At 36.7% G+C, this 288358-nt stretch overlaps 2 protein-coding genes across 3 annotated transcripts; both read right to left on the bottom strand.

Moving 5' to 3' along the window:
* Positions 1-51099: 51099 nt before the first annotated feature.
* On the bottom strand, positions 51100-68416 carry LOC129248979 (polypeptide N-acetylgalactosaminyltransferase 2-like). The gene is made up of 7 exons (XM_054888582.1): positions 68390-68416; positions 67707-68281; positions 56969-57067; positions 56799-56866; positions 56003-56690; positions 55589-55761; positions 51100-52765 (listed from the first exon to the last, which is right to left on the bottom strand). Exons 1-7 carry the CDS (start codon positions 68414-68416, stop codon positions 52455-52457), a joined length of 1941 nt encoding a protein of 646 aa, XP_054744557.1. The 3' UTR covers positions 51100-52454.
* Positions 68417-127433: 59017 nt separating this feature from the next.
* Positions 127434-277948, bottom strand: LOC129247078 (GATA zinc finger domain-containing protein 4-like). 2 transcript variants are annotated; one of them, XM_054885981.1, is made up of 3 exons: positions 277814-277948; positions 201190-201755; positions 127434-127561 (listed from the first exon to the last, which is right to left on the bottom strand). In XM_054885981.1, exons 1-3 carry the CDS (start codon positions 277827-277829, stop codon positions 127556-127558), a joined length of 588 nt encoding a protein of 195 aa, XP_054741956.1. In that variant the 5' UTR covers positions 277830-277948; the 3' UTR covers positions 127434-127555. The 2 variants fall into 2 exon arrangements, with proteins under 2 accessions (XP_054741956.1, XP_054741955.1); XM_054885980.1 differs by lacking the exon at positions 127434-127561 and adding an exon at positions 198479-199749.
* Between the last annotated feature and the right edge of the window lie 10410 nt (positions 277949-288358).

Below are 288358 nucleotides of genomic sequence, written 5' to 3'. Positions count from 1 at the left end.
TTTGCTCTTATTTATTTTTGGCAAAGAGTATCTGGCGCAAAATGTAAAATTGAAAAATAGCAGCAGCAGCGGCGCGCAATGTGTCCTGTGCCAAAAAGGGTAAACGGAAACCACTACAGGATGTGTCAGAAAATGTGTTGGCATATATGCAGTTCCTAACAAACAACAACAAATAGCAACTAACTCAATAATTCGACTTTAACCAGCGAAAGTATACAGGGCGCAATTTAAAGTGAAAGGGAATTTCAACGAAATGTACCGTTATGTTGTGTACAGTTATTGTGCTTGTTGGTAGAAAGTGTCTGCTATTATTTGCGACACGCCACGCGGAACTGTCAAGGCGGCTCGCTACGATGGGAGGCACAGATAGATGGGTTCGCATGGGAGCGTATACTTAAGCGTGTGTGTGTGTATGTGTACGTATATGTAGGAATGCAGAATTTCGTAGGGTATGCTTAGGTAAATATTTAGTGTTATTCATGTCGCACACAAGCTGGCGCTTTTCTGTCAGCGATTGTTGATGTCGACTTTATTCAGTCATAGATAAGCTCCGCTGGCTTGACTGCTTGGCGGGCGCAGTTCCTCGGGGGAATCAAACAATACCCACACACATACGCACATTGTGAGACCGAACCTTTATAGAACACAAACAAAAATGAACAAATTCAGATAAAGTACAATGGCGCGTTGTTGTTACTTCGAATTTCGTCAGTAATTGAATGCGGAAGTATTTGCGGAGCGTAAGAGGATTAGCTGGTTTATCATTGTGCGCAAGTAATTAAATTTTCGGTGCGATAAGTTTACTTTTTTGATAAGTATGTTTAGATATTTATTATTTAATTTAAAGTCAGCTCTCAAAATATTTTTTTAATTTAAATACACATAAATAAATTTATTTTATTTATAAATGTGGAAATTTGCGTGCTTGTATACTCTGAAATCGGCTTTTTTAATTACGATGAAAATTTGTTGATTTATGGCGAGTAATTCTGGGAAAACTTTCAAATTCATGTGGGTCCGCTAGGTTGCGCTGGGATCGAGATATTTGTAGAAGTTCAATTTACGGTCCAACTTTGTGTACACTCGGAATAGTTTAACTGTTTAAAAAGAGAAATATGAAGATCCCGATACCCCAATCGTTGATGGCGGAACTGTCGTTAAGCTAGCCGATCATGCCTAGTTTACCTGCTGAGCTTTTCACACATGGCGGCGAGGAGCTTGTAAGATGCATTGCATTAGCTTCTATGCAAAATATGGTCGGATGAACGCTTGCCAATTGGAATTTAAGTGTGCTCCGCCCAATCCATAAGAAGAGAGATCCTGCAATCTGTGCCAATTACCGCGAGATTAGTCTTCGAAATATCGCCTACAAGGTTTTAGCGAGTGTAAAAGGCCAAAACCCTCCGTCAACCATCTTATTGGACCTTATCAATGTAGCTTTAGACCTGGAAAATCTACAATCGATCAGATATTCACAATATGCCAAGTCGACACACACAGAGTGCGCAGAAGCTAGGACGATGAAGCGTCTGTTGGGGTGTTTGAGAAAAAATTCTGTGGAAGTTTTTTGGGTCTATGCACGTTGGCTACGGTGAGTATCACAAGAGATGAAACAGCCTTACGACGACACTGACATAGCGCAGCGAATAAAGATCCAGCGGCTTCGTAGGCTGGGGCATGCCGTCCGAATGGACACAAACACTCTGGCTCTGAAAGTATTTGATGCGACACCCGTTGGTGGTAGCAGAGAAAGAAGAAGGCCTCCTCTACGTTGGAAAGATCAGGTGGAGAAGGACTTGACTTCACTCGTCCAACTGGCCCCTGTTAGCAGTTATCGCGTCAATCAAGAAGAAGACGAACTGTCTAAATAGAAGTCGGCTGAAGTGATGGTCGGTTGAAGTTGTGATTCTCTAAGAGTCCAATTAGCGCTTCCGCACCATTTTGTTGCCACATCCTCGCCAGCAACAAGTTATACGGGTTATTCCTTCACGACTATATCCAGTCTGTGCAATTGGGAATCCTTATAAGTTTGTTCACGTCTATACTGGCTAGCTCTTCAAGATTTTCAAAAGCCGGTTTGCCAAGGGTTACCATCCTCGCCCTCCATAGAGCAGGACATTCACAGAGGTAGTGGAATATAGTTTTCTTTTTCTTCCGTTAATAGTATTGTAAGAGATACGCATTTTGGCTGCTTGCTCTCTTATGGTCAGTTCTCACTGCCATGAGTCTTCAGGCATACCCCAATGGGTTGGTGTCTGACTATCAGTCGGTAGTGGACGGGTTTGAAACCTCGGGCATGAAGCACCAAATGATAGAAAAAGTTGTATTTAATAGCGGCCGCCAATCGGGCAACCCTCCGAGTGTACTTCTGTCATGAGAAAGCTCCGCATAAAAAACCATTTGCCGTTTGGAGGTGGCATGAATTGTAGGTCCCTCCATTGCTCGCTGTCCAATTCTTACATTTACATATGTCATTGCAAAGCAAATATGGAATAATGGGCGATTCTTGGAAAAGAAAAAGTAAAAGAAGAGAAAATCAAAAGTGAAAGCAAAGTTTGCCGTTGAAGTGCGCATAGGCGCTCGGCCATCCTCTATAAATAAATGACAACTAACCAAAGCAGAAAAGATGTGCTATTAAAAATAAAACCAAAAGTAAATAAAAGAGGCGAGGAAAAACGAGAGCGAGGGTTTTAAGAATTGCTGAATTACTTATCGTATCCTTTGTTGTGCTCATATTGCGCATGTGCACGTATAGACATATATACAATAATAAATGACACTATGCCTGTTTGTACACTAAGCAAAATACTATAACCTTTCTTCTAAAATAGCTGCATAATATTTTCTTTAGTTGCCTTATAACACATTTAAATGTATGCACGAACCGGCGGTGGTTCTAAATTACTTTTTCTTGTGCTTCAAGTCCCTTTCTTTATGTTCGAACGTTGCTTGAAATTTGAGGAGGAACTAGATATAAGGGACAAGTGCTTTCGTTCAGATTTTATTTCTGGTTGTGGCGTGATATTTTCATACTTATTTCACAATTTAAAAGATTCCTGAATGTAAGTTGAGTAGTTCCCCATACTAGGCCAAGAGGAACGCAGCTATATACCGAGAAGCCTGCTACTATTCTAGTTTATAGTGAATCGGGAGTCTTAGCTCTTAAACTAATTTTTAACAAATCCTTGGCCGAAGGAATATTTATCGATGATTGGAAGCTGACTTCAGTCACTCCTATCTTCAAAAGCGGTAATAAAAGTGATATTGTAAATTACAGACCAATTTCCAAATTATCTGCTGTATCTAAACTCTTTGAATGCGTTGTTAAAGACAAGTTATATTTTAGTGTTAAACGTCTAATTAGTCCACGTCAGCATGGTTTTGTAGCTGCAAGATCTACCTTAACTAACTTATCCGTTTTTTCTGATGATTGCCACGCCGGCTTCCAGAATGGTTTCCAAACTGACGCGATATACACGGATTTTTCTAAAGCCTTTGATAAAATCTCCCATACGATTTTAGTAACTGAATTGGCTTGTCTCGGTTTTCATTCTACTTTCCTTGATTGGATTCGGTCCTATTTAATAAAGAGATGCTGCACTGTAGTTATCGATGGTGTTTCTTCGAAACACTACACTGCCACCTCTGGTGTACCTCAGGGTAGTATTTTAGGACCTTTGTTATTTGTTTTGTTTATTAATGATATTTATTCGTGTTTTTCCTTTGCTAATTTTCTTCTCTATGCTGATGATCTTAAAATGTACGCTGAAATAAGAAATTCTAGTGATTCAGCTGCCCTACAGTCCGAGTTGAATAATTTATTTTCCTGGTGCCTTATAAATCGTCTATTTCTTAATATTGAAAAATGTCATAAAATCACATTTTCTAAGCTTCATAACCCCCTCAACACCTCTTATCATATCAATTATACATATCTTGCCTCGTCTGATGTGATAAAAGATTTAGGGGTTTTCTTTGATTCAAAGCTTAATTTTATCACGCACCTAAATTATGCCGTTTCCAATTCTCTTGCTATGCTCGCTTTTGTTAAACGTCACTCATCGCACTTCACTGATCCATATACTCTTAAGATTTTATATTCTGCGTTTGTGCGGTCCAAATTAGATTATGCCTTATCATGCAGTTCATATAGATCGAGTGGAGAGGGTTCAAAAAATTTTTGTGCGTTTCGCGCTACTTTCACTCAATTTCTCAGATCCCAAACCATCATGCGTCTCACGCTGTCGTTTGATTAGTCTCTGTCCATTAAGTGACAGAGGTACGTTTCAGGCAGTTTCTTTTATTTTCGATCTTGTTAATGGACTAATTGACTGCCCGTTTCCTCTTGAAAGAATACATTTTAATGTTCCTTGCAGGAACTTTCGCCGTGTCAAAATTTTTCATGTTGACGTTAGGAGGACATTATATAGTGCCAAAGCGCCTCTTGTTAGAACGCTGTCTGACATTAACTATCTCGCCTTCCTTTTGGATCTAGACTTTTCCAGAGCGAAACATGTATTTAATACCCAATTAAAAAATTTCTTCCTTTGTAAGAATTCTAAATAATTACCTAATATATTTTGTTAATTTAGTTTAATAATTTTGTCAACTACTTCTATATAAATACTCTTAGTTCTATGTAGTCAGTAAGAAACTTTGTATTTCTTGACTTACTAAAATGAATTATTCCCCTCTGTAAGTTATAAGAAATTTTATCTTTTTCTTTTACTCATTACAATTGAAGCTAGTTAATTATAAGTTTAACTTTACTTTGACTAATTAATTTAGCATTAATCTGTTTTCATAGTCTGTAAGAAACACTGTATTTTTAGACTATTAATTGAATTAAATAAATAAATAAATAAAATTGCGCTAAAAGTAAATAGAAATAAAAATAGCATCCACACTTTTCATTCATCCCAATCTTACGAAGAGAAGAATACAGCAAATTTTGAGTGAAGAATAGAATTTAAAATATCAAAAAAGACTGACCAAACCGAAGCTTACACCACGCCACAAAGCGGCTACACTCGAATTCGCCATCAGTTCTGGGCGTTAAACAAATTTAATCTCGATGGTTGTCAGTAGTGTTTTTTTTCCTTGTTCACTCCTCTCGGGAGCATAGGGCCTCGACAAGACTTAGTCTTACGTTGGTTTCGTAAGTAGTGGGAATGCCCACCTGTCGTTGCTTAGGAACAACGCCTTCTTACTGCTAGGAGCGCCGTCTGTGTTTCACATTTTTCTGGCAGAAGGATCGCACAGATGGTTGATCGCCCTCTTCCTCTTGCTGGTGCTACAGATGTAATGCCACTGATTTTGCTTGTTTTAGCAGTCGCAATGCTAATAATGCGCTGACTATTGTGCGGGAATAAGGATGGAAAGGATAAGTTGTTGGGGTTAAGGAATGATTTATTTTTAATATATTTTTTTTGTTTTTTTGAGAAAATTTATTTTTTTTTTGAGGAAAACGCATGACAAACGCGTGATTTCCGAAATTTCCACTACGGCTCTCTCAGGAACTGGGCTGCTTTTAGCTACCGTGGCAAGACCCCAGTTGATTTTATTTCGCACGAGACGAACTCAGAAATTTACGTAGTGGTCTTGAATAGTGTTTTATTGAATTTTGCTGAAGCATTTCACGGTGAGTCTTGGACGTATCAACAGGACAATGTTCTAATTCACAGCTTTAAGCGTACAAAGGAGATTTTCGCGCCGAAAAATATTCCTGTGCTGAAGTGGCCCACAGTTAGTCCTGACCTAAATCCAATGGAAAGCTTCTAGAGCATTCTGAGCAAGCAAGTTTAAAAAGGCCGATGCCAGTTTAGTAGCCTCTTGCGCCTTAAAAAATTTATTCAAGGGGAATGGGGAAAAAATCGGCCTGTAAATTCGATGCCACAACGTCTAGTGTCAGTTACAATAAATAACGGAGAACATACAAGCTATTAAAATATTATTTTATATTGCTTTCTTATGATTTATTATTTTCTAAGGTTTCATATTAGTTTAGTCTTATATGGTAGATCCATTTCTTCCCTTATGCCGAAGGGGAAAAAGACTTAACCTCTGATAGTTTTATTACAAAACAATTTTTTTTGTTCAGTGCCCCACATAGCTATTTCGCTTAGTTTATATGCTTGCGTGTGAAAGTCCGCATATTTGCCTTTAGGCAAATTAAAGTGTATGCATCTGCCACATACACACATACATACACGCACACTGGCCTACCAATACTATCTGTATTTCATAGTGAGTGCGGAATGGTAATCCTTTAATGCGTTGATATCTTGACTTTTAGCGGTCGACAGCCGTAAACATGCAGCAGCTGGTGTGTATTGCTGACAAAGCAAGTGAATGATGCTTGAATATCATTGCTTTATTTTCTTTTGTTTATTGGTTTTCGCCACACATTGGTGCATATCAATGGGCGCATGGTTGCCAAATGTTGGTAAGTATTTGCGCCATTATAAACGTAAAATTTTAATTATATATAATATATATAATATAATATATAATTGGCACGTACACCCTTTTTGGGTGTTTGGCCGAGCTCCTCCTCGTATTTGTGGTGTGCGCCTTGATGTTGTTCCACAAATGGAGGGACCTACAGTTTCAAGCCGACTCCGAACGGCAGATATTTTTGTGAGGAGCTTTTTCATGGCAGAAATACACTCGGAGGTTTGCCATTGGCTGCCGAGGGGCGACCGCTATTAGAAAAATGTTTTTCTTAATTTTGGTGTTTTCATCGAGATTCGAACCGACGTTCTCTCTCTGAATTCCGAATAGTAGTCGCGTACCAACCCATTCGGCTACGGCGGTTAAAAAATATTAGGAAGAAAGAACTACAACTCCGGGAATAGAGAACAAAAAAAAATGAAATCAAGTTACTCTTGTTATTCTGACCACCAATGTAACTAGTGAGACGTCACGAAAATCAGTTGACACAGTCAAATTCACTGAGAGCAAAGTGACGGTACTACGATAGGCGATGGGATATCATTTTGGCGAGGCACATCGAAAATGGCTTAAAGCAAAAAGTATGAATGCTGAAATGGTTCTGAATATGACTTTGAAATAATTTTTTTGCCATATATTTTTCTAAATCAAATTATCTGAAACGTTTACTCTTTCTAATTAATATAACACAATTTGCTATCCCTGCTGCTTAGGAAATGCCCTGCTCCTTAAAAGCTTCTGCATAGCCCACTACGTTTCAATAGTCGCAGAAATAAATGAAAAGCCTTAAAGTTCGTACACTGTTCGGGAAGGTCCAAATGATATCTCAATAAGCGAATATCTTTGCCATTCAATACATACTAAAATATGCAAATGAGTGTGTATGTGTGTGACTTGAATGCGGATACTCAAACACACTTACGCTTCTGTGCGGCTGAAGGAGAAATGTCCTCATTTGCATAAATTTGTGTGCAGCTGATGTTATCATTAAAGGCAAATATCGCAAAGCTTTTAATACAGAAAAACTTACACACATATGCACATAGGTTTTCGATATTATGGGAAATGTGTTGTGCATGTGTATGAAAATCTTGTTTCTAGTTTTTAAATTTTATGTCTTAATCGAAGCAGCTAAACATTCACGCATAACCGGTTAATACGAAAAGCCTTCGTTATTTAATGAGGAAATAATAAACTATTTATTTATTTTTCTTTTATATTTTATGCTGCTTTAAGGCGCACTGCAAATAGTAACTAATTAATACGTATTTATATCTTCTTTGCTTTTATTCTGGATAAAACTTTAGCAGCCCTTAAGCCAAGTCGTCTGCCATTGTAACGAAGATGAAATTGAAAAACTTAAGAAAATAAAATAAAAATAAACGGTCCATCGTACTTCATTCCCTTAATATGGTTCAATTTCATATTGACTCACTCGATATGAGATTTGCCAAAAAGTTTTTATATTTTCCATTCCTTTCTTGAGTCCGCAGCGAAAAATCTGAAAAATCACTTTGAGTTGCTCTGTGTCTGCCGCCTGGAATAACACGTCTTCTGTCAATTGTAACAAATTGAATATTTAAAGACGCTGACAGCTCTAAGCGCCCTTCAATTCCCCCCTTACTCGCATTACTAGTGCAATGGCCGCGCATGCAAGCAAGCATCGACACTAAGAGGTATTTCCCGAGTGCCGCTGTCAATTTTGTCCTCGTCGCCATATGGAGTTTGGCAGATGCTGATAGTGGCTGTGAAGGGACGTGACTAAACGAAAGCTGTTCGATATATTGGTGCATTGATCCTCTTGCAGTCGGTGCGCACACATGCGTACACACATATGCACATGTAGAACTCGCATAAGTATTTGTTTTAGTTGTGCTTACTGCTAATGTGGTCGAAATTGGTTGCCATTATTTTGTAATATAGTAAAACTAGTGAACCTAAATAGTCGGAATACGAAATACAAGCATCGTTTTCAATAGCTTGGAGTGCTCAGTGGTGTCTAGAGTGAATGCTACATACTTTTTTAAAGGGCTATAATATGATTTTGAATATTTATAAAAAAGCACTTAAAGCAAGGTAAGTTTCAGTTGCAAAGAACAAACAAAAAAAAAAACAATTGAAATTTTTTTTAATATAATATAAATCAACTTAAAAGTAAAAAATAGTTTTTACCACACTCCTAGGCAAATAATCATAGTCGAAAATAAACCGGTTCCACATTTGTTAAGGGGACAGATACCTGTAAACGGCATATCGTCCCTGATTTTTATTCAAATTATTTAAAATGAAAAAGTCAATATATTTTTTTCAAAATTGGCATACAGTTTATTTATACATTAAAATAATATACATATTGTTTTTTTTTATTTTAATCATTTAAACTGTCGGATGTACACTCAATTCTTCCAGGAAGTTCGCAGCGGGGCTTCTCAATCGGCGGGCAGTGACCTGAATCGCAATCGGTAGCATCGGCGTCAGTGACCTGAATAAATGAAACCAAACATTTTTTTGTTAATTAATGTCATAACTTCTATATGAATTAAACAAAAATGGGAAAAAATTCGCAAAAAAAAGTTTAAAAAATCAATTTTTGGGCGAATTTTCCTACTATTTTTACGTCGAAAATAATATTTTTTCGTAAAATTTTCGAAATTGTAAATTCTCATAGAATATCATAAAAAAGATGCGTGCAAAACTTCATAGAGATCGGTCAATAACTTTTCGAGTTATCGTATACGCCAATTCGAAAAATATAGTTTTGAGAAAAAAGCGTCTAAAGTTTGAATAAAACGTAACTATACCTCTCCCAGCGCTCGAACGCAAAGAATAGATTCGTCACGGTTGACGATCTATAATATAAGAAATACTTAAATTTACGTTCTAAAATTTTTTTTGACAAATTCCTAAAGGATTATATTAACATTTTATGAAACAAAATTTTTTTTTTCGAAATTTTGCAGGTTTCTGTCCCCTTAAGCAGAGGTTTAAAAAAAATTACAGCGGAATTAGTACCTCGTTTCTAGATTAGAAATGAGTTTAAATTTAAACCCACCTCAAGCTGGTACCAAATTTGGTTTTAAACAAATTAAAATCAAATCAAATACGCGTTTTGGTTTAAGTCGTCTTTAATCCAGTTGATCTTTAATCTTTAGTCCAGTTGAACGAAGTTGCTGATGCAGAAACGTTGTCATAGCCTTAAAATCTTGTCATTGTCTTGTCTGTCATTCGTATGGATCGGGTATCTCAGCATGGTGTTGTCAAGCTTCCATTGAATGTCATTTCGATTTGCAACAGGAAAAGTAGATGTAATGATATCTTCGATAACCAGAAGAAAAAGATTTGGGATGGGATACACCCTGCTGGGTAAAAGTGAGTTAGTGTAGTACTTACCCATAAACTAGTGAGCAGCAGCTACACAAATACTCCGAAGAAAAAGGCGTAGTGCTTGGTGGATAAGTACAGATGCTCTGCTCCTTTATTGAAAATTCGTCGAAAGCTGTTCATCTGAAAAAAATACAAATATCGAACTTCCAATGTTTACAAAAGAGAGCACACAAGCATTCACTTTTTCTCTTCAGGCTTTGGAAAACATTATTTTACTTGTTGCCCGTTAAAGAACTAACAATAACTGCGCAAAGCGTAATCCTCCAGTGCCGCTCACTCGAAAAGTGCCCAGCAGCAGAAATTCTACACGCCATTGAAAAGTTCGCCGAATTAACTTACACAAATCCAAAAAATTGCTGCAAAAGATTACATTTGTTTCGGCCAATTTTGCTACTGTGAGCAGAGCAAAGGATAGACGAATAGTTCATTAGAGGAAATTGCTTTAAATGCTTCACAATCCTTGCCCTGCTAAACTGCTTTGCAAAATTTAAGTAGTGTGTATGTGTGCGTGTGCATGTGCTTTCCACAAAGCACAAAGCAGCTGCGATTTTTTGGTGTCTCACTTTTTTTTTAATTGTAAATTTTTCGCAAGTGTTTGGGCTTCTTTTGACACCCCAGAGAAGATAAACAAATTAAGCTAATCCTCTGGAAACCTTGCGCCATTGTCTGTTGCGCCACTGGCATTGGAGTGTGTGCCCACTAATAGGCGTAAGCTTAATTAATTTGTTTGAGCAAGAAGCGAGCAGTGGAGGGGGGGAAATTAAATAATGAAAAAAGGAAAAGAAGTAAAAACAAAGGAAGAATAAAGAAATAAGTAAGAAAATGCCTAAGTATGGCTGAGAATGAGGAATACCCGGCGCAAGTTTTTCGTGAAATGACTGTAAAAAAAGTCTGGTTATGAGTTATTTCGGTATAATAGCCTATGCGCGTCATACAAGGCAAACATTTCTAAAAAGCTTCTTTAAGATTTCTCATATACTGTTACTGTTCTTGTGAGTCAGGAGAATGGATGAATGGAATCCAAAATTTAACCTTCTTGAAGTTTTCAATTCATATTAATGAAATGCAATGATTGTATGAAGGCTCTTATGAGAAAAGAGCGGGAAAATCATGATGCTAATTATAATCCAAGAATCTCGAGATGGATGTACTTCATGATAATAAGGTCAATGGTAACATAGGAAGCGATTATTTGGGTATCGAGAGCCGTTCTCTCGACAGCTCGGGCAGTACTAACTAAGCTTCAGCGCTTAGCATGCGTGTGCTTCACGGTGCGATGCGGGCCTGCTACGATGGAGATGATGCTCGAGCTAACACCGCTTCACATATTTATTCAGCACTCAGCCAAGCGTACTCTGTTGATTATTAGTAGGAAAGGCTCTGGTCAAGGAAAAGTGATATCATCTAAGAACGTGGAATTGCCGAGCCATTAAAGTCTTCAAATTTGAAAATAAATTCAGTATTGAACTTGACGACAAGGTAAACTGGAGTACACCTGCATTTTAAAGGAAACTTCAGAAGTGTACCCTGCATATATACATAGATGGCTTGAAGACATCAGAAGGCATAGGCGCTGGAATAGATGGCCCCAGAACCAAGCGTTCTGTGTGTAGATAAGTGCAGAGATAAATTTAGACCAGAATTTCAGAATTTCCGGAAATTGCGAATTGCCATTCTGAGCGACAGTCAGGCGGTGCTCAAAGCACTGTCATCCTGTCCGGTTAAGTTCTCACTGGTCCTTGAGTGTATCGAGGAACTGCACCTGTTAGGAATGCATAATCGCATTTGGCTAATTTGGGCCCCAGGACACAGTGGTACAACTAGGAACAAAGTAGTGGACGCATTGACAAGGGAGGCTGTGGCCTCGTTACTAATAGTAGAACCCGAGCCCTTCCTTTCTATGAGATAACACTCCATCAAGGAGAAGCTTAGGAGTGAAGAGCTAAGGCTATTGGAGGTTAGCTGGTACTGAATTTCACAACCTTTCCTAAGAGTAAACTAATAGGGCTCGCAGGCCTTTACAAATTGGCCAGTCACCTGCAATATGGTCCTGGTATATGGTCCACTGACCTTTGTCGTTTCTCTGACCCATACACCTTCTCCTTGATTGCAGCGATATAGCGCGGAGAAGCTTGCGATATATCGGCTAATGGCAGGCAGCTCTATCTTAAGTTTAATAAAGGAAATGGGGTTGGATGAGGTACTGTGATGAGTAGAGGGCACAAAAGGCCATGAGGTCGAAGTGCAAACCTCAAATCAAATCTAATCCGTGAAGTTTGAGCTAATGGAATCTAAATGACTTTTATGAAATTGAAGGCAGGCAGTGCCACGCCCATTAAATAAATATTTTATATTAAAGTATCATAATTTTCATTTCACAATTTCTCAAATTCTTAATTTCTCTTCCCTATAAACTGAATTTGAAGTTTGGGAAATGACCTAAGGCTTAACGTGGGCGTGACTGTTAACGGACTTCACGCCCCTTATTATTATAAATAATATTTGTATTTGAACCAGTTTTTGATGGGCGAACGGAAGGCCCTACATACCATATATGACTTAATTAATTCTTCTTGTTCTTCTGAATATTTTACTACACATACAGGGTAGTTTGAAAAGTTAGTGCAACTCAGCAATTGTGGTGGTAAAATTAATCTCCCCTATTCTCCAGACTTGGCACCCTTGGATCCGTTGGACTACTATTTGTTCCCCAATTTGAAGAAATGGGTGGCGGGAAAAAGATTTTACTCAAAGAAGGAGTTGATTACAGAAATGAATGACTATTTTTCAGACTTGGACAAATCCTATTATTCGGAAGGGATCAACAAACTATAGAGGCGTTGGAGAAAGGTTTACGCCAAAAAATAGACTATGGCGAAAAATAAAAAGGTTTGCCCCAAACAATTAGGTAATTTTTATTTCGGCATGGGCTTTTCAAACTGTATTTATATTTCTGGATTCCAGTATGTTGTTAGACAAACCCGTTACTTTAACAAAGTTATAACAGCCTAGCGCAGTAGTCCGCATGAGTATAAAAACAAAAGGACGAATAACAAGGCAGTGAGTAATACAGTTGAGGAAAATAGTGACAGTAGCGGCAGCAAGGCGATAAAAACCATTTATGCACACAGTGCTGAGCTTCAGATAGACTGAGAAGGTCATAGCGCCTAAAAGTGGCTAAATATTTGAATAATTCTTAACGCCAACGACCAGCTGAGCCCGTTGTGCAACCGTTCAGATGGTTGTTTTTTGCTAAGACTCGTTTCAAGGTATTTGTAGAGCTTATTATTTACATTTACTTTACTTACCATTTCCCCATTGCAGAGATAAATTTCCAGTAATTGCCGAAAAAGGTCCTAATTTAGCTCGCATGCCTCACACTTAGAAAATGTTTGTAAAATATTTAAGAGAATTAGCTCAACAAAAGGAAATAGACGTACTTGGTGTTGAATGAAAAGGCTCAGCTTAGTGAACCAGTGAGGCATTGCACGGGCAGGGCTGCATGTGCGTGGCAAGAGAACGTGGCAATAAAATTATGTTAATATGAAGTAATATGAACTATGAATAAGTTCGTGCGGGTTTTTTTCGAAATTTGAAACTTTATTGACGTAAAATGGTTACAAATTTAATATTCAAAGTATTGTCCATCGCTTACTACTACTTTTTCCCATCTTTCTGGCAATTCACGGATTCCCTTTGTGAAAAATTCGGTCGGTTTTGCCGCAATCCACGAATCGATCCATTTTTTGACTTCATCGTAATTACGGAAGTGCTGGTCAGCCAGGCCATGTTGCATCGATCGGAAGAGATAGTAATCGGATGGCGCAAGGTCTGGACTATACGGCGGGTGGGGTAGGACATCCCATTTGAGCGTTTCTAAGTATGTTTTGACCACTTGTGCAACATGTGGCCGAGCATTGTCATGTTGCAAAATAACTTTGTCGTGTCTATCGGCGTATTGCGGCCGTTTTTCTCGCAGTGCTCGGCTCAAACGCATCAATTGTCGTCGGTAGACATCCCCCGTAATCGTTTCATTCGGTTTCAGTAGCTCATAATACACAACACCCAGCTGGTCCCACCAGATACACAGCATAACCTTCAGGCCATGAATATTCTGCGCCGACGTCGATGTTGAAGCATGGCCAGGGTATCCATACGTTGCCCGACGTTTTGGATTGTCGTAATGGACCCACTTTTCATTGCCAGTCACAATTCGATGCAAAAAACCCTTTCTTTTGTGCCGTTGAAGCAGTTGTTCGCATGCCATAAAACGGCGTTCAACGTCTCTTGGCTTCAATTCTTACGGCACCCAATGGCCTACCTTTCGGATCATTCCCATGGCTTTTAAACGTTTGGAAATGGTTGATTGATCAACTCCCAAAGTTTTTGCAACCTCTTCTTGCGTTTGAGCCGGATCTTGATCGAGCAATTCCTCCAATTCGGTATCCATGAACTTTGGCGGCGCACCCTCGCGTTCTTCGTCTTCCAAGCCAAAATCACCACTTTTAAAGCGTGCAAACCACTTCTGGCACGTTCGCTCAGCTAGAGCATGCTCACCATAAACTTCCACCAAGATACGATGACTTTCGGCTGCTTTTTTCTTCATATTAAAATAATGAAGAAGAATTCCCCGCAAAAACACATTATTTGGCACGAAATTCGACATTTTCAAGTGTGGTAAAAATATTGTTGTTTACGCTTCAAATAAAAAACTTATACTGACGTTTGTGCCTTACGACAGTAGCTCTCCAATGAATGTTTGGAAATGTGGATCGATGGAATAATAATCAAGTTACGCCATCTGTTGTAAAATCGCACGAACTTATTCATAGTCCTATTAATAAAAGCAAAATTAGAGTTTTTATAATTTGGCGTACTAGATCAAGCAATCTGAGCGTTTACGAGGGTGAGCTGCATATACTTATATGTATGTATGCATGCTTAAAATTTGTTTGAAGAACAAGAAGCACCGAGAGAATGGTAACTCCTAAGCCACTGAGACTAAAAAACCAATTGTACCTGAATTCAAAGCTCTGGAAAGTAAAAGGGTAGATAGTCAACGAGAAAAGAAGAGAAGTGGCAGAGAGAAAGAGATAGAATATAAAAGAGCCACAGATAGCTAATCCTTTGAGGATTTTCTAGATTCTTTGGCAAATCTCAAAATATCCTTAAGTTTGAGAGAACGAATTTTATTTATTCCCATGACATCGGAAAGCAAATTCGTAGCCTTGCTCTAGCAAAGCCAGGACACTCATAGAGAGTGCTGCCAGCCTCCTCTAAGCAAGGCAGGCAGAAAGAAAAAAGTTCGACAATTTTCTGTCCGGGCTTGTCACAAAACACTTTGCAGTTCTGCAGCGTTCTAGACTGGGCCACTGATAAATTATGTAAATTGTATTACACTTCATGATTCCTGTAGAACTGATTCTGTTTATTGGCTCTGTGTCCCTGTGGGGTAATCGCTGATCTGCAGTTGGCCAATTCATTGGAAATTTCATCTTCTTGAACACACCGGGATCCTGGAACATACATATGTACAAGCTTATTCCCTCTTACAACAGAATTCGGTTTCTTCTTACCTTCTTGAACAGTCTTTGAGGTTTACTTTGCGTTTTCCAGAGCCTTCAGTGCAGCCTGACAGTCACTACAGACTCCAATCTGTTTCCCGCTCCCTTCTTTCTTATATATCCGTCCAATTTCTTTGAATGCACTCTGGATCACTCCATTGCCTACGCATTGATTTCGAATTTCCTTCCAAATGACTATCAACTATGGCATACATGTCTACAATAATTATTAAAAAGAATATTTAGAAGTGCTAATTTTATTTTTGTTTCATTATTTCCTCTAAATATTGACCGTTACGTCGGATACAAACTTGAAATCTGGCCTCTGTACTTCGTGCCACTCCCTGAAAAAGTGTTGTTGTTTAATGCTGTTATAGTCACTGGGACTTTTCTTTTGAGTTACGCCTACCTCATCAAGTTGGTCTCCTTGCCGCGGGGATGAGGCTTAAGTGCTGGTTTAGCCCCATATCATGAGGGTTAACCCACCACGAACTAAGAGGGAAGCTCCACACGGGTATTGGCTGGCCAACCATCCGGAGAACGGCGGAGGCCAGTCAATCGGAGAGTACCGTACCGACGACCTCCCCACTGTTATCCCTAACCTGGTATCCTATCATCTCCTCTCCTGTACTCCCCTAATCCAGGGTATTACGCGTCACCGTGCCCAATAGATGGTTTGCAGCCAGGGGTATCCGGTTGTATTTTAACGGCGCCCTTCTGAAACTGGGTCACCTCAGGAGGTAGAATGACCTTGCCATGGTAGAGGGGACTGCCATGGTCGACACCTCCCCTTCCCCCCAAAAAAATCCTAGTCCGCCACGCTCGCCACGTCGAGCAGTGCGGACGATTATGAAATGAAAATAAACAACAAAAAAAACCTAGCCTCGGACAACCAAGGCACCCACAAATCAAGACCAAACCCCTCAGGAAGGTCAGGTCTTTCAATAAGGAATACCATTAATGTAAGCCTGTGGCCAAGCCAGGACCTAACTCCCGCCTCAGGGACTGCCTCTACGGCAGCGAGACCTCTCACTGGCAACAATCCCAACCCTGTCTTAAGACAAGTTGAGGATGACACACCATCTACGTCTGGTGCCAGCAATAGACCCCCCTCGCAACAAAATCCTTGGGAAGCAAGAGCTGCCCTGTCAAAAGACAAGCAGACCTTGCTGTCCATGTCACTCCAGGTGGCACGGGAACTCCGAAAGGAGAAACACCCCCATCAACGTCGGCAGCATCGGACCATATGGCTAAGCCAATGGCTTCTGATGTCTGCCCTTCTGGCACTATCAATGCTCCGGGTAGTACCCACCCCCGGAAGCATATAAGTGCGTCAAAAAGGTACTATCGTACCAGGCGATCGGCCTTCAGAACCCTGGAGAGACTGAAGGACACAAGAGAAGAGGATCTGACGGAGGAACAGTCAGACTCCAAGGCGTGGGCTGAAGCCTTCATTACCGAACACCGGGAGAAGGCCAAAATAGACTCCGCACAAAGCAAGCGGAAGCGATCGAGTGAAGGGACATCGGCTGAAGCCAAACGAACTAAGGTGTCCGCCACTCAAATGACTAAAGTCACGCCGAAGAGGTCTTTCGCGGAAGTAGCGAAAAGAAGCTATGTACGGGCGGTGATTGATCGCAGTTCCCATGATGGTGCGATCTCTCAAGCAAACTGGGACTTAATCAATAGGAGCCTCTGGAAGGTGTATAGGGACATCCTGAAAGAAAATCCAGGACCTCCACCCAGTTGCTCGGATGCGGGATGGTTTCGATCCCGCGTAAAATTAATAAGGTGCACTGAACAACGTTCCGTGGACCTATACGCCCTAGCGATTAATCGCATAGGGGAACCTTGGCCGGGGGCCCGCCTTGATATGGTCCGCCGAGAAGACATTCCCAACCGGCCAAGATCTAGAGCCTGGATACAGACTTCCATTCTGATCCAGAGGAAGTCCTGGACCTGATAAAGCTAGGCAACCTCGAACTACCTACCAGCGACTGGAAGGTAGCAAAGATTGGAGAAGTGGACGGCAAGAGGAGACTGGCCGTGATAATCCTCAATGAGGAATCTTTGAACCCACTTGACAACAGGAAATGGAAGATCAACTACGGCTTCCAAACGCTGACTCTTCATGTCTACAGACAGGATGTAGCTAGCAAGAGCACCTCCGCAGAAAATATAACTTCATCTGCGGAAGCGAACGAGGTTGTCACAGACAACGATGAGGTGGTTTCCAACTCCGGCATGGTAGGCGAACTCTTCGAAAGGGTTACCTTAGAGGACATGGAGGGGGAATACTCCGATCTCTCTGCTATGGAGGATGAGGAGTCTCCCCCCCTTACATCCGATGATGAGAACGCAGACCAAACCGTGGTTGGCTGCCCTTCAATAACCTACAAAAGCGATGGTGAGGATTGTACAAATCAATCTTCACCACAGTAAGGCGGCCTCAGCCGCACTCATCCTCCGTCTCGCAGAAAGAGAAGAGGATATCTCATCTCAGCTCATCCAAGAACCATGGGTCGTAAAAGATCGGGTTTGAGGTTTAAGCAGCAGAGAGTACAAATTGGTTTATGTCACTGACAAAGGTAAACCCAGGTCGTACATACTAGCAAAGAAATGTATTAATGTATATTTACTAACACAATTTAGCGATGCGGATAACGTAGTCACGGCAGTGGCTTGCCTCATCTTATATGGCACACGACGCGGAGCAACCACCTCCATCACAACTCATAAGAGACGCAGTTCATGAAGCATCGAGATGTGGCACCCCATTCATATTGGGAGCAGATGCTAATGCACATCATCATGTCTGGGGCAGCTCAGACACAAACGCACGTGGTGAGTTCATCTTTCAATTCATTATGTGTCACAATCTTTATATTAGTAACATAGGTGATACCCCTACTTTTGTAACAACTACGAGAAGTGAAGTTCTAGACATCACGTGTGTCAATGAACGAGGGTCCCAAATTTCAAAGGACTGGAAAGTGTCTACAGACAACTTCTTCTCAGATCATAGGTACTTAATGTACACCATTTCATTACCAACTAAACAGTTCAAGCCGGTTATAAACCGCAGACGCACAAACTGGGGGATGTTTGAAACCACGTTATCCAGCAATCTCCCGGCAGTGACATACACAATTAACTCTGAGCCACAGCTCGACTCAGTGGTTGATGAGCTGACTTCAGCATTTCAACAAGCTGCGAAAGAAGCATGTCCTCAGAGAACAAGAAGAGGAAAACCGAAACCTCCATGGTGGTCCACTGATATAGCAAACCTCACAAGGGAATGCAGAACTATGTATAGCGAAGCGAGGAGAACCAACTCGTGGGACAGATACAAAGAATGCTACCGTAGATTTAAGTATGCCATAAGGGCAGCAAAAACGGGGTCTTGGAGAGACTTCTGTCAAAAGATAGAAAGTGTTTCGGAGACCAGTAGACTCCGGAAAGTAGTATCAACACGTCCCAGTAACCCTAGCTACCTCATAAAAGAGAATGGCAATTGGACAACCAAAAGTGAAGAAACACTAGAAGTACTAATGCAGACGCACTTTCCAGGTTGTCTCTGCAACGAAGACAGTAGAACCCACTCTATAGTTCACTACGAGAATCCCCCAATAGATTTCATAACGGAGGAAAACATAAAATTTGCCATTGGTAACTTCAAACCTTACAAATCACCGGGACCTGATGGAATCATTCCCACTGATTTGCAACACACAAAAGATATGATTGCACCTACACTCGCCTTAATTTTTGAGGCAGCGATACGTCTTAACTATATCCCCAAGAAATGGGCAGAAGTAAAAGTGGTATTCATTCCCAAAGGAGGGAAAACCACACATACGAAACCGAAGGACTTCAGGCCAATTAGCCTATCATCCTTTTTGTTAAAATCTTTAGAGCGGTTGCTAGATGTGCATATCAAAGGAAGGATTAGCGACAAACTATCACCTTCCCAACATGCATATAGCAAAGGCAAATCAGTGGAAACAGCGCTCCATGAGCTAGTTCACACAGTCGAGAAATTACTTCACTACAAAGAATTTACCCTCGCTGCCTTTCTAGACATCGAGGGTGCTTTCAATAACATATATCCGGAAGCAATTACCACTTCGCTAACGGAAATGGGAGTAAGCAATGCAATAGTCTCGTTTACAGAACGAATGCTAACCGGGCGAACGATAAGCGCAAATTTGGGTGACACATTTGTTAAAAAATTTCCGATCAGGGGTACACCCCAAGGTGGGGTAATTTCTCCACTTCTGTGGAACCTAACTGTCAATAATCTTCTACAAGAACTTGAAAAAATTGGAGGTAAAATAATATCATATGCCGATGATATTGTAATAGCAATCTCGGGGAAACACCTTCCAACATGATGTGACCTCCAGCAAAGATCTCTCAACAGACTATCACTTTGGTGTAAAAGTCGAGGACTAGAGGTAAATCCGGAAAAAACGGATCTGATACTTTTTAGTAGGAAACACAAAACACCTACTCTTCAACAAATATTCCTAGGAGGGAAACCACTTAGAGTAATAGAAAGGGCAAAGGGGCTCACAGTCGCAGACAGAGCACGTAAAGCTATGACCGCAATGTACTCCTGCGGAAGGCTTATTAGGAAGAAATGGGGATTGGAACCCAGAATGATACATTGGCTCTACACAGCAGTGGTTAGGCCAATTCTCTACTACGGTATTGTAATATGGTGGGATGCCCTTCAGAAGGGTGTGAACATCAAGAAACTTGACAACGTGCAAAGACTAGCATCTGTTCTGATAACCGGCGCCATGTCAACCACACCATCGAAAGCATTATATGCGACATTAAACCTCCTTTCGGTAAATCTGCAGGCAATATAAAGGGTGTTTTTTTTAGAAGTTAGGTTTTCAAGTTGGCACTACTTTTTTCGTAGATGGTCTTTTTGACAGCTGTCACTTGATTTATGCTCAGTTTGGTTTGCCATTTCGTAATGAATAGACTTACACCTGAACAACGTTTGCAAATCGTGAAAATTTATTCGAAAATAATGGTTCGGTTGGCGCGACGCATCGAAGAAAATTTTGTTCAGCGATGAAGCTCACTTTTGGTTGAATGGGTATGTCAATAAGTACGATTGTCGCATTTGGAGTGAACATAATCCACAAGCCATTGCTGAGACGCCGTTATATCCTCAAAAAGTCACTGTTTGCTGTGCTCTATGGGCAGAGGGAATCATTGGTCCATATTTCTTTAAAAATGAAGCCGGCCATAATGTTACAGTCAATGGAGAGCATGATTAATGACTTTTTCGTGCCTGAATTGGACGATGTTGATGTGGACGACCTTTAGTTCCAACAAGACGGCGCTACATGCCATACAGCCAACGCAACAATCGATTTATTGAAGGAAACTTTTGGTGAGCGCATTATCTCGCGCCGTGGACCTGTGGCGTGGCCTCCAAGATCGTGCGATATAACACCGCTGGACTATTTCTTGTGGGGCTATATGGAGTCGCTTATCTACGCAGATAAGCCCGAGACGATTGACGTCTTGGAAGAGAATATTCGGCGCGTTATTGCTGGCATACGGCCCCAATTGCTGCAAAAAGTGGTCGAAAATTGGGCCTCTCGGTTGGAATTTATTCGAGCCAGCCGCGGGGGCCACTTGCCCGAAATCATTTTTAAAACATAATGGCAAACCCTTATCTTTATAATAATGCTAAATTCTTGGCCATAACATTAAATTATATACGTTTTATTTTATCTTGAAAACCTAACCTCTAAAAAAAACACCCTTTATAACGCACGCAGTGCGGCAATAAAGCTGAACACTCTAAACAAGTGGTCAAACACGGATTATGGCCACGGTAAAATCCTGGCTGGCACTTTGGGGCTTCCCGGGCTGGTGGACTATGCACTCCCGCCTATACTTGCCATTACATCGTTTACGACCCTCCTACCCTCAAGAGAAGAGTGGGAACGGGACGACGTGAGACAGGGCGAGTCCATCCATGTATACACAGATGGTTCAAAGCTCGAGGGCAGGGTGGGCGGAGGTGTATATTCTGAATATGTGGGGATCTCCTTCAGTTTTCGGCTCCCCGACTACTGTAGTGTCTTTCAGGCTGAACTGATGGCAATAATAAAAGCCGCGACACTGATACAGTGTGATGCGATATCCGGAAATGATATCTACATTTTCACTGATAGCCAAGCGGCGATAAAATCCCTTACAAAACAGTCGACAACCTCCAAGATAGCCATGAAATGCCGCACATCTCTTAACGACATGGCTGAGTCATTTCACCTAAAGGTAACATGGGTTTCTGGCCATCGCGACATTGAGGGTAGAGCCGATGAACTAGCAAGACTCGGTACTAAATTGTCTGACGAGCACATAGATAATGACATAGGGATACCCTTACACACATGTAAGCTATACATCCTTGAAGAAATTGTAAAGAAAGCAAACGAAAGATGGCGAAATGAAGCAACCTGCAAAATCGCCCGTCAACTATGGCCGACTCTAAATGCTAAACGCACAGAATCTCTGCTAAGCTAAAATAAACACAGTCTTAGCACATTGACCTCAGTCATACGGGGCAGTGCCTAATAAGTAGACACGCCCAAAGGATGGGTGTGCAAACACTGTAGAAGTTGTAGAAGTTGTCTAGATGAGGACGAGGAAGAGACAATCTCGCACCTACTGTGCCACTGACCTGCTCTATCCAGACGCAGGTTTACTATTCTGGGTAGACAATTCTTTAATGAGTTAGAAGACCTCAGTTCTATAGAAATCAGAGATATTTTAAAATTTTTGAAAAACACACACTGGTTTTAGGAGAGATAGGGACAAGCTCCCCTCGCGGCATCACAATGGGCTATGAGCTTGAGTGTGTCCCACAGGACAACCGCTTCAACCTAACCTAACCTACGCCTACGGAAAAGAGTCCACAGGAGAAAGATCGGGCGACCTGTGTGGCTTAGATATGTCACCGAAATGTCTGAAAATATGTCACCTCGAATTGGTAGGGAAGAAATCGCGCAGTATGGCTATTGCCTTTGTGTTGTGGCGTGACGCCGTTTGCTGCAATAGTTTCAGCACAATGGCGCCGAAACACTAATAAGTCTGTCTCTATGGGTCCGTTCCGTCCGTTGCGGCAACGCATTTGACTGACGGGACCCTTAAAACATACCGTAGTGCCACAATGAAAGTATCGCCACATATAGTATAAACAAAAAAACACAAATTTAGATGTTCTTGTCGTGAAATCAAATATTATATTTCGTTGTGTATGAACAGGTTTTTGGTGGTTGTGGAACATAATATAAAAAATATGTTTTTTGAAGCTAACGAGGGTTTTAATAGATTTTATGGTAGTCGTAGACGGTGGTGCGACCATAATTTCGAGATCGGGACGCTCGTTCATGTTTCAGGACAATTTGGTTAAATCTAGCCCTTCCTCTACCCTTTGAAGGGTGCATTTAATTGACTTAATCAATTTAGATTCCATTTATTTTCTGCATTTAATTTCGTATATTAAAAAATACCATCGATATAAATTTGCGCAATACAAAATTGTTCTTCTTTAAACAGTTGTCACTTTCGCCGTACGGCAAGGCAAAAGTAAAAATTTTCAAATTTTTGTACGTTCTGGCATGGCGTTCCTTTGACTCAAATTCGCTGTCGCAACGAACGAAACGGACCCATTGTGACAGGCCTATAACGACCATACGCCTTTTTCACATTTAAAAAAGTGCGGACACATAACTGCGTATTGTATTTCAAGTGTTATTGTTCCATTTCCATGGTTTTCAATTTGTTTGCACATTGAATATAAACGAAGTTGAAAGGGTTTTTGCCAATTTGCAACATTGCCCAAATTGTGTCCTATTTGGATCTAGATTCAGTTTTTTTCTAGCCTTCAATGTAGATGAACATAAGTGTGTAATTGAACCATTGGGAACCATATATGTAAAGTATCATACATGGACAAGCTATGGCTAGCGTTTGGAATATTTCCAATTCCAGTACATCCACAGCTCATTAGCAACCAACGTCGCTACTTCCCTGCTTGCACACGAGTACATACATAGATATTTAGGTGTATAAGTGCATTCACACATACGCAAACACCCTTCAGGGAAATCCTCGTACACCGAAATGGTGCATTTCTTGGGTCTTATTTATATTAAAAATATGTGTGTGTATGTATGCATACATGCATCGGTGTGCGACCACATCAGAGGGAGCGAATTTTGTAGAAGACAAAAAATGCATTGACTGCAAAAAGCGCAATCCTTAGAGTCACCGCAGGACTTATGCAGTTCAGTGGCACTTTGAGTAGCATACCCATGCACATACACTTGCACATACGTTAGAAAATGCGCCAAGTGCAAGTGAGTCTACTTGGCAGAGTTTTTGGCGTCTGCTTTTTTTGTTTCTTTGAAACATTTTAAGTTGTAGATCTTCCTCTGCTTTGGTTTTTGATTCAAAAGCCATTTGGTTTGTTGCTTTGAACGATTTGTAGCACTGCAAGTGACTGCAGGCATTTTGAATTTTTTTCACCGACCCAAGTTTTTTTCCCTAAACAAGTATTTTTCCGCAGTTCCAAATTGTGGTTTTGCATGACATCTGAGAAGCTTTTGGTGCTGCATTGGCTGCTGTTGGCAAATGTTAAAACAAAGAGTGAAGAGTGCCCAACATAGTCTTATATATTCACATAACATTTGAACTTCAAGAACTAATTATATTTTTTAACATAATACACATATGAACAACAAATACATAGTTCTTATTTTTTATGTTCTTAGATTCATACTTGTTCTAATGTTAAATTTTACTACGCAAGTACACTTAACCGTACTGCTTCTGTTACTTTAACATAATGTATTTGGCTAACATAATGCAACTATGAGAATTGCAGAGACTCTAACTACATACATCACCATATTCATATTAGGTAGCTCCTATAATCTGATTGAGAAACAAAGGCTTCTCGCTCGCGTTCGCTTGAACAGTCGCGCGAATTAAGCTGGCAGCTCCCTCCTTCGTATGTCTGATACCTAGAAGACTCCACTTATTGACCAGTCTGTCATTAAAGTTATGGTGCTGGTGTAGAGTGTACCTTTGATAGTTGCTTTCACTAAGCGGAATTGCTCTCATCTCTCATAACAACAATTGATAGGAATAAAGCGACGGGAAAAAAAATTAAGTAAAGAAGATTTATTTATTTAGATGATTATTATTTGCTTCTAAAGCTTATTTTTTTAAATTCTTAATTATACTTCTTATACATTTTTTAGAAGCGTTGTGCAACTCCAACTAGTATAAATAAAAGGATACTAGTAAGCACTTTTCATTTGGCAATTTAATTTGTTTAAAGAAAAATCGCTGCTCACTCTTTATAAAGTGTGAGCTTCGAAAGCATAATGCATTCGAAAAACTGTTCCAAAATTTCAAAGAACAAAAAAACCAAGGAAAAATGCGGTGATATTTGAGTTTAATCAGAAAAGTCTAGTCAAAACTTTAAGCAAAGCGCACTTTAAACGAGGTTTGTGGATTTATTTTTAAAATATCGAATTTCGGTTTTCACTTGCTTCTAAAGCAAAATAGTTCCTAAAAACTGTACCATTTCCAATTTAAATTAAATTTTAAACTAAGGAGAGCTGGAGGAAATATGAATGACTGATTTTTTTTGTTTCGGTTTTCTGTTTTTTACATTTTTCTTGCATCCAAGTCGAAAAAGGCAAAAAATAAAAAGTCTCACCTTATTTGGTAACCTCGAAATAGACTCAGTTTGGGTATAGACGATTACTTGCAACTTTTTCCGGTAAGTAGAAGTGGCTTTGAAATGAGTGTATCAGCAAACTCCAAGTAATGGTTTTGAAATCATAGCAACTTTTTTAAACAAAAATATTAATCAAAATATCCGAGAAATAGTGATTTAATAGTCTGAGTAAAATATTTAGAAAAGTTTCAATGTAGTTATATTGTTAATGCAATGAATTAAAATGTAAAAGAGTTCAGGTGTTCAGAGTTTTGGGGAAAAGTAAAGAAAAAAGTGGATTTTCCTTATTCTTTGGGCCACAGAAATGACAAGAGTCAGTTAACCTTATCCCAATCCTGTGCGGATGCCCATGAGCATTCTCAGTTTATTCTTAGAAAAGGCTATGAGTTTCTTAAACCCCTTTTGGCTTAACGCCCCCTCCCCCCTATGAGGATTTCACCTGATCCAAAGTTTGGTGGCAGCTAAACTCCTTTAGTCTTGGTTTTTTGCTCCTAAGCTTTTCTTTGATGGTGTCCTGTCGCATAGTAAGGAAGGGCTGGGGACCTATTAATAAAGAAGCAGCAGCTTCTCCTGCCAATGTATCTGCTACTTCGATCCCAGTTATACTCCTGAGCCCTAAGACCTTAATTAATCGGAAGCGATTGTGCGTTCCTAACAAATTCAGCTTCTTGATACACTTAAGGACCAGTGCGGACTAAATCTCAGAGGATGGCAGTGCCTTGAGTGCTGCCTGACCGTCGCTCAGAATAAAAATTTTAGTGAGAGATTCCTGACTAATATTGATCTCTGCATATAAACAGAGGTTACACTCTGCGTGGAAGATGCTTGGAAGAATAAACAAAAACTGACAAAATTTGTAATAGAAGTAATATTTTGATTTGATAACGGTATTCTATGCCCTTAGCATTTTTAAACTTTTAATAATATAGTTTCCGTGCAAAAACTATAAAAAAGAGGAAAACATAAGGATTTTACCTACAACTTTCCTCCACTCTTAAATATTTCTGCCATGCAAATGCAATATTTCTTACTTTTGAATGCTCGTAACTGAAGTTATTGTTGACAAAAAGCCACAATTTGACTACATACATACAAAAGTACCTCTGTAGATGTGTGGCGAATAGCAAAATAGGAGCGACGTATCGCATTTAATGTCCATTCGGTCAATAATTAGGTACATAAGAACATTAATTTTAAACACACACCAGTAAATGTTATGCTCAATATCCTCATATGTACGCACACATACGCACGCACGCCCGCAGAGTAAACAAATGCGATGTAATCAAGCCAGCCGGGAATTTTATGAACGTGCAAATTGGCTGTTGAGGGAAAAGTGTGAACTCATATGGAGCAAATGCAGGCACGCACCCCCCATGCACGCAAATAAATAATTGATTTTTATTTGATATGGATTAACGGAACATACGAGTTATATTTTAAATTTATAGCCTTTGAATTCCGTACAGCGAATAACGCAAAACTACAAAGCGCGTAATGCATAAGCTGCATCGTCAACTCCCAAAGCACACAAGCAGGTACTCCACTTTATCGCCCCTTTAAATCCATATTAGCCCATTGACACCGCTTTGGCAACACCCTAAGCGCCTAAGGTGTGCACATTGCATCAGGCGACATGCACAGCACCAACGCTTCCGCTTCAGTTGCTGAGCATACTTGTGTTTGCCGCATGACGCACTTGAGCTGGCGATTGCCATTTTTTCTCGTCAACATCCATCACTCATACGCTGAATTGATGCATATATGTAATTTTTTTTTATCGTTTTTCTTATGCCTTAGCTGATATGCACGAGGATCGGTGTATCATTTTACAACTTTCGCCTTGAATGTTGATGGAACAAACACTTTGCCTTGCTTAGTCAAACAGTCGTTTTATTTCTACAGTTGTTTTTGTTGTACCTAGAAGCACATTCCACAGCATGACGAATGAAACGGCGGCTGTTATAATTCTATTTTTTCGTTACTTTTAGTGAAGGGAGACGCGTGTGCAAGTGGTCAACCACGCCGGTTGCTGGTTTTGTGGCCATAAACGAAGCGAGTTGTGGCCGTGGCTGTGGTCGTTGTGGCACTCTGGTTGGTTTGTGCGTTTATTTGACGGTTCACACGACTAGTTGCCACATTTAACATGTGCTGCCATGATAGAAAAAGGCAGAAATTGAAGAAATAGTCGAAAGGGCTTGCATTTACTGGCGCCTTCGAAGTATGTGGCGGAGATAGTAGCGATTCGAATGACAACACAGCTTCAAATGGATGTTGGGGACTCCTAATTGGTTTGCTTGTGCTTAATTGAGCTCTAAAGCTTTGAGGAGGCCTCCGTAGCCAAATGGCTTGGTGCGTGACTCCCATCGGAAGTGCCCAGGCTCGAATCTTCGTGTATGAAATATCAAAAGATAGACAAATTTGTTCTAATAGCGGTCGCCCCTCGATAGGACATAACAAACTTCCCAGTGTATTTCTGCAATGAAAAAGCTCCTCATAAAAAACATCTGTCGTTCGAAGGCGACGTGAATGTGTGGATATCTCCATTTTGGGAAAACATTAAGACCCATGCCACAAATAGGAGGAGGAGCTCAGATGTCTACAGCTAGCCAGAACTGTTGATGTAATGGAGAAAGTTGTGAAATTTATAGCATTTTAGTCGTGTCCGAAGAGCTTCCCAACAAACCAGACACCCGTATGTTGAAATTGCCAGAATCACTACGTTGTACATTTAAACAGCGACCTATGGCTGGAATCTCCTTTTTTTTTGCCGAACATAGATTGGCAGGGCTAGAAAGATATGCCGCCTTTCTTTACCCGACTTTCAAGAGATTATTTTCCTATCAACCTTGCTCTACTTCTAGCTAAGCCTGGACAATTACAGAGAAAGTGTTGTATGGTTTCTTCTTATTCTCTGTACAACTTCTGCAGTATTCATGCGAAAATATTCTTAGCCTAGAAAAGTGCCTACTTAAAAGCCAATAACCGGTGACTCAAGCCACGACCTTCGAGATGTTCTTTCTTGAGACGTTGATCAATTCTCTCGATGTTTTCTTATCTATTTGCGGCTAAATTAGCCTGGTTGTAGTACAAGTATTTCCTTCTCTCCATGACCCATTGGCTTCTTGGAGAAAATTATTTTTTATCTTTAATTTGCAAGTTGCCATAGAAATTCCAACATTGCCTCTGTTTTCAAGCAGTGGAAGATTAGTACCCTATCTCGCTTCTCATCGGCCTTGCGATTTCCTTCAATATCTCTATGTCACGGAACCCATATAAGACTGACCTTGAAGGCGGTGCTTATATCATTTAGAGATGCCTCCATTGATTTGGTGGCCCTTGCCTGTCTGAGGAAGATATTTACAAATGGTTCATCGGTACTTGCTTGTGAATTTGAGTAGTCTGAGAGGGAGTCGTCATTCGTATAATATTGTAAAAAGAAAAAAATTTACTGAAATTAAATGTTTTAATGCAGTGGAAAAGATTGAAGGAAAACTATCTACCCGCATTTTATATGTATTTTAAATGATTCTTTCTGCGGACCAGAATTTTAGCTGATGCTCATGCGTTTTCATACACCCAATAAAAATGTGCATGTGGATTTGCAAATGTATGTACAAAAGCAAGTAAGTACTCATGCATTTATATATGTACGTGAATACTAAAATTTTAAGGGCAAAGATCCTCTCTATTTATTTACATGTCGCATACATTTTATGGAATTGCCATGGCAATTTATGAATTTAGGCCAATTGGCCACAAAGTTTCAAAGGCATCAGAATTGCGGCTAACACCAACCTCCATATCCATACATGGAAATTGCTGGTTGTCTTGTTAACCAAGCTGAGTTTTGCACTCAGGTGAAATCGATATGTACGAGTTCAAGTGGCAAGTTGTACTCAATTAATTTCTACATTTTACTGCAGACTTGAAACCTCAAGAGTTATGCTCGGTCACACAAACAAATGCACAAATGCCAACTAGTGTTCAACACATATTTACAGGTACAGAGCACATATAATATATAACATTATTAGTATACCTTCTATTCCAAAAAAAAACAAAAAACTTTATAATCAAAAAAATATATAAAATTTATTCTTTGGGAAATTTTAGAGTTCGGGGTACAGCAGTGCAATACTGTGAAAGAAGTAAGACATTTCGTTGTGAAGAAATTCAGTTATTGCTCCCCTTTGCTGGCACGTTTTGCACTGCGTTGGGGAAATGAGTTGCAAACAAAGAGCATTGATTGATTCTGTTAAATTCGGTAAATCTGCTATCGAAACTCAACATAGGCAGCATACACAGACTTGCGAGAGCCACAAGCGAACGCAATCGGGTAATGAAATGCTTAGAGCCGATCAGATATTAGTTCGGCCACTGAGTGGCTTATTGATTTATATATTTCTTTATTAAATAATCTAAAAATGCAATGCAATCAAAAAAGAAAAGAATTTAAAATCAATCAAACTTATTTCAATTTAATTTCAGACGTGCTGTTAACGCGCCTTGGCCAGTTGATGCGGTAAACCAAAAATATGCCATATCGCTCATGAAGCGGGTCTCTCACCATGCTAATGGGGAACCTTCAGCTCTTACCGATCGGAATGAGTAGAAAGAAGTCGCGAACCCCTCAACAAATTCTCGATAGTTATTTATATTAACTAGTTAAAATGAAAAAAAAAATATATCTTTAAAGAAGAGAATGTAACATTGCTTATACTTACTTTACAGAGAAAAAATTTCAAGTAGTACTTTGTGGAAGAAATGTAGTGGAACCAGAAAATATCGTGATTTCGTAAGCTTCGTTGAGGAGTATAGAAATTAATTTTCTCAATTGCCCCTATTATCAAATCGAAAACGAAATTGTGGGGGAGAATAGGCCTTATAATATCTAGTATTTTTAGATTAATGAGCAACCAGCGACTTTCATAGGATGGAATGGGATCAGTGAGATGCAAGAAACGCAAAGCATAACGCACAAGGTTTTATATGGGTTCCGGGACATATGTAGAGATATTGAAGAAAATTGCAAGTTCGATGAGTTAGTCAGAAAGCTTGAAAACAGAGGAAATAATGGAGTTCCCATGGCCACTTGCAAATTAAGGATACAAAATAATATTATCCAATAGGCCGATAAGTCATGAAGAGAAGGAAATTCTTGTATTACAACCAGGCTGATTTCGGTCGCAAATATGTAAGGAGAATTGCTCAAAATCTCAAGAGAGAACATCTCGGAGGTCGTGCTTGTATCACCGGCCATTGGCTATTAGGTTGGCACTCTTCAAGGCCAGGAGTATTTTCTCGTTAATACTGCAGAAGTCGTAGAGACGAGGAAGAGTAAGAAACTGTAGAACATCTCCTCTGTAATTGTCCAAGCATGGCCTTAGCTAGGACTAGAGCAACGTTGTTAGGAAAATACCATTTTGACTCTCTTATGGAACCATCCGGTATTGGGATAAAACTTACGCTTCATAAGTACTGAGGTTCCCGTATTACGTGGTACCCCAACGGACCTACATGGTCTGAGTGAGATGGCTATTATAAGGCGACTGCCACAGAAACCTAACTTAACCTCTTGGTGCAATTTAAATGTATTTAGAAATAGAATCTAAAGTCAAATACCACTTCGTGATCAATAATTTCACTTGGCTTGGATAATCGAGAACCGCAAATATGGTAGAATTATCCCCAAAACACACCTAACTTATTGAAATGGAATTTACATATTGAATTCAGGCCCAGTTTTTAGATTTTCGTAAGTTTAGTTCAAGATTTGTGCCACAAATGCTGAGAGGCGACAAAAAAAAACAAAAAAAATCGATCTCATTGGTCGAGAGTTGTGTGTGAGTTTCTGATAAAAATAAAAAAATATTATGTAGTACTTTTAGCTTTTTCCCCATTGCACCTTTGAGAGAAGGAGACTGGCAGGTCAGTGCGCTATCCTAAATCGCATCAATCTTCCCCATTACATGAACAGCTCTGGCTGGAGGTCTCAAAATGGTATCACAACGGCACTTTAGGGCTAGTTCGGGAGTGCGAGTCTTGTACTTCAACCATTTTATCTACCTAACTACCTACTATTACTTGTACTCACCCTGAATGATTTGGCATCCTTTGACACTATCTATAGTACAAAAAGACACCGGGATATGACCAAATGAATGGAAAAATACTAAAGGAGCTACCCGATACTATAATAAAATACATACGAGACCTCTTCAACGGAATAATGAGGTTACAATACTTCCCAAAAGCATGGAAAGTTGCACAAGTTATAGCGATCCCCAAGCCAAACAAGAACGCCACTGTTGCTAGCTCGTACAGACCAATTAGCTTGCTGCCCATCCTCTCTAAATTGTTTGAGAAAATACTGCTTGCCAGAATTGACCCGATTCTAAAACAAAAAGACGCTATCCCCTCACACCAGTTCGGTTTCCGAAAATAACATTCAACTGTGCAACAGATTCACAGAGTAGTAAACAAAATTACAGACGACTTCGATGAGAAGAAATATTGCATTGCCGTGTATTTGGACATCGCGAAAGCTTTTGACAGAGTATGGCACAAAGGACTTCTATATAAGCTAAACAACATTTTTACACTTAACATATTTAGTATCCTTAAAAGCTAAATGACTGATAGACACTTCTTCATAAAATACGACGAGGAGTGCTCTGTTATCTTGACGGCGTCTGCTCTAGTACCTCAAGGAAGCGTACTGGGCCCCATACTATACTTAGTATACACAGCAGATATACCAACGCCAACTACTCGAGGATCAATGATAGCTACATTTGCAGACGACACAGTTTTAATGTCAGCTAACCACAATGAAGAAGCAGCAACAAAAACACTACAAGATACGCTATCAGCTACAACACAATGATTTGAAAAATTGGGCATTGAGGTCAATAAAGACAAAATACACTCAAGTGCAAAATACTTAGGCATAACAATTGACTCAAAACTCACATGGAAAAAACACAAAAATACCGACAACTCTACGGGCTACTAGGAAAACAATCAACCCTAAGCTTACTTAATAAACAAATGATATACAAATCAATAATCAGACCGACATGGACCTACGGACTAGAAATTTGGGGGACTGCCAGTAAATCAGACCTACAAATCATTCAGAGAAGTCAATCTAAGATGCTAAGGACAATCACAAACGCAAATTGGTACATAAAAAATGACGACATTCACCGCGACCTCGGCATGGACACTGTCACTGAAGCAGTAAAAAGAAGCAGCAGTAAGAACATCTTGCGACTATTAGAGCACAAAAACCATGAGATGAGACTGATACCGGAAATGGAACTTAAACCAAGAAGACTAAAGCGCAAAACACCCCCAGATCTTGCTCGTACTGTAATATAAAATAAAATATAATAATATAAAATTATAGAAAACTAAGTATTAGTAAAATTGTAACTAAATACCACCAAAGACAATTATGTTCTCTTTCAAAGTGAAGGGACATTTTAATTCCAAACCCTAACACCAATTACTTATTGGTAATATTAACATATCGTAATTTATAATGGAAAAAAAATCTATAGTACTATTGTAACTGCTTTTGGCGAGGTAAGGAAATCATCATCAAGCCGTTCTGACTGCCCTTATAGACAATAATCCTGAAAGGGACGTACGCACATAAACAGTTTTATTACTAGGAAAATCTTTCAAAATTGGGTATTGAAGCAGGATGCAAATGCACTCCGTTTGTTTCTGTTGACAAAATGATCGGCCTTTTGAAATAAAGCGTGTACCTAGTAACATACTCTGATTGAGTTCAACGGCGAGCAACGAAAATTAAATCGGTAAAATTAAAGCAATTTTTTTGTATTAATACACACCTACAACTACACTCATAGACATACAAGTGTATATATTTACATAAATTCGCATATTTGTTGTCGTGCGGTGACTGCCTTATTTTTATTATCAGCCACATGCCAACAATTCCCACATTCTTATTTAATAAAAGCGAACAACCTTTTCTTTTTTTTGCCTCACACATGCGGCCTTTGAGTTTTGTGTGGTCACATGCGGCTTTGTTGATGTTTGCTGGCTGTGTGGCGGCATAACAGCCTTTTGGGCGTTCGAGCATCATAAATGGGATTGGGTGTTTTTTCCTGTAACTCAGTGGTCGTCCAAGGGTTTATTTGTCTTTTGATACTCTGGTCTGAGCTAATCAATGTTTATTTTCGACACTTTCAATACAAATTAAATTTCAACGTCCAGCCTTGACTGCGGACGCTGTCGTAAATTGTTGGGCGACATATTTACAAATTCCATAAAATGTACTGAATGCGGTTTTGTGTGTAAGCGAGTTTGTTTGTGTGTGTGTGAAAGATGCTTTTCTGTGATTACTTGGATTGAGTGAAGTGCAAAAAGGATACTTTATGTGGGAAAATTTGGCGTAAGTGGGGGAATGGCAAAATGGAAAATGTGGGAAATATGTTAGGCAAAAAAAGAAACGCGAGTAATAGAGAACGTTTTCATCCAAAATTACCCCGTTTGTGTTAGATAAAAAACGCAAAAGTAAGTATTTGATTGCTATGCCATGCTGTTGGAGTGCTGAATCTATTTAAAGTTATTTGTTTAGGGTAAGGCGAACTATGTTCGGCATCTTTAAGACTGTCCATAATCAGGTTGACAGTTTAATGAAACTAAAGTAGAAATTTCGTATTTTCGTGCAAAGTACAAAAAAATGCCAAGAAAACAAGAAAAGTGGTTACAGGCGTATTATTTGGTGGCAGTTCGGAGAAGAAAAAAATAACATTTGTTTTCCGTCATATTTTGTTTGCTTTTCAGTACTTTTATACTACACTAATTATTTTATTTGACCACTTACGTCATTAAAGGTCTAAGAAATTATTTTTTTATGAGGAACTTATTTCCGGTATATTTTTGTGCGCTAAATACGATCCTGGGGTCCAATGGCATGAAGTTTTCTGTTTGATATTCATTCTTAAATATTATTACCCATCTTTCGCGGCAAATGGTTGTCTTTCGAGGCGATAAATAGAGCAGCATTACATTAGAAGAACATTAGCTTTGCTTTTACTGCAAAATTAAATTAATAAACCAGTATCATGAAAAGTTTACATGTTTCTTAATGAGGCTAAAGAAAAGTAGGTTAATAGCAGGTTATTTTGAAATAAAATAAAGATTAAACAACCTTCATATCACTCAAATTACCGTTGCAGGGTAACTTTGCCCGGCTGTGCTATATTCTAATGCATTTCCATTGAATACATTTTCACTGTTCATTTAACTATATATAGTACAACTGTTTTCTTACTCCCATTTGCTCTGCTTTTTCCCGTTGGCCTATGCGTATGAGTAACCTCCGCCGTGTGCGCCACTTTGTTTAGCTTTTATCTTATTTGTAATTACTCTAAAAGCAATAAGACATTCATTTATACAGGTTTAATACATTTGAGAGCCCTGCTACCAGTTACCTGCAAATACTAATGCCCAACATGCAATGTAAACACAGTCGACTACCATTTACTCATACACATTTAAGTGGGTCTCACATGGCACATAAATGTATGTATGTGTGGCCTCACTGATAAAATCCTGAGAAGAAAATCTGAGCTAGTGACGCTACTTTGACAAATTTAGTAGTTCTCCGAAATGTGGCACCACACAAATATTCTGTGCCTATGACTTTTTTTCAATTTTAATTATATAGAAGCTGCAAATCACCTGTAAAATGTAGCAATTGCTTGTATGTTGAAGAGAAGCCTTTCAAATGTTATATAATTTCAAATTCACAAGTAATGCAACCGGTGAATTCCCTGCATGGTGATATGCATGCACCCTCATGTGTGTGCGTGTGTGTGTGCTAGCGTGCACTGCTTATTTGTTTGTGTATAAATAGAATTGCTACACATGAGCTCGTTAGCATTTGTAATCAACTGCCGTTCTGCCAGTTTAAACATACAGTGCACTCGCGATAACTCGAACTAATTAAAACAGGCGCTGTTCGATTTATCGAATTTGTTCGACTTATCAATTGAGTGTGCTATGTTAAAAAACAGTCATCGATATCGATTTTTTTCAATTAAATTTATTTATTTATTTACATATGGATATGAACATGAATATGTTTAAAATAATTAATTCGTTTCAATATTTTTCATCAAATATTTGGCAGTCTTTGTGTCAGTTACACAAAAAAAGTCAGCTTTAACAGAAAAGTTAGGCCGAAAAGAAAGTTGTAATGTGTGTTTGTCTTTTCTTGCCTGCAGCAATGTTGAAGAGTGTTAACCTTTGCGGGGCTTACTTGTTCAGTTGTGGCCCACTGAATTACCTTATTGATAGAGCTAACTGCCCCCTCAGATGATATCCGCTCACATGTCTCAGTTGTGTTGTTAAACTCAGACTCAGAATCACTAGTTTCAATTATTACTTCTGTGTCGGTAAATTCGGCACCATCATTCCATTTGTTAACATCATAAAGCGTAAATTCGACCTGTAAATTATGTTTTTCATGTTACGTTCTTTCAAGATGAGTCCACTTATTGGGTAATTCTTTTTTCTTTGGGACAGAAACCATTTGTATAAAGCGGCTTTCATTTTAGGAAACTCAGAAGCTTTTAAAGTTCTCCTCTTCCCAGGACCCAAAAACGTGTTGTTTACTGCTTTTAAAATTGCCTTGTCTTTCTTTTTTATAAGACTTATGGTGGACTTGGCTACCCCATATTCCTTCGCTGGAGAAGTAACACTACATCCACGTTTAATTTTGTTAAGGACTTCAGCCCTCTCTTTTAATGTTAAACACTTCAACCTTTTACGATCCATTACTCACATGCACTGATACACTACAAATGACAAATTTAAAGCAATTTGGTCAATGCAAGATGTTGTTCCCAGAAAACTAACGGGATATTAACGTCGAAATATTCATATGGACAATACACTAGTATACATATAATTTATATACATATACTATTACATATGTATGTATGTACAAAATGTACATGTTTGAAAAGAATGTGTGTACAAATAAATTTGTTTTTTTGTTCGAGTTATAGCGCTTTAATATTGTTCGAGTTACAAACTAGTCAATAGGGAAAAAAATGTGTTCGAGTTAGCACGTCGTTCGACTTAGCGGCTATTCGAGTTACCGCGAGTGCACTGTACCTACAAAATGTGACTATGTGCCTTGATATGTGTGTGTGTGCATCTATCACTTTGCGGGCAGGTAACTACTAGAGATGGAAAAATATCAACGATGCTATCGATGGTTTGCTTTTCCAACAATAAATAAATAATTGGCGCGTTCAGTTCTGCTGAGTGTTTGGGAGAGCTTTTCCTCTTATTTGTGGCGTGCGTTCCGATGTTGTTCCGCAATTGGAGAGAGTTACCAAATTTTTGTAATATATGGCAATTTTGACTAATATATGGAAGCAGAAGCGGCAAAACAGCTTTTAGAAAAAAACGATCTACCAAGCTTTGATAAGTTTTCTCTTTACTTTTAAGAAGGTCAATGGATTTAATTTTTTGCTAATTTTGCTTGCTGCCGATTGCCCTTGAAGAACCTTAGTCAATCGTCGACGTTACTTAGCCCAACCTTAGCCCAACGTGTTTACTTTGCGCGTTTAATTCACTGGTAGAAGACCAAAAACGCTCATTATGTCAGTTATGCAGTGCTCAACCAACAAATTGCAGTTGAAATCACCGGCAAAAATAATGTCTTCATAATTTTCACTGTCAACATTTTTGTTTGGCCGGTACGCAGCAGTAACAAGAGCACAAAAACCTGGGCTAGTCCAAATCTAGACATTTCATAATTCTGATCTATTAATGTTTTGGAAGGTAGACAAATGTAAAATATCTTCTCTCTTTAAGGTTAATAATGATTTGTTGCTTGAACCATCACCAAATGGTGGCAAGACATGCCTTTGCATTCCAGTTTCATCTGTCGAGGCAGAGTGGACATTTAGCAAGACCTGGTAAATTAACAATGATAGACGCACCAAACTTAAGGCAACAACGGGTGGCAAGCAGGTTTTTTTTTACAAAAAAAAGTGCGTGTAGCGTAGTACACATAACAGAAGTGAAACTTTCAAGGCAGACAAAGAAAGAGGGAGGGACCCGAGAGGGAATGAGAGAGAGAGAGGGAGAGACTATATATCTAAATAAATTCACAACATTTGCAGAGAATACAAATAGACAAAATTTACAAAAAAAGGAGAAGGGTCAACCGGTGTAGGTAAACGCCGGACACAAACCGTGGCAACAACGGGCACTACTCCGAGCGTTTTCACCCGCACAAACGCACTGATTCCAGGACCGCAGCAACGGCACAAATTACCGCAACGCAATACCAATAAATCCGACGCCGGAATGGATAGCACTTTACCAGGAAACGGAAATAAGCGCCAAACAATAGGCACCAAGGAAATATAACGCCAAAAAGTAGGCACGAAAAATATATTTCCTACAAGTTTGTATTAACAAACAAGCGCCAAAAAGTAGGCAGTCTTATTTCTCACTAGAAATTAGCAATCAAAAGGAAAACTCAGGAAAAATAGCCTAAAGTGTACCTAAAATATATATAAGGTATACCTCTCTCTCTCCTTTTCCTCTACGTTATATCTTTTTCTTCTCTCGCGGAACGAAAATGGCCAAAACGTTGCATGGCCTTGAAATTTTACTCTCCATTCTCCCTCGTCTATCGACACCTAAGAAGTTTCACTTCAAAAATACTGCTTTTTAAAGTATGCAAAAAATTAGTATAACGAAAAAGCCTTAAATGTTGATTTAAGTTGGCGGAGTATCGAAATATCGCTGGAGGGGACGAATACTATCGGCAAATATCGATAGTCAATACTATTGCTAGTTTTCCACCTCTAGTAACTACTTGTGTAAGTGTGTGATATGTGTGTGTGTGTGTGTGAGTTGCACTTATTACAGTTACAAGGCATCTTCTACTCAGGTCATTTATGCGTTTGCTTGTATTTGCATTGTCGATGGAAATAATAGCCTTTTACCTGCCTTGCTAAGTGCGACCTATTTTAAATTGTGCAATTCATAATGATCATTTTACCCTAATTAAATTTCAGGTGTCGCAGTGATTGGATGATTAGACCTGTTGACATTATAATTGCCCATTTGATGGAACTGAGCTAATTTAGCAGTGTAGGATTTTTTTAAATTCTTAACAAGTGGCCGACAAGTAATGTTGATTAGTTAAATTTAATTGAAGTTGCAATGGCACATCAGTGAGCCACAATGGCACATACGAGGGTCGTTTGAAAAGTGCGTGCAAAAATATATAAAAATAACTTAATTGTTTGGGGTGCACCTTTTTATTTTTCGTCATAGTCTCCTTCATGCTTAAACATTTCATCCAACGCTGCTATAGTTTGTTGATCTTTTTCCGAATAATAAAAGAAATAGTTAGTCGTTTCTGCAATAAACTCCTCGTTTAAGCCAGCCATTTCTTCAAATTAGGGAACAAAGGGTAGTTCGAGGGCACCAAGTCTGGGGAATAGAGAGGTGTGAAACGAGTCGGAACAATATTTTCATTAATTTTGCGACCATAACTGCTGAAGCGTGAGTAGATGCGTTGTTGTGTTGGAGAAAGAGAATCACTTGACTTGCGCGATTCATACGGATGCAAAAGGCAAAGAAATAGACCGATCTGGCTGCAACTTGGCGTACGCTATTACAAGAGATGCTACTAATTAAACATAACCACGATATACACCTTGCGGACGATGTAGTCATCCTGACGACAGGGACGTTTTTCTCGACTATCAACGGGCTCATGCAATCAGGGTTAAGGGAACTCTCTAAGTGCGCAACCTCAAACGGTCTAATGGTTAATCCAGTCAAGACCGAACTAGTCCTGTTAACTACAAGAAGCCAAGTATCTGGGCATAATTGTGGACTCAAAACTCTTTTCGAAGAAAGCTTGTAATGCCCTCTTTGCCTGTAAGAGACGATTTTGCAAAAATAGTGACTAAACCGTATATAAACCAGTGGGCGTGCAAGGCGATCATCAGACCCATTTTGACTTATAGACCTTTCGTAAGATGGGAGGCGGTGCAGACACAATCTCACTTAAAGAATCTCATAAAAGTCCAACGATTAGCTGGTGTAGGAATAACAGGTGCGCTGCGATCGACGCTGGAAGTGATCCTACATATTCAACTCATTGATATAGATGTCAAAGGGCTAGCGGCCAAATGTGCAGGATTAAAGCAGCAGGCATGCTAAAAAAAAAAACACTCACGGCCATGCAACAGTTCTACTATGTGTGGAACACTTGCAAGACGCCTCGAAAACAGGCTATCTGGTTCCCAAGGTAGATCTGAAAAGAGAGTATAAAATACGAATACCGGACAGAAAGGATTGGCAGACACGAGTCATATGAGATGATAGTGGGCACCATATTTATATTGACGTCTCAAGGATGGATAATGGCTCTGGATCGGGAGTGTACTGGAAACAGTTATCCTTAAATTGCTCGTTTAGGCTCCCAGATCGGTTTAGCGTCTTCCAAGCTGAGATCTACGCTATAGACAAAGCAGAAAAAACGGTAAGACCAATGAGCTTACCTCCAGTGAACCCCACCCTTTGTGTTGATAATCAAGCAGCGAATGCGATTCAATTTAAGATATGTTAAAGAATGCAGAAGGTCACTCTCACTCATCCAACAACATAACACCACTTTGTTGGATTCCCGGCCACTGGAGGAGTGGAGGGAAGTGAAAGAGCGGAGGAGTGTACAATGAAGGCTCTCAGCGGGACCTTCAGCTAGTCTGCTTGGATTCAACAGATCAACTGCCAGCGTCCTCACTGGTATTATACCGGGTCATTGCGCTATTGGCACCTTAGCCGGTGGAATGGGTGTACCTCACAATGAGTTCTGAAGAGTTGTGGAGATGAAAAAGAAATTGAGTCGGTACAACTCCTCCTCTGTGAATGTCCTGCACTTCAAAGAAGACGTGCCAAATATCTTGGCGATTATTTCTTTGAGCACCTGGAAAATTTGCAAAATGTCTCACAGGAAGGACTAGTTCCCTTCTTAAAAAGATCTAAGTGGTATAGGCAACTTAGTTTGGGGAAGAAAAACAACTGCAAGGGTCACAATGGGCCTTAGGGCCACCGAGTGTCTGTGGCCTGGCTAAATTCTTTCTGTAAAAGTGCTATAACTCCCTCAAATTTGCTTTGAAATTTCAGCACACGATTCTACATTTCGCAATTTTCTCTCTCACTCTCACTCTTTCAATTCATTTTGCCCTGGCTGAATCCTTTCAGTAAAACTGCTTTTACTCCCTGCGATTTCTGTTTCAATTTGAAGCGGCGCGAATTCCTAAACGTATAGCATAAATTTAACGTTTGCAAAGCTTCAAGCCGTACAATACAATTTGAGATTTATTTACGTTACCCTGGGCTATTATCTAAGGCTGGTATGCTTATCTATTTAAGTTACGATTTCCTCATACCAAGTCACGAATGGTTATAAATAAATTTGTAGAAAATTGCAATAGGAGTACCTCCAAGTGCGCGTTCAGGCCTCTCAGCACAGTTCAATTAAGAGTTTTCAAGAAATTGAAGATCTTTTTTAGAACCTAATTTCGCACCACCTACACACACGCACAAGCGCCACATATGATTTTATAGAAAGCCGCCTAGAGCGGATGTTGTGTGCAATGCCAGCGAAAACAAAATCACTTAGACGGAAGAAAATAGAGAAAATCAATAAATTTAGCGCAAGAACGCAAGGAGCCAGCCACTGCTTATCATTTCGAATGCCGGTGGAAAGCGTAGCAAGATTTATGTCGAGCATATTTCAGGAGAAAAAAGCATTTAGCTAATATCATTCAAGCGAGGGAAGGCACAGCACTGGAGATGTGTTTGCCGCAGCTGCAAATTCAGCAGTTTGATTGACGGCGAGAAGGTGGCCGTAACTCACCTTCGAGGTGGCTGGAAATCACATTTCGTCCTACAAAGGCAGTTAGACGTGCGTTTAGTGTGCAAGTGGTAGCTACAAGCAATCGCAATTGTCTACAAGTATGTGGAAGTGGATTTGTGTAGGTATGCACGAGTGTGCATAAAAATATTTATACGAGTTTTTGTGTAAACACAACTATATTTTCTCATATTTGGAGGCCTTGGAAATTCGGGCATACTTTTATTTAACACACACCTTCACACACGTACATATGTGGGTACACAAATACTACTCATATGCGGTTATTTTGATGAAGCGCCAGCTATGATAAAACTGCGGAAGCAAACATTATTTCTACCAAACCCGGCCCTAGGTCACAGCTTCGTTTGGGTGCCATACAGCTTACCATTTCTTTATTTCTCCTTCTGTACTTATTCGTGTCTTGTACTTGGATAGGACAGCATTTAGGTTAGTTATGTCTTATTGCTTTTATGCAGATCTTCTTGCTTGCCTCAGCACCTGTCGGTTGAAAGTTGCCTTTAATCGAAAAAGTTCTTCGAGCTGTTGTATGGCATGAGGCTTACCGGTAAGGCGAGCAGGGAGCCATAGTACCGTCGCTCTTGATAGCTAGAGAGCACTTACTTCTTTTTTTTTTTCTTTTATCTTCTTTTTATGCTGAAGTACCTACACGTGGGCGCTTGCGGAGCGCTGCTGTTCACGGACAACTTCAGTTGAGCGTACACGCACTTTATCGCCTCGCCGCTCAGACATTTAATGCTTGTCGCTCTTGGGGACGAATAACAGTGGCTTTGAGAACTAAAATACCAGTGCAGAATTTTGAAGGAGTATACTTTTCTATGGATTTGTTCAATTAGATTACTTCGATGCGAAAACTAGGCATTATTAATTTCAATGCCATTTTTGCACTTTTAACGAAAAATTCTTTGACTTTTTGTGATGGTTGGCGTTGGCGTCATGAAAATGAGCCATCCATCTGATCCAATTTATAATAATATTTGGCGAAAAAATGGTCCGGCTATTTAATGTAGTAATCTGGTCAAATACTCATTTTTTATAGATAATTTGTAGGAATTTTTTAAAGAAAATAAATGCGATGAAAAAACAAGTGTGTCAAAAGTCCGCCATTTTGTTATTTTTCAACAAAAACTTCCCATTGTCATACCTGCCAGAATGACAAGCCTACAAAATAATAATCAGTTTAACTTTTTCGTATCAGATGTCCTGAAGAGCCAAAATCCTGTTGACAAGCCACCTATATTTTTTTAATACGCTTACTTTGGTGCTACTACAAAAAAATATGTAAAAAAAATGTTTTTGTATACTATAAGATGTCAATAATAACATTCTATAAAACAAAAACGATCGGATTTTATTTTCTTAAAAAAAAAATCCTAAAAATTGACTATTTCACCAGACTACTTCCTTAAATAAAGAAGAGATACCTTTAAAGGTGACCACAGCCCAGTCGTCCAATATGGCAGTGAAAATGCCCAAAAAATCCCAAAAATTAGAGCAGACTCATCGAAGAATTAAATTGAAGCAGGTAGCAGAAGAACAACAGATTAGTGCAGAATGAACTGGAGAGGTTTTACATGAACAATTGTACAGAAACTGACTCCAGTGACCCGGTCAATACATACCTAGACAGGCCTTATACAACCCATTTTTCATCCAGAGAGGGCTGTTGTAATAAATAATGAAAACGGGGTCAGCACAGCCGATATGAAGTGTTACCTATTCAAAACCCCATACATTTTTTGTGTGAGATTAGTTTTTATTGATTTCAAAGACAAAATTGTTCAAAAATGATTACAATTTTAACATATATTCACTTTAGCTCGATATGACCACCTTGACTATAGCCTTCAAACGGTCAAAGAATGAGTTGCATGCTGCACGAATGTGATCTTGAGGTATTTTGGCCCATTCTCGTATAATCGCTTTTTTCAGCGCATCCATACTGGCATATTTTTGCTGTCTTGCGATATTTTCAGTTCTTTGGCCATTTTTCTTCCACTTCGACGTGGATTTCGTTCAAGTCGAGCCTTCACTTTCCGAACCATTTCTGGCGTTGTTGCGGTTTTTTTTGGTCCACCTCCATAGCGTTTTGTAATGCTACCAGTATCAACGTATGTAACGTTTTATAGAGCGATACACAAACATTTTAGTCACTTTGAGGTGAGTAAGCTCACGTGATTTTCCAGCTAAATATTATTATATAACGTAATCACACTATTACGTTTGAATTCCATCACAGAAAAAAAAAATTCAACAAAACTGAGATGCAAATGCTTTTGATGGCTTATAAACAATATATTGAACTGTCATTAGAACAATTTTGACGTTGATGTCATGAGCTGTTTTACAGATACAAGCAGTGTAAAGTTGGTAACACTTCATATCGTTCACCCTGTATATACTTTAATACTTATGGCTCAAAACTCATTAAACACTCGCCTAAGCCTGTAAAAGAGTGTTACAAATTATGAAAAATACATGCACAGTATTTTTCTTTTCATCTACTCTGGGTAGAGAGGTAACTGTAAGGCAGATGAGTTAGCTAGAGTGGGCTTTTGTCCAAATTAGTCAGGACAAGGTCTATATAGCCATACCATGGCAACATGTAAACTTTTAATAGACAGACACACCATTACTGTTGCAAATTCCAACTAGAAACAGTTAAACACCTGCGCAAGCAATAAACAAACGTGACTTGAATGGAATGGAATTGAATGAGTCTCACTAAGAGTCTACTTAAATTAAGTAGGAAAGGCGTAGTAGATGTCCTATCTGGGACCTGTCTAATAGGAAGACATACCAGTAGAGTAGGGGCACCTTCCAATTGCAGAAGCTGTCAGGATTTAGTAGAGGAAGAGGCACTCGAACAGCTTCTATGCGGATGCATGGCTCTGTGTAGAAGACGGTTCAGATTGCTCGGATTCGCTTTTCTACTCATAGTATAGCCAGTTTTTTAAAGACTACACAATAGTTTAGAGGGGATAGGATAGTTCCGGTAGTATCAATAGAGGCCTCTACGTGCGTCGAAGGACAGCCACTTCACCTAACCTAACCTATAAAGAAAAAATATTTTATATGAACATTTATTGACAAGAGGCGATATTTGGCATTCCCATGACAGCCGGTTCTACATACTGGAAGAACTCGGGATGTTCCCGACCAAAGATTGCCTCCCCAGTAAATTAGCCCTGTCTAGCGCGCTGAACCTCAGGAGATATTTGGAGCGTTGTAAATATTTTTTGATTTTGTTTTGGAGTAATTTCAACAGAATTTGTGACCGCATTGTGAACGTTACTAATAACTGGCGCTTACACCATTTTTGGTGTCCTTCACAAATGGGCCCTCATCTACAGTTTTGGGCCGACTCCTAACGGTAGAGCTTTTTTTTGTGGTAGAAACACACTCGGAGGTTTGCCATAACCTGCCCAGGGGCCACCGCTGTTGGAAAAAACTTTTTCTATCATTTTGCTGTTTCATGCGCGAAGATTCGTATGATTCAGTTTCGAATAGCGGTTCATACAGAGTTCATACAGTGCATAAAAATGGGCGAAGCACCAACAAAGGCATTCAGCCCATGCGGCAGTCCTACGGCAAGCTGGCGCGTGGGCTGATGTTTTTGTACAAGATAATGCTGCCAGTGCTAAGGATGTCTTAAAAGCTACGGAGTACATAAAAACTGACGACCCAGCCAACAGCCTCTTTGAGTTTTGAAAAGAAATCTAAAGAATACAATTTCAGTGGCATAACGCATTATACGCATGAGGCATTATAACCTCTCAGAGTAGCTTCTTCGTCAGAGTAGTTTCTTCATACAGAACAGTACCAGAGGCAGCGGTGTTGATTGTTAGCTGATCCATCCCTATACAGGTAGATCTTCTAGCACAAGAGCGCAAACGGAAATGTGAGGAAAAAATCTCAGAAATTCCAGGACAATGCTTCAACGATATTAGAATTCACACGGTAAAAAAACAATAGTATACATGATGTGGGAAGTGCATTGCAATTTAGGAAGATTACATTGAAAAATAAAAAATATAAAACCATATATTTCGTTCATTAAGTGCCTTAGCACGCGAACTTATAAGCCAGCCCTCGTAAGTGCATATGTGTGCTTTTGAGCTGCATCAGCTTCCCAAAATATTAAAAGTCATAATTTTTAAGTGACTATTTGTTTCAAAATGTAAAAAATAACTGAATGACTGCTTTGTAAACAAATATAGACAATTTCACGCATTTCATGCCTTAACAAATGGAGAGTTTCCAATTCTGAAGTCTTCGCCCGTGCCTCAAATTACTTAGTTTTAATCGTACCAAATATATACCAATTTACATACTTGTCTTGACCGCAAGACCGAGCGGGTGTCGGCAGTGCAGTCTCAGCCATGGCTCCTGCTTTAAGTCGACTCCTCATCGCTTTTGCATTTGCGTTTCCTACTACACGCGCGCCGAACAAAGGGTAGGCTGTACTTACGTACAAGTGAATTAGCTGGCCTCTTGGTAGGCCGAGCCCAGAAGGCGTTGAAAAGGTGTTAATCGCAGTTGTATGTATGTATATGCCATTAACCCACTTTACACAACGCAATACTCACCCGAAGCATACACGCGCACTTATGAAGGCCTATGGAAAACGCATTAACATGAACTTCCACTTAGCAGGCGTTTAGAAGATTGTTTAGCGCGACGCAAACAAATATGGCGGATGGCGAGCAGCTTGCTGATGCCGCGTCAGGTAGTAAAATTAACCTACTTTGATGGCGTGTGAAATGCTTTCATTGCTTTCATTCTTAGATACATTTACGAGCTGACGGCTAGCGGTGCATTCGATTTCATGTGTAACCATTAGGCTCACTCTTTCACATTATCGCAAATAAATTTGTTACGATGGCAGTAAAGAATATTTTTTATAACATATGTATGTAAGTGTGTCAGGCAAAAATACGTGTTTGTATTTTTTTAATAATGCCCATTTAGCACCTAAGTGTAGGCAATGTCTGATGATCGAGTGTAGTTGTGTTGTCTATGCGGAAGTGAGCAGCGAATGTAAACGAAAATGTTGCTATCAACATGTTGCGCACTTGGTGCTGTGCTAATGGGCTATCGGTAAACCCTACCAAGATTGGTATTGCCCTTTTCACCAGAAGCAGGAATCTTGATGGACTCGTTCTGCCTAAGCTAAAAGGTGTCACAATCCAGCTAACCAAAGAAATCATCGATAGTAAACTCCTTTGGAAGTCACACGCAAAAGTGTCTTTGGGAAATCGTGGGGTCTTTCTCCTAGCAAGATCCAGCTATGATAAGCCCTTTTACAACCTACGCATCAGTGGTCAGGATGAGTAGACTCTTTCTCGTGGGAATCAGGAGGACCTTATTGAGATTGCAACACACTGTGATCATCCGTTGCATTGGGGCTTTACGGACTACTTCAGGCCCGCCATTAGATGCTCTGGTTAGTCCACCCCCACTTGAAGTTTTCGTCGAAGAAGAGGCGTTGAAGGCCTGAAACACAATGGGAATTGGTACGGCTCCTGTCTGTCACTGGACAACAGAGAAGGCATAGATTTCGATCCAAAGTATTATACAAATTTTAAATTTGTGCGTAAAATATTATTATTTATTGAACTAAGTGTAAAACATGTTTGCACAGCTGTATTGTTGCGAAATACTAGTGCTTCCACTGCATTGGATCTGAGGATTTGGCCATCATAAGTAGCTTATGTTGTTTATTAGTGACTTTCAAATTCGCTAATTTTTTTATTAGTACCTTCGTCATTGCCATATGGACAGTCGTAAACAATTGAACACCCGTTTTTTCATTAGACAATCGAAGGATTCTTTTGGAATTGAATAAATGCACGCAGTTTGTTTTGCCTCTACGCCATGACAGATCAAACCGTTCACTATGGGCTACTAAATCGAAATATATGTAAAAGCACATATGCATGCAAGCCACCATGTTTGCGAATATTAGATTCCATAGCCAATTGACCATTGAATTGATCCCATGAATGATGTTTTGACTACGCATCGACATACAGGCCCACACAGTTCATTTTCATTTTTCGCTACGTTAAAAGTCTCAACAATGGATACCTTGATTACGCTTTAATGGAATATTCGACACCTATGGCTGCACATACATACAAACGCTTGTGTACTGAGCTTACTTGTCTGCAAAATATGCTCGAATTGTAGCTCTTTGTTGGCCATGCATGTATGTTTCGCACGTGTAATTTTTAATTCGCCTGCTCATTTTGCGTCTGCGGTGTGAAGGTGCGTGCAGTGAGTGGAAGAAGAGCGAGCGGCGATTGCTCCAAATTGATATGTGCCAATAAATGTTTGCACATTTTTGGGATTCCATTCACTTTGGACGCAATCGCCTTTCTGATCATCCATAATAACTTCAATACTGTTGCTCAATCATTTGCAAATAACTGCAAAGCATCCAGACAGCATATTTTAGAAATTCAAGTGCTTTTGAACTTTGCGTGTTTGAAAAAAAAATCTCTTTGGGCGCATTATAAAATCAGCTGCAGAAGTTATGGTACAATTTCGCTGCTATATTTATCACAATACACATACATACATACATAAAAGTATATTAAATTCTTTAGCTAAAGAGGTGCGAAAGGGGCTTTCGCAATTATTTTTCTCTGTATAATATTAAATGTGAAGAAAACTAAAACATTCTGAGCGTTTTTCCCGATTTTTTATCTGATTGAGATAAACTTTTTCCCTGGATTAGGGACAGTTCCTTGAGAATTGAATAAGTGCTGACGACGGATGAAAGTATTGAATTTTCTCTTTTCTTAACTCCATTTTTTTTAATGCTATAACCGTCGTAGCGAATGGTTTGGTGCATGGCTACCAATCGAAAGTGCCAAAGTTCGAGTCCCCGTGAATGTAACACCAGTTGAAACACCACGGCAGGCAATGGCAAACCTCCGAGTATATTTTTGCCATGAAAAACCTCCTCATACAAACCATTCGTCGTTCGGAAGCATTAAGGTAATTCAGAGGGATAAGGCAGATAGATACCTGTAAAATTTCGAAAAAAATTTTTTTTTTCATAAAACGTTCATATAATCCTTTGGGAATATGTCATAAAATTTTTAGAATGTAAATTTAAGTATTTCTTATATTATAGATCGTCAACCGCGACGACTCTATTCTTTGCGTTCGAGCGCTGGGAGAGGTATAGTTATGCTGCCAACTTTAGACGCGTTTATCCCAAAACTATATTTTTCGAATTGGCGTACACGATAACTCGAAAACTTATGGACCGATCTCCCTTAAATTTTGCACACATCTTTTTTATGATATTACTTTCTATGTGAATTACATGTTTTCGAAAAATTTTCGAAAACATAATTTTTTTGAAGGAAAAATAGTTGGAAAATGAGTCCCAAAATTCATTTTTAAGAGCTATATAGAGTTTTTCAGAAAAACACACGTAAAATTCAGAAAAATGCATGCAATTTTTATTTAAATCGATAGTACACCCGGCCGGTATCTCACATATAAATGCTTTAATGTTGTCTTCCAATGCGTTAATTAAAGCAGGTTTGTCTGAATAGACATCAGCTTTAACATAGCCTCACAAAAAATAATCTAAACGCGTTATATCGCACGATCTTCGTGGCCAATTGACAGGTCCCGAACGTGAAATAAAATGTTCACCGAACTCGCCTCTCAACAAGTCAATTGTTACGCGTGTTGTGTGGCATGTGGCACCGTCTTGCTGAAACCACATGTCATGCAAGTCAAGCTGCATTTTGGGCAAAAAAAGGTTGGATATCATTTCACGGAAGCGCTTACCATTCACAGTTACGTTACGATTCGCAGCATCTTTGAAGAAGTACGGTCCAATGATACCTCCAACCCATAAACCGTACCAAACTGTTACCTTTTCTGGATACATTGGTAGCTCTTGCAATTCTTCTGGCTGATCTTTACTCCAAAATCGACAATTCTGCTTATTTACGTACCCATTGATCTAAAAATGAGATTAGTCGCTGTACACAATTTTTCGATAAAAAAGAGGATCATCGGCCAACTTTCCAAGAGCCCATTCACCAAAAATTCTGCGTTGCGGTAGGTCGTTCGGCTTTAATTCTTGCACCAGCTGTATTTTGAAAGGCTTCACACCTAAATCACACCTAAATTTCGCAAAATGTTCCACGTTGTTGAGTAACAGAGGCTATGAACGGCGACGAATCGATAATTGATGGTCATCATTAACATTGGCCGATACAGCTGCAATATTTTCTTCAGTTCGCACTCTACGTAAGCGTGTTGGTGGTTTGGTGTCCAATAATGTAAATTTGGTTCTAAATTTAGTCATAATAGCTCGAATACCCGCTTTAGTGGGTCGATTAAACTGACCATAAAATGGAAGAAGCGCGCGATAAACTTTCTTAACAGAACACACATTTTTATAACAAAATTCAATGATTTGCAAGCGTTGTTCGCTTGCAAGACGATTTATGATTAAATTATAGACCAAACTGAAGATGTTTGACGGTGAAACAAAACACGAAACGTGCGTCAGCTGTTTAAACCAGCTGTTTAAAAAGATAATAGCTAAAAAATCACCCGTTAGAAATTATGGCATTATGACAAAAAAGTTTTTGTTTTTTGTATCCAGGTCACTGACGCCGATGCTGCAATGCCCGCCGAGTGAGAAGCCCCGTTGCGACCTTCCTGGAAGAATTGAGTGTACTTGAAATTTAATTAAAATTTGTTCGAAATAAAAGCTGTTTAGTTTTCCTAACAAGTTGTCCCACCCTCTATAAAACATACTTACATACACACCAAGAAGGTCCAATAAAATGATGCACGAAATGCCTTCGAATCGCACATTTCCAACACTTTAATAATAAAACGATTTGATTTGTGAATTTTCTATTTATTTATTTTTTTTTTTAATTTCTTTGAGCAAAAAATGCATTTTATATTAACTTTCCACTTCTCTCCTGAAATTTTTGGTTTACGCTTTAATGTGCTGAGCTGTATAAACAGCTTACAGTGTTCACATGTTGTATGCGCACACATACATACATGCGCCAGAGTACTTACAAACATACAAACATTGACAGTTGCCATTTAAATGTTTAGCTCTGCCTCAATTCGGGCTACGATTTTCATTACTCTGCCATTTGCGGTTTTGAAAATCTTACAATTTTTCGTTTTTGCTTTTTTTCTTTGTCAATAAACATCTATTTTCTTTTTCATTTGGCTCTTTTAACGTTTCTTTAAGCGCAAACACTTACATGCAGATTCAGTTTTTTTATTATTTTAATTTATTTTTGATTTTTTATAATTATTTCGTATTAACTAAGAATTTTGCTTTAAAAATCGTATTTCATAACTAAACAGCGCGCATTTTAGAAGTTCCTTTCAATAGTTTTTCCTTAAATTTTTTAATTTTCAATATAAATAACATTTATTTAAAATAATTATTACTTTTTATTTACAATACATTTTCAAATATAATTTGCAATTAGTTAATGCTTATCTAATGATAAATCTTTGTTTTTTCTTCCATCTACACTTTTAGTTTTCTCTTTCGGTAATTTTTTGTGTATACACAGAAGACCGAATTTTGTTATTAAATATGAACGACTTAAAAAAGTGTATAACAAATGAAAAAAAAACTTAAACAACAACTTTTTGTAAAAATAAAATTAAGCAAATTATGTAGTATTTGGATAATTGACGCTGTGAAATTCTTGGATGGCACCACCAATGGAGAAAAGCAACAAATGGGCAAAAGAAAAAGTATAAAAAAAAAAAATCAAAAACCAAAAAATGGCTGAAAGATTTTTAGGCTTATAATATAAAATAAAAACAGCTAGAAATATATAATTACTGAAAACTGAGAAAAATGTGATACAATATTTGATGAATTTCCATAGAGGTGTAAATAAGCGCTGCTTAAGTAATTTTTTTTGTTTGCGAAAGGTGCCTTTTATTTTATATTTCTATGAAGTGGCTACTAGAAAATATTTCCTTTCGCTTAGAAAATGCGATGCTATTACAAAAACCAAAATCCTCACTTTTTAATTGCCCAAAAAGTCCCATTAAGCGATTGAACTCCCCTCCCCATCCATTGGTGCTGTCGTTTTCATGTACACGTGTGTGACATCTGTCAATCTGCGTGTGTGTGTGCGGGGAAGTAAATAGTTAATGCGATCTAGAATCATCCGGAGAGTTGTAATGCGTTTGAAAATGAATTAATTGCTTGCCGCTTGGAATGCAAAAAGTGCGCAGTGCAAATTAATTAAGGTTGCTTCTCTTCAGTTTGATAAAAAATAAATCAGTCTAAATATTTAATACCCCCATCAACGACCCCAAAATACCCCAATAATTTAAGATTATTCCTCTTCTTCTTCTTCTTCTTTCTCTTCTCTTTTATTTAGCACTGTTTATTATCGTCGGCGTTGCATGCAGCGTCAGCGTCCCCGCCTTGTAAATTCAAACGCTATTAAGTAAGTCAGTTGCCAGCTGTCAGCTACGTTGCGCAGTCAAGTTGCCACCGGACCGGCGTCCACGTCGTCTTCACACCGTCGTCGTATAATATTTCACGTAAAATTACACTTCTATTCATGTAAATTTAACTAGAACATGCATGTTTGTGTGTATGTGTATCAATACGCTGTTGTTGCAATTGCCCTTTCGCTGCTGCCACGCTCAGTTTCTTCGCTTTCATGCTCTTGGCGCCAACAATTCATTAATTTTTTAATATCACTAGTGTCCTTGTTTACTCGATTATCCTTAATTATACCCTTTTGTATTACCCTCCATTGGCCACTTTGCTGCTAACTGACCATCAGAAGTCATTCCTTCGCTTACCACTTTCCCTGCTCGCCTGCATTCGAGTGGTGCGTGATTTTTAGTTACTTGCCAATTGTCCTTTATGTCTTTTTACCAGTCCTTGCTCTTATTTTTCTTACGTGTGTGTTTGTGTGTGTGCGTGTTGCACGATTACGCTCAATCACTTTGCGCCAATGTCCTATCTGTATTTGCAATTGGTGGCAGCGTTTAATGTTGGGTCTCTACGAGTACAATAGTTCTTCCGCAGTAGTGGTAGTTGTAGTTGTAGTTGCAGTTGTAGTTGTAGTAGTGTACGTAGTCATGTTAAGAGTGAGATCCTCGTTTAGTGCTTTGTCGCCGCATTCGCATTCGCATGCGTATTTCCATCCACATCCACATCCGTTTCCATTTCCGATGTTGCTGTTGCCGTCTCCGTCACCGTCATTCTCGTAATCGTCCCCCATGCCGCCGTCGGCGCCTCATCTCACGCAAACTTCCCGTTCGCCACAAATTTCCAACGTTGTGTCTCTAGCGCAGAATTACAGCGCTGAGCGGTGACGCCATGCTCATGCTGATCACGTGAGTCCAGACATACGTTGAGCTTATTGTGCCGCAGGAAGCCACCTTCACGCAATGTCCAGCGCTGATTCTCGGAGCTGTCGCACTCCTTCATCACCACTTCGGAGCCGCGTGCGAACTGCACCAGCGTCAGACAGAGGTCATCGTGTTTGATTTGGCCTTGTTTGGTGTAGGCCCACTCCTGATTACCGCCAGTATTGTGGCACTGGAAAAGTCCTATTCAGGGGGAGAGTTGCGCAATCCAATGAAAAATAAAATGTGGGGAAAAAATAAATTTTAATGAAAGTTTTAATCTTATTTGCTTGTAATTTCATTTTCTTTTTTTCTGGAAGCAATGAAGCAGCTGAAATATGGAGGAGAGTGTAAAGATAAAATGAGATTGCGTGAGTGCAATGCTTCGAGCAACAGTTCAATGAAGCGGAATGAATTAAAGCGGCGCGGCAGATAGTAAATGCGATAATAGGATTGCCAGGTGTGCGCGAGTCCGTAAAGGAATAGCGCGAAATCGAGGTTTGGTTGTTGACAGATTTTAGTGTAATTTGCATGTGAATAGAGACAAAGGCGGAGTTGTGGTAGATATTTTGGAAAGAAAAATGCTTAAATTTCAAAGTTGTAAAGATATTTACACAAACTTCTCATAGTTACTGACTGACTAGTGGAAAAAATGATACACAGCTCTGGCTGCCTCAAACGTGAATTTGATTGCGCTTGACTTTTGTGGGAGCCTACGCAGCATGGGGTTTCGATGTCAACCAGTCGCATAATAAACTTTTGCGTGAATTTCTGCTACTAATAATCGTCTCACAAAACCATCATCCATGCGAAAGTGAATAGAACTTTAATGATTTGGTGTATCAGAATGGTAGCAAAAAATTAAGGCTGAAACTTAAAGTGGAAAATCAAAAGGAGATCCTCAGATGTTCGGAATACACATCACCGCCCCCCCTGCTCTCGAGCTTTGAGCCATCTGTATATGCATAAATAGATGGATTCGCTCTGTCTTACATCGTCCTGTTTCCACTCTTCCATTGAGGGTAGAAGGGAGTGCATAGTCAACTAGTCTGGGATGCTCCGAAATGTCAGTTAGGACTTTTCTATGGCCGTAGCCAATGTTTGACCACTTACAGGGTTTGATTGAAAAGAAATGAGCCTTATTTTTTTTAAGCAGTTTTATTAAACCATTTGGCTTATACAACTAATACTCTTCAAAATAGGACCCTTGAGCGTCAATACACCGCTGGTAGCGGCCCTTCTATTGCAGGAAACATTTTTTAAACTCATCCGCCGGAATCGCGTTCAATTCGGCTGTCTCAGTTTTTTGGATCGCCTCGATGGAGTCGAAACGCCTCCCCTTCAGCTTTTTTTTCAGGCGCGGGAACAAGAAGAAGTCCGGAGGGGACAGGTCTGGGCTGTAGGGAGGGTGGGGAAGCACCGGAACCCCCATCTTGGCCAATGCAGGGGTGCAGAGGAAGGCGGTATGAGCCGGCACATTGTCGTGATGAAGGGTCCAATTGTTGACGAGGTCGGGTCGAACCCGGGCGACGCGGTATTTCAGCGCAAGGAGCACTTTTTTGTAAAATGCCGCGTTTACAGTGCTTCCTGGAGGTACAAACTCCTTGTGGACGATGCCTCGAGAGTCGCTGCATTTTCACCACTGCAAAATCCTAAAACATATTTAAAACAGCTTTCACGCGCGGAGCGATGTTGACTGCACCGCTGTTGCCAACGAACTGGGACTGGTTTTTAGTTGAAGGCGAAGGTCCAACGATCATTTTCCCCCACCAGCCGATTCGGTTGATCGCTTGACAGACGCTTCGCGCGGGAAGGCTCATTACTTTTCAATCAAACCCTGTATTTATAGTGTTTAACCTTATTGACGCACTGCGCGCGGTATATCTTGCCTGTGAATCTACCGGAAGGAGGTTTATTGTAGCATAAAATGCTTTCAATGGTGTGGTTGACATTGCACCAGTTATGAGCTTTGTCAACTCTTTTAATGTTCCCAGCCTTCTCAGAGAATTTGCAAAACTGCGTCTGTATGTATTACTCCTGCTAATGTATAATGCTGGGCTCCAACCCCAATTGTTTTTCACAGAGCGTTTATATGTAAGTATGTAAAAACATTTTTTGAAAATTTAGTGCTTAAAAACTTTAAAGTCCCTCAGAAATTAAATTGATGAGAAAATGAAAAACTGCGTATTCTGCTTTACTATCCAAAATCTGTAGTTTCACGTGCATATCAAACTTTTTCTGGATAACTTTTATTGACGCACGGTGTTATGGGCATTGGGTTGACTAAATGGCAAAAATTTGCTTAGATGTGGGAATCTCATTGGAAAAAAAGGAGGCAACGACTGCTCAAACTGGATTCAATTTGGTGCTTTAGGCAGAAAATCATTTATATTTATCATGCCTGGGAATGATTGCCCGCTGAGGGATTTTTCGTTTATTCGATGTAAAGAATTCGAGCTGTGAATCTATACTTTTATAGAGAAAATTAAAGCTGGCACTAAAATTATTTTTATATCTTATTTGGTTATTTTTGGCAACTCTGACATAATTATTTTCGTATGAACGTAAACTGTTTGAAAGATAACTTCACCTTTAAATATTCGCATCTGTTTTTACATGCACGCATATTAATTTCGTACGTAAACTACAGCAGCAGTGAAATATACGAATGTACTGCTTGGTGGTCATATTCCGTGTTTAATAATTCAGTAGCCAATGGGAAGTCAAGTATACCAAATGTGGTTTGTAGGGAAGAAGGCGGAATTGCGGGAAGCACATATTTATTTAAAGAAGCTCAAGGAAATGCGGAAATGCTGTATTCTTTATCATGCAAACCAAACATTTCCATATGCAAATTAATTATTTCTGCGAACTCAAGGAAAGTAAGCATTAAATATCACTAACGCAAATCGAATGACGTTGATATACCAGTCCGCCTTGGGATAAGCTTTAATCAACTCTCCTCTTTCAATGCTTCTTGTAACTATTCATAGGTTTTTATTTCGTTGAGTTTCCATGCCTACTTACCCACTGTGCCGTCGACCAGGTTGCCCATAGTGTCCAAGCAATCGTTTGGTCCTTGCTGGAATTGGCCAAATTCGAATGATTCCGGCACTTGTAAATCGGGATAGACATTCTCCAGATACCATTTGAAAGGTTTACAGTGCAACTTCTCTTTCAGCGCCAGCCGGTCGTCGATGCTGTACACACAGAGGAGGACACACAACGACGTAAGCGCAATGGAACAGCAGCAGATGTCAGAACAGCAGCAGCAGCAGCAGCAAAAGATAAAAAGAAAACGTAACTAATGTAAATGGGAATGTAAATAAATGCGCACAGCTGTTTACCCACAATAGCACATCGCATACTGCAGTGAATTCATTATTTCCTAACAAAATCGATACTACCCCTTGTCCCCATTCGCCCGCCTTTTACACTTACTTGCCAAATGCGATATTCTTTGCCAACGGCACTGCAGCATAGTAGTACTGCTTGTAATCGTCCATCCAGACTTCAGCCGCTCGTCTTGTATTTCGTGCAAACACATTGCCACTGCCGCCGGGGAATGTATACGGATGTCGCTTACGGAACACGTGGCCCACACGACTGCATGGTATTATCTCAAGGCTGCCGCCACACTGCCACACACGGAACGAGATCTCTAAATTCTCACCGCCCCACACATCCATTTTCATGTCGTACTTGCCAAGCTTATTGAAGTACGCCTTGTCGATGACGAAGAGCCCACCCGCAATCATGGGCGTACGAATGGCAGTGGTGGGGTCATTTTGTCGTGTCGCACGGTCGGCCGAGCTCAAGTATTCCCACTTGAATATTAAATTCCAATCGAAGCCGCCACGCAAGTCGGCCGATGCGCCAATATACTGGAAGTTGTCCATGCTAATGACATCGATGACCGGACAAACAACACGTGTCGGATCCTCACGTACGCGCTCCAACAGCGGTTCCAGCCACTTTTCGTTGCACTCCACATGACTGTCGAGGAAGGTGAGCACACCGGCGACCGCCGCATCGGCGCCACGTACTCGCGAACGCACGAGACCCTCACGCTTTTTGTTGCGCAATACGCGCACCTTGTCGATTTTGGCCAGCTCCAGACCATCCTCGGCTGTGCAAATGAATAATTACAAAGATTAAATGGAGTAATGAGTGGTTTGCATGGGCTTGCAAATTCTTGTGGGAATCTGTGTGATTGTGAGTGGTGGTTGCTACTTACGGTGGTCGCTAAAGTCGTCGACTAGAATAATCTCGCGTATTAAATGCTCGGGACTGCGATTCAGCACACTGCAAAAGTCATATTAAAATAATTGAGTGGCGGCAGGAATGCTCAAGATTGCCTGTATGTGTATATGGAGCATTTGTTTGCAAGTGTGTTTGTCTGCTTACCTGACTATTGTGCGGAGCAGCGTTGAGCGCGCTTCATTGTGGAATGTTATGATGACACTTGTCTCGGGCAAATCCTCACGATACTTTTTGGTGCGACACCTGTGGGAAATTAATAAAATCTATAATCCTTCAAGTGCTCGAAATTTGCTGCAAGTAATGAAGGTGAATAAACTAAAAATATTCACAGTATGAAGATCCGAGGGAAGTTTGCAGACGGGGAATGTTTGTAAGTACATTTTAGCAAAAAAATTACAAAAATCAATGTAATTTTTGTAATTTTTGGTCAAAATTCAATGGGCTATAATTCGGCGTACTTGGAATTCTTTTTGAAGATTTGTATTAAAATGTTTGAAATTTTTATGAACAGTTTTTGAATTTTTGTTAAATTTGCAAAGTGAATTTATATGGTTTTGTAGTGGAATGAACTATAATATATTTTCATAAAAAAATATTAAAATTAAATAAGAACAAAAAAAATGTGAAAATTTGTCAATAAGTTCCGAAACGCGTTTTATATATAATACAAGAAGAATACGATATTTGAGGATATGCGTATATATGGCTATAATTTCCTGAAACCATTATTTTTCTTTCTGCTCATTTTCAGATTCGACATGGAGGACTACAAATTAACTCAAGAAATGAAGAGACATACAGTTGCCATCGCTATGTGTGCACTGACACTGTCTGATCTGCAGAGTTTGTTCAACAAGTGCAAGCGATAATGGATGAGGACCTTTCGAAATCAATGCGGGCCCTTGAGAGTGAGCTTAATGTTTCTGAGGGTCTTATCCGTCAAGTTAGCCATGAAGATCTCCGGTATAAATCCGACATTACGCGCAGAAGACAGTTTATGTCGAAGCAAATACGAGAGCAGCGAGTTATCCGATCAAAATGCATTCTAAACAAAATTAAACACCCTGAAGCACTTGTGATGTTGTGACTTTTCCTAACGAAAAAAAAATTGTATGACCAAAAGGCCAACCGCAGAAATAACAGATGACCGTCTTCCAATCCCACAGAGGCACCTGTTGCCTTCCACATGAAGTTTCCAACCACTGTTAGGACATGTCATCTTAACTCAAAAATTTCGAGTGAATTCTGCTGCATATATCGAGGTTCTAGAGACAGTAGTGAGACCCTGGATTGATCGTGGATGCGTTGTCAGGGCATACATCTTTCAGCAAGATTCTGCTCCTTCACACAAAGCGATGACGGCAAGATTGGATGGATGAAAATTTGCATGGTCACATAACACCGGACTTATGGGCGCGTAACTTACTACGTATGCGGCGTAGTTGAGCGTGAAACCAGTAAGCATCCTCATAGCACTATTTTTTCTCTGAAGGCTGCAATTAATACCGTTATGGTCAATGTGAATAAGGAGCATTTGATTCGGACATGCAGTCGTGCAAACCGGACCCGGACCGAAGAGGTTATTACAGCTAATGGAAATCTTATTGAATGATTTCATAGATATGTAATAGGTTAATTTTAGTTTAAAGTTTTATTAAATTTTGTTTTAAATAAAAGCTAATTAGTTTCACTCTCAAGTTGATCCCATGTATAAAATTAGCGCGCACATCTTTGTTAGATGCTTGAACGAGTTGCTCCTCCAATCATTGGCGCATGCTTTGATTTTCTGCCACAATTCGAGGCACCTACAGTTTTATGCTGCCTCTGAATGGCTGATGGGTTTGTTATGAGTTTCTTTTGCATGGCAGAAATACATGCGAAGGTATACCATTGCCTGCCAAGGGGCGCCCGCTATTAGAAAAAATGTTCTGGTAATTTGATCTTTCCTGCCCACAGTGGGATTTGCATCCGCCCCTACCGAATGCTGGCCACGCACAAACCCATATGGCTACGCAAGTGGGAATAAAAACTACAAAAATCTATTTCTCATATTCATCACCGTTATTTAGGCTTTTACTTCGGATGGCCACAAAACTACTTTGCCCTGAAAAGCTCTCATTCGTGCACACAAATTGCAAATGCTTATGTGGAATTAGCCACTTTAGGCTCCTTTTCATAAAAGTTTTAGGAGTTTAGGCTTTATGGATCATAAAAATAAGCCTTTCCATTTACCATTTGTTTTCCTGTTTTCCCTACGCTTACGAGCAACATCCTAATCCGCAATTTACGTGCAGGTATGGGCTCTTATGCCGACGTCATAACTGCTGGGAAATAAGATTTGATGGAGTTCGGCAGCACAGAGAAACTCATTTATGTGCGGATGTACGGATTGCAATAGAAATTCTTTGTGAAAGTGAAATCGAAAAGGCCTAAAGCAAAATCAATATCGAAGGAGTGTTGGTGACAAATGGAACAGGAATTAACTGGATGATATCGGAAAAGCTCAGCGTAGTTTCGGCTGAATAGCATAGTTGCAAGTATGTGTGTGTGTGTGCCCTGGCGTGCAAGCATGTGTTGCGAAGAAGCCAAGTAATAGGCAGCAAATTGTGGCATTATTGAAGGATTTGTTTGCTTGTGCCTGCGCTGATACATGAATATGCTGTTTTTAGTGTGAGTGTGTGTGTGAGCTCGTGTTTTCACTTGGCGGCAAAGCTTGGATTGCGGTTGGTATTTGGGACAGCTGTTATCAATTACTCCAACACTAAGGCAATAATCCCCACTAATATGCTTTTAATGGACTTCCCATGCATACATACATACACACCACTCATAATCGCATACCTCGTCGTGTGCACATGCATATGCTCCTTGGTTAATAATCGATGGTATTTCGTGCCTGCGTCAACTTGATTTGTGAGCGGTCTGGGAGCTGTTTTCTCGATCTTGCATATATCACGGTTGTATGTGATCGGTATGAGTATCTGTTGTTGTAAAATTAATGACATTTCGACGCAAACAATAGTGATTAAATTACTGGTATTGTCCGAGGCACAAACACTTATGAGGAAATGCTTGTTAGCACACACACATAAGCAGGTGAATGTGGCTAATAATTTTGAGTTTCTAAATAATAAGAATCTCTATGGCATGCACTACTTAAGTGTGCAACGGGTATAACAAAGCACAGCTAGAACCACATCTACTTAAATTATCGTGAGCTTCAAGACTTGTGTCGGCCCAAATGAGATTTCATTGCAATTTCCGCTTTCCAGCGGAAGCATTTAACGAGGAAAGGGGGAAAGTTCCTTAGCTCAAATTAGAGATCTTATCTGACGGCGATACATTCAATTTTCTCTCGTGGGTCCATGCAATGAGTGCTCACTTTAATAAATGCCCCGAATAAACGAATGAATGGCGCAGAAGTTATATTGATTTTTCTGTGTAGGAAATTTATGTGCGCGTATTTTTGTTCAGCTAGCCGTTGACAAAATATATACAAAAAAAGAGTAGCGAAAAAATAATTCTCAGCTCTTTGGTTTAGTAGAGCAGAAAAAGTTCTGGCTACGACGCCAGTGAGTGTCTCTGTGTAGCCACTAGATTATAGAACTAAACTGACATAAACAGACTATAAAATGGGGATGCATCCACAAGAAAGCTCGCGTGAGCAAAAATTTCATATATGTATGTATATTAATATACATTAGGGTGGCCCGAAAATATTTATTTTTTAATCTACCCGCTTTTTTGTTTTATGACCAAAAACAAATGTCACCGATTTTTTTATTTATTTCTTCTTTAATATTTACTCGCCAACGCTTTGAAAATTACCATTGAGTTTGCGTAGAAAAAATGTAAACCTTATTTAAAAATAAAATTTTAACTATGTTTTATAGTGCCCCGGAAAACGGCCCAAAAACTAAAAAAAAAATTTAGAAATTGAAAATTCAAATTAAAAAAGATTGAAAATGTAAACAAAAAGTTTATTAACAAAAAGATTGTAAATTAAAAAAGAAAACTAAACTAAAAACGATAAAAACTTAAAAAAAAAAATTTTTAACCGTTTGAGTGCGATTCGTCGATATAGCGACGATAACTAATTACTCCAAATTTGCGGCGCGTCGCTATAGCGACGATTGCATCACTGTGCATTTGGCGTTCGGCTAGTAACGTTGTTACAACGCGGTGTAATTGCGTTGTAATTAATAATTACCTTTGTTTGGTGCTTAAAAATGCATACTTGCGCTGCACTTCACGAGCTCGGTTCAAAGTAAAGCGAACGAAGAAAGCTCGTTCTTTTACTTTGGAGCCATCGCCGCGTGCAGACAAGTGCACTGAAGCTAATATGCAACATTTGCAAAAAAGGTGTGCATGGTACATGTGTGGGGAACCACAAATGTGCCAAAATTTGAATAATAATGCCGGAACTTGTTGTAAAAAAAAATAAAAGATGATATTAAAAAAATGTAAATAAGTTTTTCTTATAATCATAACTAATAGTTTAGTCTACAAAATAAAAATAAAATTATTGAAATATGTAATTTTTTGTGTTCTCTATGCTTATATTTGTAAAGCCATCATATTTCAGTTTTCTTAGACCAAATTTTGCTTCGCAATTTTCGGATGTATTACAGAAAATCGCTTAGCACTCGAACGGTTAATTAAGAAAAAGTTGAAAATTGAAAAAAATTATTAAAAAAAACTGTCAATTAAAAAAAAAGATTGAACGTTAAAAAATTTAAATCTGACAGGAAAATTATTAAAATTAAAAAAAGAGTTAAATTAAAAAAATATTGAAAAAAATTTAAATTAGACAAAATTGAAAATTAAAAAAGTTTAAAATAAAAAAAAAATTTTAGTTAAAAACAAAAGTATATTTATAATATCAATCTCGTTTTTAAAATTAAAAAGAAAATTTAAAATAAAAAAATGTAAGTTAAGAAAAAGATTGAAAAAAAACAAAAATGTTCATTAAAAAAAAATTGAAAAAACAATTTTAAATTAAAAATATTTTTTATTTTTTTTTTATTTTATTTTTTTTTTTTTTTTTGTCCCCTTTATTTTATACATCTGTCCATTGACATTAAGTACGTTGTTTAACAATTTGGCCAGGATTAAAAAATTGAAAATTAAAAAAATGTTTAAAATAAAAAAAACTTTAGGTAAAACAAAAGTATATTGTAACGTTGTATTTCTTTTATTATTTAAAACTTATAACGTTATGTTTCTTTTTCGTAAAATATATCTCTCGTATTTTTAATTGTAATAAAAACGCCGGAAAACTAAAACAAATGCGTTTAGTAAGCTGTTCGAACAAGAGCAACACCTGTTTTGCAGCCAACGCTGTCCACACTACAAAGGTAGTTATTGGCAAGCACCTAAGCTCTGCTCACCGCCGATTACCAAACGGAATGTGTTCTTTCCAAAAGCGCGCAGGCTTTTTATAGGCAAAATCAATCCTATTAGAAAATTCAAATTTAGAGTTTGAAAAAAGACTTCCAGTAGTCATTACAATTTTAGGGCATTGGAAAATTCAAATTTACAGTTTGAAAAAGACATTTTGTGGTCATTACAATTTTAGGGCGTTGCCATATAAGAAAACTTTAAATTAAATCTTAACAATTTGAAGGTATTGCCATATAGAAATAAATACATTAATGAATTATAAAATATAAGTATGCTACAATATTTATAATATTAATCTCGTTTTTAACTTTTCAAAAAACAAAATTAAATTAAAAAAAAGATTGAAGAAAAACTGTAAATTAAAACAAAAATAAAAATTAAATAAAAACGTTTAATTAAAAACATTAATCCCGTTATTTATCTTTGATAGATATGTTTTCTTGGACACATATGAAGATTTATGAAGATAAATTAAAGGAGGAGATGCTAAACATTTTATGCCAAATGTGCGGAAAATGCATTTTTACCTAGGCAAAATCAATGATAATTTTTAAGGCGTTGGCAATATTAACTAAAAAATAAATAAAAATATCGGTGATCAACAAAAAAATGTGTTTAGGGCTATCCTAATATATGCATGTATGTACATTAGGGCGGATACATTTTACTCCACAATGTTCCTAGCAGATTCGGATTCTACATGAAATTCTAAGAAAAAAGTACACTGAAGTTAGTTTCGAGCCCTCAAATTTTAAATGAAGCTATGTATCTTTGACTAGTAGGAAGTTAATTTGAAGTTCAATATTGGTGGAACAATATCAAGACACACTCCACAATATCAGCCGCACACCTAACAGAAGTATACGCGCCAATTATTTATTTATTTATTCCCTAATATTGACCAAAGAATTTTGAAGAATTTATTTTTGATGTCTCTTTGCTTTTTAAAGAACCTAAGGATGGCGCTACAAAGCAAATTATATGTAGTTTTTTAATATTTTAATAAAACTTGCAGAAGATCAAAAACAATTAAATTCAAAAAAAAAAATTTTTTATTGCTAATATTTTTCTCAATCATTAATTCTTTTTTTGCTTACAATTAAAAACTTATTTAGAATTATTTTGGGCGTAGATACTTTTTTTATTTCAACAGCAGGAATATTTGTTTGCTCTCGAATTCATCTCCATGACTTCCTCTCGAATTTCGCACTAATTAAAGACAGCTTCTTTTGAAATTTTGGGGGTTTGAAATTGACTTTAGGGCTGCGTTCTAGTTGCCTTTTTCTTAGAAGTTTATGCAAAATCCTAATTGGCTAGAAACAATGTCGAGAAAAATCATTCGTACAAATTAACCCACCATAATGTATGTACACCCACATGTAATATTTACTCGTATGCACATATTTCTAGATCAACACAATTTGTATGAGTTATGCTGCAAAGTACTTGCAAACATTTTATGTATGCAGTTATATGCGCATATCCAGAAAGCACAGCTTTGAGGTTGTAGGTACAGAAAATATTTTAACTGGCCCCATTGCAATGAAGGTTAACTGGTCTTCTGGTGGTTATAGTTTAACTGGTTGAAAAAGTACCGTAGAGGAATGGTAGGTAGGTAGAAGTGGCAGTCGGTCTCTCAACCAACTCACTTAGACCGCGGCCGATTTATTGTGATACCACATAGCAGATTATCTGCTATTCTTCATCAAACCCATTGATCTGGCTGACACTTATATCTCTAAGGTCATCAGTAGTATTTAGAAACGATGACCCAAAGTACCTAAACCTAGTGGCATGCCACGCGGGACAGTAACAGAGAAGGTGTCTAACGAACTCTTCCTCCTCCTCATTCTTGCAGCTTCTGCATTAGTTGAAATAAGGTACTTTCCTTCTGTGAGCATGTCGACCTCGGAGGCAGTGGCTTGTGATCAAAGCAACTAACATAGAGACGATTTTTCTTGAGCGATTAAGTAACGCTTTTGAGGGGCTAGTGTTCTATTTTGGCCAAATTAGTTTTATAGCATTATATATCGGACTATCAACTAAGGTGACAATGCTACTTTCACGACGCAGTTTGCAGGTTGAGAAAGGTATACCTACAATCTCCATGCCACGAGGGAAGCGAGTGCTGGTGCCCATATCAAATAGATGCGTAAATATTCCGCCATCCCGTTAAGAGACGCCCGGCATTTGCGAGCAATGATGGAATTAGTGACAACCCCACTAAGAGTTTTGATCGCCGCGTGGCTATCAGAATAAATATAGATTACTCTGAAGGGAGTCACATTTTTGCATAACCAGACATCTACCTCATTAATGGCTTGAATTTCAGTCTGAAATACAGATTTGCTTTAGTGAGCATTTTTGGAAAGAAACGTAATTAAAAGAACAGTAAAAACTAATTAAATTTCTTTCGAAATATGTAATTTATAATGATTAGAGAAAATCAAGAGGGCGTATAATTTTGAAGCAAGAAAAAATGTTGAGCAATTCTGAGCTAAAAATTTTAAAAAATATTTAAACTCTTCGGAAATGGAATGCGGAAGCAGCAATCTTTTACATTATCGCCTACACGACACACACGCACACGTGCACACTTTCCGGGCCAATCTCTCGTGCTCGCTTCATTGGCTTTGTTAGTATTTTCTGCATTGCATTTAGACGCTTGAAGCGAGGCAACCTCGTTTTGACCTGCTTAGACCTGACGAGCAGTTCATAGTTTACCCAAAACTAAGCCCGCATAGAATGGGTGTGTGAGAATGGAAGTACACACACATATCTACATACGTACTACATACACATACATGTGCACTTGTGTTTGCCAGCTTATCGTCCCGCCCTTATAATTGTGTGTTAGCTTATGTTGGCTGCAAGAGCCTGAGCGTGTTGCATGTTGACTACAACCGTTTTTATTTCCACAATAAAACATTGAAGCGTTTGTTGTTGCATTCCATTTTTGTAATTTCCCGTTTTTCCTGTCAACATGCCAACAAACCCAAATGTTTTTTTTCAATCGAGCACAGGCTGCTTGTTAGTGTGTTAACCAGAACTACTTCCAATACCAAGTTGTGCCGTTATCTCGTTTTGACTAGGTGGCGGTTAAGAGCGGCGGGAATGCTTGTATTGAATTTTGAGGAAGGCATGGGCATGCCTTTTCGTTGGTGTAGGGTGTGGAAGGAGTGGCTTAGCTGTGCTCACTGGATTGTGTTTGATGCAATCAAGTTGCTCAATACATTCTTTGTTTGGCCAACATGCCACACCCTCTTAGCCACGGCTTGCTAGTTCCTCACTTCATTACTCACTTGTCCTATTTTTGCTTTGCTGACAATTTATTGACATCGATGCATGCAACCACATCCACACATAAGCACATATGAGTATGTAAGCGCATCTATGGTTCTGCATTGAGGGGGCATTTGCAAATTTGATTGCGTACTTCTGGTGAAAAAATTGAAACTATAGCAAAATGTGGGCAAACCCCTGGGGGAGGCGCTTTGCAAATGCGTAAAAATAGATTTGAGCTAAGTAAAGATTTTTGAAAAGAAATTTCTAAGGGCGACTAAAGGGCAAAAGCAACTTAAATCCGAGGACGATGTTGTAAATTTAAATAAAAAAGTTGCTGGGACAGATGCGCGTGGCTTTCTGGAAAGAGTTTAACTGTTTCTGGCTTATTTTTTCGCACTTTGGTAGAATTTTGGAAACTTTTTTTTTGAAAGGGCATTTTTTTCGAGAGGGAAAATATGTGTAATCCTAAAAAGGGATATGCTGAAAGAAGTTTTTAGAGGAAGAATAAGCCGATTGAAAGCTGCTTTAAAGTCTTATATTGTACACTGATTTACACTGATTTCCCAAAGGCTTTTGATACGTTTTCAAACAAAATCTTAGTAAAGTTTCATTTTTCTGCTATCTTTTTGGAATGGTTTAAATCTTAAACCAGCAGTTCTGGTGTTATTATTGGTAGTATTTCATTGAAACTATTTAGTGAATCGTCTGGCGTTCCGCAGGGTAACATCTTACCCTTAATGATTAGCATCTAACCGTTATTTTTTATTCGACATTTATTCGGCATAAGCGACATTTCCGCGTGCTTCGCTTCCACGAGATTTCTTTTTTATGCCGATTACTTGAAAATTTAGTCTGCGGTTAGTTGTCTTAGTGACTCAGATGTTTTGCAGTCAGAACTCAATAATCTTTATATTGGTGTGTAGGGAATAGCCTTTTCCTTGACATAAAAAAAGTGGAAGAAAATGCCTCACTTGTGTACGGAAGACCGTTAACTTATACGTGAGACTCTCAAGGATCGTAAAAAATCCTCTTCTACCCTTTCAGCTCTTCTGTCGGAAGAATTGGAAAATACTGTGGTGCTTGAACAGCTAGAAGAAAGCTTCTGGAAGCAGATATAAAAGGATACAAAGTCCGAAAGAGGCCGTGACACTCAGAAAAAAATCAGAAAAAGCGTTTAGAATGTGCTCTCCGATGCCAACATTTTACGGAGAAAAATTGGTCGATTGTTCTATGGCCTGATGAATCGAAGTTCAAGGGAGGCTTAGTTTATATCATATTAAAACATCAACAACCATAGCTTCTTTCCCGGGTGAAATAACACAAATCTTATGATTCTTTTCCTCTCCTACAGGTATTTGGAACACCTGCTGTGACGTTTTAGGGGCAACGGGTTGCGAAGAATATCATCCAGATTTCGCAATACGACGACACTAAATTAAATAGAGTTCAAATCCACCAAGTTAATATTCCTTGTAACAAACCAGCGGCTACGAGGCCTTGGTATAGTCTCCAGATCGAAACCCCATTGAGAATATCTGGGCTATGTTAAAACGTAAGATGAAGAAACACAGCTTAATATCGCAAACAGCCCAGGCAAATTCTTTCATTCAGCAGTGGAAGGCCATAAGTACAGTCGAATGTGCAAAGCTTGTACGCAGTCTGACCCAGAGGATTGCTGCTGCTATCAAAGCAAAGGGTGGATCTACCAAATATTTAAGTTCTTATAACTAATACCCTCTATTTGTATTGATTTATTAATAAAAAAGCATTACTTTACTTTTTAAAACGAAACTTTTGGCCAATGCTGTAATTGTTAAGTGCCGTATTTGGAATAAAAATAGTGTAATTTGAAAGAATCTAAATTTTTACGTGATTTATTTTCAAACAACCACTAGGAATGTCTTTTATTAATGGCCATTGCAGAGGAATCAAATTTTTGTTAATAAACTTTTAAATATTTCACGGTCCTTATTTCAAAACCAATTTTAAAAGGAAGTGAGTTAATCTACATCATTTCATCACCTGGCTAGTGTAAGCATATAAACCACTTATTTCTTCAAGACTTCGCATACCCTGTTGAATGCTTTTAAATGCACAGTATGATCTCAACCCTTTCATCAAATTCAAATCTGCATCAAACTAAACCGCTCATATCGATCAATTAACCGTTATCAATAGCCGGAATTTTACTCACATTGGATTGCGCGTATCTGGAATATCCCGATTGCTAGGCAACGCATCGCTGGCTTCCTGATTGAAGCGATTTCGTATGTAGGGATCCTCGCCATTGCGTAAAGCGCCACCACGTATGTACCCCGCCTCATCGAAGTACTCCCAATCACCGGTACTGCGGCCATTATGTACTGTTAATGAGCCATGCACGCCGGTGGCACTGGCCACTGCGGCAACACCGCCTGCACCACTGCTGCTACTAAAGACGCTATTGCCGTTGAGGCGTAATGAGTCCTCGTCCACACCGGCTGCCGCACCCGCGCCATACGCGTTCAAGCCAAGCCCGCCGATGCGCGGATGAAAAGCGGGTCCAGTTCCAATAATTATAATATTACCACCGCCGCCACCGCCGCCGCCTGGCTCCTCGTAGCCGGCTTCATTGGCTAACGGGTGCAGCCGATTGATGTCATGTGCTGCGCCACCATAGCTTTGACTGCCACCGCCATTGTGTGCGGATGCGGCCGAAGGCAGAGGCTCGTCCTGGTATTGCTGCATGGCGGTGGCCACTTCGCGTAGGCGTAACGCGCGGTTTTCCACCTGCAAAATGAAAAAATGGAGAAATGAAAAAGAAGGAAATATATAAAATGAGGCAATGAAAAATGAGTTTGCTGTCAGTTTTACTAGTGTAGAGGGTGAAGGGAGTACCTGGTGTGAATGGGCAAAGCTATGCATATTTCAGTGAAAGCATCAGAGGAAAATAGCAGCGTACTGGGATAAAGTGTGGCAAAGAGGAGGTGGTGTTGAGACAGCTACTCAATGTCTGCGGCTGGTCGTTAGAGTTGTTTAGGCAAAAAAAGAAAAAAAAAAAATATATTTATGCAGGGGCTTATACCGCTGACTACCCTATGGAGATATGGGAAGGAGTACTTTCGCATTTTTTACGCAAAAAGTGGCACATGAAACATATTTTGCAAACTTTGCGTTTATATATGTGTGTGTGTGTAGTGCTTCGAGTGCAATAATGACGGTGTGTATTTGAGCTGGTGTAACTTTTGTTCTTATTAGTGTTGTTCCAGATGTTCGCTGTCATTGAATGACTTTAAGTTGGACGGTAAATTAGCCACTTTCAATCCACAGAGGGAGAGAGAGAGAGAGAGAAGTAGAGAGAGAGGCCGGCATTGTGCAACTATAAATCGATGCCTTGCCGTGTAGTTGTGGCTGTTGTCGTACTATTGTGGTTTCTGCCATTGGCCGTGCCACAAATTCGTGTAGTTACGCTATTTTGTTACCAACGTTCTTTGTTTGATTTGATTTTCTTCATAGCTTATTTTTCCTACCTTGCCTTCCAAGTCACTTGCAATGCGAAAATCAGTGTGTTAACACAATTTCAGAGGAGGATGCCGCAGCAACAGCTACAGCAAAAGCAATAAAATCTGCAATATTTGCTACTCCAACTTTGTTCATGCACACACACACACATACAAAAGCAACAGGCAAGAATGGAAACTGTTATTGCTGTTCTCGCATTACTTGAAACTTTTCGAATTTTCGCAATTCATACATTCCTTCTCCGCTTGCGTTACAATCCCTCTCAATACGCATCCTGCTTGTGGGCGTCGACGCCTTGCTTGACATAATTTGCCATTTCACAATTTCGCCACTTTACGAGTTAGCGAGTTTGTCATTTCGTTTCAGCTTATTTGTTGTTATTCTTATTGCAGTAGTTATTTCTACTGCTGTTGTTGTTGTTGTTGGTCGTGTGCTGCATATATTTACATCCATAAAATGCAAAACTCATATTTTGTAATTTCATTTTTGGGACATAATTGGTCTGAATGTGCACTTATAAGCATCTGCAACGGCAATGCGTCGCAGGTGTGCGCCCGTAAAATTGGCAAGAGCTTTTAGCGCTGGTGTTTTAAATAGTTTTTTGTTTTGCTTTTGTTTGGGGAAAATATTTAACGCTAGTTTTTCCACTCTTTTATTTGAGTTGCAAAACTGAAACTTTACCAATTTGAGTAAAATGTTGCGTGATAGTCGAATCGTTGGGGATGACACACGTGCATACGAGGTGTGTTCAAAAAGTATCGCGAATTTTGAATGTTCGCAGGTAACGTATATTCGAATTTTAATTTTTTTGTGGCGATATGTTGGTTCTCATGTCTCTCACTCATGCCGACGAGTTCGGCCATTTTGAATGTTCATTAATTGTTGACAGCTGCTTTGCTTGCACGTGTTTCGGCTCGTCTTCGATTTTTACCTATTCAAAAAGATGGATCAAAGAACCTGTATCAAATTTTGTGTGAAAAACGAAATTAAGTGCGCGGATGCATTCCGAATGTTGCCTGTGTCATACGGAGAAGCTACTTTGGACCAAAACAACGTTTATCGGTGGTACAAAAGGTTGAGAAGATGTGAACGACGAAAAGCGTGCCGGACGCCCGAGCACTTCAACAACAGACGAAAAAATTGATGAAGTGAAGAAAATGGTATTGGCCAATCGTCGAATCACCTATAGAGAAGTTGGTGTGGACCTAGACATATCGATTGACTCACGCCATTCGATTTTTTCCAATGATTTGGGCATGAGACGGGTAGCCGCAAAATTCGTACCAAAATTGCTCAATTTCGACCAAAAGCACATTGCTAATGAGATGTTGGACTCTGTCCGCGACGACCCAAATTTGCTCCAGAGGGTCACAACTGGTGACGAATCGTGGGTTTATGGTTATGACGTGGGAACTAAAGCTCAATCATCTCAATGGAAGCTGCCCCATGAACCAGTACCGAAAAAAGGGCGCCAAGTTCGGTCGAATATAAAAGTTTTGCTTACTGTTTTCTTCGATTGCAGGAGCGTTGTGCATCATGAGTTCTTGCCACAGGGTGAAACGGTCAATTAGGAATATTACCTGGAAGTTATGCGCAATTTGCGCTAAGCAATCCGCCAGAGTCGGCTGCCGTAGCCGAACGGGTTGGTGCGTGACTACCATTCGGAATGCACAGAGAGAACGTAGGTTCGAATCTCGGTGAAGCACCAAAATTAAGAAAAAAAATTTTCTAATAGCGGTCGCCCCTCGGCAGGCAATGGCAAACCTCCGAGTGTATTTCTGCCATGAAAAAGGTCCTCACAAAAAAAGCTGCCGTTCGGAATCGGCTTAAAACTGTAATAACAACATTTGCTTAACGACATCAAGACGCACACCACAAATAGGAGGAGGAGCTCGGCCGTATACCCAAAAAGGGTGTACGCGCCAATTATATATGTATATATAGTCCGCCAGAAACGCCCGGATTTGTGGAAGAACAAAAATTGGCTCTTGCGTCACGATAACGCCCCTGCTCACACATCGTTGCCTGTGTGCGACTTTTTGGCCAAAAATAACACACTAATGATGCCACAGCCACCGTATTACCCAGATCTGGTCCCCGGTGACTTTTTCTTTTCACAAAATTCGCGATACTTTTTGAACACACCTCGTATGCACATACTTACACATGCATATATACATACGCAGCTATATACGCACATGACAGGTAAGCCAACATTAGCGAAAAAATTTTATCCCGGGATATTTTTGAAGTAGTCGGCATTCGTCTCAGGATCCACTTTGGGACATAACTTTTTATGGTAGTATGCGAAAAATTCAATAGCAGAAAGCATCAAAATATGCCTTGAAATAAAACCATATAAATTTAGTATAAACTGATTCTAAAAATCCCTTGTTTATTAATACAGACCAATCACTAAATATAGTAGAAACTCGATTCTTATACACCTCGCGACTTGCAGCAAAATCTTTTTTTCATTGCGTGCTCATTTTTTGCGACATTAGAAAATTTTTGGCCCGACAGTTGCACATTTTTAGTTTTTCTCTTTCTCTTTTGGTCTTTTTACGTTGTATTTTTGAGAATAAAGCTCGGGAAAGTACACGGTGTGGTTTCCTAATGACAAAAAGAAAGTTGCTGCTCACAATAAATGAAAAAGCTGTTATTCTCAACAAAGTAAATGCGAGAAAATCAGCAATCAAAATATGCTTGAATTGAGCAGGGCAAAATTCTTGCTTAAGCGATGTTATGACGCTGCAGAGGGTCAGAAGCGAGTGTGGCTGAAGAAGCGAAATCGAAAATTTATTTAATTTGAAACTTATCACTACATAATGCAATAAAAACAAATAAACTAGAATTCTATCAGTAAAAACACTTTTTTAATTTGTATGGAAAGAAACCTCAGTACTTACGACGCCCTCTAAACTTGCACCGAGTCGGTGTAAGTAAAGTAAAAGAAGTTTCTTGGAAGAAAGGCTTTTATTGTAAACAAATTTTGTAAAACATAAATCGGTTCTTACTTCTTTCAAAACGGTGTTTAAATTTTTTGGAATCCTGTAATCAATATGAGCAAATCCCGAAATTTGCGGTATCCTGAATTTGGCATCTCTGATGATTCTGTTTTGTGTGAAAAATGAGGAAACTCAATTTTCGATGTTATGCAAAATATTTTTAAAATTTTGTATTTTCATATCTGATTGATTTCTTATATTTATTTTTCATAAACTTTGTTTAAAATTCTGTTTGAAATTCAAATTAAAATTAGTTTTTCGTTTTAATTTGCTATTATGTCATCGTGTTGTGGAAAAGTCACTAATAAGTCACTACAAACGGTGAACAAGTAAAAAATACTGAAAATAGTTTCATGATTAAAGGAAGATAAAATTTTTGAATTGACAAAAAAAAAAAAAAATAACACACAACAAAGTGTATCACAGCTGAGAGGTTCCGAGTAGGATCTGAGGTCTACGCATTCATATACCTCCCAGGGAACAGTAGCGATCAGTTCTGAGTCTCTAAAAGGCCATTGTTGTTGAGCCGAGTTGGCCGAATCTTTATCTGTTTTTCTTTGCGATTTAATTTTGAAGAGTTTAATTAATTTAATTCAATTAATACTTAAACAAAGCGAACAATTCAAACAATTGAAAATTTACTACAAAGGTGAGTAAAAAGGTCCCTATAATTTAGAACAGACACTATGGCTATCTAAAATCTAACATTTTTGTGTTTGTCAGACTTTTATGAGCAGTTTCATAAAAATTGGAAACAGTAAAATTTATGTGCCTTTCAGATACTATTTCTTGAAGTGAAAACCCATTACGCAACCCTAAGAAACCCAAGTATCTTATTATCGCGACTTTTCTCCAGGGATTGATTCACTCAAATTTGATGTGCTCATATAGTCGCCGAACCGATACCGAACATTCTGGCCACTTGACAGAGGTCAGCAATCAAAAAATGGTACATAATATGATAATATTATATAGAACGATAGACAAGTGAAGTTTTCATGAAAACTTGAAGGGGCTACAGGCCATTGATATGAATCACTTATTGCAGTTTTGCATAAATATTTGGATATGAAAAATTAATTCGCCACGTTGGCTCACAATTGACAACAAACGAGATTCCTTGATAGCTTGAAGGGAGGATTTGGCGAGATAAACCGTGGGTGAAATATGAATTCCCCACAACACACCAGAAGATGATGGGTACTTCGTGATAAATTGGAGCCAAACAAGAACAAAGTTCATCTGTTGATCGAAAAGGCTTTGACGACAATTCTTTGGGATCTCATAAATTAGCTTGAAATGATTAAAATGATCAGCAATGACCGAGTCGACGACAATTTGAAGAAAAAATAAGTACGTTTTTATATAAAATAATTTAGATGGAAAGGAGGGATGAGTAGAACCTCATTCTAGTCTGCAATAAATATTATTGTTTGAACTGTTAGAAGCGATAACCAGCTAATTAAAGATAAAGATTCTACAGGTCTCTGGCAGTGCGCCTAAAGCTTGTAGCAAAGAAGTTATTTATGGCTTCAGGTTGCAAGCGCAGCCCAAGTAACACAGAATATTATCGCCAGCGCTTGTAAGCGATTCCAAACATAAGCAGTCCAAAATCGTGGGAATCGCTGATTCAGCTAAGTAGAGTCACACGGCAATCCACGTCAGATGTTGGCAGTTAGGGAGTCTGATATTCAGGTGCAGACACCGATTCAATCAGCTGTGCTCAGCATTAACTGCTGCCCTTGTATGGCAAAGGAAATAAAGTTTATAAAGAAAACTGTGTTTGATTTATTTAGAGCTACAAAAACTGCAAAAAGAAAGTTTGTGCTCTTATTTTTGAGTGGCTATTTAGCCATATCAACAAACGGAAGACATTGAATAATGCAGTGAATCTGGTCCAAAGCGTTTCTTAGGATATCATTTAACTGTTTTACCAAAGCCTATCAAGCCTGGTTTTGTGATAAATAATGATTCATCAAAAAATTTCCAGTAAACCTCTTACTTAAAATTTTATTTTCGGATTTCTTTCCGAAAGTTTTAATTCGGTCTTTGGTCGGACCAGAATACCAATTAAGGTAAATTTCTATTCAACTTCAAAATACCACAGCAAATGAATACTCTTAAATAGATTTCTAGAAAGTAAACAAAGTGTCATAAATCACTCATTGGAAGAGAAATCTGTCATTTTCATGGCGAAAAAAAGTACGCAAAGTGCAATAAACGGTAATAAGTAGGACTAGCAGTTCGCAGAATAATCATTAAATAGACGTCAACACATTAAGCATGGCGAGAATAACAAACCGCAGAAGCAATAAAATTTGCATTTAATCAGCGACAATCCGAGCAAGCAAAAAATAAGAAATAAAAGAAACACCGCAAAAAAGTAGGTGTAAGCAGAACGGCACTGCACAATTCATCAGTTGCCATTGAAGCACTCGCCATTTGAATGGAAATCACGTATACGCCCCGACGCTAACACCGCAGACAACAACCTTTTCTGCTCTCTTCTCTTTCTTGCCACTGAATAAATACATTCGAGGAAGAGAGGAAATTAAAGTGAAATGAGTGGGGCGAATGAATGAAATGCAAAAGCGGAAAATGTCAGCTCACGCAAAGCTGTGTAACTGTAGCTGGCCAAGCAGGCAATAATAACAGCAACAATAAGTAGAGCAATTAATAAACGCCCACGTGACTGAGCAGGGCAATGAGCGCCAATATAATATACTAATTAATCTTTCGCCGGCGTAGCGCTGCAATTTCCAAAATTTTAAATGAGGAATAAAAAAGAAATAAGAATCGGCGTGCATGTTTTGCTTTTGTATTTGCATTGTGGCTGTTTATGTTGCACTCTTTGCTCTGAACTGTTTAGTAATGAATATTTTTCACTGCCATTTATAAGTGGCATTCAGATCTGCGGGTAGAACTTAAGTGTGAAATGAAAAAAGAAATAAAAACGCAAAGAACAAAAACAAAAAAAAATCATATGGTTAAACGAAAAGTAAGTTTGTAGTGGAGGTTTGATTGTAGTGAATTGAAACGCCATAGAAAACGCTTGCCTAAGAGTGCGGCATCGAAATGTTCCTCATATTTACATTTGTACACAGATATGAATTTGATATTTTTCTTATTATTTTACCAATAATTATTGGCATGCCCTCTTTGAAAGGTCAGCGCTTCATAAGCCCACTCGAATGGAGACATTGACATTGCTCGAATATTGGAAGAAATAAACTGATTGCGATTTTGAATGCAATGCCTTGAATTTGTTCAGAAGAATCGCGTCGCTCAAAGAGAATTGCAACAAGTCAAGAAGTAAAATTGAGCTGTTCGCAGAACCAATTAAGTCAACTTGATTGCTTTCCAGCTACTAATAACCCTTGTCTGCCTGGTAGGTAATTGTTACGTTTTGACATTCAAAATATTTAACGAATTTGCTTACTCTCCCAAGTGCCTTTAATGCGCTTTCCGAAAAGCGTACAAAAGAAGCTTTCAAAGAGCAAGTAAAGTAGCAGTAAATTGAAAATGCTTGGACTTTATTGTATTTGTTGTTACACGCCTTTAGCATTCAAACCCTTTTCTATTAGACCGCGTTTTGTTTGTTTTCGGTAGAATTACTCAAATTTAATTAACGATACAATCAGTACAAGTGACTGTCTGCCTGTTAAAGTTAGTTTGGTGAGCTTTTTACTACTCACGGGTTGGCAATTAAATGGAAAATTAAGTTCGTTTTAAGGCTTAAAATTTGTAAAAGTGATCAAATCTTATTTGTAAATAGCGTTTGGCAAAGAGTTGACGACTTCTTCTTTGTCGAAAGAGTTGGTTGCAAATATACGAAGAGACTTTATGTGGTGGCTATATGAGGCATAATGAACAATAATAAGTTAAGTCGACCTATGAAAGGATTTAGTATTCCACTAAAAAAACCTGTGTCGCAAAATTAATCCCCTATCGGAAAATTTATAATTTTTACAAATGGCATCGTACGCTCATCCAAATATGATTCGTTAACAAGATAGCTGCGGTATATAAACAGTCAAGCAATGGAGCGCGCAAATTTTAAAATACAAATTTTCATCACTTAAAATAATTATTTGGTAAAACCCTTAATGAAAAACCAATTTAGATGATTCATTTTGCGCAACTTATAGTTACGTCGCTTTACGTCACAATTTTTTGTAAGGCGTATTGAAGTCTTCTAATTTGGCCTGAAGTTGACCTAAATTAATTTTTTATAGGGGTCTATAAAATAAATTTATGGGCGCATATATTTGTAGAATATTTAAACCCAACTTTTTTTTATTCGTGTGAGTAATTTTGATCCTTATTTTTAATAGTCTAAAAAATACATATTATGTTGGCACATTCAATGGAGGGCTGAAATGCTCTGTAAAATTATTCCCGGAAAATTTAAATAATGGTCCAATAAAAAATAGTCAGAGATTTTTCCTTTTTACATTTAACCTAATTTTGTTAACCTCAGAAGATCCCTAAAGCGCTTCGAACAACAATGAAAGATTTCGCGACCTTACGAGTGTATGTACTTGCACAGCTCCTGCGGGGTTGACGCGAACCCCACCCTTGCAGGAACAGAACGCAGGTGAAACTGCTTTTCAGGTCCCCTGTCTAGCATGTCGTAACCGTTTATCCAGATAATCCTTATGCCAAAGAATTCGGATACCATCGAAAGTGAAAGTGAAGCCAGGTATTTCCCCAGATTCGTGGGCACCATCATCGAGCCCAAGACCCTGATTACCGCATCGCTGTTGGAGTAGACGTTTAATTTTTTTTATATTTATTGTTATTACACAAGTGAAGAAAAATCTTCATATGTTGTATTAGATTTATAGAAGGCCTTCGATAGGCTACCTAAGCAATTAGTATGACTGTCCTTCTTGTATTCCGAACAATACATCAACCTCATTCAAGACATGTACCACGAAACCACCACGCAAGTACTTATATGCACACCTGGCGTACTAAGGCAAAAGCTTCGAGTGATGGTTGGAGTGCCACAAGGTTCAGCACTCAGCCCGTTGATTTTCAAAATTATTATGGATTATCTGACAGCTAAAGTTGAAGACAAACCGCAATGGAATACCCTTTACGGGGACGATATAGTCTTAATTAATGAGGACCTCGCTTCCCTGGAGAGAAACCCGAACACTTGGAATGAAGTATTGGCAAACAACGGCATAAGCATAAATGTGAAGAAAACCGAATACCTGCACCTACCGTTGGTGAAGACGAAGTAGAAGGACGAGAGGCTCCTTGTATTAATGGGCAGCCAATAACAGTAACAACTAGTTTCAAGTACCTAGGATCGATCCTGAGTGAAAATGGAAACATAGACGAAGATGTGATATACAGAGTTAATGCACCGTGGTTAAAGTGGTCAAGCTGCGCCATTGCGCTGCGGGCGTCTTATGTGACAGGAAAATGACATTAAAGAATAAGGGAGAGGTGTGTAAAACCTGTATGAGGCCTTTAGTGCTGTAGGGTCGGAATATTGGGCAACATGAGCTAAGCACAACCAGAATATGCACGGGGCAGAAATGAAAATGATTCGCTGGGCAACAGGAATAACGCGCGTGAGCAAAGTGAAAAACATCAAAGTATGGCAAGATATGATTTTGGGCACGTAATGCGTGAAGATGAAGACCTCGTTGTCCAACTCGCCATGAACATAACTGAGCCAACTAGAGGAACACCACAATCTAAATATGATTTAAAGGGACATAAGAGAGCAGCACCTTGATGATGCAGGACAAAGGAACCTGGCGTACGAGGACAAGGAGATTAAATTGATACGTTCTAATAAAGACCTGCATTATGAAGAGCTACCAACAGCATTAAACATAAAGAATAGCAAGAGTGCAGTTCTCCTAGCTTCTAAGGCCTTGAGACTTAGCTGAAGTAAGCGAGAATTAAAGAAGGCGAATCATTTATGAAATTTTCATTTGAGTTGAACAAAAGCACTCGTTGGTGCATAAGTGCCACGTAAGTATAGAAAGTGTTAAGTGAGTAATTTCTAAGATTATCTGTGAAGCAAAAAAAAGGTTTCTTGAAATGTTTAGCCCTTTACTTTGATTACCCTTTAGAAAAAATGAATTGGCTTGAAATAGAAGAGCGCACAGAAAAACAAGCTTGGACTCATTTAAGGAGACAGATACCCTGATTTTCATTAAAATCATTTAAAATAAAGAAGTGAATATATTTTTTTCAAAATTTGCATACAGTTTATTTATACATAAAAATAATATAAATTTTTTCTTTTAGTTTAATCATTTAAAATGGCGGATGTACCCTCAATTCTTCCATGAAGTTCGCAGCGGGACTTGTCAATCGGCAGGCATTGCGGCATCGGTGTCAGTCACCTGAATACAAAACTCCACACACTTTTTTTGTTTATTAATGTCATAATTTTTATATGAATTAAAAAAATAAAAAAAAGTTCCCGGAATAAAATGCTTCAAAAAAAAAAAAAAAAAATGAATTTTGGGGCGAATTTTTCTACTATTTTTGCTTCGGAAAAATTATTTTTTCGAAAAGTTTTGGAAAACTTGTAAATTCACATAGAATATCATAAAAAAGATGTGTGCAAAATTTCAGGGAGATCGGTCAATAACTTTTCTAGTTATCGTGTACGCCAATTCGAAAAATATTATTTTGATAAAAACGCGTCTAAAGTCGGCAACGTAACTATGCCTCTCCCAGCGCTCGAACGCAAAGAATAGAGTCGTCACCGTTGACGATCTATAATATAAGAAATACTTCAATTTACGTTCTAAAATTGTTTTGACATATTCTTAAAGGATTATATTAACATTTTATGAAAAAAATTTTTGAAGTGAAAACTTCTTTAGAATCGTTGGGAGTGATTTGAGAAAAAGTGAAACGAAAAAAGCGACCTTCTTGGCTACGAAGCGTTATATTATATGTTGATATAAACGTAGCGACGAACTATATAAATAACTTTTATTTTTTCTTGTGATTCGAACCAAGGATTTTGGATCGGAAGCTCACATTGCTAGTCGCTCGGCTACCGCGCCACGCCGTCGGCTATGGCCTAAAAGTTATTTAGTTACGAAGCGTTATATTATATGTTGATATAAACGTAGCGACGAACTAAATAACTTTTAAGCCAGCGCCGACACCATGGCGCGATAGCCGAGCGGCTAGCAATGTGAGCTTCCGATCCAAAATCCTTGGTTCGAATCACAAGAAAAAATTTTTTTTTATACAGTTATTTTATTTTATTTTATGATATGTTTATGAGGAGCTTTTTTTCATGGCAGAAATACACTCGGTGTTTTGCCATTGCCTGCTGAGGGGTGAGCGCTATTAGAAAAATAGTTTTCCTTAATTTTGGTGTTTTCACCGAGATTCGAACTGACGTTCTCTCTGTGAATTCTGAATAGTAGTCACGCACCAACCCATTCGGCTACGGCGTTTGTTTAATTTTACTGATGCAAAAATGAGGGAAAATATTTGAATAAAGTTTGCTTACTGTTTACACATTTTCCAAAGGTGACGGAGAACCAAAAAAAAAAGTCGATTTTCAAACAAATACGAGTGCATATGTGTAATTGTGTTAGAGTTTCGGTCACGCCCCAGCAAAACCTGCGTGCATATGTGTTTGTAACATTCAAAAAAAATGTAATTGTGTTAGAGTTTCGGTCAGGCAGGTTTTGCTGGGGACGCTCATAATAGCAACCGCGTGTGTATTTTTATATTCGTAAATATTTTCATTTTTAAATATTTACCGCAATTATGCCGAAAAATAATGCAGAAAAGTGTCGTGAATATCGACAGAAAAAAAAATCAATAAATAGCATCACGGAATTCATTCACGAAAATTTAATAAAGTATACACCAGAAGTATCGCGGACACTTAGAAAAGATTACGATAAAGTTCCAATGATTTTAAGTGGCGATTTTAACGTAAATTTTGCATTGGACACAGCGGTTCCTTCAATTGACTTTCTCAACACAACATTCAATTTAAAAATGTGTAACAATCGCACTGAATCGACAACACGATCAAAAACAACAATTGACGCGGTATTTCAAAGATATGTTGACAACATCGAAACCAAAGCATTTGTATCATATTTTAGCTATCATAAGCCACTCGTATCATTTGTTGAAATTGAAAACATTGAGGATGAATAATAATAAAATGAAGAAAATAAAATATGAAATTTATAGCAATATTATAATGAACCTATAATTATCCCGCTCCTAATGCTGCTTTCGTCTTATTCTCTCTCAGTTTGTTTTACGGAAGGTTTCACTTCTATCGCGTCTAACCGTTAGACTGGTATTTTTTTTTTCGAGATTTTACAGGTATCTTCCCCTTAAATTGGTCGTTCAGTTTTCTTTCCCTTCTGCCTGGTTCATAAATAAGATGTTAAATTTTGTCTCTATAACTTTGGCTGCATGTTCTCCCATATCTAAAGTGAAGATTTAAGCCAAAAAAGCCTTTATTTTTGGCCTCCTAATCCAAGTTCCTCCTTAATCAATTTGTAAACTTCACTGATTGCTCGAACTATTTGCACAAACTGAAAACTCTTAAGACTAATTTATGCCCAACTTGCATATATTTGCTTGAATTTTTCGATCAATTACTTTTCATTGTTCGCAGCCAAAGTTATGAGCGCACAATGCAGAGGGGGGCAAGACAAAACTTCGTCACTAGTTTTTGTGCAAATTTACAAATCTCTTTGGGCAACCAACCATCAGATAATGTCAACAAAGATTTGAAATGCAAAATTCATTATTTGCATTGTCTGCAACGAGTGCAGATTCTGTTTATCATTCTGTTGATTTGCAGTGACTGCAAAAACTTTTCGCTATTAAGTACCACCCCGAAGGAAATTTATCAAGTTTTATGTCTGCTTGCGGCCGGCGACAAAGGCTATCGCTTAAGTATTGAATGCTCGCAAGGAAATATTTGAGTTTGCATAATTTGACTTTGTCGCTCATTTTCCATTTTTAAGGTGAAATGTCTAAAAAAGGAACAATTTCCGTGCCAAAGTCAGCGCATGAAGAATTGCATATTTGCATTTTTCAAAACAAAAGTGGCGTTTATGGATAAAAACTACATAGGTTTATCAGCAACAACAATTGAATTTAAGGCAATGCAATAACAACATTTAGGTAAATTTTAATTTGCAAATCATTCCAATTAAGCCACAAATTCAAGTTGCTCATGGTTTATTTATCTTAAATAATTTATTTGCTTAAGCTTAAGTTGCTTGTAATTAAAGGCTTCAGACATCCACCGGCCAGTGGATTGCCGTTTGTGATTCGTCGCTGCCAACTGGCCTTGAACTAAATGAAATTTTGACATTCAAATTTTTAAACTGCAAAAAGTGATGTCACTTCTCCAAACAATGAGTGAGTGTGTGTATGTGCGCGTCTGTTGGCGCCGACGGTGTCTTCTGCTTCAACTTATTACTTTGCCATTTATTGGCAGCATTCGAAGAGTTTTATAGTTTTTTTACACACCAATTCACTCGAGCGTCAGTTTTTTACGACTTACATCGTTTGCTTCTACACCACGTAATGAATGCACATACACATGTATGGACGTGTGTGTATGCAGGTATGTATGAATGTATGCCACCAGCCATGCTTATAAGCCGTCGCAGTGATCATTGACTAAGGCACTCAGCCAGTCGGTCAATAAGCGAATTTGCCTTTTCGCCTCTACTTCGTCTTCTTAGTCGTTTTCTTTCAGTTTTCATTGTCGCTCAAGCGAATCCACCAACGACCCTCAAGCGCCGCTCTACCGTTGCTGACTTCTGTCCGTGGCCATAGGTTGTTGTTGAGGCAGTGCTCCAGCGCCTCGTTATTAAGTCACCAATGCAGTTGTTATTTCATTGGCAGTGACAGTTTATGCGGTTGTTATTTATGCGTATTTACATACACATTTAGATAAGCGTGGAATTAACGATTTAAGGTAGCTAAAGCGTTTCTGCAACGATTTGCAATCGTCAATGAGCGACCATTAGCAGTCGTCTGAGTGAGATCCCCGCCTACGTTTCCAATTGTCGGAGTCACCCAGTAGGTGTAGAAACGTGCGGCGCGCTTTTTGTTTTGTGGTATTGTTTGTACTTTCATGATTACATATTCGAACATACCTACAAATACTTTTACCTGTAAATAAATTTACTTCTTTGCGTTTTTTTATTTGCCCATTCAACACTTCGAATAAGTTGAGTATAAAATATGAATTTGTATAGATTGAGCGCTCGCCAAGCATTCGAGTAATCGTGATTTTATCGGGTATTACAATGTAATCAAAAAGTAATTACTCCTTGCCGAAGTTATGTAATTTTCTTTGTTCGCTGTTTGTTGTTTAAATGAATATTTGATTGGTGTGAACGGAGTTGTCTTGTGGAATTTTTTAATATCTAATATTTTTCTATGGCATTGCGTAATGGCTGCATGTAAGGGGTAGTTTGAATGTGAGATTCTTTTTAAAAAGAAGTAAAATAAAAAAAAAATGTTAATTGAGAGCTTTGTTAAAAATAGTAAATAATTTCATAATATATTAATATAAGGAATGTCATTTGGTTTATATGTCTTTTATCTGCCATTCTGAATCACCTGACCCCTTTTGGGGACATCTGAGTCTATTTCACGAATGGCCAACCTAAAGCAGCCTCAAAACTTTGCAGGCGCGCTCCATCTGTACATGAGCTTTTTAATTCGAAATTTTTAGGATTTTTCGTAATTTTGTTGTACTTGTAGCTTATTTGAAAGGTCCCAAACAGTTTTGCAAAACCTAAAGTTTTTTAATGCAATTTTTTTGAGTAAATTTTTTCATGAATTTTTATCTCCGAACTTACTGGTCCTAGAAACAAATTTTGTTAATAGAAATTGAACTGAAGTTTGATAAGAAAATTTTGAAAAATAATTTTTTAAAACAAAATTAATTCATACATTTTTTTTAAACATAAGAATTTTGAAATAAGATTTTCTTGCGTTTGTTTTTTTTATGCAAATTTGATAAAATTATGTTTTAGACAAAACATAAATTTTTTTAAGCAACATATTTTTTGCTTTTGTTGGTTTTACTCAAATTTGATAAACATCTCTTTAAACATAATTTTTTAAAAACAAATTTATTTTTAAACTTAATTTTCTTGCTTATGATTTTTTTACTCAAATTTGATACACATATCTTTAATCATAATTTTTTCAAATAATATTTTCTTGCTTTTGTGTTTTTTACTCAAATTTAATAAAAAAAAATTTCAAACACAATTTTTAAAACATATATTTTTTAAAGATAAATTTTTCGAATAATATTTTCTTTTCTTTTATAGTTACTTGTATATATATAATTGGCGCGTACACCCTTTCTGGGTGTTTGGCCGCGCTTCTCCTCCTATTTGTGGTGTGCGTCTTGATGTTGTTCCACAAATGGAGGGACCTACAGTTTCAAGCCGACTCCGAACGGCAGATATTTTTATGAGGAGCTTTTTCATGGCAGAAATACAATCGGAGGTTTGCCATTGCCTGCTGAGGGGCGACCGCTATTAGAAAAATGTTTTTCTTAATTTTGGTGCTTCACCGAGATTCGAACCTACGTTCTCTCTGTGAATTCCGAATGGTAGTCATGCACCAACCCATTCGGCTATGGCAGCTGCCGTTTCTTTTAAGCATAAAAAATATGCCTATTGAATTTTTTGATAAAAAAAATTTTTGAATTTCTGGCTATATGTCTTGGATAACAATGCCACCGTGGTTCGGTCAAGCTTAACAAAATCTTAATATTTTTTCCGAAATATTTAGTTTAGTTTATTTATTTGTTTATGTAAATAGTACATAGTAAGACTAAGGTCTTTTAATAGTACTTCAACAATATTATATACAACTGGAATATTTTTAACATACAAGTTTCTTAATCTAAATTTTACACCAGTTCATATACGAATCAATCCAATATATTTAACTTAACTATAATAATAAGAAGAAAAGAAGCAATAGGAAAAGAAAAGAATGATTTAGAAAAGAAAGAACAAAAGTAGTAACCTTGATCGGTATCACTAATGAAGTAGTCATTAAGTTCATCAAGGTCAATCTCACATTCGAGACTTTTCTTGCCATGAATTTTAAATTTTGTTAGGTTGTGCCACAGTTCTCTTGTTGGAAGTCACGGATCAAGTTTTGAGTAACTGTACCAACGTTTCGCTTGTCGTATTATTGCAGTGGTTTCATTTCGGATTTCCTTGTACCGGCGCCAAGAAGTATCCGTCAAGTTTTTTCTCCACTTAGCATAATACTTGTTGCGCTTTCTAATGGCTGCTCGAACTTTCGAGTTGTACCAAGGACATGAACTATTTAAAACATTTACAGAATGAAGCGGAACATGCATGTTAAATAACGAGGATAGGTTACGGTTGAGGAAGTCAAGTTTATTATCAACAGAACTAAGAAACCAACATTCATTCCAATTTATAGAACCCATGTCTGAATACAAAGAATTAACATTCAACGATTTAAAATCACGATACTCTAAATCACGATACTTATGGCACCTAAATTTGGACGATACATCACAACATCTAGGGTACAAAATATTAAGTCGTGGTCAGATATAAAGTCAGCTTGGTCGAAGTCACATGTTATAAAATAATCAAGAAGACTAGGTTGGGAGATATTTGAATATCTCGTTGCTGTAATTCCGTTAGCAACACAAAGTCCTGCTGTTGCCAACTGGCCGAATAGTTTATTACTACTAGGCTCATTTTTTAAAATGTTAAAATTAAAATCACCACACAACAGGATACGTTCGTAATTTAAGACAAATTCAGACAGGTCAACAAATAGTGTATCAAGAGCAATACTTTTGTTAGGATTGTAAACACATGCAATTAAAATTTTATTCATGCCATCAGATACTTCAGCAAATAAGTATTCATTTTCACAGTTATTTGACTTTGCTATTAGTTTAAATTTTAAACTTTTTGCAGTACACTACTTAAAAAAATTTCCATCTAAGTTTTATACTTTTTAATTTGCACCTTTAGAAATATTTTGAGTATGCATCCTTATAAGCCATTGAATTTTGGTAAGTTTCAAGCACCTAGGGAATTCCGTTAATTAAAAAACAAATTTGACAAGGGCTTTTTCTCATCATATATGAAGTGCACTTTATAAAAACTGGTGCTGATTATTTAAAAAAATTGTTTACGAATGATCTTGCACGTTTTCTTCCGCATGAATTTCAGTTGTAAATGGAAAAATACTAAAACAAGGTCTTAATTCATGTAAAAATTATGACATTAATATTATAAACAAAAAAATGTTTGGTTTTTTGTATTCAGGTCACTGACGCCGATTGAGAAGCCCCGCTGCGATCTTCTTGGAAGAATTGAGTGTACATCAGCCATTTTAAATGATTAAAAAAAATATAATATATATATTTTTTAATATATAAATAAACTGTATTCCAATTTTGAAAAAAATATATTGACTTTTTCATCTATACTAATATTATAAAGAGGAAAACTTTGTTTGTTTGGTTGTAATGAATAGGCTCAAAAACTACTGGACCGATTTTAAAAATTCTTTGACTATTCGAAAGCTACATCATCCACGAGTAACATGGATTATATTTTATTTTGGAAATAGGGCTCGAGATATAGGTCAAAACGTGGACCCGGGTAACCTTCGGATGTGTATGTACAATATGGGTATCAAATGAAAGCTGTTGGTGAATGCTTTAGTCCTTTTTCATGCCGCTCCGTGACTAGGGTCTCGAGATTGAGACCAAAACGTGGACCCTAGAATGTGTTTGTACAATATGGATATCAAATTGAAGCTGTTGGTGAATGCTTTAGTACAGAGTATTTTTCATGCCGCTCCGTGACTGGGGTCTCGAGATATAGGTCAAAACGTGGACCCGGGTAACCTTTGGTTGTGTATGTACAATATGGGTATCAAATGAAAGCTGTTGATAAGTGCTTTAATACGGGGTAATTTTCATACCTATTGATGACTAGGGTCTCGAAATATATGCCAAAACGTGGACCCGCCGTGTCTTTGCACCGAATTAAACCAAACTTACGCACATTGTTAAGTAAGTATTGAAAATGGGTTTCGTAAAGTTTGGTTGTAATTCGGAGCACTGGCAACGGGTACAGCGTTCTTTTGAACCAGCCATAATGTCGCTTACTTTTTTAACGCTTGGGGCGGAACTGAACTGTCAAATTGACAGTGTGAGTTACAATGTGTCAATATTTCTTTCTGATTTGGATGCCATAAGGAAAAAACGTAAGTGCAACATGTAAAAATTGTTTGTGAATTTTTTTGGAGTGGATTTTGGAACAGTGAATAATTTCTTACGAAATTTCAGAATTTAATGTGAAATCCGAATGAAATTATGTGTTCGTGGAAAAAAAATTTTTTTTTCGTTTTGTTTTTTTTTTAAATATAAATGGATAATGGTTAAAAAAGCTCCAATGCTTAATAAAACATATAAATTGAAACGAAAAATTCATGGATGATCAGGAAAAAAGATGATTGTTTATTCATATGCGTTGATTTGAAATTTAAAAACAATCTTCTTTTTTCCTGATTTTCAATTTATATTTTATATTTACTCAAAAACAAATAGAAAAACAAAAAATATTGTTTATGCCAAAACGCTTGAATAAAGAATAAAGAAATTAATAATATGAAATTCATATATTTTCTGTTCTAAACCATATCTATTCTATTTTAGTGTGCCCAGCGAAGGAGGCCGGGTTTGCTAGTTTTAAATAATTTTAATGAAAATCAGGGAAAATTGATATTGAGCCCCCACTTAAATAAAAAATGTTATGAATTTTTAAGTTCCATCTCTCATAACTCATTCACCTCGCAAGCCCCCAAAAATTCCTCACACAATTTAAGAGTTTGAGAATTCATCTGCAAGTCCATAGCAGCTTCAAAGCATCGTAATATAAATTTTGTCGAGTTGAATTATTTCATCTGCATAATTTCGCCAACTATCCCGTGCACATATGCAAATAATCGCACACACACACACAGCCAACCTTACAAAAATGCATGCCGCAAATATAAGGAAGCAAAACACATGTATATATGCATATATGCACATATATACAGTTATGCTCCAGTCCGTTGCAAGTTAGTGCAATTTGTCGAATGCTAAAAAGTATCTAGAAATCCTCACTGCAAGCCTGGCTCACTTTCAAAAAATCACAAAACAGGACTGGTCCACGCAAAACTTTTCCCATTTGTGTTATGTGTATGTATGCATGCGCTTATAAATATATCTGCTCACTCACACGAGCACCGCTCTCTGGGCTACAGTAGTTAGAAGCACAATTTTTCCCTCTTTAGTATCGACAAAAGAATATTTTTTCCGGCACTTCTGTGCATGCGACGGAAAATTGAAAGTTAACCATACACGCACACGTACCCTAATGCAATTCTCCTCTAAAACTAAGTGAGGCATGCGAGTACATGCATTCATAATGCAGGAATATATTCGCAAAGTAGTTATAGTAAAAATCAGTTTTGGCAATAATGGATTTTATGGTACAAATATTAAAAATTTGTATGCAGTTTGTTTCAAAGTTGGTGGCGAGTTGGAAGAATTTGTCTCTTCTGCTACTTTGTCTATGTAAGTTCAATAAGTAACGATGTTTGGGGGAAAGAAAAACCAAAAAATCCTTTCAAAATGCTATTCCCTTGCCTGAAGTAAGCCGCTTCATACTTCTATAATTCTGTGATTCGTATAATATTTTCATTTTGTGTTGGAAAGTCTGTTCATACGCACGTAAACTGTAACTGTATTTGCCAAAATTGTCAGATTCTCGTTGTCATTGAGATATGTGTAACTAACTTCCGGCTAATATAGAATTGTGCTTTCGCATGAACAGTTACAATTTATATATTAAATAATAACTTTTGTTAAAACTGAACTTGAGCTAAGGAGGTCCGACTGGATGAGCTTACCATTTATTACCCGTATACCTATGAAACCGGATTTCACACGTAGCTGGTGCTGGCTAGAAATAAGTAGGGTAATTTCGCAGCAACCTCGCAACGAAATTGCAATTTTATAAATTCTAATTTCCTCGAGGATGTTGCTTTTAAGATCTGATATGCGTGGTGCACTAGATTTCATAATTTTGTAGTCAGGTAGGAATTTCTAAAACTGGGTAAAAATGACAACACGAATTGAATCATGATTTGCTCTCAAAATATCGCAACAAGGAACTCGAATTACTCTTTCTGCTATTTAGAAGAAAATTGCATAGGCGCTTAGTTGAAAGGCGATTTCTTCAACAGACCTAGTTTCATTTGATAGCCGGTTGCTTCCATAGAACAATAAATTCATTAGTTTTGGTTTAAAACTGTTTTATGGTCGATTTTTTGCTCCGGGTCGAATCGACGACTACTAACATGCCGGTCAACTCCGTTTATTTCTGTGATTTTGTCGACATTTTCCACTATTAACAGTCGACTTTAACATCAAAAACGTCTGAACAGAATCAACGTACAGTATCGGCATCATAAGCACCATCCATAATTTCAGCGGCCTGGCTTGAATTTTCGCTCTTATCAAAGAAAAACCGTAAAATGATTGATATTTTATGAGATATCGATCACTACAGTCATCTACCGGCAAAATAATGGATTTTCCCCCCAAAACTAATATAATAATAATCCGTTCTTTTTGAAGGTAGTTTTATTAAAGATTTCCAAAGTTACACAATTTCTACGACTAAGCAACTAGCAGATGCCGACATCTCATGGGACGGTGCAAAAACAACAGCACAGAACTGTCTATGATGGAAGAGTATTGTCGAGACTCTATGCTCCCGAGAGGAGAGAACAAGCAAAAGAAAAAAAAGTTAACAAATATGAGTTTAAAAGTTAATAGTGAGAGTCCAAATGCAATTTGTTTTTGTTAGTATGCAACAAAGAGAAAGATATTGGCTTAGATAATACCATTTGAGAAAATATCAGTTCGTTAGGGAGCAAATTGAGAAAAGTCAAGAAGAGATCTGAGAATATAAGTAGGGAATTGTGTGTTGTTGGTAGTGCGTGCATGGGTAAGTGACTATTTATTCTTTATAAACTCATATAGCGCTGACATTTAAAACTTAAAAAAAATTGTGCATTTATTATATATGTATGTATGGATGTGTATGTACATTTTCTATGAAATTTCTTTTACATATTTCAGTAAGAGGAAAACAGCGACGTCGAGCAGGCTGCACAGTTGTCATTTCGAGCGTGAGAAGGCCAGAATGCAACAAAACAGCCTGCAGCGTGCGCTTTGATTTAATTCGAAAACTTTTTGCCAGAATTATTCACAAAGTCAATAGAATTAAATATTTTAGAACTTCAATCATAAAATAAAAATAGAAAAAGCAGAACTGAGACGCCGAGCATATTTCATACAACATTTAATCGCAAATGCTGGACAAACTTTTAAAAAATGCAGAGTAAAGTTGTGAAGCAAAACAAAAAAAGGCGGAAAGGAGTGGAGACGAATCGTTGAAGGCGAGTGCAAGTTAGTCAAAAAGAATGAGCGACTATTAAAGTTGCAACAGAAAATGAGTGTTGCAAGAAACACTTAACAATGCAAGGGCATGCGGAGGATGAAGTTTATGAATGAATATCAGTTGCATTGCCTGCATTGCATTGGGGGCGGGAGTTAGGTGTTCAGATACTGCTGCGCTGTCGTTTCTTGCACGACAAATCAAAGTAAAAATGTGGTCAAGAAAACTTTGAATTTATGCTACGACGCAATAACTCAGCAAAGAAGAATGATGCCAATAAGGAAGTATGTAGATATAGTTATGTTTCAGGGCAAAGTAATGCTTTTGCCTTTCATTCGAGGTTAGTTAGTGAGTGACGGTGGCCATTGATGATTGTGCAGTGCGGCAATTGAAAATGAGATTTTTTTGTAGGTAAAATTAATGAATTGTAGAGGTACTTCGGCTGAATAAACAAAATTTAAATTGTACGTCTAAGCGCAAAAATGCGGATACCAAAGGAAATTTGAAAGATGCTTGAGACAGTCGGAGAAAGTATAAATGATTTCATCGACATTTTCTGCCTTGCCAGAGTGTACCTCATTTTGAGGTCTAGACTAGCAGAGAGTCATTAGGGCCAGCTTTAGCTTTGTGCAAGTAAGTAAATTTTACTTTCTGCTAGACTCCACTGGGTGTACTTTCATCGACTCCACTCCACTAAAATTCAACTAAACGACATTTGAACACTCTCTCTTGTTGAATTATTTTTGGATACACAATTAATATTTTCCTTTTAAAAACATATAAATATTGTGTCGAAGCTCGAACTGAATCACCACAGGTTTGAGCTCTTCAAAAATGCGTTGGTCTCATCTGCCCAGTGTTGCAGCTGGTAATATCTTCAGCGGGTCTTAGCAAATAAGGATCGTGGCACCAACTATGGTTTCATCACTTTGTGGAATATGAAGATTTCATGGACCGTCTCTACTACTCCGACCGCCTCTACCACTTTTTGAATAACCATGGCGCATGTTTTTACTATTAAGCAGCAATCGCGTAGATTCCCGATTTGTTCCCCAGGCTGGTAGTATTTTAGTCATTCACTGATATTCAAGCTCCCTACATTATCCACAAAATTTTATTTTTTTATTATGTTTTTAAAGGCACTCTACTAGTCCTTCAAAACAATGTTCACTTAGATTTATTTATCTACATTTGTTCTACATTAACACTTTCAATTGTCACCTACTGTACATAGAAATGCAATCAAGAACAAAAAAAGTTGTGAAATGAACCAGATGTAGAAAAGTTGCTTCCACTTGCTGCTACACGAATGCGAGTGTGGGTGTGTTTTTCAGTGCAATTACCCAGTAGTCAAAGCTACAAATTCTGAGCAACCTTTTTACCAGTTTGCTTTGTAGTTCTGAAGTAGTCAGCCTATCTAACACTCTATCAACATTTATGGGAAAGCCAAAATATAAAACAAGATATCAAAATACATGAATTTCTCAAAATACTATTCTAGATGGATCTTTCGTCTGCAGCAGTTAATTGGAAAGAGGTTAAAGCATTCATAAATAAAGGCAGAAAGGTAAATAGAGCACCACCATACGACCTCATGACGTCTAAAATACTAAAAGAATTACCTTTATGCGGCTACAAATGTATTACCTATGTTTTCAATGCAATTTTAAGCTCTAAGTATTTTGTTGTCCAATGAAAATTAGCTCAAAATATCCTCATTCCAAGGTCAGGCAAATCACCAGTTATGGTTTCCGCCTATCGACCTATAAGTCTTGTAACTGTGTGAAAAATTATTCCTAAAAAGGCTCAAGCCGTTTATTTCACAGAGGAAACTATTTCCTAATACACCAGTTTTGATTTCGTTAACACCATTCGACCATTGAGCAGGCCACTTCTGTTTAAAACTTCGCTAGAGAAGCGCTAGAAACGACAAAATACAGCGTAGACATAGCACAAGCATTTGATGAAGTTTGGCATGACGGCCTGTTATACAAGCTCGGAATGAATCTGCCTCACTGCTATTACCTAAAACCATACCTAGAGAGCGGACACTACTTGTAAAAATTAACAATGAAGTTTCTTGTCTTCCCCAAATTGAAGCAGAGTTGACTCAAGGTAAAGTTGTGGGACCGGTCCTATACACTTTAGTTATCCTTGATAAAAAACACACACAAAGCTACATATGCGGACGATACGGTTGCAATGGCCAAAAATCATCTTGCCTCCACCGCTTCATCTCTACTGCAGCACAACCTCGACAAAGTCAGTATCTGGTTGAACAAGTGGCGTGTGAAATCCAACCAAACCAAATCAGTACAGATTACTTTCATACTCCTGCAAAGACTCGTGTCCTCCAGTAACTTTAAATCATTGCCAAATACCTCAACCTGATCAGGCACAATACCTGGGTATTCAACTCGATTGAAAGCTAACATGGCTTTGGCATACATTCTTGAGGCGTAAGTAACAGGGATTAGAACTTCGCGTACTAGCTTGGCATGAGCTTTTCAGTACAACTCGAGTTTTCTTCCACACGAAGTTCCACTTTTGCAAGTCTTACTTATTTTATAAATAAATCTTTTTTGCTAGCCCGTCTTAGAAGAAAGGGTATAATTTGCTATATTTCGTTGAAAGTGAATGAGAAAATAAATTTTTGGCACCCTAGGCCTCTTTTTGGAATATTTACTATTAAAGGGTGCATTTCATTTGACATTTTTCAATTTCAGACTAACTAAATTTGAACCATGGAAAGATACACAATCGAGCAACACGTTAAAGTTATTCAGGCTTATTATGAAAACGGGCGTTCAAATCAGTGGCGGATCCAGGATTTCATAAAGGGGGGGGGTCCGGGGTATTTTAGAAGGGTGCTTTTATTAAAAATCAATTTCGTGAATAAAATATGGCATTATTCGCGCTGCATGTCGTGACTAGCCCATGAAAAACCTAATAGCTCTAGATATCTTGTAAAAAAAATTCTAAAAATAGTAAAGGACTTTGATTCAAAATTACAAGAATAATTGGCGGTTTTTATACATCGGGGGACACCTTTATAAATAATTACGCCTATTTAAGATACAATATATTATAACATGTGTTGGAGCCAACTTGCAATTCAACCATGTATAGTTTAAGTACGAAAAAAATATCAACCCTGTTTGTAACTTCTTTACTTCTTCTTCTTGTATTAATGCTTACTGTGACTCAATTCACTCCAATAAAGTTTTTAAAACGAAACAGTCGTGTTTATATATAATATTATATATTTAATTGCGCTTTTCTCTAACAACATGTGTTGCTATATAACGGCAAGAAAGTTACCATAAAGAGCCGTTGCAGCTTTTCCTTATCGTAACGGCGACACCCTGTGTACTGTTAACTCGAAATTTTAAATAGCGCGCCAACGAAATCGCGATGACGGCGCCGAGTGATTTTTCCCTAAGTTTTTTTGGTGAATAACTAGGCTATCTTTAAACATGCATGAACATGCTTCTATTCTTTTGTTTCTTTCAACGAGCAGAATACATTGTGTCGAGCATTTGTTGACAAGTAGTTAATGTGATTGTTAATACGCCTCCTAACATGAAGAGAACATTATTTTCTTATTTCGAGCGCCTTGATCCAGAATCAGAACCAAAAATAAAAAAGAAGGAAAAACAGGTAAAGTTAAAAATTTGTATCCAAGAACAGTCAGTGTACAGTTGGTGCTCAAATTAATAGAATCACTATGAAAAATTCAAGTTTCAGCCATTTAACTGATAATAATCAAAGAATAGTCTATTTTTAATATGTTGTTTATTAAATTTCTATAATACGACAAAAACAATATTCAAACCAGTCTTTTATTAAAAAAATATCAAAAAAAAAATTAAAAAATCAATATTTTGCGTGAGCACCTCGTGCAGCAATTAAAACCGGAATCCTTTTGGGTATGCTTTCAACGCATTTTAAGCAGTTTGTTTTTATTTGGTCGTCATTTTTCCAAATATTTTGCAGTCTTTCGCTCAGTTGTTCTTTATTTGTAATATTATCTTTCGATATTTCTGTCTTTGTTGACTCTTAAAGGTTCTCAATTGGATTGAGGTCTGGTGAGTTTCCTGGCCAATTAAGAACCTGAATTTTTTGCTCTTCCAAAAAGCTGCTCACAAAAAGCCAAATATATCGAACGGTAATTTCGACAAAGCAATTATTGCTACAATGTTTCACATTATACAAAAAAGTAGCATTTCCTAACATTTTTGCAAACTACACGTCATTAAACTCGGCAATTTGTTCCTCTACAGTATGATTCTAATAATTTGAGCACCGACTGTAAGTAAAAAGTTAACGTTTTTTGTACAAGATATTTTACTGTAAACAATCATTCTGTGTATACAAGTGTTTTCACTCCAAATCTTTTTAACTCGTGCATATTTTTATTATAACTCAACATGCAGAGCTTGATTAAGGAAATGTATCACTCTACGTAGTTGGCTTTTTACATTCTTTACCTCTACGAAATATCATTTTTAGTTTCAAAATTCACAATATAATTTACAATATGAATGAAAGTAAAAATAAACTACAAATTCTGGATTTCTTACTTATTGTTTTAGATTGAAAATACAGAGAAGTCGAACCTTGAGGAAAATACAGTAGAACAAACTTTAGAACAATCTGTAGAACAATCTGTAAAACAATCAGCCGAAAAAAATACGTCAATACAAAACGAAATTCCACCCTCATTCAAAAACGACATAGCTTCAGCCACAACGAAACTCTCGAGTAAAAAAAATGCAAATGAAATTCTAAACATCGTCAATGATTCGTGGGTACCACCAGCTAATTTTTCGTTTCCGAAATCAACCACAAAAAATTTATCGTTTCAAAGAAAATGTCCAATGTTCATAAAGATGTCCAAAATCGGCATTTCTTGACTATTTAACCACAAATTGCCAAAAGTCCTGACGTGCTGGAGCATTTTCAAGATCAAATTCGTTTTCAGCACAAAAAAAACTTGAAGAGACACTCGTAGCCGTTTTAGAAATTGGACAAAAATGAAATTACGCAGGCCTGTGTAATTATTCAAAATTTTGAATTGACGCGTCATATTATAATTGTTTTTATTATAAAATAAATTAAAACTGGAAGAAAAATCTAATAAACTGCTAATGCATATACAAAAATATTGTTTTTTTTAACTTGACTCATACAGAATTGAAACATAAAATTTTAGAGCATGATTCCAATGGGGGGCGGTCCGGACCCGAAACCCCCCTCCCCCCCCGTGGATCCGCCACTGGTTCAAATCAAAATGCATATCGCGCACTTCGTGATTTTTTCGGTCTATTTAATCGTCCAAATGTGCGTACAATCGGAAAAATTGTGCAAAAGTTTGAGCAAACCGGGTCTGTAGGAGATGTGAAAACACCAGTGCATGCTCGTAAAGCACGTACTGCAGAAAATATTGCTGCTGTTCGCGATAGTGTGGTTGAAGAGCCGTCCACCTCAACTCGTCGTCGTGCCCAACGATTGCACCTCTCACGCTCGTCGTTGATGAACATTATGCATAAAGACTTGCATTTACACGCTTACAAGGTACAATTGACTCAAGAACTAAAGCCTCTTGAACATTTCAAGCGTCGACAATGGTCAGAATGGTGGCAGGAAATAGCAACAGTGAATGACCAATTTTCGAAGGAAATCATCTTCAGTGATGAGGCACATTTTCACCTCAGTGGATTCGTCAATAAGCACAATTGCCGCATTTGGGCGAATGATAATCCAAGAGTGATTGCCGAAAAATCAATGCACCCACAAAGAGTGAGTGCTTGGTGCGGTTTATGGGCCGGCGGTATCATTGGGCCGTATGTTTTTCAAAATGAGGCCGATCAGGCAGTTACTGTGAATAGTGTTCGCTATCGTGAGATAATAACAAACTTTTTATGGCTCGAATTGGAAGATATGGATGTGGACGAAATGTGGTTTCAACAGGACGTTGCAACTTGTCACACAGCTAACGAAACAATGGCTCTTTTGCGCGAAAAATTTGATGGCCGAATAATCTCACGTCGCGGCGATGTCAATTGGCCGCTAAGATCATGTGATTTGACACCGTTGGACTTCTTTCTTTGTTATTATTTGAAAGAAAAGATGTACGTCGATAAGCCAGCAACAATTCAGGAACTAAGGGATGAGATAATTCGGCACATTAACGGCATAGAACCTCAATTATGAGTCAGCGTCATCGAAAATTTGGACCATCGGATGGAGGTGTGGCGCCGAGACCGCGGCAGCCATTTGGCCAATATTTTGTTTCATACGTAATTGAGCCATACCAATATTATCATAATAAAGAAAAATGATAATAATTTCCTAAAAAATTGTATTTTATTCAAAATCAAGACCGGCCCTTGAAACTTAACCACCCTTTACATTAAGCGCACTAAATGATTTTAGACTGAATGATAGCTGGAATAATGTCTACACTTTCTCTTAATTTGTTCTGTGCTTTGTGGTTGCACTGAAAGTGTCTATTTTGCCTGCAAACGTTATGCCGCTAATTAATTTTACCACTGGTATTATTCTATTCACTCTCGAACTACATAATACGACTTCGCATACCAGTTCAAGAACTAGAATGTTTGCTGAGTACTTTAACTTCTCACTGCCGGGTGTATTTGTATGCATGCAAAACTTAGCAAACTGCGAGCGGTGCTAGCGAGAGTAAAACAATAAATTCACTCTGAAAGTGGAGCAATACAAAATAGCAAATAATAACGGGAGCTAGAAAAAGTGTTTGCGAATTTTCATTGACAGCTCGAATATGTTGCGCTAGTGAGGAAAAGGAAACGGAAAAACTAGTGAAACAGTAAGAAGGGAAACAAAAGTGAAATGCAGAAGAACCACCAAAATAATAATGTTAAAGATGATGAAGAAACTATGCATGTACGTGTGTGTTGTACAAGTATATGTGCTGTAGTGTGAGGTTGGGCGGTGGCATAAAGGAAATGAAAGTCGTGTTCAACTCATGTACGCGTCTCCCAAAGGCAGAAAAAACACGAGAACTGGCAGCATTCGAAGCAATGCAAATACACGTAATCATTACTAGTGAGATTGCGAAAAAACAAAAACAACAACAAAAAATATCATCATGCTTAGAAAAGATAAGTTTGCAAATACCGATTGGATTACTTGGCTTTGCAGCTGTGCATTATAACGGAGGTTTGCTGCGATGGCGCTCTGTGTGAGTCCTTTGTGCAGCAGCGAAATCAAAAGAAAGCAAATATTTAAAAATATTGAGTGCCGTTGTGTGTGTGCGTATGCGTATGTATGTGTGCGTGTGTGTCATGCTAAGAAATCTGAAATAACAACCAGATTTTGTGACTTGGTGGGATGCTTGGAAATGTGATGCTTATGGACGTCATGGATATAAAATTCGATACTTGCAAGTGGGTGCGAATGTGTGTGTGGGTGTGTGTGCGTCTGGCTTTTGATGCATAGCGCCACACGGATATTTCATTGGACTCCTTGTCATGAATGAAATGTTGTAGAAAAAAATCGTCACCCGAAAAAGAACACTTCCATCGATTAGGGAATAATAAAAACAAGCGTTGGAGATTACGGCGCGTACCTTTAAATGTGCATACTTATACATACATATGCATGTGTGTAGATATTAATAAGAGTGCATATTGAAAAAATTGCGTGCGTGAGCCTAAGCCATTTTGTGCTAAGTCGCCTTTATGGTTTCGTATTTAAATGCGTAGGTTTTCGAAATGATGCATCGCGTTGGAGTGCTGTTTTTAGCTGCTTGATCCCCTCTGCAGTGAATTGACTGTTCTGGGATAGCAATCATTATTTTTAATAAGGATTTATTTATCTGTCTACACTTACAAAGGAGAGTATTTATATTTATTTAAAGAAGAAGGGGCAAAATTCGAAGAAAACAGCAGTTGAAAAACATTACTAAAGAAAGCGAAATTCTTATTAGATTTAATTGAGTGTTCAGTTTCTAATATCTGCTCTGTTTTGTCAAGAAAAAACAAAAAAAAAACATACGGCAAAGCTGTGCGTGATTGTATAAAAAAGGCTGTTGAAACAAATTACCAATTTTTCAGAGAAGCACAAAAAGTTTTATATTTTTCTTTTCGATTACTGTAATTGTCCTTAATTCAGTGGTTTGTTGAAATATTTAACTATTTTAATATAGAAATATCTATTTAACCCTGAAATGGCTGATTTTTCTATTGTGCTTAAAAAATCATTTTATACTAATTTTTGGTCAAAATTTTTGAATTTGAAGTACGTTTTTTTTATTAGATTCTTACTTTACCTTGCACTTGTAAATATTCTTCCCTTGGCAGGATTGGGCAATTACGCTTAAATTATTCAAATGGATAATGTTTTTATATTGGCTATTAATTCTTATTTTATTCTTTGTTTTTGTGGTACTCAAAAAAAAAAAAAACTACTTTTTGTATATTACTTGAATCCCATAAATGAATGTTACATTTTGACCAAAATGACTGAGTTTCAGACTAGCAACCGCTCATTTTGTAGCTTTTTTTGCTCAATAGATCTAACAGAGACCAATCTGGACGTAATGAACAACTTCTGTTGGAAAATACGTTTGCTTCGACACCGATCGCTACGATACGGAATATACCGAATGTGATGATGGACGACCACGACGACGGGACTGGATAGAACCAAACAAACACATTGACTTAGCGGCTTCGCTACGGAAGTTAGGCCTCCTTTATGTAGGCAGTGATATGCGCATTTACCATTGCCATATCCAGGATATGCTTAAAGAAGCGATTTGTCCACTTTGAAGTCTTGAAGCAATGCCGCAAAGCTTTTGGAAAAACCTGGGGTCTGAAACCTGCTGTGGACCTATGGATATACACAGCACTTATCAAACCAATCATCACTTACGCCTCTGTGGTCTGGTGGCGACGGAGCATGGTTAAGTCCACAATCCGGGAACTATACAGGTTGCAAATAAGTGTATGTTTATGCATTACGGGTGGCATAAGTACAACCTCTGGTGATGCCCTAAATGCTATGCTTGATTTGCTCCCCCTGGATCTTAAGATACAACAAGAAGCAATAAAAGCAATGTGTAGACTCCATAAATAAGGTTTCTGGCACGAAGACGGAATTTCGGGACACAGAAAAATCTTTAAGATGTTATCTGAGTAGTATCCACTGTTTTTGGCACCTAAAGACGTCCTGATACCCACAGTTTCATTTGGAGGGAAATTTGATTTCTGATTTTCATTGCGTGAGCAGTGAAGCAATCCAGAATGCATGCGGGGAGGTTTGACGGATATTTTCTTTACCGACGGGTCCAAGAATGAAATAATAATGGTAATAAGTATCACTATGCTATGGGGGAAATGGCAACTGTTTTCCAAACGGAAGTTTTTGCAATCCTGAAAGTAGCCGAATGGATAATCGAGAGGAGATGGAGCGGGAAACAGATTGGAGTTTTCAGTGACAGTCAGGCTGCACTGAAGATCCTGGAGAACGCGAAGCAAACCTCAAATATTCAAGAATGTAAGAAGAAGCTTAATTCTGTCGCAAAACAAAACAGGCTTGAACTTATATGGGTTCCAGGACACTCCGGTGTTTAAGAAAACGAAATTGGCGATGAATTGGCCAATCGTAGATCAGCGGTTCCCCCACAAGGGGTAGGGCCAATAATCGGAATCAGTTCCGCAGGAATCATCAATCTACATAAAGAGCGATGGTCCGGTCTAGAGCGCTGCAGAACTGCAAAGTGTTTTGTGACAAGTCCGAACAGATAACTGTCATACTTTCTACTAAAACTTGGGAGGATAGACGTTTGGTTGATGGTCGGTATCATTACGGGACAAACCCATGAGGTCAGCATATGACCACCATTGGAATCATTGAGGACCCAATATGCCTATCGTGCTTGGAGGAGGCGGATAGCACTGAGCACTTTCCCTGTGAGTTTCGTGCCTTTGCTAGAGCACGGCTACGAGTATTGGGGTCCGATGCCGTTCTTTAAAACTGGAGGATATTTACAGATTTTCCAAAGAATCTGGAAAATTCTCACAGGACTTATTATCTCTATCTCTGTCTCTATTGTTTCCTATCTCTTTCTCTGATAATTTTCTTCTTCCCTCCTTGACTATCTACCCCCTTTCCAGAGCTTTAAATACAATGTGCTTTTTAGCCTGAGCCACCAAATCTCCTGGTGCTCCTTGGCTCGACCTTTTCAAATTTCAATTTCAGTCTTCAACCACTTCCACTTTCTATCAAATCCACGCCGCCCATATGCCGGTTATATTATTTTGCGATATTTGGGAAATCTATCTAAATAGATATTTTCTTTATTTTTTCTATGCCACGGAGTCCATTTTTGCAATTGAGTATCTGTATTTCAAGTCAAGAGTTGTGGAATACCAACGTAAAAAGACAGCGAAGCTGCGCAAATGGACTTAGATAGCGCTTCAACCACTTCAAGGGAGTTGAGTCCTGTAAATTCTGGTTATTCTAGGGCGTTATCTATTGGCGGGCTGGGTTGCCTTGCATTTTTGTCGAAAACATTTACTCATCAACGCACATCCTTTGAAGCAGGGAAACAGCTTGAAATCTTGCATTAAAATGCTCGATGAGTGCTTTCACTTTAAATAACCATCGTGACCAGGCTGCTATATCGTTAAAATGCAGTCGTTTACGAAGTTCAACAAATCTATTTAGAGGCATCGTACATATTTCTTATTATATCAAAGGAATTTTTTCCCCAACACGAGCAAACATTTGAATATCATAGACTGACACGAAGAAAATGATGCCGATCAATTTTTGAAGTTCATCTCCATCTGATAAGACCTTGTGATCTTGGAACACAATTTTATTCGCATGTAGACGCAATTGCTTCTTTTTCAGGGGGTGGTTCACGTCAGCGTTTACTTGCTTGAGACCGAAGAGCAACAGAAGCACCGGTTGAAGTCGGACCAATTCGATCGGAAGCGGCTGCAGTTTTTCCCTCTTATGAAAGAGTTGCAGTTGAAATTGCATGTGCTTCAAAAGCATTCAGGATACTCAAATGTATTGCAGTAATTAATGCATCTGTCGAGTTGAGACTTTCGTTGAATTAGTCATTTGCAGCCTTTTCATTGTCATTCTTCTTTACGTGCTGTATTTTCGTCATCGGTTGTAACTTTTTTCATCATCGTCAAAATTTCTTCCTCAGATGGTTAATTTTTCTATGCGATATTACTATGGAAAACAACAAAACGTAAAAAAAGCACGAAAACTTAAAAGGACACAATGACCACAAATGTTTAGCGCCATGCATAGCTCAGCGGTTTTACTTTCTGAGCGATTTGGATACATTTAATTCCCTAATGCCAGCATAATTTTTCATCACCTAATAAATATTTGAAATTTCCTACTCACCAGTATTTTTTTTAGCTCTGTACGATGAAACTATCTATATTTTTTCTTTTTATAAAAATCACTGTTTCAAAAAATATTTTTTTTTTATGTCCGAGCTCTGGCAAACTTGAGTCTCAAATGATTTTTCTGCGCATCGAAATAAACAAAAGCCCATGGGCTTTGCATAAACACCTGCTGGCATAAATGATTTAACATTGAGTATCCCCTTTTTACATTTTTTTTTTACTTTTGTAGTTTTTAGAGGATTTTTTGTTGACGTAAAAGCTACTACCACCTTTAAATATACGTTAACAAATCTCATCTCATAAATTAAATGTTAATCGGTCGCAATGCCTCAATAATCTTCGAGTTCCTGTATAAAGAAGAGAGCATTTCATTTAAAATCCCCATCTTCCAATACAAAAGACATTTTATTTGCATGCCTGCTTATTGACTTTATTTGTGCGGGTACATACTCGTATTAATTAATTGTTTATCTCGTGGCAACCCCCAATCTCAGTAGCCAATAACCAGCACTACGCACTCAAACATCGGCTTATCTTATCAATGACGTCATCAGCATCTCCCACAGGCACGGAAACTGGCGTCGCTCGCACAGGCTCACATTTACACACATATATAAATATACTTGCATATATGCATGCACTTGTATTGGTATTGATGTACTCTGGTGTTTTTGCTTGTGCGACTTGCCACAGGGAATAGAGCCAACGATGAACTGCTGCAAATGCTGAAAGGCTATGCTGACTTGCTCTGGGAGTCCAAGCAAAGGATGTAAACGTCATGATGCCCCACAGGACTGACAGATGTTTTTGTTTACTGTTGTCGATTCTACCAAAGTGAAATATTCATATTTATGAATAAAATGCGAAAGAATTCCTTTAATATGAAATGGCGAGGCATTTTTAATTGGAAATGTGACATTTGAAAGAGAAATGAAATGAATGCGTTTTGTAATATATTTGGATGTGTATGCTCGAATAAAGGTTTTAAATACCGAGCATTGTTTATTTTGTTCATGCAGGCGTTTAAATAAAATAATTTTTTTTAGAAAATTCCAAACGAGCCACCTTTTCAAATGCATAATTCTGCTGAAGACTCACATGGAAACACACGTATGAGTATTTACGTATATATGTATGTATGTATGTACGTGCTTTGTAGCATTTTCTATGGTCTTAATACCTGCAGAGCGATTGAGAACTGTTAGACTTACTCAACTGTCAGTTCCAAATATGTAAATTTTAATAGTCGTCTAATTCAATTTCTATCTGCCACACAGCCTCACACACAGCATTTTGATGCATTTCATTTTGAAAGAGATGAAGAGCTCGAAAAATTTATTATTTATACAACCTATTTCACAAAAACATGTCCTTTTGAATTGTATCAAAAGTCTAACCTGCGCACTGAATAATTTGAAATGACCGCAGTACTTTTACTGTGCAAAAGTAGCCTAAGCATTGGTTTTTTAATTGAAGGTTTTTATGAGCGGTTGGACGAAGTCAAGTTGTTTCATATAAATTCATTATAGAATTTTATGTTTTTATGAAGAAGCTAAAATTTTATTGAAAAATGAGAAAACGCTATAAATCTTTTTATTTAATATTATTTAATTTTTTTAGTCCAATTTTACTTTTGTGATATTAAATATTAGATTTTGTTGGGGTGATATTAATTTTTTAATTATTTATTTTTTAAGAACTATTTATAATTTGTGAGCGATCAATATATGATCAATGGATCCATTAATATTGATTATAAGATTAAGTTCCTTTAGGGATAGCACCGTAATTTTTTGTATGAGTTCGTATCGACCAAAAAGTTCCCGCCCTCGATGTTGGATTAAGGTATAATTTTGGGTGCGGCTGTTAAAAATTAAGTCTGCTCGACTTTGGAATCCTTTCACGAACTGAGTTCGGACTGGCGTACCATGGAACTAGGTGGTTACTAGCTTTAATAAATTATAATATTTTAGTACGCAAATCAAATATTAGAATAATTATATTTTAATATTTGAGTTTTTTTTAATAAGAACTATTTTGGCAGATTAGTGCAGTAAATTTAGAATTAACTTTTTTTATATCCTTGTTCATTCCCCTCGGGAGCATAGACAAGACTCTTCCGTCGTACACGGTTCTGGGCTGTTGTTTTTGTGCCGTCGCATGTGATGTCTGTATCTGGCTGGCTGCGACCTCTGCTCTCTTGCGGGTTCCAGTCCAACATCATTCTGGTGATCTTTTCTGGTGGTTTTCTAAGCGTGTGACCTATCCATCGCTACTTTCTGCGTTTGATTTGCCATAGAATGGGTTAATCATTCGTTGATCTCCACAGCGCGTCGTTGCTTTTGGTGTTTGGCCAGAATATTCCACAGATAATGCGGAGGCTTTGTTGACGAAAGATTGTAGCCTCTGCGTGATGGTGTTGGAGACCAGCCATGTTCCATTTGCGTGCAAAAATACAGACTTCACACATTAGCTAAATATTCACAATTTGAAGTGCCTGGAGATTTACGAACTCGCCCATACTGTATGCATTCGCCCGCACGCCGCCCTTGCTTTGTTCAGTCTGCAGTTGACATCCTCATCAGCTCCGCCGTCTGCCGTGATAGTACAGCCGAGATAGTAGAAGCTCTCGACAAATTCCACCAGGCACGCGTCTATTATTATAGTTGACTTAATTTACTTATGTGATTTATATTACAAATAGTATTTGATTTTTATAGAACTTTTGTTGTTAGTTTATTTTTGGTAATTTGTGTTTTAGTGATTGTAGTTTTTTAGACTCTTTTGGAGCGTAAAGTATTGGGTTACATTGAAATTCGTAAAGGTTATAATAAAGTTGGTTTTATAGGAATTCCGCAGCTTTTTTGTGATACAGTTAAGTTATTTATTAAGGAACAAACTTATCTTCTTATATTTCTTATTATTCTTCTCTTTTTTTATTATTTATTTTTGAAGTGAAAACTTCTTTAGAATCGTTGGGAGTGATTTGAGAAAAAGTGAAACGAAAAAAGCGACCTTCTTGGCTACGAAGCGTTATATTATATGTTGATATAAACGTAGCGACGAACTATATAAATAACTTTTATTTTTTCTTGTGATTCGAACCAAGGATTTTGGATCGGAAGCTCACATTGCTAGTCGCTCGGCTACCGCGCCACGCCGTCGGCTATGGCCTAAAAGTTATTTAGTTACGAAGCGTTATATTATATGTTGATATAAACGTAGCGACGAACTAAATAACTTTTAAGCCAGCGCCGACACCATGGCGCGATAGCCGAGCGGCTAGCAATGTGAGCTTCCGATCCAAAATCCTTGGTTCGAATCACAAGAAAAAATTTTTTTTTATACAGTTATTTTATTTTATTTTATGATATGTTTATGAGGAGCTTTTTTTCATGGCAGAAATACACTCGGTGTTTTGCCATTGCCTGCTGAGGGGTGAGCGCTATTAGAAAAATAGTTTTCCTTAATTTTGGTGTTTTCACCGAGATTCGAACTGACGTTCTCTCTGTGAATTCTGAATAGTAGTCACGCACCAACCCATTCGGCTACGGCGTTTGTTTAATTTTACTGATGCAAAAATGAGGGAAAATATTTGAATAAAGTTTGCTTACTGTTTACACATTTTCCAAAGGTGACGGAGAACCAAAAAAAAAGTCGATTTTCAAACAAATACGAGTGCATATGTGTAATTGTGTTAGAGTTTCGGTCACGCCCCAGCAAAACCTGCGTGCATATGTGTTTGTAACATTCAAAAAAAATGTAATTGTGTTAGAGTTTCGGTCAGGCAGGTTTTGCTGGGGACGCTCATAATAGCAACCGCGTGTGTATTTTTATATTCGTAAATATTTTCATTTTTAAATATTTACCGCAATTATGCCGAAAAATAATGCAGAAAAGTGTCGTGAATATCGACAGAAAAAAAAAATCAATAAATAGCATCACGGAATTCATTCACGAAAATTTAATAAAGTATACACCAGAAGTATCGCGGACACTTAGAAAAGATTACGATAAAGTTCCAATGATTTTAAGTGGCGATTTTAACGTAAATTTTGCATTGGACACAGCGGTTCCTTCAATTGACTTTCTCAACACAACATTCAATTTAAAAATGTGTAACAATCGCACTGAATCGACAACACGATCAAAAACAACAATTGACGCGGTATTTCAAAGATATGTTGACAACATCGAAACCAAAGCATTTGTATCATATTTTAGCTATCATAAGCCACTCGTATCATTTGTTGAAATTGAAAACATTGAGGATGAATAATAATAAAATGAAGAAAATAAAATATGAAATTTATAGCAATATTATAATGAACCTATAATTATCCCGCTCCTAATGCTGCTTTCGTCTTATTCTCTCTCAGTTTGTTTTACGGAAGGTTTCACTTCTATCGCGTCTAACCGTTAGACTGGTATTTTTTTGGTTGTTTGGTTATGTATCCCTTTATAAGGAATTGCAATAAATTTGGTAAAGAAAAGACATCTTTGTGTTTCTCTTCATCAACTGTTTGATGTAAGTGAGTTTCTGTGAGTTTCGTTCCCACGACAGCCGGCTCTACGTTAGCGGAATGACAAGATTTATATCCGGTCCGGTCACTTTAGGAGCATTCCCTGTACATGTGTGGGGAATGCTTATGTTGCTATAGCAACGTTGCTATAGCAACAATAACAACAGTGAGTTTCTAATTTATTTTGATCAGTATTTGTTCAATTTGGCAATTAAATGAAAAAGAAAAAAAAATCGTACATTTTTTTGTTTTATTACTAATTACTTAAAAATTGGAGATTTTACCAAAAGAGGAGTAAAAGCACTCATCATTTTGTCCCAAAAATGCTGCTTCAAATATCTTGTAAGATAATCAAAATTTACAAAAACATAACCAATCAACTTAGAAATTCTTTCCGAAGAGTACTCTTACCTTTGCCGCATAGCTAAATTTATGTTTTTTCTAATCATAAGGGGTCTCTAAAAAGTGAAGCCCAGTTGTCAGTAGTGAATAATTCCTAGACGGTACCTTTTTATGCATTTTTTCATATTCTATGAATCAGAGTGTGTCCCATAGTGGGCAACCACTTCAACCTATTATGAAAATGGGCTATCTTTAAGAACAACATATCACAAAATGCGTGATTTCTTTGGTAGAAGTAATCATTCGAATCAGGTCGAAAATTAAAGGTTGCTGAAAAAATTAAAAAAAAGAAACTATTTCATTCGCGGATAGAAAAAGAACTGGCCGACCAAAATTAGACATTTTGTTGGGAGTTTTGCTGCTGTAGCGCACCGAAGTGTTACTGAACAAACTTCAACATCGATATCTCGACGTTTTCAGCAATCAGACATTCATGAATCGGTGGATTTTAAAATGTGCTCGAATGTTATGGCGGAATTTGAGATGGTGCCATTTTTCGCATACTACATATAATTATTGAGGGTCGTATTTTGAGTAAAAATAGTGAAACCTTAAAGAGTGTTCTTTAGATTCTTAATTTTCAATTTTATTTTAAAACATCACCTGCATGCGTCTTTTGAAATATCCTTAATTTTCTCATACTCCTGTCTGAAGATGTTTATAAATTTTCGTTGGTTCGAGCAATAACTCGCACCATATTGCCCGCCGCAGCTGTGTAAAGCTCAATAATGCTAATGGAGGCATTAAATAAGCAAAAATATCAATTCGATAAATTTTAAGCCTGAAAAAGACATTATAATCACCTTAGCTCATATATATTCAGGTCTACATATATGCGAAAAAACACACATACATAAATTTGGACTAATGGCAATTGAAATGCGTAGATGCCTCCCCAACTTCAAGCTGGTGGCGGCACACAATCGTAAGCATGCATGTGTATGTACATGTCGGTATGTAACCCTGTAAGAAATGTCAGAGCTAGTGAAATGAGTTTCTATTTCTTTACTAACTATTCCGCTAAGTGCGAACTAGCACGCCATGGACTAGATACTCACTAGACTAACAGAGTCCTGTGACAATTTCTAGTAATAACTGTGCTTTAGATTTTTTATCGCGTTTATTTGGTGCATTTAGTAGAGTTAACTTTTCCTTGAGCTTTCTCGAATAAAAATTAAGAGAATGATGCTTTTTTACAAATAAATAAACTAAATAAATTTCGGAGTGGATACTAACATTTCTTGTAGTGAATTAGTTGTCATTGCTTTGTTTGATCAACCAAAATCATTTAATAAAAAAACTTAGTTATATGTAACGCAACTTCGAATGGTGCCTCAGTTTCAGTGAAAGAAGAATTTCTTCTATAATACAAGTATTTACTAAATTGTTGAGTGCTAACGAACAAGGTTTTCTTTTGGTATACAGATTTTATCGATTATCTAAAAGAGGAAGCAACGTGTGCTGCGCGAGAAGATTAAAGAAACCGCGGAATGAAGACGAAGGAGTCTCAAATGGACTATGAAATTATTTCAATTTTCGATATACCTATTCTGCCTAAAACTTCAATTTCGCCCGTTCGTACTTTTTTTATTCGTACCATTTTTCAGCACCTACCAGCGGCTGGGAATACCACAGTCAGATATTTGGTTAATCTTAATTTAACTGAGAGGCTTTCAGAAATCAAGGGCTGCTAGTTCTCCACAAAACAATAAAAATTCTACACACTACAGAAATGCAAGTTTTACGATCCAGCGCAGAAAAACCTTCTCTAGATTGTGTAAGAAATGAAGCAATAAGGGTGGAAACGAAAGTTACAGATATTATAAAATTTGTAAGGACTAGACGACGAGCTTGGAATGACCACATAACGAGGGCACCCAGTGATCGAATAATAAGGATTGCTAGGGTTTCTCAGCTAAACGGAAAACATGCCCAGGAAAGACTGCCAAAACGATGGAAAGACAGCTGGACATCTACGTCAATTGAAGACACATAAAATTCTTTAATGAAAGGAAAATTCTTTAATGAATTTTATGTGTACTCGTGGAATGAAATGTAATTATATTGCGTGAAGAAAAACACGAAAGACGCTTATAATAAAAGATAAAAAAGAAAGAAAACAAGTTTTCATGGATTTCTATTTTTTTTCATCACATGAAAATGTGAAGAATCCTGATTGGCTTGAAACGTTACTATCACCTCAGTGTGGCGCATGTGGAATTTCCTGCAGGGCCATAACATATCTAGCATGCGCGCATATGTGTCACGTGTGTGTGTTTGTGTGTAGTGAAAGTATCCATGTTTGCATTTCAGTCAGAGTTTTATGTGCAAATTATATGAGGTGAAAATTTGTAATTGTTACACATTGTAAGCAGAGCAAAATTTACGAGTATTTTTGGGCAGCATGCACGAATACAAAAACAAAAGCAAAAGCGAAATAAAAAACCAAGATGTGTGAGTTCAATTCGTGACTCTTAGCTGAGGCAGTGCTAAATATTACAAATATTTTGCGAAAATTTGCGCTTTCTTTGCTTGTTTTTTTCTTTTTTGCATGCAAGAGAAGGATAGCTGCAAGTTGTTTTTGTGCAATGTGCAACAAACCGCAAATAATTGCAAAGTTCTGTGCGGCACATAAATTCCATTTTACGCCTCGCCGTGATTGACGGTCCGCTCTTGGAGTTGCCACTGACAACGACGTGTCTAGGTGCTTTGTTGTTTTCTGTTGTTTTTTATCGCACTTCTCGGCTATCAGACGTAAAAACCAATTAAACTTCGAATTTTTCGCAAACATTTTTCTTTCACTGCTTTCTGTTTTCTTTTGTTACATAGAAAATGTTCAGAAATAATAAATCACGTTCAATTGTAATTTAAATTAATGCGTTTCTTTTTTAATGTGGGTACTTATGTAAGCTGAAATAGAGCCCCCTGTAGAGAAAATCTGAGCTGGTGGTAAATATTTGGAAAAATGGTAACAATTCGCTTGAAATTTCATTGCTTATGACATCTGTCCTCTGTGGGTTGCAGTTTGAAGCCAAAAAGTAAAAACAATTCATTGCGCTGCATTGAAATTAATCACAAGAGCGGAGTAGAAGTAAGAACAGGGCAATTATTTTGCCTGTGCATAAACTACACAGTTGGCTTTTGCGACAAACGAACCCTGGCGCGGGTTTGGAATTATCGAAAAGGGATACGGGATGTACTACTACTGGTTAGTGATATAAGCACCATGAGGATACCTCGTGGCTAGCAGCAGACTAATAATAAAGAATAACATTAACCAAGAGGCCAATAGGTCATGGAGAAATGAAGGCACATGCGTAACATCTAGGCTATTATGAGCGCAAAAAATAAGAAAAAATCAAAGGAACTGCTTAGCCTCTAAAGACAGGATATCTCGAAGGTCGTGGCTTGTATAACCGGTCATTGGCTATTTGGCACGCATTCTTTGAGACGTGAGATTGTATGTAGAAGTCGTAGAGATGAGGAAGAGGAAGAAACAGTTGAACACTTCCTCTGCAACTGTCCAGTCTTAGCTAAAATCAGCGCAGGTTTTCTAAGTAAATATTTTTCAATTCTCTTACGGGATTGCCTGGTCTGGAGATGAGACCAATCCTGCGCTTCGTAAGAGCCACAAAATAGTTCCAGGAAGAAAAATAAATGAGGTATCATAACGGACTTTTAAGGTCTAAGTGAGTTGGTCGTATACACCTATTAACATCATAACTTAATCTAATCTACAGACTGTACTAGAACTCATCTCTTGAGTTTGGGACCAGTTTACAACTATTGACAAGGTAATGCTTAAATGGAAAAGAGATATGACGTGAATAACTCAGTTTAAATCTATGAAGAGGTAAAATATATCAGTGTTGTGCTGGAGAAATTTTTCAAAATTGGTTTACCAGGAAACCTTGATCGATTGTTGATCGATTCCTTCCACAGCTGCACTGGTACTCATCTATTCTTTCATCAGCATAAACTTTGATTCGCTCATACACAATATTTGTGAACACTTTGTAGCCGAAGTTCAGTAGCGATATTGCTCCATAATTTTGATATTAAGTCTTGTTGCCTTTCTTATGTGTGGGCAGTTTTATGCTTGTTAGCCATTCACTGGGTATTCTATTCTTTTCCCATATAATTTTTGCTGGAGAGTGATTCTGCTCCTGCAAGCCTTGCCCTCCATACTTTAAGAGCTCTGCCGGGATTCCGTCTCCGCCACAGGTCTTGTTGATTTTTAATTTATTTATTGCTGCAGTTGCTTCATTTAAGGGGTAACAACACTGTACACGCGTAAAATAAACACGATTTTTAAAGAATTTTTTTGTATAGAAGGAAAGGGAAAACAATCACTCTGATTTGGGAAGTTATTACTTATATACTAAAATACAAAACTACAAAGTTTGATCGAAAAATTTTACAAAATGGCGGCATTGGAGACATTTTTGTAATGTGGTTTCTCTTGAAGGAGCTCCGCGGCTCGCAGGACAGAGGGTGCAAATTTTAATCTGGAACAAAGAAATATTTTTTTTCTTAATCTAGATAAGAATGGCTAGAGAAACACGTAGGGGATTTAAAAAATATTTATTTTTGTGGAATTAGCAAGAATTTTAAGGAAAAAACTCTATTTTGGACTAAAAAAACGGCACTTAAATAATTATAACAATCGTTTAAATTAATCTATCGAAAATACCCTACGCTCTTCTCTTAAGAAGGTTATTATACAGACGTAGTGAAAAACCTGATTAAAAATATTTAAAATTGTTTGAGTTATGCTGCGTGCCAATTTCAGAAAACGTGTTTTGAGAAAAACGCGTTTAAAGTTTGGAAATTTGGAGAAGTCGTTAGGTAGCAGTCACTAACGCTTGGTTAAAAGCTTAAAATATTTATGAAATAAACTTCGGTAACGTATAAAACTTTTTGTTCTGTATTTTAAAAGGTTCAAAGAATTTTTTAAGCTTATAAAAAAAAATCAATTTTTTGAAATTTCTACAGTGGTGTTACCCCTTAAGTTGAGTTATTTAACAAATATTTCAGCTGTATGAATTTCTCCTATTTCAGTACTCTTTCGTTTATACTTTGCTTGAACGGAAGTGTAGTGCATGAAGGGTATTTGCTTGCATTTGAAACTAACTCAACATCTTTAAAAGGTTGCTATTTGGGGTTCCTATCTTCGAAATGTCATACAGCGATTTTTATGAGAGCCTAATTTTGTCTTTTTGTTGACACAAATGAGCGAATTTTACAGAAATATTTGAGTTAATATCTGTAACAAATTCATTGGGTTGACAAAATTAGCCTTACCAACAGCGCTTTTATTGCAGAATTGAATTTTCTGACGAGCTAATTTTTCACAAGACAATAAATAAAATTTACATATTTGCTGGTAAAACAACCCACATGACTATCTCAGGTTCGCTGCATTCTCGTGAATCGGCCGTTTGGAAGATATTACATACTGGCTTTCTTGTTCAAAGCTAATGGATTACAGAACTATTTGTTTTCGAGCAGGCGGGAAACAGATTAAAAAAAAAAATATTTCATACCCTGCATCACTCATTAGTCAAAACAGTACCATTTAGTAGTCACAATGTATTAAAACCACAACTTTTTAGTGAAATATTTACGCAAATGTTGGAAAAGGTAGCCGAAGTAGTGGTGAAATGCGCTAGGAATAAATCTTCATTGGGGAAAAATTGCTCACCATCATTAAAGATAAAGAAACGAGCTGGCGGATGACTAAAAAATTGGACAACTCTTTTACTAACATGACTAGAAAAATTAGAAAAATAAATCAAATCTATACATGCAACAACTTTTATGTCATAAATCAGCCAAATAATATAGCTGCCAAACAAAGAAAATTAAAATGGAAAATAATATGCAAATATGAAATTTTCCACAGTCAAACCCATATCAGCATGTCATTAATGCAAAAGTGACAGCTTTACCTTTGCTTTCATGCCTCTGCCACATTCTGCTACACGCACACTCCCCTCTTAGTTCACTTCTTGTTTCCACCGAATAAAAAGTAAATACCTTTTTCTATCTAAAATACGAAATCATATCAAAGTATTAATTACATTAAATGCTCCAGCAAAGCATAACAAGCCATGTACGAGTACTAGAGCAACAAAGCCGATTTGGCAAACCACTAAGGCCTTCAAGTTTGTGAGACCTGAAAGCGTAAAGGCAACCACATTAACCTTGTTACTATTTTCGGTTAAATGTTGCAGATCCACAACCGGTTGGTATGTCGGCTGTAGAAAATCTTACCTGAGTACCTTTGGGTAACAAATACCTACAAACGCAAATATGCAAGAATGCCCAGCCGGGAAATCCACGGGAAGAGAGCTGGTGCTCTTCTAATCAATTTATAACTCTTCTCTTTTCTTATGCCTGTAAGGAACTGCAGAATAATGCGTGCGAAGTCGTAGGAAGCGTCAGTTGCTTCAACTGCAAGCTGGTTCAGGCTGTTGTTGCTGTCGCATTAGTCGAATAATAAGAGCATTGGCGCACCGTTCAAGCGATCCAAAGTTCGATCCCGGCGACAGCAAATCAAATGTTTAGCCATTATGCAGGGTGTTAAATACTGGTAAAACATTTAAGGAGGTAAGGACTAGCAGAACAAAAAAGTCTTAATGAAAATGGGCTCGCAAACTAACGTTTTCGGAGCAATCACAAATCATTCTTTACAAATATCGGCAGGCAAGTGGGCGTTTTCATCATCATTGCAAAGAAACCAGCGCAAGATTTCAAGCATACTTATTGATCAAGTTGGTTTAAGGGTTAAGGCTGGTACCCGTTGTACATAAGATAAGCAGCTGCTGAACTAATTCGTTGACTGATACTCTACGAGTATAATTAAAGAAATAATTAATATGCGCGAATAATTAGTGGGCGCGAATACTTCTGAAGGTGTTTGGCCGAGATATTGTTACCATTCTTAGAAGACCTACATAGGTTAATACATGTACGAATTCCGGATATTGTCTGTGCCATATCGTCCCAGGCCCAATGAATTGTTTTGGTTGGGTCTTTTAACTTTTCAATTTGCACCTCAGAAAGTATTTAACTGACTTATCCGGTTTCACAAGTCGTTCCTTAAGATAGGTCAATTCTTTTTCGAGGTGAAACTCATAGCAATCTGTAAATGATGTAAATCAAAACTCCGTAGACGAAACTACATTACAAAAAAAAAAAAAAAAGACTCCTTTTGCAGAGACGCATCAACTGAAGGAAGTTCCGTCTCGGGCTTTCCAAGCAATGAAAAATTTCGATCAATGGAAAACTTCGCCTTGTTCCAATCTAATCCGTTCTCGAAATCAGTAGCCAAAAAGTGATTAACGCTGACTTTTTCGCTTGATTTCAATGAAGTGCCGCACGATTTTACACAATATTTTCTTTTCCTTTTGGGACATGAACAAACTTAACACCCTCTTTTGCACACGCTCAAGTCAATCGCAGTGTACAGTTCATTTAGGGGAATGCTTATGTCCTCTACCACTCGCTGAAGGTCAGAGCCTTTCCTTACACAACCATCCGCCCTTTCATTGCCTGCTAACTTTTCTAGAAAAAGTTTTTATTTTGTTCTTTTGAGTACTTTTTCTTTAGAATTTGCTCCGAAATAAGAAGCAGCGTTTCCTACAGGAAATCACGAATTTATTAAGTAGCTCAGGTTGGCCGACACTGGGTGAAAATTAGACATCTTACATCACCTTGGATTATTAGTTCATGGCATCGGATCACCAGCGTATGGCAACTGAAGCCGTAGTCAATGAAAACATGAAACATTTTTTACAACACATTTACACTTTTCTTTAACCGCTGACGCGTTCTTACAGCTGTCATGTTTATGCCTCTTATGTTTTGTTTTCTCATATGGACATATTTCGTTTTAATATTTCAATATTTCAGTAAACTAATCAGTTTAAGGTCAATTGCCACACAAAAATGTGACAGTTCATATTAGAAATGTTGTATTAAGACTTTTGGTAATGCAGGGATGAACAGATGGTAGAAGCTTGTGGGCTCCATCTGACAATTTTGAAAGGTGTAGCAGTGGAGTTATGTGCGCAAGGGTGATTGTTTGTGTTAACGCTTCGGCGTTCCACACACGTCTTACACTTTTCATAGAAGTTGCGGAGCTGCTGCGATAGCAAATTCTTTCGCAATTGGCAGAGTCACTCCCGGTTTGGGTTAGAAATATAGTTATTTCACTAGTTGAAAGCCTCCATTGCTAGCGCGGCGTTTCTTTTTTTTACTTAAAAATCTTGGTGTTATTTAGCCTCTTAAAAAATAGAGTAATAAAAAAATATAAAAAAATAAATAAGAAAAAAATATTTTACTAGGTTTAGTTTTTCCTACTAGGTACACTTCGAGTGTGTGTGTGTGACCGCACTCTGCTGTAGATGAGATAATTAAATGCCGCTCTACTAACAGAGAATGTTAACATTCTCTGCTACTAAGCATTAATTAAACTTAAACTTCTTCACATGCTGATTGTCTGCCTGGTTGTCTTTTTCAGTCTGTCTGCGGCCTGCTAGCGCACTCTGAGTCGATTGTTGTGGTTTGGTTGGTGAGTGGTGGAATGCGATGCCAAAAGCTGAAGACTGAATGATTTTGATGTGATTTAATTTTTGTTGAAAACCAAATTGTAACAATTTACAAATCTCAACTGAAAACAACTGAAGTGGAACATTTTGACTTAATTGGCAACACTCCAGAAGTTGTTGTGCGAGTTGTTCAAATGTGAGTATGTACAACCAAACACATACATCCACACGTGTGAATACAAGGCAGAACTCATTTTGCGTGCCAAATAGAAACAATCAGCCAGCTGTGCCGAAGTGGCAGTGGCATTCACTCTGCATGTCAATCAATACATTTACGTACGAGCAGCAGCACTTGCACCATTTACATACTTATGAGTACCGTTATGAGTGTGTGGACATGCTTGGCTGCCTTGCTGGCCATATAATGCATGGAAGAAACGAATTATTGGTTACATTTGCAACGCTGCTGCAGTGTGTCGCTCATCGAGCTCTTGTACGAGTGTACGTGTGTGTGCTTGTACCGCAGTACTCCTGACAGGTCCCTACTTGACATGCAACTCGTATGCGACTGCAACTATTTACTACTGCATGTGGCATGTTGCACGTTTTATATGCAAATATAAATACACTCATCACCCAACCGTGCACCCTACATTACCGAAATGCTGCATCATGCACCCACGAAAGCATATTGAGCGCCTATGTGCGTGTGTGCGGCTGTGTGGCTGCGGCAGTGTAGTGGGTGGAAATGAGCGCAGCTCAGTGCCGCTGTTGCCTGGCAATTATGGCAAAAGTCGAAAACGTTCAATGGCAAGTTAAGCGGTTACCACTCACGAAACTCATAAATTATTAGTCTGTAGGGAAAGTGCTGCCGCATGTAACCAACTGCAAGTGTGTGGTGGTGGGTGCATTATTCTATTTATGTCAAAAGCATTCACATAATATAACGGAGTTATTTGTACGCTCTTATATATGGATATGTATGTGTGCACATACACACACACATACATGTGTGGGTGTGTTTTGATTTTAACTTTTTCGAAAATAGGCATAACATGGCATGACAAGGCATGCATTAACTCTACTTTTATAGTGACAAAAACAACATTATTAGGTAGGTCAACAATACTTAGCTCTTATGAGATAAATGCCTAATTTGAGTAATAAAATAATGGTTTAATTGGGATATTATTTCTGCCCCGGGTGTATACAAAAATATGCAGATGCTTACCACCAGAAAACCAAGTTAATTATTTGTATTCGCCGCTGGAGATTTGGATTAGTAAACTTTTGTTGTGGGCCTGTGTGCCAGTCAAACTTTATCACTGAAAATTTCCAACGGACGATACGGGGATACAGCAAACAATTGTCCGAACGGCTATCGACGCTGAAATGCAAACTAATTCCGGGTTTTTTAGAAATAATTGTATATATGTAAATATATTCGAATTATTGCAGAACAAGTTAACAAACGACAGGAACCCATTCACATTTTTTTTGTGGACACTGAGAAGGTAGGGGGCATCCTATAGCAAAAGGGAGATCTTCTCTCTAAGCAGGCTGTTACCAGATGGATCAACACGGACACCTTCAAAATGACTAAGCAAACGCGGCCCAATTTCAACAAATCCAGAACTGATGAGCTGTTAAGAAAGTCACTAGCAGACATATTCAGAGTTACGATAACAATAACCGGCCACTGGCCTTTGGGTGACTATGCGAGGAAGATGCGACGGCCGTACAACGATAGCTGTAAACGCTGCAATCAAGAGGAATCTAAGCAAACAGGCTTTCACTATCTGTGTTAGTACCCTAGTCCGGGTGCTCTAAGAAAAATGTGCTCGCACAAAAGAAAATTGACGGCAGACAACATCTCCACCACCTCCACCATGACTGGTGTCAAACAAGGCTGCATGCTATCGCCCCTTCTATTTTTAATGGTCATTGACGACGTAATAAACAACGCCTTCGTTATCAGTTGAGGCAGGGGAATTATTTGGAATGCCAACAGTTTAGAATATATGGACGACCCTGACTACACCGATGACATCGCTCTCTTACCACGGCATGGCGAATACGTGCGAAGCATCCAAAAATATAGGATGGCGCATCAAAGTCGGGAAAACTAAATCCATGGAAATCAACACCTTGCTCCAAAATAGGTTCACAATTTATGGAGCATCCATTGAAAGGAAGCCAAAATAAAATTGAATGGTGAAGCAAAAGACAATATTCATGCCAGAATCAAAAAATCCAAAGCAGCCTGTGCAAGCTTCAAAAAGATCTGGTTGTCCAAACCGCTCACAAAGCGCACGAAGCTACGAATTTTTAATTCGGATGTTAAATCCATCCTAAAATATGGATATGAAACGGGGTTGGCGTCTGTACCTGCGACATGGAGGCTTCAAACATTTGTGAACTGATGCCTTACAACCATCCTTCAAACGACGTGGCCCGGCGGATAGATGTCGAACGAACAACTCTTTGATCATAGCGGACAGAAACCAATAAATATTGAAATATGACAGCAAAAACTGAAATGAATTGCGTAGCGCAAGCCAGCGCATGACATAAGTGGAATGGTGCTGGATCAGAACCCACAAGGGTTACGCTCTAAAGGATCTTGGTGGCGTAGCCTTTATGAGGAATGTTTAGGAATTGGCATCTTGATGTTCTTGCAAAAATGAAAGGGTCTGCAGTTGTACACTTCCTCCGAACGGCAGATGCTTTTTTATTTATGTCAGAAATTTATTTTTCATGACAGAAATACATTCTAAGGTTCGACATTGTCTTCCGAGGGCGCTATTAGAAGCAAACGTTTTCTATCAGTTGGTGTTTCTTGCCTGGATACTCGAACCCGGGTACGCACCAATCCATTCGGCTACAGTGGCCACCAGAAGCAAATACTTCTTCTCCAAATGGCTATCCCTGTATTATTAGTATTACTATTGTATTATTGCCGTTATTACTGCTGAGCACCCGTTTGGGAGAGAGCTAATGTGAGAAGGGGAAACATATGTTTATCTGGTTGTCTCCGATAAAAATTTCCTTCACAGCAAATTAACTAAGGACTTTGATTTAAGAGCATGCACTTGGAATGCAGAAGGTGCCTCTGACCTGTTGGTTGACGTCCTACTAAGAGCATAGAAGAAGTGTATGTTTATGCATCACGGGTGCCATGAGTACAACCTCTGGTGATGCCCTAAACGCTATGCTTGATTTGCTCCCCCTGGATCTTAAGATACAACAGGAAGCAATAAAAGCAATGTGTAGACTCCATAAATATGGTTTCTGGCACGAAGATGGAACTTCGGGACACAGAGAAATCTTTAAGTTGCTGTCGGAGCAGTATCCACTGTTTTTGGCACCTAAAGATGACCTGATACCCACAGTTTCATTTGGAAGGAAATTTGATGTCAGATTTCCATTGCGTGAGCAATGGAGCAATCCAGAATGCATTCAGGGAGGTTTGACGGATATTTTCTTTACCGATGGGTCCAAGACTGAAATAGGGTCTGGAGCTGGATGGTACTTAAACGATAGTAATAAGTATCACTATGCTATGGGGGGAATGGCAACTGTTTTCCAAACAGAAGTTTTTGCCATCCTAAAAGTAGCCGAATGGATAATCGAGAGGAGATGGAGCGGGAACAGATTGGAGTCTTCAGTGACAGTCAGGCTGCACTGAAGGCCCTGGAGAACGCGAAGCAAACCTCAAAGATTGTTCAAGAATGTCAGAAGAAGAAGCTTAATTCTGTCGCAAGACAAATCAGGCTTGTACTTATATGGGTTCCGGGACACTCCGGTGTTCAAGGAAACGAAATTGCCAACGAATTGGCCAACCGTGGATCAGCGGTGCCCCCACAGGGGCCAGAGCCAATAATCGGAATCAGTCCCGCAGGAATCAAGAATTGGATCAGCGATTATGTAGGCAATCTTCAAAAAGAGCGATGGTCCGGTCTAGAACGCTGCAGAACTGCAAAGTTTTGTGACAAGTCCGAACAGAAAACTGTCAAACTTTCTACTAAAACTTAGAAGGAAAGACATTCGGTTGATGGTCGGCATCATTACAGGACACAACCCATGGGGTCAGCATATGCCCACCATTGGAATCATTGAGGACCCAATACGCCTATCGTGCTTGGAGGAGGCGGATAGCACTGAGCACTTTCTCTGTGAGTGTCCTGCATTTGCTAGAGCGCGACTACGAGTATTGGGTTCCGATGTCATGAGAATGAGTAATATTCGTTCTCTAAAACTGGAGGATATTTACAGATTTGCCAAAGAATCTGGAAAATTCTCACAGGACTTACTATCTCTATCTCTGTCTCTATTCTTTCCTATCTCTTTCTCTGATACTTTTCTCCCTCCCTCCTTGACTATCTACCCCCTTTCCAGAGCTTTAAATACTATAGGCTTTTTAGCCTGAGTGTTTTAGGAGCCACCAAATCTCCAGGTGCTCCTTGGCTCGACCTTTTCAAACTCAATTCAATTCAAGAGCATAGAAGCGTGGACGAATGGTGATGGCGAATATCCAAGAGAAACAAATAGAAGGACGAGCTGTATGAGTTACATGTATACCTTCTACTCATATATGAACGAGACGGTATCAATAAAACGGTTCGCGGATGACATATGGCAAAAATAATTTTTTTTATTTTTTGGTAGGACTGTTATAAGCTTGCATGGCAAATTTCAGCGTGATATGTCACATAGTTTGTTTTCTGTGCTACTGTAAACAAGTCAAGCTCGAGTGTGTTCTTCGAATTCTCTTTTATGACTTCAATTGTCTCAAAATATTTTCCACGGAGCGGCAACTTGAGCTTGGGAAACAGGAAAAAGTCACATGGAGCCATATCAGGCGAATACGGTGCTTGCGGAACGATATTAACATTAGTTTCGTTCAAATAATCGCGAACAAGACGTGATGTGTGAGCTGGTGCATTATCGTAATGCAAGAACCATGACTTGTTGCCCCACGAATGTTCTCGCGCAAACGCTTTAAAACGTCTAAATAATATTCAGCGTTAACCGATTTTGCGACTTGTGCGATTTTCAAGCACAACTTCCTTTACTTTTCCGATGTTTTCGTCGTTTACTGATGTTGCTGGACGACGTTCATGAGGCAAGTTTTCAACCGATGTACGGCCCTCTTTGAACGATTTGTACTACTGGAAAACACGTGCACGCGATAGAGCACAGTCCCCATAGGTTGTCTGCAACATTTTTAAGGCGCCTGAAGCCGAAATTTTGTTGGAATAACAAAATTTCAAACAAATTCTTTGTTCAACTTGAATTTCCATCGTTAAATTCGAAGAACACACTCGAGCTTGACTTGTTTACAGTAGCACAGAAAACAAACTATGTGACATATCACGCTGAAATTTGCCATGTAAGCTTATAACAGTCCTACCAAAAAACAAAAAATTTAAATATTTTTGCCATATGTCATCCGCGAACCGTTTTATTGATACCGTCTCGTTCATATATGAGTAGAAGGTATCGGCGGGGGTGTTGTTGTATTAGATATAGGATACTCGCTGATCCTCGTACTGAAAAGGTAAAGGGGTTTGGTACTTGAGGAGTTGAAAGCAGCAGTTCTCATTAAAACACTAGGTATTAAATCGTGGCACCGGAATATCAGCAAACGAAAGTCATTCCAATAAGCCGTTATAAAGACTCACAATGTTCTGCTTAGCGAATGCAAATTGAGATATGCAACAGCTTTTAAATTTCCTATGTATGACATTATATTAATAAAGATGTAATTTCCGGCGTGCACTGTGCCAACTCTATTTTAGCTATTTGGTGAAATTTCCTCTCCGATGCCAAAGAGTACGCAAGATGGCCATTTCAATGCTTTTGAAATTCTACTAAGTTTCAAATTTACTATGAAATAAGGCACTTAGTTTCCTCTATTCCGCTATTCCTCCTTTCACCTTACGGTCTCTTCTCATTCTCACTCAACTCATACCACCATGCAAATGCCAATCACGTCTTGGTCGCGTTCAAGGAGAAAGAGCGAAAGAAAAGTCCTCTGTGGCATGAACTAAAATTTTCAATTTAGTTGTGAGTAATAAAATTCCTGTACAAACAAACACGCGCGCACATAAACACACCAATACATACGCGCGCACACATACACATACATATGCCCGCTTCTATGCCCTTTCAGAGTGAATGCAAGCAGATTGTAAATATGTAGAATGCAGATCGCACCAGCCAAAGGGCTAACAGTTGCACTGTTGTCTTCCACCGGCTGTCGGAAGTGGGTCAAAACAATAGCAATAACTTTGGCGGCATGAATGGTGGCGACGACTGCGTTTAGCTAGCGTTGTAGGAGGTTGACCTTACCACATATATATGCATGCATGCATGCGTGTGTGTGTGTCGCGTCAATGTATGCATTCGTTTTACACCGGTTTGGTACTTTTATAGAGCCCATTCTACATTTACAATGCACCAGTGCTCAGTATTACTGCTGTAGTAAAGCCATAACACGCACACACACACATACCTACTTACATCTACTAGCAACCTCGCAGATACGTAACATAAAAGCAACTGTTTCAAAATTCAACTGAATTGCATTGGAATGCTAAACAGCGCGAGATATTTCATGCATCGCAGCGAACGAAGCTGCTTGGCATGGCAGGCTGCAGTCGACCCATTTCGCCGCCATTGCATTTATTGCAGCCATTTTCCGCCGCATTCCGGCTGCAATTATGCACCACCATTTCAATTTCCGTCGCAGTCTCAGTTGCACCGTGCCTCGTGTGCGTTATAATAACCTTTGAACTTTGTTGAAGTCATCACGAGTTATGCCGCCTCCCGTTGGTGGGCGCATATGCATCCGTGTTAGCAACAACAAGGCCACGCATTCGTACCATGTAACTGCTGCTGGTGGCCGCATGCTTGCCACTCGCTGGAAACATCGTTTTAGTTTGCCACATTTTAGCTGTCTGTACCCGCCATGGCTTGGCTGTGCTGTTGCTTCCACTCTATTCTTATTACAATGAACTCGCAAATCTCCTCACATCTTTTTGCGTATTCGCGCTACGCTAAAAATAAAATCTGCGCATCTCATTGTGTCGCTGGGGAATAGTTATGACGCAACGCATAAATGAAATTAAATAAAATTTAGACGCGGGCAGCTGTTGGCTGGCAAGTTTGCTGAGTTGGTTGCTACTTGACGCTGTCGGTATCGGCGCTGCCACCCGCGCCACTGTTGTGGTTGTTGCGTTGCAGAGTGTTCGGGGGCTTTGGGTATTTTCAGGCGAATATGAAGACAAATGGAGAAAATCTGTTGCTATTTTTTGTGCAAATTTTTCTCAAGCAGGAAAAGGTATTACCATTGTAAACACGCTTGTGAGTGTGTGATGGTATGTGTGCGCCTTTTTCCCTCAGGGCGATGATGTTGTTTTGTGCGCTGTGGGAAACTTGAGAGTTTTCGTTTTACTTCTGTTCTTCACATACTTTTTTCGGGGCATTCCGATGGAATTTTTTCTGATTACTTTTATGTTAGTCATACTTTCCTGTTCACCCGCGCCGGCAAATAAAATCACAAAAAGGTAGGAAAAATATTAAGCCGGAACGTGATGGGGAGCGCTCGCTGCATCTTATTCAGCTAACAAATCTTTAAGCCAGCAAGACAATTTTCCAAACAAATACGAGCCGCTTTAATGTGCACACACACATACATACAGAAGTGTAAGTTAAAATAGGAAAAGAAAATAGTGCAACGCACTCACCATGAAACGTGCAACGGAATGCTATTGCAACATAAGACCTACTTTCAGATCCTTAAGCAAAAAAACAAACACAAAAAGCAACATAAAAAAGCAAAAATGTGAATGTGAGCTGCAGCTTCAAAGTGTGCAACCTTAAAAAATGGGGTTGGCTTGCATGCGGGTGTGTGTTGCTTGCTACGTGTAGTCTTACGTCGATTAAGTCATTCGATAATTGTGAAAAATTATGTCAAGAACATGACGTGGGCGCCCAGTGTCAAGTGATGTAATACAAAAAAAGAAAAAGAAAGCAGGAACAAATTAAAAAAAGATATACATATATATATTAAAAAACAGGAAATTTGTTATCGCCTCGCTAGCACTCTATTTCCTCTAAAAAAAATTTAAATTTAATTTACCATTTGTTGTGCTGGTGTGACATCGCTTGGTGCGTTGGGTGCCCTGTATTGCTACAAATATGAGATTAAGCTTCTTCCTTTTCTGAAATTGCGCAACAGAGCGCAATGGGAAAAAGTTAGAATTAACACATTTCGAGACACGAATTTGGGAAACCTTTTCCGCTAATGAGAATGCGTTGAGTTTCGTGCTCGGAGTGCACGCGTTTTTTTGCGAGAGTGTAAGTGTGCGGCCGCCGTAGCCGAATGGGTTGGTGAGTGACTACTATTCGCAATTCACAGAGAGAACGTCGGTTCGAATCTCGGTGAAAACACCAAAATTAAGAAAAACATTTTTCTAATAGCGGTCGCCCCTCGGCAGGCAATGGCAAACCTCCGAGTGTATTTCTGCCATGAAAAAGCTCCTCATAAAAATCTTTGCCGTTCGGAGTCGGCTTGAAACTTTTGGTACCTCCATTTGTGGAACAACATGAAGACGCACACCACAAATAGGAGGAGGAGCTCGGCCAAATACCCAAAAAAGGGTGTACGCGCCAATTATATATATACATTGTATATATATATATGTAAGTGTGCAAAGCTGGCAGTGTGTGTGTTTTTTTTGCAGTGTGAGTGTACGCCATTTGTTTATGTGTAAGTGCACCTGAAACTGTATAGAAAGATTCACTTTTATTATCCATGCACGCCAGTAATCTGAGAAAAATTTCAATTTAAAATATTCAAATGCACAAACCCATACGCAAATGGGTTTGTTTGTGTAAACAGGTGCACATTTTATCATATATGCCCCAAACTGAAAACAGATAAATTTCTAAAGGAGTTGAAAAAAGTAAGCAAAACTGCGCCAACATTTGCATGCACAAACACCAAAAGAAGCTAAAGTGGAAACAAATAAAAAACGAGTTTGTCCGAGCAGGAAGCTCGTACCCATGTACAGCCACAGTCAAAATAATAATAGCACGCGCAGAGAAAATAAAAATTGCAAACGTTTATTTTTGTAGAATTTTTTAACAAGTTTATTAAATACTACAAATATTATAAAAGTGAAAGTTTTCGGATTGGTTGTGTGACAGGCAAGCACGCAAAAATTACTGGATGGGCTTGTATGAGTCTCTGCATGAACTAAAATGTGAGAAAGGACTTCTATTCTGAAAACATCAACGGCTACTGCGGGGTTGCGCTGCTTTGGTGCATGAAGAACCAACGCAATATTTCCTATAGATTTTCCAGCTCAGCATTTTTAAATGCGACGAAATGGTTTTTAATTTTCCCATATTAATGGATGGATGCTTAAATTACTCTGTGTAATATAAAATAAAATTCCTAACAAAGATAAGGGAAAGAAAGAAATAAAATCGAGAAGTGTCGGTAGTAAGCCGACATCCCGCGAATTTCTCTCAAACTAGCTGGTTATGGGAAATTTACTAAGCCTTTCGCATTTCTGGATTAGTTTGTATATCGGGTGTTTTTTGTTTTTAGCTGCATGAGAACTTATGGTGCTGACATCTGGACACTGAAAGCTGATGATATAAGCCAGCTATTGAAAGATCCATAATGAGAAAAATCTACTCGGCTTGTTCGGTCCGTTATAACAACGAAATTGAAAACCTTATTGGTGGTGAAAATGTAATACGTTTAATTAAAGCGCAGTGGATTAGATGGATTGGCCACATCATAAGAATGCCCAACGAAAGAATCCAAAAAAGGGTGTTTACTTCGCGTCCAATTGGAGGAAGAAAGAGAGGCCGGCCAAGAAAGATATGGCTTGATGACGTAGAAGCAGACTTAAAAGCGATAAACGTTCGTAATTGGAGAAATGAGGCAAGAGAGAGACTGAATTGGAGCAGGATTGTTGATGAAGCTATGGTCAACCACAGACTGTGAAGCTAAGAGAGAGAGAGAGAGAGAGAACTAACGATATCAACAAGTATGGTTTGACAGCTGGTAATGGCAAACTGTGTGGACATTACTGTTCAGTAAGGTTTGGCAAGTCATCATGAATCAATTAACCCCTGTTTCGTCATCGCTCCATTAACGAAGAACACTGACCTTACTGATGTTATCTAAATTGAGAATAAGGATAAATGATGTTATTTTTCACATGTAATTGTTAGTTCTGATTCGATGCACATTTAGAACGTGTAATTATTCTGCGAAAGAAGTCGATTGTTGCGATTGGAGTGGAGATATTAAAAAAAAAAATTCCTTCTCAAAGTTGACCCTTGTTGGCACGCCTTGTGCTAAAGAAAAAGTATTCAGTAACCTGACAGAATGGGCCAGTTGTGATCGAGAAGTGACATCCCTGCTTGAAATTTAAATAATATCATCGTTCGATAAAAATCCGCTTTTTCTTAATCAGAAAATTTCGTTTTCGTTTATTTCAAGTCTAAAACATAATAACAGTTTTTGCAGACCACTTGGAGCCAACATGAGCTTACTACAGATAAGCAAATAAGTAAACTAGATAAATAAACAAAAGGTTTTCAGAAATTCATAAAGTTCATTATTTGATACCGAAAAGATAAGCGGAATTCAACTCCAGTTCTCGTTGAATTCTCTTATTGCGCGGGCAATAGAAGCAAACCGCGAATAATTCGTGTTAAGAAGTTTAAGATGAAATGTGAAAATGTTGCGTCGAAATCTAAAAAAAAGAGAAACTGAGTGCCCTGCATTATTATATAAAATTTATAGTTTTAAGTGCATATGCAATTTTTCCTGGGTAACTTTTACTATCGCACGATGTACCCACGGTTCTGCCGTTCTTGTTCGGTTGACATTTGTAAAGATCCAAAAATATATAATATAAAAAATCGTCAAAAGTCAACACTAGGCAGTATTTTTAAGTGAGGGAATTAAATTTAGAAAACCCTCCTTTTTCTTATGGTTAGCTTTAAGGTGCATTTTTGCGCGCTGAAAAATTTACCAACTTATTCGATTACAAACCAGATGGCCAAATAAATCATATTTCGAGTATTGTCTCACTCATTGAGAGGACAGATACCTGTAAAATTTCGAACAAAAAAAATTTTTTTTGTCAAAAAATTTTTAGAACGTAAATTTGACGTGACGACTCTGTTCTTTGCGTTCGAGCGCTGGGCGAAATATAGTTACTATACAAAACTATATTATATTTTTCGAATTGTCGTACACGATAACTCGAAATGTTATAGACTGATCTTCCTAAAATTTTGCACACACCTTTTTTATGATATTTCTTTCTATCTGAATTTACAAGTTTTCGGAAATTTTTCGAAAAAATAATTTTTTCGAAGCAAAAATAGTAGGAAAATTCCCAAAATTTATTTTTTTAAGCATTTTATTCCGCGATTTTTTGTTTCCAATTGTTTTTAATTCATATAGAAATTATGACATTAATTTGTATTCAGGTCACTGACGCCGATGCTACAATGCCCGCCGATTGAGAAGCTCCGCTGCGAACTTCCTGGAAGAATTGAGTGTGCATCCACCATTTTAAATGATTAAAATACAAAGAAAAAATTTTATTATTTTAATGTATAAACAAATTGTATGCCAATTTTGAAAAAAATATATTGATTTCTTCATTTTAAATAATTTTAATGAAAATCAGGGAAAATATGGCCGTTTTCAGGTATCTGTCCCCTTTCATAAAAATCATAATGAAGGAACAATGTCAACACTAATTACGCGCCGACTACACCCACTACTAATTATTTTTTTTTGCCGCCCACTGTATTTGTACACTTTTATGTCAAACTTTAAGCTGCTTTAAATTTGCAAGGAAATTTACAAAAGGAAGATTTTCAACACACCTGCAGTGCGCCTCGGTTTTCCCACCACAAACACAACCACACTTCTTATTCTGCATTTTTCCAGTAACTCTTTTAACTAACGGATATCTCAGTGTTCTCATCTCACTTGCACACCAACTGCTGTTATACAGGGTCCGCCATATAACTTTACGGAATTAAAAGTGCTATAAAAAAGAAACTACTCAATATTTTTCCAAACTGTTTTTTTTTATTTTGAAGTACAATCCTTCCGGTTAATGATGGAACACAACTTCATTCATATGGCTGCCATATGGCGTAATACCAAGGTCTTTACGCAAAATTCGTCTCAATGATGTCTCCGAAATGTCCAATTGTTGAGAACGACGGTGAACTGATGTTCCTGGTGATTCACGAACACTCTCGGTCACAGCAGCCATATTTTCGGGTGTACGCACGGTTTTTGGTCGGTCACGCGTTGGTTTGTCAATAAGCGACCCAGTTTCTCTTACTTTTTTCGCAAAGTAATGCACATACGCTTCATTCGGTGCTTTTCTTCTTCCCATTGCCGTACGTAATTTTCGTACACATTCTGCAACATTACCATGATTTTCAAAGTAATGTCGCAATATTTCCTGCGTTCTTTGAGCGTATACACAACCATTTTCGTTCAGCGGAAGAATAAAACTAATTTTCTGTCAAATCAGATGACAGCTAAGTGTTACCATTCTTCAAATAATACCTAGTTCAAATCCGTAACGATAGATGGCGGGCCCTATATAATAAAATGAATTTCATTTGTTTACAGTTGGATTTATCGAATAATGAATTTCTTAGAAAAAACGCACACACATGCAAAGACTTCTATCACAAATATCGGAAATGCGTCAGCATGAAGTAGTTTCCTTACTGGCTGACTTTCTGCAACCATAGCCACCCTTATTCTATTTTCTGCACTTGATTAAAAATCTATTTTTTTATTGAAAGCGAATATTAAAATATGATTGAATGAACAATTCTTTCGGTTATAAGAATTAGTGCAAAGTAGAAAATTTTTATTGAAAATGAGAGTTTATTATTTTATTTTTTATTATTTTGTGCGTCACAATTTCAAAATTCTAGTAAGAAAAGCAAACCTTTGTAATTCATTTGGTTGTGTGGAATTGAATTAATTATGGCAAGTTTGGCTCCTTATTTGAGTTTCATACCTGAAAAAGAAAAAAAGGAAAATTGATTTAGTTAACTGAAAGAGTATTTCTTCTATTCAAATATATAATAAGAATGTATGTGTAAGTGAACGAAAAATGGGATTTAATGAGAGAAACTAAATTATTTTCAATTTGCTATTAAGTGATATTCAATTCATAAACTAAACACACTGAGTAACAGCAGACATCCAGGAAATTGTTGAATTTAAATTTAGTGCAGAGGATTTGATAGTTGAAGTTGTTTGAAAAATGTTCACATTTTACATATAAGGGATATTTCCAATAGACTTATGGACATATTTAAAAATATATTAGAGCGATGAAATTAGTTTCAAAAATGAATAGAACTGCTATACCATACCCTGAATTTAGAAACGCATTTGGGAATAAGCTTTTTTACCCAAGGATGATAGATATTCCAGATTTGGTCAATAAATATGGTGAAAAACAAAATAGTAAAGGGAACTTCAGCTGCAACGACACGAGGGTGATTCGCCAGCCAGATTCTGCACGATCATTTCTCACATATTGACACACACGTCCGATCAGCCATTCTTCAGATGCGACGAAGTGTCATTGTGTTAAATTTTTACGTATTTCACTAACACATTCTTAGTTTTTTCGTAAGCAAACTGATACATTACCCCTTCCACGTCAGCCTATCAAGTGATTCTGTTAAATTCATTGAAAGCCGGCTAACGGTCTGAAAATCTTTTACCATGCTTTCTACCTACAATTGTGATTGTGTTCGTACTTGCAGAAATACTTCGTGTATGTGGAGAATGGGAGCTTCAGTGAAATTTTAACAGCCGTTAATAGCACTGCTCTTAGTTGATACAAGTATTACAGTTGAAGGTCATATAAATTTCAAAATTTTTCTCCTGATAATTTTGTACGATTTCATTCACGAATGAAGCTTCAGAACTTAAGGAGGCTTCATTTAAGAGAAAAGCTTTAAAGCACAAAATAAATATTTCTTGTCAAGTTGATTTCTTCAACCTGGTAGTGGAGAAGATAATGCAAGCTGAAAACCGAAATCGAAGTACTCTGATTCATATCTGGTCACGAGCTGTCATTCCAAATATTTTTTGAGAAAGTGTGGTATGCTCGATTCTGAAAACCACTGGAAAACCACCCTCGCCGTTAAGTATTAAATGTCTTGTAGCAGTAAAGTATTTTTTTGAAGAATAAAAGCCATGCTTTATATTTCTTTCTTTGTATCCAGGAATCGCTTGCGGAATGTTTCGGATCTTTTACATATCCCAGCTATGTAATCGACAGCGCTTGGCTCACCTATCTGCGTCCAGGAATCAATGGTGTTCCGCAAAATGAAGAAACACAGGAGTGCGCGAGCAAAGAGTTTGAGACAGGACTTGTGAAGTCGACTCCAAGTTGTTTTTGTAGTAGCACTAATATTTCTCAAATATATACGGGAAATGCTGTTGGAGTGACAGTCTTTGGCCGAATATAAATCCGTGCCATTCCGCTAACTTAGAACCGACTGTTGTGGGAACGGTTACTTCCAAGTCTACAAGCTCCTCTAAAATACCTCAGAAATTGAGGAAAGATTTGAGAAGCCACTAACAAGAGATGGATTAACCTGTATGCCTGTAGAGTATCGCGTTCTCTTTCGTCATCCCTCCATTAATGAAGAACTCTAAGTTTACTGAGGTTGACTAAGTCGACCGACATTACTCACAGAGTATTTCACTATTAACTATACGGCCGCCAAATTTAAATTTCCCTCCCTGCAAACGATCAACCTGCAGAAATAAAATATAGAAAAAGTCGGAATCCATTTAGCACATTGCGATCACCTTTTACTTCGAGAATGCGCTTCAGATTTCAACAGGACCATTTCTGCGATGACCTGTGCGGTTTATTCATAGTTCGCATTGGTTGAATCGCATATAACGATGATTGTAGCTTGCGCAAAATTCAAGTAGTCATTACCTGAACAGACTGTGGCGATCTCGCACCCTTTCACAAAAAAAAACTTAAACTCTTCAATAAAATAAAAATAAATAAATAATTGGCGCGTACACTTCTGTTAGGTGTTTGGCCGAGCTCCTCCTCCTATTTGTGGTGTGCGTCATGATGTTGTTCCACAAATGGAGGGACCTACAGTTTCAAGCCGATTCCGAACGGCAGATATTTTTATGAGGAGCTTTTTCATGGCAGAAATACACTCGGAGGTTTGCCATTGCCTGCCGAGGGGCGAGCGCTTTTAGAAACATGTTTTTCTTAATTTTGGTGTTTCACCGAGATTCGAACCAACGACCTCTCTGTGAATTCCGAATGGTAATCACGCACCAACCCATTCGGCTACGGCGGCCGCCTCTTCAAAACTCTTCAATACCAGCCTAAACTCGGTTCTTCTAAAGGGGTTTTCAGACCTGGCATGGGTGTGGCTATATAAGTCGACGTCTCCAAACGTTTGCCAAGATATGCCTCAGAATTATATGCCGTCTCTTTTGGCCGAGAACAGTCTCCAATACGGACGTTTTTCTGCTTATTAAACGCTGCCCAATTTATTCCGAAATAAAAAGACTAAAATGCCATTGGATTGGACATACTCTGGGGAGGGATTGTCGCCTACCCTGCTGCCAAAATGGCTTTATAAGAAAGTTGACGCAGAGTCCTACCACCGCCACCTGGAACCAAATCAGACATATAGCGGCTGACAGAAATCGTTGGAGAACATTTAATTCCACCCTATTTTCCTACTAGTATATAATTATGCGGATACCGAGGGAAAGTATTAATAAAAGAGCCGGCCACCTATTCCAGTTCAAACTCACCTAAATGGTGAGGGCAACTTTTGCATTTGAAGAAACGTAGCACAGCGAATTAGAGGTTAGTGGTTCCGCCGGGTAAGTCATGTCGAAGAAAGCGTTATAAATGCTTCAGCTCCACAAGTATTTAGGTCCTACCGATTGATGGTCGCAGAGGAATAGTTAAGTGAGATTATTGACTTTTTTACAGCCAGACTCTCTCCCCAACTTACGCACTTGGAAGTTTTTACTATTGCATACTGATTGCCTTGTTGGTCAAGTGCTAATTTATTTGAATTTTTGTTGCACGGTGGCAAAATAATTAACGTTGAATTGAGCTGTTGTGCAATTTAGTTGGCTGACTTTTAGAAATAAACGCGTAAACTTGCGTAAAAGCCGCAAACTTCCTTATATATGAGCCATCCATAAGCACACCCACTCACACGGACACAGTTTGTGCGTATGTGAAATATCTGTGTGTAAGAAATTATACTTTTTACAGCTTCTGCTATTAAACGACTTAATCACTGCATTCAACAACATTTACAGTAATGAAAATGCAATTAATCGTTTTTATGCAGCGGCAGATGCAGGTGCAGTTGGGTGTTCGCTCTTAATTTCTCTCATGCACTGAATGCGTAGTGCCGCGTTGCTGGTGTTGTTGCTCCTGTGCAATGGGCAACGGTGCAATGGCGCAACAATGCGGTGGTCATTTGATGGTAGTGGCGCGCATCGCTGACCGTGGCAACATGCGATGAGAGGTGGCAGATAAAGAAGAAAAATATGTAAAAAAACTTTAAAATAAGAAAAATAACAGGGGGAAGTGCCACAACAATAAAGAGCAAGTCTGCTGAATCTGCAAAGCACGCATCTGGTAATAACAGCTTAAGCCTACTTAACACTTTCTATCTAACAAGCGATGCAATGTGTAAAGCGAAAATTCCGCATGGCTGTTACTCCAGAATTCATCTCAATACGAAATGCAAGAAACACTAAATTTTTCTTTGAAATACTTAAAGCAACCCTTGGGGGAACCTGTAATCCCTATAGGGCGCGTCCCCAGGTGGTGGATAGGGGAACGCCTCCCAGATATGGAAGGTAGGAGAGTAGGTCTCCCGCGAACCACACAGGTCGAAGACGTAAACTTCGTTAAAAAAAAACTCCCTCAACCCAAGGTGTAACGCGACCCGTGCCTACTGGGTGGGTTTGGCAGCCGGGGGATAAAACAAGGCTGTCTTTTAACGGAGCCCTCCTGACACCAGGCCGCCTCAGGTTGTAACGGTGGCCTTACCATGGTATGGGGCGCTGCCATGGCGGACTGTTTATTTCCCCTAAATCCTCATTGGTCACCGCACATGGCGACATGTGCAGCCTTCTGGAAGGGCAGGTGACCGTACGAAACAGAATGAACGAACAACAAAAAACAAAAATTTCGGATAAGATTATAAAGAAGACGGACAAACGGACGGACACAGACCCAAAACGAACTGATAAACGGACGCACCCATTGACACAACAGACGGACAAATGGACAACTCGGACCGACACCAACGAACTGAGGAAGTTGGGAACTTCCTCAGAGGACGAACTCTTGGCCTCCAGCCAAGAGACGGTTGATGGCAAAGCTGTGGGCCACAGCACGCCATCAACATCTAATCAACCATCCACATCCGCTGAGGCCCGTCCAGGTATAAGCTTTACCAGAGGTCTCTGACTATTCTCGGAAGAATAAATAAAAATGAGGCTGAAGGTAAAACTCATCCCAAGGACGCGGCCGATAAGGCAAGGTGCCAAAAGGTGGTCGATGAGTACCTGGCGTTCCAGGCCACCCAGAAGGCAGAAGCCGTAAAACGCAATCGTTCGCAGGACGAAAGCGACAAACCAACGAAGAAGCACAAAGTGTCGGATCACACTGCTTCAATACCAAAACCAACCAAACGCTCATTTAATGAGGTGGCACGGGAGCACCTGCAAATAGCGTTGGTTGATGAAATAACAAACCGCGGTAAACCTGCATCGGATAAGTGGTCCGAAATCGAGGCACGGCTGTCCCGCATTGTCGTCGATCACGTCATGGCAAACCCGGAGGGTCATGTGCCAGGATTTGATTCAATGGAGGTGGTCCGCGGATACAGGGTGATCAAGTGCGATGATCAACTCTCCCTTAACTTCCTGCAAACAGTTGTGGGCAAGATCCAGAATGACTGGGAAGGTTTGAGGCTCAAACTAATCCCGGCCAGCGAAATCCCTCGACGGCCGAGGGCTCGCATCTGGATCCCGAACATGGAATTCGAAGCTAAGCAACTTATTCCATACTTGCAGGCACACAACCGCACTGTTCCGATGGGCGACTGGAGCATCATCAAAGCGGAGGCTCCGCAAAAGAACAGTGTGTCCTTCCTTCTCCAAATATCGGAGGAGAGTATCGAGCCACTGGGGAAAGTGGACAATAAACTTCGGTTCGGCGTCAGGAAAACGCAACTGAAGATATTCCGATCTGCTAATCCGGAGGATGAACAGGACGAGGTTGACGGCGCCAACGAGTTGCTCACAGGCATGCAACTTGACGACGCCGCGTCTACCAAAAACGATGGCGCTAATGAGCAGCACCCGGGAGTGCAGCTTAGCGACGCCGTCAAATTGTAAAGCGACCAGCAGCATGGGTCTCAAGGTTGTCCAAATAAACCTGCAGCACTCGCGGACTGCAACGGACAACCTAACCGTTCTCCTGTCGGAGGAGGATGTCGACATCGCTTTAATCCAGGAGCCCTGGGTGCGGAGCACCGAGGTGAAGGGGTTCACTGGAAACAACCACAACCTTTTCTACAAACGGACTGAAGGTAACCCCAGATCTTGTATTGTAGCTAAGAAACATTTGAACATATTTTTAATCCCATCATATTGTTCACAGGATGTGACGGCTGTGGAGGTAGAAGCCGCTGACGGTGTCGGCATCATACTGGCTTCCATCTACATGGCACATGATCGGCCAGCACCACCCGAGGAGGCTCGTCGGCTGGTGTGTGAAGCCAGAAACAAGAACCTGCTGCTCGGATGCGATGCCAACGCGAGGCATGCGTTGTGGGGAAGTTCCGAGACAAACGACCGAGGTGAGTCTTTATATAATTTTATTATTAATACTAATTTATCGGTATGTAACAGGGGTAACACTCCCACTTTCACCTTTCCTAGTACGGAGTACTTCAGAGGATGGGAGGAAGTGATTGATGTTACTCTACTGTCTGAAAATAGCTTAGTAAGGGTAGATAATTGGAGGGTATCCAATAAAAGGTCCTTTTCTGATCATAGTTGGATCCTCTACGATTTGGATCTTAAGGTAGATCCACCCCTACCGTATCGAAATCCTTTAAGAACCAACTGGAAGAGGTTCAAAAATGCAGTAAACAAGAGGATAGGAGGGACTCCTATCCCTCAAATCACTCTCACGGAAAGCCTTGAGAGTAGGGTCATAACACTGGAAAAGGCATTTAGTAGGGCCTACAAAACGTCCTGCCCCATAAAATTTAGCAAAAAAACTCACCCTCCTTGGTGGAGCAGTGAGCTCTTAAAACTAAGGGAAAAATCTAGATCAACGTTTAACCTCAGCTACTCGACGGGAAATTGGGAATTGTATAGAGAAAGTCGGAGACAGTACAAGAAGGCAATCAGGGCCGCCAAAAAAGAGAGCTGGAGGGAATTTTGTTCGTCAATCGAATCCACTAGGGATTCTGCTAGGCTTAGCCGGGTTCTTTCCAAAGACCACTCTATGGCTTCCTGGGTCAAGAAACCTGATGGAACTTGGACTGCTACAGCAGAAGAATCGCTAGAGCTTCTGCTAAACACGCATTTTCCGGGATGCAGCCCTTACGAAAGGGAGAGGGAAAACATTAGGCGGAGCCAATATAATCCACAGCATCTTGCAAATGAAATCATTACGAAAGAAAAAGTTGCATGGGCAATCAAATCTTTCTCACCCTTTAAATCTCCGGGGCCAGATGGGATCATTCCAAAGATGTTACAGGAAACCTTGGACTGTATCCTACCATGGCTAGAGGAAATTTTTAAAGCGTGTTTAAACTTAGGCCATATTCCAGACAGCTGGAAACTAGTCAAGGTCGTCTTCATACCAAAAGTAGGTAGAAGAGGACATGAATCAGCGAAAGACTTCAGGCCAATCAGTCTTTCGTCTTTCCTGTTAAAAACTTTTGAAAGACTTTTGGATACGCACCTCAGAAGCTCTTTGGAGAGCTCTGGTATATCAACTGCACAACACGCATACCTTAAAGGCAAATCTACGGAGACGGCGCTTCACGAGGTTATCGGAACAATAGAGGGCTCTCTAGAGAGCAAACATTACACCATGGCGGCATTCTTGGATATCGAAGGCGCCTTTAACAATGTTAGCACAGATGCCATCCAACGGGCGTTGATAGACCTGGAGGTGGACAGTTGCATTAGTAACTGGGTCATCTCCATGCTAGAAACGAGGATCATCAAAGCTAATATGGGTAATATCAACATAACCAAGAAGGTCCACGGGGGCACTCCACAAGGGGGAGTATTATCTCCACTTCTTTGGCTATGTGTGATCAGCAAAATCTTAACAAAACTTGACGGAGGTGGGGTAAAAGTGGTGGCGTACGCTGATGATGTGGTGTTAATGGTGTCAGGACTGTGTCCAAATACGATCAGTGGGATCATCCAAAGGGCTTTAGGCGAGCTTAACTCTTGGGCCACAGGATGTGGGCTAAGTTTAAACCCGCGTAAAACAGAACTTATGCTTTTTACTACCAGATACAAGGTACCAACTTTTACCCTACCAAATATCAACGGACAAACTCTGGCTTTATCAACCAGTGCAAAGTACTTAGGGGTAATTTTGGACCCCAAACTTAGCTGGAAGTTAAACGTCGAAGAACGGGTAAGGAAAGCAGAAATTGCTTTATATGCCTGCAAACGTATGCTTGGAAGAAGTTGGGGTCTTCAACGTAAGCATACATTATGGCTGTATAAGGCGGTTATACGACCCATTTTATCGTATGGTTCGGTAGTTTGGTGGAAAGCTCTAGGGAGAGAGTACAATACCAAATTACTCGGCAGAATACAAAGATCAGCCTGTGCAATAACGGTCGGTGCAATCAGATCATGTCCTAGAGAGGCTCTCAATGCACTGACACACGTTATTCCAATAGACCTACACATAAAGAAGACGGCAACCATAAGTGCATTTAGGTTAAATGAAGCGGGTCGCTGGAAAGGAAAAACTTATGGTCACGCTAGTCTATTACTGCGACAAACTCAGTTAACCTCGGAGAGGACTGACTACATCGTCCCGATGGTAACGTTCAATAGGAATTTTGCCACACTCTTTCCATCTAAAAAAGAATGGAAGAAGGGATTCTCTCTAAACAACTTCGATACCACAGTCTATACAGATGGCAGTAAAATGGATTGTGGTGTCGGAGCTGGTATATATTCTCATAAACTTGGAATTGAAAAATCTGTGCGTCTCCCTAATACCAGCAGCGTCTTCCAAGCGGAAGTACTAGCAATTGGGGAAGCCTGTAGGTTACTAATCGCAGATTTTTCTTTTAAGGGCAATATCGCTATTCTTTCGGATAGCCAAGCCGCAATCCAGGCGCTGGACGCGACTAGAACAACCTCTAAAGTGGTGGAGCAAAGTAGGAATAGCCTCACCAACTTGAGTGAAAACCATAGAGTAACCTTGATTTGGGTCCCGGGACACCGGAACATAGAAGGTAACGAAAAAGCTGATGAACTGGCAAGAGGGGGATCTGCCATGAATAGCGCTCTTGCAGTACCAGTATTCACTCCACTAGGTGCGGTCAAGAACGCAATATCCCTAAAATACCTTCGAATTGCAGATTGTAGATGGAAAGACCAGACGAAATGCAAAATCAGCAGAACGTTATGGCCCACCTACAACCTCAAGCAATCGTTGACATTAATAAACATGAAACGACGGGACACCTGCAGACTTACGGCAGTCATAACTGGCTTCTGGTCCATCGGAGAACAAGCCGCCAAAATGGGCATCCCTCACAACACATACTGTCATAGTTGTAAACAACCGCAGAAAAAGGAAACAATCTTCCATTTCCTCTGTGAATGCCCTGCCCTATGGAAGGACAGAATGTTAACCCTGGGCAAACCGCTGTTCGAGAGTCTCGAGCGGCTGTCTGGCTTAGATGTCAACAACCTAATAAGGTTCTTAAACCGCACAGACTGGATATAGTCATGCCGTAAATAACTGTTAAACAATTTGGTAACGAGGATGTGGCAACAAAATGGTGCGGAAGCGCTAGTTGGATTCTGGATGAATCACCACTCTAACCAACCAACCAACCAACTTAAAGCAAAAACTACTAATGCCAAATATGTTGTTTTAACAAAAGTCTGCAAGTATCTGCATATGCGTGTATGTGTGTAAGAAAAAAGTGTTTGTATATAGGCTCGGTATGCTTGGGCGCATTTAACCGCAGCCAGCAACTGTTAACAACATTTGCCTTTACGGACTGATTGCACGCCACTAAATGTGCATAATTACTTAAGCTGTGGAATGGGAACCTATTTACTATGCACCTGTAGGTGTGTGTATCCACACATGCGCATATGTTTGTACGTGCAGTGTTGAGTTCCAAATGCAGCGAAGTGAGAAAAGTTAAAAGCAAGAAACAAAGAAAAAAAATTAAAAACAGTTTGATAGCACAATTTCAGTAGCTGAAGTATTAGAAAAAAATGCGATTAATAAGAAGTCTTCGGAGGCAAAAGTCTAATTTGTTACGTTCCAATTATTAGACACGCGCACTACGCGATGTGCAAGCGATATAAGGCAGATGTATTTATAATGAAGATACAACAACATATAAATATATGTACATATACAATATACCTGTAGAAATATATACACTTGCGATCACAATAATAGCAGCGCAACAAACATATTGCAAACCTTTATTCAGTTATTTTTTATTTATTTAATTATTTCATTTATTTAATATTTTATTTATTTAATTATTTCATTTATTTAATATTTTATTTATTTACATTTTTTAATTTATTTAATTTTTTATTTATTTATAGTTTTTTGATTCATATATATTTTCCTATTTTTTAACATTTTTATTTATTAAGTTTTTTATTTATTTAATTTTTAAAATTCTTTTATTTACTTAATATGTGTTATGTATTTAATTTTTTTTATTAATTTAATTTTTTTTTTTCTAATTTTTTTTTATTTACTTATTTTTTTTTTTTTATTATTTATTATTTGTTTTTACTTTTTTACTTTACTTATTTATTTTGTTTATTTATTTAATTTTTTATTTGGTTGGTTGGTTTAAGGGAGCAAGGGAGTTAAGTGGTATAGGAGTGCCACATAGACCGCAAGTTGGGTCCGTTGTACTGCCCTAGATTTCATTATATTATATAATTTCCCCACCTAACCGAGATTTGTATTATAGATTTTGGTCAAAGATATTAATTCGTTTCGAATTTTATGAGTGACTCGATTTTCAGGTCCGAGAGTACTGAAAGATTGTCAATTGTTGGAGATCCTAGAAGAGCGGGTCGACTTCTGGCTAGACCGGGACAACTGCACAGCAAATGTCTGCTCGATACTTCCTCATCTTCGTCCTCGCAATATCTGAACAGGTCGTTTTGAGGAACCCCGAGCCGACATGCATGAGTGCCCAAAAGGCAGTGGCCGGTGATAAGATTTATTATATGCCTTAGTTTGTGTTTCGAAAGACTTATAAGGGTTTTTGTCTGTTTCAGATTGTAAGATGGCCAGATTTGTCTGGTCGTAACGCAAGTAGTTTCCACTCGCCACCTCCGATCAGCAATGTGAAATTCTCGATCAATGATCATTTTACATGTTGAGAGCGGAATGTGGATTGTGGGTAAGTTACTAACATTTGATTGCGCAGCTCCAGCTCTTTCGAGCTCATCAGCTTTGCAGTTACCTTCGAATTCACTGTGACCCGGTATCCAGATAACTTGGACAGAATTCTGAACATTTATTTCGTTAAGAGATAAGAGACAGTATCGAACCACATCTGAGTGGGTATAAGAGGAGCTGAGTGCTCGAACAGCCGCTTGACTGTCGGTGAAAAAGCGGATATCCTCTAGTGATATTCTCCGCTTGGAATACACTACAGTAGTCGGGTAATCTAAATGATAGATTGATGTGAGGAGAATTGAAAAATATTCAAAATCCCACTTTACCGTCTTGTTTTGAACCATCTGTATATACGAGTATAATCAGAGGGCCATCGATTTCGGTAAGATTTGCCTTCCATTTTTCCCTAGTTGGGAGTGAACAGTAGAATAGCAGAGGTGGTGATGGAAGACTTACATGATAGTCTATGTCGGAAGAGATAACAGTGTTCCTGTTCAGTATGGTCGAATGGTCAAGATACTTATTCCATTTCGATATAGCATTCATGCGTGTCGCTGCTTTCGCTGCAATCGCTTTGCCAGCCAGATCGATAGGGAACAAATGAAGCAACGTATTTAGAGCCTTAGTAAGTGTTGTATTTAAGCATCCTGTTATCAGGAAGCAGGCTGTTCTTTAGTCTCGATCAATTGTGGCTACTCTACGCCGTTTTTCGAGTGCTGTCCACCATGAAACCACACCGTGGAAGAGTATCGGTTTGATGATCGAGGTATATATCCAATAAATCATCCGAGGTGAAAAACCCCAGGTTTTGCCTATAGCTTTTTTACAAGTATAAAGAGCTATGAAAGCTTTTTTACATCTGTTTTCAATGTTCAATTTCCAACTACCTTCCTATCTTTTCCTATCTATTTAGCTGAATCTGATAGAAGTAATTATTCGCCTTTCAAAGTTATTGTTTGCAGTGGAGGAGATTGTTGTTTCCTATTAATTTTTTATTTACTTCAAGTTTTTTGATTTATACTTTTTTCTAATTTTTTTAATTTTTTTTATATATTAATTTTTTTATTTATTTAATTTTTTTTTTATTTATTTAATTTGTTTTATTTATAATTTTATTTATTTATATTTTTTTATTATTTTTATTATTTATAAATTTTTTATTTATTTAATTTTGTTTATTCATCTAATTCTTTTTATTTGCTTAACTTTTTTTTCAGTTATCTAATTTTTTAAATTCTTTTATTGACTTAATTTAATTTTTTTATTTAAAATTTTTTTTTATCTACTTAATTTTTTTATTTTTTTATATTATTTATAAAATTTTTACTTATTAATTTGGTTTATTTATTTAATTCTTTCTATTTATTTAATTTTTTTTATTTGCTTAATTTTTTGAAGTGAAACTTCTTTTGTCTCGAAGGATGAAACGCTGTGAGGAGTAAAACCATAGCGTTTCATCGATATGTGACGCTACGCCAGCGCCATCTGTTAAAAGCGTGGCGTGGATGAAACGCTGTGAGGAGTAAAACTACGCTAAACTACGTAAAACTCACGCTATGCCAGCGCCATCTGTTAAAAGACTGGCGTGGCGTGTCGTCGTGAATGTAATGCGGTCGTTTATTATTGCATTCTTATCGAATGTAATTTGTAAATATGACATTTGATTGACGGCCGCCGTAGCCGAGTGGGTTGGTGCGTGATCACCATTCGGAATTCACAGAGAGGTCGTTGGTTCGAATCTCGGTGAAAGCAAAATTAATGAAAACATTTTTCTAATAGCGGTCGCCCCTCGGCAGGCAATGGCAAACCTCCGAGTGTATTTCTGCCATGAAAAAAATCTGCTCATAAACATATCATAAAACAAAATGAAATAAATGCATAAAAAAAAAAAAAAAAAAATTTTCTTGTGATTCGAACCAAGGATTTCGGATCGGAAGCCCACATTGCTAGCCGCTGGGCTATCGCGCTGTGCTGTCGCCGCAAAATAATGTATCATAAATCTGTTTACCATACCAAAGACCATACACTTTGCGAACGCATTTCGGTGGAAACAGTTGACAGTTATCCCAAACACAATATTATATTAGTAACGCGAGACGCGTCATAGAGTGTGTGTGTAGTTTTGAGCAAATCTTACAAACATATTTTGTTTTGTTGATTGATTTCTGTTAAATATGGCATCAAATCAACAAAAACGGAAACCGAAAACAGGTGCTGAACGGCAACGTGAGTATTTGGAGCGTAAAAAATTAAGAGCTACTGTTGAACACCGTGACAGTGAATCCTCCGGTTGTACGATAAGTGATAATTTGTAGTACCAACAACAAGATGCGGAACTACCATTGATGCAGTATTTCATCGATACCTTGATAGATTAGAATGTAGATCATTTTTTACGTATTTCAGTTACCATAAAGCCCTTGTTTCATTTTTGGAAAACGAATCCAATAATGATAATGACAATGCCGAGAACCAAATGTAATTGAGTACAATAAATTCATTTCTTTTTATATTAAAATAAATAAATAATTCTGTTTAATAAAATTCCATTCCATGCTTTCCATGACTTCTGCATGCATTATATTGAAATAATAGTTAAATTATTGATTTGTTGATAAAAGAAGTTTCACTTCAATCGTGCGGGTTCCGTGAACTACCACACACTTTCTTTTTTTTATTCAATTTGTTTTCTTTATAAAATCTTTTTATTTACTAAATTTTTTTATTTAACAACTTTTTTTTTTATTTATTTGTTTTTTAAAATTCTTTTATTGACTTAATTTTTTAAGTTTATTTTATTTTCTTATTTATGTAATTTTCTTTTGTAGTTTATTTTATTAATTTTTTATTCATTTAATTTGTTTTATTTATAAGGTTTTTAATTTTTGTTTTAATAAATATAGCTCATTAGAAAAAATCTTTTATCATAGCGATACATAAGTCTGAAAGCAAGTCGGATGTCCAAAATTATCGCCCGATCTGCAAAATAGAATACCTAAACTCTTTGAAAAACTGGTTCATGATTTGATTCCCCTCCGAATTTCAGATCGGATGTTACCTTGTCAGCACGGCTTTGTTAGATCTGCTGTTACGAATTTAAGTTTATTCACAAATTATGTCTTAAAACAATTTGAAAGAATCTAAATTTTTACATGTATTATTTTAAAGCAACATCTAAACTTCATTCTTCATGCACAGTCCTCATAAAAATGTAAAAAAAAAATTGTTCATTCTTCAGTATTCATAAATATGTAAAAAAATTGTTGAACTTTTCTCTTAAGAAATAAAGTATACGCAATGATATCTCTGTTCAGGTTTTTCCTTTGAAACTTTAAACCTTAAACCTTAAAAGCCTTCCAAATATTAAATTAATGAGAAAATTAAAAGCTTGGTATGCAGCAATTTCATATAAAATCTATATTTTCACGAGCATAAACATTTTTTTCTCGGTAACAAAAAAATAGGCCTTCGCCTCACGAATCAGAAAGAATTTTTAGCTTTGCCTTACTAACAGCTGAGAAGCAGAAATAACACAAGGTTGCATATGTATCGTATGGGTATTAATGTACATAACCGAGCTCAATATTCTTCTTCAAAGCACCTACATTTTATTTTGATTCGAAAGAATTAATCGATTTTGGTACTATGCTGTACTGCGTATAAAAGGGAAATATCTACACAGAACATACAGTTGTACACACATATACACATATACAATTTTCAATGCATGTATGTATGTATGTATTTAAATATACTTATGCCCATGCACCTCTGTAGGCTCTCTTCGTGGTAAGTGGGGACAACAAAGCGTAGAAGGTAAACGTTACGACCTTTCTTGTGGCTGCAATGAGCGAATAAAGCTGAGGTTCTGAGTAGCTATGCACTGCAAGTGTTTCAGTGTAACTGCTTTGCTTTTATGCTGTAACAGATTCAAAAAGAAAAGAAAATCAAAAACAACTAACAACAACTAAAGAGTTCGCAAGAAAAAGAGAAGAAAAATCTCCAATCCAAAGACGGCAGAAATGTAACGATTCACTCAACTGGAAGAATGCACAACTAAAACAACGTCAACAATAACAATCATGTGAACTCAGGGGAAACCAACAATAATAATAAAAGCACATAATTAACACAATAAAATCACAAACACCTAAAATGACCGAGATACGAACATTTACCACAGTAAACATAGGTAGCAAAAGGGGCGATGAAAATAGCAGAGCCCTTAAGGGCACTTCACATGCGAGTAAATAAATAAATGCCGCTGTTTACATAAATATTTATACACAAACAACCTCAAGTGGCATTTAGCGTACAACAATTTTTTTTTGTATTTTGGGAATTGTATAAATAAGAAATATTTTAACACTAAAGAAGTATTTTAATACTAAAGCAAGAACTGCCACACACACGCATGACCACATTTCTGGCCATAAATTACATCTGCGCACTTGAATTGGCAATTTTTACTTGAAACAAAAATCATCTAATGCATGGAGCTACTAGGGCAGCAGTGGCCACAAATAATAAAAGTCGTGTTAACTCTCAGCGAAACATTGATGAGACTATAGAAGATTTAGTTAAAAAGAAACGAGAGCTGAGAAGGTCCTGGCAACAATATCGTTCTCCAAAATACAAGAAACTATTGTATGAATACACAGTTAAGTTACGTTGCGCCCTTAAAAAAGAAAAGGAGAGGCATCTTCATGATTTCCTTTCTAATCTTACTCCGACGGACCAAACAGATTACGCATTGTGGAAAGCCACAAAAAATATAAATCGGCCCATACAGTACGAATCACCAATTCGGCTAGGAAATGGTAATTGGGCACGTACGGATTCTGAAAAAGGGTGTGTATTTGCTGAACATCTGCAATCTGTCTTCACTCCCAATCAGTCTTCTGCAACTACTTGCCTACCACTAGACATATTGCAACCACCAAAAAAGCCAATAAAGTTTAAAAAAAATAACATAGTCTCAGTTATTAATCAACTTAAACCTAAAAAAGCACCAGGTTACGACAAAATCACCCCAAAAATGCTAAAAGAGCTTCCCAATATTGCCGTTCTTCATATCAGGCACATATTTAACGCCATCTCTCGTACTGCCTACTACCCAAAAGCTTGGAAATTATCTCAAATCATTATGATTGGTAAACCTGGGAAAGACTTAAGCCAAGCATCCTCATATCGGCCAATTAGTCTATTGTCCATACTTTCAAAGCTATTTGAAAAGTTGCTCTTGCAGAAAATAATGCCCTTTATTCAAGATAACAATATTATTCCTCAACACCAATTTGGATTTAGAGCAAAACATAGTACAACTGAGCAAGTTCATCGCATTGTGTCATTTATACGAAAGTCCTTTGAGAAAAATCAGTACTGCACTGCACTGTTCTTAGACGTAGCACAAGCATTCGATAAGGTATGGCACCGCGGCCTAATTCACAAAATTACTAGTTTACTGCCTACGAATGTACACCTCTTGCTGCAAAACTATATCACTAATAGAGAATTTGTTGTAAAGCAAAAAGATTTTTTCTCTCGGCATTGTAGAATAGACGCTGGAGTTCCACAAGGCAGCGTTCTGGGCCCTATTTTATATGTATTATACACATCTGATATGCCAACGACGAGCCAAACAATGACATCAACATTTGCCGATGATACTGCAATACTTTGCACTCACACAGACCCAAAAGTAGCAACGTCTATATTACAAAGGCATATACTTGAAACAGAAGTATGGCTTAAAAACTGGAGAATAAAGGTTAATGAAACCAAGTGCGTGCATATTACTTTTACTCTAAGAAAAGAAACTTGCCCTGCAGTTACAATAAATGGTCAGAATATACCACAGCAAAACGAAATAAAATATCTTGGAATTCACTTAGATAGAAGACTCACATGGCGGAATCATATTGAAAAGAAAGTGTCGAATATCAAGCTTAAAATGAAAAGCCTATATTGGATGTTTAATTCGAAATCAGCATTACCTCTAGAGTACAAAGTGCTACTATACAAAGCCATGCTAAAACCAATATGGACATATGGTATAGAAATGTGGGGAACGGCTACGCCCTCAAATATCGAAAAACTTCAGAGAATGCAGTCTAAAGCCTTGCGGATAATCACGGGAGCGCCATGGTATATAAAGAACGTTAACATTCACAGAGATATTTGCATACCTCGTGTAGCCGATGAAATAGTACGGTTGAGCAAAAAATACCTACAAAAGCTAGAAGACCATCCCAATAAACTAGCGCGAAATCTACTTTTAGATGAAGGTCACACAAGATTGAAAAAAAGAGACATCTTCAAGTCTGCAGTATCTTAATGATCTCATCTCACGCGAGAGTCCGTCCACAACTTCCTCCAACCACATCTATCACATTCGAAACAAAAACAAAAAAACAGCATCATTTTCACAATCGACATGAGAGACAACGGAAGCTCTAAGGGAGACTGGAAACTAGGCCTTTCCGGCTCCCAGCTACGAAGAATCGGAGACTGGAAACCCGTCCTTTTCAGCTCCCAACTACTTTTAGATGAAGGTCACACAAGATTGAAAAAAAGAGACATCTTCAAGTCTGCAGTATCTTAATGATCTCATCTCACGCGAGAGTCCGTCCACAACTTCCTCCAACCACATCTATCACATTCGAAACAAAAACAAAAAAACAACATCATTGTCACAATCGACATGAGAGACAACGGAAGCTCTAAGGGAGACTGGAAACTAGGCCTTTTCGGCTCCCAGCTACGAAGAATCGGAGACTGGAAACCCGTCCTTTTCAGCTCCCAACTACTTTTAGATGAAGGTCACACAAGATTGAAAAAAAGAGACATCTTCAAGTCTGCAGTATCCTAATGATCTCATCTCACGCGAGAGTCCGTCCACAACTTCCTCCAACCACATCTATCACATTCGAAACAAAAACAAAAAAACAACATCATTTACACAATCGACATGAGAGACAACGGAAGCTCTAAGGGAGACTGGAAACTAGGCCTTTTCGGCTCCCAGCTACGAAGAATCGGAGACTGGAAACCCGTCCTTTTCAGCTCCCAACTATGAAGAATTGGAGATTCACAACCGATTTAATCATATATGTAAATATATGTTCATTTGAGCAAATAATTCGTTTCTTAGCACTGGCAAGGAAACATATTACTCTAGTATATAAGATTTGTAAACTTATTGTTAGTTTCTTATAAAAGAAAGATTCAATAAATAAAGAAAAATGGAAAAAAAAAAAAAAAAAAAAAAAAAAAAATCATCTGTTTGCCTTTTCGTTGAAAATTGCACGAGCACCGGCTGCCAGTGGGTCGCACTTTCAACAACTAGCATCATCAATAGGCTTTAACTCTTGGTTTGTTATTGGCTTATTTCGCATGATTGATAATACAAATGAACTTAAGCCTGTGGCAGCATTCATGCCACACTTGCCTCGTTTGTATGCTTTTTGATACATTCGATGTGGCACTTTAATCAGTGCGCCAGACAGTCGGAGGTAAATCCGGTAGCAGTGTTTTTTAATATGATAGCCGACGCACGCACACAAATACACCTGCATACTTAACACCCAGCGATGAATTTCCATTACACAAGAGACGTTTGTTACTGCTAATAATTGCTTTGAGATGCATTCACCCAATCGGCTTTCAACTGCTGACTAGGTTATGTCTCACTCAAGAGAATGTGTGCATGTCTGCATATTAAAGCATCTGCTAGTTAATTTCAATTTTAGTATTTTCAAATTCCAAATGATTTGTATGCGAGGAAAGTCCATTGGTAGATTTGAAGGCAAAATTTTCAATAGAATCTTTAATAAATTGCGCTGTAAAACAAAGTGAAGCTTTCAACTGATTGCGACGTTTGAGGAAACGGCAATTAAAAATTGTAATTATATTTTCTGGTCACCTCAAGTCTGGCTTTTACAATTTTATTAATGGAATATTTTATTGCAAAACGACTGGAGTTGTGTTAATGTATTCCATTTTTGAAGTATTTGAAATGTTTGACTTTGGAAATATTTAACAGATCAAAGATCATCATTTATATATTTTATGACCTAATAACAAGCCTTCAGAGTGCTACATTTACGCGAAACTTACCCCGTCTTCTAACCTAAGGTTTTGAATAGTTATCTGCTACCTCACTTTTTGCTTTCTCATCTCTTTCGGAGGGCCTATGAGTGTTTAATACCGCTGAAGTCTGCTTATCGGGGTCTGCAGTCTTGCCTGGGTTCTCTGCTGCCTTCTTAGCATTAGTTACAGCTTTCATGAATGGCTATTTTTGTGTTTAATATAATATTTTTGTAATTAAATTTGAAAGAAATTGAGCCATAACTACGATTTTCAGAGATATCTCGACCTCAGCGCTATCTATTGGAAAATTCTGAGATTCTGGTGCCAATCTCTCAAGCGACTTAGAAATATTTTTAGGCAGTTAACGCCGCATTTCCGTGAACTTCGTGCAGATCTCTCCATCCGCAAGCTGGAGTTCGAGGATCACGTCAGGGCAATCTTTCGAAGTAGGTAGGATTGGAACAAAGGGGAAAATCTGTATCGATGCTGGTACCTCTGTCTTCACTGACAGAGACTTGAAAAGTGTTTAGGGACTTGGAAGGGAGGGGAGCTATTAGCATTTTTTCCGATAGTCATGCTGCAATCAAGGCACTGACGACGCCATGGTGCAGATCCAAACTAGTCAATTCCTGTAAGGAGGATATAAAATCTCTTAGGTGTACAGGTAACACTTCTTTGTTTAATCAGGATTCCAGGACATAAAGGGAAATGAAATTTCTGACGAGATTTCCAAGAAGGGGTCGACTGAATTGGGCACAGAGATCTCCTACGCAGACATCGGTATACCCTGGGTTGTTATTGAAGGGAATTTGCACAAATTACACTGTGCGACAGTGAAATTATACTTTTATAGAGACCTAGTACAACTTGTAGGTATAGTAAAACTAAGAAACATGGTATAGGAGAAATTTCCAATACACCCCCAAAATCTCATTTTATGGCCATAAAACCGTTTTTCAGTAGGTTGATGTGAACAATCCCTCCTAACTTCGCCAATTTCCATCCGATTTCGAATTTGTTTTTTTAGTTCGAAAGAACAAAAATAAGCCTTTTTGACAGTGTGTTGACAATTTTTCTGAAATGACAACTGACGAGACTGTAGACGGAAGTATTCGGAATTTTTTTATTTTTTCTCTATTTTTTCAACTTTGACATCATTTTTGCGATATTATCCGATATTGAGGATATTTTTTAGTAGACTACTGTTATAGTGAATTTAATTCTGCGTCGAATGAGCTATATTTGACTGTAATGGAATTAAAATTCATAGACTTGTGCGAGTTGTGCGAGTTTTAAGATTTTATTTTTTTTACTAATTTTATAGCAAGTGTCAGTATAAACACATCATCAGTACGAAACAGTACAGGTTTAAAATTTTAAAATATGTCGGGAAAAACTAATCTTCATTTCAAAAATGTTTGCTAGACCTGCTCCGTTTATAAGAGTCATCACAATTTTAGGGATCCTTGTCGAGCCTCAGATTCGAAAACTCATGCGAGATGAGAAATTTACGAGTAAGCTCAGTGCAGTGGAAAGACGGGCATGGGAAAGTTTTAAATCATTGTGTGAGAAGTTCCTTGGAAATAAAAAGAGCTCTGATTATGTTGAAGTCGTCAAAGAGTTTTTGAGTGCGTACGAAAAAATGGAATGCAATATGTCCATCAAGATACACTTTCTGCACTCACATTTGAATTTTTTCCCGGAAAACCTGGGCCAGATGAGCGATGAACAGGGTGAAAGATTTCACCAGGAGATAGGAGTCATCGAAAAACGTTTTCAAGGGAAGAACTCCATCAACATGCTTGCTGATTACTGCTGGTCCTTGAAACGTAAAACAAGTGATGACTCTTATAAACGGAGCAGGTCTAGCAAACATTTTTGAAATGAAGATTAGTTTTTCCCGACATCTTTTAAAATTTTAAACCTGTACTGTTTCGTACTGATGATGTGTTTATACTGACACTTGCTATAATATTAGTAAAAAAAATAAAATCTTAAAACTCGCACAACTCGCACAACTCTATGAATTTTAATTCAATTACAGTCAAATATAGCTCATTCGACGCAGAATTAAATTCACTATAACAGTAGTCTACTAAAAAACATCCTCAATATCGGATAATATCGCAAAAATGATGTCAAAGTTGAAAAAATAGAGGAAAAATAAAAAAATTCCGAATACTTCCGTCTACAGTCTCGTCAGTTGTCATTTCAGAAAAATTGTCAACACACTGTCAAAAAGGCTTATTTTTGTTCTTTCGAACTAAAAAAACAAATTCGAAATCGGATGGAAATTGGCGAAGTTAGGAGGGATTGTTCACATCAACCTACTGAAAAACGGTTTTATGGCCATAAAATGAGATTTTGGGGGTGTATTGGAAATTTCTCCTATACCATTTTATTAGTTTTTCTATAGCCACAATTCGTGCTAGGTCTCCATAAAAGTATATTTAATTTTTTTTTGTCACACCGTGTTATTTCTCAGAAATGCGCAGAACAAATGGAACTCCATTTCTTCGTGTGCTATTTCGAAAACCCTTGGCGCCAGCACAATAGACACAGGGCGCCGAAAGTTCTGGAGACTCCTCGTCATTCAATTTCCAAACTCGTAACTGTGTTTACCGGCCATTGGATGATCGGCACACACGCAGAAAAGTTACCATTTAATCCCCATTGCGGAAGCAGAGAGAAATACTGTTGAACACTTTCCCTGTAAATGTCCGGGCTTGGCAGCTAGATGATTAAGGTCACTGGGTACTCCTTTCTTCCCCATTACATCCAAAGCTCTGCCTGGAGGTCTTACAATGTTATCAAACCAGCACTTCGGTGCTACTTGGTGAGTGCCCGACGGGTACTTTAACCATTTGAACTACCTGCCTACCTCCTAAATACATATATTTTCAATAAAGTGATTCAAATTTTGATAGTCTAGCTATTAGTATGCGATTTGCATTTTTTGCCGCGAAAGAGGATAGTCGCAGCTTAAATTCACACTTTTGTGGCTCACTGTACGCTCTCGTATATATTTGGTGCCAATGGGGTGTGAGGCAGGAATTTAATATTGAACGAGTTAAACAACATACCCATGCACATATAATTTTGTTAGTAAATTCTAACTTAAATGAGAGTGGCTCAATAAGCCCCTGAAAATGTAGAACAGACACTCTGCTCGCATAAAAAAACCTACTATTATTTAACGTGGTCTCATTTTAGCTCGATATTGCATGCCGTTTATGAAACAATTGGAAGTTTTTGAGGCCCTCGAAGTAATACAATTTCTCGGCATACTTAAAAGGGGCATTTGATATGTGGTCAAGCTCATTTTAATGTAAAAACGCCTTACTATCAAACCATTTCTTAAAATTTAGAATCAACAGATAATCACAGAAAGCTACATTTGGATATTATGCCAGATGAGGGAGCAGCTCGCAACCTAATTCGTGCAATTTTGCTATTGGCCTTCGGACTTGTGCACCAGGACAATAACTTCGCGAAATAGAACTTTTTTCTCAACAAATACGGCCAATTATTACTTCGGTGTTCGGCCGAGCTCCTTTTCCTATTTGCGATGTGTGTAATGATGTTGTTCCATAAATCAAGAGTCCTTCATCCCTATAGAGGAGGTTTATCATGGCAGAAATACACTCGGCGATTCGCCATTGACTGCCGAGGGGCGAGCGCTTTTAGACCCCTATTTTTCTACCATTTTGATGTTTTATGAACGGAGATTCGAACTTACGCCCTCCTGAACGGTAGTCATGAATCGAGCCACTCGGCTACGGCGACAACCTTGACTTTTCTGAATAAATCTTTCGCCTTTTACTAAAGAATCGGTTTCAAATAATATAGAAACCCAAAATATTTGCTACTGGACGTGTTAACCTTTTTCTTACCTTTCGATTACCTTCGATGTGAGTGGCTCCACCTGAAGTCCTTTAAACATTCGCTACTATCTTGAAGGCTGATAGGCTGAGGGACTCTTGGCTTTTTTCAGCTTTCATCGCTGTGTTGCGAGCCATGTTTCGTCCACCGTTACGAAGCGGCGCAAAACCGAAACACTTAGCGAATCCAGCAACAAAGCGAATACTCTTTTTAACTTTTCTTTCAACGTCATCGGTTCCAATTTCCAGGGACTTATTGCATTACCCTCGTTCTAACTTCGTTTGTTTACTTTCATTTTATTCTAGAAATTTTCATTAAATTGTTGACAATGCATAACTCACATTTTTCCATGTAATCAGATTATTGACTAATCGGAAAAATTTGCGCACCAGCCAACCTTTTCTATCTTTTCCACAAAACTGAGCACACAACTGCGTGTAGAAATTTGTTAGCTCAAATATTTGATGAAAAAAGAGGAGTTTAAATATTTAAATTTTCATTGGATGTTTTTGACCTTTAATGAATTTTTTCATGCGAAAGCTCGATAGCTGGTTGCAAGTTGCAAATATTGCACACCTTCTCGACCAGGTACGAGTATGGCTACACTTGGTGCACATAGATTATTTCAATAAATGGAGAAAAGATAAAATAAGCTGCTGTTCCTCCAGCTAATCTGCATGCCTTGCACGCTGCCATATTCGTCTGTCCAGTTTAGCGGGCGCATAAAAATTCGAGTTCAAAAGATTAACATTAAATCAACAAACTCGTACCACAAACGAGCCAACAAAAATGTATAAATGAAAAAATTCATGCAACATAACTGACTTGCCACGGATGGCAGAACAGAAGGCGTTGGTGTTGCCGCAGGTAGCAATGAAATCAATGCAAATATTCGCGTCGGAGTTCGCTGATTCGCAGTAGTCGTTGATTGCCAGTGCCACGATCTCTGCATAACGGTTGTGGCGGAGCGAAGCCACTGACCAACCCACTTGCTCAGCGCTGCTGTTGCCCCTGCCGCTTAGCCATTCGACTGTCATTGCTTCCATCGCTCAATGGTGCGCAAATTTCCGTCTGGTGCAAGGAAATCGTATGTGGCAAGCAACAATTGCTGCAGTCATATGAGCAGCAGCAGCGCAAACGTAGCGAATGGTTATTGTAAGTGGCAACAGTTAGTTGGTTGACACCTGGCAATCTCGGGGTTCAAGCAGGTTTCTTTGTGGGTGTGTGTGTATGTGTGAACTCATAAAACTGTCAGTTAAAATGTTTCTGTCACTGTTGTCGGTCTTTTTGAAGTGCATAATTGGCGTATTGTCATGTTGCAATATTTTATTGTCAATATCCACATATTGTATTTGTTGTAGGAAAACAAGCCAAAGAGATTTTAAATCAAAGCCAATAAAGTATTATAATAAAAAATGAGACAATAATTGCAGATTGCTTGCAGTTGATAAAGAGAATTGCAAAGAAAGAACGGCGAACTAATTTTGTTTTAGTTGCAATAAAAAACAGTCTGGCATGCAAAGTGGCCTTTATTAATGAAAATTTTATCAATGAAGTATGGAAAAGTCTTATATCGGGCGAAATCGAGTTTTATATACCCGGCGCAGATTTTACCTGTTAATAAACCGGAGGTTGCCGTTCAAGTAAGGAGGTGCTTCTATATCTATAAATTTGGTGGAGCTTGAGAAAGAAGTTTCATTTCATAAATAAATACGTTTCTTTCTTCTAAACAGATTTAGTGAAATATCACATTTTTATACTTTGAAAATTAGCGCTAGAGTGAAATTTTTATAGGCTAACAACAACAAGGCTGACAAAGAAAAAAATGAACTTAGCTTAAAATTTATATGTACAGCGTTATATAACTACAGCACTGGGACTTATTGACAAGTACTGAATATTTCTTTGCTTTTTATTTAAATAAAAAGTTCCTTTTTTTTTGTAAAAATATAGTTCATTTTACTACAAAAACCACATAAATCCATGTTTCAAATATTGTGCAAGTTTTAAAAAATCAACAAATTATCATCACAATTTCACCCTTTTTTATCAGAATTTTCAGAAAAATTCCGAGTAGGCAGTTCTATTGCACATTGAATTTTGATACAATAAAGTGCAAGTTTAAAGTGGCTAAAAAATCAGGTTACTTGTTGTCAATTTTTCTACGGTTTTGTAAATATCAAAAAAAAAAAAACATAGTAAAAAAGCAAAAAAACAAAAGATTGCAAAAGCATCTGTATGGATTTATGTAAAATGTAAAATATTTATTATTTAAGTTCAAATTGAAGTTTAACTCAGTTTAAAATAAGATTTCGTTACTGGTAGATTTAAATAGTAAAAGGAAACAATATTAAATAAATGTGGGAATATACTGCGACACAAATCGATAAAAGGCGAAAACTTTCAAATTCCACTGGCAACTGATTACTGACTTTGACCTCTGCGAACTGTTGATCGCTTCTAACTGGAATTGAAGAAACCGCAGATAGAATCTAAATGACCAAGGATGATACATTATAGATTTGAACAACTATGGCGAAAACCAAAATTTTGAGGGGAACTTCGGCTGCCACGTCACGGGGTGATTCGTCAGCCACGTATTCACCCACTCGAATAACAGTCTGGTATCGGACACACCATGCCCGATGACCAAGTCTCTCCGAGCAAACCTGATATCTATTATCTTTGGTTCAATTACCTCTTACTTTTGCATAAAATCTACTACTCGGAAGTACCTAGTGGTAACTGCCACGAATTTAGTGGGAGACTCTAAACATTTCGCTGTTAGACACAAAACACTAACGCCAAAACTTCAGTTTTTGATGGATGCGACTCGACTTTGAAATTCTCTTCCCCAAAATTTAGTATCTATAAGTAGCATGAAAACATTCAGATCCGAACTTCAGAGAGATATTAACACCAAGCGAGAAATATTAATTCATAAGTAACTTTTCTTGTTTCTTTAATTGCCAACTTGGTTTTCTTTCTTTTTTGTAACTTAAATGTAAATTTTATCAATGTAAATTTTATCAAGAAAATTGTAAGCTGTTGTGACTAGCCCCAATAAACAAGTGGGTTTAGTCTTGCTGTGTTAGGATTGAATCACTAAATAAATAAATAAAAAAATAAATCTGTCTTACCTCACAGACAACGCCTACCCCTCGAACGAACTCCTGCCTAAGATAAATCTCAATCAATATCAATAACACTCAACGTTTACATATCTATGTAGGTGGATAAAAAGATTTCAGAATGTTTAAAATATCATCGGCGTCCTTTTCCTTTGATGAAAATTTCGCTGCTTAATTTGATACCTTAAAATTTGTTTCATTATTTCAAAGCGATGCCTTACCAATTTCTTCAATGATACGTTCAGCGAAAATATGGTTTTCATTTACTTTTTAATGTATAAGCCGTTTTCTTAGAAAGTGGCGTAAGTGTATAATAAGTATGGAAATATTAAAGGTTTTGCATATTAATAATTTGAAAAATATGGATATATGCTATTACATTAGTTTTGTACCTTTTCAATATTAAATTGATTGCAAAATGGCATTTCATTTTGAGGGGAAATTGCAAGTTTTCACTGGAGAAATTTTTACTTGTAGGAATTTGCAAGGGAGAAAAACAGCTGTTCGCAAAGTAAAAAAAAAAAACAGGAATTACAATTTGCGAATCGGAGAATGTGAGTAAATATATTTTAGGTAAAATTTATAAGATTTATTATATTTATATTAAATAGCAATCGTCCAATGATACAGAGGTATGTACTTCTGAGTCACAGCCTGCAGTCTCTGTTGCTGCAGTTTACGGAACACAAATCGACGAAGCCTTGAGGTATCTTTTGTGTTTTATGCTTGTATTTCTTGGTTATTAACCAATTTGGCAATATAAATACATACATACATTCAGCATAGACGGTAACAAGGAAAATATGAAGAAAGCTGAGATTGCCACAACACAATTGCTAATGGAATGTTCTTCATGTGACAGCGATGAGGAAATGAAACAAATTAACAAATTATTGTGGGCAAAATAAAATCATGTAATGCTAAGCTCATTATTTTGCATTTAATTTGCTTTATTTTTTTTTTTTTTTTTTGAATACGAGGTAACTCAACTGAAAAAATGTGTACTTTTTGTGATTTTTTCCACCAACAACTTAAACAGCTGTTCGTTTTACTTGTAAATTGTTACTGCTTTTGTGTTCATGTAGCTTTTTTTGATATTTTTCTTTTTCCGAGCGAGTTCTGAGAAATTAATATTTAAAAAAATTAAAATTAATAATTTTTACATGAACAGACCCGATGTAATAATTTTTTTTAATGTGATTAACAAAAAAGTATACTTCTAATAACTTCAAAAGGACTTACACCACTTTCAAAGTCAGCAAAAAGTAAAAATCTTACATTTACAAAATAAAGGGTTTTCCAATAACAGGTGTTATTGGTGATGGATTGCGCTATCGAGAGATGATTATGGATTTTTTATGGCCGGAATTGGATGGTATTGATCTGGATAACGTTTATTTTCAACAAGACGGCGCTACGTGCCACACAAGCAACGAAACCATTGATATTTTACGGGAAAAGTTTTCGGGCCCTGTTATCTCTCGAAGGGGTGATCACAATTGGCCACCGAGATCTTGTGATTTAATACCTTGTGACTTTTTTTATTTCGGGCCACGTGAAAGAGAATGTCTACGGCAACATCCCAGGGTCGATTCAAAACCTCAAAGATGGAATTCGTGAGGCTATCGAGGACATAGGGCAGCCACTTTGCAATTCGGTTATGGAAAATTTCATGAAAAGGATATTCTCCTGTGAGCGTGGTCGTGGTGGTCATTTGCCTGATATTATTTTCCACTATTAACGACATACCTTCCTCTTTATAATGAAATACACATCCGATCATTTATATTTAAAAATAGCATTTTTCTCTGAATATCAAAATAACCCCTCTGTTTGGAAATATTATATAATATATTAACTATGCGATCTCAATTGACACAATTCAATTTGTTTATGAAATTTTTTTTAATACTTAAATAAAATATAAAAAATAACAAAATAGCTTTATTTCAACATTTACCATTCAACCGAAATTACGTATACTCTTACTCTTCATATATTAAATTTTAACTTTTTCATTATGATCAAGTTTTTGAAAATAGTCTTGATGTATTTAAGGGAAATCTATCGTACCTGTAAATTTTTCGTATGTGATTGGTCTAGAATGGTCTGTCGCCTTTCCAGTGAGAGTGATAAATTTAGTGATTTAGCGGTAAGCTAAAGTGGACTTGAAAATCAAAATAAAGAAGACAAAGATGTTGTGCGTCGACACTACGGGCTCGCAAAACTTTCAGATAAACGGCACTAAAATCGAAGTAGTAGACGAGTTCTGCTATCTTGGAAGCGTCATCAACAAAAATATCGAGGGGTCGCGCTGTGTTTGGTTTTTGGACAAAGCGTGGAGATCATCACGTGTATGCAGGCGCACGAAATTGAGGATCATTGAATCTTATATTACGGAACACGACAATGCGTGATATACAAGCACTCCAGGTATTTATCAATCGCAGCCTTCGCAAAACTAGGGGCGTTTTTTGGCCTGATACCATCACTAACACCGACCTCTGGCCGTTAATGAAGCAAATACCCGTTCATCTTGAAATCCGACGGCGAAAGTGGAAATGGATCGGTCACGCACTGCGAAAACCACATGGAGATATCACAAAAGCAGCTCTAGACTGGAACCCGCAAGACAGTCGGAGACGTGGTAGGCCATCTAACACGTGGAGGCGACTAGTGGAAGCAGAAGCGCTACAAGCAGGTCGCACTTGCTTATAGAGGCGCTTTGTTCCACCTAGGAACTACGGGAAAATATATATGTAAGTGTGTCATTAACTAATTTTTTGTGAAAATGAACCACCACAAACCACTTACACCCAGTTCACCTTTCTTTGCTTTTGTTGCCGTTGATATAAAATAGTAAACTCAAGAAATTTATACACAAAAATATTATGCAAACGTATAATTTCTGATAACGAAAGTTTTTTTCCCTGTTGGCTCATCGATAGCCTGAAAGCCTGATAGTTTGATAACTTGACGGCGTTATAAGCAACAACAATAGCGGCAGACGCAGCGGAGGCGACAGGGGCAGCGACTTCCACTTCACTTCCACTTTCAGCTGCCACTTAAAATCGTATTTATTTTCTTGTAATTTGTTGATGTTGCTGTTGTTACGAATTCATTCCGTGTTTTCTTTATTCCTTGCTTCATTTCGCGTATTCTATGTATTTATTACTTTCCTTGTATGTTGGCGAGTTTACTTGTTGTTATCACGAATTTCAAGACATTCGCACTTGTCGATAAATATTTTTGCCTTTGGCACTGCTTTCGTTGCGCAACAAAATGCGCCACAAACGACCTTGCCAATTGGCCACTACACTTCCCATCGCTCGTTCACTGGCGCTGCTGCTCCACTGTCATCTTTAGCTCATCAGAACGCTGTTGTTGGTTTTGTTTGCTCAATTGTAGTTCCGAGTTTTACGAGTAACACAACGATAAATGGAAATTTCATGGATTTGAACTGAATTCATATTTTTTTCACCATAAATTACTTTCATCTCTTTTGCCTTACTTTTTCTTTGCTTAATTTTATTCATATCCATTGTTTTCTCTTCAGTTACCTTCGTCTTCGGTTGTTTTTGTTAGTGTGCAGCGGAGTAACTCAATTCGCTGATTTGAATTTGCTCGTTAACGGCTGGTTGCTGCTGAATGCTGACTGCTGACTGCTCAACTGCTGTCGGCTGCTGGCTGTAGTGGTGAGTGGTGAGCCATTTTTCAGTGGCGTTGATAGCTAAGAATATGAAGAGCGCTGACACGCAAAGGTAAATACAACACTTAACATTTGCTTTACGATTTTTTTCTGTTTTCTAATGTAACTACTTTATATTTTACGTAAACACGATTAGTGAAATAAAGCGACAAGTATTTTACCAACAACTAATCAGATAGCTTTCATGAAATATCAGCTGCGGTCTTTGAAGCGAAAATACATATTTTAAATATTTACAGCGATTAAGTCCGAACATATGACAATAAAATTTGGCAGTTGGCAATTGGAAAGAGTATTTTTTGGGTACAGTCGCATACTTTTGAAAATATCCATAAAGGAACTAATCGAAGTACGATAATGATTTTCTTTCTCTGTCAGAACTTTCAGTAGGTGGGAATAATAAAACTTGAGCGGATATGCTTTAATGCTCCACAAAGAAGTCTTCGCAGCTTGTACCTTTTTATGGATAAAACTTTAAGCCCAAAATTGTGACCTGAGAATTAAATACTTAATCGAATTCGAAGCTGCTTGCTTTTGCTTTATCTCAAATAAAATTTTATTAAAATGCTAAATTTAATTGCTTCATTTATGCGTGCTTATTTATATTCATTGAAAATACACTGCTTACAGTTTTATGCCGTCTCTGAACGGCAGTTGGTTTTTTTATAATAAGCTTTTTCATAACGAAAACACGTTCAGTGCCTTGCCATTATCTGCCGAGAAGCGGCCGCTGTTAGAAAAAATCTTTTCTATCATTTGGTGTTTCGTGGCCGGGGTTTCGAACCTGTGCCCTACCGAATGATAATCACGATTCGGCTACAGCGGCCGTCTTAACTATGCACAATGATTAATTGAAAACTGGCACAACGATTTATTGACAAGTTTTGACAATTTATTAATTGCCTTTTTCATTCCAAGAATTTTTCTACGAAAATATAATTCGTTTTCCGACAAGAAACATATAAATCAAAGTTAAGCATTTTGTGCAAATTAAAGAACAAATAAAAAAATTTCAAAAGCACACTTCACACTTTTTAATCAGAATCTTTCTGGTATACCGTTTTATAGCCCAATGCATTTTGGTAGAAATTAGTGCAAGTTTCAGGTGGCTTTGACTATTTAATTTACACTAACGACGTAAAGCATTTTTTTCAATTCATGCATATGAATTTAATTCACCTTCAATTACATCTCTTTTCAATCTCTCCAAAGCTTCATGCGAATCTTCTTCTGTCAGCTCTCAAGTCTCGGTTTCCACACAAAGCAATTTACGGCGGACGGGAGAGTTGGTCTAACAAAGCTTAACTAGGAATCTCTTTGCAGACAGCGTAGAATGAGCTGGCGCATCATATTGTTGCATAGCCGCTGACTTATGCTCACACAATTCCGGTCGTTTTTCCCATAATCTTTGCATAGAGAATAGTAAGCAGAAAATGATAATATTGATTAATAGCTTGAATTTTACGACCCTAATGAAGCTGCACAAACCAAAGAATACCGAAAAACAGCCATAATTGGTTTGAATTTCGAATTAAAGATGCGAGTTTTTATGGCTCTCGGTGAAGACGGGCATACTTTGGCGGATGTGGAACTTATCTTGAGCTCCACTGAGGCTACTGCCGGAGGTCCTGGCTTTGACTTCCTCTACGATCAATAAACATAAATGTTTTTGGTTTTAATAGCGGCCATCCCTTACTAAAAAAACCGCCGATTACACTTCTGCCACAAAGAGGAGAATCGCATAAAAAACTGTCTTTCGTTTGGAGACGGCATAGAACTGTGGGCTCTTTTATTTGTAGGACGGAATGGAGACCAACATTAAGGCCAAAGAACTAAAGAAGGTCGAATATGCCGATTCTATATATGCAGTGAAGTTCTTTATAACGAACGCTAGATCAGAAAGGATCCAACACCGTCAGCGAGGAAAATTGTAAAAAATTAACGCAAACGTAGCTCAGATCTACTTCAAACTTCCATTTTTTTCGACTAAAATTCAATGGGCTATAATTCTGCATACTCGATTTTTTTTATTCATATTAAAAAGTTGGAAATTCTGAAAAATATATATTATTTTATTTGCACAAAGTTCGAAATTTGGATTTATATGGTTTTTGCAGGAGAAATAGCTGCTTCATTTCATAAAAATCAGTATTAAAATGGAATATGAAACCAATAAATTGTCAAAATTGGCTCCTGAGCTGTAGCGCTGTTATACCTAAAGTGATCGTCTAATTATCTGCACATAAAATTCAGCAAAGAAATCCCTTAAATGGCCCCGCTTGTGTCATGCCCTGCAGAGCTAGGAATACATAAGCAGATTTGAAGTGTTTTTCCAGTCGTACGCGATTTATTTTCAAGTTATTACCACAAATACAATGTTTTTGGTCTGAGCTGACTTTCACCTAGCGCTCGCATTCGTATTCAAAACAGTTTATGATTTTTTGCACATTTCAGTTTTTAATATAATTTTGTATTTCATTTGCTTAAGCGCAAAATCTTCCATGTTATGTCATTTTGCAGTGATGATTTACATTTTTTCATTTTGCTTTGGCTGGGGTGGCGTCTCGGCTGACTGTTGTTGTCATGGCGACATCTTCGTTGGCATTTGGCACATTTCAACTTTTTCAAAGCGTAATTCAGCGCATAATATCGTCATTTTGCCAACACTGAGCAGAAGTTAATTGAAGTCAGTACAATAAAAACGAAGGGCATTTGAGTACTCACAACCAAGAGTGGAGATTTTTATAATCCAAAAGCTCTGCAATATTTCAACAACCAGCCAAATTGCGTAGACCCACAGGCACAACTGCTTTTCTGCCCCCACTTTCCGCGTGCAACTGGCGTGCCAAATAGCATCTTCAAATACTCATCCTGCCTAATTGGTTGACCGACTTACTGACGACCTCTCACACAGAAGTGGATTTTTTTTAATGGAAAAAGCGTTTGCACTTCTGCTATTCTTGGGGTTGTGGGTGTCTTATGGGATTGCGGGGCCAGAAATGCCGGCTTCAAGTACTTTTGCGAAAAGCCGAACTCAATTCACAGCGTTAAGGGGAATAATAACCACAAAAGTGTATTGTTTTAGAAATAGATGTCAAAGGTTTTGAGTTTATGGCTTTCTAAGCACATTTATTTTTGATTTTCTCTGTAATGAAATGGTGTCATTTGCTTACTTCAAAGTTGGCGTTACTGCTCCGTATGCCCTCTCTTTTATTTACCTTTAGACACTGGTGATGCCCTGCTGCGCTGATCTTGTTGACAGTTTTTTCTCGCAGTTTGTGGCGCGGTCAGTGGTCAGGTGGAAGCGTCGTTTTGCTTACAATTTGTATGCATTTCTTTCTGACTCATTTTTTTTGCCGGCGTTAATTATTTGCCCGTGGCATTTGCTGTTACACTTTGAATTCTAATGCGGTCGCATGCAGGGTTGGTTGATGACCACCTGGGCATACATTTAAAACTATGCCGGCATTGTTGGCTTTAATTTTGCTTCCACCGAGCTTCCGTCAGTTAATTATGGCTTATCTCTCCTGTGGAGGTGTGGTGGATCCAACAATGCGGTTGGGAATTAGTAAAAGTAGAAAGTGTGGATGGAAAGCAGTTCTGTTTGAGTGTGTTAATGCGTGTGCGGCCGTTATATAAAATAATTTATTTAGAATCGTAATTAAAGTTTGTGAATTATTTATGCCGCAATAAAATGTTGACAGCTATTTGCAATCCAGTTTAGATTTATTGCATTGTTTACCGCTTTGAGAAATATGCTGATGCGAGCAGGATGTGTTATTAAAACTTTCCGCATTTTGTTTTTTAGGCGGGAATCGAAATGCGGGAATCGAAACAAGGATAAGTATTAACTTTGAGGCTCAACACTTATATTTGTAACTTGTAACACTTTTATTTGTTGAATATATAAAAAAAAAAATAAAAAAAAAAAATTAAAAACAAAAAAATGTTATCCACAATTTTGTTTTATATATATTATAAAAAGAAAAAAAAATATTTTTGTAATATAAAAACATAACTTTATAAACATGTCAAAAATGTTTGGATATAAAATTTTTTTTTTTTTAATTTATTTGATATTTTCAATTTTTTTAACCAAAATATTTTTTATACAATTTTTTTTTTATCCAAAATTGTTTTTTATCAAAACTGTTTGGATATAAAAAGTTTTTTTTAATCTATTATATATTTTCATTTGTGTTTTATCCAAAATATTTTTGTATATTTAAAATTTTATAAAAAAAAGCGTGGATGTAAACATTTTTTTCATTATAAAAAATTTCGAAAATAATTCCGTTTTTTTTATTTTAAAATAAAATTTTTAATATAATATAATATACAATATAATGGAAAGAGAAACAAAATAAAATTCTTAATATAAAAAAGAAAATTATAATATATTATAATATAAAAAAAATTAAAATGAGAACTAACAATATATAATTTTAATATAAAAAAGTTATTATTATTAAACAATTTTTTTTATAGTCAAATCTGTTTTGGTGTATTGTTATTTTTATATATTGAAATTTTCTTGAGTATTATTTGTTTTATATTAAAAATTATTTATATTCAAATTGCTTTTGGTGTGTTATTATTGTTTTTATATTAATGTTTCATATTCAAATCCTTTTTATATTCAAATTGCTTTTGGTGTATTATTATTAAATAAATTTTTATAAAATATTAACTCTTGCGTATTTAGAAATGTCTATTATTGGACCACGATTGTAGGGCGCAGTGGTCCAGTAGCACGTGAGTCAAATATTTTAAAGTGTGATGCTAAAACAGTTGTTCGGGATGAGTGTGAAATATAATTAATTATTTTATGTAATATAATTTAGTTTTGACAATTAGATTTGGTTAGAAATTGAAACAAAATTTCGCATAATCAGAAAAGTGTTTCCGGATTGAGAGTTCCCTTAGTTTTATTCTCGAAGATGGATGTGTTTGTGATTGATGAAAATGATAGCACTGCTTTCCAAGAAGTGGTCGATTCTCAGTTTGTAATACTTATTGCTACTATGAAAAATATCTTCTCATAAAAACCAAATGCCAAACGAAGGTGACCAAAAGCCGTAGTACGTACTTTCCATTTGAAAAAAAAATACATAATTAGATATCCAGGAGAAATTACTTCCAAACACCTGTCAGGTATGCAAAGGGTAACTGTACTGCTCGCCCTCGTCCATCACTAAACTTTATAAAACGTATGTTGGCATGAAAAAAATAAACAAATTACACCCTTTTTGAAGGGCTCTTTTTCCAATGAATGCATTCACCACCCTTCAAATTTTAGACGCCTGTAAAAAAATTACATTTTGAACTTTTCAGACTTTATAAGTTTTTAAATGTATTCTAATTTTACGGACATGTTTTTTTTGACAGCTAACTAATTAAATAATTTGTTTAATATACTTAGCGGCTACGAACCGGCAGTCAATGGGCGTTGTCCGCAAATCCCATTTAACCCAAACGCGAGGAGAATTAAAACAAATTGAAGCGCGATTAATGGGCCATTAAATTGTTTTGAATTTAGTACCTTTTTCATCCCCAGTAATTTTATCTGCAAGCCACACGGGTTTCCCGCTCATTCTATGCATTTTTTGTGTTTGTGTGTCGCCATGCGCATTAAATGACTTTAAAAAATGCCAGAGAATTTAGTGAAAGAGTGCTTTAATAATCTCCACAACAATTTAGATTACCGCAGCAGAAATTATAGAAATAGTAAATATATTTGTTTTTATTAACTTTTTTTTAATTTTATTTTTTTTTTTTAATGTATCCTAAAGCATAAACAGAATAATGTTTTGATATTTCAACTAGTACAGCATAAAGATACTAACAAGCAATTTTCATTGAACAAATAGAAGAAAGACGAGCGAAGATGCATCAATGTTTATGAGTTCAGAATGAATGTCTAAATGCATAAGGTGCAGCTGTTACTGGGTGCCCATCTGGTCTAAAACTGTTTTACGCTTAAGCCGGCGACGATGGTACGAGGCTGGAGCTATGCATATACACACATGTACACACATATATATATTTATGTATTAATATGTGTGAATATAGATATGTATATGTGTCAATAAGACCATCTACGCAATCAACATACATACTCGCATATTTTATTCAAATTTTTTGGTCACTAGCCATCCAGTGGGTAGCAAAATGTTCCTTAAGTTTAGAAGAGCATAGAGCCATCTAAAGGGCAGTTGTTAAAATTTCAGTGCAAACGATGAGGGATAATATTTTTTACTTTTTAATCTTTAGTTTTATTATGTGAGTAATTTTTAAAGCAAATTAATGTTTGCTTTTTGTTAAAACCAAGGTTTAGGTCACGATGCATCATAGGGAAGTTAACTTCCTAGAATTCATATCGAATAAATAAAAGCAAAAGCTACTCGCTCGTAAGTAGTAAAAATATTTTAAAATAACGTCGCTGCAGGATTTATGTGCCTCTCTTTATATATTGGAACAATTTCTAATCACTAAAATAATTGTATGCCGTTAGTGAATAGAAGTTGTTGGAATTATGAAAATTAAGTCAATACTGATTTTTTCACATTTTAATTTTTTTTTTTTTTTTTATTGAAACGTTATAAATATTTAAATACATTTCATTCTATTACACCTAGTTCACAACTATCAAGTAATATTATTTTATTAAATTCAACAGTATTTACAGGAAATACGTATATAAATGGAAGACAGCTGACAGAATTTACATATATTTGTCAGTCATCAAAATTTCTGGAACAAGATCATTTGGTTTTTTTCGTTTAAGTCTCCGTAAGTCTCTTTCCAGCATAGTTTGGCATCAAGCGTCATCCCTAAGTACTTCGCCGTATTGGAGTAAGGAATTTTCGGGCCAGAAATATATACAGGATTATATTGAATTTTTTTGTTTGTAAAATCCACATGAAGTGACTTGGCTTCATTAAGTTTTATACGCCACTTTGTAGTCCATTTTAATATCAACAGAGAATTTTTGCTTCAAAATAAAATAAATACATTTTTGTTCACATTTCAGGTTAACTTAGATGAAACAGGTAAATGCCCATTGTGAGGTAAATGCCCAGTGAGGAAAAAAAATTGTATGCAAACTTATCCTAGTTTCTTTGAGCCAAAGAGATACGTGATTCTCTTGAATTATTTTAACAAGATCGTCTCCAGACTGCCTTAGCTCTCGAATTATTGATCAATATTTCTAAAAAATTTTCCAAAGTGCTGTACATTTCCTACTATTCGCAATGGATCAACCAACTGGAGCAGCGTTGGACGAGTAGTGTGGAGGTATATAAATTGAAAAGGAGACTATGACGAAAAATAAAAAAGGTTTAAAACAAATACCTATTTAAGTTTGTATATTTGCACGGACTTTCAAACGGCACTCTTAGTTAGAGTCTCTCAAAAGCCATGAGACTGAGTTCATAAAATATTTTTAATACAAATGTCCAAGCTTGAAAAATAGCCATTCGTTTCTGCAATCACCTGCTCGTTTGAATAAAATCTTTTTCCTGCCAGCCATTTCTTGAAATTGGGAAACAAATTGTAGTCCGGGGGGGCCAAGTCTGAAAAATAGGGCTGATTTGAAACGAGTCGGAATCCAGTTTCCTTTAATTTTGCGTCGGCAACTGCTGAGACAGAAGCTGGTGCGTTGTCGTGATGGAAAAGGAAAATCACTAGACTTCCTCGATTCAAACGAATGCCAAATCCAAAGAAATATACCGATTTGGCTGAAACTTGGTGAGGTTCTTCTAAGAGCTGCTACTAACTACACATAACCTCGATGCGCGCTAGTTATGTTATCTCTATGACTTTGTATGAACTTTTCAAACGACCCTCGTATATTAACTAAATGGCCAACAGCCCAATGGCCTCTTGGTACTCCTGTTAGTGTCAGTACCACATTTATCAAATTTCGGTGGAGGTAGCACGATACTCTGCTGATATTCAGTTTAGTCCAATTGCTGAAGCATCAACTTATATATTTTTCTCGACTTTTCTCTTTGAATGCAGAAACTGAAAGAAACTTGAACGTGAATAGCCAGCGGATTAGTTTCTGTCCGTCTACGCGTGAATATCTTCGCATTGCATCCCTTCCTGTAATTTGGAACAAGTTGTGTTTATTGTTTATCATTTGATTCCTCTAGCAAATCACTCCACTTCTCAATAGGCTTATGAAAAGGCAAATACAATAGAAATACCACTCTGTGTGCGTACAGTCATTCTGCACACCATGCCCCTTCCATAAGAGCAAGAGCCGTTGCAAGATTCTTCCGAGCCACAAGTCTCAATAAATTTAACAAAAAGGTAGTTAAGCAAACCAAATTGGGGTGCATTAATAAACTCCGCAAGCTGTCCAACTCAAAAACATATACCCCCAAAGCTGAGGTCACATCGCTCCCATCGGTCTTCATTCTTGCTAAGCTTCCTAAGCATTGTTTTAGATGCTTTCCAGGTGCATTTGTTTGCTTTCTCATTTCTCAGAGCAAAATTATGTCTTGAGATCTGGGGCAGATTAAAGTTATCATATATGACGAGGTTCTAAGGATTGCCGCGCTTTCGGACTCCGATGCCAGCTAAAATGGCAACGAAAGTTAGTTTTGAAGGGAAAGGCTCCATTGAACCCACCAGCTTGGTTATATTGCATACAGGAAAACGCTACGACAGACTAAAAGCATTAAGTAAGTAATAAGATAGTCACAATCACTCAATGCTAACGTCTACCAGCTTTTCCTAGACTAAGTTGCTTGGAAACTATGAGATGGTGAGAGAATTGAGAGTTTGCGAATTTGACAGAATCAGCTGTTTGGCTGATGAAGAGGGGATGTGCTTACAAAAAACTGAGATTGGTTTAGTGATATACGAAAAACATTGACAAAACTCACTTCGTTGCCGTTTGAACAACGACTGATTGAAGTGAGTGTGTGAATATCTGTGAAATTATCGTGCAAATTTTGGCTACCAGCTTTTATCCTCTTATTAAGTAGAGCTAAACCTATTTTGTGCTGTATATAATTCGCCCGGGTAGTACTGTAGATGAAATGTATGAAATACCAGCCTGGGAGTACCAAGTATCACTGAAGCACTCTTACGATACCATTATGAGACCTCCATCCGGCACATATCTACACCCCAGGCAGTTAACATTCCGAAAAATTGAGCGAGAAGAACAAAATTCTTCACCCGACTAATATTTGACTCACAAAAGGCGCGTGTGATTGTAACTGATTATCATGCAAGCAACTCACCTCATTAATTTTTTTTAACACTAAAAATCATTAAAACCGGTTCGCTTTCGTAAAAAAGGTATTGTGGCAGATTTGCTGCTCAACTGCGAAAGTGAAAAGAGATATCGATAAAGAATAGTAGCAGAATTGTCTAAGTATAGCGACCCTTTTCGTTTGAAAGTCGATTAAAATACACAAATATGCATAATTTTTTGTGTCTGCCGGTTTTTGCTGTCATTCAACCTGTTCACCATTCAAGGTGAATAGTACGGAGTTGATTGTGTGTGGTTTGTCCGGTAATAGGCTTCCATTTCAATTTCCATTTCATTTGCATCTTTACATATTGACCTTGAATACACTCATACTTGAGCACATTTGCTTCCATATGCCTGTGGGTGTGTGTGTAAGCTGGGTGATTTTTAAGAGACATGAAATTGTTTTCAAGTAGGTCTCAAACACATATTTGGACTTTATTGATTAGTAAATTTTTATCGCTTTTAGTGCTTATAATAAATTGGAGCAGATGACCGAATTGCATGTCCAGGCAGTTTAATTTCGTGCCATTTTTTTAGCACAGCCTCCCTTATTTCGCTTTTAAGGCAAGAATCGTAGCTGGTTTATCAACTAACTCAGTGACGTGTCAAAGTCTATAGCAACCCAACGGGGTAAAATTACATGGCTTAGAGGGCCAATACAGGTAATTCGGAAATTCTGCTACAGAAAATCTGTCCCAAAAAGTGATGGTGTCACTCTTTGGATGACATATTGAACCGTTAGGCACTTAGATGATTGGTAACAATGTGTGAAGTCTGAGAGTCGTGAATCATTAGTCTGTAGCGCTCAATATTGCCGGTAACGTTGGACTTAGTTTTTAAAGAGTATGAAACAATGACGGATCTGGTTGCCAAGTCATCTTAAATGATTTATATAATTTTTTTGGTGTGTAGTGGGGTCTCGTTAAACGTCACCACTGCGTGATTTATATGTTAAAATGATCTATCGTATTGCCAATAAACCAGGCGAAGGGTGGGCGAAGTAGCACATAACTCGTAAATTTTGGGGTTAGGTCTTTGCACAGTTATTTCTCAAGGTACCCCGAACAGTGCAAAAGTGTATTTCCTGGGGCAACTGACTTGACTGATACTCACATCGAAAGCTCTTTAAGGGTCTTAAATAAATTAATATTGTCAATTAATAAAAACCTTGTTTTGCTTTGAAACCAAATTTAGCAAACTAAACGTGCCCCAATTGCTCCAATTCAAATATTTTCGGCCAATACAAAATCCAACACACATTCACAATGTTCAGCAACAGAAAGAGTACGAAAAACTCTATTTATGCATATGTATGTGTGCGTATGAAAATATTTTTGCTACTATATAATACAGCTATACGCACAGCCGTCCATCCGCTTGCTTTGCTAACCTTCCACATTTAGCTCAATATTGGAATTTTTAATCGCTCCAAAGCCTATTGAAATTGAAATGTTGTATCCAGCACGTAAAGCGACAAACAGAAACGGAAGCCATAAGTAAATGAAGAGGCTATCGCAATCAAAATAAATTTATGGCTTTAAGCTCAGAGTTTCGGGGTACTCAACGCAAGTGAATCGCCAAAGTAAAAAGAAAATATTGACAAATTTGGACTATTAAAATTCGAAATTGCCTGCTGGCTGTCATACTGCCTAAACCCACCGAGTTGGAGCGAGTTTATCGAATTTTAATTTAACATAAATACCCAAGTTGTCTGCGTATATAGAACGCGTAGCACGCAATTTGGGGTGAAGCCATCAACATTTTTGCTACGTTCTTTGGCTGTGACAGAGAGCTGCTTGAGTTGAGCTTTTTTTTATAGCCGCTGGCGTTGGTCGCTAATGTTTTCAGAAATTACTACAACAATGGAATACCATATGCAAACCGTTAGATTTCTGCTAAATTTCAATGGCGTTTGCCAGTCTTCTAGCCGCCCCAAGCAATTTCGGTTCTGCGGTTTGACCTACACGCCAAAACGCTTTCATTCAAAAAAGTTGTATACAGTAAATAAGAGAAAAAAAAAATAACACAATATGCGTGAAATGCTTTTTATAATGAAATTTTGCAATAATTAAGTGCAGCTTTTAGTGACAGCGCGCTATCAGTGGGGATGCGGTTGAAGGTCAGATGAAAAGAAAGCAAAAAAAAAAAAAAACAATAAAAAACTTTTAGAGTAAATAAACGCCGTTCTGAGGTGAATTAACATGAAACAATTTTCAACACACCGTAAACATAACTTGTATGAACACTTTTCTGCTGGCTAAATGCTTTGCGGGTATATGCATATCGTAATAGCAGGGAAAAGTTGCTACATATCAATACAAATTCAGGAAAAAAAAGAAATTTCAAATCGGTTAATATCTTCCGTTCGCGCATTGCATTTAAAATTTACAAATTTTATAATAAATTGAACAAATATTCGAAAAATTGTAAGAGGTGGAAATGATGTTAGATAAAGTTCATTTTTTGTAGACTATTACAACATCAGGTATAGTTTGAAAAGAAAAACGTCTACCGCTCTATCAAAGCCCCTACAGCCCCTGAAAAGAAGTGGAAAATGTCATTTTTTGTATAAATTTACGTAATTGCGGGTGGTTAGTTTCTCTATTTTAATTTTTGTATAAGTCTTCTTGAGTATATAAGTAGAATAAACTATTCCCCTCTTAGCGCGCCCACTGACCACACTATCTTAAAGAAGTTTTGTACAGCTCTTGGCCCGCCCTTTTTGGACGACTCAGAACTCACCGCGTGAAGGTGACTGTACGACGAGTTCCACCCACTCCCTTCCCAACCAACTAACCAAAGATGAAAAATTATTTATTCGGGAGTGGCAAAGTCTGCTTTAGTGTCAAATTGAGGCATAACTGTATGAGAAGTGAGTGCTGCTCTTATAAACCCATCACGTCTCTCGTTCCCATACACTTTTGAGGACGCTTGAGTTACTAGTTTTACGCAACGCTCCACAGCTTGCGTATGGCATGGAATATTTGTTAAATCTATGGTTAATTTAGGTTTTTCTTTATCAGAAATTAATTGCAAGATATCTTCAGAAGAAAGGCTGTCTAAAATTGGAGGGCAGGTAAGTTTCATTTCAGACCAATTAATTAACTCAAAATATTCATTTGCTCCAAAGTTCAGTTTAGGAACCAAAAAGTTTCTAATATTTTTGTCTTTTGAAGGGATTTCTTTTGCAAAGAAATGTATAATCGTAGGAACCTGTTTGCAATTGTCAACCACCGAGAGTGTGATATTGGTCCCGGATCTCGATTTGCTAGATCTGGGGAGCAAAAACCAGCATCAATAGCAATGGCAATGTCATGTAAGTATTTCTGATCTTTACTTAAGCTTATTGCGTCAAGCGTTCGTGGAAGAGAGCATTCGATCCTCTGAAAAGCAACGATGGACAAAGATTCACATTTAGCCAGCTGTTTGCCAAGAAGCCCACTGAAAGACTGAGGACCTGTTGTTTTACCATCAAGTATTTCAACTAGATGCCTCAGTGGTAATTCATTAAAATGGAGGAGACAGATAGCCCATTGTACTGGTCTTTTTAAACGCGTTTCAATGAATTTTATTGCACCATTCTTCCACCCAGTATTTGTTGACGTACCATCACATCCAATCACTACAACATTAGATTTATTTATACCATTTTCTTCAAAATAATTTTCAATGCTGTATGCTGTGTCCTTTCCACTTTTTGAAGTAGGTACTAAATGACAAAGGTACTTTGAGCCTAGTTCTGCTATTACTGAAATGTGCTCTTCTTTTTTTATAGATTGATAACGTTTGTTTCCTTTTCCAACTAAAACTAAAGTGTCATCCATCCTGCCATCAAAATACACACACATCGGATCGTTTAATTGCTCTATTGCATTCCCCGATTCGATAAGTTTTAGTCTACATTTTTCTTTTTCTCTTCTCATTTTGCTTCGATCAACAACAAAAGAAGTATCTTTGTCCGTTATAAGACCAACGTCTTTAAATGCACTAGACACAATAGCTGCTGCTGCTCTATCAGATACTCCAAAACGATCACTTGTTAAGGCCGTTGCTGGAAGTGATAAGCGCATCTGTGCATTTTTTGAACTTGCTGACTGAGAGGAAATAGAGCGTGGGGTCTGAAAATCGGGATCATTCTTATCATTGTCAACCTCAGGAGTTATCTCTGTTTCAGAATCAATACTACTACAAGAAGGTCCAGGTAAGTTGGTCTGACTTAAGTGACGAGCTTTTCTCTGCAATTTTAATGTAAGCTTTTGAGTTTCTTTGGTATCTACTGTCCCAATCTTTCCTTGTCCGAGATATCTTTGAGCATATAGAAATTTGATTTCTAATGGCGGTATCTTTCTATCTTTAGGGCATGTGCAGTTGATAGTTACCGGCCTGGGACAAATACACTTGTCAAAGCTTCTTTGACAAAAGCAATTGAGTGTCATCTCGCACTTGCAGGACGAAATGTCAAATAATGTACTTGAAGATTGTTCAATAAAATCATTGTACTTCTTTTGTTTCTCAGGTGTGTCTTTGTCCCTTGAATAAGATTTACGAAGAGTGTAGTATCGATCATGTAGATGTTTAATCTTTTGTACAACTCTTGTGTGGGAAACTATTGGAATCGAAGCCTTGGAATAAAGGGACTCAGTCTGATGAGCTACAGTATCTGCTACAACTGTGAAGCTTAACTTCTGACCAGAACTGGCAGCAGAAGATTCTACTGACATTTTGTACCTCACTTCTTGCCAACATTGTATAATGTCGGTATTAGTGGGAAGGACCGATGACAGCAGTGGTTTAGGTGCACCAAAAAATGGGCAGTGTATGTCCTTACGAGTAAGAGACATGAATAAAATGTTTCAAGAGATTTAATGTTAAGTAATTGTGTAAACTATGTAATTCAAAAGAACATCGAATAAAATTTTTTTTGACCAAACAGCGCTGTTCGACAAGAGTGAAAGCAGAACTGGTAATGACCAGAGAGTACTAGCTCTTCCGTGCACTTCGTTTATCGGTATGCCAGAATCGAAAGCAGAATGAAAAGAAAGACGATGGAATACAAGTAACCAAGTGGAAGACGATCTAAAGCACAGACGTGTTGTAGTAGCCGTAAGCCGCTTTCACGCAAGCCTCATTTGGCATAGGCTTCCTTAGTAGATTTGGTGTAAAATTGGTAAAAGTTAATCGCTCAGAACCACAGAAATGGATAGATTAGTAAATTAAAAATCTACTACTCAATGCTGAAAGTGCTATGTATAAAAAGGGAGCTCGATCTTTAATCATTTACCACTTCTACAAGTTTTCGTAAATCAGCTAGATTTGGGATAAAATTTGTAAATTTTAAATGCAATGCGCGAACGGAAGATATTAACCGATTTGAAATTTCTTTTTTTTCCTAAATTTGTATTGATATGTAGCAACTTTTCCCTGCTATTACGATATGATTTGAAAAAATTTACGTATTTCACTCCGGTCTAATGCATAGTAGGGTGCATTGGACTCCAAACAAAAAAAAAAAAAAAAAAAAAAACAAAACTCAGTGCTGTTTTTCATCGGAATTGTAAAATTCATTGTATATTAAAACTTTAACCACAATATTTCGAAAAAAATTGTAAAATTTACATGAGCTGTACTGATCTGCAAGTAATTAATAATTTTGGTCGCGTTGAAAAAAACTTTGAAACATTTTTATTCACGCCTTTTATTTTTATATTTTTCGATGCTCTGAGATAATGTTTAATTTAAAAAATATTTATTAATGTATAAAAAAAGTATTTAAAAAAATGTATTTTCGAATCGGTCCAACTTACGTCTACATCTTAAAATTTTTTCGAAATATTTTGGCGAATTTTTTAGAATACATTAAATGTTATAATTCCGGTGCAAAAACCTCAACTCTTTTGGTGGCAACCTAATGGTATATAGATATATAAGTACATACCACCCCGATCAAAAACCTCCCGGGTTTAAGTGACGTCTTAATACTGATTCGAGTTCTGTATTTAGTTTGCTTGGTTAGGCTGCCACATCTTTGATAAAAACTCATATCAAAATTGTATCGCCATTGCTTGACATTTGCAAAAGTTACGCCCTCTGGATTTACTCTACCTCGGCACGTGTTTGTTTGCAGTTTTAAAAGTGGACTTGAATTTGCAACGAGTTTGTACTAAATTTTGCGTTAAAAATGGATTCAATGGTGCAAAAACCTTAGAAATGTTTGGAAACTGTTTCGGTAATGATACTCCACAGTCAACAGCGAATGACGTTTAGGAGTGGCATGGACGCTTCTGAAGAGATTACAAACGGAGTGTCAGACCGTCGACATCGAAAGTGATGAAAATATCCATGAAGTGGAAGAAAAGTTTATCAATATCAGCAACAATCAATAACCATCAGCGAGCTGGTAGAGGACCACAACATTGCTTATGGGTCTATTCAGAACATTGTACAGGGTGAACGATATGAAGTGTTACCAACTTCACACTGCTTGTATCTGTAAAACAGCCCATGACATCAACGTTGAAATTGTTCTAATGACAGTTCAATATATTGTTTATAAGCCATCAAAAGCATTTGCGTCTCAGTGTTGTTGAATTTTTTTTTCTGTAATGCAATTCAAACGTAATAGTGTGATTGTGTTATATTTGGTTCGGAAAGTGAAGGCTTGACTTGAACGAAATCCACGTCGAAGTGGAAGAAAAATGGCCAAAGAACTGAAAATATCGGAAAGCAGCATTCGACGCATATTGAAAATTCAGCTCAAGATCAAGGCTTACAACTTCCAAAAAGCACACGACCTTTCGTCCCAGAAAAAAAAATTCGGTGCGAAAGAGCAAAGGAGTTGTTGCGCTTGCACGAACGTGGCGAATTTCCTAACATTGTGTTTTCTGATGAAAAAAATTTCCCAATTGAGCAGTTCATAAACACCCAAAACGATCGTGTTTACTTGGCCGAACGCTCATACGAGAATTTGAGCCTACATATGGCCACTCGAAACAATTTACGATCGCAAGTAGTGGTTTGGGCCGCAGTGACCGCTGATGGACGCTCTCCAACCGTTTTTATCGAGCCTGGTGTCAAAGTGAATGCGACTTATTAACGGGAAAATGTTTTAGAAGCTACTTTAGAGCCGTGGACACGCAAACATTTCGGTCGTAGACCATGAACGTTCCAACCGGACTCGGCACCGTCTCATAAAGCTCGTGTGAACCAAGAGTCGTTAAAAAATCATATTCCACACTTCGTTTCGTCCACACAATGGCTTTCGAATTCGCCAGACGCAAATTCGATGGACTATTCCATCTGGTCCATTTTGGAGAGCAAGGTGAGGACTAAAAAATATGCCAGTATGGATGCGCTGAAAAAAGCGATTATACGAGAATGGGCCAAAATATCTCAAGATCACATTCGTGCGGCATGCAACTCATTTTTTGACCGTTTGAAGGCTATAGTCAAGGCAAAAGGTGGCCATATCGAGCTAAAGTGAATATATGTTGAAATTGTAATCATTTTTGAACAATTTGGTCTTTGAAATCAATAAAAACTAATTTTACACAAAAAAGTTATGGTGTTTTGAATCGTTCACCCTGTAGTTTATGATTTGGGTTTGCGCCATGTTGCTGAAAAGTTGGTCCCAGTTGGTTGGGACCTGAATTTCATCCAAAAAAGGGACCGCGTTGATATCGCCAAAGGTATGATTCTCAAGGCTGAATCCGACCAAACATTCAACAAATGCATCGTTATTGGAGACGAGACGTGGATTTAAGAGTACGATACGCAATACCGATATCAAGCGGGAGAGTGGAGAGCTCCGAATGAACAAAGACCAGAAAAACCAAAACGTTTGAATCAAAGAAGAAAGCGATGTCCACGGCTTTTATGGATTACAATGGTATTGTACAACTCGAATGGTAGAAAGTCAGATAGTTAATAAAAACTATTATTTGGACGTTTTGAGACGTTTACGTGAAGCAATTCAGCAAAAAAGGAAAGCACTAGTGGAAAAACAACTCGTGGATTTTGCGACAATATAACTCATCCCAACACAGTGTCATCATTAACCGTGAATTATTGAGTAAGAATGAAGCGATTGCCATACAACATCCACCTAAATTTTTGATATGGCTTCCTGTGATTTCTTTCTGTTTGAGCGAGCCACAAAACCACTAAGGGTGAGTTTTAACAGCAGAAAAGAAGTAGCGAAAAATAGAAGATGGCTGATATATTAGCTATACCGAAAATAGAATTTCAGAAACATTTGGAGAGCTGAACCAAACGCTGGCGTAAGTGATTTGCAGTTGATGGGAAGTATCTATTTCGAAGGCGATGATATCACTTTTGAAGGAACAACTTGTATTTTGAGTTCTCTGATTATTTTCGTGTAAACTTTTTGGTCCAGCTGGCATATTGAAGGTGTGCAGCCAACAATGGAAATTCTACCAACGTGTTGCTGCCACATGCTGTTGCTCGCTGTGCGGTTTCTAGTGATTGTTTTTAGTTGTCAATGAATTACATTGTGTGAGAGTCGGAACAGTGTAAATTTTTCATATTTCTCGTTATTCTTTAGCACTGCAACAATATTTCGCAATTTGCAGTTTCTTACGACGTTAGTTCGTGCATTCTTTGCACCTAAAGGCAGCTATAAAATATTCTAGGTGCCACCTCTTACGCCATTCCACATAGGTGTGCGCTTACTGCTTCGTCAACATATAAAGCGGAAATGGAAAAAATATAAGTTGAAGTGGGATAGGGAAACTTTCCCCTTTATTGACATTTTCTATTTTGGAGTTGGACAAAATTTATTGATATCAATAAGCGAATGCCATACAAAGAGGGGCCCTTAAACCAAAAGATATTGAACCAACAGTTATTTTTAAATTCTTTTTTAAAAGGGAAATCAGCAGAAGTGGTGTTTTTAACGGCGTTCTTATCCAATTTTTATGCTTTGCCCATTAAATTTCGAGAAATAACCACATTTTTCCTATCTAACAGCATTTTTCGGCATATTTTCTCAAGTACGAAGCATAGTTGATTGTGATGTGTGAATACAGGCTGGTCCAAATGTAGTTTGTTTTTCATTTAAGCGTTGTTTTGACACTAACAATTCTAAAACTTGAGTGCTTTACTCTCAGCAAGACGCGGTAGACCCTTGGTTTGTTTGCAGGCGTCGTCATTAGAGACTCTGAAATTATTCCATGCGGTACCAGCTGGTGGTAGCAGGGAAAGGGGAAGGCCTCCTCTGCGTTGAAAAAATCAGGGGAGTACTTGGCTTCACTTCGTGTTTCCAACTGCCGTCGGTTAGCACGAGAAAGAAACGACTTTGTTAAAGTCTCTTACTTAAAAGGGCAGGTTAGTTGAGGAATCGACCCGTAATATTTTAAAATGTGAAAAACGCTAAGCAACTAATTTCATGGGGCACTGTTATTTGCCAAAGTTACTATGCATGGCTGTATTTTTGTCATGACATTAATTGAGCTAATAGCTGGCAATAATAATATTTTTAATTACAGTTATTCCTTTCCCACCAACGACAATTTTCAATGCCATTTTTTAATTTTAATATTCCCAGCCAGTCATGCTCGAGTTCGCACACTTTGCCTCGCTCTATTAAATAAATTTTGTCATTTTCCATATAATTATCAACAACATGAAGGCTGAATTTAATGATCGATTCCCATTGTCAATGTCAATTTTGCAAAAAGCCTCAACAATACGCAATCATTTTCCGGGTTAGACTCTATTATTTGCTTATGTGAATGAAAATTGTGAATATTAGATGGCAAAAAATTTACTTTTTATGTCGCAAAAAATTTAATTTATCGAAGTTACATCAACCGGAAGGTGTTCGCAACAGATTTTAAAAATAATTAAGTTTCAAGGCTAGTAATAACAACACAAAATTAAACATCAAATAAATAGTTTATTAGAAATAAAAGGACTACACTAGTTTGCAAATATTTTGTTCTGAGGGATTTGACTTTTATTTCTTAAGTGAAATGTGACCCGAAATACAAATACGAAGTCGAAAATAAAATTGAATATACAATATATAAATTGTACTCTGATGAAATCAAGTCTTCGATTTCGTGAAGATGTCTTAATTTAATCACTACAAAAACAAAAACGCGCCTCATAAAGAGACAAACAATCACTTAAGCCCAAGTACTTGTTTTTCATTGCCCTCTAGGTAAACAATTCCGGGACTGACCAAAATCAAATTTGTATATAATTTTAATTTCGCTTGGGTCATATTTTGGCAAGTCTGTGACTTACGGATTGTATTTTTATTTCCCGCTCTAAGGATTTTGTATTTGATGTTGGAAAATAAAATAATTCATAATACTGAAGATATCACCTGCTGATTTAATGGTATTCGCATAATCTGCAGGAACAAAAATATCATGTTTTCGGACACACAAATTCTTTTCTGTGACTCTATGAATGTAAACGACTTTCATTTGTGTATGACAGACTTCGAGATACTTTTGGTCTATAATGATTTATTTTCTAATGACAAATCGATTAAAATATTGGGCAAAGTCAACGATCGTTCCATAATATAATTTTGGTGGGGTTAAGTAAAGGGTTTTCCAATAACAGGTGTTATTTATTGTTATAGAGAGATGACTAGCGATTTTTTGTGATCGGAATTGGATGGTATTGATCTGGACAACGTTTATTTTCAACAAGACGACGCTACGTGCCACACAAGCAACGAAACCATTGATCTTTTACGGGAAAAGTTTCCGGACCGGAGAGGTGTTGACAATTGGCCACCGAGATCTTGTGATTTAACACCTTGTGACTTTCTTCTTTGGGGCCACGTGAAAGAGAAGGTCTACCCCAACAGCCCAGGGTCGATTCAAGACCTCAAAGATGGAATTCGAGAGGCTATCGAGGACATAGGGCAGCCTTTTTGCAATTCGGTTATGGAAAATTTCATGAATTTCATTGTCCTGTAAGCGTGGTCGTGGTGGTCATTTGCGTGATGCTGTTTTCCACTATTAATGGCATACCTTCCTCTTTATAATGAAATAAACATCCGATCATTTATATTAAAAAATTACATTTTGTTTTAATATCAAAATAACACCTTTTATTCGAAAACCCTTTATATTGATACCATTAGGAAGAAAATACGTCAATACTATTTTTTGTTTTTAGTACAGAAGTGCGATGCATTTAGGTTGAATAAAAAAAACGTATGGTCGTGCCAGTCTACATATTAATGAGACGAGCTCCGAGGACCGATTACAGCGTCTCGACTCGAAAGTCTGCACAGGTGGTTCAAAAACGGACTGTGGTGTTGGAACAGACGGTTTAAATAGAATTGAATAATCTATGCGTCTTCCTAATACATTAGAAAGGTGAGGAGCTAGTAAGACAGGGGGTATACTTCAACGAGTCCGGAGTTATAGAAATAGGGAGTACCCAAGGCGTGCGTAAAAGGGAGATCTTCTCGGCCGTCGACAGATGGATTAACATGGATATCTGCAAAATAACTAAACAAACGTGGCCCAACTTCAACAAATCTAGAACTGAAGAGTTGTTAAGAAAGCCACGAGCAGATATATTCAGAATTACGTCAGCAATAATCGGCCACTGGCCTTTGAGAGACCATGCCAACAAGTTAGATGTAAAAGCTGCAATCAAGAAGAATCTGAGGAGAAAGTCTTTCACTATCTGTGTGAGTGCTCAAGTCTGGGTGCTCAACGACATAGAAAATAGAAATTAATTGCAGAAAAGAAAATAGACGACATAGTCAGATTCATAGCAAAATCGAGATGGGGTCAAGTGGTGTATAAAAATGGCATCTTTTGTGCTGATTGGGTCTGGACTGTGTCACTCAGACACCACCTCTTCCATCACCCCCTTAATCTAGGTTCCGTGACATCGGAATATTGAAGTAAACGAACTGCCAAGGGGATCCGCTATGAATAATATTTTTGCAGAATCGGTATTCACACCACTGGGTGCAATCGAGAATATAATTTCCTCAAAATACCTTCGAATCGTAGATGGTAGATGGTAAGATCTGATGACATGCGAAGTTAGCAGAACGTTATGGCCCACCTACAATCACAAACAAACGTCAGCATTAATAAATATAAAACGAAGGGATGCCTGCAGACTTGCGGCTGCAATAATTGGCTTTTGGTCCATAGGAGAGCAAACAGCCAAAGTGGGCATCCCTCATAACCCACACTGTCATAGTTGTAATTAACCAGAGAAAAAGGAGCTTTCTTTCACTTCCTCTGTGAATGCCATGGCCTTTGAAAGGCAAGGATGTTAGCCATTGAAAAACCGCTTTTTGAGGACCTCGAAGAACTGGCTGGTACAGACATAAACAAACTTATAAGTTTTCTCAATCGCATAGACTGGATATAGTCGTGAAGGAATAACCCGTATAACTTGTTCGCGGCAACAAAATGGTGCGGAAGCGTTAAATGGATTTTTGGAGAAACACCACATTAGCCCACCAACAAACCAACGATAAAATAACACTAAACCGCGCATTCTTACTTTTTTTACTTCAAGTAATTGCGAGATTTATATATTTGTAATATTTTATTACCCATCCTCCAAATTAACCATTGCATGGTACGTATTGCAGTATCCAGCAAACGAATAAATCAAACCAATTACGTTTTACATCACATTTACACTCTGTCTTCCAATTGGCTGCTGAGAGCGAACGAAGCGTGGGTGTGTTGAGTCAAATGCATACGATAACTGCTACACAAAAGCAAGAAGTTGGGTTTTTTCACATGGAACGTCATGGAATTTAGATATATCGCGAAAACTGTTTCAATTTCTTGGTATCCGCCTTCGCTTTTGTTTTCAGGGTCAAATCTTGCATAAGAAGTGAAAGTCGGGGGATGCCACAGGCCAAACATATAATTTCTAATTTGCTTACCAGTGTAATCGAATGCAAATGAAAATCTGTTTTGCATGCAAAATTGCCACCTTGGATTTTAAAAAATACTGTAGTAGGAGTACAATAGCAACAACAATAACAGCAATTGTTCATGGACTCAAACTGTTACAGGTGAATATGTGCGCGCACACATACACACATACATTTCAAAATGTGCTGTAAAACAAAACAAAAAAAAGAAAAAAATACAAAACAAAAATATAAAACAGCAACAAAAAAAATAAAAAACACCGAATAACAAAAACTAATTGGCTACGCATTTAAAAATTTGGCATCAAATAATGAAAGCAAAAATGTTTCACCGTTGAAAAGATGTTCACAAGAACAACAGCAACGTCAGCAACGCCAGCATTCGAAAACCAAACGCGTATTTATTACAGACCCGAACTCACTCATACACACACACACCACCAGCGATCTAATAGCGCAATGACATTTCGTTTAAAAAGCACCACAATTACAACAACAACAATAATTATAATAAACCAACGAAATATAAATAATAGCAGCGGTGGCGTACGCTGACTTACGGTTGAACAAAATTTGACAAATGGTGCCGCCGACACCAATTACCCATGCACACACACATACATAGTGCGCGCATAAATATGTGCTCGCATTGTTGTTGGCAGCGCTGATTTGTTGATTTGCTGTTCATTTGTGCTGCGGTGCTACCTCCTGCGTCATTATTGCCCGCACAGGTCTGACTTTGTGCCAATCCAGAATTATAGGTTGCCTCTGCCCGCCGACCCAGCGTGGCTCATCGCACGCTCTGCTGCTCCGCTGTGCGCGCGCATACAATTTAATTGGCCATCAAATTTGCCCAAATGTAATTAATTCAGCCGTTATTGCGCGCCGCTGCTGCTGCCGTTTGCATTACTTGTTGCTTTTTTTCCAATAATATTACTCGCACACATACACGCATGCATATGTAGCTGGCCTTTTTGTTGAGCTGCTGCCTTTATTGGTAATACTGTTACTGCACGCGCTCATAATGGCGTTGCTATTGCCATAGTTGCAGGTCAATTCGATTCAATTCAATGCAAATGACAGGCGGGTGTGCCGGCGCTCGGTCGGTCGGTCGGTCGCTTCCCATCCTGCGCATTCGACTACCTCAATGCCCGTTTTGCATTTTACCAATTCTATGCTCCATGTGGTTGCCGCAGCTGGCAATTAAAAACCATTTCACTTTCATTTCCTACCGTTTATTGCTGCTGCTGCTGCTGCGGCGAAATTACCCATGGCAGGCTAATTTGATGTCTGCTTGGTCAGGGCCTTGTGCCGCGAGACTCGTTTTAACAATTTTTGCTACACAAATTCGATTATAACCAGATTTTTATTGAATTCAATGTGAGACAAAGAATTAATTCTGCGCTGAATTCACATAAATGAGTTGAAATATGGAAATTGCGAATTTTCATGCAGGTCTTTATTCGAAATGATGAAATTAGTTTGCGAAGGAATAACCAATTAATTTTTACTGAATGAAACTTATGAATTCCCGCTTAAATTAAATAAAAAAATTATATAACATAAAATTATTATGCCTCTCCCAGCGCTCGAACGCAAAGAATAGAGTCGTCACGGTTGACGATCTATGATATAAGAAATATTTAAATTTACGTTCTAAAAGTTTTTTGAGATATTCTTAAAGGATTTTATTAACATTTTATGAAAAAAAAAATTTTTCTTTTACGAAATTTTACAGGTATCTGTTCCCTTAATATATGGCTTATGTACTTATAAATATATAAAAATAATAAATATATTAACAACAGTGAGGCACTCAATTTCTGACACAGCAAACATTTTTCATCGTATGTCTGTTTTTAAAGCTAATTAACAAATAATTTGAAGTTATTGTTGTTTTCGTTTACTACGCCAACAATTAGCTATCAAATACAGTTACTCTCATTTAATAATTAATTTTATTATGCCTTTTAAATTAATGAAAAAAATACGCATTCATAGCACAAAATTACTGACACACTTAGCAGCGTTTCCGCAATGTGTGGTTAATGTTTCATTTAACCAATGGTTGGCTAACCACCTGTTAGCATGAAATGACAATTTCACATAAATAAAGTATTATATATAAATAAAACTAGTCTAAATTTCAACTGCCAGCTTTGCTGTTTCCCAGCATTCACGAATTTTTGGTATGCGAAAAAATCAAAAAAAAAAAAAATACTTTTATTTCTCAACTGTTTTGCTTTTGAATTTGTTGTTACCCATCGCAGACATGCAAAGAAGAGATGATCTAATTTGTACACAAACATTTTTGCTGTTCTTAATGAGACTCAAGTGTCGCCTCAATTATAACCAAGCAATAAAATCGAAACAAATGAAATAGAGAAAAATATGCGAGCATCATAAGAAGCTCAATAACTTGAGTCATTGTCGAAAAAGGCGGTCGCAGCTGAAATACGTAGATGCATAGATACAAATGTAGACAGCCTGCACAGAAATTCAGAAATCCGAAATATCCCATTTCTTGCTTGCACAGCTGAAAATGTGGCGACTGAAACCAGTCGTGCCAGAAATTTTGCCGCCCTGCCCAAAGCGTTAGTCAAGTTTAGCGGACGGTCATTATGGAATGCCTAATTGCGCGATTGTATTGGATAGGAGTTAAATACATACACACACACACACATATGTACACCCAGTTATGTACGCCTAGCTGTAAATTGTATGCACATAAAATTATACGTAATTTAGTATCATTTGAAGCCACCAAAGCTTGAGCATCCGAAGGCTGTGCATCCATCCATGGGTTGTGAGGCGTGCGGCGCTTGCGCTCCACATTTATAATTACGACATGCAGCATTGCTAATAAGCGAGCGAAAAAAATAGTTTTTGTGTGACTGTTATTGATGCCTGCGACTTGTTGTTGTTACTGCTGTCATTGTTGGTGATATGAAAAAAATTGCTTTTGTTTGGTTTTCTTTTCGTTGATGTTATTTTTTATTACGTGGCTTCGTGAACCAGATCACATTTGATTGTGACTGTGGCATTCTGTTCGTTTTGTAATTAACAAATGATACATTGCAACCGACACACGTAACCGCCGGTATGACATAATTGTATATGTGCGCGCATACTCATTCGCCCATACATGCAAACACATGTAGATGTTAGGAAGTTCATTAGTTTGTGGTGCTGCCTAATTTGAAAATTCTAATTCCCTGCGACCAAAAGTGGCGTTCGAAGCCGAAGCCAGTATTAATTAATTCTCATGTTTTGCGTTTTTAGTGGGTGAGCCGAAAGGCAAGTCTCACACTTTTCGGCTTTCAATGCTTTGTGCCACCTCCATAAAAAAAAAATGCATACACACGTACATACATACATGTGATATATGCTTAGACGGTTAACCGCAGGGAAACCATGAATTTGATGCTGGCTGCCTCGTTTAATTGAATATTTTGATTAATATTTTCAATAAAAATTACTTTATTCGAAGTGCTATTGCCATGGTTACTAGTTCAATATTGTAAGTCATATTGAAAAGCGTTGAAATGCAACTCTGTTATCAACTCACACATGCCCCGATTTTCGCAGGGAAATACTTGGAAGCGAAACATTTTGTTCGTGGGAGCAGGACGGACGGGGAAGAAAGAGCGGTTTTCGTTTCCCGTTTATTCGAATTGTCCAACTTAAAGAAGTAAACTTCAAAAGCAACGAACGTTGCCGAAAACAATTGTGCTCGTGTGACCGCATGATTCAATGATAAAAGGTTTGCTCAGTAAGTAAGTCCTCTCTTGGCAAATCGGCTCCCTTAGCAAGACACTGGGTTGCTAGCTCTAGAAATTTTGAGTAAAAGTGGAGGAAAACTGAAATTTGTAGAGAACACATTTCATTTTCAAAATGGTCTGCTTACGAGCAACAACTCGCTAAAGAGTTTTCAGAGGTACATATGTTCAGGACTATGGTAGTCTAACATGAAATACATACCGCTTAAGTCAGGACATGATCCTGTTATTGACGCAATCCGAGATCGATGAGTGGTGAATTTACACAGCTTTATTTCTTTTGATGTGGTGATTTGGAAGGAATTCATGTATTGCGAAGAGCTAGCGTTTCCCAAAGAGTTACGACAGGGAGAACAATTGGGTAGTCCCGACGCGATCGATAACACTGCATACCTCATTATAAAAAAGCTGGTATTGACGGATCTTATTTCCAATGAGCCCACCTTCCCATGGATGCATGAAGTGTCCATTTGTAGAACGCGCGCTACAAATAGAAGGAGGATCTCGGCCAGACACCTAACAGAATTGTACGTGCCAATTATTAATTTATTTTTAACAAAATAGTTTCATATTGGCGAAACTTCGCCACTTCGCGATCGGTTTTAAATATAAAAATTAATTCTCAAAATAAAATCTTGCATTAAGTGAAATAATTTCTTATTTTTATATTAGACTTGGCAATTTCTACTAATAAATTCTATTTGTACCATTATTTACATTCAAATATTAATTCAAATTAATTTTTTAAATCATTCGCAGTTTGTTTCCATTTAAGTAAGAAACTACGTTTTTGCTACCATTTTTACCAAAAAGGATTTAATATTTTCCACTTTATTCACCTTTCTAAATACAACCTTTTGTAAGGGATTGTCAAAAATCGAATGTCACCAGTGAGCAAACCTTTAATAATTGATTCATGGTGTGACCGCAAATGAAATATCAAAAGAGAATTTCCAGTGTCTCCCTTCCTGGTGACTCTGTGTGTAGGTCGGAACTATTCGCGCAGCGCTGTTTTTACTTTAAAACTACATTGATTTTTGACGATGCTATAATAAACATCATTTTATAAAAAAATAGTTTTTCGGTACGCGTTTGGATCTGCAACTCCAAAGGTAATACCTTTAACAAAAAGCGATCGTCAGAGCTCGGTGGGTCACCCTTTGGTTGGTTTTCGGTTCGATACCTTTTTAGGATAAAATCGTATACAACATTTTTCTTATAGCGATCGCCCTCTGATGAGAAAAAGAAAGGAGAAGGCATACACTTTTAGATTCCTCCAATTGAAGGTGAACAGCAAGGTGCACACCCCAAATCGGAGAAGAGGATAAAATGGTATACAAAACTAAACGTCTAGTGAAGTTCAAATGCACCAAATATGCCTCTTATGCTGCGACACATGGAACATTGAAAGAGTTCAATAACATTTCAAATTGTTGGGCTTTTTTCATCTTTTAAAGGAACTTTCAAAATATCACTTAATGACTTATAGAGATAAGTATGAACTATTACCGTTAAGTATTTTTGTTGTAGTCTGTAAGAAATCATGTACTTCTAGGTTTACTAAGAATAAATAAAAAAATATATATGTAAATAAATAAAAATATATTTATATGTGCATCCATGGGATCGTACGAACGGACTATAAAAAAGCACTTAAATTGAAAAATACAACTCTGCGTAGCAGGACAATAAAAACACTAAGCCCTTCGATTTTCACTCCTCTGCTCGCTATCTCTGGGCTCTCCTAACTTGACGAAAAATTTGCATCTGAAAGCAACAACAAAGTTACCGAGCGGGATTTGCTGCTAGCATAAAACTGGTATAACTCACTGGGGTCACGAAGCGGTTTGTTTATCAACACAGTTTTCGCTCATGTTGCTTCGTTGCCGTCTGAATCATAGATAATTGATGTTGTGGTCAAATTAAGGAGTTTTGGAAGGAGTTTTTTGAAGTGTATAGCAAGTTTTCAAAATTATGGAAATATTTATGCGAATGTTTATTGAAATTGTTCCTACCCCTCTTTTTAAAGTTTATCAAATACAAGAGCTGTCAGTGGAAGTTGAACTGTTGAAGAAAAATAAACTTTGCGCAAATATGTGAATGTGTGGACAGAAATACATTTTTATGCGACATACCTATTCCAGACTAGGATTTGGCAATCTACTATGGTGAAAAACAAAATTATGCGAGCAATTCGGCTGCCCGCTCATTTCACACGTGTTCACACACTCGCCCAATCAGTCGCTGTTCAGACCATAGATAGTGAGATGCGAAACTTTCTCATTTTATGTTTTTTTCAGCCTAAAACTGTAAAAAGAATACCTGGGTTCGAGGATGCGTCGGGGGACAATCGGTTTTCAGTTACCCACGCTAGGGGAAACACAGTTTTTTTGTCTGAACTGCAAGGAATTAAAAATTATCTTTATTAATTTGTTTGTTGCTTACACGTTTATTTCTGTTACCCATTTTTTATTTCTTTATTACATTACTTTAAGGAAATCTGTTTGGTTTTTTAATTTCAGAGGATCCAGCTATTCAGAGATATAGTGGTCTCCGCAAAACTTCTTTTTTGAGAGGAGCTCTCGGAGATCAGCTGTAGCTCCTTTCCAAATAAATATTTTTACTAAGATATATACTAATATATATATATATATACAATTGGCACCTACACCCGTTTTGGGTGTTTGGCCGAGCTCCTCCTCCTATTTGTGGTGTGCGTCTTGATGTTGTTCCACAAATGGAGGGACCTACAGTTTCAAGCCGACTCCGAACGGCAAAGATTTTTATGAGGAGGTTTGCCATTGCCTGCCGAGGGGCGACCGCTATTAGAAAAATGTTTTTCTTAATTTTGGTATTTTCACCGAGATTCGAACCTACGTTCTCTCTGTGAATTCCGAATATTAGTCACGCACCAACCCATTAGATCAATAAATTTAAAAGTTTTCTAAGAAAAAATTCTGGAAAATTCGCTTTTTCGGCTTCTAACTATATATAACCCCTTAAAACTTAATTTTTAAACTTTAGCTCATTTATGTATGTATTTTATACTGATTGTGATTATTTCTATTGCGTGTAGCCGTAGCCGAATGCGTTGGTTAGTGAAATGCATGAAGCACCATAATGATAGAAAAAGTTTATAGCAGCAGTCGCCCCTCGGCAGGCAATGTTAAACACCCGAGTGTATTTCTGTGTTTGTAGAGCAACATCAGGACACAGGCCACAAATTGGAGGAAGAGCCCGGCCAAACACCTATGTTTGTATAAAGGAAGACTGATTTTTAACCTGTTTTTATGAGCAAAGGCTAACGTTTTACTTAACTTTTCTCAATTCTTTATATTGGCTGAACTTTGATCTACATCTCTATGTGCAAATTTTAGAAATATTCATGTGATTGCATTGCAGTCGGTTTCACAATATCCTACTAAAGCATTTGCATATGCAAGCATCTGAATTACTCAAAATCATCAAATTTAGGCCAGCTTTCTTCTTTGACTAATAGTGTGAACTTTCCTAACCGACTACTCCTAACTTTAAAGTGCTTTTTAATTTTGCTCATTTTTTTAACCGTCTAATAAAAATGTATTTGCTGTTACTGAAAATACGGCAAAGCTGGAGTAAAAATCCACTACTTTGCTCAAGTATTTTCGAGGTTGCTATTGCTGGTGCGCATAATCAGCTGTTATTTATTTATTTACATCATCTCAATTAACTAATTGCACTTCAATTTGAAATTGACAAGGAAACTTCGAAAGGGCATATCAATTAACCGCTAAATCGGCTGGAGTGCTGCGAGAAGGGAATGCGTTTATTTGCATGATAAAGTGAGCTAAATTTAGTTGATAAAACGGCCTACAGTTATTTTTATTTTTCATTTAGATGAAAGTGTGAGGCGCATTTAATTCTCAACTTTTACAGGTGTGGCGTTTAAGATTTTTATAGGTCATAACTATCCTGCAATAAATGACCATATACCCATATGGGTCTTCTTTACGGCACAATAGAAATTTATGTGTTTATATAACTGGCCAGGAGCTGGCTTTTAAACGACATTCCCCCAAATATTTATGGTAATTGACAAGAACAACAATTATACAAATAAATCATGGAAGTCAGTCGACTTTCATTTCAATCGTAGGCACTGGATGGGGCCTGCAAAAAGCTGGATCATCGTTGCACACACACACACACATGTACTCACATATTTGTGTGATAAACTTACATTTGCCCATTGACGTTTAATAAATGAATAAATTACTTTATTATTGTGTATACATACGTATATATTGAACACAATGGCCAATTGCGACAAATGCATAATTGCAAATGGGGAATAATAACAAATAAATATACGCACAATACTGCCTCGCAACGATAACCACTCGCACAACAACTAAACAGGCAATCGCACAAGGCAGCTACGCCAAAAAAAGCAGAGATAACAATGCAAAAAGCGCAAAAAATGCCAATTCAGCAACAACTTCGCCACGCGAATGCATTCGCAGCCGCCGGCGATGGCTAACAATGGCAGCGAGTAAGTGAGTCAGTGGCAGCAGTGTAGGAGGAGTGACGCTGCCGGCTTATGCGGCTGTGGTGTCGCTGACAACAGCTGCGTGCCTCATAAATCAAACTATAAATTGCACCGAATTATGACACTGACTATGAATTTATTGCTCAACACAAAAACACAAATTAACAGCTATGACGACAACAACACCGGTGAATGGCAAACAGTACTTAATGAATACATACAAAAGTGGCAACATTATTATCTCTATTGTTGAAATCTACATACATGCATATCTACATATGTACATATGTATGCATGTTGGCACATGATTCTGATTGTTCACGCTTTTCCGCCTTTGTGCTGTTTCACCGCTGGCCAAAGATAATGTTGCCAAGGCGACGGCACCAATGACAATGCCAACAAAAATAAACAACCGTAGCTACAGCGTACGAAACCGCTAATAACATTGGTGGGGATTTTAATTGCCCCACATTACAGTTTTTGTATGTATTGCTTTGTTGTTGTTAAGGCTGATGACGTATAAATGTTGCTACTTAATCAGTGATAATTTATTGTATGATAAGCGAAAATATACGAAGATTTTCCGTATTCATTACATTAAATAAGTAGGTGAATGGGTAAAAATTGGAGTATGAGTGGACATACATATGAGTTGGCGTATATGTACACCTGCGTTCGCAATAAGAGCGGAGTGACAGATTACAAAGTGTTTACCATTTATTTATGTTTTACTTGGTTTTTTTTTGTATTTTTTTATAAAAATGTTGTTTATAATATATTCTGCTCAAATATGAACGAGACGGTATCAATAAAATTTTTTGTTTTTTGGTAGGACTGTTATAAGCTTACATGGCAAATTTCAGCGTGATATGTCACATAGTTTGTTTTCTGTGCTAATGTAAACAAGTCAAGCTCGAGTGTGTTCTTCGAATTTAACGATAGAAATTCAAAGAATTTGTTTGAAATTTTGTTATTCCAACAAAATTTCGGCTTCTGACGCCTTAAAAATGTTGCAGAAAACCTATGGGGACTCTGCTCTATCGCGTGCACGTGTTTTCCAGTGGTACAAATCGTTCAAAGAGGGCCGTACATCGGTTGAAAACTTGCCTCATGAACGTCGTCCAGCAACATCAGTAAACGACGAAAACATCGGAAAAGTAAAGGAAATTGTGCTTGAAAATCGCACAAGTCACAAAATCGGTTAACGCTGAATATTATTTAGACGTTTTAAAGCGTTTGCGTGAGAACATTCGTGGGACAACAAGTCATGGTTCTTGCATCACGATAATGCACCAGCTCACACATCACGTCTTGTTCGCGATTATTTGAACAAAAATAATGTTAACATCGTTCCGCAAGCACCATATTCGCCTGATATGGCTCCATGTGACTTTTTCCTGTTTCCCAAGCTCAAGTTGCCGCTCCGTGAAAAACATTTTGAGACAATTGAAGTCATAAAAGAGAATTCGAAGAACACACTCGAGCTTGACTTGTTTACAGTAGCACAGAAAACAAACTATGTGACATATCACGCTGAAATTTGCCATGTAAGCTTATAACAGTCCTACCAAAAAACAAAAAAATTATTTTTGCCATATGTCATCCGCGGACCGTTTCATTGATACCGTCTCGTTCATATTTGAGTAGAAGGTACAACAAAAGCCTCTAACTCCAAGCTTCACATTTTGCAAAAAAATTAAGAAAAATGAAAAAAAATGATAATCTTTTACACACGTTCGAGAAAAATTCTGGGTAGGCAGTTTTAGAACCCATTGAATTTTAGTATGATACAATAAAGTGCAAGTCTAAAGTAGCTGAAAAATCAGGTTGATTTTTGCCAACTTTTTTCGCTGGCGGTCTTGCGCCTTTTCCCCATTTAAACAAATTTCGATTAATCGTTTATAGGGAGAAAATGCGCAAAAGTGCATCCCAACGCAGGCTGGCTTTGAACAATACTAAAATGTGTGAGATGATACTAAATGGCAGCTTTGATTAAAGCGCTTGAAGTACGGCGAAGTTTCAAATGGCTCAATGTTATATTTCCAGCGCTTTTCGCACTAGGAATTGAGTCCCCCCAAAGACTGCAAAAAAAAAATCCAATTACACTCCAGTGGACTCTAAAACTGCTTACTCTAAATTTTTCGAAAATTGGTTAATTATTTCAAATTTTATATGAAATTTAAAACTTTGAGTTACATGATACTTGTTGTAGTATAAGCTATATATATTTTTATAAAATTAAAAAAAAAAAATTAAATATACTTTGTCTTGCCATAAATTCTGTGACAAATTTAACAATGCATACAGCGAGAACAAATACGCAGAAAAAAATTCCGTTATTTTTGCTTTCGTTAGTATGCATTGTCTACTCATGAATTATACTCCGTTGCGTGGCAAATTTTTCTTGTTAACTAATAGAGTGGGGAGCTAAGGAAAATCGCATTGCAGTGATGGCTTTACAGAAATGTGATAGAAGTGCAAGTGAGATTTACGAACAGCTGAAAAACCTTAATATTTGGAGAATGTTTGTTTACCGCACGATCAATCGTTTTTCCCAAACGTCTGAAGTGACAAACAGAAGAAAAAGTGGTGGTCTGCGCGTGGTTCGAGGCAGTGCAGCCATAAAAGCCGTTCGAGAAAGAAATCGACGAAATCCCCTTAGGAAGCACAAAATCATGTCCAGGGAAATGAATGTATCGACCATATCCATGCAAAGATGAGCTTCACATGAAAGCCTTCTGTCGCTCAACAGGTCATCTTTTGACATCGCCGCTTGAAAAAAATTAGATTCGACAGATAAAAGCAGATTCTTCGGTGGTACGCGGTTAACGGACATGAAAATATTCTTTTCGCAGATGAGAAAATTTCCACTGTTGAAGAAGTTTTTAATAATCAAAACGACAAAATGTAAGCTAGAACTTCTAAGGACGCGAAAAATATTGTTCCAAGGGTTCAGCTTTCGCAATGGTTTGTTGGAGAAAGTTCTGTAAAGGCGTTACATCTCTTCATTTCTGCGAAAAAGGAGTTAAGCTCGGGGCAAAAGTGTACCAGGAGGATGTCTTAGAAGGCGAGGTGAACCAGTTGAGCAGTACTCTCTTCAATGGAGAGCGATAGATTTTTCAGCAAGATTACGCTCTAGCCCATAAGGCAAAAACCACCCAGAAGCGGCTAAAAACAATATTCCTTGGTTCATAGCCGCAGAAGATTGGCCGTCTGGAAGTCTAAATCTGAATCAATGGGACTATAGTTTGTGGTCAGAATTGGAGAACATGGCCTGTCGAAGACCTCACAGAAATTTGGAGAGTCTCAAACAATCTTTGGTTCGAGCAGCGACGTCAATAGCCATGGGAACCCTGCGTGCCGCAAGAGCTGAATGGCTTAACCGTTTGAAGGCTTGTGTAAAATCAAATGGGGACCATTTGGAATGAAAATTTAAAATTTTTTGATATTTACATGATTAATTAAAATCAACTTCAAAAGTATTATAATTTCATATCAATAACGGATTTAACTTGTAACAGAATTTATGGCAGGGCTAAGTAAAGTAATAAATATATTTTTTACCATTTTCGAGAATAGCAAATTTATATTTTGTCTAGTCTGTGATGGCAATCTTAAGAGTTTAACAATAACAGGTGTTATTTTGAATAGGATTGCACTACCGAGAGATGGTTTTTTATGGCCGGAATTGGATGGTTTTGATCTGGACAACGTTTATTTTAAAAAAGACGGCGCTACGTGCCACACAAGCAACGAAATCAATGATCTTTTACGGGAAAAGTTTCCGGACCGTGATATCTCTCGAAGAGGTGATTACAATTGGCCACCGAGATCTTGCGTTTTAACACCTTGTGACTTTTTTCTTTGGGGCCACGTGAAAAAGAAGGTCTACGAAACAGCCCAGGATCGATTCAAGACCTCCAAGATGGAATTCGTGAGGCTATCGAGGACATAAGGCAACCTCTTTGCAATTCGGTTATGGAAAATTTCATGAAAAGGATATTGTCCTGTAAGCGTGGTCGTGGTGGTTATTTTCCTGATGTTACTTTCCACTATTACCGGCTTACCTTCCTCTATATAATGAAATAAACATCCCTTTATAAGTATATCGAATATGGTTGCTTACTATGCTATTTTTTTGTATTATATTATTGCATATTTAAAGTAGAGTTAAGAGTACTAAATGTAATTAGCTGATAAAAAAATGCGATAAGAAACTTGGATACGAATACTAAAGATTCAAACGCTAAATTGCCCAAAAGTGGATATTTAAAATTTCGAAACTGACCAGCTGATTGTTGTTGTTGCTTGTGAGTGTGAGCAATTCTCTTCGCTTCTTAAGCGCGCTAATTGAGGAATGTGTCACACACATACACATATGCACACATACGTAATCTTCACACTTTTCACTATCTTTATTTCGCAATAAACTTATTTAATTAGTTTTGCTTACGTTTCCATTTTATTGCCTTGTATGCCAGCCGAGTGCTACAAGTTAAATTACTTGGATAATGCAAGAGTTCAAATGTCTACAATATAAAGCTTACAAATGAAACGAACAAGCAAATTAACCTGTTTTCCCTTGCGCCCCCCCCCCCAGCAACTTGTTTGTATGGGCGTGTGTCGATGCATAGCCGCATGCAAATGCCCAACCTCTGCTCGGCAAATGAATGGACTACCGGCTAATTGTTGTTGCTGTGCTGCTGTATGTCACATTCGCAGTAGGGGGAATGTGAGGCGAAGCGGGTGGGTTTCAATTTAAATTTTTTGGTGACCAAATAAATGATAAAAATAGTAAATAGAGACTAAAAATAAAAACAAAATTCGCAAAAAATAAGTGGCCACTAGAAAAAGATTTATTGTGGACGGGCGGCTAGGTTGCCTAGCTGGTTGGTGGTCGGCTGGCCGCTTGGTTGGTCTATCATTGTTAATGTATATTTTCGATTTTTGAAAATCACGACTTTTTGGGGCTACTGCACACGCACATACACACATGCACACTAAGCAAACTCCACTTTTTTCTAACCAGTCTCTTTCATTTTGTGGCAGTGTGAAAGTGAAAGGCTGCCTCCAAATTTGAGCCACAAGCCGCACAACTGACAACAAACCACAATTGCACAGTTTGCTAGTTACCCATACATATACACTTAACATACATATGGGTATGTATGTGCGCTTGTACGCTTACGGATGTGGGCAATGCATTTATGTCGCAGATTTCCTTGAATATTCAGTCAAACAGAGTGAAGCCTGCAGCACCAAAAAAACAAAACAAAAGAAAGAGCACGAACAAACCAAAAATTATTTGCAAATAAAAGTGATTTCGATCGGGAAGCTTTTTTATATTGGTTGGTACTTGCGAAGTCAAAGTCGTCACTGATTTGCGCAAATGCACATCAAGATGAAATAGAAACAATAACAACAAGCAGTGTGCACGTAACAATAAACAAATATAGAAAAGCACAAAGAAATCAACGAATCAAAAAAAGCATGTAAAAAATCGCAATTCGCAATTCGCTGGCTGCTTTCAAGTTTCGCAACATTGGCTCCAGAAATGAATAGCAAAGCCGAAAATCCAAAGACCTTCCGATATCTGCGCGCTTACACATTCGCTAGGCAAACAAATTTGTAACTGTCGCTCACATCTGTCGAAGTTTATGGCCAATAAGCGGCGCTTAAACGCCGCAGCTGCTAGTCCAAGTTGCTGCATAATCTTCCTCCATTGTTTGCTTGGCTCTCGCGCTTGCTATTGTTGCTGTTGTTGTTGATGATGATGTGATTATGAACGCAAGGCATTTGTCCTCCAAATGAAATAAATTTCGTCTGTCTTTTCCTCAACTTCCATTTGCCATTTATTACACCGTTGAAAGGTTTTTCTATTATTTGCGCTTGCGGGTTCGCCAAACGAATTTATTGCGATTTATTACCGACCTTTTGTTTGATACCGTTGAGTTTTGATTTATGTTCACGTTCAGGTAATAAGTGAGTCGTAAAATTTATGCTAGTAAATTTTGCAACTAAAATCAAATAATCGGTTATTTTATTTAAGCCGAAGATTAATTGATTAGACGTTTTTGGTTTAGAGTAATCGTGAAATGCACTTTCAGGAAATGGTGCAGTAAATACATTGATAAGTGTTTAAAAAGGGTGGCATTTAGTGTTTAAAAAAGGGTGGCTCATTGACAGGTTTCATTTCAAATTGACGGCGGCAGTTATTTTAACACCGATGCGCTCAAAACGTGTCGGAAACTGAGTAGCATAGCTTCGTTTTCGATATATTTTGTTGGTTGTTTATGTGTGCAGTTTAGTGTATGAATACATCAATTACTCATATAGACTAATAAAGCAATTACAACAAAAAAATTTACTTCAAAAAGAGTGTGACTATACTTCAAAAGGAGTGTAAATTCCTGAAGGAAGCTCTAGAAATCGAATTGCTTCACAGGTTGGTACTTAAGTCTTAAGATATGGCAGCCCCGAATCTTACATATTCCTGTTAAAGTTTCACATTTTTAATTTTAATCGTCTTTAAAATGTTGTGTCATACGAGTTTCATTTGTGTCATTTGCAGTTGCTTCAAAAATTTATCTCCGTCAAAAAATGGAAACAAATCGTGAGCATTTTAATGGAAATTTTTTCGATGACTTTAGATGAGGATTCAAATAAAAACATTTAGCGGATCAGGTAGGTAAGATGACAAGAGTACCCCTTCAAGTAGCACTTACGTGCCGTTTTGATACCATTATGTGGACCACTACCTGTGAAAAGATTTAGGGAAGAGAAAAACCGTCTACAGCCATCCAGTGCTGTTGATGTAGTGGAGGAGAAAAGAGGGATCTAGGCTGGAGAATTTCTTCAAGTCATCCCCAAAGGGCACGTTAAGGAATCTCAAGCGCCTAGCCACCAGAGCCGGACATTTGTAGAGAAAGTGTTCCTCAGTTTCTTTCTCTGCAGGATCCCCACAGCTTCTGCAATAGGGGTTGTACGGAATTCCAAGCTTCTCCGCATAAGTACCGATCACCCAGTGACCAGTGAACACCGCAATGAATGTGGAAATTGAATGGCGGGGGACTCCTATCACCTTAAGCGTGCTGTTTGTATCGTATTGAGGCCATAGTGTTTTCGAAATAGCACACGATGAGATAGACCTCCATCTGTCTTGCGCCTTTTTTAGAAAGAAATTGTGTACTTTCCCTTTAACAACGGTCAAGGGGACACCGATGTCTGAGAGGGGGACAGCTGAAACGTTCTGTCGACTCCTTCCTCTATATTCCTGTGCCCACGAACCCAGATAAGGGAAGTGTTTCCGGCACGTTCGAGACGTTTGAGTTCCTCCTTACAGGAGTTCACCAAAAGAGAGCTGCAATATGGCGACGACAGGGCCTTGATCGCAGCTTGACTATCGGAAAAAATATTAATGTCCCCCTCCCAAGAGCGATCCCGAATTGATTTTGCATGCTTGCAGGATCGCGAAGACCTCTCCTTGAAAAACGTTGCTTGTTTCCTACAGTTTAAAGGAGACCGAAATGCTGGCTGATTTAGAGTGAACCCACGCGCCTACTCCAGACTCCATCTTGGATCCGTCAGTGAAAACAGAGGTATTTATATCCGTGTCGCCTACCCCCTCTTTCCAATCCTGCCTACTCGGAAAGATAGCCCTAGCACAACCCTAAAAACCCAGTTTGCAGATGGAGAGATCAGTGCGAAGCACAGAGAAGGAAGGGGAGATCTGCTTCAAGATGGTACTATATCCTACAGGAAGTTGTCTCCAGAGGCCAATCTCCTTCAACCTAATAGCGCTCTGAGCAGCAATGGATTTAACTTGCAGATCCACAGGAAGTAAGTGCAGAATAACGTTGAGCGCAGCAGGCGGATCAACTCGCTTGGAATTTTGGTGATGGGAGTCTAAATTTCGCTGATTTCCCGAATTAAATCGTTTTTCACTGCGCTACGGACAAATTGCGAGCGGACGAACTTTGTGACGCCCATCCGCAATTGTTTGCTGTGACAGAAGAACTCAATGCTAAGCGTTAACTGATATTGCAACATCGTCATGTGACATATCGTGAGATTGCGACATGCTTAGGCGATAGTCCCATTTGCATAGATTCAATTTTACCTGAGATCCTTGTTCCGACTTGGCTGTATAGAAGTGTGTAACGCGTTCCGGACTACATCAGGAAAGCAGAGCTTGCAATAGCCCAACAGTCATTTTGGCTAGACAGAAGGCTGAATCCTCAAGAAATAAGGTGGGCCGTAAAGCAGTGAACGAGAGATGTTGGCAGAAATGGCAGAGTCGGTGGAGTAATTCACCAAACGGAGGTTGGACCTATCGCTTGATTTCTTCTGTTCTTCGCTTATATCTTTTCGCAATAATTAGGTTTTTCAGCCAACATTTTGTTACATGGAGATTTTCGTTTTATCGAGGTTCGTTACTTCGAGGTTTCACTATACATTTTGTCAATTTTATTTTTAAAGAGAAACTAGAAACTGCAATTGGCTCATCCTCTAAGTTTTGAAGATTGTTTAGCAAGACTTGAGATTTACAATGCGCCGCTTTTTAATCAACTCAAGCAAAATTGCACGCTATGAAAAACAAAAACAACCAAAAAATAGTTTTTTACTCTCTTTTTCGCAACCTCCATTCTTCGTGTATTTTGTTACAATAATTACTTTTAAAACACTCAACTTCCACACTTTTTACACTTAAGCTAATTAAGATAATTAATCATCAAAGCACAACAACAACCAAAGTGATAAGCCACCGAACCACTTAAAGCGTTGTCGCAAATACTTACAAATCTACTTTATATAGTACGCGTACTGATACATGTAAGTCTTTTATAATAGTTGCCAAAAAATGGATGACCCTGTTTACAGAATTATGTCAGAGGAAAAAGTAAAATTAGATGGATTTGTCAAAAGAATTTTAATTATTTTAATAAAGGATTTCGAGTATAAAGTAACGGACATTACTAAATATTGATAAGCTTTTCGAGAATATTACATAGATATGTGACCATTGGTAATTATTAAACGCTATCACGGCTAGAACTTTCATGACTCGCATGTAAATCCCTTTGAACTTGGTGATATTAATTGGTGTGTTGGATAAGAGGAACATTAACGTGTCCAGCTCAATTGCCAAACTGATCAGTTATTTTCATCATACTACATCTCCGGCGATCGTCAAATTTATCGCCCAACGACCGCGGCTCTCACTGTAATTTATTGAAGGAAGAGTCGATTAGTCGGTAAACAAAACTTTGAAACGCTTGGTGATCTCAAGTCCTTAGTGATTAGAAATTCATCAGGTCTCTACCATTCCTAGTAATAGCAATTGATGGCAATGACAAACTCACACTGCGTAGAACAATGCCGGAACAGGATGGATGAGCTAGAAACTGAGAAACAAGCCACCGTCTACTAGGCTCTAGGACATAAGGAATTGAAGTAAACGCGAAAATGGATATACTAGTTAAAGTAGGCGCAAATCTTTCTGTAGCTAGCACGGCTGGCATATAACCACTTCTCTGCAAACAACGGCTGGGTATAGACGCAGCTATAATTCAAGAAGCGAACTCAAGATCGGAAAGAACCAGCTCATGTGGGATCGCGAAAATTATGCTACGCAGGCACAATCTCAGGTCTACAAACTATATTTCATCCCTTCCCAGGAAAGAGTGTAAATTTGTAGTGGGGTTACTGGGGACGGGGCGCTGTCCCACTCCATCGTTCATGGCCAAACTGAAGCTAGGGTAGAACGATACATGCATCTGAAATTCCTACTCTGCGACTACCTTGCACTTAGCGAAGAACGAACAAACTGTTTAGGTTCTGTATCATTTTCAACCTTTTAACCACTACGTTATTAGATCGGCGCAGTGAGTGGCCAAACCAGTTCCATTTCCGTTTGGCCATTTCCTTAAAAATGGGGATTCGACCAGCATATGCGTTTGACTTCACGCAGATACCGGCTAACAAAGGTTTAAAATACTTGCGTATCTTTTTGCGCCAGATTCCGCGTTTCACAGGCGTAAGGTAGAAATGACTTTATATTAGACTCAAATATGCGTACTTTGTTATTTCTAGAGATCTTTAGTGAGCGCCATATAGAGCTAAGTGCTGAATGCTGTCTCTGCTTTCTTTATTCGTTCATTAACATCTGCACTGGATCCTCCATTGACCACATTAACACTGCCAAGGTAAATAAAGGAGTTTACTTCCTTCATCAGATATCCGGTTATGGTGAAGTGGATAGTTTAATGTGCCATTACTTTCATAGCCTTGGTTTTCGCGATATTTATTTTCGAAACCGCTTTGCTTCCGTTCAAATTCGTCGTAGTTGCGTTCAAATTCGTTTGCATTTCAGTATAATTATGCGCAAGTAAACAGATATCGTCTCATAGTCTAAATCTTCCAGACGATCTGCTAGAGCCCAGCGAATATCTCTCTTCATTTTGAGTGCTGTTGTTAGTATCACCTCAAGACCATTGCTAAATAGGAGTGGGGAAAGTACACATCCCTGGCGTACGTCTTTTTCAGCTATTTTTCTTTCGCTGACCATCTGCTCGTAAATAATTTTGTAGCTAACGTCTACATAGGGGCCATAGATAGTCGAAAAAAACCTATTCTATCGATTGGCGTTTCATACTCGAGGTTTTGAGCTTGGTCACTTCTGAGTGATAGTCACGCACCTTCCCATTCGGCTACGGCAGCCACTAAATTGAAAAAATATCAAACGCAAAGTGGTTGCCTTTCCATTAATATGGCCATGGGTGTAAGCATATTTGTGCATTCATATGAAGTGTATCGTTTTTGTCTGGCGCTATCCTTTAATACGCCGTAAAAATAAACAAACAATAGATAAACCTCATAAAGTTGGAAGGACATCATAAAATTTAGATTTTAATAACAAAACCAACACATAAACAAGAAATTGCAAACCATTACAAAGGCTGGGCGACGAAAAATTTCTTGATGAAAAGAACTCTTACTTCTTGAAACTTTCGCTCTTTTTTTGTTCGTTTTTGGTTTTGACGGCCAATTTTCAAGACTTTAGTTTTTCAACTTTTCGTTTTACGTTGTTTGTCTTTCTGCTTTGGATTTGGTTACTCGGTATACACATTTTTTGTTTGCCCAATGCCGCTGTAAGCGGTTGCAGTGCGTGAGTAGAATAAAGAAGAGAGTTTGTGTGTATGCATGCATGTGTGTAGATATGTGAGAGGCTAAGCACACTTGTCTGCCTATTTTATACTTGTAACTGCGCACATACATACATAAATGTCTTCTGGGTGGCTCACTGTGCATTCACAAGTGGCAGGCCATGAGTTGTTGTACCTACACACCTGCCTACTTCATATTCACACATACGAATATATGTATACGTGTTTGAATCTAGTTATCGGTTTTGCTTGGTTGAGCGGTGGCCGTGTTGTTGTTGCCAATTATTGCAGCAAATCAACAATTCAAGCAAAGTTTTGCCGGCTATTTTCCCTAAAAAGTTACTAACTGCAGGTTGTTGCTGAGGCAGCCGCGCTCTGTTGTTGTTGGTAATTGTATGGCCTTTAGTGTGGCGGTTTGCCATTTTGGATTTGCATTTTACTCAATGGAATTTCAATTAGCGCGATGAAGAACACAATTTAAATGTAGGTCGTTCACTTCTTGTAATGAATAAAAATCATTGAATGGGCACAGACGGATTGGGTGGGAGTGTCGCGTTCGGTGTTCGGCGTTTGTTCATTAGTGAACAAATTGGATAGTCGCGTATCAGTGTAAGCAAGCAGTTTCGATATAAAATATTCAGTTAGCGCAAACAGTTTAATGAACCTGCGTGACAAAGACGAATGCGCTTATTTGCTTAATTAATATCGAGCCTCAATCCATTTTTGCTAAATGTGTAGCTGTGTATGCATGTGCTCTCACACAATAACGGGAATTTTCAAAAGCTGAGAATAAAACAGATATCAGATAAAACATATGCAAGCAAGAAGCGAAAAGTGCTGTCTCCCTCTGTGCGGCTGGCGTGACGAGTGCAACGTCCAGTAGAAATTCAAATTAATCCGATGGGCTGCCAACTCATGGACCCCCAATTGGATTACCATATTTTTCCTGTTTGCGATTTTATGGATGAAATATTAGGAACGATGGAATGGTTGGTTAATGGTGGATGGGCGTCAACGGGAGCGCAAATGCAAATTGCTGGAAAGTAAAGAGCGAAGAAAAGAATGAAGGAGGGAAGGAATGATGGAAGTTGCATACATTTACACGCACACACACATAACACCTTGATCAAATAGTTCCCGGAACAACCGGCAGGTGACGCTCTGTTTCAACTGATTTGAGCTCCGTTTGGTTGTTTTTTTTGTGTTAGGTTGCCACATCTACGATTAACATCTACACAAAAATGTTAGCGCCATGGCTTGACATTTGTAAAAGTTACGCCATCCTGAGTAAATCTACCTCTGCATGTGTTTTCCACTTTTTACAGTTCTGCAGTTCTGCTGAAGCTGCATCGTTAATGATACTCCAAAGAAAACAGCCATTAGTCGTTAACGAGCGGCACGGACGTTTCAGTAGAGAACGCTGAAGAGAGTCCTTCGAAGACGACGAATGTAGTGGCTGGTCGTCAAAATCGAAAATTGAAGATCGCAACAATGAAGCGAAAGAAAAGTTGATCAATCATCGCAAATTAAGCAACAGACCATCAGAGTGCTGACAGAGGACTTGAACATTGCTCATGGATCTATTCAGAACATTGTACTTAATGATTTGAGTTTATACCGTGTTTCTGCAAAGTTGGTCCGAAAGGACCTAAATTTCATGCAAAAGGGGACCTCGTTGACATCGTCAAACACATAATTTCGAAAGCTGACACCCAAACATAAAATGTATCAAACGCATCATTACTGGAGACATAGGGTTGTGAAGATGTGGGTTTATGAGTGCGACACGCAATCAAGCGAGTGAGTGAAGAGCTCCGCATGAACCAAAACCACGTCGTTTTCAGTAAAAAAAGACATAGATGCACACGGTTTCTATGGATTAAAACGGTATTGTATGCCACGATTTTTTGCCAGAAGATCGAACAGTTAATCAGAACTATTATTTGAGCGTTTCGAGACGTTTACAAAAACAGGATTTGAGGAAAAACAACTCGTAGATTTTGCATCATTACAACACACCTCGGCACAATGTCATCATTATCCGTGAATTTTTGACCCAGAACGAAACGAATACCATTCAATAACCAACGAATTCACCCGGTACTGGTCGCTGCAATTTTTATCGGTTTGATGAAGTCAAAAATCCGCTGGGGATCCCCCAGTTTACTTCCAAAGGCAAGTAATGAAAAAATCGAAGTCGACTCTGATGGATATACCGAAAATAAAGCTTCGAGTTCCGGAAATGTTGCGAGGCCTGAATCAAACGCAGGCGTAATTGCATTGCAGTTGATGGGTCGTACTTTGAAGGCGATAATATCACGTTTGAGGAATAAACTTGTATTTTGAATATTCTAAATATATTCCGGGAACTTTTTGATCGAGGTGGTATCTGCATGAACACCCCAAATGTATGCGCAAATTTGATGAGCGATGGTATGGAAATGATAGACGTTTTCTTTGTTTTCCTGCTACTCACCTTTTCCGTGCTGGACTGGAAGTAGTAGACCATGACGAATATCCAGATTATGCTTACGAAAACAATGAATTTTACATTGCGGCGCATTTTTCTGCTGTTGTTGTTGCTATTGTTGCTGCTGCTGTTGCTAGTGCTGTTGTTATTGTAGTTTTCACTGCGCGCACCTTGACGATAACTCGGACTACTGCTACTGTTGCAGTGGATGGCAACGTTGCAATGCTTGTGGCTTATGCTATCGTTGTTGTTGTTATATAACGAGTCAACGTATTTCTGTGGCTCTTTCAGTTCACGTGTTTTGTTGGCAGCGATGCTGTTGTTATTGTAGTCTTTTCTGTTATTCTTATATATGTTGTCGGTGCTGTTGGTGTTGTTGTAGTTGCTGTCACCGCCACCGCAATGACTATCGCCGAAATGAATGATAGTGGTGTTGCTGTCGCTGCTGCTGTTTATATGAAAAATGTGGTTACCGCTACCGTTGTTGTTGGTACACCTACTAAGGTCATCACCAAAACTAACAATGTCCAGAGTCTCCTTATCCACCTCTGCGGTATTGAAACTGTTTATAGCTACAGTGGAAAAAAGGCAAATAAAAGCAAATATTGGTCAATTAATTCATCAAATAACTGGTCAAATAGTGATTGCTCGCCATTTTAGGGCAAACATTGAGATTTAAATGGTTTTGCTATATTTGAGTTTATGTAACACGATAAGGTACTCTTTTTTTCGTTATGGCTTCGTTATGGTTGCCTGCAACATTTTTAAGGCGCCAGAAGCCGAAATTTTGTTGGAATAACAAAATTTCAAACAAATTCTTTGAATTTCCATCGTTAAATTCGAACAACACACTCGAGCTTGACTTGTTTACAGTAGCACAGAAAACAAACTATGTGACATATCACGCTGAAATTTGCCATGTAAGCTTACAACAGTCCTACCAAAAAACAAAAAATTTATTTTTGCCATAAGTCATCCGCGGACCGTTTTATTGATACCGTCTCCTTCATATTTGAGCAGAAGGTATATCTCGAAGGGATTCGTTTTCAGTGCCCAAAAATTAGTCTAAAAAATAACTTTTAGTGAAGCACATTTTTGTGTGGATGCTGATGCTATCGTAGCAGATAGTCACTGATTCCAAGTCGAGAAAAGAATTGATTAGCCGGAGCGCTTTTTCTCACCCAAACTAAGTTAAAGGGTGTAGACAATTTCTCTTCACTAGCTTTTCATCCACTTAATAAAATTTAATAATTCGATATCGATATGGTTTTACAAGCTTTTGCATATAACATATTTACGTTATCTGTTGCCTTACTTGTTTGCTATTTAATAAAAACCAACAATATCGTCTTCAAATTCTTCCCATCGATGAAAAGCTTGTAAAAATTTCTTTGATTTTTTACTCTCTAGAAATGTATTTTTAAGAGCTAAATTTAATTTTAAAACATATGTAATATTATTGCATGCCAAAGCATTATATTTTGAATGGTTTTGCATTTTATTAAAACCTGAATGGGAAAACATTTTACTCCATGCAAAACCAATTTTACATGGCAATCAATTCTGAGCTGGTGTTGTCAAATATAACTACACTTGATACATCTGCATTTACCATGTGTGCATGTGTGCATATAAAAATATGTAAATATGTATTTATGCTTATGCATGTGTGTACGCCCGCTCATATAGCCGAATATCATGCGATGTTGATTGCCAGGAATGTAAAAAAATAATCATATAAAATTCTGCACACATTGCGCTAAGTTTTTTGCAACAAATCATTTTTAGCCAATATCCGTTCGAATAACGAAATGAATTATTTTTATACTTTACGCTTTTTTCTACTGTGCATACAGTCAGCGTCAAAAGAAAGTGTGCACCAGATTTCGATAAGTTTTGGCTTTGCATTCATTTTTTTTGTAATTCCAATTTTTATATGAAAATATAGTGAATACTAATATACAACAAAAATCATATAAAGTAATGTTTCGAAATTGTATAAAATTTACAAAAATTCAGCAAATTTTCATAAAAATTTTAAAATCTTGTGCTCAAAATTTTTAGATAAATTTCGCGTATGCAGTTTTATAGTTCATTGAATTTTATATAATAAAAAGTAATTTCAAGTGATTTTGCATTGGTTTTTCACATTTTTTTCTGCTGACGGTTTTGAGTGTTTTCTGTCATATAAAGAAATTTGGAGTAGGCGTTAAATGGAGAAAATGCACAAGACCGCGCACGAAAAAAATTCTCAAAAATCAGTGTGAATTTTGACCTACCTGAAACTTGCACTTTATTATATCAAAATTTAATGGGTTATAAAACTGCATACCAGAAATTTTTGCAGATATCAGAAATTCTGAATAAAAATTTGAAAATTCTATGAAAATTTACTGAATTTTTACAAGTCCTTTATAAAGTTCGAAACTTTGCTCTATATGGTTCTCGTTGTAGTATGAACTATATTTTTTTTAATTTACTAAAATTATAAAATAAATAAATAAAAAGTCAAAAATTATGAAAATGTGGTGTACACTTTCTTTTGAGACTGACAGTCTGTACAAATATTTGTGAGTATTCACTCAGCTTTTGCTTTACTTTGTGATATAATCAATATATTGGCAAAATTGAATGGAAGTCATAAATAATAAATTGAAGTGGAAAAAAATAAATAAAAAAGGAGAGTAAAAATTATTGAAAATTTATTCAAAATATACAAATAAAATATATGGCATGAAAACAATGAAATAACAAAAACTCGTTATTGAAACTAGATTAACTTTTTTCGAAATTTTATTATTTAAATAAATGTAAATTAATCGGCTCTATTTTCAGTTATCTGCTGCAAGTCATTCAGTCAATCTGGTTCAATTGTTCAAATTCAATAAAATCACTGACTTGTGGACATACTTTACGGGGTGCATACATAATACCTTCTACTCAAATATGAACGAGACGTTATCAATAAAACGGTCCGCGGATGACATATTGCAAAAATAAATTTTTTGTTTTTTGGTAGGACTGTTATAAGCTTACATGGAAAATTTCAGCGTGATATGTCACATAGTTTGTTTTCTGTGCCACTGTAAACAAGTCAAGCTCACGAAACGTGGACAAAAGATATCCCAAAGGACAAAATAAATAAAAAAGTTTGGATAAAATCGTGCGGTTCTTCATTGAAACCAAGCGAATAAGTCTGCGTGCATCATTTTTCGCCAACGGATTTCGAGATGAGGTCAGATTGGAAGAAGGCGAAGTTTTCTACCGATGCTCTTTCGATGCCTACCAAAATTTTGCATTGCTGGAATGGGCCTGAGACGGTCGATCCTTTGGTTGACGCTTCTACGCCAACAGAGTAGATTCTTTTTTATTTAAAAAGTTTAGTTTTATTTAGACGAATTTTGATTTAGATCATCTACTGATTGTCGTGTGTCTCACCTGAAAAAATAATTTACCCATCTTAAGACTCGCAAAACTGGATAAATTCAAGTCCCACGTCAGTTAAATACTTTATGAGGCGCGGAATGGATACGCGGAATTTTAGGAGTGGAATTTTAGGTGGATTAAAATACGTATTTTTTGTGGGAAACTTTTAGTTTTTAAGATATGAGTGGTCAAAGTTTTTGTAAAACGTACCGCACAAAGCAAAAAATTCGATTTCAACAGAACCTTTGGTAGTCGGTACTGCCTGGACCATTTGAGCCAATTTACGCAAATATGGAGAAGTATAGCTGTTATGTTTACAAAATTATTGCAATGGATCGCCTTTTACGTGTAGCCTCATAAGTTTGAAGTGGTTTATTCTGGACATGAATTCACTGTAAGTTCCCTAATTCATATCGAAAATCAAAGTTAAAAGCAACAAAAAAATTATAAAATATTTTCAATAATATTTCATTGAAAATAATTATTAGTTGAAAACAAAATTTTGCAATATTACAATAGAAAAATTATGACTCAATTCTTTTGGCTTATGTCTCTGTGATTTGGCAGTTCTAAAATTGGAATGAACTACCAGATGCTTTAATATGCAGATATGCACACAATTCCCTGAGTAAGACATAACCTGGCCACCATTTTAACTCCGTTTGGAAGAATATTTCTCGAAGCGATAAAACCGATTTGATTGCCTTTACTTGTTAAAGCGATTCAAAATAAATGAAGCATAAAGAAAGCTTTCAGCAAAAAAATATGAAGCATAAATATAGCTTTCAAAAAACAAAATATATGGGTATATACATATTTATATTTTTTATCAGCTTATTTAATATTTGGAAGTAAGAGGAACAATTTGCACGCCACAAATAGGAGGAGTAGCTTGGCCAAACACCTAACGGAAGTGTACTTATTTTTATTTTTTAAGAATATTACAAGTATTATTAAAATTTCCTGAGAAGTGCTCTTTATAATACTATTATTAGCTATAAATATTTTTTTTTATAAGGGCTTTCGATTTCAGTTTTCTTTTTCCGCAGTTCGTTGGCAGCGATCTTAACAGATATTAAAGCGAAAATCTAAAAGTCACTAAAAGGAGCTCGAATTGGGTCGACAAGCCTATAGAAAAAAATCCCCTTCATTTCTGGGGCTAAGATCGTTGAAAAAGTGTACCAGAAGGATGTCGTAGAAGGCGTGATGAAGTAGTACTCTCTTCAATGGAAAGCGTTGGATTTTTCAGCAAGATTCCGCTCCAGTCTATCAAGCAAAAACCACCCAGCAGTGGCTAAAAAACAAGAATCCTGGACTCAAAGCCGCAGAAGATTGGACGTCTGGAAATCCTGATTTTAATACACTGGACTTCTGGAGAGCATAGCCTGTCGAAAACCTCACAGAAATTGGGAGAGTCTCAAAAAATCTTTGGTTCGATCAGCGACGTCAATAGCCATGGGAACCCTGCGTGCCGCAAGAGCTGAATGGCCTAATCGTTTGAAGGCTTGTGGAAAATCAAATGGCGACCCTTTCGAATGAAAATTAAAGTTTTTTTATATAAATTTTTTTAAATAAAACTTACTTCATTAAAAAAAGTATTATAATTTCATATCTATGACTTAACTTGCAATAGAACTTATTGCAGGACTTATGGAAATTCACCCCGAACCTGGTGAATCTGTAAATTGAAATTTTGCAAAATTGTAATAGGTTAAAAACTAGTATTCCAAAAATGTTAGTTGCTATAACAGCAAAAAGCATTCTCCATACATTTTTGGGGAGTTTCGCTGAGGTGATACTCAGTAGCCGAACTTATATCACCCCAGAGGCAGAGCTCATGTGAGCTAACCAAAATCAGTTGAAGTTTTGATAGATAAAATTGGGCGGTAAATTGGCTTAATACAACTAAAATTCTGTCTAAAAGTTAGTTTTGAAAATATAGTTTATTATTCATAAATTGTTGATTGTCTACTATAAAATCCAGAAATGCATAACGAATTTTCATCTAAAATGCGAGTGTGTTTAATAAAATAACTGGTTTTTTTCTCGAAAAGTATTTATTTATACTGATGGTATCTCTTTTTTGCCCCCCTCAAAGTAGTACCTTTAGTTACAATACACTTCCCATACCCGAAGCACCTCTTTCCTAAAAGCGATTGGGTTTGGCCTGAGCTCTACAACGATGCCAACTTTTCATAAGTATTTTCTTTTTTAAGAACAAGAAAAAGTCGCAAGGGACTAAGTCTGGTGAGTTATTTTTGAAAAAAGAATTCTGATTTTTTGATAAAAACATTTTGACTTTTGATTACAAAAAAATTAGGTGTTTTAATAAAAAAAATTTGTTTTTTTGACAAATTTTTTTTCGATGGCAGAAAATCGCCAAGCGCACCAAAACACATCTAACCATTATATCTGTCAAAGATGAACTGAGTATGACTACTATATATTTGTTGCTGTAAACATATGTTCAGAACAGTTGTATAAATACAACAAACAAAAAATTCGAAAATGTGCGTTCCCTCGAAATTACTTGTTGAGCGCACTTCGCATTTATTAAATTTTACTTGGGAAAAAACTCGCATTTGAAACACCCTTTACTTTAGTGTTATTTAGATGTTAAATGGTTCAGTTCATTTGAATTTGCTACTGAATGAAATAAATAAAATAAATTTATTTTAAATTCAACTATTTTCACATTCAATCTGTCAGTTTCAGCCTTGTAAAATTTAATTTCGATACTAAAACCTGAATTTGCTACATCTGTTTCCAGTGCATATGGATGTAGGAAGGCATGTAACTTCAATATGAATATCTAATGTGAGTAAATTTGCCTTCCTTCAATCAAAAAGAAATCAGTTAATGGAAACTTCATGTAGCCGGAAGCGCAGAACTTGTTAAAGGCATTTTTCATCTTTTTCTGCTATTGACAAGCGCATGCACCTACATTTGCTTCAATCAACAAACAGTTCCAAACTCTAATGTCTTGTTCTACAATAATTATCAAAGCACCAGGCCGAATAAAATGTATCATAAATTCTTACACACAGATGGCTGTAAATTTTCAAATGTGGTTCATACCTGTTGGTGGCGCTGTTTCAAAAGTATGCAGTTGATTGGTTTTATTCTTTTTTTTTGTGTTCTTGTAATAATTTTCAGCTCAAGAAACAGAATTCACTCAACTTGTTTATCTACATACATTTGTAAACACTAATAAAGACGTATTTATGTAGATATATATGAATTCCTCTTTAAGAATTTACGCATTCATACGCCATGGAGCACCACTCGTTCACAAACACACGGCAAAGCCTAAGAAGTCGGCAGCGGTAGTAGCGCCGAAATAAATTTTCGAATATTGCGTGCGTGTATATGGGTGTGCATGTAGTTATTTACTTACACTTATTGACACAACTGGCACTCACGCTGGCGAAGGCTTGTGAAAACGCATTGATAAGATTAGATAAATGCAGTTGAGGTGTGTGTTGAAATGCTAGATAACAACAACAACAGCAATTATGCAGATTTCAGCACACAAAACTTATTATCCAAATTCGTTTTAAAATATTTTTCAATCCAAAACCGCTTTTTGCCAGCTAATTTTTAAATCTACCCATTGAAGCCTACAAATGTACACACACAACACAATTCAATTCAATATTCCTCGTTTATTTTTGGCTAACACTAAATCCAGTTTAAAAACGACGCTCCCCTAACAACTGTTTGCCGCTTGGCCATGAATCAAATATCAAGTTTTATTTTCCTTTATCACTTGGCCAGCTTTGCTGTTTTCGTTTGCACGGAAATTTGTCACGAGAAGCCGTTAAACATTAAAACGCGTCGCGTAATCCGCCAAATATTGAGTGAGTCCGCTCACCTACGAAATTGCAAATACGGACAAATCGAATGGACGACTTTTAAATAACTGACGCGTCGCGTCGGTGTGCAGCTGCTTTTGTTGGCTGATAATGAATAATAATCGCGTTGATGTTACTACCATTACTACCACTACGTAGTCGTCGTCAGCGCGACACGCACACACACGAAACGAACGCCAAATGACCAGATTCGTGGCGACGCTTTGCATTTTATACACGCGCCGCAACAGTCGGCATTTTCATAGCACTAACGGTGGTGTATAAGAGTTGCGACGCTGGCGACATGTTACCTCCCATTTGGCGCTCACAACATGTTGCCTCTCAGTCGCGCACATGTTCGAAGCAATGCTGGCTGCAATGGATTCTAGTTGTATTTTGTTCGATTGGTGGGGTTTTTGAACCTTCACCCAGTGCGAGCGCAAATGTTTGCCAACTACACTGATGCTGATGGTGGTGAGTGTTGGTGCTGCTTGAAGTGGCGGGTGTATAAGTAGTTGTTGGTTGATTGGTAACGAGTCAGGTGGGTGAGAAGTGGATGTTGAGAGTTGAGAGACGACTGCTGGCTAAGAACGATAGGAGGTATGAGCACTCACGCACACTTTTTTGCTTTCACATGTGATGAAGGTAATTTGTAGTATTCAACTCAGATGAAGTTGTGAAGTGCTTGCAAATACAATTGGCAATTTTAGGGATAAAGTGTTACAAGTTCTTTGTATATTGAGAAAAATTATAAGTGATTTGAAAATAATTTATTCGTCGGAAAGGTTTTATTGAACTAAAAAGTTCAATTCTTCAATCAATTGACTCTTAGAGACTAATAAAATCTGCATATACATAGGTATATACATATGTTTAGATGTGGAGATGGGTTGAAATAATTTTTTTTTAAGAATAAATGTTTTATAGGCCTTTTTTGGTTGGATCTAATCTACAGGCGGCCGCCGTAGCCGAATGGGTTGGTGCGTGATTACCATTCGAAATTCACAGAGAGAACGTTGGTTCGAATCACGGTAAAACACCTAAGTTAAAAAAAAACATTTTTCTGATAGCGGTCGCCCCTCGGCAGGCAATGGCAAACCTCCGAGTGTATTTCTGCCATGAAAAAGCTCCTCATAAAGATATCTGCCGTTCTGAGTCGGCTTGAATCTGTAGGTCACTCCATTTTGGGGAACAACATCAAGACGCACACCACAAATAGGAGGAGGAGCTCTGCCAAGCACCCAGAAAGGGTGTACGCGCCAATTATATATATATACAATATATAATCTACAGTTGTAACGTTTTGCAACTTTGGCAATGTCTTTTTCCTAAAAATTATTTACAAATTAAAAAATATATATATGTATCTTCAAAATTATTTATATGAATAAAGTTCATTGTTTGGAAGTCTTTAATACGGAAAAAATTGCTCAACATCGTATGCAAAAATATATATATATATATGGGACGTTCCACGTCAACCGGTACACTAGCCGGTCCAAAATTCTATGGGACCGATTTTGAAGTCCAAGGTCTCAAAATGGTCGTCTGAATGTCCACTATTGAAAGCCGTCTGGCCCATTGAGAAATTCAATATGGCGTCCAAATTATGGCGTCTAAGCTGACTAAAAATTTGAGTTTATTTAAAATCTTGTGTGCTCCTAAGAAAACCAGGAGCAATGAAAAACAAGTAATACTGATTCTTTATGCTCTTAGGGTCGCAGATTACGATTTCGGAACCAGATTTCCAAAATTCAAATGGCGGCGCTATTTTGAATTCTTGAAATATGACTCCAGAATCGCAATCAGCGACCCCAAAAACCCTTTTAAAACAGGTTTCAAAAAAATCGAAATAATTTTTTTATTTTTGACCGCCATATTGGATCCGCCATTTTGAATTTAAAAAATCTGACTTCAGATGCGTAATCAGCGACCCCAAAAACCCCTTAGGAATATATTTTAAACAAATCGAAATAAATTAATATTTTCGGCCGCCATATTGGATCCGCCATTTTGAATTTTGGAAATCTGCTTCCGAAATCGTAATCTGCGACCCTAAGAACATAAAGAATCAGTATTACTTTTTTTCCATTGCTCCTGGTTTTCTTAGGAGCACACAAGATTTTAAATAAACTCTAATTTTTAGTCAGCTTAGACGCCATAATTTGGACGCCATATTGAATTTCTCAATGGGCCAGACGGCTTTCAATAGTGGGCATTCAGACGATCATTTTGAGACCTTGGACTTCAAAATCGGTCCCATAGAATTTTGGACCGGCTAGTGTACCGGCTGACGTGGAACGTCCCATATATATTAAAAAATCAACGCGAACTGTGAGCGAATTCTAACGCACAATTTATTATGCTAAAACTTAATGGGATAGTAAACTGCGGCGGTCGCCGTAGCCGAATGGGCTGGTGAGTAGCTACCATTCGGAAGACGTAGGTTCGAAATTCCGCGAAACACCAAAATGAATAACAAGTCTTTCTAATAGTGGCCGCTCCTCGGCAGGCAATGGCAAACCTCCGAGTGTACTTCTGCCATCAAAAAGCTCCTCATAAAAATATCTGCCGTTCGGAGTCAGCTTGAAACTGTAGGTCCCTCCATTTGTGGACCAACATCAAGACGCACACCACAAATAGGAGGACGAGGCCGGTCAAACACCCAATAATAGAACTGTACGTACTGTTACTTGGAAGGCGTGGGGTTTGAAACCCAGCAAATAAACAAAGAAATTTGCAAAGGAAATGGAAGCAACACTTCGGCCCGGCTCGTTGATGTCCTCGTAACAGCAAGGCTGACAACATACAAGGCCAAGACGAAGTACCTTCTGTCATCAATCAAACAATTGGGGCACTCCCGTATTGATATCCACGTCACAGCTAACAGTTGCACTTTTGAAATAGGAGTGAGATTCGTTTGTCTAGGAACCAGCATTAACACCGATAATAATGTCCGCCTTGAAATCCAACGAAGAATCTCTCTTGCCAATAAGTGCCACTTTGGACTAGGTAAAGCCCTCTCTCGAATCTCAAATCTAACATCTCTTAAGTTTCTCATCATGCCCATCCTATTGTATGGCATAGAAGCTTGAACGATACGTTCGATATTCGATGAGATATCCCTTGGAGTGTACCAGAGGAAGATTTTGTGGAACGTTTCTTGAATTTAGGAATAACGAGCAGTATGAGCTTTACGGCGACTTAGACATAATGAAGCAAATAAAGATCTTGCGGCTCCGCTCAAGCTCTAAAAGTATTCGACACACTATCAGATGGTGGTAGTAAAGATATGGTGGTAGCAAAGAGGGTTACCTGATTTTCGTTGGAAAGAGCAGACAGAAAAGGACTTGGCTTCACTTGGTGTGTCCAATTGGCGCCGGTTAGCACGAGAAACCACTGGAGCGCTTTGTTAAACTCTGCCACAACCGCTTAAGCGATTATCGTGCCAATCAAGAAGAATAATGAGAAGTCCGTCTAATATAACCTAACTTTTTAAAATGTTGCATAAGATAGAATGTATAGTATTAGGATATAGACACCTATGTATGGCCTTTTACAGTATGACCCCGTTTTTTTTTGTCGGACAAATTAGCAAGTACAGCACTCAAACAATATCAAGTCCATTGTACTGCACTCGGGTTCCCTTTTTATTTTTTTTTAAATCTACCCGGCCTCCAAGGAGCCAAGGTGGCCGCTTCATACCGCATCAGTGCCTAAGAGCTCAAGCCTGATTCGAGCGAAAGCCGGGCAGACGCACAGAAAGTGGTACGCCGTGTCATCCTCCTCTTCACATGCTGGGCAGGGTGCACTGTCTGAGATGCATATCTTTTCCATGTGCTTCACCTATAGAAAGTGGCCCGTCATCAGTCCAACCAGCTGCCTACAGTCCCTTTTGCTTAATGGTAGGTAGCATCAGTTTTGTTCATCTGCAGTCTCTCTCAGCCTACTAACCGTGTGACCACTTAAGCTTGACTGGATTCGATTCCAGCGGTAGACAAACTTAGAATAAATTAAAGCCCAAGGTGTTCTGTTTCTTAATTTTTGGCAAAGGTAGCCACATTCTAAACCGTTAATGCGAAGTTATAAATTGGTTTAAGCATGACCACATAGATACGTGTGTATGCATAAGTACATACGCACCCGTCTAGCTGTCATTGCCTGCTCCTTAGCCTCTTAGCATGACAGATTAATATAAACCAGCCTGAAATAATTAGATTGATTGACATTTTAATTAGTAATTGGAACTGGAACTCAATACTGCATCTGTGTGCACCTGGAAAGCCATTGGCATAATAGGAATATATAGGAGTATGTTAATGTCAATATACACAAACTCAAATTAAAATATATGCACGCACATGTGCGTGGCCTTGAGTGTAAGTATACCAGTAGGAGCAGTATGAGTAAGTGGTAGAAGAGTCGGACGTTCTCGGAGGACTGCTGCGGTGTTAAGCAATAAATTCAGAATCATGACTAGCTCGCATTCATCTCTTCTTATCTAATCAGCTGGTGAGTTTTACAGAAGGATATAGTGTGAAACTTCATTTACTTACAGTCCGCTACATTCTTTTCTAATATTCGTAATTCGAAACTGGGGATGTTCCAGGGATCTTCTGAGGTTGACAAATCTCAATTCTCAAATTTTGTGGGTATCCTTACAGGGCACTGGCCGTGTGGTAAGCATGCCGTGAGCCTCAGCATTATTTCGAATCCTTTTAGCGTCAGATGTGTGGAGGATGAAGAGAATGATCTCAGCACCTGTCCCTTAGCTGCCCTACTTTCGCGGAGGTAAAATATAAATATATTGACTCTCATTTCTTTCCTAGGCTTGCTGATATAGCAGTTCTTGATATTAAAAACCTGCTGAACTTAATCAGCAGTACGAAGTGGCTAACATCACGATAACTCAGTCACCGTTCGGTCGTCATCAATAGATACACATCGCCTCCCCCCCCCCCCCCCTTCCTTTCTTCATAGCCTTCTTATCTCCTTTACAACGGAATCTTAAAGGAAGAACTTCTGATTTTCGTCCAAGTGTGACCTCTCTATGGACAACCATTTCAACCTGACCTAACTCGAAACTGGAAGTGACATTTTTTCTACCCACCTCATTCTAATAGAACTGTTCCAATGGTAGTCGATTTTTAGATGGTTGCGAGTTAATTTCTTTGTAGAGATTACCAATTTTTTTATTATAATTTTGTAGTAATGATTTAGTAATTTATATTTTATTGAAATTCAAATGTAACAGGAAAACTCGCACGAGGCTATAGGATGCTATGATTATCGAATGGTCCCATGTCCGTAGTTCAAGAGGGGAGATTTCGTATCCTACCTGTTCGGTTTTCAGACTCCTACACTCTGTAGGCAGATGTTCACATATTTTTCCCTTGTTCCGGATTTTCCAGCCGGGTTATACTGCTTTTTAGCATAGATTCATACGACTACGAACTAATTGTTTATTGTGTGGTAAGTGGCGCTGAAGCACCAAAAGAGGTCACAATAACAACTTCAGTTTCACCTTAAGCAAGACGCACTAATCAGTCAATACGAAGGACATTTGTTAAGTGAACGTTTACGCACACAACAAGTAGTGAGAAGGGATTTGGCTTTTGCGAGGCAGGAAGCCTTTCAAGCTACTTTTGCCATTTCAGTTATTTATGCGCAAGGTTACGTGGCTGAATCCTAAGGAATTTGGGTTGGTTGAAATAGCAGATAGGACTGCTTTAATTACACACCCCCATTTAAGTACAATAGGGTGCGTCAGGTGTTCTTAAAAAATATAACCGACTTTGTTTCGATGGCGGCAGTATTCTGCTGGCAATTCTGAACAAAAAAGTACAGGGAGGCAAAGGATGGTGGACTACCAGGTTTGGTCAATCTGCTTTGGTGAGAAAGAAACTTGTGCGAGTAACTTTGGATATCATGTCACCGGTTACTTGGCAGCCGAGCTCTATCTGCATATTCACACACTCGTCCAATCAGTAGGCAACGAAGTAATAAGAATGTAGACTGTGTTGAAGACTAAATTTAAATCCTTTAAATTCTGCTGGCAATTCTGAACAAAAAAGTACAGGGAGGCAAAGGATGGTGCACTACCAGGTTTGGCCAATCTGCTTTGGTGAGAAAGAAACTTGTGCGAGTAACTTTGGATATCATGTCACCGGTTACTTGGCAGCCGAGCTCTGTCTGCATATTCACACACTCGTCCAATCAGTAGGCAACGAAGAAATAAGAATGTAGACTGTGTTGAAGACTAAATTTAAATCCTTTGACCACATCGTTGAAGTGCTGCTGAGTTTTAATGGGCTGCGCTGCCAAAGCCTGTTTAGGATTTTTGGATATACAGCAGTGCCACTTTCGTTTGCAGTACGACTTTTTTAACTATGGGAGTTGGGGTAATTGTTCAAGAGCACCACCAGCCACCTGATAATTGAATATTTTATACGGCATATAAATTGTTTTGTGAGGTCAGTTTCAGGGATTTATTTTTATTTCTTTTTGACCCGCCGTTCTCCACTAGTTCGGGAGTTGGTATCGCCGAGAGTTCGGGGTTTGGTGCTATTCGTGCAAATTCTAAAAGCTTTGTGAAAAAAGATATTCATGCAGGTTAGGTTAGGTTAGGATAAATGGGTGCCTACGCGGGTACCCAGTTGGACAGAGAATCGAAATTCGTCCATTGTGATACCATACAGTGGAAAAGAACCAAACGGGGGTGAGAAAAGGAAGAAGGGACTTTGGATTTGAGGATCCCGATCAATACTGGTTAATTACGTTTGTATTAACCGATTCAGACTACTGATGAATTTCACCGGGTGCGTGATATTTAAACCAACAATATTCGCAGTGTAGCAAAAAGGTTTCAGACACCTGAGTCCGACGAGAGCAGAGCAACTGAGAAGAAGGTGCTGAGATGATTCCATCTCATCCTCCAGATAGCTTATGCAGAAAGGCCTTGAAGCAATCCTAAGTCTCACCGCATGGATACCTAACGGACAATGCTCCGGTAAGGACTTTGTTAGCCTTATAAGTTTACCCGAGCACCACCAATCTACTCGTGGCCCGAAGGATCTCGCGACTTTGCGCGTCTGCGCACTAACTCAGCGCGAGGTCCATCTTTTCAGGAGTAGATCACGGGTCCATAAGGTAACGCCGTCTCCAGGGTTCCCTGTCTACCTCATCAGCCCAGCAGATTCCTTTTATGCCACTGTAACCGGGGACCTAAATGAGCCTAATATCCAAGTATTCGGATGCAGTCGAGAGAGAATTCAGGCATTCCGCGACTAATTTCGGACGCACAAACAACGAGACTAGGGTCCTGATTGCCACCTGGCTGTCGGAGAAGTTATTTACGTCCTCTAAGTATTTGCAGAAGTAAACAACCAATTCACTACTTCCTTAATTGCAGCTATCTTTGCTTGGAAAGCACTACAGTGGTGCGGAAGCCATGGAAACTTTTATGATTTTATTAAATTCCACGTGGTCCCACAGCCATCGATAATGAAGATTTTTCCACGGTTTATAATAATAGTTTCAATTTAAGGGGGGAGCCTGGTTTATAAGGTCAAAAAAATCAATTTTGTTTTTTTCGTTTTAAGCGATTCCTAATATATTTCAGAATATTCACACAAAGTTACAGAGCCTAATTCTCAATATTTCCGTATATACAAAGCCAAAGGTAGGCGAACGTTAGGTAGTTACGCTGTGACCGGACAGCTATAGTACAATTCGACTTTTCATTTTTATGATTTCTTTGAATTGGCGTACATGAGTGAAAAAAAACGAATGAACCTTTTGAAATGAATCATAGCTTGTTCCCTTCAGTATTAAACTCTCTTCTATTTGAACTAAGAAAATAGATAAAAAAAAATTTTCAAGATTTTTATAGCAAGTTGAAGTGATTTTTTGTTATAGAAAGGCATTTTTTTCTTTAAAACCTCCAAAAAGTTGAAATTTTGGAATTTCTCTCAGTTTTCTTAGTTCATCTAGAATAAAAAATCATGGTAATTAGAAATCCATTTGAAGTTTTTGCTTTAGATAACACTGTGCGACAATTTTGGGGTCATCAAAATCAAACCACACCGGACCTTTTTTTTCTGAAAATATACCTATTCAATAGCAAAACCCTCGCTGGGTTTTTAAAAGTTAGCTCGATTTTTTTTTTATTGCGTTTTGAAGTTTTCTATTTTCATGAGATTTTGGAGTTTTACCTGTACGCTAAATTTGACTTATAAATCGACCTTTGTTTGATTTAATCGATTTATTTTGTCATAGCTTGATGCAGAAATTTCGTACATGTACAAATAAACTTATTTTGAGAAGAACCTATATCTCAATACGCAATTTTGAATACCAATAATTCGAAAAATTGTATGTTTTTACCATTTTTTACTGTAATTATGAAAATAATTAAAATTTCTCACTATTTCTTCTAGCAAAAATGTTGCAAAATGTACTAAAAAAGTCAATTATAAGATAAAAGCATAAAACTGAACTTTAAGTTTGTTATTTTCTAAAAAAATAAATTTTTAACAAGATTTTTCTTCATAAAAATAATTTTTTTATACTCTGCTTTAAATTTTTTTTTAAATATCTAAAAACTCTGTAAGTAAAAATATTAAATAGATTAAGTAAAAAGAATACAGACTTGAATTCTTATAATTTTTTTTTTTTATTAAAATAAAGAATTTTTACGTACTAAAACCTTAGAGACGAGCTCTTTTCGACAATGATTGAATTTCAACATCATCATTACCAGAGTAATCAGATTCATCAGTAAAGAATTCCATGCCTGTGCAACCAATTAACTAAACCAACATAACAAGCTCTACACACTATGTTTGGCGCCCAAGGTACATTCAAAATAACTTCACGATCAAAATAATGTCTGTATGCCACAGTAAAATCATCACTGATTGATCCATGCTTTTCACTCGCTGGTGTGAAACGTCCACAACAATAGCAGAAAACGTTAATATTTGTAGGACAATTGTACATTTTTTATTTTCTTAATTCATAAAAAATTCACGTAAATGAAATTAATAAATTCAAATATGTTAACAAAAACCGTATTGTTCACAAAATATTTAGCGCGTCAAATGTGTTTTAGGAGTTGTTATGCACGAACCTGATCTCGCAAGACTGCTGCGATCTTAGAACAGGTAAAATCGTTGGGAACAAATTTTGGAATGTGTGCTAGCCACTTTTCTATGTACTTAACAGGCTAAAAGTCTTGTGAGACCAATCTTGCTTTTCACTACTCACGATCACATTTTGTTACATCCAATATTCATTGGAAAACCGTATCTGGAAAAAATACTAGCAAAAATAGAAAAATCTGAAAATGTGTATAACGGGTGGTTACGTATAAAATTATTTTCATAATTACAGTAAAAAATGGTAAAAACATACAATTTTTCGAAATTTTGGTATTCAAAATTGCGTATTGAGATATAGGTTCTTCTCAAAATAAGTTTATTTGTACATGTACGAAATTTCTGCATCAAGCTATGACAAAATAAATCGATTAAATCAAACAAAGGTCGATTTATAAGTCAAATTTAGCGTACAGGTAAAACTCCAAAATCTCATGAAAATAGAAAACTTCAAAACGCAATAAAAAAAAAATCGAGCTAACTTTTAAAAACCCAGCGAGGGTTTTGCTATTGAATAGGTATATTTTCAGAAAAAAAAAGGTCCGGTGCGGTTTGATTTTTGATGTCGCACTGTGTAATAATTACGAGCTGTATCTTGTACGCCAGTTGAAAACTCCAGCGTTGCAGCGCTCTACTAATTTCTATGTTAAACATTTTTTTCAACTTATTTTAACCAGTACAAAAATTGTTTATACTTTTTAAATGTTCATTAAAAGATAGAAAAAACTTTGCAGTGCTAAATTAATTTTTTTCTTAAAAAAAAAAAAAAAAAAAATCGCAAAGAGATGCAATTTTTAGACCTCATAAACCAGGCTCCCCCCATAAACATCTGGTTTAAGAGCCCAGTAAAATGAGGAACTCGAATGAGGTTGCAATTTATCATACAAATTTCGTTAGAGAATTTAACTTTTTGGCATGCCATAAAACAGCAGGAATAGAGGGTGTAGCAAAGCCCGCATAACAGAAGGTAAGGACCATCAAAAGCAATGAGGCAAGCGCTAAAGCTTTCACCAATTTATTTTTAGAGTAGGCAACGGAGTAATAAGAATGTAGACTGTGTTGAAGACTAAATTTAAATCCTTTGACCACATCGTTGAAGTGCTGCTGAGTTTTAATGGGCTGCGCTGCCAAAGCCTTTTTAGGATTTTTGGATATACAGCAGTGCCACTTTCGTTTGCAGTACGACTTTTTTAACTATGGGAGTTGGGGTAATTGTTCAAGAGCACCACCAGCCACCTGATAATTGAATATTTTATACGGCATATAAATTGTTTTGTGAGGTCAGTTTCAGGGATTTATTTTTATTTCTTTTTGACCCGCCGTTCTCCACTAGTTCGGGAGTTGGTATCGCCGAGAGTTCGGGGTTTGGTGCTATTCGTGCAAATTCTAAAAGCTTTGTGAAAAAAGATATTCATGCAGGTTAGGTTAGGTTAGGATAAATGGGTGCCTACGCGGGTGCCCAGTTGGACAGAGAATCGAAATTCGTCCATTGTGATACCATACAGTGGAAAAGAACCAAACGGGGGTGAGAAAAGGAAGAAGGGACTTTGGATTTGAGGATCCCGATCAATACTGGTTAATTACATTTGTATTAACCGATTCAGACTACTGATGAATTTCACCGGGTGCGTGATATTTAAACCAACAATATTCGCAGTGTAGCAAAAAGGTTTCAGACACCTGAGTCCGACGAGAGCAGAGCAACTGAGAAGAAGGTGCTGAGATGATTCCATCTCATCCTCCAGATAGCTTATGCAGAAAGGCCTTGAAGCAATCCTAAGTCTCACCGCATGGATACCTAACGGACAATGCTCCGGTAAGGACTTTGTTAGCCTTATAAGTTTACCCGAGCACCACCAATCTTCTCGTGGCCCGAAGGATCTCGCGACTTTGCGCGTCTGCGCACTAACTCAGCGCGAGGTCCATCTTTTCAGGAGTAGATCACGGGTCCATAAGGTAACGCCGTCTCCAGGGTTTCCTGTCGACCTCATCAGCCCAGCAGATTCCTTTTATGCCATTGTAACCGGGGACCTAAATGAGCCTAATATCTAAATATTCGGATGCAGTCGAGAGAGAATTCAGGCATTCCGCGACTAATTTCGGACGCACAAACAACGAGACTAGGGTCCTGATTGCCACCTGTCTGTCGGAGAAGTTATTTACGTCCTCTAAGTATTTGCAGAAGTAAACAACCAATTCACTACTTCCTTAATTGCAGCTATCTTTGCTTGGAAAGCACTACAGTGGTGCGGAAGCCATGGAAACTTTTATGATTTTATTAAATTCCACGTGGTCCCACAGCCATCGATAATGAAGATTTTTCCACGGTTTATAATAATAGTTTCAATTTAAGGGGGGAGCCTGGTTTATAAGGTCAAAAAAATCAATTTTGTTTTTTTCGTTTTAAGCGATTCCTAATATATTTCAGAATATTCACACAAAGTTACAGAGCCTAATTCTCAATATTTCCGTAGATACAAAGCTAAAGGTAGGCGAACGTTAGGTAGTTACGCTGTGACCGGACAGCTATAGTACAATTCGACTTTTCATTTTTATAATTTCTTTGAATTGGCGTACATGAATGAAAAAAAACGAATGAACCTTTTGAAATGAATCATAGCTTGTTCCCTTCAGTATTAAACTCTCTTCTATTTGAACTAACAAAATAGATAAAAAAAAATTTTCAAGATTTTTATAGCAAGTTGAAGTGATTTTTTGTTATAGAAAGGCATTTTTTTCTTTAAAACCTCCAAAAAGTTGAAATTTTGGAATTTCTCTCAGTTTTCTTAGTTCATCTAGAATAAAAAATCATGGTAATTAGAAATCCATTTGAAGTTTTTGCTTTAGATAATAATTACGAGCTGTATCTTGTACGCCAGTTGAAAACTCCAGCGTTGCAGCGCTCTACTAATTTCTATGTTAAACATTTTTTTCAACTTATTTTAACCAGTACAAAAATTGTTTATACTTTTTAAATGTTCATTAAAAGATAGAAAAAACTTTGCAGTGCTAAATTAATTTTTTTCTTAAAAAAAAAAAAAAAAAAATCGCAAAGAGATGCAATTTTTAGACCTCATAAACCAGGCTCCCCCCATAAACATCTGGTTTAAGAGCCCAGTAAAATGAGGAACTCGAATGAGGTTGCAATTTATCATACAAATTTCGTTAGAGAATTTAACTTTTTGGCATGCCATAAAACAGCAGGAATAGAGGGTGTAGCAAAGCCCGCATAACAGAAGGTAAGGACCATTAAAAGCAATGAGGCAAGCGCTAAAGCTTTCACCAATTTATTTTTAGAGACATTTGAGTCTACAACTTTTCGACGCGTAGTGCCATTTTTATTGCTCGCTACTGTATATGTTCTTAAAGAGTAAAATATGTATGTTGTTAAGATAACGAAAGCGGCGTAGGTGGATATGACTGTATCTCTTCAAAGGCCAGTTGTAGCTTATGCAAATATTATATATACATACATGACCGAGTATGCTGAGTGTGTGTGCGTGTGTGCGCAGTTGCAGGTACAATTAGATCAGTCAAAGTTATAGCAGTAAAATGAATGCAACGAAGCAGAACCAAACAAGCAATCAACAACAATAACAACAGCTGTAGCATCAAAATCAACATCGACAACAACTACAACAGCGATGGCAGGGATGCCCGCAAGTAGTCTCTGTGGTGCGAAGAACCGAAGCAAAACCGCCAAAGATTTCGCCAACAACTGACGTTGAGTTGGTGGCTGCAGGCTGCAGTGTTATAACAGCAATAACAACAGCCTCACGATGCGAAATGCAGAAGCAAAGACAATTGCAACAGCGGCGCGTGTTCATACCACTGCTGCGGTCGCGACGGCTGCAACGCCAACAACACCACCAACAATGAGGAACGACAGTGGGGCACCAGCGATTGGTTCGTGGTAATTAAATATTGTATAAATACGTCGAGTTGTGTGTGTGTGCCTTCCATTTGAGTTGTTGATGTTACTTTGCTGATGGCTGCTGCATTGAATGCGCCAGTAGCATCGGCAACATCATCAACAACAACAACATTTCCAATTTGCACACATCCCCGAATTTGGCTATTGTACGTGAATTGTTGCAAATGATGTTTATGCTGTATGCATCAAATTTCTTCGAATAACTCCTGGCGACAGATGGTTGCCGCGGAGTGAAACAAGCCGGCAGATGCGCAAGTAAGCAACTGCAAGCCAAGCAGAAACAATAACACGCAGAAAAGCAGTGCCGAGAAGTATCGCAATTGAATAAGTTGGAGTCTTGTTGTGCATTCGGTTGGAAAGTTGTATTTTATATGCCCGATGCACTCGACAACTGAGGAGCTGCATTGAAATGCCCTACTTCCCTGGCGGGTGCGATGCTAATTACAATTCATACAAAAATTTGGTTCATGAATAATTTGGATGAGCACTATTGGCGTATACATACATACGTACATACACCTAAGTACGCTGGAAATAATGAGTGGAGTGTAGAGAAGTGCAAAAATGCGATCAGGCAGTTTTTTTTTATTGTTTTGGTGGATAGGGTAGCGTTCAAAGGCGAACGTCGTCTATTACGTTGAGTGTGGCCAATAAAACCATCCCTCTTCCTCTTCTGAGAGACTCGCTTCCCAGGACTACTTTCTGCATTATTTCGGGAAGGCCCAGAACGGCTCCCATGAAATTGGATATTCACCCACTTTTGGGTCCACCATATTTTTAACCAGCTTCATGCTATAAGCTCGTCTTCTTATGTCCCTATCTGCACCACACTTACGTCTATTGGCCACAATTGGTTCCTGCACTCAAGATCCTCTCCTCTTGACAAGTGGAGGTTTTCTGTCACCGATGGTCGCCATTGTTCCGCTTTTTGTAGCAAAAGGAACATCGAAAGAAAGCGATATCAAATTGGTTAGTATGGACTTGTTCCCGTCGTGAGCGTTACCCAGGGCTTTCGTGAGTGTCGTTCTTCAGTCAAACATTTAGCCAGACAGTATTAGCTTTTATGTGCTATGCGATTGCTTCGCAGATTTTTCAAGCATTCCTTATTAATGCTGACTCCGCTCTTTTCTTAAGCGACTCTTTCCGTTCCCCTCATCTCGATTTAAAGTATGCGTAGCTTGATTTGTCTCGTGCAACAATAACACTAAATTGGCTTAAGAGTAAAAAAATTGACGTCAAAAGCTTCTTAATATATTTCAAGTACTCTCAACTTCTCGTGGTATGATAGCGTTGGTGCTCGAAGCTTTTCCAATTAGTGGTTGGTGTCTTGATGTTGTTCTACAATTAGAAGGCTCTTCAGTTGTATGCCATCTGCGAACACTAAACAGAATTCCCTATTCCCGAAACAGTAGCTAAGCTCTTTTTCTAAACGCCCTCAGTTCCCATAGAAATATGCTGAACCAGATTCGGTAATAATAATATATATATATATGTAATTGGCGCGTACACCCTTTTTGGGTGTTTGGCCGAGCTCCTCCTCCAATTTGTGGTGTGCGTCTTGATGTTGTTCCACAAATAGAGGGACCTACAACTTCAAGCCGACTCCGAAAGGCAGATATTTTTATGAGGAGCTTTTTCATGGCAGAAATACACTCGGAGGTTTGCCATTGCATGCCGAGGGGCGACCGCTGTTAGAAAAGTGTTTTTCTTAATTCTGGTGTTTCACCGAGATTCAAACCGACGTTCGCTCTGTGAATTCCAAATGGTAGTCACGCACCAACCCATTCGGCTACGGCGGCCGTCGGTAATAATACTCTAAAGAAAACAGCGGATTACGAGTGGCATGAATGCTTCAGAAGAGATCGTGAGTCTATCGAGGATGACGAACGTAGTGGTAAGCCGTCGACTTCAAAAACTGATGAAACATCAATAAAGTGAAAGAAAATTTGATTAATAATTGCAATTTAACCAACAGACCATCAGCTCTCTGACAGAGGACTTGAACATTGCTTATGGACCCATTCAGAACATTGTAGTTTATGATTTGGGTTTGCGTTATGTTGCTGAAAAGTAGGTCCCAAAGGACGTTTCACACAAAAACAGAGGGACCTCGTTGATATCGCCAGACATGATTTCCAAGGCTGAATCCGATCCAACATTCATCAAACGCATCATTACAGGAGACGAGACGTAGGTTTACGAGTACGACACGCAATCCAGACATCCAACGAGTGAGCGGCGAGCTTCGAATGAACCAATACCAAAAAAAAACCACGTCGTTTGCAGTTTAAAAATAATGCAATGCTCGCTGTTTTTGTGGATTACACCATAAATTGTTGGATAATTTTTATTATTGGGCAAACAACTCGAGTATTTTGCACAATGATAACGAAACGGCGCATAGTGCCATCATCATCGTTGAAACGAATACCATCTAACAGCCATCGAATTCACCTGATATGACTCCCTGGGGTCTTTTCGGTTTGATTGAGCCGAAAAACCAATTCAAGCAATACGTTTTAACAGTCGGAAGAACTAATCGAAAAATTGAAACGCTCTGATGGCTATACCGAAAATAAAGTTCCGAGTTCCTGAAATGTTTCGAGAGCTGAATCAAACGCAGGCGTAAGGGTATTGCAATTGATGGAGCGTACTTTAAAGACGGTAACATCACTTTCGAGGAATAAACTTGTGTTTTGAATATTCTAAATATATTCCGGGAACTTTTTGATCAACGATTTATGCAAACGGTTGGCTTAATAATAAAGGGAAATAATATTTTTAAAAGCAAAAGTATTGCTTAATTTAATTTAATTTAATTTAATTTAATTTAATTTAATTCTGCAAAGTTGACCTGCCGATTAAAAGGTTAACATGTTAAGTCTAATGAGATAAAAAGCATCTAATAGCAGTCCACCCTGAAAAAACTTCGAGTATTGGTTGAAACTAAGCTCTTCCGACTCAATTTAAGTATAATTTGATGACTGATCATTTAGCTAAAAAAAGGGGCGAACTTGTTTTTAATTGGTATTGAGCCCTTCTATGAACTTACAAAAGGTCTCATTAACGAATTTATTAGAAATTCTATCGGCCAGCGACAAGCGAATAACTCTTAAAGCCAGAGGAATTTCTGATAAGCTACTTTCGCTCGGCAGAGTAGACTTAAGACTTTTAACTGGTTACTTTATAGGCCACTCACTGTGACCTGAGATATCACTTAAATGAAATTGGTCTCTCTGAGACCATCATCTGTCGGTTCTGCGCAATGGATGCTGAAAATTCCTTTGTAAATTTTCTGCACAAGGCAGAAAAAGGCTACACCACCTTGACGGTATTGATGCGCATTCATATGAATTGTGGAACAATAAGCCACAGATGGTGCTAAAATTCTTGAAAACTCTTTGCACAATAGATCTCTTCTGGTCGCAGTGCGCAGTAGCCTAATTTTAATAATAATAATAATATTTAAGGCATTTAAATCGTTCTGTTTAATTTTCAAAATAAAAACTTATATTTTTTATATATAAAAACTTCTATTGGATTCAGTTTACTTTACTACCTTAATCTCCGTGACGGCTAAAATCTGCAAATATTCGCTAACAACCCCCAGGTGGCAACACTTGGCGACCAAATTCTCTCTGCTAAATTTAAGGGTGACTTAATTTAAGGTCAACGGCAAACATGAAATTCAATAAAAACAACAAGAATAATGACGTTTAACAGAAGCATTCACTCTCTCGCACATACGCCTCCCCTCCCACACCACTCGAATTCCCACTCGCCAAATACTGAGCCACTCAAAGTGACTTGAATTTGGTAGACACAGGCTTCAGCGCGAAATTCATTTCGATTTTTCACAGAGTTTTATTATCTATGAGAAATTTCAGTATTTTTTAGATATTTACCTATAAATCTTATTGTTCAATAACTCTCGAAGCAAGCATTTTATTTTGCTGGACGTTTGTATGTAAAAACCGTTAGGCCGTTGCAAATTGCATACGAAACACATGAAATTGCTTGGGTTATTTCCTTTAAGCCACACTCTGCACACATTTACAAAACTATTTCTAATAAAAACCATTTGTTTTGCTTTTGTTTTTGTTTCTGTTTTCAGTTATGCATCATTTTTTCTTTATCTAAAGCACTGTTGGTGTTCATTTTGGCTGCTTTGTAAAATGTTGGAGCATTTAAAGCATTTTGTTTTTGTTTTTAATTTTATTTGTCTTAGACTACGGCAATTTGTACAAAAAATATTTGTGTTCACTAATTTTGCTAAACTGTATTTTAAACGAATATTTGCGAGTTTCAACGCGGATTTATTGTTTATTCACTACCGCACAGCTGCAAGTCGGTATGACTAACGCAAAACTGTCAAACGCTCTCAGGGGCGCAATGCGCAAAGCCACTTCAGCAATGGCAGCAGTAATACTTTTCAAACGGTTGGTTTTTTTGTGCATTTCTTCGCTCAATTCCGCAGTCATCCATGCCACCCCTTTTGGGCGCTGCAGGCTTACCTTACCACCCTTAGCAAATGTTGCTGTCAAGCGAAATGTCAAAATATGTAAAGACGTCAAGTGAGCAAAAGAGAGTGAGAAGGTTGGCGAGAGCAAAAGAGCGGAGGAGTTGGTTTGCCTTCACAGAAAATTGAGGGAATGCAAGCGCCTGCGCTTTCCAACGAATTTAAGTAACTTTGGGCGCGTACAGGAAGAGGGGTCGGGAAATTTAACGTTTATTGAACTCAAATATATTTGCGTTGAACGAATTCTACAACTATGCAGGGACTTAGCACAAAAAAGTAGATATAATCACATGAAAATCTTCAGTAAGCAAATACATCAATGCAGAAGTAAGCTTGTATGCATGTAGGCGTGTATGTAATGTAAGCAGTTTCAGGTTTTATAATATTTGACCGGATTTTGAATCGTACAGTTTCCTTTTCCGGGGTGTGGTGGGCTGGGATGCTAGTAACTTAACTCAAATGCGCTTTGCTATTGTGAACATTGGGCGATTACGTTTTGCTATTGATGCGAATTCAACAGGAAATTACAGAGAATTTTCAATGCCAAGCAAATTGAGCAAATTCATGAAGTAGCGAGCTTGTAAATTTTTTATTAATAGGCAACTGTTAAAGATGGGAACTTCGTTATTTCAAAACAATTCACAGAGACGTGAAATTGCAATACTCTGCGGACTTACTGCATCGTATTTTACATAGGAATATTTGTTGTATCAATGCAAAAATGTTACGGCGTGAAATCATCAACTGCCTAATACACCACCAAAGCACTGCCGCTCTGAGTTCATTACAAACAGAACTGAAGCTGGTTGTAAAAAATCTTACCATATGTCAATCAAACATTTCTACGCCGCTCTGTGCCTTAATTGCGCATGTTGGCGCTTTCACTTTCGCTGCCGTTTATTATTAAACTTTTAGAGCAACTTTTGTAGCTGTTTGTTGGATTGTTTTGCTAGCCAAGCTATTTATTTGTTAGGATTTTCTGGTTGCGTACATTGAAAGAAAGTTTTATTAATATTTGTTATTTGCGACACAGTTGGAGTCGGAGCTTGAAGCGCTGAAATGCTCAAATGCAGATTATTATTTTATGAGTTCTATTTTTACGCGCTTTGTGTTTTTTTCTGCTTAGCGCACATTTCAGGCAAGGGAAGATTACAATTAGTGGCAGATGCGCAGCTGTTAATTTCTAACAAACAAACAAAAGTAATAATAAAAACAGAATGAAAGCTCATGTTTTTATAGTAAGGGAACAAATATTAGAATATTATTCGGGAATTGAAATTTTATTTCAAACGCACTGAAATTCTACCTCCATTTGGTGTTTATTACAATAATAATATTCGATTAAGTATTTCGGAACATAGGTAGAGAATTCAGTACAAGAATTTAGTGCAAAAAAATAATCAGATTTTGGTAGTGGCTCTTGGTAAAGAGATTTAAGATATAATATTTATCATACATCGTCTGAAGTTCATGACAGAATTTATATTTACGGTGGGCCGAAGTTTACCTCTTTTCAGGAGAAAACGGTATTCTGTGATATAAAGGAATATACTAAATATTATATTCAGCAGTATTATGAATCGCGAAAGCTGAGTAATTAAAAAATTTAAATATCAGAACTAATAAACCAAAAAAGCATTTTAAAAAAATTTGAAAAAAAAATTATAAAAAAGGAAAAATTTGAAATTTAAATTAAAATATCAAAAATCTTTGTCTACATTTCGGCTCATGTGTATGATATATATACACATATTTGTACTGCATCTAGCTACCAATGAGTGATCCGAGTTCAAGTCAAAACGTTCAATGACAGACAAATGGGCTATCTGAATGTTTTTGTAGACGAAAAAATCAAGCAGTAAATCAAGTCAAAAATCATGCCAGTAAGTCGGTTTATCAGTTAATATTGAATTTCAGCCTGCGCGCTGCATAGCTTTATACAATTCTCGTCCTTTTGTCGTAATGAGCCTAGAGCCATGCTGTAAACTGCGCGTTAAAGTCGCCACCAATCATAAAACGACCTTGAAAACGATTCAGAAGGGCCAAATAGTCTTTAGATCTGGTGGCTGGGTGGATTGTAAAGCACAATTAATGTCAGTGGCGGTTTTAAATTTTCAACGGTAACAGATGTCGCTTGGAAGTCCCTTGTGCAAATGTTATATTGTATTTTTTTTAATACATTACAGGTACTTCATCCCTAGCGTAATTTTCGGGATGTATGCTATGATATTTTATTATTATTTTTTATTGATGCTATGGTATAGGGAGTAGGTTTGGCAAGTCATCATAAAACGCTTCCGAATTGTGGAAATTGACTTTGAAAACAATAAGTCTGTAAAACGCCCCAACTTGCCGTACAGCGCGCCTAACAATCGATTTATTGGGCTGATCGAATGGACCATGTAACCCCTACCGGGGCGAACATATGCCGGATACCAAAATGAAAAAATAAAATGAAATTTTCTACCAGATTATATATACATTACCGGTATGACCCAGATCTGTATACGGTCAAGAACTGCCACTTTAGCACCATTCCACAAACAGCTATGGGGAATGTTCACGCTGCTACAATAACAACTCACTAGCCATTTAGTTGTTCCTTACACGCTTGGCAATTTCGAGTGCAAATCCCCTCCGGCAACATTGCCATTTCCATTTACTCCCTTCCATTCTGTGCGTTGGGCATACAACTTATCACCTTCCAACTGAGTGCGTGTTTTGTTTTGCCATCAATACTATTTCCAACCCCTCCTCCACTGATCAACTGATTATTTTGGTTTAGCTAAATTGTTTTCATTGCTGTTGTTTTTGTTTGTGCATACATTGCACCTGAGCTGCAAACTCGTGCCAGATAGTGGCAGCAATTTGGGACTAACTATCGCTGGAATACAACGCATCTGAACATTTGCATCCGCACGAGTATTAAGCCAAATCCGGGGAGGTGCCACAGTTTGCCTTCCGTCAGAGCTTTACCGGCTGTCGCTTAGTTTGGCACATTTGCAGTGCATTTAGCACACACAAAATTTGGTATTGATGTGAATTTGTGCAGATATGTGCAGATGTGTGTGTATGTGTGCATATACAATTTATAGTTAGAGTACCGGTCCATGCAAACGGGATTTGTGTATTTTATTGCTTTGCGAAAAATATCATTTTAAATTAAAATAAAGAGGATTTCAGTGAAATTTTCCATCTCTTTCTTGCACTTACCGGTAATTTCACTATTTTTTATGCTCGATTGAGAAAATCAAATTTTTCTGCATTCTGCAATAGCAAAAAGTTTTACCGCATGCAAAATGCTGCAGAAGTAGATAAAATGAAATTCCCACAACAAAAAAAAAAAATAAAAATTTTCACACTAATATTGCCGCCAACTTTTTTCAGAGTAAATGCATATAAACATGTGCACAATATAATGTGCATATGTATGGGTGTGGATGTTGACGTCATGTGTGGAAGTGCGCTTGTATGAAATTATATTTGCGTTAACTTTACTTTTAATGCTTTATTTAATGCTAATAAAAACATATTGCCTGATACATACACACATTTCGCTCCAGGCGCTTTAAAACTGAATAACTGGGCTGATCACGGACTGACACACTTGCAACAGAATAGCACTTTTTTGTGGCAAGTAAATTTAATTTTTATCTCCCTGTCAATCTATTCATTACGACAGTTGATAAACTCGCATATTCTGCAGGCTAACTTTTTGTAAATTAATATACAAGGTGGCGCAAAATTAATCATCCAATTTTGTTTAATTTAGTTTTTGAATAAATTTACTATTGAATTATTTAGAAAAAATAAAAGGTTTTCCAATAAGAGGTGTTATTTTGATATCAAAGAAAAATGCTATTTTTAAATATAAATGATCGGATGTGTATTTCATTATAAAGAGGAAGGTATGTCGTTAATAGTGGAAAATAATATCAGGCAAATGACCACCACGACCACGCTTACAGGACAATATCCTTTTCATGAAATTTTCCATGAACGAATTGCAAAGTGGCTGCCTTATGTCCTCGATAGCTTCACGAATTCCATCTTTGAGGTCTTGAATCGACCTTGGGCTGTTGGCGTAGACCTTCTCTTTCACGTTTCCCCAAAGAAAAAAGTCACAAGATGTTAAATTACAAGATCTCGGTGGCCAATTGTGATCACTTCTTCGAGAGCTAACACGGTCCTGAAACTTTTCCCGTAAAAGATCAATGGTTTCGTTGCTTGTGTGGCACGTAGCGCCGTCTTGTTGAAAATAAACGTAGTCCAGATCAATACTATCCAATTCCGGCCACAAGAAATCGTTGATCATCTCTCGATAGCGCAATCCATTCACCTGTAACACCTGTTATTGAAAAACCCTTTACAAGGTGGCGCAAAATTAATCGCCTTTTTTTTGAATAGCAGTTTTACGAAATAAAAAATACTGACTCTATGGTGAAAAATATCCTTGAAATTTACTATTGAATGATTTTTAAAAAATACAAGGTGGCGCAAAATTAATCATCTTGTGTTTTTTTGTTTGTTTTTTATAACCTTTCTACTAAAAGTAAGTAAAAATGGTAATTTTGAGTGATGGAAATCTTTATTTTGAACTTTACGCGCTCCGTTGCTTGTCTGTTTGTATACTTCATAAGTGTCAAATATGACTGACGTACGCCACCATTTCCAAAAATTATAAATCTTCCTAAAAGGTGATTAATTTTGCGCCACCTTGTATGCACATACATATGCACATTAATAGAGCAGATTCCAATTTGTCTTTTTTGCAAGCCCTTTGAAGTGATTTAACAGAGATGTTTCACGTCATTTAATTCCCATTAAACGCTTTGATTTACTGTAAATGATTTTTAGCAATGATGACAATGTACCGTTGTTTCAGCAGACTCGTGGTCGTTTACATATTAATGGGTATTAAAGATTCAGAAAAAGTTATTTTAATTGAGGCGCCTTTATTGATGTTCCTGATTTCATATTTTGTTGTTGATGGGAAAGTATAATTCTGATATATTAGTTGCTGATCGATGTTAATTACTTGGCATTAGAGAAGGTGGAATACACTGCATTCAGCAGGGTTAGTTTTACTTAGTCGGAAAAAAACGCTAATCACTCCAATAAGTAGAAGCGGCGGCCATAAGCAACAACTGCCTCCTAAGAGGCAAAATCACACGTTGGATGCCATTTATACAAAATTGAGTCAGACATACTCAGCTAACATCCATATGTGCGTCATGTGACGGTACTCCGCAAGGCATTAGTCACCTCTCACCCTTTTTGGGTGTTTGACGGAGCTCCTCCTTCTATTTGTGGTGTACGTCTTGATGTTGTTCCACAAATGGAAAGGCCTACAGTTTCAAGCCGACTCGGAACGGCAGATATTTTTTTAATAGGAGCTTTTTCATAGCAGAAATACACTCGGTGGCTTGCCATTGCCTGCCGAGGGGCGATCGCTATTAGAAAAAACGTTTTTTTCATTTTGGTCTTTCACCGAGAGTCGAATCAACGTTCTCTCTGAATTCCGAATGGTAGTCACGCTCCAACCCATCGGGCTACGGCGGCCGAAAGTTTCAAAGACATACTAGTTTTAAAAATAGTTTCCAACAAAGTTTTTTTAGTATGATAGGGTTACGAGTACAAAACACTTAAATAAAAATTGTAAATTCAAAACTTTATCAAGCATCCACTTTTAACTTTCAGAGCTTTGTTAAAATTCCATTGATGATTTTTATTGATTGGCATACTATTCACTAACTAATATTTAAAAAAAAAGTTGGCGACAAGCAAAAAAAAAAACTTGTTTCAAATAATCTTTCAGATGGAATACCTTGACAACTTTAAAATTTTAAATAAGCAAATGGCTTTTTTTACTGAATTGAGCAAACTCCTCATATGGCCAGTTCGGCAATGATTGAAATAACAGTTTTTATATATTCTGATTACCGTCAAATGATAGCATACAAGTTCTAGATAAATTGCCAATTTGGACACATTCTTAATAAAATGCAGTTGCTCAATAACTATGTAAAGTAGTAGTTGTTATTTGAATCTTTATGCCATGCCTGGTCTACCTGCGCTGACAGTCGTTCAGTTGATTTGTTTTGCGCAGTAAATTCGTGAATAGAAGAGAGTTATTGGAAAAACTAAGGAACAGGGGTGAAGAGTGTTTCGATAGAGAATGAGATGCAACAAATTGATAACCATCATCTGAAGATGAACCGAATAATATTTAAAGTGAGTCATCTGATGCTGTAGATAGCGGTGAAAATGCGATCACCAACGATGAAAATGAAAGAGTCATGAATGTGCCCAGGAAAAAATGTAGGGTTCTAAGTAGTTCAGACTCTGATGAAGAAACTATAATAAAATCACTTTTCAGGAGATTGAAACAGCTGCCGATGGTGCTGAGTGGTTAAAATATGATGAAGGTGGTATTCTTGGAAGGTTCCCATCTACTTGTGTTTTCAATGGTGTAAAAGGGCCATCAGGCTACGCAAAAGGGAACATTATGGCAGATAATCTAGTCAGTGCAGTCTATCTTTATTATCAAACATTTAAAAAAATGCACAGAAGAGGAAGGCAGCAGAGCTTGGAGTACGATTCGGATTTTATATACTCGTGGAGCCTATGAGTCAAAAACATTATAACTGAATTATTTATGGCAAGCAAATTGGGATCCCGAATGTTTAAAAGAACTATGCTAGAGATAAGTTCAATCAAATTCTACGATTTTTTCATTTTGACAAAAGAACCGAAGGAAGTAAATGCCCCCAAATAAATATATTTGCCTTGGTTTTGGTAATACGGGACAAGTTCATTGAAAATAGCCAAGCTTGCCTTTTTTATTTGTTGCCACCATATGCCAGATTTCTACATCTAACCTTTACGATACACCACGAACTGCCATTGCTCTAAACTAATCAACAAAAAGTAATAAGAAATATTGAAATAATAGATTTCCATAAACCCAATATTCCTATCCTTCGAATTTATCACATGAATATAATCGCGTTCGCCTCATTTCTGTGCTAAAAGTTCGCAGTTAATCAATAAAAATCTCTTCAGCAACAGAAAGTACAAATTAATGAGAAAGCTAAACAAATCAAAGTTCAGCGCAAGTTCACACACACATTTTTATTAGTTCGAGCAGCGAGTAGTACGCAAAAAAAAGAAAAAAAAATATTAATGAAAAAAATTCAATGGCGAGCTAATTGACCGATCGTAGGAGTGACAGGCATTTTGTGGCTTTACTGCGTTGTTTGCGATTAAGTTAATTTGATTAAATAAGAATTCTGTGGTAATTTGTACGCTCACTGGTCGAAAACTTCGTAGAATTCTTTCAAAAGTATATCGAAACAAGTGACGCGCTTCTAATAGATGTAAGTATGTAAAAGAATTCTTACATATTCGATTCGAATGTATTGCTCAAGTTAAGTGCTGGCCATAGCCGAAGTGCCACGTGCGTGACTGTCATTCGATTGCTCCAGGTTTGCGCTCACAAATAAAATAAACTTTGCACTTTCACATTGGGAATAGTTGAAGCACTGTCGTTACTTTACCGTGAATGAATAAACCAACAATAAATACTAAATTTTTTATGAGTAACAGCGACTGGCGCCAATGATATAAAGTATCTTCTTGAATCACCAGTCAGGTTTGGCGATTTAGGGCATCTTCGAAAGCTAACCACCTGCAACTTCCTTTGGAGAATCCAACGAGTGATCGAAGTGAAGGAAGGCGGCAGATACTACCGCTAAAAATAGCCAAGAGGAATTAGGTTACGTCAAGTAAGTGAAACTAATTCAACACTAGACTACTTTAATTCAAATTTTCTTCATTCAAAAGTTCAAAATGCAAATTCAAAAACATTGAACCAGAATTTGTACGCCATTTTGAGTTAAGAGACCTAAAAATCATCGTATTCCCCTAACTTCTTCACATTACCTTCAATCAGCATCAAACTTAGAATATTGCAAAATTTTTCACTACATTTAAAAGCACTCTAGTGATTTAATATTTATTTCACGCAGTGTATTTTTACTAAGTAATTATTAGCTTAAAAAATGCATTAAGAGTATTTAAAATTCACAAATAATTGCTTTGCCATTTGCAAAATGAAATAATTTCCAATGCTCTGCAAATGCAGCAATTTAATGAAACGACGTACAAAATATATACATACAGACATACACACATGCACTCAAACATATATATGATTCGCACACACACATTTTCGCAAAACCTTGCAGAAGGTCATTTGATTTTGGCGGAAGCTTCCATCCAAAACGCAGCTACTCAAATGAATGCATTAATGCAACCGAAATAATTTAATGCACTCAAACTGAGAAGCAAATAGAAATTGAAACATTGAATTAAGCCATTTATTGTACACCAATGAATTGGCTAATAATTTCGACAAATCGCTATTGAAGGCTGCATTTATTGCGCAATTTGAATTCGATTATTTTATTGTTTTTTTTTTTTTTGTAGGTTTACTTCGAGGGGAATATGAATCGAAATGGTAAAGGGAGAGAAGAGCCTACGAGGAATTTTTTTAAATTTAGAGAAAGAGACAGATAAAGTTTTAATTCTGATGATGGTAATGAAAAGTAGTGTAATAATAGAGTTGAAAGTTCAAGAGCGGTGTTTAATAGTAACTGTTTCTGCTAGTACCGTTGCATATGCGTCAAAAGTCGCTGAAGGTTCACCCACTCTCTCCATTTCAGAATGCATATCAAAGATGAAAATCCTGCGTGTCGGCACTGAAAACCTTGTTGCTAGGGTGGAACTGGCCAACGACAGGAGGGACTACGCTATGGGTATCTTTTTAGACATAGAGGGAGCGTTTGATAATGCCACTTTTGATAGTATGTGAAGCTCTGCTAGTAGGCATGGCGTAGACCGAGATGATGCTGAAGTCTACACACAAGCATACACGGACGACGTGGCCTGTTTGGTAACAAGGCCTTCGCTTATGAACATCTGTAGAAAAGTGCAGAAAGCTACGGATATGATTGACACTTGGTGCTGTGATAATGGGCTATCGCCAAACACTTTGCACTTAGAATGCATGCATCATGCCAAGCTGCTCTCATGGGCTTAGGCAGCCCCCCAGCCACATCAAGGGTAGTCGAGTCTTGTAAATCCAGGCTGAACTATGTCGGTAGACATAATGATAGATTGATGCTAACATGGGTCCCGGGACACGTGGATATCGTGGGTAATGAGACCTTTGACTTCTTAGCTAGGATGGGCTCTGAGGCAAACTTCTTTGGCCCGGAGCCCGTTCTGACACTTCTCTCTGCACCCATCAAAACCACGGTTAGCAAATGGGTTACTACAACTCACAAGCGCTCTCTGTAGGCTGAGAGAGGCTGCAGATGGACTAAACTGATGTTACCTTTCATGTCCGACCAACTGTCGCAGTTCTTCCTGTCACTAAGCAGAAGGGACTGCAGACAGCTGGTTGGACTGCTGACGGGCCACTTTCTATGGGCGAAGCACATAGAAAAGGTAGGTATCTCCCACAGTGTACTCTGCCCAGCTTGTGAAGAGGAGGATGAGACGGCGGACCACTTTCTGTGCGATTGACTTCACTTGAATCAGGTTTGATGTCTTTAGCACTGATGTGTTAAGAAGCGACCACAAGATCTGCTCAGATTTTTTCGGAGGTCAATCCGAGTGCAGTACAATGGACTTAATTGTGTTTGAGTGCTGCTATACTTGTTCCGACAAAACACAAAAAAAAATTACCCTCGGTCCGAGTTTATTCCTGTTATTAAAACGCTCCTCATAAGAAAAGCAACTGCCGTTCGGAGTTGGCATAAGACCCTCAATTTTTGGAATAACATCAAGACGCACACCACAAAAGAGGAGGTGGAGCTCGGCTAAAACGCCCAATAAAGAGTGTAAGCGCCAATTATAATATATATACCGTATATAGGTAACGCTAGATGCAAATTTATAACTTTTCAAACACCAATGACCGCATATATTTCTTGACCTTAGCAGCCAGTTCGCAACAATACAATCACAAATACAATTTTTTCACAGCAACTGATCTCTTTGTCGGGTTTTGTTCCTTCTGGATGGGCATGCGACCAGGTACAAGCTTCTGAAACCAAATGACAGCTTTTAAAACCGGGTGAAACTTCTTTAGGTCAACGTTGCCGATAGCAAATAAGTGAATTGAATGGCCCTTAGTTACAAAAACCAAAAATATTGTACAAAAACAAAATTTCAAAAGAAACACACAACGATGTTCAACCATCACATTGAACAAAGTCGCTTTTTTGTTGTTTTCTCAGTTTTTTTGTTATGAAGCAAGAGAAATAGGAGGAGGAGCTCGGCCAAACACCCAAAAAGGGTGTACGCGCCAATTATATATATATATATATAACAGAAATAATTTAATTTACTAAATTTATGAATAAATATAAATTCGGGAAAAGACTACCGAAACAGTTCTTTTCAATTATTACCTTTTGGGAAATAAGAAAATATGCTGCGGTATGTAGACTTAAGGCCTTCACTGTTTACGTGCATAAATGCCGCCAGCTACAAATTCATAAATTTTCAAGGCATGGGGAGCAAGCATTTTCTTGCGAAAAAAATAGTTTGACTTGTTCATGTGGTGCCAAAGAGGAAAAATAAGGCTTACCAACCACGTCATCAGCATCATTTCCAATAAAATTCATTGAAAGTCACTCAGTGGTACAAGTCGTTCAAAGAGGGCCGTACATCAACCCAAAAAACCACGCCAAAGTCGCTCAAAAATTAAGGTTATGCTGACTGTTTTTTTTCGATTACGAAGGTGCGGTGCACTCGGAGTTCCTTCCGCAAGGCCGATCGGTTAACGCTGAATATTATTTAGACGTTTTAAAGCGTTTGCGCGAGAACATTCGTCTTAAAAGGAAGGAATTGTGGGACAACAAGTCATGGTTCTTGCATCACGATAATGCACCAGCTCACACATCACGTCTTGTTCGCGATTATTTGAACGAAACTAATGTTAATATCGTTCCGCAAGCACCGTATTCGCTTGATATGGCTCCATGTGACTTTTTCCTGTTTCCCAAGCTCAAGTTGCCGCTCCGTGAAAAACATTTTGAGACAATTGAAGTCATAAAAGAGAATTCGAAGAACACACTCGAGCTTGACTTGTTGTGACATATCACGCTGAAATTTGCCATGTAAGCTTATAACAGTCCTACCAAAAAACAAAAAATTTATTTTTGCCATATGTCATCCGCGGACCGTTTTATTGATACCGTCTCGTTCATATTTGAGCAGAAGATACATTACATTATACAGTAAGAGGCCTAGATCTGATCCGTGTGACACCCCCCAGAGACTTTACATTCTTTGACGCCTTCCTTCGTATTGCATGCCAGCACTCTATTTTCCAAGTAGCTGCTTAAATTTTTCTCAAATATGTTCAAATTTCAAAATCACGGAGAGTTTCGGCAATTTTTTTCTAAATTTCCCGTCTTGAGCGCATTTTTAACGTCTAAGGTAATAATCAAGCAGTATTCTTTTGTGCCCTCTCTCCATCTAACTCCGTTAATCGCTTAGTTGGGCATTTGCTTCCCCAGCATGACCGCATCCACGTTAACCGTCTCTACCTAAAACCAAACTGTGTCTCTGAAAGACTACCACCTGCCTCGAAAATATTGGTTTGCTTGAACGAGAGTGAATAAACGACGAAATGGCCAACAACTCTCAGACGCCCGTGGAGTCAATTTTATGATTGGGTTTAGTTAGTTTCTGTAATACTTTATAGGAAGGTTAAGTATTTCGTGACAATTTCCTGCCAGGTTCAAATTTACATCAGGATGAATTTTCCGCATCGTGCGTATGCACATACATATGTACCCTTATTCATAATATGCAAACTAAATGTTCAGCTGATATGCAAATAGTGGCAACCAGCTCATTGTGGCATACCAGGCATTTGACTTCCATTGCACATTCATGCGTTGGAATTTGCGGAGCGTTCATTTATACTTAAGCAGCAAGGGCATTTGTGTTGTTGTGTAAGTAAATGGAGAACATTGCAAGCATCCTGGTAAAGAAGTACAAATAAAACAAAAATGTACGCATCTTTAAGATTTTCTTTAACGAAAATTTAACAACACGTACACTAATTGTCATAAAACAAAAAATAAAGATAAAAAATGAGGTGAGAAATCCATTGCAATTTTTAAGATTAAATGGGGGTTTATTCTTTCCATTTAGTTAATATCTATGGAACTTAAACAAGTTGCTTCAACCATAATAAAATAAAAAAAAAAAACGCGAAAAGGTGTAGGTAAATATGTAGGTATGTATGTGTGTATGTACCTTTGTACTTAATATAATTATCGCATTTATAGGCACACTGAACAACCTCAGTTGTTGTTGTGCGAAGTGTTTACTTAGGAAAAATTGTAGCGGCGTGGGAAGTTCATGCAACACTCATGGGCGTACAAATGTACGAGTTTGAAGGTAAAAAAATGCAGGCGAAAGTAAGAAAGTGGGTGGTAAGAAGAAGAAAAAGAGAATGGCGCACAGTAGAGGTAAAAAAGAAAGGCGAAGGTTGATAAAACTATGAGCCGTTATGAAAATAGCAAATAAACTTTAAACATAGTTTGTATGTAAATTTCACTATAAGTAACGCCACTAAACAGAAATGAGTATTAACAGCCAACACAAATGGTGCTTAATTGTTATTTACTGGGCAAGTGAGGAAGCGGCTGCAAGTTGAGGCAATATTTGCATGCACGAATGTAAATTTAAGGCTTGAACGCCGAGTAACGTGTTTTGAAAAATATTTTCAGCCTGACCTCTGAATATTTGTGGAAGCAAACGGTAGTTGAATAAACAGAGCGCAGGCGAATGGGTCTGTAGTTAGCTGAGGCTATTTCAGGCTGGAGAATAAACAAAACAAATAACGATTTTAGTGAAGAAATACGCGGAGGTGGTGGAACCATGGAACAGTGAGCCCTGCTCTGCTCAAATTGAAAGGTGAATTTAAAATTTTAATTTCACGTGAATATCGAGTGGGAAAAAATATTACGAAACTTTCAATTTTTTTTGGGAAAAATTCTGGGTATGCATAAAGCTTAAAGACCATTTAATATTAGTATGGTGTTGCGTGAGAACTATCGATATCGATAATTATGGTTTAACAGCTGAGACTGCCAAATTGGGTTGACATATCTGTTGAGTAAGGTTAGGTGAGTTATCACAAATCACTCAACGCCAAAACAACGCTTCTCAATTGTGGAAATTTACTTTGAAAAAAAATTCTATTTGCGATCTCGTAGAGCGAAATGTTGAAGAGGACGTCGAATTGCCGATTCGTCATAGTTCTCAACTTGTTGGCCTTTGTCCTTCGACTATGTGGAAAATTTTAGATAAGTATCTTGGCTTATGTGCCTATAAAGTACAGCTCGTGCAAGAGTTGAAACCAAATAACCATCGCTTGTGGACGCATTTTTGTTTATTGGAAGAAGTAGTAAAAAATTGGACAGACCGAATGGACCATGTAACTCGTAGTCGCGGCGGACACAGCATGCCGGATATGACATTCAAAAAATAAAAGCCATGAAACTATCTACCAGATTATAAAACACGTCCGTTTTATGTCTTAGCAAGTTCCAAGTGGCTAAATTTCACAATTTTTTCGCTGAGGTATTTGAATTTCCTTCCGTATAAAAGACCTCGGGACATGTACTTTATATGAAAGAAAATTCTGAACATCTCATGCAAAAAAAAAGAAATAATACAAATAAAAAAATTAAAATTTAAATAAAAAGACAAATCAACGTGAATTTTGGGTGATTTCAAAAATACATTTTATTATATATTATTAAAATATTATAGAACGAGATTCTGTATTCTAAAGATTCTGATTAAAAAGTTAAAAATTCTGATTTGATTTTTAACAATTTTTTTTTTTGATAAAGTTTTCTCAATTTTATAGAAAATTCGGGCTATATAACTTGCTTTTGTTGTAAAAAAAAAACTAAATAAATAAATAAATATAAAAATACAAAAAATACAGAAACAAAAATAAATATAAAAAAAATTAATTACAAAAAAAATTTTTAAAGCTTGGTAATTCGTCGCGCTACTTTATTTTAAGTACAAGTGTAGTCCGTCCCCCCGCTTCGAGACCACAGAAAAACTTCAACGTGAATCGAGCTTATCAACTGTTTCTAGAATTTCAAAAACCTCTTCATAAGCGTTTTTTCGTAACAGGGGGATTAAGAATGAATGCGTTTTAGAGTATGCGGGAGTTTGCTATCTTTCCTTTAGACGCCTCACCAGGTGGGAACGCTCGGCAGATATGTCCGATACTGCGGAAATAAAATACACAGACATAAATTTTAGCATCTGTCCAAGAGTCGGCAGTTAAAAACAGTTTGGGTGAACTTTCATTGCACTTTTCCTTCGGAGCGCTACAGAGGCCAGGAGAATAGAACCTCTAGGCCAACAATCCATTGTGTATGAACATTTTTATCTTATGTTTACGTAAATCTATGTTATGCTTATGTAAACTTTGGCCCTATACGCTTTATATTCGGTGTTTAAAAAAAATAAAAATAAATAATTGGCGCGTACACTTCTGTTAGGTGTTTGGCCGAGCTACTCCTCCTATTTGTGGTGTACGTTTTGATCTTGTTCCACAAATCGGCGCTTAAGCAAAACTAATAACAAAAATAATTTCAGATTATTGTGAAAAGCGTGGGCTAGATTCTACTGAATCATGGAGACTAATTGTTATTAAAATATGCTATACAGGGTGTTAAAAAATGGGAAATACTTAGAGAAAACCTACGTTTATGTGCGTGACTACCATTTGGAATTCACAGACAGAACGTAGGTTCGAATCTCCGTGAAACACCAAAATTAAGAAAAACATGTTTCTAAAAGCGGTCGCCCCTCGGCAGGCAATGGCAAACCTCCGAGTGTATTTCTGCCATGAAAAAGCTCCTCATAAAAATATCTGCCGTTCGGAGTCGGCTTGAAACTGTAGGTCCATTTGTGGAACAACATCAAGACGCACACCACAAATAGGAGGAGGAGCTCGGCCAAACACCCAAAAAGAGTGTACGCGCCAATTATATATATATACAGGGTGTTAAAAAATGGGAAATATTTAGAGAAAGCCTACGTTTATTAAGACTTTCTTGTTTCTTTTGGTCCACACTATTACTACCTGAAATAAATTTAATTTTCCTTTCCTTTTTTAACACCCTGAATACACTTCATTTGGTTTCATTGCCTCCTTTCTATCCTTAGAACGCTCCGCTCCATGTGCATATTTTATTGTTTCGAACAATAATGGAAATATTTTTCTGCTAGCAACTTCAGGCCGCGAGCCGCTTTCCCTATCGGAGCTTCAACGAACCCAAATCTTATTTCATTTAATCTATCCCAAAGGCCGGATTGAACGCTCGTTGCCTTAGATCCGGAGAATTAGGCGATTGGATTAACGCGGGCATGTAGTACCTGGCCAGAAATCGCTTGACAGAGTTATAATGCGAACGAAGCCTATTTTTATACTGATTTGTTTACATAAGCGAGGGAGAGGGGGTTTCCTGCTAAACAGCTGATGGTTGCTGGCCAGCTCACGTAAATCTCAATATTGTTTCGAAATATTTTGGCGGAGGTTTTAAATATTCAGAACTTGTTTTTAGATAGAATGGATGAACGGTTGGAAGCACCGAGACCGAACGTCTGACGCACTCCTAAGCGATGGTGTGAATGTTGGGCATCAGAATCACGGAATAACTAAATCCATTATATTTATATGTATATATATGTATATATATATATATATATAGTATATTATATATTACTTAATGTTATCTTTTAAAATGAATATTTTTAATCGTTATAAAAAACAAGATGCAATTTTAAGCAAAGTAGAAGAAGAAGAATATTTTCTCAATTTTGATATTCCATGTCAATCATAAGGCTCCAAATCGCTACTATTGAAAATTCATTCATGCAGTATTAACTAAACAAATACATATGCACTTAGTTTTGTAAAAGAGTTTTACTTCCGGCACAAATTCTATTCTCATTCATATTTCTTTTCGAAGCGTAAAGAAAATGAATTTACTAATTACTTTCGACTTTTTTGTTTATCTAAACAAACTTCTTTAAAGCATCAGCAGTAATCGTTCTAAATATGCCTCGATATACAGGTGCTCATACACTCATACCTACATATACACGTATGTATGTATGTATGCATGTATATAGAGTACACATATCACTTAGAAATTGAATTGGTGTTTATTCTTCTTCAACAAGAAAAAAACTAAGCAAAAAAACAACTAAAAATACACAGGCGGCCCTACTATTTTGCTTGACTTTTGATTGATTTTTTGCCAATGAAGTGGGAATGGAAATTGTTATTTTTACGTGTAATACGAGTATTTTCGTTTTGTAGAATCCGCTATCTCGAATACTGACGGTGATAGACATTTAATGAAAGATTTCTAATGCTCACTAGGTTAGATGTTTACCTCTAAGGGTAAGAGGGCGCATTTGGACGAGAATTCTAGGTTCGTTCATTGAGGTTATGCAGCTTAAGAAAAAAAAAACGTCGTGGAAAAACATTTTTTTATTGAAAACAACCGTTTTTTTATTTGCTCAAATCTTATTTCGAATGATTTTCTAAAGTTTGATTACTAGCCGCTTAAATTCTGTGGTATCATCTATCTTGTTATATGGTGTACCGGCCTGCGTCGAAGCATAAATTGTAGCTCCTACATGAAAGGCATTAAGACGGTAAGCCACACCGTATCGGAGGATGTTGAATTAATCATCGCGGTTATGCTACCAGTTAAGCTGACTGCTTTTGAATTCGCTGATGTAAAAAAAACCTAGCGGATCCCGCACAACTGATCAACCAAGCGGGAGCCAAGCATCCGTACGTTGCAGGAGGAGTGGAAGAACTCTATGAACGGACGATGAATGGACGATGAACGTAACGATTGATTCCGAATATCTTCAAATGGATAAAGCGAAAGCATGATTAGATAGGCTTCTATATATTTTCTATCCAAGCACTTAGTGGGCAAGTATGCTTTAAATCTCATCAGCATAGCAGTAAGCATGAAGGCGACCCGTTCTGCACTTTTGGGACGTCTTAGTGAAGATGCAGAGTAAGTTTCCTTCGTCTGCCCTCGTCTTGAGTTCGAAAGGGAGTATTGAGTTTTTAGATTGGGAAGCGAATAATGGCTAGTAACCTAGTAGATATCATGCTTGACTCCGAAGAACATGGGTCCGCTGTCAATAATATGGCAAAAAAGGAAATTTCCAAACTGCGTCGCGCTGAACAACAGCGCAGAACTTCATGAAGAGGCAATAGGCCGCTTCCCCTCCTCTGAAGCAATACTTAACGATTGTCCCAAGGGAGGGAAACGGAGCTGGGGTTGGTTTTTAGTGAGTGCGTTGAAAGACAAGTTTCACACTATTCGGCTTTCATTGCTTTTTTCCACGCCCATAACAAAATAAACCATACTGCGGAACTTTCAAACTCAATAAGCCCAAATGGGAGCTCAATGTGACATTGAATCTGCCTTCATAGCACAGGACAGAAGTTACGTGGCTCTTTACTGAGCATGGATCTATTGAAACACACGTCTATAAGCGTGGTATCACTTGCAAAGTTTACTATACTTAGAAGCCGTAGGTATGAAATGGAGCTAGAGACGTCTCCTGCGTGACTGGCTCTACTTTGATGAGGCAGCCGAAGACCACAGTGAAAACAGTTGCATACAAATTTCTGCAGGACCACTACGGAAAGAGTCTACGCAATGAACCCAATATTATCAAATGGGCAAGTTGGTAGCCCGAAATAGACCAGGTACTAAAAACAAAAAGTAGATGTGCACTTCGGGAAATTCATTGAGCGAACGTGTTAGCGTTAATGGCATGAAAACAAATGTGAAAAAAATGAAAATTAGAGACACTCCCGTTGAGCAGAGGAGCAGGTTATGCAATACGTGTCACGTATTGTATATATGTCTAAGCACGTGTATTAACATATGTAGACTATAATTAAAGTTTCCTTTTCAAGTGCCGTATGCTTTTGTGTGTATGTGTGTGTGTAACTAACAGCTATTCATAAAGAATTTCTGAGAATTATCTACCATTCAACCAGCCACGCTGCAGGATTACTGGAAAAAGTATGATGAAAGCCTATTTTTAACTAGTCAAATAGAATTTCAGTGTGCTTACATCAAGTTAACGGCACACATATACACATATTTGCATAGCTGTCAGCATAAAACACTTGCGACGCACACAAGGATTCACTTCATGCTCCTCCTGAATACTTGGCGCTGTTGATGAAAGTTTTGTATGTAAGTAAGCATCAAATTACTTCCAGTAAAAATATACTAACGAGAATAGTGCTCTACATTCTGTGTTGTAACTGTTGATATCTATGTGTGAGCGATTGTATGTAAGCGCTAAAATCAGTTAAATGCAATTCATTCACGCGCAAACTTTGCGAAATGCCAACGATACAATTTTAAACGCATCGCAACCGGTGTTACAGCTGATAAATAAACACTCAAAGTAAAAGTGTAATTAAGAGGGGAAGGAGCGCATTACAATTCGGAAATAGAATTCGGAAGCTTACAGTGTCTCTTTACACATGAAACGCACAGTTTTGGGAATACTTATGCAAATTTATACATCTTACTAGCGGACCCTCTGCCTGCTTCGCTAAGCATATCAAAATTAAGAATGAATAATGAACACTCGATTTAAATTCACTCTATGTGTATTTATTCTTTTTTTAGAATATAAAATTAATGTTAATTTTAAACTTAAACTAACGCAAAGCCTTTTCGTAAACTACATTTTTTGTTTTGCCCTGAGTTGTGGTATAAATAAACAGAACTGATGGTTTTCCTACACGTGAACATGATACATATAATTGTCCGTGGGAGAAGCATGGATATTCTAAGTCAATTCCGCATAATTCTAGCGATTGTCCTTGTGCTTTGTTTATTGTGTTTGTTTTAATCTATCTTGCTCATTACGTTGTATACGTTCTTCAGGTGAATGGCCTGAACGTGATCTGGCTATACGTTCCCTTTGATTTTGGTTTTGAATTTCTCGCTCTTCTTGTGATTGATTTTGCCTTTCATTTGATCTATTTTGCGTTCTAAGCGACCGACGACCGATATCATTTATTCGCATTTGAATTTAATCAAAAAAACATGAAAAACTCACAATGTGCATTACAATCGCTAACAACAACAACGAAACCACCGTTTTTTTATTTTCACTGATTATTAAAATTTTACGCACAATATATTTTATTTTTATACATTTTTTCCCAAAAAAAAAAAAACAACAATGAAAAACGCACTTTAAAATTGTTGACCACTCATCAAATGGTTTTGATACAGCTGATTATTTTGACCTCAGTATATCCAGTAAACAAACTGTGGTGAAAGTCCTTTATAAGGACCAAGTTTATAGTGGTGAAGTTTTAGGTACAACACAAATTTCTGTACGCAAGGTTGCTCTTGGGCAAAAATAAAGTAATCTTTAGAAATCATGAAAAAAAAGTTGCAAATTTTATAATAGATTAATTTCTTAAAGAAAAACTAATACATGCATTTACTTGAATAAGTAAACACCAAAAGTATACTAAAATGACTATTTAATGCGTTGTTTGATACAAATTTATATTATTGCTCAAAACCCTCTGCGCGCTGTCGCTGTCTTTTTGTTTCTGTATCGCATCGCGGTGAATTCACGTTTTTCAGAAAGTTGGCAACAGAAGAAAATTGAAGAAAGTACATATTTTGCTCATATTTGTTATTTTAGTTGTTAAATGAAAATGTGTTTCAGCAATTTTTTAATGTTGCAACTATTCTTTGGCTTTGAAACCGCTTACACTCACAAAATAATCCAACTCTTTTAAACACACATACAAATTTAATTATTTATTTTGGTTTTTCCACTCGTCAAAGCAGAACATAAGGTTGCATTATTTAATTATTACCTAATACAAACTTGTTCCCTTTTAACAATGATAATATTACTATGTGAAATATGCATTTTTGTACTATATCCTGAGCATTTGTCTTCAGCGCTATACCTTTATCTCATAAACGTACGTTTGCCCATATAAAATTGACTACCTAAATGCATGAAAAAAATGCATAACTTTTTCGAGTATATATACATACAGGAGGATTTATTTTTTACATTTTGCTCGTCGGCTTTGAACTTCGAAAAATACAGTCTTATGGTTATTAATGGAATCAAATATATTTAACGAATTTTTATTTTATCTAAATCATAAAACGTTCAAATGAAGCTCAAAATATTTTTCCAGTTTAAAAAAAAGTAATGTGCTTTGATGCCGTGTCACGCATGCATAAAAGGGAAACAAAAGAGAGGACAACTATTGCGTTACGAATAATACAGTCCCATACGTCACTCGACATCGAAGCAATGTTATTCATGTCTGTGTATATTCTATTCATTCGCGTGTATTCTCATTCCGTATACCTAATGTCCGTATAAGGGAAACACGCAAATATTGCATTTTTCACACTTACACAACGCACGCATACTTTTACCGATTTCTTTAAAACTTCACATAAACCATCTATGGACCAATACCAATGATCTGTGAAAGTTTGATTGAAATCGGTGAATGCGTTTAGGCGTGAATCGGCGACTAACGAACACAAAAAAACGTCTCCATTTTTATATATAAGATTTGCAGGGAAAAATTCTCAAATGGTTTGAAATAGTTTTCTGTCTAATCTTAAACTCCTGGGCAATAGAATAAGAGCACACATAACGGTTCGATGATTCCCATGATTTTATCCATATTTTCGACGATTGGTCTAACAGAAGGTAATCTGTGGAATCACCCTTTGGCTATTGCTTACTGTAGGCGATACTTTTTTGGGTCCATAATAGCACCCAGCTTTGCCTTTCCACCAGAGTCGTAGTGGTACTGGGGAATATATGGAATTTTCTCTCTTTTTTAAGCTCTGTTTGAAACCTAATATACGGGGCGCTTGAGGGTATTTGAGGACAACTTGAAAATAAAACTAATTAGCTTTTCTTTTGAATAAAATTAAATGAAACTTAACGAATTTTTTACACAACATTAGCCTATTCTTGTTCTTGATTCTTCAATAACCGCCTACGCGATTCTGATGAAGTTTAACAAAGCACGCCAGTCAATTCTTTCTTGAGCTAACCGGCGCCGGTTGGAAATACCAAGTGAAGCCAAGTTCTTCCCCATATGATCTTTCCAACTCAGAGAAGACCTTCGTTTTCTACATGGAGAGTTTGCATCCATTTTGGACGACATGATTCACAGCGCTATGTCTATGTCGTCGTAAAGTTCATGCAGCTCGTTGTTCCATAGCCTGCGATACTTGCTAAAAATCTTCCGCAGAATCTTTCTCTCTAACACTCCAAGGGACGCCTCATCGAATGTTGTCATCGTCAAGGCTTCTGCGCTATACGCCATAAAATTGTTCAATAAAATCTCGATTCGCTGCAATAACCTCATCGATCCGTCACCGGAAGCGATTGCATGCCCGTATCAAATGCTTTTTCTTAATATTGAGCATAACGGTATTAAATGCAGCCTAATCCTGCGGATTACGGTGTGGAGAGTTGGACGGCTATAAGTTCGATGCTAATATTGTGTCGCCATCGCTTTGTGTGAAGGAGCAGAATTTTGCAGAAAGATGTATGGGCTCTAACCCCGTGCACTGACAATCCAGGGTTTCACAACTGCAGCTGATAAAAGTGGCTACCAACTGGAACCAGAAACTCTTCCAGGTTTGGAATAAAGTCATTTCTGTGGTTGGTCTTTTGGTATTGATAAAATTTTTTTCGTCAGAAAATATCATAAAATCTCAGGCGCTTCAGGGTATTTAATTTTGTTAAGAAGGCGTTTTCATCGGATTACTCGCTGTTTTCGTATGTGCTTTGACGTAAACTGTCTTCTGCGCGTAATGTAGGATTTATACCGGAGATCTTCATGGCCAATCCGACGGAACTGAAAGCTCCAGAAACATTATACTCCCTTCCAAGAGCCTTCATTGATTTTGGAGGTTCCTTGTTATTGATTGCTGCACTTGTTGAATAAATTCTGCAGATCGGACAGTGTCAGGACGTTCCGTATTGCGTATTGCAATAAATTTTACATCGCCGCTTGATGCTTTCAATTCACGGCGAAGCTTATGAACGAATGAAAGGGAGCACTTAAGAAAATAATAGATTTCTAAATCGGTGTGATTTATTGAGTTAAGGTGGAATCTTCCAAGCTTTATTTCAAAAAGAGCAAAAAAACAAAAGAATGGTTTCGGGAGGTTATATCCACTCATATAAGTATACAGGCTCTAAAATATCGTACGCCCCCTGTATTTTTTGGTGGGGTAAGAAGTTCTAAGCATTTTTTTTTTGCTTTACTTTGACGATGAAGTTGTAATATTATGATTATGACTACACATACAGCGCGTCGTATCGAATTCTTTATTAGTAGTATGTATTTCCCCGGTTTTAGCACAATATAAAAATTTTAACTTAAATTTGTTTAATTTGACATTCTTAACTAAAAATTTTAACTTAAATTTGTTTAATTTGACATTCTTAACTAAAAATTTTGATACTTTTTAACTTAAATTTGTTTAATTTGACATTCTTAACTAAAAATTTTAACATTTTAGATGATTTTTTTTTAAAATGTTAAAATTTTGAGTTGGGTCGATGTCTATTAAGTGAAAAAATGTTAAAATATTGATTACTAGTACCTCAAAAATATTAACTATGAGTAACTATAATTTAGGGTTGGTACGCTAATACCAAATATTAACTACGAGTACCTCAAAAATATTAACTACGAGTACCTCAAAAATATTAACTACGAGTAACTATAATATATTAGTACCCCACCCTAAATATTGATTACGAGTACCTCAAAAATGTTTAAATTTTGAGTTGGGTCGATTATTATTGATTGATAATTTTAAATATTGATTACAAAATATTTAAAGTAATCTATTCAAAAAAAAAAAAAAAAAAAAAGGATATATTTATTTTTTAAAGTACCTTTCAAAAAAAACGACGAACTCCTCAAAACAAGAGTCCTAAAGCTAGATTCGAACTTGCAACAAAATTATTGTTATAATTCCAACTGCTTAACCAACTCATCTAAACAGAACATATATAAGTAATGTAATTACAGCTGAGTTGTATGCAAAGCAAACATTTGATCTTATCAACATTGCTCACAATCTATAAATAGAATAAGCATAAGCACAAACCAAAAAAAAATGAAATACTGTTGAATACGAGTCACAAACTGCAAGATAAGCATAATATTTGATTTAGAATATTCAATTTTTATACATCAACACATGTTTCGACAGAGTCAAAACCGTTTGACAAAGTCAAACATGGTTACAAGTGTATTTAGCGTTAGAAGAGGGTAGACGCAAAATAATTGAAACTTTAAATTTGAATTCTTTGAAGTTCAAATTTATAAAATTTACCCAATATTGGTTCATAATTTAAATCTCTTATTAAATATGTTATTGGATTAGATGGATAAATTTTACTAATATAAAATATTTCTCGAGTCCAATTATTTTTATATTTGTTTTCAAATTGTTTTTTATGTGATTGAATTCTTACTTTTTCTCCAATTTTAAAAACTGGTTTTTCTAAATTGTTTCTATTAATTTTAAAACAATTATCAAAAATTAATTGTTCATTTTTTTCATTTACTTCACAAGGTTTCATACCAATAGTTCTATGTACATCTTTGTAATTATATTCATATAATATTTTATCAATTACATCAATCCAATTAGTATTTTTCTGAATTTCAAATCGTATTTTTAGTTTTTCATTAATGGTTCTATTAAATCTTTCTACAATTGATGATTTCTTTTCACTAAATGTTTGATACATGTTAATATTGTATTTATCTAAAACTTCTTGAAAATGTTTATTTAAAAATTCTTTACCAGAATCTGTATGAAGTAATTTTGGTGCACAACCTGCTTTTTTAATAATATTTAAAAATGCTTCAGAAGTTGTTTTTCCATCTTTCTTTTTTAATGGCTCTATATAAGCAAATTTAGAAAATGTATCAATTACGTTAAGCATATATTTGTATCCTCTATTAATTCTAACATTAACTGTTGTCATAATTAGTAAATCTGCTGCCCATAGTTCATTTATGCCTTTAGTATATTAATAATTTTTCTTCTTTCAAAATTTTTTCTTACTGGTTTATGCAACTCTTTTGCAATTTTAAAATCATTATTTTTAGTATCAATAAATCCATCTTTATCCATTTCAAAAATATTTAAAATTTATTTTAATTAAATAACAATGATATCAGATAACGTTTTAAAAGAATATATTAAAACACAGAAAGACTTAAAAAATAAACTTCAACAATATAATTTAAATAAAGTAATAAAACAAGAAAAAATTAATGAAGATCTTCAAGCAATTATTCAACCATTAAATCAATCAGTTATTAATGTTCACAATTTAAATGATAGCTTTAAAAATTTAATAGTAGATTTAAATCAATCAAATCAATCATATAAAAAAACAATAGATGGACATTCACAAAGTGAACATGTTTCAACGGAGTCGAAACCGTTTGACAATAATATGAATTTACAAACTAATGAATTTAACGAAAAGCAACTATCACCAATTAGAAAAACAAACAAACAAAAATTAGTTGAAAGTACACCAACAACTAGCACATGTTAACGAAGCGAACAGCTGACTCCATCAACATCAAAAGACGCTCTTTTGCGTAGTGCAAATGAAACGTTATCTACACCAGTACAATTTATTTCAGAAAAAATTGGAAATATGGCAATGAAATATTTAAATTTAAATAATTCTGATATGAAATTATGTGACAATATTTTTGGTCTAAGATCTGAAGATGGAAAAGATTTATGGATTGGTAATACTGAAGTAAAAATTAGTAATAATGATATTATTTTAAATAATAAAACTTATAATGGAACAAAAGGGTTATGGGAATTAATAACTTTAAAAGAACCATCAACAGCTGTAACAAATAATGATTTACAAAATTATGAAGAAATTATATTATCAACATATGCTTACATGCAAAATAATGACAAAAGTTCTAAACGTATTAAATCTAGCGTTGGAAATAAATATATGAATTTTATTAGACCAATATTGATCAAAAATAAAATTATAAAAGAAAAAGTAGGATCTGGTTTAAATTCAAAAAATAATCTTTCAAAATCATTAAAAAATTTTAAAATTAAAACTAGTTTACCTACTGAATATGTTCGTTTTGCGAATCGTTCACATTGTGAACGTGTTTATTGGAATGATATTAATGAATTAAAAGATAGATTAAATTTGTTGATAGGCGAGTATAATGCAGGAAATGATAGTCCAGAAATACATAATGAAATTATGAATATTATTGAGGAATTAAGAGAAGAAAATATGTTGACTCTGTCAACGGTTTCCGAAGGAAACATATTAACTGTTTAATTAAATTACATATAAATTTAAATAAATTAAAAATTTTTTTTCTAATAAATGGGAATTGATAAGTTTGGACAAAAATCTTTTTCAGAAATAAATTCATCTAATGAATATTCTCTTAATAGAATAATATCATTAGAAAATGAAGTTGAAGAAATTCGTTCTAATAGTGATCAATCAAAAGAGAGTATTAGTGAATTAGTAGATTTAAATCAACTACTTCAAAAAAAAGTTGCAGAACTAGAAAAGAACATAAATCATAATAAGTCTAATATTATTAATATAATTAAACGAGTAGATGCTATGGAAACATTTCTTAAAGTAATTGCATCAACTATTGAAAAAATTGAAACAGATATTGAAAAAAGTGAATCATATATTGAAAAAAGTGAATCAGATATTGAAAAAATTGAGACAGATATTGAAAAAAATGAATCAGATTTTGAAAAAAGTGAATTAAATATTGAAGAAATTGAAACAAATATTGAAACAGATATTGAATCAGATATTGAAAAAAGTGAATTAAATATTGAATCAGATGTTAAAAAAGTGAATTAAATATTGAAAAAAGTAAACTACAGATTAAAACAAATATAATTGAAAAATAATTAAAAAACTTTACTTATCTAAATGGAAAAAATTACAAAAATTAAAAAAAAAAAATATTAATATAAAAAATTTAAAAAAACTTAATCTAATGTAATTAATAATTTAAATATTTCCTTCAGAAACTGTTGACTTTGTCAATATCAAAATACTTAAAATAACCTAAGTTAATATTAATGTATAGTAGAGAGGGGGTTCGTTTTAGTTACCTACATTTCCTATTTCATCAGATCCCCAGGGTAATTTGTAAGTCTTATTTAACTTATCGTTATCATTATTATTCAACTTTTTATTGAAATAAAACTTATCATCATAAGGTGATAATCCTATTTTATTTTCTTCTGTAGTATATAGTTTCATATCATATGATCTAATATTATGAACAGTTTCATTTTTATTTTTTAAATTAATTAAACAATTCTTATAATCTTCAATTGTTAACTTTTTAATATTATTTTTCTTTATTCCTTTACAAACTTTTTTATCACAAACATCGGTCTTAAATGCATACATTTTACTTCTAAGTCCACAAAATTCTCTAATTGGTATTCCATTATATTCATCTTTAAATTTTCCTGGTACTTTTTTATTAATATTAGATTTTAAACCTTCAATTGGAAAATTATCTATATAATCACTAGTATCATAATTATCTAGATCATCTTTCATTTCAGCATAAATATCAAAATCATCACCAATATATTTACCTTCAAAATAAAGAATAAATGAATCAGTATCTGTTCCTAATAATTTCATTCTATTACCATATTTCTTTTTCATTTGTACATACATTTTAAACATTAATAATTTTGATAAATCTAAAATATTTTGACCTCCAAAGATAGGTTTATTTAATTTAATATTTGTATTTTTTCCGAACACTACATACATATTACTTTTCTTAATTGATATGTATTTTTATTTATTAGTTTTCTCAAAATTTTTTCAATTTTAACTATTCTAACATTAAGTCTATTTCTAACATTTTCCATTTGTTTACCATATACACTATTATTCATAAGTTTGAAAAAATCTTTTTCAAAATCGTTTTTAGCTTTTTTTCTAAGTGTTGTATTTTTTTCAATATAATTTTTTAACCATGCTTCTTGTCTACATTTAATACCTCTATGAATTTTAGTTAAAATTACACCATTGTTTAAATATTCTTTTAATAATCTTATATCAATTACATAGTTTTTCTTTGGTAACAACGTACACATTAATTTTTTTATTTTATTATTTGGTTTACCACTAATACCTTTATTAATTAAATCTTTTTGTAGAGGTGATAAATCTTCATATTTTGGAACATAATGATTTGGTGCTGGAGCATAATCACTAAAAAAGTTGTGTAATTCCGGAGGAATACTTATATCAACTTCTAATGTATATCCAATATCACTATCATCAAAATCTTTATTTAAAATATTATCAACATTATAAAAATATTTAATTTCATCTTCATTTAACCATTCATGATTACCAACACTTAATTTTTGTGACATAGCCCATCCATATAAGTTATTTGCATCTAAATATAAAATATAACTTGTTAATTTTTTAGAATCGTATATACCTTTAAGAGAAGCTTCCTCTTTACTTAATTTATAAACTTGTTCTACAATATCATCGTGTTCACTCTGTGAACCGTTGACAGAGTCAACGTAATAATAACAATTATTAGCTTTAGCATAGTTATGTGCAATTTGTGATATTCCACCTCTAGTTCCACTTTCATAAAATTCATACATATCTTGATCTGTTAATAATTCTAATTTTTGTTTGGTTAATTTTAAAGCAGCTGAATTACTTAAATGTGGTGAACTTATATAATGTATAGGATCTAAATTATAATTTTTAAAACATTCTTTTCTAAAATTATCAAATACATCACTTAAAAGTATAACATCTAATTTTAAATACCAGTTGTGATAGTCTCTAAATGTTTTACAATTAAAATGTTTCCAAAATTTATTTGCAAATTTATAATCATTAATACTAATATTTCCATTTAATGATGAATTAAAATCTTTATAATCTGGAAGTGTTGTTATACTTAATTTTTTATAATCATCAATAAATTCATATGGATATACACCTTTTCTAAGTAAATAACATTTAGTTTTTAATGATAGATTTTTAAAAATATTATTAAAGTTTTCTAAATAATCGAAATTAACAGGTTTTATATTTTTAGTATTACAAACTGAACAAGTACTACAAGCATATATGTTATTCTTAGTATTTTTACTAACTTTATAAGATACATAATCCATTTTTCTTATTTTCTTACATGTTACACAATATATATCATTAACATCTAATAAATTTTTAACAGCTTTATCTAATGAAGTATTAATAAACTCCATTGAATCTATAAATCTTAATTCTATTTTTTCGGCAACTGTATATAATTCTAAATCTGTTGAATTACAATTACGACAAGTGTTTCTTGTCTTTAAATTGTACTCATATTTACATTTTTCATTTTTACATTTTAAATATTTAGTTTCACCTACAATAACTGGTTTTTTAATTTGTTTAAATTTTTTAGTACTTGTTGCTAAAACACTAGTTTCAGTTTCAGGATGAAATTCATCTAAATATTTTAAAAATAATTTTGAATCATAACCTTTTAAATTATGAATAATAATTGGTAAAAATTTTGGCATCTTTAATTTTAGATTACATGTATTACATAAAGCCATTCTATATTTACCAGTTGTATGGTCACGATCCCAACATTTTGTAATTTCTTCTTTAGAAAAGGAAACATTACAAATTTCACAATTTTTATTATTATCAAATTTTTGTGAAGAATCTTTATCAAAAATTAATTCATGATTAATTTTTCTTACAGTATTATAATCTTTAGCATATTTTGTTAAAGTATCTAAAAATCATTTCATTAATTTTTGTTTATCAGCATCATTTTCTGAAATAAATTGTTTAGTATAAGTGTTATAAATACCATAACTATTTGGAATGTGTTCATGAAGTAAAATTGTATTTTTACATTTGTCAGATTTTTTTTTATTAATTTTTTCCAAAGTACATTCAAAATCAACATATAAAGTATATGGATGAAATAGTTCTGCTCCAATAGATTTATATTTTAAAATATTTTCACCCTATTTAGGTAACTTTATATTTTGTATTATATTATTATCATCTTTTAATAAATAACATGTTTTTATATGTTCTTCTAATTCATCAGATTTTTCAAAGCGTTTAAAACATTTTACACAAATATGTAGATGCTTATCATATTTGTGAATTTTACCACTTAAAAATCCAGATACATTTTTAATTAATACAAAATGAGATTTGTAATTTTCTTTAGTAATATTTTCTTCTAAATATAAAATATCAATATGTTTTCTAACCAATCCATTAACTAAAGAACCAAAAGAATTACTTCTATATATTAATCGAATTTGTTCAGTTGTATCATTTTTTTCTGAATCATAATGATAAAAATTCATGGTAATATTAAAATAATCTTCTAATTTTTTAACATTTTCTTTACTAACTATAAATGGAAATTCTAAATTTAGATTTTTAAATTTATCATCATTTTCTAAATCTTCAAGATATTTTTTATATTTTGTTGGTCTTTGAGGATTTTTAACAATTTCATCTTGATGAATAAAATATAAGATACAATATAAAATACATTTATTATCAATATTTTTAATGTTAATACAATTTATATTAGTAAATGGAATATATGATCCACCAGCTAAGGGTTGTGTTTTATCTCTTGATATAGTAGTTTGTACTATTCTAACAAATTGAGTACCAGTTTCCTCATTACAATATCCATGAAATTTATTAATTATTTCCTCGATCATTAAATCAATTTTTTCAACAATGTTATGACAATTAACTATATGTGTACCAGATCGATAATAATAAGGAAATGTTATATTACTTTTTTTTGCTAGAATTACTTCTACAACTATACTTACTTTAAAATGATTATATTTTACTACACCTTTATTAATGTATGAATAAAAATTTGGTCTTAATAGATCTAAATGATGATTAATATCAATTTTTTCATTATTTTCATATACAATATCTGTACATAAGTTACCATATTTTTTTACAATATGTCTAGGTACAATTTTTTCATCAATATAATTAAAATTAAATTCATAATCATCTACATATTTAAATGTTTCTCTATTAATTTTTGCATAATATTCTATAGATTTTTCAATTACTAAACTTAATAAACTATTTTTATTTTTATTGTACCAATATTTAGGCAATTGAAAAATATGTTTATTTGCTCTAATATATTTTTTTAAATTTTTAGATTTCAATTCTTTAATATTAAATGGATTCATTTTTATTTGGTTGATATTTTTACTTAATTTTTCCTTATTTATATAGAAATTTTTTTTTTAAATATTTTGAATTATCGCCAATAAATAATATTTAAATATTAAATATGATGTGGTGTGATGTAAATTAGAAATTAATTTCGTTACTTCATAATAAATTGTTAATTATTTTCTTTATTATTAATATATTTAATATGAAATTGAGAATTACAATGACGTTTTTTATGTGATACTGTATACCACATTCCACATTCACACTTTAATCTTTCAAATCTTGATGGTAATGAGTTATAATATGCAATTTTTTGATTGTAACAGTTTTTACAATATCTCTTATTCGAATTAAAATTAGAAATAGGTTTCTCTTCTAAACATGAAAAACATATTTTTTTACCATCTATAATAGACAAACATATTTTTTCACCATTTATTATTTTATGATATAATCTTTGTTTTGGTACGTTAACTTTATGAACAGTTTCTTTCGGAAAAATAGTTTCTCCCTCTGTCACATTCAATTTAGCGAATTGATTGTTTAAGACTTCAACCATCTTAATTTTTATATTTATATCTCAAAAATTTTTTTAAAATTAATTTACATTTCTAATATTTAATCTTATACTAATTTTTTCTTTTCTAAAATCAATTAAATTATTATCCTGATCAACTATATAAATAGTTATGTTTCTGATAGTATTTGTATTTACTGGATAGTATATTAAATATTTAGGTATTTCATTTATTTTTTCACCAGGTTTATCGTTAATGAAAAATTCATGAATAATATTTGTTTGTTTATTATTTTCATAACTACCTCCTACAATATTACATTTTATTCTAATAGAATTAACATTCATAATATTTACTGGTAAATCAGATGATACTAATGTATTAGGTTGAATAATTTGTTCACTAAATCCTAGTAATGAAGCTATGGAATTTTTTTGTGTAAAATCAATAATATAATCACTTTTAATTTCAACTTTTAATGTTGTCATATTTGGTTTAATAGTAATACCCTTTATTTTCTCTTTTATAAAATTGTTTATATCATTTATTTCATATGAACCATTTGGAAATGTAATTATTTTGTTAACACTGCTAATTGTATGTAAATTATCTTGTGAATCATTTCCTTCGAAAATATGTTCACTTTGTGAACCAATGACAGAGTCAACATAATGTAAAATATTATTTTTTAATTTTTCAGATATATTCGGTATAGAATTATAAGTAGAAAAATTAAGCAAACATATTTCAAAATCATGTTTATTATCTAAAATTATTGGTTCGTCAAAATTACATGAAATTATTGAAGTATTTCCATCTAATGATATAGTTGGCATTATTTAATTAAGTAAAAATTTTAAACATAGATCACCACAAATTATTTCATTTATTTCTTGATCAATATTATTATTAAAAATTACAGTATTTTCATTAGTTTTGAAATATTTCTCTATTAATATTGGTAATTTATTTATAGCAAAGGAATCATAGTAAAAAATATGATTATTATATTTTTTATATGCTACCCAGTGTGTACCATTACCATTATTATTATCTAAATTTATTATTCCACATTCTATATCTTTTATCTTTTTTGGTAATCTATCTTTCATGAATACACCTCTAAAATTTGCTATATTAAATTTTCTAGCATATTTTTTTAAATCACAATTACTTAATGGTTTAATTGGAATTAATTCAAAATCAAATTTTTTTAAGTAACATACCATTACCAGATTTTTTAAGTAACATACCATTACCAGATTTTATATTTTTTTCTTCTAATGCTTTATTATGACGTATTTTTTCTTCTAATAATTTATCGTTAGTTTTTTTATCATTATATGCTCTATATAATGTTGTTCCTACAGTAACTGCAGTTCCTATTGCTGGAATAAGTGGTAATAGTGCTGGTAAAAATCCGCCAATTTTTTCATTATTAAAACTTTGTAACTTTGGACATAGATAATTTTAATATAAAAATTTTAAAAGTAGTTTTATTATTATCTAAATGTTTTTTTTATAGAATTAATTTGTTTTCTAGTTAATGGTAAATATGTTTCATTCATTACACTTTCTTTAGTTCTTTGTAATTGAATTGGTTCTAATTTTATAGTAATATCTGTTTTATTTTTCATAGCATCATAAACTTGTTTTTGTTGATCTTCATTTAGTGATATTGGATATTTAATATATCGTCCACATTTTGGAATAAAATTAATTTCATTTTCATTTCTATTATGTTCACTTTGTGAACCGTTAACAGAGTCAACATTTATCAATTCTTCAGTTGATGAATTGTGAGTTGTTAAACCCATACCCATTTTTCTTTTAAATTTCATAGCATTAGTAGTTAAATATGCATTTACTTTTTCTGATAAACTAGCATCTTTTGCTGAAACTCTTGACCATGCTTTATCTTCTAAAATTTTATCAGCTTCATGTCTTTTCTTTATATCATTACTTTTAGAATATGAGATATCATGTTCTTTAACTGCTTCATCTAATTTATTAATTGGATGTATATCTTTTTCAAGTTTTAATTCAAGATTAGTACCAGGTCCTAAATAATTATATCCTGGAGAATGTAATTCAAATGGAAGATTATTTATAAGATTATTTATAATACCACTACCATAATATCGTACCATTTCTCTCTAGTGATTTTTATACTGTGCGTATCGGACGTGTTTTACTGTCGATCCGTGTTAATAAAAGTTTTCTCAACAAACTCAAAGTGCATTATTGCTAACAAGAGATAGGACTCATAGCAAACTGCATAGAAAGTGCAAAGTGCATTATCAAACTCGATAAGCAAACAAACATTTTAATTAAAAAAAAAAAAAGAAACTAAAGCCAAGCAAAGCAGCTGGCAAGATAAATAAAAATAAATATGAGTGTGTTACGTTCTCCCCCTTGGGAGAGAACAGAATCCAAAAGCTCTTACTCCGCAAAAAATGCCGCTACATACCAAAAACTCCTTCTCAATGCCGCGCACGAATTTAGCACAGAGCGGATCAAACGCAAACGGGACAACACAGTCAGCTCCCATTAGCTGCAACAACAATATGCGCTCTACATTATCGCCATACCAAAAACTCCTTCTCAATGCCGCGCACGAATTTAGCACAGAGCGGATCAAACGCAAACGGGACAACACAGTCAGCTCCCATTAGCTGCAACAACAATATGCGCTCTACATTATCGCCATGGAGCGCAGAGAGCATAAGTTCTCATATCAACAGTCCCGTATTCTCTGCATCATGCGTGAGCACAACAGGTATGCCTACAACTACGACTACAAATACATCTACAACTTGTTCAATCGTCTCCTTAAATTCTACAACAACAACAACTGCATCAACACAACTACTGCTAGCGACCCATTTGTCAGCGTCTACACAATCGGCTGCACTAAAAAATCAACCTGTGGTTAAAAGAGCACGAAACTCACCCACAAAGGTCTCAACATTGACTGCTAGTAACAAAAAAATAAGAGCAACATCAACCCTCAATCAAAGTAAACTGCCAAACTACTGGCTGAGTGGAACTTCTTCTGCAAACAAATTCGCAGCTTTAGATGCAAGAATGATAGAAACAAGATTGCGCCCATCAGAGCGTACGTGACGTCACGTTTGCTGAGTTATGCAGTATTGCCAACCATTTGCTCTTCGCAATAAATTTAGTGCTTTTTTATACCGAAAATGCGACAATTTTTAAGTTTGGTGTTTGTTTCTTTTTGCTTTTAATTTAAGGCTAGCGAAACTTTAGGTTAAAAAAAAACTGTATTATTATACAAAAGAAGTTTAAAAAAGGCCACTCTGAGAAGATTTTAGTGCTAATGAAAACTTTTTTACTCCTATAAAATTTGATAATTTGAAAGTGCAAATTTAATTTTTGGCTCCATTTAAGGTTATGCAAATATATTAAATGCCTATCTCTCAACTCTTCTTAAGATTGAAAACCTTTTTACACATTTTAAAAAGCCTTTGAATTTATTGAATGCGAATTACAACCATAGAGGTGTAATCGTTTCTTCCGGTCATCAATCCTTAGTGAGACATAGAGCATCAAGAGGTGTATTCATAGTAAAAATAAGCAACAAAATATCAGAAAATAATATAAAACCATACTGACATTTTTACAAAAAGAGTACCTTATCTAGTTACATAACTTCAAATATAGCAAAAAAGTCGTTCCCTTAATAAAAGAGTCTGGCTTAACAAAAAAAACTCATAAATTAAATTGTACATAAGCATAAAACATTTATTTAAAAAAAACGCACATTCTACAGACAATTTGTCACGCATACAAAGTTCTTTGAGTAATTCAATAAAAATTTCGTGTTTTATTTTCTTTAAATGGGCATTTAGTGCGTTTTTATATCCAAAGCTAGGCAACTCTGCAGTAGCGAGAGAGAGATTTGACTGCCGAAAGCAGAAGAACACCAACAACACCGGCAATCGCGGGCAATGCCACCAGATGTTAAAAAAAAGTAAAGCTAAATAAAACTGAGTGAATTATTTAAATAATTATTAAAAAATGTATATTTTACAAAATTATAAACATTACTTTTAATTAGAATAGGCTAGAAAAATGTCATGTGGAATGAACTAAAACTCCGAGACAAAAAATAATAAAAATAACAAAAAAAAAAAAGATAAATCAAGTTACGAAAATGGTAATCTGGCCATACTGGAGCTAAAATCACGTAACTAGTTGTCAAATTCGCTGAGCGCAAAGTAACGGGACCACGATGGGCGCCATCTCATTATTCTTTGCATCATGCTTTAGATGTGGATGATGGAGAAGAAATTACTCAAACTGCAAACAGTGGGCAATTTAAAGATTCACTGTCACAAAATTTAAACAAAGACGAAAAAGAAAAAAATAATAAGCCACCGACAATATATGTCCAAGGTGTAGAATGTATAAAAACATTAAAGAGTGCTTTAAATCAAATAGCAAATAACAGCTTTACTCTAAAAATTTTAGCAAATAATGAAGTTCGCGTTCAAGCAGAAAATTTAGAAATATATAACAGATTACACCACATGCTAACAGAAAAAGGTACAAAGCTGTATACATTTAGGCCAAAAAGTGAAAGAGGATTTAAAGTAGTCTTACGAAATATGCACCACTCTACAGACCAAGAAGAAATTAAAAAAGAACTAAACGAAAAAGGCCACAAAGTACTTAACATTACTAATATAATACAAAGATCAACAAAAAAACCACTACCATTATTTTTCATCGAACTACAAGTAAGTGATAACAACAAAGACATTTACAATATAAACAAGCTAATGAACTGCATAGTCATTTTTGAAGCACCTCATCATAAGCGAACCATTTCACAGTGCACGAAATGCCAGAAATACGGGCACACAAAAAATTATTGTACAAGGGATCCAGTGTGCGTGAAATGCGCTGGTAGACATCTTACAATGGAATGCAAAAACCAAATAAAGGAAGTTAAATGCGCTTTATGTGGAGGTAAGCATACCGCCAACTACAAAGGATGCGAAATTTATAAAGCACTTAAAGTGCAAAGATTTCCACCTCTACGTAATAAAGAACCAACATTAAATGCAAATAAAAATAATACACCAATAACAACAGCCGTAACAAACATAATTCCCGGAGTAAGCTATGCTGATGTAGCATCTTCTTCAAGGGAACATAAAGCAGAGCAGGAACTGATTAAAAGATCTGAAAAAAACAACGATATTGAAGAGCTTAAAGACATGGTAAAATCCCTAGTCAACCAAATGGCGAATATGATGAATATAATTACAATGCTTTTAAAGAATATGAATGGACAAAAGTGAAAAAATTAAAATTCTAATTTGGAATGCAAATGGACTAACACAGCACTATTTAGAACTGAAACAATTTTTAGTTGAAAAAGATATTGACATAGCATTGATTGCAGAAACACACTTCACTGATAAAAGTCTTCTGAAATTTCCTAAATACAAAGTGTATGTGACAAACCACCCCGATGGAAGAGCCCACGGAGGGACTGCTATAATTATTAAATCAAGCATAACGCACAATGAAAAACTCCAATATTCGACGCCTTATCTTCAATCCACGACAGTACAAATCTATGACAAAAATGGACCAGTATCTATCTCCTACATATACTGTCCACCTAGACACATAATAAACTCGGATCAATATGACAAATACATAAAGACGCTTAACAATAGATTTATTGCAGCTGGAGATCTCAATGCAAAAAACATTGATTGGGGCTCAAGACTCACCAACAAAAAGGGGCGTATTCTTATTAACGCAATTAACAAAAACAATTGCAGATTTATAAGTACCGGAGAACCTACCTATTGGCCAACTGACGTAAAGAAAATTCCAGACTTGATCGATTTCTGCATAACCAAAAACATAAGCCATAACCAATTGACAATTCAGTCGTGCTATGAACTTTCTTCTGACCACTCGCCGATATTACTTGAATATGTAAGTCATATAAAATCTATAGATACATCTTTTCGCATACTTAATGACAGAACCAACTGGGAAATATTCCGCCACCATATTGACGATCAACTTATACCAAATGTGATATTAAAAACGCAACTTGACATTGAACATGCCATTATCCATTTTAATGACGTAGTACTAGAAGCAGGGATCAGATCGGCACCAAAGCAAGCAAATAGAACAAATACACCAACAACTGACATTACTATTAAAAAGCAAATTATAGAAAAAAGAAAGTTAAGAAAAAGATGGCAAAAAACTAGATCACCTGACGACAAGAGAAAACTAAACTTAGCTACAAAAATTCTTAAGGATACCTTAAATAAGAGAAATAACAAAGAAATCGAAAACTATTTGAAGAATCTGACTCCCTATCAAGATACAAACTACTCTTTATGGAAATGTACTAAAAAATTAAAAACTCAAATAAAACATCAACCACCACTAAAAAAAGATGACAATTCATGGGCTGTTACAAAAGAGGAAAAAGCGAAAACATTGGCAAATTACTTCGAAAAAGTTCTATCAAATGACGAAGAAAAGAAAATCAACAACCAAAACAACTTCCACTATGATTTTACAAAAATAACAAGGACGAATACACACGAAATAATAGCTTGCATCAAAAAAGGAATAAAACATAAAAAAGCTCCCGGATATGACATGATAACAGGAAAAGCATTAGCGGAGCTACCAACCAAGGCATATGTATACTTGCGAAACGTTTTTAATGCAATGTTTCGCTTACAATACTTTCCGAAGCTCTGGAAAGTGGCAGAGATTATTGCTCTGCCAAAACCGGGTAAAGATCCAACTACCGTGTCATCATATAGACCAATAAGCTTATTACCGACAATATCTAAAATTGCTGAAAAATTACTGCATGATCGGATAAGCCAACTTCTAGACCAAAAACGTATAATACCGGATCATCAATTTGGATTTAGAAAAAAACATTCGACTATTCAACAGATCCATAGAATTACAAGTACAATCCAATCAGACCTTGAAAACAATCGATACTGTGCCGCAGTATTTTTGGACGTAGCTAAAGCGTTTGACAAAGTGTGGCATGAAGGCTTACTCCACAAAATAAAAAGAATGCTACCTTTTGACTACTATCTCATCATAAAAAGCTATCTAACCGACCGAAGCTTCTATATTAAATATGACAATCAATGTTCAGATATTCATCAAATAACTGCTGGAGTTCCGCAAGGAAGCGTTCTTGGCCCTCTACTATATGTTTTATTCACCGCAGACATACCACCTCCTGACGAAACTAATTCATCAATTGCTACGTTCGCAGACGATACAATACTATTAGCATCAGACAAAAGCTTAATTATCGCTACTGAAAAACTGCAGCGATATACAAACGCAGTTAAGGAATGGTTTGATAATTGGTGCCTAAAAATAAATGAAGACAAAACCGTGCAGGTTATATTTACTACCAAAACAAAATTTACTGCAGTTCCAATAAAAATGAATGGCAAAGCAATTTCAATTAAACCCACTACTAAATATCTCGGAATACATTTGGACTCGAAACTAAATTGGAATCACCACATAAAGCAAAAGGTTAAACAAATAAAAGAAAAACTTCGACAACTTCATTGGTTAGTCAGCACAAAATCCAGACTTACTATACAAAACAAGCTATTATTGTACAAAGCCATGATTAAACCAATCTGGCTATATGGACTACAGGTGTGGGGAACGGCTAAAAAAACTCATATAGAAAAAATCCAACGACAGCAATCAAAGATTCTTCGAATTTTGACCATGTCTGACAGGTACACGAAAAATGATGACATCCACAGGACTTTTAATATAGCAAGAGTAGACGAAGAAATCAAAAAGATAACAACAAGGCACTTTGAAAAAATACACACACACAGTAATGCAGAAATCAACAAACTTCTTGAAAGGGAAAGAAACGGGAAAAGGCGTTTAAAGAGAACCCGACCAAGCGACCTAGTATGATAAATGCTAGAAAAACCATAAATATGTACAAAAAAAAAAAAAAATAATTAAAAATAGTTGTAAAATGTAATCATGTAAAGTGAAACTTGTATTGTATTATTGTATATTATTTAATTGCTATTATTTCGTTTATTTTAATTTTATCGCTTTTTGACACTGGCCATTAAGCGATGTATATAAATCCTGACCAAATTGTTAAACAACATACTTAATGTCAAAGGACAGATGTATAAAATAAATGGGAAAAAAAAAAAAAAAAAAATTTATTATAATAGAATGTGTTGAGTATTTATTTATTTATTTGGATAATTATTAATCATGAACTGAAGGTAAACTTGAAATATCATCATCAACTTTTTTATTAATATTAGACAATTCGTTTTTATTTTTCTTATTTATTTTAGTTACATTCTTTAAAAGTCCCTCTGTTAAACTATTTGATTTAGTCTGTCGAGAATTGTCTTCTTTTGTCGAGAATTGTCGAGAATTTTCTTCTTTTGTCGAGAATTGTCGAGAATTGTCTTCATTTTTAGTGTTTTTGCCAATAATTTCAATACCAAGTAATTTAAGTCCATTATTAAGAGAATCGCGTGAAATATGATTTTGTTCGCAAAATTTTACTTTAGTTAATTTTAAAGTACTAGCTTGTTCTAAATAATTAATAGCTAAATTTCTTTCTCTAATTTGTTTAAGTTCTTTAGCATTTTTTGGAATATGAATATTTTTTGAATTTCTAAAACTTTTTGTTTTCCCTTGTAGTGATACAAGTGGTGAAACAGTTTTAGTAGAAGGGCTTGGATGATTGTATAAATTAGTTATATTCTTATACATTTTATTAATTTTAATTTATTTATGAAAAATTTTTTTAAAATAATTATATTTTTCTTAGTGTTTCAATATAAAAAAAATATTAAAAATTTTTATTATAATAAATGTCGAATATACATACAATTGAAGAATTTAAAACAAATACTGATGTGCCTATCTTGAAATTAAGAGGATCTAGTATAAAACTATTAAATAAAGAAGAAATAGAAAAAGAGGTTAAACAAACACAAGAATTTATTAGGCAACACAAGTCTCAGTTTAATAATAGAAGTGGTTTTGTTCAATGTTTAAATGATGCACTTAAAAATAATGATCATGTATGGCATGAATATGCTGTTTGTATTATGAAAAGTGTTAAAAATATTAAAGATTATAATATTGAATTACATTCAGAATCAAATAAAATATTAGTAAATGAATTATTAAATGAGAAAGCAATATTAGAATTTAGTTTAATGAGTTATGAAGAAATTATTGGCAAATTAAATGATGATATGTATGAGTTACAAGTAAATTATGATATTCTTGAATAGCATTGAAAAAAAACGCTGCATTAGCTGAAAAATATAAGAACAATTTTATTAAAAGACAAAAAGCTATTGAAGAATCTAAAACAATGAAGATTGGACTAGTAAATAAAAAAATTACAACACAAAAACTCAATGATTTATTGAAAAGTGTAAGTAAAATGAAATAAAAAAAAAATATTGTTAATAAATGAATACTTGTGTTAATATTATTCCATATCAAAATGATTGTATATCACAGTTATACATAATTGATGCTAATAATAAATATAATGGAGGATGTAGATGTGTCATAATGGATCCGTCTTTATTAAAATTAATTTCTATTGTAATTTTTATTGTAATTGCAATTCTTATATTTTATGCAATATGTTTAGATATACAAAAAAGGGTAATTGAAAATGAATGTAAACAGATTAACAAAAAAAAAAAAATATTAAAAATATTTAGGATTTTTTCTATTGCATTAAATGAATAATTGTAAAAGCAATTTTGATAAAAATAATCAATTATCAAAAATAGATTTTATTATTTCAAATGGAATAGATAAAATAATGCAAAATGAATACATTTCAATGGTACTAATTATTATTCTATTAATAATGCTTTTTTATAATTTGATAAGACAATTAAATGCAAGACTACAATTATTTTAAACACAGGTTTCGACCTAGTCAAAACATATTAGTAAATTTTTAATAATATTTTTTAGTTAAATAAATGAAAGAAGAAAAAGGTATCGAATCTTATGACTTTTATGAACATTTGCCATCTAATTCTACACTATTAAATGAATATGGAAGACCAATAGAAATAAATATTAATAATCAAGACATTAAAACGTTACCATCAAAAAGTTTACTTAATATTAGAGGTCAAATTATTGCTAAAGATAAAGATGGTAAAATATTAGATAAACTTAATCCTGATAAAATAAATTTTGTAAATAATGGGATAATAAATCTGTTTAGTAAAATTACATATTTTATTAATTCAGTTGAAATTGATAAAATTGAAAATCCTGGAATAACAACAACAATTAAAGGCTTAGCATCATTTTCTAATGATTTATCATTAAATAATGCTGGTTGGCAAATTGTAAATAAAGGTAGTGTTTGTAATAAGAAAGGTTATTTTTCTGTTAGCATTCCATTATGTATATTAATTGGGTTTTTTGATGATTACAAAAATTTCATTTTTAGAATTAATCAAAAATTAGAATTAATAAGATCAAATGATGATACAAATTGTTTAATTATTGACAGTAGTTTAAGTGATCATACTTTTTCTATTGATATTAATCAAATTATATGGAGAATGCCTCATGTTAAATTTTCAGTTGAAGTTGATCATGAAATTAATAAAAAAATTTCAAATAATACAAATTTTCAAATGTATTTTAGAAATTGGAGATACTATTGTACTACTGCAATTCCAGCTGTAAAGACTTATACTTGGAATATAACATCATCTAGTGCTAAACCTAGATATTTTCTTATTGCATTTCAAACATCAAGAAATCAGAATAATTATGAAGACAATAGTAAATTTGACCATTGTAATTTAGAAAATGTTGTAGTTAAATTAAATACAAATAGATATCCAAACTATGATATGCAACTATCTATTAATCAAAATAAATTTGATACATTATATAATATGTTTCTAGATTTTAAAAATTCATATTATGGTTCTAGTATAAATAATTTACCAATAGTTAATTATGATACATTTTTAAAAGAATATCCAATAATATGTATTGATACATCTAAACAGAATGAGGTAATTAAAGAGGCTGCTATTGATATTAAAATTGAATTTAAATGGACAGAAGATTTTCCATCAAATACTTCATCGTTCACTGTTTAATTATTAGTGATGATAGTTATTCATATAATCCACTAACAAATCAAGTAATGCATGTTTGACTTGTTTTTTTAAATTTTTATAAAATTAAAATTAACTAAAAATTAATTGAAATAAATATGTAATTAATTATATTAATAGATTAAAAAAATGTATCTAAAATTCTAATTATGGATGGTCATTTAAAAGTTACTAAATTAGATAATAAAATTAAATTAACTATTCAAAATTTTGATACTCATAAACCAATAAAAAGATTAAATGAAATATTTCCGAATATTATTAGAGCAATTATTTGTGGACCAAGTAATTGTGGAAAAACAAATGTATTATTAAATATATTATCAAAGATTTATTATTCCGATATAATAATTTATTCAAAAACTTGTTATCAAGAAAAATATAAATTTTTAGAAGATATGATAATTCAATTCAATAAATTGTGTGTTAAAAATGATTTGGAATCTAAGGATATAAAATGTTTATCAATTCAATCTCTACCAACACCTGAAAATGTTAAACCATATTCTGTAATAATATTTGATGATATCTCTACAGAACAGCAAGATAATATTGCCAATTATTTTGCTTATGGTAGACACAATAACATTTCTTGTTTTTATTTATGTCAAACATATTCAAAAATACCTAAACAATTGATAAGAGATAATGCAAACTATATAATTTTATTTAAACAAGACAAGACTATTCTGAAGCATATATTTAATGATCATTGTAATGATATTGATTATGATATTTTAAAAAATATGTGTATTCAATGTTGGAAAGAACAGTTTGGATTTTTAGTAATAGACAAAGAACAAGAAAAAAATGATGGTAGATATAAAAAAATGTTTGAATTTTTGTTTACAGTATAAAAAAATGTTTGAATTTTTGTTTGAATAAGATTTTTATTTTTTATTATATCCAGTTATTTTGGAAATCTTTATATTCTTCATTATTTACATTAAAAACTTTATCTAATATTTTTCTATATTTATATAATCCATCAATGATGGGCAGCAGATTTACTAATTATGACAACAGTTAATGTTAGAATTAATAGAGGATACAAATATATGCTTAACGTAATTGATACATTTTCTAAATTTGCTTATATAGAGCCAATAAAAAAGAAAGATGGAAAAACAACTTCTGAAGCATTTTTAAATATTATTAAAAAAGCAGGTTGTGCACCAAAATTACTTCATACAGATTCTGGTAAAGAATTTTTAAATAAACATTTTCAAGAAGTTTTAGATAAATACAATATTAACATGTATCAAACATTTAGTGAAAAGAAATCATCAATTGTAGAAAGATTTAATAGAACCATTAATGAAAAACTAAAAATACGATTTGAAATTCAGAAAAATACTAATTGGATTGATGTAATTGATAAAATATTATATGAATATAATTACAAAGATGTACATAGAACTATTGGTATGAAACCTTGTGAAGTAAATGAAAAAAATGAACAATTAATTTTTGATAATTGTTTTAAAATTAATAGAAACAATTTAGAAAAACCAGTTTTTAAAAAACAATTTGAAAACAAATATAAAAATAATTGGACTCGAGAAATATTTTATATTAGTAAAATTTATCCATCTAATCCAATAACATATTTAATAAGAGATTTAAATTATGAACCAATATTGGGTAAATTTTATAAATTTGAACTTCAAAGAGTTCAAATTTAAAGTTTCAATTATTTTGCGTCTACCCTCTTCTAACGCTAAATACACTTGTAACCATGTTTGACTTTGTCAAACGGTTTTGACTCTGTCGAAACATGTGTTGATGTATAAAAATTGAATATTCTAAATCAAATATTATGCTTATCTTGCAGTTTGTGACTCGTATTCAACAGTATTTCATTTTTTTTTGGTTTGTGCTTATGCTTATTCTATTTATAGATTGTGAGCAATGTTGATAAGATCAACTGTTTGCTTTGCATACTACTCAGCTGTAATTACATTACTTATATATGTTCTGTTTAGATGAGTTGGTTAAGCAGTTGGAATTATAACAATAATTTTGTTGCAAGTTCGAATCTAGCTTTAGGACTCTTGTTTTGAGGAGTTCGTCGTTTTTTTGAAAGGTACTTTAAAAAATAAATGTATCCTTTTTTGTTTTTTTTTTTTTTTTTGAATAGATTACTTTAAATATTTTGTAATCAATATTTAAAATTATTAATCAATAATAATCGACCCAACTCAAAATTTAAACATTTTTGAGGTACTCGTAATCAATATTTAGGGTGGGGTACTAATAGTACCCCACCCCTATATTATAGTTACTCGTAGTTAATATTTTTGAGGTACTCGTAGTTAATATTTGGTATTAGCGTACCAACCCTAAATTATAGTTACTCATAGTTAATATTTTTGAGGTACTAGTAATCAATATTTTAACATTTTTTCACTTAATAGACATCGACCCAACTCAAAATTTTAACATTTTTAAAAAAAATCATCTAAAATGTTAAAATTTTTAGTTAAGAATGTCAAATTAAACAAATTTAAGTTAAAAAGTATCAAAATTTTTAGTTAAGAATTTCAAATTAAACAAATGTAAGTTAAAATTTTTAGTTAAGAATGTCAAATTAAACAAATTTAAGTTAAAATTTTTATATTGTGCTAAAACCGGGGAAATACATACTACTTTTATTGTATCTTTATCTTAGAGCAATGTAATACACAACGGTCTCATTACACACAAAACTATCAAAGAACTTATAGTTTTACTTGGGCCGATATGCTCGGATATGAGATACGACTCCCCATAGAGATCTAGCAGAAAATACTATAACAACAACCAATTTTTACTTATCTGTAACTTTAGTTTCCGCTTAACTACAGTTCAACATCGCATTTAAATTAAAAACAAAATAGTGCGTGTAGCGTAGTACACATAACAGAAGTGAAACTTTTAAGGCAGACAAAGAAAGAGGCAGAGACCCAAGAGAGAAAGAATATATATCTAAATAAATTCACAACATTTGCAGAGAATACAAATAGACAAAATTTACAAAACACGGAGAAGGGTCGACCGGTGTAGCTAGACGCCGAACACAAACCGTGGCAACAACGCGCACTACTCCGAGCGTTTATCACCCGCACAAACGCAGCGATTTCAGGACTGCAACAACGGCACAAATTACCGCAAGGCAATACCAATAAATCCGACGCCGGAATGGATAGAACTTTATAGTACGCCCAAGCACTAGCCAGGAAACGGAAATATGTGCCAAAAAGAAAGTACCAAAAAAACGCCAAAAAAAATCGGAACCAAAAAACGCCCCAAACAGTAGGCACTAAGGAAATATAACGCCAAAAAGTAGGCAGTCTTATTTCTCACTAGAAATTAGCAACCACAAGGAAATACTTAGGACAAATATCCTAAAGTGTATGTAAGATATATAGAAGGTATATCTCTCTCTCCTTTTTTTCTGCGTTATACCTTGTTTCTCTCTCGCGGAACGAAATTGCCCAAAACGTTGCATGGCCTTGAAATTTTACTCTCCATTCTTGCTCGTCCATCGACGCCTAAGAAGCTTCACTGCAAAAATACATTGAAATTGAAACTCTTGTTTGTAACTTTGATTTGTTGGGTCTTTATTATACCATGAACTATGCTTTTATAAAAAACTGTACGAAAAAAATGTTGCATGAAAAATAGTACGAACACTGCAAGTAGATAAAGTGATTTAATTATGTAAGCAAAATACAGGGAGGATATAGAGGAAACTTTAGAGCGCCTTCTGGCTCTTTGTCCAGTATTATCAAAAAACGCGTCCGAAATGCCTGGGAGCCTCACAGTTTGATGGTCGCGAAAAAATGGATCTTGCAGGGCTGCTTAGATTTGGTACTTTAAATCTTAATGGAGGTTAGTCTCTATTGGTGCAGCTAGGGTCCAAACGGTCTATGAGTGGCTTAATACCAGCCGGGTTAACCTAACCTATGTAAGCACAAGTGTCTGTATTTACTATATTAAGACAGCTGGTTGGCAGATCCACCATCGAAAGCTCCATGTGTCTAAAAAACACGCGTTGGGTATTTGTAGGGAGCACCTGTCGACCTTCCATACTCTCCCTTGGGAAGAGCGTAATTAATTCACCGTAAAATTGGATTTCATTTAAATCATTCTGAAACTTAATTATGGACTACAAGCCTAGAAAGGAGTATATTGTTTGCATGTAAACTTATTATTTTACTCGTATATAGATAAAAAAGGCGTTAGTTATTTGCCTTAAAAGCTTTTAGCGAAATTGGATAAAGCCATTGGCCTCTTCCACAATCAAACAAGTTGCTATAATTTTCTTTTAAATTTAGTATTATGGAAAAGTACATACATGCATATGAACTTATACACCCTCTGCATTGCGGGAGATCGTAACCACTGCATTTTCTTTCCTGAAATCAGGTCGCTGAATTATCAGGTCATGAATTCAGATAAGAATGAGAAGTGAGCGGGGAAGGGGTTGGCGAATTAAATTAGAAAGACAACATACAAAGAGCGACGAGCTGAGCAAAACAGGCAACAACAAAAAATTATGTGACTAGTTAGTTATCACGCATCAATTCCTTGTATCAATTTGATAACAACTTACTATGATGCGCAAAATGTGAAGCTCAATGAATATTTTATTATTTTGTATTTATTATTCAATATGTTTTGATTTGTTTTCTATAAATAAACAGAATTCTCTTACTTTTCCGTTCTTTATTGCTTTAATTTGATTTTTTGATGTTGCGTCAATTTGGCATTCTTTTCCAGGGACTGGTGCGCGTTGAGCACAACAAAGAGAAACCACATGGACTGTATTTTTACTACACAAACAAAATATATTTGTGCATATATTTGTGCATTTTTCTATTGCCCATTCATTTGTAATTCAGTTTTGTGTGGCGAATGCACAGTGTGTGACGTAAGTGCTTAGCAAGAAACAGGGGAAAACTGCTAAATTAAAAAAAAACATAAATAAAACTCCCTTTCGGGACAATACAGTGCACTCACATGTATCTATATATCAAAACTCTTAACAAAATTATTAGATTTTAACTTTTTATTTCTTATTATAAAAAATGTTGTTCTGCAAAGTCATGCAATTTCTAAGCTTCAACGACAGTCAGTACAAAATAGAGAAAAATAGATACATTTCATAATTAAAAAAAAATAGTTTAAAAAAAATAAATTAAATGGTAATGACTATAATTTCAGTGTTAATTGCCTGTTATTTCATCGCTTCGAAATGCACCCCTCAATTCACATCTGAAAAGTAGTGCTAAGAATCATGCCTGCGCGTCTAAGCGCAGGCCTGTGTTAAATTCACTTATAAAGTAAGGCGCAGGGTAAGTACTGCTATTTTATCTGGGATTTAGAGCTGATGAGTAATGAAGGGTATCTATTATAACATATTTGTTTTTTTTATGAGGTGTAGAAATCTTTGAAAGACAATACTCGTATTGAGCGTCAAGAACAGGAAGGTGAAATGGTTGAATTGCCTCTCTGGCACTTCCTAAGTAGCACTAAAGCGCCGTTTTGATAGCATTTTGAGACCTCCAAGGGGTAGATAACTACAACCAACCCGGGTAGTTGATGTAATGGAGAAGGTTGGTTAGATAATAAGTCCGCAATCCCATTCCTCTTTCGAAGGAAACGCCGTGAAGAAGGATTTATTTAAGTTAAGTTTGGTCTTATAAAAAACCGTCCTACCAGGAATACAGGGGAATTTCTCTAAAATTGACGAGTGCCCGCTACGGTTCGTCCTGAGTACATCGATTTATCTTAATCTGAGAGCTGACTTGGCAGCTATTTGCTTGCCGAATTGTTCTGTAGGTAATAGGTTGAGCATAATATTTAGTGCCTCTGTAGGTGTAGTACTAAGGTCACTGCAGATACATAGACTGGCCATCCTTTGTACATGTTTCATAGCCTTTTTGATATATTTCTTATCCAAAGCCGGCCACCATACTAGTATACTATACCGTATGCTCGGATTGGTCTTACTATCGCTGTGTAAAGCCAATGTACGATAAAAGGGGAAAGACCCCGACATAATCAGATTAACTTTTTTCAAGAGTAAAGTGCATTGCAGCTCTTCTTACTCTATCTTCGTCATTTGATTCCATCTGAGTTTTCTGTCTAATATTAATCCTAAGTAGGGCGCTTCATCACTAAACGAAAGTGCCGTAGTACCTAGCCTAGGAAGAGCTATTTCTGGGGTTCTGTGTTTCCTAGTGAACAATATGAATTCAGTTTTGTTAGGGTTGACGCTTAGACCTTTTGCTTTTGGCCAGCTTTCGACCATGTTTAGTAAATCTCGCATGGTTTCACATCATCCGCTTAGGCTACATTGTGCTGTGCTCTCTCCTCTAGGCTCTTTAGCAATATGTTTTTTGGCAGCACCCAGAGGAGAGGCAAGGGCACACCGCCTTGATGTGTTCTCTACTAACTCTTTTCCTGACCTTCGAGGCTCTTGTGGTTCCCATCACAAATCTGCTCCTGAGCATGTTTTCGATGAACTCAGATCATCAACTTCAGATATCCGCATATCGGTCAGAGCCTTTATTATGGTGTCGGTGGGATGTTGTTGAGCACGCCCTCGATATCAAGGAAAGCTACTTGTGTGTATTCCTTATCAAATATTGACTTTGCAATTTCTGTAACAAGTAAGTGCTGTTTCTGTGGATTTTCCTTTACAGTAGGCGTGTAACGAGATACAAAGCTAAGTGCGGTTGATATTAGCTTTAATACACTCCTTTATGATGCCTCATGGCCATATTTGTAGAAATATTATCTAAAACAACCATATCCTATCAGGGACTGCACCATATAAAAGTCAACATTTATATGTTTTCTGTCGACCCGTACCTGTATATTTCCCTATATGTATGCATATGTGTGTATGTTTATGTGCATTTTCGCAAAAGGTGCATGCTGCAGTCGCTAAAAATATCACAAACTTCAACACTAATTGAAATATATCAAAAAGCGTCAAAATAAAACAAAACAACAGCTTCCTACTGAAATCACATTTGTTGAGCTACTCTGCTGCGTGCCGCAGCCGCTGCACCAGTTGCTGCCTTAATATTTATTTTTATCGCTGCCTTTGTACTTCTTCCTACTTGCATGCTTTAACTCATTTTCCATTGTTTTTAACGGTTATTAGGAAGACTAAGATCTCGCCAACGAACACACTATTACCTAATAACCTCGTTGGCAGCCAGAGGAAACCCCCCGCAGTACGAACCAACATCATCAGCGTTGCCGACGCCATCGTCGACATCATCAACAATCAGCCAACACCATCACCAACATCATTAACCAGCGCATTTTTCCAATGCTATAATCTGAAAACGGGTTAGTGGCTCACGAAATGAAGACGATCGCCTTACCAACAGAGTAGAAGAAGAGGAAGCAGAATAAAAAACTGAAAACTAATAACCCGGCGGTGGCGACGCCAGAGCGTTGCTGCTCTGCTGTGGTAAATGAATAAGTGGGCATATTTATACTATACATACCCTTATATAAATATACACTCACATACACATACACATATGTGTGCAGCTATTATGTTTTAATGCAAAGACGTAATACGAGAAAGTGAAAGGAACTGGCTGTTGCTGTGGCTTTGATTATAGCTAATATGGCATGAAATGTCTTAGTTTGGGTTGGCTTTAGCTTGGCAGATGCGACTACCGGCATTATGTACACTTACGACGCTCTATTATTGCCGTTACAGCGTCGAGTTGTAGCGCTGGGTAAATACAAAATATTTTATATGTACTTGCGGGCACTCTTAAAGTTTGTTTATGTCTCTCAGCAATAAAGTTTTTTAATTTTATTGCTTGTTGCGCCACTGCATAGCAGAGACAGTAAAACGGTTGCATGTGGATGAGTTTACCAGGGGCGCTAGATGGAAATACATCACAGAACATAAAACACTTGTGCAGTATGATTCTGCTAGCAACTGTGGCAATATTGGCCGTATGAATAATTAACGACCGGACTTAAAAATGCTGTTCTCAATCCAACTAAAATACGCCTTTCAATAAAATATCTAATGCAGCTATCGAAAGCCGATTACACACACAGAAAGTGAGTCACATTAGCAAGTACGAGGGAGTTTTCCGTTTAAATAAGACAAAAGGGGTGCATTTAATAGGATATGCCAATGACTTAGCCTTAACTGGGTTAGCCAAAACAAGAGGCGAAGAACGGTGAAGGCACGACTCCAAGCTATTAAGCAACCGGAGAAAGGTGGATGGGATCTCCAACAGAGTTGGAAGCCACACTATATAATTAGAGTCCAGGCCACAGCAGGTGACTAGGCCACATGATATGCTTCAAAGATCACCTAAAGTAAGCTGGACACCACGCTGCTAAGGTATGTAACTGCCTTTCCAGAATCATGCATGGCCGTTTTAAAGCGTATCTTTTCCGCTTTGTGCACGAAGGAACCCCATACCGCGAGCAGTACACACCAGCAGTCCGCTTCAAAAGTCGAATGGCTAAACTGAAAGATAGCCGCGGTTGCAGCGTCATGTCCGAGAGTCGAGTATAACTGATGCTGCCAAAAAATGCAACAACTCCGACACAACGAGCAGACAAGGGTCGCAGCGATCCATGTAAGTACATACACCAGCAAACCTACTCGGAGATGAAAATACAGGTAAACGGGCGATGCCACACTTAGAAACTAACTTTTCTATGGCATCAACAGGGACATGATGGGAGTGGGCGTACAAATCCGACAGCCCTCTCTTAAATGATTTTACGGTGGGCAGTAGCTGGTAGATGCAACTTCTGACGTAATGCATCAAGACAGTAACCGAAAAACTTGACGGTAGTACCGGGCGGATCGGTACTTTTAGAGTATAAAGTTCAGTTCGGGTTAAGGCCCCACGCTAACTGGAGCTCCTGCTCTTAAAGAAACGTCTTCGATTGACAAATTGATTTTAGCCAGACATTTATTTTTACATAAATACATACATACAATACAATCAACCAACCAAACCACTCTCATGCACACATCCATCCATACATATCATCTACTCACAATTCGTGTGTATGTATTTAAACCGGGCATGCATACACATTTATTTCTACCACATTTAATGGCATTTTATCTCCACGAAGAACCTGTAATTTAAGGTTGAACTCATACAAATCGGAACAAATATCCCAACTGCTGGCACTAATCAGGAAGTGCCATGGGGATATTGCAAATATTTTGTCTCCAATTACTGAAATTGCAAATCATTAAGCTGCTTGGCGACCCACTCCATGCAGAGCCCATAACTATGCACACTTACATACATACAAACATACTCACAAAAAAACTCAATATGAACACCGTACAATTCGATTCGCAAATATTTCCAGTGCTAAATCGAACTTCTCTTTTTTAATTTTCCCCAAATCAGCTTTCATTTGTTTTAGTATATTATTTAAAAAAATAGCACATGGCACAGAACTCACCGAAAAGTCTGAACATTTTGAATTAACATGAGCCTGGACTGCTTTGTAGATAAATATTAAGCTAATTGTTTATATCTTTGAAGAACTTTGTAAACAAAAATGAGGAAAATTCCGAAAAACTAAAAAATAGATAAAAAATAAATTGAAATATTCTGACACTACTTTATTTATTGACTGAAGTATGTGTGCATTAGGCCGGGTCGATTTGTGGGGAGGCAAAAAAATCGCCTTTTTAGTTTATTTTCTCATTAAAAGGCCAAAAATGGTGATATTTTGAAATGATTGTATGGGGAATTCCCTAGGGGAGTTCCAGGGGGTGTGCCACCGGCATGGGTGGGTCGGCCGTCCAAAGTTAGCGGGGGTCGGTCATACATTTGGACTCGATTGGAGCACTCTAAATGGGTCAAAGTGGGATTTTTCGTTCGACTCAAATTGGGGGACATCAGAATTCGTTTTAGAGGTATGGTTCCTTCGGCAAAGTTTCTTATTTTGATCCCTAGAATACGATTTTCACAGAGCAATGAGCGATTTTTAAATCGACCCGCCCTAGTGTGTCTGTATGTGGGTTTTTGTAGATATTCGTCCATATGGCTTTCATAAAAATAAATGAAATTAAATGAAATGGCGACTGAGGCAAGACAGTTTGCTTCATAATTGTATGAACACTTGGAGCAAGGCAAGAAGTAAAGCAAATATTTGACTTTCTACTGTTTTTACTCAAAATAGATTTCTGATATTTGACGATATATAGACATTTGGCATAACGTTGCCCTATCAAATTTTGACACGGAGCGTATTTTATATAATATTGTAAGTGCGGGATTACATGAAAAATGCGGACATTTAATTATAGTATGACTTTCTAATATTTCAACACAAACAATATTTCATTTATTTGTTATTCAATTATTTTGCTTTATTTATGATTAAAATACTAGTGAGCACCTGGAGACAACTTCTGGAGTCACGCAACTTAGCTGGAATGAAATTTAGTTATTGGCGCAAAACAGAACCAGTGGGACAAATTCGGTGTAGCTCTATGGTCTACACTGGAACTCTAGAAATGTCTGATGATTATTAAAACATCAGTTCGATAAAAGTTTTATCAAAACAACACTTTAAGTAATGCTCCATCTTAATAAAAATGTTGCTTAGTAATGAGACAGGCTCTTCAAGATAAGTGGAAACACCAAGATCATGGAGAAGGGGAGAATTAAATTTCTATACAGATGGTTCCAAGCTAGACGGTTGGCTATGGAGTATTTTCGAAGGAAACTATCCGTTCGACTACCAGACTACTGCAACGACTATCAGGCAGAAGTTCTAGCTATAAAGGAAGTGGCTGCACATCTAAATACGCATGCCATAACAAAACCTATCATCTATAATATAAAAATGAATCGCAAAATGTGTTGGTAAGCACATAACTCAACAACGCATGGACCAATCTTTACAATTCTTTTTAAATGTTCCTTGAAAATTCGAATAATTTCCGAGAAAACCCTAAAATATACCTTTTATTTTTCCCATACAAATATTGCACGTTCGTGTGTGTGGGCGCGTTCGTAGGTGTGTGTGTTCGCGTTGGAGGATCTAATGCGTTCACACTAAAGTGAAAATATCGTGAACCCGAAAAAATTGAAAAGTAAAAAAATGTAAGAGCTATAGATTTGATTGGCCTCGCAATATTCTTTCTTTTGCTTTAGTTTCAGAATGAGTTAAGGAATGATTTCATTCGCAAATAATAAATAAAAATAGTTAAGTAAATTCTACGAATAATCATGCAGGGCTGAACCATGTTTCTCACATGGTCAATTGTATGTTGCCTGTTCCCGTGTTGGAAAACCATCAGATTTGTTTGTATATTCACCAGGTAATCAAACAAAAAACATTGTATATCATAAAACACTACAATAAAAATAAAACAGATTTTTGTTAATAATTATGATTCACTTGATTTACAATAAAGCGATTACTGAAAATACGTATACACGTTTTATTTCATTATTCTTTATTATATCGGTTATTAACCCTATGTTAATAATAATAATAATAAATAAATAATTACCTCTATGTTTTTAGGCCCCAAAAGGGTGGCCAAAGTTAGTGGAAGCGAAGATACTTAGGTCACCCGAGCTGACCCTTTTCTTTAGTTCTCCTGAACAGAACCGTCACCATGATGATAGGGCGGTGTGTGAGGATCAGCAGAGTAAAAACGTCTTAAGGTCGAAGTATAAACTGCCACATTCAAAATCTATTTGACAGAACGAAGTCTGTCGGGTCCGCTAGTACTATAAATATAATATATCCTCGGAAAGCTAGGCAGTCATCAAATCAATGAATGCGGCTATACTAAGATCAAAGGTTGCACAGGAATGCTGGGCAGCACTAATAGTATTAGTGTCGTATTCAAGGTAAGCGTCATTGGGTTCCGGGGCACATAGATATTGAGGGGAATTATGTATCCGATGAGCCAGCGAGGAAAGTTGCAAGAGCAACTGCTCAGTGATCTAAATACCAGTAAGATACTTATGGCAACGAGCAAATTAATAATAAGGCTATTGAGATGATGATAAGGGCATTGAGAGATGAAGACTAATGCGTAACACAAATACTCGTAAATACGAAAAACACAAAGGAACTGCATAGCATTTCAAGACACGATATCTTAAAAGTCGTGGCTTGTATAACCGGTTATTGGCTCTCCCATCAGAGAAGTTTTCGCCCATAAATATTGTAGAAGTTGTAGAGATGACGAAGAGGAAGAAACAGTTGAACACTTCCTCTGCAATTGTCCAGCCTTAGCTAAAATCAGAGCAGGTTTTCTAAGTAAATATTTTTCAATTCTATTACGAAACTGTTCGGCGTGGGGATGGAACCACTCCTGCGCCAAAAACTGGTTTCACGAAAAAAAAATAGATTCCCGTGACGCAAAGTGGTATCACAACTTACCTGTAAGGTCTAAGTGAGTTGGTCTTACAGACCGACTACCACTACTCGTATAACCTAACCTAACTATCAACGGAGCAGAAAAGTGTTAAATTAAATAATCAACGCCCTTTCATTTGAAACTTAATTTTTCAATTAACCCGTTTGGGTTTTCAAGTATTTTCCTACTAAAATAAATAAATAGAAAATAAGAAATAAATAAATATTCAATAGAAGAAGAAAAAACTCCAAAACTTATTTTTACATATGTATCTACCTAAAAATTAAATAACAAATTTTCCCTAGAAAGGGTATATGCAATGGAAGAAATTTCGAGCAAAGTAGTAAATATTTCTCTTCTTTTGCATCAGCTGTCAACTACATCGGTGCCCAAATGTATCTTGTTAGTTTTTGTTTTTGTTTTGTAGTATTACATGGCAACACATTGATGTGCATAATATAAAATGTTGCTGCAAACACGATTATTACACAAACATCTACATACACTAGGGATGCTCTAATATTATTGTTTTTGTTTTCTTTTGAGTCGGGAACGTTTCGCGATCAACTTTTGATCAGCGAAAATAGTCACAGTTGCGAAAATGACAGAATTTGAGCTTAATGCCATGACCTTTATTGGAAATAGTGATATATTAGCTCCTTTCTATGCATGTGTATGTATATTTATACCTAGCATCATAACTATAGAAAAATTAGAAATTATCAAACATCTTCCGAAAATCGTATGATATGAAATTGGTGCGTTCTGTAACCATTTTAGAAATTTTTTGAAAGAAAAAAAAATTTGGCAGTATCCCATGATGACGTAAATTATGTATTTTCAGGGGAGTCCATTTGAAAAATTTATTACTGTCTTTGTAAATATTCAAAAATATTTTGTAAATCACATCGATATCTAGCTGGATCGATTTTCAGAGGAAACTAGAGTTCCCTAGTTTGTTCGCACATTTTCGAACACGCCGAGCAACGAGTACTTGCACACCTGGTCATTATACAAAATTGCAAAGTAAAAACACTCTTCGCCTTACTATTTTTTGGCAGGCACCTCGGTGAGTGATGGTCTGACTGCTTGGTATTTTTGCTTGGGCGTATTGGAGTTGCTAGGACAAATTAGAATTTCACGTTAAAAACAATAGAATATCGACAAAAATAAAAAAATGAAAAATAATATCTTTGGCTTAGAAAATTTCAAATTTACTATAAAATATATTTAATATATTTCTTAGCTATAATAATTTTTTTATTGAGAAATATCTAAATTTGTACGACATTTTTTAGGCTTTTGAATACGTTTTTCTATGAAATTCAATCATCTCTTATGTAGCCATATTACGGAAAAGAGTGTTTTGGAATCAGGTAATCCCAGCTATGGGAATTTTTTGAGGACCAGTTGATAGTATTTTTACTTATGGATCCGGACAAGGCATGGATCTGAGCAATGCTCATTACTAGAAAATTCTCCAGCATGAGCTCGAATATATTGAGCTTTTTCGAATAATTCGAGCAATATTATTATTTTGACTTTTTTGTCAGTTCTATTGTTTTAGTTTTAAAATTTTTTAGGCACAGTACTAACGTCGTTGGAAAACTAAGGAAATCCTCATAAATAAACAGAAATGCCGATTTTCGTTTATCTGCTCATATCATTCCTCGAAATTTTGTGAAAAACATTTGAGCAATGAATCAGTTTTTAAGGTATCTGGAGCTCTAGACGAAACCTTTTTTTATTTTTGTAGAACTTCTGAGTCCCTCGAAAGTAATCAGTTATGCAGCTTTTTTGGCAATAAAGTTACCAAATAAGTGTAAGGAGTTATATAAAAAAAAGTCTAGCAAAAAGTCGATATTTTAAAGATAAAACGATTTGCTGCCAAAATGGGTGAGTGAAGGCTGAAATTTGTCGTCGCTGCTGCTCAGATCTGAAATTTTGTCGCCCTCTACCATTTTTACCCATGGAATAAATATTATAAAATAATAAATAAAAATAAAGACATCCCTAATGTAAACATATGTATTTACACATAAATACATGCATACATACATATATATACATATTTGTACACAAATGTAATGTGTCATCAATCAAACGATGCCGCATACAGTTTATGGATTCGCAGTCTAACAAGAGTCGGTTGGTTTTTAATGCAGTATCTGCAACTTAATTTGAAAAAGTACCGTTCACTAGAGAAAACGATTTTTTAATTAACTGCCGGAAAAACATTCGCTTCGCTATATTTCGTTATTATTATTTGTTTTTGTTTTTTGCTGATGCTGAAGTTGTAAATAATTTATTCGCCGATAAGTGGCATGTGTTTGTATGTGCGTATGTATGTATTAGTAATGAATTAATTGGAATATGCATTCCAAAAAAATTCATTGCTTAGTGGTTATGTAAAGTAAGTGGCAAATTCAAATTATCAGCGTAAAAATAAAATACTTAAAAATAAATACATATCTGCTATGTTTTTCTGCATTTCTACTCACTTTTCTTCAACATGGGTAATTCCATCTATTTGCATAAATAATCGTCCTTTTTCAGACCGAGTTAAATGGAGCTTAATATACGCAATTTTTCTACATCATAGAGTGGCTGCACCGCACGGATTACGTTGGCTACTTTGTCAACTGCATTGTGAGGGATTTTATAGTAAGTATCGCATCACACTGTACCAGTGTCACGACTTTTATTATTGCCATCAGTCCAGCCTGGAAGACACTGCAGTAGTCGAGAGACCGAAGGAGATCCCCAGATGTTCGGAATATACACCTCCGCCCACCCTATTCTCGAACTTTGAGCCATCTGTGTATACATGGATGGACTCAACCTGTCTTACATCCCCCCGTTCCTACTCTTTGCTTCAGGATAGGAGGGTTGGGAACATGTTAATGGCCATTGTAGGCTGCAGTGCATGGTCCACCAGTCTGGGAACCTCTGAAATTCATATTAGGATCTTACCGTGGCCGTAGTCCATATTTGACCACTTATTAGATGTGCTCAACCTTATTGTCGAACTGCTAGTGATATATTTTGCCTGCAAATCCACTGGAAGGAAGTTTAATGACGCATACAATTAATAATAAGTAAATTAAAAATATATAAATAACACCAAGTACTAAAGTACAAAAGCGTTTGTAACAATATTTCCCTTAAAATGAGATTAAGCCCACAAAACAAAAAAATAAGAATTAATTTGAAAAGGCAAATTCATTTTTCTTAATAAATTTTAAATAAGAAACTTTTTTTTTGTTCATTAAAATTATTTTACTATCATAATTTTCTAGCCCCCTGCTTGTCCGGAACTGCTTATTTGTGGTTGCTAACTTATTCGCAGCTAACCTCTATGAAGATCTAGAGGTCCTTCACCAGCCGTAACCTATGATCATAACCCTGTCTGTGTAGCGTCGATTACCGGCCATCTACGTCTAGTTCATCTAACGGTAGGCTCAGGAAACTTACTTTTTCAATAGGTTGAGTCCAGAAGAGAGGAGTGTTAGATGAGTGGGTTTGATAGGGCATGTGAAAAGATGGTTAGTGTCATGCGGGGTGCCTTCACATGCCGGACATATGTTTAGTATGTCGGGGTCGATTCTGAATAGAGTTTATATGGAGTTTACCCCGATACAGTATTCAGAACGTAATTGTGCCAAGCTCTTCGACTGCTATAGGTGGTGGTTGAACTCCGGTTACAGCATTCGCGGGTCGTGAGCTTAAGAAGGTGGTAAGGGTCTCCTGATGAATGTCGTTAACTGTCTGTCTAAACATTGTCCGGCCCAGTAGTTGTCGATTTGTTTTGTCCCAGATCTTGTCGGCTTCGAATAAATCGGGGTTTCCCGACCAAGGGCTGTCGCCCCAGTAAACTAGTCCTGCCTAATGCACCGTACCGTACCTGTGAGTCGTCTAGTACCCTGTAGAATAGAATATTCAAAATATAAATGCGATGAAATTATCCGCCAGATAATAAAAGAAAAAAATGTTTCTGTTTTGTATTATCATTTTAAGCTCTACAGTTCTTAAAAATACCCGGAATATTAATAAATAAATAATGGGAATAAATATATGTACAGGACAGGTACTTAATAATTAGAGCTATTTAAAGAAAAAAAATTGGTTTGCTTTCTGAATTACCTTACCGCTAATGTGTTTAGTTTTGCCTAATATGTATGTATATATATAATATAAATATGTAGGTGTGTATGTGCGAAAATTACATTCAGACATGAAAATGAAATTTGTATCATAAACACAAAACACCACACGCCAATAATATATCACATATTCAGAAGAGCGAACAATAAAATAATCACATCAAAAACACTTAATGCAAATAATAAACGTTTTGATACATATATTTCAAGCTGCGACAAAATCGAATCCACCCTTACCATTAAAAACTGTTGGTGGTTAACAAATGACACGCAACACTAACACATACCATCTTTCTAGTCTGACTACCTTCTTTTACTACTTTTAAGCCTTTTGTTCCCTTTTTCCCTGCATCAAAGATATAAAATATTTAATAACTTCTAAGTTAAAACAAAATTAATTTCAATACTAAGGAAAAGTTACTCGACACCAGATAACATACGTACTTGAGAGCTCGTCTAGAGACATTGTACGACACATCATTACTATACTAATACTATTGTTTATTGTAGTACTTAATAATATTAGTTGAAAATAAATAAACAAATATATATAAAAAAAAAAAAAACCAAAAATCGTTATTATAATAAAGGGCCATATTTAATAGTGGCAATCTCAATTAGAAATCATTTACGCTCAGAGATGGTCAGCATTATAGGTGTACGTTAAATAATATTTATCAGCATTTATATATTAATCGTTTATTTTCATTTTTCTTTTTTCTGTTTCTTCTTTTTTTGACTAAGGAAATATTGATTTTTGCGCTTACGAAAAATTTTCAGATTAAAAATAATGTGTATTAGTAATAATAACTGTTACCCTATTTTAATGATGTACATATATTTGTATTTATGTGTATCATGCGGCTAAGTTATAAATTATATTTAAGTGTACACCCGGGTTATATATATTTTTTTTCCCGGGGTTCCTAGGTGGAACAAAGAGCCTCAATAAACTAATTAAATTATATTTTTTTAAACCTAATTATTTATTTAGAACTAAGTGCGCCCTGCTTGTAGCGCTTCTGCTTCCACTAGTCGCTTCCGGGGAAAAAGACATTTGGTTTCGAGCGAGCAAACAACGCAGACAAGTTTTTAAGCCCTTCCACCGTAAACAAACTTAAGTTTCTCCAAGTTTTCTTCTTAAAAAAAAAATAAAGACGCTATAAGTGGGGAGAAGTATTCGATTTTCCAACTTAAAGTGTGGCTCAGAGCTGTCGACCACAGCGCAAGGGACGGCTGAATTTTTTTGCTAAGGTGTTTTCGGCTTTTATGTATTTCTATTTATTTATTCTTTTCATTTGGATTTTGCCGTTGTCAAATCGTATTCTACAGTTCACTCCATTCGGCATTTTGCTTCTGATTTTACAGATTCATGCACTTGAAAATCATTATTTGCCTCACTCGTACGGCCTAAGCTAAAGTATGCCAACTTTATTTCGAGGGCATATCATCAGTGCCATATCAATAGACTTAAACGCCTTCAAAAGTTATTTCTTCGTTTTGCACTCAGATCTTTAAACTTCTCTGAACCGATTGCTTCAAAATGTGCACTACTAAATTTAAAATCATTCCAATGAAGCTGAAGTATACCTTCAGCCTGCTTGTCTTCGATAGTATAAATAGGACAGTTGACTCACCTTTACTCTTAAAGCTAGTACTAAATTCAAAACCGTGAAAATTCGCCAGCAAAATTGATTGTAAAATGAGAAGAAACGTGAAATTTATGAACATCGACCCAGAAGTAATTGACAAATTTTGGTAAGAAAAGCGTTTTTAGACAAATACACTTGAATATTGACACAAATAAACAAGAAAAAGATTTGCTTACACTCTTTGCGCAGACGTTTCGCTTAAAAATGCAATATTGCACTCAGGCACTTCACTCGCAAACGAACTGCCACTTTTCGCTCAGTTTTAAATGGCATATGCCTTTGAAATAGGTGTGAAACAATTTTGCTGGCATGTTGGGCGGTTTTTTCACGGCGGGAACTGAGCACTATATTGTCGTGAGATACATATGAAATTTCACGCATATTTTACGGCAACGCAATTTGTGTGGATTTTGACAGTCGTTTAAATATTCGTTTCGTTTAAATATATAAATACATAAAGAAAGAAGTAATAAATTTGTGGCAATAACAATGTTGTCTGTCACAACTCAAAAATTAATCAAAAATTGAACTCTGCAATAAGAAAATTTCTATAGCGTAAGGCTGAGTATATAAAGCAAGTTAGTCTTTTCCAATTATGGCCATTAAGTATATCTATTACTTCTGCTTCATTTAGCTTCGCTGCGTTTAGGTATTTTATTCTGATCTCCTTCAGTACCGGACATCTTCCTGCATATTTTCTTCCTCGTTTAAATTGCAGAGGGTGCATATTTTCTGAGCATTTCCATACGTAGTTGCATTTAGCTTCAGTAAACCACATCTTGCTTTGAAAATTGTCGTAATATCAGCTAGCCGCATATCTTCTTTAATATATGATTCCCCTTTTGCGTAGTCTAAATGTTTATAAATTCGCTTCGCGCTTGACTGTGCTTTTTGCCTTGCCATGTTGATATCTTTTATTTTCATTTCGGTAAGAAGTTGCACACAGCGATCTTGCCAGTCTATAGAGGTGATGTTTTCTTCAAACTTCAGACCGAACTACATTCCCATGTCGTTTAGATGTTTAAGCCAAAACACATTTTTACTTAAGATGCCTTGTGTTAGTTTGTGTGGGAGTCTGTTGCACTTATATTTTTGACATTCATTTCATTTGACAGTCATTTCACGTACTTTTACATACTTCTAAAAGATCTTCAGATTAATGATTTACTTTTTTCTAGAGCGGGTGTCTTTTAATTTATCGCGATCTTAATACTATATAATTTCAAATTATCACTCAAGAAATTTGTTTAAATAGTTGCTCGCTAGAAGTAAACGTCGCAAAAACCAAGGCAATGAGAATAAACCATGCAAACAATAACCACGTTAAGACAGATGGCCAAGAAGTGGACTTCGTTGACAGCTTCTACTACCCGTACTGCACTATAGCAGCGGATGGCGGAGCAGAGGATGACGTCAACAACAGATTAGGATTCGGTCGCTTATGGAGAATTTGAGCAAACTCGCAAATTTCCAGAAACACCAATCCCTGGATATTCAACGCAAGGGTCAAGTCGACGCTGATGCATGGAAGTGTACCCATTCATGTTTTCTTTTACGTTGTTTGGTCTTTTATATGAAAGTGGCATAATTTTAGCAATTCACAACAATTTATATCACTTGCCTCTTAAGAATTTATTTATAGTAGATGAGATAAATCTGCCAGAAAAAAAAGAAACAAAATATATTCAGGGTATTGCCGTTATTTTGTATGCAAAATGTCATTAAAACTATGAACTTAACCTTCCATAAAATGCCAAGAGATTTCCCATAGAACTAAGGCGGATTTGCCTTAGCTTGCATT

This window comes from Anastrepha obliqua, chromosome 5 (assembly GCF_027943255.1).
Source record: "Anastrepha obliqua isolate idAnaObli1 chromosome 5, idAnaObli1_1.0, whole genome shotgun sequence".
Classification (NCBI taxonomy): Eukaryota; Metazoa; Arthropoda; class Insecta; order Diptera; family Tephritidae; genus Anastrepha; species Anastrepha obliqua.
This window is presented reverse-complemented; position numbering and strand designations above follow the sequence as displayed.

Coding starts and splice junctions, on each gene's coding strand:
- LOC129248979 (XM_054888582.1), bottom strand. CDS start 68,416: ATGCATAGCTTTGCCCATTCACACCAG. Junction 68,282..68,389: donor GCTTTGCCCATTCACACCAG/GTACTCCCTTCA, acceptor TTCATTTTGCAG/GTGGAAAACCGCGCGTTACG. Junction 56,691..56,798: donor CGACGACTTTAGCGACCACC/GTAAGTAGCAAC, acceptor TCATTTGCACAG/CCGAGGATGGTCTGGAGCTG.
- LOC129247078 (XM_054885980.1), bottom strand. Junction 199,750..201,189: donor TCCAGTCCAGCACGGAAAAG/GTGAGTAGCAGG, acceptor TTTACTTTCCAG/CAATTTGCATTTGCGCTCCC.